Source organism: Vulpes vulpes, chromosome 15 (genome assembly GCF_048418805.1).
Source record: "Vulpes vulpes isolate BD-2025 chromosome 15, VulVul3, whole genome shotgun sequence".
Lineage (NCBI taxonomy): Eukaryota > Metazoa > Chordata > Mammalia > Carnivora > Canidae > Vulpes > Vulpes vulpes.
Genome location: NC_132794.1, coordinates 8,748,856 through 9,022,944, shown reverse-complemented (window position 1 = coordinate 9,022,944; position 274,089 = coordinate 8,748,856). Strand labels below are relative to the sequence as shown.

General features: G+C 44.1%; 7 protein-coding genes across 11 annotated transcripts; all 7 read left to right on the top strand.

The window, feature by feature from the left end:
- The first annotated feature begins 4,420 nt into the window (after positions 1 to 4,420).
- LOC112910259 (carbonyl reductase [NADPH] 1) lies at positions 4,421 to 9,747 on the top strand. The gene is made up of 3 exons (XM_025986479.2): positions 4,421 to 4,779; positions 5,347 to 5,454; positions 9,032 to 9,747. The coding sequence occupies exons 1-3, from the start codon at positions 4,491 to 4,493 to the stop codon at positions 9,466 to 9,468; spliced, it is 834 nt and encodes a 277-aa protein (XP_025842264.1). The 5' UTR covers positions 4,421 to 4,490; the 3' UTR covers positions 9,469 to 9,747.
- A 146-nt stretch (positions 9,748 to 9,893) lies between these two features.
- Positions 9,894 to 20,720, top strand: LOC112910256 (carbonyl reductase [NADPH] 1-like). The gene is made up of 3 exons (XM_072740749.1): positions 9,894 to 11,647; positions 12,207 to 12,313; positions 20,249 to 20,720. The coding sequence occupies exons 1-3, from the start codon at positions 11,455 to 11,457 to the stop codon at positions 20,270 to 20,272; spliced, it is 324 nt and encodes a 107-aa protein (XP_072596850.1). The 5' UTR covers positions 9,894 to 11,454; the 3' UTR covers positions 20,273 to 20,720.
- A 6,679-nt stretch (positions 20,721 to 27,399) lies between these two features.
- LOC112910266 (carbonyl reductase [NADPH] 1-like) lies at positions 27,400 to 37,699 on the top strand. Its single transcript, XM_025986489.2, has 3 exons — positions 27,400 to 27,818; positions 28,360 to 28,467; positions 36,996 to 37,699. Exons 1-3 carry the CDS (start codon positions 27,530 to 27,532, stop codon positions 37,487 to 37,489), a joined length of 891 nt encoding a protein of 296 aa, XP_025842274.2. The 5' UTR covers positions 27,400 to 27,529; the 3' UTR covers positions 37,490 to 37,699.
- An 11,909-nt stretch (positions 37,700 to 49,608) lies between these two features.
- LOC112910262 (carbonyl reductase [NADPH] 1-like) lies at positions 49,609 to 63,876 on the top strand. Its single transcript, XM_025986483.2, has 3 exons — positions 49,609 to 50,008; positions 50,543 to 50,650; positions 63,012 to 63,876. The coding sequence occupies exons 1-3, from the start codon at positions 49,720 to 49,722 to the stop codon at positions 63,491 to 63,493; spliced, it is 879 nt and encodes a 292-aa protein (XP_025842268.2). The 5' UTR covers positions 49,609 to 49,719; the 3' UTR covers positions 63,494 to 63,876.
- A 37,904-nt stretch (positions 63,877 to 101,780) lies between these two features.
- On the top strand, positions 101,781 to 109,150 carry CBR3 (carbonyl reductase 3). Its single transcript, XM_025986482.2, has 3 exons — positions 101,781 to 102,288; positions 103,992 to 104,099; positions 108,648 to 109,150. The coding sequence occupies exons 1-3, from the start codon at positions 102,000 to 102,002 to the stop codon at positions 109,082 to 109,084; spliced, it is 834 nt and encodes a 277-aa protein (XP_025842267.2). The 5' UTR covers positions 101,781 to 101,999; the 3' UTR covers positions 109,085 to 109,150.
- Positions 109,151 to 115,542: 6,392 nt separating this feature from the next.
- On the top strand, positions 115,543 to 222,601 carry DOP1B (DOP1 leucine zipper like protein B). Of its 4 annotated transcripts, none has more exons than XM_072740746.1 (37): positions 115,543 to 115,781; positions 121,760 to 121,924; positions 147,227 to 147,408; positions 147,798 to 147,968; positions 153,723 to 153,912; positions 156,635 to 156,733; positions 157,065 to 157,188; positions 158,852 to 158,961; positions 159,223 to 159,337; positions 162,695 to 162,815; positions 166,014 to 166,133; positions 168,369 to 168,471; positions 169,569 to 169,760; positions 172,140 to 172,824; positions 174,405 to 174,676; positions 182,068 to 182,220; positions 182,916 to 183,016; positions 183,709 to 183,899; positions 186,703 to 188,332; positions 188,820 to 188,931; positions 189,559 to 189,747; positions 191,582 to 191,704; positions 193,553 to 193,687; positions 198,111 to 198,166; positions 199,602 to 199,706; positions 199,803 to 199,869; positions 201,693 to 201,837; positions 206,855 to 206,937; positions 207,179 to 207,288; positions 207,800 to 207,946; positions 208,935 to 208,996; positions 209,522 to 209,650; positions 216,993 to 217,129; positions 219,493 to 219,548; positions 219,766 to 219,927; positions 221,404 to 221,533; positions 222,078 to 222,601. In XM_072740746.1, the coding sequence occupies exons 2-37, from the start codon at positions 121,787 to 121,789 to the stop codon at positions 222,327 to 222,329; spliced, it is 6,897 nt and encodes a 2,298-aa protein (XP_072596847.1). In that variant the 5' UTR covers positions 115,543 to 115,781; positions 121,760 to 121,786; the 3' UTR covers positions 222,330 to 222,601. The 4 variants fall into 4 exon arrangements, 3 of the variants coding, with proteins under 3 accessions (XP_072596847.1, XP_072596849.1, XP_072596848.1); XR_011997656.1 differs by having other exon boundaries at positions 115,592 to 115,781; positions 217,063 to 217,129; XM_072740748.1 differs by lacking the exon at positions 115,543 to 115,781 and adding an exon at positions 116,070 to 116,147.
- Positions 222,602 to 233,967: 11,366 nt separating this feature from the next.
- On the top strand, positions 233,968 to 273,849 carry MORC3 (MORC family CW-type zinc finger 3). 2 transcript variants are annotated; one of them, XM_025986468.2, is made up of 17 exons: positions 233,968 to 234,222; positions 242,423 to 242,495; positions 244,687 to 244,819; positions 245,723 to 245,937; positions 246,483 to 246,630; positions 248,121 to 248,268; positions 250,598 to 250,726; positions 250,938 to 251,057; positions 254,455 to 254,552; positions 258,803 to 258,907; positions 260,568 to 260,690; positions 260,797 to 260,871; positions 261,866 to 261,911; positions 263,442 to 263,605; positions 266,696 to 267,584; positions 268,886 to 269,043; positions 272,347 to 273,849. In XM_025986468.2, the coding sequence occupies exons 1-17, from the start codon at positions 234,184 to 234,186 to the stop codon at positions 272,498 to 272,500; spliced, it is 2,817 nt and encodes a 938-aa protein (XP_025842253.2). In that variant the 5' UTR covers positions 233,968 to 234,183; the 3' UTR covers positions 272,501 to 273,849. The 2 variants fall into 2 exon arrangements, with proteins under 2 accessions (XP_025842253.2, XP_072596845.1); XM_072740744.1 differs by lacking the exon at positions 233,968 to 234,222 and adding an exon at positions 234,965 to 235,045.
- Positions 273,850 to 274,089: the final 240 nt, after the last annotated feature.

Genomic DNA, 274,089 nt, shown 5'->3' with positions numbered 1-274,089 from the left:
TATACAAACTCAGCATGACTGATTTCATCCTCCCCCAACACACACACACACTAAAATTATACTTTTAAAAAGCAAACACTAGGGATATCTGGGTGGCTCAGTCAGTTAAGCATCTGTCTTCAGCTCAGGTCATGATCCCAGGATCCTGGGATCAAGTCTCACCTAGGCTCCTCACTCAGTGGGTACTCTTGTCCCTCTCCCTCTGCCACTCCCTCTATCTGTTCTCTCTCTCTCTCTCTCTCTCTCTCTCTCACACACACACACACACACACACACACAAGATCAGAAAGAAAGGAAGAAAAGAGTCAAAAGGCAACTAACATAGTTCTGATAGCTCAAAGCTGCATCCCTAAGATGACCCTGCTATCTTTAAAATACTCAAGGCTGCCAAAAAGAATTTAAAATTTGTTCTAGCCAACAACTGATAATAGGCCCTTCACCACCATTTGTTAGAGCATTTGCTAAAAGGGATTTACAATTTGTAAGTCCCTCCTCTCTGCGATTGAGGTGTATATCTCCTATAAATCAGTAGAGTCTCAAGGACTTGAAAGCCATCCCTTTGAAATGTAATCATCAGAAAAAAATAGGAGTCGGTCTCCCCATCTCTGTGTAGCCCACACAGCTGGCCTAATAATTATACCGACCTGTCATTTTGTCATTTATCATTTCCCTAACTCATACTTCTGTCTTTTCATTCTCCCTCCCTACTCTCTCCTTCTCCCTTTAAAACACTCAGCCACCCCTGTACAAATTCAAGCTGAATTTGGTTCATGCTGGACCCCTTCCCTATTTCAATAATATATTACCGATTAAAATCTGTTCTTAGCACCTTAAAATGTATCCAGCATTGCTTATCTTTGACAAACTTAAATAGATATAGCCTAGAGTTACATAACTACTAAACAGCTCAGCCACAATTTGATTCTGGGACTCTAAATCCATGCTCCACCTTGTTGACCGTTCCAAACAAGCATAATATGTCGGAAGAAAAGCCAGTGCCAAGTAGAATCAGATGAGTGTAAATAATCATGGGCAAGAGAAAACCCTGAGAACTTAATAATTTGTCATTCCACAGTACAGCTTTCCTACATCTTTTATGTTAACCAACACCATAGAACTGGGTACTTTTGGGCAAGTAAAATAACTGCTTTGAACCAGTGGATAGTAAAGATGTGAGTTTATTCCACAAGTGAAAAGATGTGATAAAATTCTTTCTCCATCTAGCAGCCAGGATGATCTCAGAGTTCACTAATGACTAAGGAATATCTTCCAAGCTAGCCGGTACTAACAGAGATCTGGGGACTCCATCTTTACTCTTTTGTTTCATTTCTCAAGTTGTTCGGAAGTCAGACAAAGTGCTATGTATGGAAAATGATAGGGACCTCACAAACAAACAGCCAAGGTCAAGACCCAAATTTGACAGGGGAAATAATATATTAAAAATCATCCCAGAGTTAGGAGTCTTTCATGTTCTGTCTCCCTCCCTGATACTTCCCACTCATTCTCCTTTCCCCTTTATTCCCTTTCACTATTTTTTATATTCCCCAAATGAATGAGACCATAAAATGTCCTAACTCTGGGAAATGAACTAGGGGTGGTGGAAGGGGAGGTGGGCAGGGGGTGGGGGTGACTGGGTGACGGGCCCTAAGAGGGGCACTTGATGGGGGATGAGCACTGGGTGTTATTCTATATGTTGGCAAATTGAACACCAATAAAAAATAAATTTATAAAACTATAAAACAATGACAGAAATTTTTTAAAAAATCATCCCAAAGAGCTTAATTCGCTGACTTTAAATCAGCACGCTTTTCAAAAAACGTTTCCCATACTCAAATCTGCCCTTTCCTTTGTGATTCTTCCCCTGATCTGCTTACAAAGTCCTTTTCCCACAAATTTTAGTTACATTTTCTTATGCTTCTTTTATGGTTGCATATATAAAACTGTATAAGTGAGAAAGCACTTTTTTCTCTTTTTAGAAATTAATTGATGTGCATTATGCAATTATCACTCCCTTTCTCCAATACCATTTTTGGAATAATTCTTCCATAATTGTTCATGCCACTTTCATCATATGCTAAAATCTTATTTCCATGTGATATTTTATGTATTTTCTTGAGCCTCCTGCCTTATTGACCTGTCCAGTCTTGCACTGGGACCAGTTCTAAAAGGATAAAGAAATCACGCAGAAAACACGTTCATGGCCCTCCTGGAATGTGCTCTTTGAAATAGCCCTTCCCATGTCCAAAGTTTCCTGCATACCATGTGCTATCTGTGAATGACCCTCTTAATGAACTTAATTCATCCTACTTCCTTATAACACTGGTTCACCGCAGCTATAGAAGAAAGTAGTACTGGGTGTTTTTCTGTATGTTGGTAAATTGAACACCAATAAAAATTAATTTAAAAAAAAAAAAAAAAGAAAGTAGTGAGTGGTGTGGAGAGAGTTCAGCAAATGACAGACCGGGTATACACTTGGATAAAAGAGAAAAACCAAAACAAAGATCTTGGTCATCTCTAGTGAAAAAAAGAAAAATCCCCAGTGGTTACACTACACAACTCTACCTAACATTTTTAAAACAATAAAATTTTTTAAATGAGGAACAGATTACTGGTTCCAAGGAAATGGAGAGGTGGTGGGCAAGAGAGAAATGTTTAGCTATAAAAAAGCAACACTGCAGGTCCTGGTGCTGATGGAAATGTTTTACATCTTGACTGCAGTAGTGGACAGAAAACCTTCACTTGATAAGATTGTATAGATCCAAATATATAAATAAGTAAAACTAAGGAAATCTGAATATGATTGGTGGATTGTTTTGATGTCAATATCTTCATTATTGATATTGTAATGTAGCAAAATATTACCATAGAGGAAAACTGAGTAAAGTATAAGGAATCTCTCTGCTCTTCTTTTACTACTGCATGTATATCTGCAATTATCTCAATAAAAATTTTAGGTCAAAGAATGCTAAGGCCTTCCCAGATTGTTTTGTTTTTTTGCAACTGCTTGGAAACGCATCTTGAAATTGCAACATCATTGGAATCTCTCTAAAGCATTGCTTGTAACTTTCTGTTATGATGGAAATACTGTAGATCTGCACTGTCCAATACAGTGGCCACTAACACGTGACTCCTGAGCACTTGAAATATGGCCAATGCAACTAAACACTGAATTTTAAATTGTGTTATTTCAATTAAATTTACATTTAAATAGCCACTTGTGGCTGTGGCTCCCATATGGGGACAGTACACAAATGAGATTCGCTTTTATAATCCCCTATTCCTCTGTTGTAAGTTGGAAATAAGAAGAAAAATCAATTTCCCAAAAATGAACTAATTTACAAACTTTGTGTGAGGACCCATTCCCTCACTTTAAAGTGTGGAAAATAGGGGGATCTCCGCGTGGCTCAGAGGTTCAGTGCCTGCCTTCCGCCCAGGGCATGATCCCGGGATCGAGTCCCTCATCCCTGTATGGAGCCTGCTTCTCCCTCTGCCTGTGTCTCTCATGAATAAATAAATAAAATCTTTTAAAAATAATAAAAAATAATAAAATGTGGAAAATAAGATGCATCCTGACGAGTTAGTGTGAGCAAGGGCTTCAAAAACCTCCCTCCCACCTGTACACTGCAGTACCTGGATACAAGTAACCTGATGCCCCTGCAAGAGGCCACCCTGTGACATTTCAGTGAACTCTCCGCATTATGTAAAAACCAACCAAGGATTAGCCACTAGGTTTGCTTTCACATACTTAGGGAAGAAAACAACACACTCAATCCCTTGCCATGTTACTCCCGGCTTATTCCACAACTAGAGTTCCCAAGACTTTAGTTCAAGAGATTTTTTAATTTTTATTTATTTATTTTTTTTCAGGGGCACCTGGGTGGCTGAGTTGGTTCTGCGCCTGCCTTCCACTCGGGTCATGATCTCAAGGTCCTAGGATCAAGCCCCACGTTAGGCTCCCTGCTCTGCAGGGAGGGAGCCTGCTTCCCCCTCTCCTTCTGTTGCTCCCCTTGCTTCTGCGCTCTCACGATCACTGTCAAATAAATAAAATCTGTTTTATTTTATTCTTTTTTTTTTAATAAAATCTGTTTTAAAAGGGAGTTTAAAAAAAAAAAAAAAAAAACACCGGAAAGCAAAACCTCTGCAAACACCCCACTTCTTCGTCTGCACACGCCAACAGTTTAATAGTTGCGTAAATACGAGGGAAAAAAATCACCGAGAGCCAAGGATAAAAGCTCCGTTTCGACATGCTGAGCGTCAATATTGGAGGACCGGGCAGCCGCAAGGTCAGGCCAGGCCACACCCCCCCGGGTGCCGCGGACCGGCCCAGGGCCCGGGACGACGTCCTCGGGAAGCCACGCCCAGGCCACGCCCCCTAAGACACGCCCCCCCATAAGCCACGCCCCCGAGCCGCGCCCGCCCTGCGCCTGCGTAGAAAGGGCGAGGCGCGGCGCGGAGCAAACGCCCGTTGCAAGTGCGCCCTGGCCGCAGCCATGTCGGCAGCCTCCCGCGTGGCGCTGGTGACCGGGGCCAACAAGGGCATCGGCTTCGCCATCACGCGCGAGCTGTGCCGGCAGTTCTCGGGGGACGTGGTGCTCACGGCGCGGGACGAGGCGCGGGGCCGGGCGGCCGTGCAGCAGCTGCAGGCCGAGGGCCTGAGCCCGCGCTTCCACCTGCTGGACATCGACGACCTGCAGAGCATCCGCGCCCTGCGCGACTTCCTGCGCAAGGAGTACGGGGGCCTCGACGTGCTGGTCAACAACGCGGGCATCGCCTTCAAGAGTAAGGGGATGGGAGCTGGGGGGGAGGTGCCCCGGGCCCCTCCAGCCCGCGTGGGCTGCATCTGTCGAGGAACCCCTGGGGTCAGGCCCGCAGCGCCCCGGCATCCTAAATGGCTCCCTAATGTAGGACAAGGGGTGGAGGCCCAGGGGAGGGGCTGGAGCCGAGCCCGGCCGCGGTTGCGGTGCTTTCCAACCAGAGTGACCCTTGTGATTCCTCTGATTCCTCGGGACACTTTTTCCAGATTATCAGAGTTTCTCTGGCATTGGACTTTAGGGCAGTTGGGTGGATTTTTATTGGTTTTGTAATAAGCAAGACAATTGCACACGTTGGTTGACAAGACCTCCCCTGTGAGCACCACCCTTCACCCCGCCTCCGCCAACGGGCCCTCTTGTAACACCACGTAGTATCTCATAAGAGAATTGTGACTGATGCCAGTTTTACACAAAAGTCACTAGATTTCACATGCACCTTTATACTATGTATGGTTCTCTGGAATTTTACCAAATGGACGCTAGTAATGCTATTTTCTTTCTCTCCTCCCCCCACCAACCCCCCCGCACCCCCAAGCTAATGATCCCACGCCGTTTCACGTTCAAGCAGAGGTGACCATGAAAACAAACTTCTTTGGAACCCGAGATGTGTGCACAGAACTGCTGCCTCTTATGAAACCCCAAGGTGAGCCTGATGAGGGGGCCAAGCTGTGGTGTTTCTAGCAGGATCTGACCCCTGCCTCTCTGGTCTCATCTACATGCCTTGGCCCCTTTCCCTGCTCAGAGCCACACTGGCCTCCTTGCTGTGCCTCCCCCGGGACTCTGTTGCTCTGTTCACGACTCTTAGAATTACCTGTGAGTCAGCCGTGCCCTGTGTCCTGCTTTCATCTGCGGCTCTGTCTTAACCTTCGTGTCTTCCTTCAGAACTCTTTTCAGAGAGGCCATTTATTGGCTCCATGCCACTCACAGATGCAGTTGACTGAGAATTCCTTTCTGGACCCTTTCTTCACCCTCTCCTCTCTCTGAGCGATTTTATTCAGACCAGTGGACTCCACTACACAAACTTTTCTGGCCCCTCTAAAATATATCACCTGCCTAGAACATTTCCAGAGCTCCAGACACACATGGTTCTCTTCCTGTCTCTCCTCCTCACCATGCCCTCCCACGGCCTGTCCGGCTGGGTACAGACCCCTCCCCATGGCCTCCAGGAGACCTGCACACTCACATGTGGCCATAGCTGCTGATGGCCAGTGGTGTGTGTCCAGCAGATGGGGCAGGTATACTGCCCCGCCAGGCTGTTGCCACCCTCTGCAGGCCAGCCTGGGAGCTGCCATGGTAAAGCCAAGGCCACCAGGATGTGAGACCTGCCATCCTGGAGCTCGCCAATTCCACCCCAGTTACCCATGTCCGGCCTTCCTGCCTATGTTTGGATTCTTTTCCATGACCATATGGACAACTACATATATTTTCTCTACCTTGTGATTTTCTTAGTGACATTTTCTTTTCTCTAGCTTCCTTTTTCTAAGAATACAGCATACAGTAGTACATAGATGACATGTGAGTTCATCAACTCTTTCTGTCAGCATTTAAGCCTTCTGGTAAAAATCAAGCTATTAGTAAAGTGTTGGGGGAATCAAAAGATACATGTGGATTTTCTACTGCATGGGGTCAGTGCTCCTAACCCCCGTGTTATTCAAGGTTCACCTGCTTTAGGAAGCAGGAATACAGTGGTAGTTAGGAGTGCTGCAAGGGCATGTGCTCAGGAAAAGGCTATTAGAGAGCAAAAACAGAATTAAAGTAACAAAATTATTGATTGGCTATAACACCAAGCCTGCTTGCCTGTTTGGGATCAGTGGTCCTGTAGCTTCAGTTTTGTAACTGTGAGGCATTTACAAGCTTAGATTTTGCTTTGCTACACAGGCCACCTTGTTATTAGAGCCACGCCAGTCAGATGGCTTCTTGTTTCATTCATTTAACACTATAGAAATACGCTGATGGCTAGCTAAATCCACTTCATCAGGCTAGTCATTTTCCATCAGGACTACATCCTGAGGAGGCTTGACTCAGTCTTCCATCAATATCACTATCAACATGAGATTCATGGATAAATGCTGGTTGAATTTGTCTCATTAGCCTGGTGTGCCTCATTACAGTGGCATATCTAACCTGAAAACAAGAATCAGGAGATGCTGGCACATATCTAGAGTCCCACTCAGTGACTAGCAGTATGTTCTGTTCATCACCATATCACATGGCCATATCTCCCATAGTGGTGCCACTCAAGTGCTCAGGCTTATGTTCAGCCTGGTCAGGTCCCAAAAACACAAGTGCGCTTGGCAACATGTAGGCTTCACCCTTTTGGGCATCTGGTATAATTGAGCTAAGAGATGTTATCCTCTCCTCAGAGCAGTGAGTTTCTCGAGGCACCTGTGTATTGTTGGATGCCTCTTATTGCAAGACCCATTATTCGTGCCTTTACCCTCATTCCTCCCCCTCCTTGTTATCCCCATTTACCTTGAAGGAGACATAAAGGTCAACATCTGTGCTGGTCCCGATGACCTGCAATGATACTACTCAACTACTCAATCTAGTGCCTTCCCTCCTGCCCACTCCCATTCCTATAGGTCAGGGCTGCATAGGTCTAGACAAGTGGGCTGGCACAACCACTGTGCAATACAGCTATGTTGACTGTCAGTCCAGTTTTGCCAGACAGGGGAAGGCACCGTCCACTCCATTATGTCCTTAGAAATTCTGACATCAAGATTTAAAGCTATAGTTACACAGTTTCTTGCTTAGACATTATCCTTGCTTCTTATTTCCACAGTTGCAGCCCTGGTCCCAGGACCATGGTGTGAGCAGGAAGCAGAGGAAGTTTAGCTGGTGTGGGGAAGAATTGTAAGGTCAAGACAGCATCCTCCCAAACCCCCTCTTCCCCACATTCCCCAGTGAAGCAGAAGAATCTGCCCAGTGGAGAAAGTCCCTTGCCCCCCACCCATGTTGAGTGTGAATACATGCTCATGAATGTGTCAAGCCCTACATACTTTTCATCTGGTGTTCGAGACAAGCAAGGATTGAGATGCCTGTTCCAGTTCTCTATGGGACCACTCCATGCAGAGGAAAATGTGTTGCTTGGCCTGCAGAAATGTACCTCGTTAGGCTAAATTGTCACACTATCTTCTGTTCTCATCTTCCTATACTGCTTGAACATTGGCATCTTCCTCTAAGTTTACTCAAAGTTTGGTCCAGAAATGGGGTCTTTACTTGTCTGGATCCATTTGGAACCTCCAGGGCTACTACCTTCCATGCAACTTGACAGCCATGTGCTTGGCCGCCCCTTTGGGAAATCACCCCCATAACCGTCTCCAGTCTTTGTCTCTTTTGCTGAGAAGTACAAGAGTCCTTCACATGTGTTTGACTCACAGGGTGTAAGAGTCTAAGTCAACAATAACCCCAGCTCTGCATTGCTGCCATGGCCCCATTTCCACTCACCTCAGGGACAGTAGGGCCATGTCATACAACCACACCAGGATATCCACTTGCTGGTTCCAGTCCCACTTCAATCCTGAAAGTGGTTCTTCTGCTGGGTGTTGACATGTCCTACTTTAATCTATCCCTTAAATTGCCATAGTGGACTCCACAGGGCCACTATGCCCTATACGGAAGTCCTTCAGTCCTCCGGCTTTCCAGTGCCTCTCATCATGTCTGTATTCTCAGGCCATAACATACTCCCAAGTTCATAAAATCCCTATCATAGACAAATCACCATACAAGCCATGCAACCCTGTTAATTTGTTTCTACCATCCTTGAACAGTAAAGCAGCCTTCCAAACCAGATGGAACTGCCCACCTTAAACCAATCAGCTCTCTGATGGTCAGTAGAGGCCTGTTTGTAGAGCACTCCCCCAGTGACCATAAGATCCTCAGTAGGTCCCAAAAGCAGCCTTAGGGAGAAGGAGGTAATCCCTCTTGAATACAATGAGTGTCTAACTCTCTCCTTAGCAGGTTCTTGTATAAACCATTTCCATTTTCCTATGGAACATCTCAGGGCCCACCTTGTAGAATGTTGGTAGACATCATCAGATACCTTAAGGGTGTAACAAGTTTCAAGACCTTATCATACCCTTCACTCATACAGGCAGTCTTTATTATGCCCTTGTAAACTAAAAAGATCTCAAGAGGAAATTTTCTAGAACAAAATCTGAGTAAAATTGGTATCCATCAATCTTGTGCCTTTCTATGTAACATTTTGCCTTGTATTTTAGGCAGAGTGGTGAATGTGTCTAGCATGGTGAGTGTCCGAGCCCTTAAAAGCTGCAGCCCAGAACTACAGCAGAAGTTTAGAAGTGAGGCCATCACAGAGGAGGAGTTGGTGGGGCTCATGAACAAGTTCGTGGAAGACACAAAGAAAGGCGTGCACAGAAATGAGGGCTGGCCTGATAATGCCTATGGAGTGACAAAAATCGGTGTCACTGTCCTGTCCAGAATCCATGCCAGGAAGCTGAGTGAGCAGAGGAGAGATGACAAGATCCTCCTGAATGCCTGCTGCCCTGGGTGGGTGAGAACAGACATGGCAGGACCTAAAGCCCCTAAGAGCCCAGAAGAAGGAGCAGAGACCCCTGTCTACTTGGCCCTTTTGCCCTCAGATGCTGAGGGGCCTCATGGAGAGTTTCTTATGGAGAAAAAAGTTGAACAATGGTGAGCTTAATTTAGGCCTTCATCCACGGAACCCTTTAGGATAACCCCCTCCTTTGACCAAAAGGATTCTTCCATTTTCAATAATAAGCCTTTCCACAGCAACAACAACAACAAAAAGAACAGAAAAGAAAGAAAAAGAAAATGTATAACATATCCCTATTAAGCATGGAGTTGGAATAGGCTACTAATTGTGTGAAGGTGTTTTTGATTTCTTCTGTAATACAGGGACAGAAAACATGAAATCATGAACCTAGAGATGAATAAATATTCATTTATAAATGCCTCTTTGCAGCCTCTATATGGTGAACCAGCTGAGAAATCTGCTACACCTAAGATATCAAGAGATCTTGATCATGAGATCAAGAGAAGTTAGAATTTCACTCAAGGGTAAGCAAACATTATGCAGAGGGGCAGGGAGTAATATGTTTATCTTTGCAGGCCACACACTCCTCCCTGTTGCATTTACTCAGATCTGCTGCCGTAGCATGAAAGTAACCACAGACAGTATGCAAACCAATGAGCATGGTTGTGTGTGGCATGCAGCCTATTTTACCAGCTTCTAGAAGAGCATGGACAACACCATGAGGGGAAGACATCCCCTGTGGTCTCTGAATATCAGACTCATTGGGAAAATAACGATCGCCAAGTGTGAAATGGCAGTGGCCATGTAAGATACATCTATTGGACAATTTGAGACCATGGGGAAGATTGAGTAAAGATTGGGTTCCGATAACAAGTCCCCGGGAGTGGGGCCCAAGACACCGGTGTGACCAAAGATTCTTACTGTCCCATCTAAGCCCTTGGTATCCCTGTGGGGCTGACTGAACATCCCCCACATGCTTCCCTTCACAAGAGCATGAATGTTGCAAAGATGCCTGTACTCTACTGATTACTCTTTACTCTTCACAGGGATTTTCAGGCTTACCCAAACCATAGGTGATACACCCTGAAAGCAAGGTTAGGGTCCTTATGTTAAAAGTATTTCACTTTTTCACATCAAAAGAACTGAAAAATTACCATTATTTTTCATTTGTAAATGGACATATGAGGAATATTAATGTATAGGAAAAAAACATAGTATCCTACTACCAATTTCCAAAAATAACTGGTGCCACAAAGGTCTTTCCTTCTTTATACCTTAACATTGAATTATATAGAACACTTTTTAATTGTGACCTTAAACAAAAAATAGGCACTTTAGGGAAATGGAGTTATGTAACCATTAAACATCTAATCGATATACCTTGGCCCATAGATTCATAGACATCCTGTCCCACTTGAGGACCCCTGGAATCACCCAGAAGGGGAACCGTGCCCACACCCAAGTATGAGCACGGGACCCAATCCTCTTTCGCCCTCCTAAGTTTCTCCTGAGAAAGTAAGGGTTCGGGTCCTCAGAAGCACTTCCCCTGTGCCAGCAATTTCACTGCATCTTAGAAGAACCCAAAGATTCCCATTCTACAGAGGGAGGACTCTTCCCAAGAAAATATCCAATACTCCTTTTTTTTTTTTCTGTTGAGGTTTTCCCAAAATTTAGTTCAACTACCATGATTCTCTAGCTCCCTATACTCCATCACGAACCACCTTTCTTTTGGGGAACATGTCAGTCCAACCTGAACCATATCTGGGTTCAGAAAAGTGACCCTAAGAGGGCAGAGTCCTGTTTGTGTTCAGGGTTCACAGGAGACATACCTTGTACAGGTCATTAGGAAATCTGGAACATTTGGCTCCTCCTTTGATGGAGGGACTGAAGCTCCTCTAGGAGCCTACTGCTTGATAACAGACACATTTCTACTGGCATCTCTTGACTGTGGCCAAGGCTCTGGAACACCACCTCCCTCAGCGTGGCCAAAGCATCATTCACCACACAGGCTGGTGCTTGCACTCCATGCAACCATGTTGTCATACCCCATGAGGCGGTAGTGACTGGAGCTACAAGAGCCTTGACTTCGCCATCTCAAGGGACCTGTGCCGGAATTTCCCTGGGGACATGGTGCTCACTGTGAGAGACGAGGCACAGGGACAGGCAGCCAGGCAGCATCTCAAAGCTGAGGGCCTGAGCCTGCACTTCCACCTGCTGACCATTGACAACCTGCAGAGCATCCACACCCTGCGTGACTTCCTATGGGAGGAGTTTGGAGGCCTGGATGTACTGGTCAACAATGCAGGCATCACCTTCAAGTGTAAGAACATGGGAACACTTAGGGCAGGGGATCTCTGTTAGGGAACCACACAGAGTGGGTTGGGGATGATGCCTGAGCCACTACTATGGGGTCTAGAAGGGCTTCCCTGGGGAAGGAGGTCAGACTGCAGGCACAGAGAGACAGAAGCTTCTGCGGGGTAAGTCTTATAGCCACAGTGCCTTGGTATCCCCATGGAAAAATAAGGGACCTGACCTAGTTATTTGGGTGGTGTTGTTTTTTTTTTTTTTTTTCTCAGTTTGGATCTGAGCCATTTGGTGAATACTTAACCTATTTTGTAAGAAACAACAAATTGCAAACAGAGGTAAACAGAAATCCCATTGTGCACACGTCCCTAGCCTCCCCAAATGATGCCAGCTTACACAGCTACACGGCATCAGCACAACCGATAAACCACCTTGAGACCATACAGTCCACTAACCCAGACGTTGCTGAGATTTCAATAGAATGAACATGAAAACTAAAAGAAGGTATTTGTCATATCCTGGAGTCCTCTCAGATGGCTACTACTTATTAATCTTCTCTGCTTCTCCCCTAATAGGTCATGATCCCACACCCCTACATAGTCAAACAGAAGTGACCCTGAAGACAAACTTCTTTGGCACCCGAGATATATGCACAGAACTGCTGCCTCTACTGAAACCCCAAGTGAGCCTGATGAAGGGCCCAAGCTGTGCTGTTTCTGGCATGATCTGGCCTCTGCCTCTCTGGCCTCATTCAGAAGACCCTGGCCCTGCTCAGCCAGGGCCTGGCCTCCTTGCGGTACCTCCCCCAGGAGAGGTGTCCTCAGGACTCTGACACACTTGCCCTGCAGTCAGCAGTGTCCTCTATCCCTCTACTCTTCCGCTAGAGGCACTGACTGTCCTATCCTTCAAGTCTTCATTCAAAACTCTCCTCAGAGAAGCCCTTTGCTTCCTCCATGCCCCTCACAATGCACTTCCCTGGGATTCCTCTCTGGACCCTTTCTTCTCCCTCTCCCTCTCTCTGACAGATTTTATTCAGACCAATGGACTCTGCTATCCAAATGTCTCTGTCCCCCGCCAACATCTGTCACCTGCCTAGAACACTCCCAGAGCTCCACACACACATACTTCCAAGCCCAAATCCTGCCCCTCCAGCCCTCAACTCTCCCTCATTTAAACATCTACATTATCACAGCACTTATCATTTTCAAAAAAACATCCTGCTCACATAGCCCACAATCCACCAATCATGAATAATGTGGTCACTGTGCCCAGCTCCTGATTATCAGGGACCAGGTCTTAAGAGTGGTCCTATGGGTTTTGTCCTCTGCATTTTTCTGCAGGCCTCTCCTCCATCCCAGTTCTACAACAGATACTCAGCTATCATTTCTGGATCATTCCAAATTTCCTAAGAGACCCTACTTCTGAGTCTTTTATTCTGAGGTCATTCTCTGTACCTTCTGGGTGCTCACTGTCTCCCAAAATTTCTTCAGGAGCAAAGCCCAAGCTCTGAGCATCATTTGTAGGGATCTGTGTCATCAGACCTGCCAAAGACCAGGCCCATGGATTCCCCTTCACTTTCTGCAATGCTCTGCACAAGACAGACTGCCATCATTCCGTGGTTGTAAACTACTGTAATCCTTACCCCATGTGAATGTGATGGGGGAGCCACCACCCATGTACTACACTAATTAAGATAAGCTGATACTTTTAGAATGATTAGGATGTCTCCCTTGAAAAGAGTACATGCAGGTACATTAGACTCCCCGTTCTGCCCCCAATTCCTCTTCTGTCCTGGAAAGTTCTCGTACTTCTTTCTACACTCCCTTCACTGGCATGTGGCAGGGCAGCTCTCAGAGGTCACCTGTCTCCTTTACTCACCACAAACCTTGAAGGTGGGATGAATTTACTTGTGCCACCCCCACACATCATACAGGCGTTCCCCCTTAGAAGGCAAAATGACTTCTGGCTGAGTTTGGATCTCACTTACCTCAACAGTGTTGGCTATTGCTGCCTTGTTGGCCTTGGACCAGAATGAGGAGTGAGTGCTCTCCTGGATTTGCTAAGGCAGGTTCTAATCAAACTCTACAGATCTTGCCTCGGGGAAACTAGACTGCATGGACATGGACAGGCAAGCTCTATTCTCCTTGTGAAAGTAGGGTTTTCTTGCCTATTGCAAGAGGAGAGTTCTTCCCTTATTTGGGGGGATGGCAGCCACAGTGTTTCCTGTGACCAAGACTTTACCCTCTTTGGAGATCCCATTTGAGAGAAATCTTAGCTAGGATAACCAAAAGCAAATATTGTCCCTCCTCTCCCATATTGCAGAAACTAGGATACAAAGAACAGTCTTGAATGACTTCACCAGATCTCTGTGGTTACAGAACAAATTCCAAGGACCGGTTTCTGCTCTATTGGCTCTGTTTTTTTGGCGTGAAAGAGGAAACTAAAGAGAATTGTGACATTAAAGACATTGAGGAATAGGAGGTGCTGTTATTTCATATTTTTAATCCTTTCTTCAAAAAGAGTTTTACAGAAATAATTTAGCCATTAAAAAAAGATAAGAATCTACCCAACCAGGTGGCCACCACCGATCTTAACCAGGCAATCGGTATCTAGGCCATGAACATCCCTTCCCACATCCATTGCTTTTCCCTCCCATTCCCTTGAATTCATATTCCTTTGAATCATTTGAATGATCCTCTCTTTAAAGTGCTAAACTTCTATTCTTCTTTTTTTCTCTTTTAATCGATATGTACTTATTTTTAAAAAATGTTAAGGTATACCCATGTTGAAGGAAGTGAACAAAAGTTTGAAATTTGAAAACTCCTGTTCATCAGATATTAGCTAAAGTATTAGGAGAAAATACAGACTTGTAAGGCTATCCTTACAAAGGAAACCTTATCAAAAGGATTCATAATCTTCATTTGAGAAGATCTAGTATAAAAGGTAACTCTCTCTCTCTCTCACTCTTACACACACACACACACACACACACACACACACACACACACTGACATACTGTTTTCCTTGAAAGGATTGGTGGCTAGATGGAATATTTATATATTATCCCCATTCAGAAATGGAAGAATAATGGCTCTCAAGGACACAAGCAGAACTGATTGCAGACTGATGTCATGTGGCATCCTAACTAATGATTCTTCAAACTACACAAGCACCGCAAATATTTGCCACTGGAGCACCTTTCCATAATGAAGCCTTATCCAATAATGCAAAACAAACAGAAAATCAAAGGACTCTGCTGATTGGGACCAAGGTCTTCCTCACTGCAGGCCCTCAGGCACCTCATGGAAAGCCACTGGAGGCACATTTAAAACCCTGAAGTTTCCGTGAAAAATCCCTTATCACTCCAGACACTTAATACTGCTAACCTTGATATGAAAGAAGATGAATCCTCAAGGGAAAATGATGAATGTTGAATCATAAAAGGTCATGGGAATTGGCTGTGGACTTAATGCCCCTTGAATAGGCTTGAATATCAAGGAATACACTTGAAGTGGTGACCCCAGAGGAGAGGATGTCTAAACCGTGTTACACACTACGTCACATACACTGTCACACACTCATACAGTCACACTCACATTCACATACAGTCCCTGTCTCTCACACACTCACCCACATCTCACACACTCAAATGCACTCACATACCCTTTGCACAAGGACTTTGGGATGGCCCATACACTTCCTAGCCCATATGCCTGCCATGTGTATTCCAGTTCAGAGTCACTAAAATGACCCTTGAAAGCCACGAATACACTTGAAGACAAAAATGTTTACATCAGAGTCTTTGCTATAGAAGCTCCACAAGTTCCTGCACCTGTGTTTCCTGTCCTGAGCTGTCAGACCACAAGGATCCACAGTATCACTCAGTTCCTACGAGGAGCCACCAAGTGGCCACCCTGCCCCCTTGGGGATGTGGTCAGTGGGTGGACAGGCCTGGGGAACAGGGACTAGCAGAGGCACCCACATCTAGCAATTTACCTTCAAAAACATTCTACTGCCCGTCAGACTTCATTACACAGGTCAGTATTTTCACAGCTAATCCTAGACCCCCTGAGATAGACAACACAGAATAGAAAAGATGTCATCACTTCCTTACAAACAGCCTACGGAAATTTAGTAGAGTTTCTCCTTCTGCTGTCAATGCTACAGTTATGTAAGAAAATGGTCCTCAGCCCCTGTGAGTAAAGACGGCTGCCTTTCTGGTATACCAGTTACCCCGTGTGGCTTCCTCGGGCTTTGTCATCCCTTTGTCCTCCCCTTTATTGCACACACTTCTATGTTTTGCAATTTTGAATCATGAATATGTATTATTTCAATTGTGAAAAAGGCAGGTAATATTTTTTTAAAATAAATTCTTTGAGGATTTTATCTATTTGAGAGAGAGTTACAAAGTGAGGGAGAGAGAGAGACAGAGAGAAAGAAAGAAAGCATGAGTGAACACAGGAGCAGGAGCAGGGGGAAGGGCATAGGGAGAGAGAAGAGTAGACTCCCTGCTGAGCAGGGACCCCCCCCCCATGCAGGGCTTAAGCCCAGGAGCCCAGGATCATGACCTGAGCTGAAGGTAGAAGCTTCACTTACTAAGCCACCCAGATGCCCCTGAAGGAAATTTAACTCTTTATAAGTAATATATATTTGAGAAGTACTCACTAAACTTTTTAAAAATTTATTTCACATTAGTGTAGAATTGGTTTCAGGGATAGGATTCCATGTTTCATCAGTTACATATAACAACCAGGGCTCTTCCCAACAATTGCCCTCCTTAATGCCCATCCCTCATTGAGCCCACCTTCCACCTCCCTGCCCTCCAGCAACCCTCAGTTTGTTTCTACAATTAACGGTCTCTTATGCTCTGCCTCCCTCTCTTTTTTCATCATATTTTATTTTTCCTTTCCTTCCCCTATGTTCATATGTGTCTTAAATTCCACATAGTGAAATCATACGGTATTTGTATTTCTCTGGCTGACTCATTTGGTTTAGCATAATACACTCTAGCTCCATCCATGTTGTTGCAAATGGCAAGTTTCCATTCCTTTTGATAACTGAGTAATATTCCATTATATATGTATATATATCACATTCTCTTTATCCATGCATCAATTGATAGACACTTGGGCTGTGTCAATAATTTTGCTATTGTTAACAGTGCTACTCTAAGCATTTGGATACATGTGCCCCTTTGAATCACTATGCCTGTATCCTTTGGATCAATACCTAGTAGCGCTATTGCTGGTTCATAAGGTGGCCCTATTGTTAACATTTTAATGAACCTCCATACTGTTTCCTAGAGTGTCTGCACCAGTTTGCATTCCCAGCAGCAGTGCAAAAGAGGTCACGCCCCCTCCCCATCAATGACAACATCTGTGGTCTTATGAGTGGTTAATTTTAGAATTCCATACAGATATGAGGTGGTATCTCATTGTGGTTTTGATTTATATTTCACTGATGATGAGTGATGTTGAATATCTTTTCGTGTATCTATTAGCCATCTGGATATCTTCTCTGGAATGTCATCTATTCACATCTCTGCCCATTTGTATGAACATATGTATTTTTTGTGTGTGGAGTTTAATAAGGTCTCTCTAGATTTTAGATACTAATCCTTTATCAGATATGTCATTTGCACATATCTTTCCCTGCCCCGTCATTGCCTTTTAGGTTTTTTTTTTTAAGATTTTATTTATTTATTCCTGAGAGACACAGAGAGAGGCAAAGACACAGGCAGATGAAGAAGCAGGCTCCATGTAAGGAGCACAATGTGGGACTTGATCCCAGGACCCCAGGATCGGGCCCTGGGCGGGAGGCATGGGCTAACCCACTGAGCCACCCAGGGATCCCTCCTTTTAGTTTTTTTTATTGTTTCCTTTGATGTGTGAAAGTTTTATCTTGATGAGGTTCCATAAGGTCATGTTTGCTTTTGTTTCCCCTGCCTCAGGAGATATATCCAGTAAGAGGTTGCTATGGCTCAGGTCAAAAAGGTTGCTGCCAACTTTCTCCTCTAGGATATGGAGGATTTCCAATATCAAATGAGGGTCTTTCATCCTTTTTTACTTTATTTTTGTGTATGGTGTAGGAAAGTGGTCCAGTTTCATTCTTCTGCATGTGGCTGTCCAGGTGTCCCAATACCATTTATTGAAGAAACTCCCTTATTTCCATTGGATATTCTTTCCTGTTTTGTTGAAGATTAGTTGACATACACTTGTGGATCCATTTCTGGGTTATCTTCTGTTCCATTGATCTATGTGTCCATTTTGTGCCAGTGCCATACTGCTGGATGACTACAGCTTTACAATATAGTTTGAAGTCCAGAATGGTGCTGCCTCCTGCTCTGATTTCCTTTTCAGCATTACTTTGGCTATTCGTGATGTTTTCTGGTTCCATGCAAATTTTAGGATGGTTTCTTCTAGCTCTATGAAAAAGCTGGTATTATTTTGATAGGGAAATCATTGAATATGTCGATTCCTTGGGTAGTGCAGACATTCTAACAATATATGTTCTTCCAAACCTTGAGCATGAGAGTTTTCCCATTTCTTTCTGTCTTCTTCAATTTCTTCCATAAGTATTCTCTAGCTTTCAGCGGTACTCACTAAAACATTTGACAAATAGTTTCCACTAACGTTACACTTAACATGTTATTGATGAAATAAAGTACTTGAGTAAAAGACCCCTTTCTAAAAGGTGTTCCTCTTAGAAGACTGACACATGAAGAACATAGTTTCTACAATTCATTTTAATTTCCTCTCAACTTAATTTTCTCTCAATTTCTCTCTATAAGAGTCAGAGTGCCATCCATGCATCGTCTCTTCCACTGAACTTTTTTTGGCTCTGCCATTCCTTAGTGGGAGGAAACTCAGATTTAAGTGGCAATGACTTTCATTCCAGGATATTTATATTAAGAAAAGAAAAGTTTCCTAATTTTCTTGATCTCCCACTGTAGGTGTGATCTCATGACCTTTCTATAAATGATAAAAAGACTCATTTAAATATAAAAATAGGGGTTCCTGGGTGGAACTGGCTCAGTCCATTAAGCCAGTCAATCCATTAAGTCAGTACATTACTGACTCTTGGTATCACCTGACTCAGGTCATGATCTCAGGGTTATGTGATGGAGCCCTGGGTCAGGCTCTGCAATCTGAGGGGAGTCTATTTGGGATTCTCTCTATTCCTCTCCCTCTTCTTTGGACACTCATATTTTCACATCTCCCACTTGCTAACGCCAGCTCATGAACTCTCACTCTCCCTAAAATAAATAAATTTTTAAATAAATAAATAAATGTAAAAATATGAGATTAATTACTTATAGATGTCTATTAAGTTCATTGTTTAAATACTACTTTTTCAGAAAAGAGTTAGTGAGAAATATGTCAGTGCTTTACACTTCTAACAGCTTTGTTGAGATACAATTCACCTATCGTACACTTCACCCATTTCAGGAATCCAAGTCAGTAGATTTTAGCAAATGGGCAGTGTAGTGGAACCATCACTGAGTCAAGATTAGCACATTGTCATCACCCCAACAGTTTCTGGACCCTTATCTATGAGCCCTCTGTTCCCCATACCCCCCTGCCCCAAGCAACCACCTATCTACTTTCTGTCCCTACTTTTTTTTCCCCTGGACATCCCATATATGGAGAATCATATAATGAGTGGTCTCTTGTGACTGGCTTCTTTATTTCAATGATATTATCAAGGTTTATCCATGGTGTAGCATGGACCTCATTTCTTTTTAGAGCATCTCTTTACAACATGTCACTTTTCCACTGCCTCTTTCCATGACCATACAGCCAGGCATTTTGTCACTGCTCTTGAGAGGATGAAATCCCAAACCTAGAAAAAACATCATGCAACTCAGCCCACTGAGGTGATTTGCTTTTAGTTGGCCACAGCAGAGTAAAAATCGACTTACCCAAATATAGTCTGTTCATCCTCAAAAGGCCATCTTTAAACTCAGAAGCTGATTGTGAGCTACTAAACACTTGTTCATAGAGCACTGCTCAAGTGACTATAATAAGGTCTCCAGGCAGTCCCAGAGGGGACCTATGAGGAAAACTGGCTCTCTACCCGTGACGGCAGGGAGTGCCTTCTTACACTGTACTTGCCATGTTCCTGTATAGGGCACTCTCTCTTCTTTGTGGAACATCTGGGCACTACTCAGTCCCTTTAGATCATTTCTGTCACATCATCTGAGACATTATGGGTAAAACAAGGTTCAAGACTGCAGCATGTCCTTGAGTCACAGAGGCAGTCTTCATTAACCCTCATAGCAATCTAGAAATTGTCTCCCAAATGGACAAAATACTAGCAATATTGGTATTCATCATTCTCATGCATGCCATTCTTTGTGACTCTTTGTGTTGTTTTTTTAGGCAGAGTGGTGAATGTGTTTAGCATAATGAGCTTTCTAGCCTTAAACAGTGCGGCCCTGATGCAGCAGAAGTTTACAAGTGAGGCCATCACAGAGGATACTACTTGAGGACATGGGGATGCTCATGGACAAGTTTGTGGAAGACATAAACAATGGAGTGCACAAGAAGGAGGGCTGGCCTGATATGAAACTAGTCACCTATGGAATATCAAAGATGAGTGTCACCATTTTTTCCAGAATCCATGCCAGGAAACTGAGTGAGCAGAGATGAGAAGATCCTCCTGAATGCCTGCTGCCCTGGATGAGTGAGAACAGACATGGGTGGAGCAGATGCCATCAAAAGCCCAGAAGATGGAGTAGAGACCCCTGTCTACTTAGCCCTTTTGCCCTCAGATGCTGAGGGGCCTCAAGGTGAGTTTCTTATGGAAAAGAAAGTTGAACAATGGGGACTCCCCTTTCAGTTCCCTTCATGGTTCCTTACTATAATCTCCTCATGACTGACCAAAAAGACTGCTATCCTGTCAACAATATTCTTATAAAAAAAAAATAAAAGTGGGTTGAGGGAATCACTATTGCTATTGAGGACTCACACTGAATTGCCTACTAATTCTGTGAAGTTTCTGTGATTTCTTCTGTGATATGGAAGAAAAAATGGAGTTGATGACAATAATAAATGAACATTACATGCGAATAAACAATTCTAAGTCAATGTATATGTGTGCAGATTGTTTCATGCCAACCAGCCCAAAACTCTAACAGACTCTGAACTAGGTCAAGAAAAGGGACAGTTAAACCCAAGGATTGGTAAACATTAGTGAAAGAGCCAGAAAATTAGTATTTGCTTATTTGCATGCCAGTGGTCTCTGTTGGACCTACTCAAATCTGCTGTTATAGCTGAACCTTACCATGGGTCATATATAAATCCCTGAATTGGGCTGGGTTTCCCTTGCCAGCATACTTTAGCAGCCTCTACTTTGACATGGACAACCCCATGAATGTTAGATATCTTCTCTGGACTCTATAAATATCAAATTCACTGGGTAAAAAAGCAATTGTCCAGTGTGAAATGGGAGTGGGTGCTTATGACACATCCATAAGACTATCTGAGACAGGGGCACCTGGGTGTTCAGTGGTTGCCTTTGGCTCAGGTCGTGATCCCTGGATCCTGGGATGTGGTCTTGCATCAGGTTCCCTGCAGAGAGCCTGCTTCTCCCTCTGCCTATGTCTCTCTCTCTCTCTCTATCTCTGTGTGTGTGTGTGTGTATGTGTGTGTGTGTAACTCATGAATAAATAAATAAAAATCTACCTTAAAAAAAACCAACACAAGACTACTTGAGACAAAGAGGAAAAGTGAATATGGATTGGTATCAATGGATATGAAAGAATTATTGTCAAATCTCCTCAAGGTGAATGTGTTACTCATGTACAGACAAAGGGTCACCGAGCGGTAACATGAACATGGTTCAGCAAAATACCGACAGAAGGTAAACACATACTAATAGTAAAGTTGTCATCATTGTGGAGCCTACCTTGGTGAATACATGAGTGTCCACGATACTTTTCTTTCCTCTTTCCTCTTTGAAAGCTCTCAACACAAACACCTGGGAAACAAAAGGCCCTGGCTCTGCCGCCTTACTGGATGACCTTAAGCAAAATCCTGCATGTTGCTGTATGTCAGTCTCCTCAAGTGTCCAATGGGGGAACCGTCATAGGATTCCTGTGAAGAGGAAGTGAACTCCTGCAGGGAGACAGGCTGAAAACAGTGATGGTGCTAAGTGTCCTCCACCATGAGTTCCTGTAGTGGGACCCGAGGTATCCACAGCCCCAAAGGGAAACTTCTGCCCTGCCCCAAACCTGGCTCCACATAGGCTCCATGAATGCCCACCACCTCCACACCCCCGGCCCCCTCCACCTCCACACAGAAGCATCCAGGTTGTACAGACTCCTCTCCTCTCATGACTATTTTCACTCTTCACCAGGGGTCTTCTGTCAGAAATGAAACCTGAAGGCCCATGCAAGAAAGGGTAGAGTCCATGCTTTAGAAGATTCTCCCTTTGAAGGGGCTATTAATTTTCTCTCTGTTATTTGGCTTTTCTCAACTAACCTATGAAGAGTTTCAATGTCTAGGACAAAGAAATACCATCTCTCCTTCTAGCTTGAACAGAAAGTCAGTATTGGAAAGATCTTTTATCCTTGATACTTTAAAAATAACACGTAATTAGGAGCACCTGGGAGTCTCAGTTGGTTAAGTGTCAGACCTTCATTTGAGCTAATTTCATGGTATGGGGATTCTAAAATCAAGCCGAGATGGCTCCAGCTCAGTGGAGAATCTGCTTGAGATTATCTCTCACCGAAGCTGAATGCCCCTTCCCAGGCCACATTCCTTTTGTCTCTGTCTCTTTCTAAATAAATAAATGAATAGATAAAATAATTTTTAAAAAATAGCACCCTGGAGCCCCCTGGGTGGCTCATATGTTGAGCCTCTGCATTCAGCTCAGGTCATGATCTCAGGGTCCTGGTACCAAGCCCAGCGTTGGTTTCCCTGCTATTTGGAGAGCCTGCTTCTCCCTCTACCTCTTTCCATCATCCTGCTCTCTCTCTCTCTCTCTTTCTCTCTCTCTCTCTTTCTCTCTCTCTCTCTCTCACTTTCAAATAAATAAAAGCTTGTTAAATAAATAGATAAAATTTTTAAAAGCACCTATTGTACATAACACTTTAAATGTATCCTTAAATGAAACCAAAAACTAAGCATTTTAACATACACTGGATAATGTAACCATCAAATGAAACATCCAATAGATACCTTCACCCACAGTGAGCTTCATAAACATCTGCTGCACTCGGGGACCCCTGGAATCACACAGAGGGGGAGAGCCCTGCCCACAGCCAAGTCTCAGCAAGGACCGAATCTCTACTTCTCCCTCTTGAGTTTCTTCAAAGAAAGTAAGAGGATCCGTGTCCTCAGAAGCACTTCCCCTGTGCCAGCAATTTTTTACTATTTTTAATTTTTATTTAAATACATGAGTTAAATTTCATTTGCCAACATATAATATAACACCAAGTACTCATCCCATAAACTGCCCTTCTCCAAACTTTTCTTTGTTTTTCAAAGTTAGGAGTCTTTCATGCATCATCCTCCTCTCCAATGGTTCCCCATTCAGTTTCCCTCCTTTCCCTTGCACTCCCTTTCACTATTTTTCATATTCCACATGAGTGACACCATATGAAGATGGTCTTCCTTCAACGGTTTATTTCACTCAGCATAATACCCTCCAGTTCCACCCAAGTTGAAGCAAATGATAGATATTTGTCATTTCTGATGGCTGAGTAATATTCCATTGTATACATAGACTATATCTTCCGGACTACTAGAATGTTGAACAGCAGTGGTGAGCATGGACTTCTCTGTCTTGTTCCTCATCTTAGGGTAAAGGATCTAGTTTTTCCCCATTGACAATATTTGCTGGGGGCTTTTCATTCATGGCTTTTATTATATTGTGAAATATTCCCTCATCCCTACACTTTGAAGAGTTTTAATCAGGAAGGGATGCTCTATTTTCTCAAATGCTTTCTCTGCATCCAGAGGTCATATCGTTCTTGGCTTTTCTTTTATTGACGTGGTCTATCACGTCGATTGTCTTATGAATGTTGAGCCTCCCTTGCATCCCAGAAATAAATCCCACTTGGTCGTGGTGAATAGTCCTCTTAATGTACTGTTGGATCCTATTGGCTAGTATCTCGGTGAGAATTTTTGCATCCATTTTCATCAGGGATATTGGTCTGTAATTCTCCTTTTTGGTGGGGTCTTTGTCTGGTTTTGGGATCAAGGTAATGCTGGCCTCAAAGAACGACTTTGAAAGTATTCCCTCCATTTCTATCTTTGAAACAGCTTTAGTAAAATAGGTATTATTTCTTCTTGAAATGTTTGGTAGAATTCCCTGGGAAGCCATCTGGCCCTGGTTTGGTTATGCGTAGGTTTCCAGGAATGCGTCCATTTCCCCAGGTTGCCTAACTTCTTGGCATAGAGTTCTTTGTAATACATTTTTTAAATCATTTCTATTTCCTTGGTATTGGTTATGATCTCTCGTCTTTTGATCTTGATTTTACTCAGTTGAATCTTCTCTTTTGGGATGTCTGGGTGGCTCAGCAGTTTGGTGCCTGCCTTTGGTCCAGGGCATGATCCTGGAGTCACAGGATCGAGATCTGCATCGGGCTCCCTGCATGGAGCCTGCTTCTCCCTCTTCCTGTGGCTCTGCCTCTCTCTCTCTCTGTCTCTCTCTCTCTCTCTCTCTCTCTCTCTCTCTCTCTCATGAATAAATAAATAAATAAAATCTTAAAAAAAAGAATCTTCTCTTTTCCCTTGAATAAGTCTGTGTATGAATTTATCTATCTTACTATTTCTTTCAAAGATCAAGGTCCTGCTTTCCATCATCCATTCTACAGTCCTTATCATCTATATTTCATTGAGTTCTGTTCAAATTCTTATTATCTCTCTTCTTCTGCTTGGTATAGGCTTTACTTGCTGTTCTTTCTCCACTTCCTGTAAGTGGAAGGCAGCTTGTGTACTTAAGATTTTTCCAATATTTTGAGCGACACTTTTATTGTAATGTATTTCCGTCTCAGGAATGTCTTGCTGTATCCCAAGGATTTTGAAGAGTTGTGCTTTCAGTTTCATTAGTTTCCCTGATTCTTTTTAATTCTTCTCTAATTTCCTGGTTGTCCCATTCATCTTTTAGTAGGATGCTCTTTAATCTCCAAGTGTCTGAGTTCCTTCCAAACATCCTATGGTGATTGAGTTCTCATTTCAAAGCATTATGGTCTGAAAATATGCAAAAGATAGTCCCAATTTTAGCTATCAGTTGAGACCTGATTTGTGATCCAGTATGTGGTCTACTCTGGAGGAAGTTCCATGTGCACTTGAGAAGCATGTGTATTCTGTTGCATTAGGATGGAAGGTTCTGTATCTATCCATGAAGCCCATCTGGTCAGTATGCTTTTTTTCAAGAGCCAACAATACTTCTATAATCCTACTCCTGGATTGTATCTCTGACATGTTACATAAATACATATCCATTAGGTCTGTGGCAGAGAATATTACTTCTGGTTCTTTCATTTGTGCTGAATTCTTCTGTTAGTCATTTTGTCCAGTGAAGAAGGGTTAAAGGAGCAAGCAGAGTCAAAAAAACTCAACCACGACCTAAGTAAAATACACCCTAGACAATTCCAAGGAAATCAGGGACGAGAAAATAAAAGAAAGAGAAGAAAAAGAAAAAAAATAAAAAGACCCTGACACTGAAAAACAAACATAAAAAAAGTAAAAATTTTAAAAATTTAAAAATGGTGGGAAGGATGTGGTTGGGAGACAGAATATAGGCTCACAGAGTGGTGATTCTCTTGGTTCCAAATTTATATAAAGCAGCAAAACTTATATAGAGACACACAAGCAACCCCGAAAACAGAAACAAGTTAAAACAGTGGGGCGATTGGAGTGGAAGAAAGAATATGACCTCACAGAATGGACCAACATGGTGTACCACTAGGTCTATATATGAGGTACTAACTTGCACAATTATAAAACAAAACAAGGGATCCCTGGGTGGTGCAGCGGTTTGGCGCCTGCCTTTGGCCCAGGGCGTGATCCTGGAGACCCGGGATCGAATCCCACGTCAGGCTCCCGGTGCATGGAGCCTGCTTCTCCCTCTGCCTGTGACTCTGCCTCTCTCTCTCTCTCTCTGTGACTATCATAAATAAATAAAAATTTAAAAAATAAATAAATAAATAAAACAAAACAAGAGTGATAAAATCCCCGTAACTTATACGTTTAAAAAATTAAATGGAATATGTGGAAAGCAATCCAAAAATGAACAATATATCTAAACATGGAATTGTAAAAATATGAAAGTCAAAAAGGAAAAATCTTAAAAATGAAGAGTCAATAAGATATTGTAGTTAAAGCAGAAAAAGAGAAAAATATTGGCAATTTTTAACCTGAAAGTTAAATGAATCATAAAGGAAAAAACCTTGGGGGGAAAAAATAACAAACCTCGAGTTCTATAAACTCTTTCTCCCAGCCCTGGAGCTGAGTAGTGGTGCTCCATCAGTACACTGGCTCTCCCCCTGTTCTTCCAGCTGGTCTTCTGGGGAAGGGGCCTGCTGCACTGATAACCAGGTGTCTGTGTCTGGGCGGAGATACCCCACCCCTTGCCAAGAGGCCAGAATTCATAAAGCTGTTTGCCCTGAGAGGCCCTTGTTCCCTGGAGGCCTCACCTCTCCCAGGTGAAAGGAGAAACAAGGAATGGCAGCGGCCAGATCTCCAGCCCCAGAGCCAAGAGCTCCCCACGTGCACCAAACCCCAGTCTGCACACTGGCCTAGATGGTCCCATGGGCATCCTAGGGGGAAGTGAGCTGCACAGACGGCAGGGCATCAAGCTGCAGGAGGGCGGTGCTGTCTCGAGCAGGCCCCAGTTCCGCCTGTCCAGGGTGAATGGAGGACAGCCCACTTCGGCTTCTGCTGGGCTCCTGGGTAAAGAGAGTTCTGGTGCCAGCCTTTGTAACCCGGAGGGTTGCGGACCTCCAGCCCTGTACCCCGATCTGACCGTGGTTTGAGGTGAGCTTCCCCACAGGCACCCCTATTCTTGGTGGGCCTCCGGGAATATTGAGACTTCACTGCCCCTCCTGTGATGCTGCCCTATGTCCCCACTGAGCACTTTCAGTCAGGGAGACACTTTCAGGGGCAGATTTTAAAGTTCCCAGTAGTCCGCTGACCCGCTTTCCTGAAGCAGTTTTCCAGGACTCGCTCCTCCGTCTCTTATCATCCCATATATCCCCTCTGATCCTCTGTCCCCCTCCTACCTTGTCAGAAGCAATCGCTTTTGTCCCTGTGGCATTGCAGCTGTTCTCTCTTTATATCTCGGATTGAATTCATAGCTGTTCAGGGTGGTTTGAAAGTTATGTAGGTAAGTCTGGGGGACCAGATGAAACAGGAACCCCTACTCTTCCACTATCATGCCTCTAAATCCCTGTGCCAGCAATCTCACTGCATCTTGGAAGAGCCCAACCATTCTCATTTCGTAGAGGAAGGACTCCTTCCCAACACAGTCTCACTACTTTGTTTCTGTTGAGGTTTTCCCAAAATTTAGTTCAACTACCATGATTCTCTAGCTCCCTAGACTGTATCACCAACCACCTCTCTTTTGAGGAACATGTCAGTCCAGCCTGAACCATATCTGGGTTCACAAGAGTGACCCTAAGAGGGCAGAGTCCTGTTTCTGTTCAGGGTGTAGCCCCACAGGGGACACACCTCGTACAAGTCATTAGGAAAATTTCCAGAACATTTGGCCCCTCCTTTGATAGAGGGACTGAGGCGGGGCCTTTGGCTCTAGTAGCCACACTGCTTGATAACAGGCTCATTTCTACTGGCATCTCTGACTGTGGCCAGGGCTCTGCAACACCAGCCCTCCCCGTGGCCAAAGCATCACCCGTTCACCACACAGGCTGGTGCTTGCACTCCACGCAACCATGTCATCAGCCCTCCGTGTAGCGGTAGTGACTGGAGCTAACAAGGGCCTTGGCTTCGCCATCACGAGGGACCTGTGCCGGAATTTCCCTGGGGACGTGATACTCACATCGAGGGATGAGGCGCGGGGCCGGGCAGCTGTGCAGCATCTCAAGGCTGAGGGCCTGAGCCCACGCTTCCACCTGCTGGCCATTGACAACCTGCAGAGCATCCACACCCTGCGTGACTTCCTGTGGGAGGAGTATGGGGGCCTGGACGTGCTGGTCAACAATGCAGGCATCGTCTTCACACGTAAGAACACAGGAACACTTAGAGCAGGGGATCTCCGTTAGGGAACCACACAGAGTGGGTTGGGGATGATGCCTGAGCCACTACTATGGGGTCTAGAAGGGTTTCCCTGGGGAAGGAGGTCAGACTGCAGGCACAGAGAGACAGAAGCCTCTGGGGGGTAAGTCTTATAGCCACAGTGCCTTGGTATTGCCATGGAAAAACCTCAGGGACCTGACCTAGTTTTTTGTTTTTCTCTCAGTTTGGATCTGAGCCATTTGGTGAATACTTAACCTATTTTGTAAGAAACAACAAATTGCAAACAGAGGTAAACAGAAATCCCATTGTGCACACGTCCCTAGCCTCCCCAAATGATGCCAGCTTACACAGCTACACGGCATCAGCACAACCGATAAACCACCTTGAGACCATACAGTCCACTAACCCAGACGTTGCTGAGATTTCAATAGAATGAACATGAAAACTAAAAGAAGGTATTTGTCATATCCTGGAGTCCTCTCAGATGGCTACTACTTATTAATCTTCTCTGCTTCTCCCCTAATAGATCATGATCCCACACCCCTACATATACAAGCAGAAATGACCCTGAAGACAAACTTCTTTGGCACCCGAGATATATGCACAGAACTGCTGCCTCTAGTGAAACCCCAAGGTGAGCCTGATGAGGGGCCCAAGCTGTGCTGTTTCTGGCATGATCCAGCCCCTAAACTGTGGCCTCATCCAGAAGACCCTGGCCCTGCTCAGCCAGGGCCTGGCCTCCTTGCCTGGGAGAGGTGTCCCTCTGCCTCAGGACTCTGACACACTTGCCCTGCAGTCAGCAGTGTCCTCTATCCCTCTACTCTTCCACTAGAGGCACTGACTGTCCTATCCTTCAAGTCTTCATTCAAAACTCTCCTCAGAGAAGCCCTTTGCTTCCTCCATGCCCCTCACAATGCACTTCCCTGGGATTCCTCTCTGGACCCTTTCTTCTCCCTCTCCCTCTCTCTGACAGATTTTATTCAGACCAATGGACTCTGCTATCCAAATGTCTCTGTCCCCCGCCAACATCTGTCACCTGCCTAGAACACTCCCAGAGCTCCACACACACATACTTCCAAGCCCAAATCCTGCCCCTCCAGCCCTCAACTCTCCCTCATTTAAACATCTACCTTATCACAGCACTTATCATTTTCAAAAACATCCTGCTCACATAGCCCACAATCCACCAATCATGAATAATGTGGTCACTGTGCCCAGCTCCTGATTATCAGGGACCAGGTCTTAAGAGTGGTCCTATGGGTTTTGTCCTCTGCATTTTTCTGCAGGCCTCTCCTCCATCCCAGTTCTACAACAGATACTCAGCTATCATTTCTGGATCATTCCAAATTTCCTAAGAGACCCTACTTCTGAGTCTTTTATTCTGAGGTCATTCTCTGTACCTTCTGGGTGCTCACTGTCTCCCAAAATTTCTTCAGGAGCAAAGCCCAAGCTCTGAGCATCATTTGTAGGGATCTGTGTCATCAGACCTGCCAAAGACCAGGCCCATGGATTCCCCTTCACTTTCTGCAATGCTCTGCACAAGAAAGACTGCCATCATTCCGTGGTTGTAAACTACTGTAATCCTTACCCCATGTGAATGTGATGGGGGAGCCACCACCCATGTACTACACTAATTAAGATAAGCTGATACTTTTAGAATGATTAGGATGTCTCCCTTGAATAGAGTACATGCAGGTACATTAGACTCCCCGTTCTGCCCCCAATTCCTCTTCTGTCCTGGAAAGTTCTCATACTTTTTGCAACACTCCCTCACTGGCATGTGGCAGGGCAGCTCTCAAATGTCATCTGTCTCCTTTACTCACCACAAACCTTGAAGGTGGGATGAATTTACTTGTGCCACCCCCACACATCATATAGGTGCTCCCCTTAGAAGGCAAAATGACTTCTGGCTGAGTTTGGATCTCACTTACCTCAACAGTGTTGGTTATTGCTGCCTGTTGGCCTTGGACCAGAATGAGGAGTGAGTGCTCTCCTGGATTTGCTAAGGCAGGTTCTAATCAAACTCTACAGATCTTGCCTCGGGGAAACTAGACTGCATGGACATGGACAGGCAAGCTCTATTCTCCTTGTGAAAGTAGGGTTTTCTTGCCTATTGCAAGAGGAGAGTTCTTCCCTTAAGTGGGGGGATGGCAGCCACAGTGTTTCCTGTGACCAAGACTTTACCCTCTTTGGAGATCCCATTTGAGAGAAATCTTAGCTAGGATAACCAAAAGCAAATATTGTCCCTCCTCTCCCATACTGCAGAAACTAGGATACAAAGAACAGTCTTGAATGACTTTACCAGATCTCTGTGGTTACACAACAAAGTCCAAGGGCCCGTTTTTGCTCTATTTTGTTGGCGTGAAAGAGCAAAAGAGAATTGTGACATTAAAGACATTGAGGAGGGCAGTCCGCGTGGCTCAGTGGTTTAGCGCTGCCTTCAGCCCAGGGCGTGATCCTGGAACCCCGGGATCCAGTCCCATGTTGGGCTCCCTGCATGGAGCCTGCTCCTCCCTCTGCCTGTGTCTCTGCCTCTCTCTCTCTCTCTCTCTCTCTCTCTCTCTCTCTCGAATAAACAAATAAAATCTTTAAAAGAAATACATTGAGGAATAGAAGATGCTGAGTTTTCATATTTGTAATGCTTTCTTCAAAAAGAGTTTTACAGAAATAATTTAGCCACACACACAAAAAAAGATAAGAATCTACCCAACCAGGTGACCACCATTGATCTTAACCAGGCAATCCATATCTAGGCCATGAACATCCCTTCCCACATCCCATTCCCTTGAATTCATATTCCTTTATTTGAATGATCCTCTCTTTAAAGTGTTAAACGTCTATTATTCTTTTTTCTCTCTAAATCGATACGTACTTATTTTTTAAAAATTAAGGCATATCCAAGTTGAAGGATTTGAGCAAAATTTGTTTGAAATTTGAAAACTCTTGTTCATCAGATATTAGCTAAAGTATTAGCAGAAAATACAGACTTGTAAGGCTACACTTGCCAAGGAAATGTTATAGAAGGGGTCCAAAATCTTCATTTAAGAAGGTACAGTATAAAAGGTAACTCCCTCTGTCTCTCTCTTACTCTCTCTCTCTCTCTCTCTCTCTCTCTCACACACACACACACACACACACACACTGACATACTGTTGTCCTCAAAAGGATAGGTGGCTAGATGGAATATTTATATATTATCCCCATTCAGAAATGGAAGAATAATGACTCTCAAGGTCACAAGCACAGCTGGTTGCAGACTGAGGTCATGTGGCATCTAAACTAACCGTGCTTCCCACTACTCAAGGACCTCAAGTATTTGCCACTGGAGCACCTCTCCAAATGAAGCCTTATCCAATAAGGCAAGACAAACAGAAAATCAAAGGACTCTGCTGATTGGGACCAAGGTCTTCCTCACTGCAGGGCCTAAGGCACCTCATGGAAAACCATTGAAAACCACTGAAAAAGGCACATTTAAAACCCTGAAGTGTTGTGAAACAAATCCCTTATCACTCCAGACACTTAACACTGCTAGCCTTGATATGAGAAAAGGTGAGCCTTCAGGTAAAGGGATGAATGTTAAACCATAAAAAGTCATGAGAAATGGCTGTGGATTTAGTGCCCGTTGAATAGGCTTGAGAATCAAGGAATGCACTTGAAGTGGTGACCCCAGAGGAGAAGATATCTAAAATATCCAGCTCACTATGGCTCTGCTTAAGAACACTGAGATTTGGAGACAGAGATTTCCTAAAACTACATCGCTTGCCACTTGCAGAGTAATGGTCTGGATGAACTGCCCCAGCCCCACCAGTGCAAGAGTCCGTTCTTACCTGAGGGGCTGCTTTTCACAATGACTCTGAAACACTGAATCCTATTCCTGAAACCAATTCTACAGTAACTTGAAATAAATTTTTAAAAAGTTTAGTGGGTACTTCTCAAATATATATTACTTACAACTAGTTAAATATTCTTCAGGGGCGTCTGGTTGGCTCAGTAAGTGAAGCTTCTGCCTTCAACTCAGGTCATGATCCTGGGCTTCTGGGCTCAAGCTCTGCATGGGGCTCGCTGCTCAGCAGGGAGTCTACTCCTCTCTCTCTATGCCCTTCCCCCTGCTCCGCCTCCTGTTCTCACCCATGCTTGCTTTCTTTCTCTCTATCTCTCTTTTTAACTCTCGCTCAAATAGATAAAATCCTCAAAAAAATTATTTTTAAAAATATTACCTGCCTTTTTCACAATTGAAATAATACATATTCATGATTTAAAACTGCAAAACAGAAGTGTGTGCAATAAAGGGCAGGACAAAGGGAAGACAAAGCCCAAGGAAGCCACGCAGGGTAACTGGTATACCAGAAAGGCAGCTGTCTTTACTCACAGGGGCTCAGGACCATTTTCTTACACACCTTAGAAACATACCATTTTACACACTATGTCACACACAGTGTCACACACTCATGCAGTCACAATCACATTCACATACAGTCCCTGTTTCTCACACACTCATCCACATCTCACACACTCAAATGCACTGACACACCCTTTGCACAAGGACATTCGGATGGCCCATACACTTCCTACCCCAGATGCCTGCCATGTGTATTCCAGTTCAGAGTCTCTAAAATAACCCTCAAAATCCATGGATACACTTGAAGACAAAAATGTGTTTACATCAGCGTCCTTGCTATAGAAGCTCCACAAGTTCCTGCACCTGTGTTTCCTGTCCTGAGCTGTCAGACTACAAGGATCTACAGTATCACTCAGTTCCTATGAGGAGCCCCCAAGAGGCCACCCTGCTCCATTGGGGATGTGGTCAGTGGGTGGACAGGCCTGGGGAACAGGGACTAGCAGAGGCACCCACATCTAGCAATTTACCTACAAAAACATTCTACGGCCCGTCAGACTTCCTTCATTACACAGGTCAGTATTTTCACAGCTAATCCTAGACCCCCTGAGATAGACAACACAGAATAGAAAAGATGCCATCACTTCATTACAAACAGCCTACGGAAATTTAGTAGAGTTTCTCCTTCTGCTGTCAATGCTACAGGTATGTAAGAAAATGGTCCTGAGCCCCTGTGAGTAAAGACGGCTGCCTTTCTGGTATACCAGTTACCCCGTGTGGCTTCCTCAGGCCCTGTCTTCCCTTTGTCCTGCCCTTTATTGCACACACTTCTGTGTTTTTGCATTTTTGAATCACGAATAGGTATTATTTCAATTGTGCAAAAGGCAGGTAATATTTTTAAAATAAATTTTTTTGAGGATTTTTTCTACTTGAGAGACAGAAAGTGAGAGAGAGAGAGAGACAGAGAGAAAGAAAGCAAGCATGAGTGAACACAGGAGCAGGAGCAGGGGGAAGGGCATAGGGAGAGAGAGGAGTAGACTCCCTGCTGAGCAGCGAGCCCCATGCAGAGCTTGAGCCCAGAAGCCCAGGATCATGACCTGAGCCGAAGGCAGAAGCTACACCTACTGAGCCACCCAGACACCCCTTGAAGGAAATTGAACTAGTTGTAAGTAATATATATTTGTGAAGTACTCACTAAACTTTTTAAAAATTTATTTCACATTAGTGTAGAATTGGTTTCAGGAATAGGATTCCATGTTTCATCAGTTACATATAACAACCAGGGCTCTTCCCAACAATTGCCCTCCTTAATGCCCATCCCTCATTGAGCCCACCTTCCACCTCCCTGCCCTCCAGCAACCCTCAGTTTGTTTCTACAATTAACGGTCTCTTATGCTCTGCCTCCCTCTCTTTTTTCATCATATTTTATTTTTCCTTCCCTTCCCCTATGTTCATATGTGTCTTAAATTCCACATAGTGAAATCATACGGTATTTGTATTTCTCTGGCTGACTCATTTGGTTTAGCATAATACACTCTAGCTCCATCCATGTTGTTGCAAATGGCAAGTTTCCATTCCTTTTGATAACTGAGTAATATTCCATTATATATGTATATATATCACATTCATGCATCAATTGATAGACACTTGGGCTGTGTCAATAATTTTGCTATTGTTAACAGTGCTACTCTAAGCATTTGGATACATGTGCCCCTTTGAATCACTATGCCTGTATCCTTTGGATCAATACCTAGTAGCGCTATTGCTGGTTCATAAGGTGGCTCTATTGTTAACATTTTAATGAACCTCCATACTATTTCCTAGAGTGTCTGCACCAGTTTGCATTCCCAGCAGCAGTGCAAAAGAGGTCACGCCCCCTCCCCATCAATGACAACATCTATGGTCTTATGAGTGGTTAATTTTAGAATTCCATACAGATATGAGGTGGTATCTCATTGTGGTTTTGATTTATATTTCACTGATGATGAGTGATGTTGAGCATCTTTTCGTGTAACTATTAGCCATCTGGATATCTTCTCTGGAAAGTCATCTTTTCACATCTCTGCCCATTTATATAAACATATGTATCTTTTGGGTGTGGAGTTTAATAGGGTCTCTCTAGATTTTAGATACTAACCCTTTATCAGATATGTCATTTGCAAATATCTTTCCCTGCCCCTTCATTGCATTTAGTTTTTTGCTTGTTTCCTTTGATATGGGGAAGTTTTATCTTGATGAGTTTCCAAAGTTCATGTTTTCTTTGTTTCCCTTGCCTCAGGAAATATATCTAGTAAGAAGTTGCTATGGCCCAGGTCAAAAAGGTTTCTGCCATCTTTCTCCTCTAGGATTGGACAATTTCGTATCTCAAATGTACGTCTTTCATCCTTTTTTACTTTATTTTTGTGTATGTTATAAAAAAGTGATCCAGTTTCATTCTTCTGCATGTGGCTGTCCAGGTTTCCCAACACCATTTGTTGAAAAACTCCTTTATTTCCATTGGATGATCTTTTCTGCTTTGTTGAAGATTAGTTGACATAAACTCGTGGGTCCATTTCTGGGTCCTCTATTCAGGTCCATTGATCTGTGTGTCCAGTTCTGTGCCTGTGCCATACTGCTCGATGACTACAGCTTTACAATATAGTTTGAAGTCCAGAATGCTGATGCCTCCTGCTTTGATTTCCTTTTTTCAGCATTACTTTGGCTATTCGTGATCTTTTCTGGTTCCATGCAAATTTTAGGATTGTTTCTTCTAGCTCTATGAAAAATCTGGTATTATTTTGATAGGGAAATCATTGAATATATCGATTCCTTGGGTAGTGCAGACATTTTAACAATATATGTTCTTCCAAACCTGAGCATGAAAGTTTTCCCATTTCGTTCTGTCTTCTTTGGATTCTTCCATAAGTATTCTCTAGTTTTCAGCAGTACTCATGAAAACATTTGACAAACAGGTCCCATTTATGTTACACTTAACATGTTCTTGACGAAATAAAGTACCAGAGTAAAAGACCCCTCTGTAAAAGGTGTTTGTCTTAGAAGACTGATACATGAAGAATATAGTTTCTACAGGTCATTTTCATTCTCTCTAAACACTGCATCATGAGAGTCAGAGTGCCATCCATGCATCATGTCCTCACTGAACTTTTTTGACACTGCCACTCCTATTGGGAGAAAGCTTCGAGTTAAGTGACCATAACTTTCATTCATGAATATATACATTAAAAAGAGAAAGTTTCCTAATTTTATTGAATCCTTGACTGTAGGTATGATCTCATAACCTTTCGATAATACTAAAAAGACCAATTGAAATATAAAAATATAGGTGCCTAGTGGCTCCATCTATGAAGTTGCTGACCCTTGGTATCACCTGACTCAGGTCATGATCTCAGGCTTATGTGATGGAGCCCTGAGTTAGGCTCTGCATTCTGCGGGGAGTCTATTTGTGATTCTCTCTATTCCTCTCCCTCTGCCCTTCTCCCACTTGCTAATACCAGCTCATGCACTCTCACTCTCCCTAAAAAAATAAATTTTAAATAAATAAATGTAAAAATATGAAATGAGGGATCCCTGGGTGGCGCAGTGGTTTGGCGCCTGCCTTTGGCCCAGGGCGCAATCCTGGAGATCCGGGATCGAATCCCACATCAGGCTCCCGGTGCATGGAGCCTGCTTCTCCCTCTGCCTGTGTCTCTGCCTCTCTCTCTCTCTCTGTGACTATCATAAATAAATAAAAAAAAATTTAAAAAAAAATGAAATGAATTACTTATAGATGTCTATTAAGTTCATTGTTTAAATACTAACTACATTTTCAGAAAAGAGTTAGTGAGAAATGTGTCAGTGCTTTACACTTCTAACAGCTTTATTGAGATTCACCTATCGTACACTTCACCCATTTCAGGAATCCAACTCAGTAGATTTTAGCAATTGGGCAGTGTAGTGGAACCATCACTGAGTCAAGATTAGCACATTGTCATCACCCAACAGTTTCTGGACCCTTATCTATGAGCCCTCTGTTCCCCATACCCCCCTGCCCCAAGCAACCACCAATCTACTTTCTGTCCCTACTTTTTTTTCCCCTGGACATCCTATATATGGAGAATCATATAATTAGTGGTCTCTTGTGACTGGCTTCTTTATTTCAATGATGTTATCAAGGTTCATCCATGGTGTAGCATGGACCTCATTTCTTTTTAGAGCATCTCTTTACAACATGTCACTTTTCCACTGCCCCTTTCCATGACCATACGGCCAGGCATTTTGTCACTGCTCCTGAGAAGATGAAATACCAAACCTAGAGAAAACATCATGCAACTCAGCCCACTGAGGTGATTTGCTTTTAGCTGGCCACAGCACAGTGAAAAGCAACTTATCCCAACGTAGTCTGTTCACCTTCAAAAGGCCATCTTTAAACTCAGAAGCTGATTGTGAGCTACTAAACACTTGTTCATAGAGCACTGCTCAAGTGACTATAATAAGGTCTCCAGGCAGTCCCAGAGGGGACCTATGAGGAAAAGTGGCTCTCTACCCGGAATGGCAGGGAGTGCCTTCTTACACTGTACTTGCCATGTTCCTGTATAGGGCACTCTCTCTTCTTTGTGGAACATCTGGGCACTACTCAGTCCCTTTAGATCATTTCTGTCACATCATCTGAGACATTATGGATAAAACAAGGTTCAAGACTGCAGCATGTCCTTGAGTTACAGAGGCAGTCTTCATTAACCCTCATAGCAATCTAAAAATTGTCTCCCAAATTGACAAAATACTAACAATATTGGTATTCATCATTTTCATGCATGCCATTCTTTGTGACTCTTTGTGTTGTTTTTTAGGCAGAGTGGTGAATGTGTCTAGCATAACGAGCTTTCTAGCACTTAAACAGTGCAGCCCAGAACTGCAACAGAAGTTTACAAATAAGGCCATCACAGAGAAGGAGCTGGGGATTCTCATGAACAAGTTTCTGGAAGACGTAAAGAATGGAGTGCACAAGAAGGAGGGCTGGCCTGATATCAAAATAGCAGCCTATGGAGTGTCAAAAATGGGTGTCACCGTTCTGTCCAGAATCCATGCCAGGAAACTGAGTGAGCAGAGGAGAGATGACAAGATCTTCCTGAATGCCTGCTGCCCTGGGTGGGTGAGAACAGACATGGGTGGAGCAGATGCCATCAAAAGCCCAGAAGAAGGAGCAGAGACCCCTGTCTACTTAGCCCTTTTGCCCTCAGATGCTGAGGGGCCTCATGGCGAGTTTGTCATGGAAAAGAAAGTTGAACAATGGGGACTCCCCTTTCAGTTCCCTTCATGGTTCCTTACTATAATCTCCTCATGACTGACCAAAAAGACTGCTATCCTGTCAGCAATATTCTTATAAAAAAATAAAAGAGTGTTGAGGGAATCACTATTCCTATTGAGGACCCACGCTGAATTGCCCACTAATTCTGTGAATTTTCTATGATTTCTTCTGTGATATAGAAGAAAAAAATGGAATTGATGACAAAAATAAATGAACATTACATGCGAATAAACAACTCTAAGTCAATGTGCATTTGTGCAGATTGTTTCATGAAACCAGCCCGAAACTCTAACAAACACTGAACTAGGTCAAGAGAAAGGACAGTTAAACTCAACCTTGGTAAACATCAGTGAAAGAGCCAGAAAATGAGTATTTTCTTATTTGCAGGCCATTGGTCTCTGTTGGACCTACTCAAATCTGCTGTTATAGCTGAACCTCACCATGGGTGATGTATAAACCCATGAACTGGGCTGGATTTCCTTGCCAGCATACTTTAACACTTTCTACTTTGACATGGACAACCCCATGAATGTTAGATATCTCCTCTGGACTCTATAAATATCAAATTCACTGGGTAAAAAAGCAATTGTCCAGTGTGAAATGGGAGTGGGTGCTTATGACACATCCATAAGACTATCTGAGACAGGGACACCTGGGTGGTCAGTGGTGTCTTTGGCTCAGGTCGTGATCCCGGAGTCCTGGGATGTGGTCTTGCATCAGGTTCCCTGCAGAGAGCCTGCTTCTCCCTCTGCCTATGTCTCTACCTCTCCTCTCTCTCTCTCTCTCTGTCTCTCTCTCTCTCTCTCTGTGTGTGTGTGTGTGTGTGTGTGTAACTCATGAATAAATAAATAAAAATCTACCTTAAAAAAAACCAACACAAGACTACTTGAGACAAAGAGGAAAAGTGAATATGGATCGGTATCAATGGATATGAAAGAATTATTGTCAAATCTCCTCAAGGTGAATGTGTTACTCATGTACAGACAAAGGGTCACCGAGCGGTAACATGAACATGATTCAGCAAAATACCGACAGAAGGTAAACACATACTAATAGTAAAGTTGTCATCATTGTGGAGCCTACCTTGGTGAATACATGAGTGTCCACAATACTTTTCTTTCCTCTTTCCTCTTTGAAAGCTCTCAACACAAACACCTGGGAAACAAAAGGCCCTGGCTCTGCCGCCTTACTGGATGACCTTAAGCAAAATCCTGCATGTTGCTGTATGTCAGTCTCCTCAAGTGTCCAATGGGGGAACCGTCATAGGATTCCTGTGAAGAGGAAGTGAACTCATGCAGGGAGACAGGCTGAAAACAGTGATGGTGCTAAGTGTCCTCCACCATGAGTTCCTGTAGTGGGACCCGAGATATCCGCAGCCCCAAAGGGAAACTTCTTCTGCCCTGCCCCAAACCTGGCTCCCCATAGGCTCCATGAATGCCCACCACCTCCACACCTCCACCCCCCTCCACTCCCACACAGAAGCATCCAGGTTGTACAGACTCCTCTCCTCTCATGACTATTTTCACTCTTCACCAGGGGTCTTCTACTGTCAGAAATGAAACCTGAAGGCCCATGCAAGAAAGGGTAGAGTCCATGCTTTAGAAGATTCTCCCTTTGAAGGGGCTATTAATTTTCTCTCTGTTATTTGGCTTTTCTCAACTAACCTATGAAGAGTTTCAACGTCTAGGACAAAGAAATACCATCTCTCCTTCTAGCTTGAACAGAAAGTCAGTATTGGAAAGATCTTTTTTCCTTGATACTTTAAAAATAACACGTAATTAGGAGCACCTGGGGGTCTCAGTTGGTTAAGAGTCAGACCTTCATTTCAGCTAATTTCATGGTATGGGGATTCTAAAATCAAGCTGAGATGGCTCCAGCTCAGTGGAGAATCTGCTTGAGATTATCTCTCACCCAATCTGAATGCCCCTTCCCAGCCCACACTCCTGTGTCTCTTTCTAAATAAATAAATGAATAAATAAGATCAGTTATTAAAATTGCACTCTGGAGCCCCTGGGTGGCTCATCAGTTAAGCTTCTGCATTCAGCTCAGGACATGATCTCAGAGTCCTGGTATGGAGCCCCACATTGGTTTCCCTTCTCAGTCGGGAGCCTGCTTCTCCCTCTACCTCTGTCCATTGTCCTGCTTCTGCTTGCTCTCTCTCTTTCACTTTCAAATAAATAAATAAAATAATTTGTTACGTAGATAAATAAAATTTTAAAAGCACTTATTACACATAACACTTGTTAAATATGTCTTTAAATGAAACAAAAGATTACGTATTTTATCATACACTGGATAATGTAACCATCAAATAAAACATCCAATCAATACCTTCACCCACAGTGAGCTTCATAAACATCTGCTGCACTCGGGGACCCCTGGAATCACACAGAGGGAGAGCCCTGCCACAGCCAAGTCTCAGCAAGGACCGAATCTCTACTTCTCCCTCTTGAGTTTCTTCAAAGAAATTAAGAGGTTCTGTGTCCTCAGAAGCACTTCTCCTGTGCCAGCAACTTTTTATTATTTTTTTAATTTTTATTTATATATAGGAATGCATTGAATGCGTAAATTGCTCTGGGAGGCATAGACATTTTCATAATATTTATTCTTCTGCTCTAAGAGCATGGGATGTTTTTCCATCTCTTTATGTCTTCCTCAATTTCTTTCAGAAGTCTTCTGTAGTTTGTAGAGTATAGATCCTTTACTTTTTTGGTTAGGTTTATTCCTATCTTCTGGTTTTGGGTGTAATTGTAAAGGGGACAGATCCCTTCTTTTCTCTTCCTTCAGTCTCATTATTAGTGTATAGAAATGCCACTGATTTCTGCATGTTGGTTTTGTATCCTGCCACATTGCTGAATTGCTGCTGTATGAGTTGTAGCAATCTTGGGGTGGAGTCCTCTGGGTTTTCTACATAGAGAACCATGTCATCCGTGAAGAGGAGGAGTTTGACTTCTTCTGTGATAATTTGAATGCCTTTTATTTCCTTTTGTTGTCTGATTGCTGAGGCTAGGACTTATAGTATTATTTGAGAAGCAGTGTGAGTGTGGACATCCCTTTCTCGTTCCTGATCTTAGGGGAAAGGATCTAGTTTTTCCCCATTGACAATGATATTCGCTGGGGGCTTTTCATGCATGGCCTTTATGGTATTGAGAAATACTCCCTCTATCCCTACTCTTTGAAGAATTTTAATCAGGAAGGGATGCTCTATTTTCTCAAATGCTTTCTCTGCATCTAGAGGATCTTATTGTTCTTGGCTTTTCTTTTATTGACATGGTCTATCACCTTGATTGTCTTATGAATGTTGAACCGCCCTTGTATCCTTGAAATAAATCCCACTTGGTTGTGGTGAATAGTCTTCTTAATGTACTGTTGGATCCTATTGGCTAGTATCTTGGTGAGAATTTTTGCATCCATGTTCATCCGGGATATTAGTCTGTAATTCTCCTTTTTGGTGGGGTCTTTGGTTTTGGGATCAGGTAATGCTGGCCTCATAGAATGACTTTGGAAGTACTCCCTCCATTTCTATCCTTCAAAACAGCTTTAGTAGAATAAATATTATTTCTTCTTGAAATGTTTGGCAGAATTCCCTGGGAAGCCATCTGGCCCTGAACTTTTGTTTCTTGGGAGGTATTTGATGACTGATTCAATTTCCTTGCTGGTGATTGGCACGTTCAGGTTTTCTATTTCTTCCTGGTTCGACTCTGGTTATGCGTAGGTTTCCAGGAATGCATCCATTTCCCCAGTTTGCCTAACTTCTTGGCATAGACTTGCTCGTAATACATTTTTTAAAATAGTTTCTATTTCCTTGGTATTGGTTATGATCTCTCCTCTTTTGATCATGATTTTATTAGAGTCTTCTCTTATCCTTTCAGTAAGTCTGGCTAGGAATTAATCTAACTTTTTAATGCTTGAAGAACCAGCTCCTGCTTTTGATGATCTGTTTTACAGTTCTTATGGTCTCTATTTCATTGAGTTCTGCTCTAATCTTTATTATCTCTTCTTCTGCTTGGATAGGCTTTATTTGCTGTTCTATCTCCAGTTCCTTTAGTTGCAAGGTTAGCTTGTGTATTTCAGATTTTTCCAATTTTTCAGGGAGGCCTTTATTGCAATGTATTTCCCTCTTAGGACGGCCTTTGCTGGATCCCAAAGATTTTGAACAGCTGTGCTTTCATTTTTGTTAATTTCCCTGAATCTTTTTAATTCTTCTCTAATTTCCTGACTGACTCATTCCTTTTTTTAGTAGGATTCTCTTTAACTACAAGTGTCTGAGTTCCTTCCGAATTTCTTCTTGTTATTGAGCTCTAGTTTCAAAGTATTGTGGTCTGAAAATATGCAAGAGATAATTCCAATTTTTGCTATATGTTGAGACCTGATTTGTGACACAGTGTGTGGTCTATTCTGGAGAAAGTTCCATGGGCACTTGAGAAGAATGTGTATTCTGTTGCATTAGGATGGGAGGTGTGTAAATATCCATGAAGCCCATCTGGTCAGGATGCTGTTTTCAAGAGCCAACAATACTTCGATAATCCTACTCCTGGATTGTATCTCTGACATGGTACATAAATACATATCCATTAGGTCTGTGGCAGAGATAATTACTTCTGGTTCTTTCATTTGTGGTGAATTCTTCTGTTAGTCATTTTGTCCAGTGCAGAAGGACTAAAGGAGCAAGCAGAGTCAAAAATATCAACCATGGGGATCCCTGGGTGGCGCAGAGGTTTAGCGCCTGCCTTTGGCCCAGGGCGCGATCCTGGAGACCGGGAATCAAATCCCATGTCGGGCTCCCGGTGCATGGAGCCTGCTTCTCCCTCTGCCTATGTCTCTGCTTCTCTCTCTCTCTCTCTCTCTCTCTCTCTCTCTGTGACTATCATAAATTTAAAAAAATTTTTTTAAAATATATCAACCATGACCTAAGTAAAATACACCCTAGACAATTCCAAAGAAATCAGGGATGAGAAAGTAAAAGAAAGAGAAGAAAAAGAAGAAAAAAAAAAAAAGACCATAACGGTGAAAAACAATTTTTTTTTTAAAAAACAAAAATTTAAAAATGGTGGGGAGGATGTGGTTGGGAGACAGAATATATAGACTCACAGAGTGGACCAAAAGGGTGATTCTCTTGATTCCAAATTTATATAAAGCAGCAAAACTTATATAAAGACACAATAGCAACCCCGAAAACAGAAACAAGATAAAAGAGGGGGGTGGATTGGGAAGGAAAAAAGACCATAACCTCAAAGAATGGGCCAACACAGTGCTCCACTTGGTTCAGAGTCTTTTTTGGTCCATATGTTAGAAGATACTAACTCGCACAATTATAAAACAAGACAAGAGAAATAAATACTACATAATTTATACATTTACAAAAATTAAATTGAATATGGGGAAAGGATTCCAAAAATGGACAATATATCTAAGACATGTAATTGTAAAACTATGAAAGTCATAAAGGAAAAATCTTAAAAAAGAAGAGTTGATAAAATATTGTAGTTAAGGCAGAAAAGGATAAAAATATTGGCAATTTTTAACCTGAAAGTTAAATGAATCATAAAGAAAACAAACCTCAAGTTCTATATACTATTTCCCCCCAGCCCTGGAGCTGAGTAGTGGTGCTCCATCAGTAAACTGGCTCTCCCCCTGTTCTTCCAGCTGGTCTTCTGGGGGAGGGTCCTGCTGCACTGATAACCAGGTGTTTGTGTCTGAGTGGAGATACCCCACCCCTTGCCAAGTGGCCAGAATCCATGTAAAGCTGTTTGCCCTGAGACGCCTTTGTTCCCTGGAGGCCTCACTTCTCCCAGGTGAAAGGAGGGGGAAAACTGGCGGCGGCCAGATCTCCAGCCCCAGAGCCAAGAGCTCCTCATATGTACCAAACCACAGTCTCCCAGTGTACACTGGCCTAGATGTTCCTGGGGGCATCCTAGGGGGAAATGATCTATACAAATGGAAGGGTGCCAGCCACAGGAGGACCTTGCTGTCTTGAGCAGTCCCCAGTTCCGCCTGCCTGAGAGGGAATGGTGGACACCCCCACTTTGCTACCCTGTGTACAGAGGAGTGACCTTAAGAGGGCAGGGTCCTCCTGGTTGGGCTCAGGGTGCAGCCCCACTAGGGACAGACCTTGTATTAGTCATTAGAAAATCTTCTGGAACATTTGGCCCCTCCATTGATGAAGGGACTGAGCCGGGGCCTTGGGCTCCAGGAACCACACTGGTGCTGGATCCTAGAACACAGTTCTACTGGCATCTCTGGCTGTGGCCAGGCCTCTGCACCACGAGCCCTAGGTGTGGCCCACAAAGGATTTATTCATCACACAGGGCCACACTTGACATGCACGCAGCCTTGTCATCAGCCACCTGAGAGACTCTGGTGACGAGAGCCAGAAAAGACCTCAGCTTTACCTTTCAGAACAACCTGTCCAGGCAGTACTCTGGGGACATGGTCTTATGGCACAGGACAAGGTGTGGGGCCAGGCAGCCAGGCAGCAGCTCCAGGACTGAGCCCATGCTTCCACCTGCTGGAGATCGATGACGTGCAGAACATCTGTTCCCTGCACAACTTCCTGCAAAAGTACTGGAGCCTCAACGTGTTGGTCAACAATGCAGGCATCACCTTCAAGAGTAACAACATGGGAACACTTACGGCCGGGGACCTCCATTAGGGGATCACCCAGGGTGGATTGGAGATGATGCCTGACCACTACTGTGGGGCCCACAGCGCCTATGGGACCTAGAAGGGCTTCCCTGGGGAAGGAGGTCAGACTGGAGGCACAGAGGGAACAGGAGCCTCTGGGAGGGTATGTCTTTCCAACCACAGCACTTTGGCATTGCCATGGATCAGGTTCTCAGGGACCTGACCAAGATTTTTGCAAGTTTCTTTCCCTTAAGAAAGCAAGAAGATCTGTATCCTCAGAAGCCATTTCTCCGTACAGACAATTTCACTGTATTTTAGAGGAAAGCAAACATTCCCATTTTGTAGATGAAGGCCACATCCCAAGACAACTACTGCATTCTCTTTTTCTCCCTCTGAGATTCTCTTAAAATATTTCACTTGAACCCAAGGATCTCTAGTGCTCTATTAAGCCATCACCCACCACCTTTTTGGGGGGGAAACACATTAGTACTCCCCAAACCATTGCTTGGCTCAGAATCGAGATCCAAAGAGGGAAAAGGACTAGGTGGTCTCAGAGTACAGCCCCAGAAAGGATGGATCTGTACAGTGCCATAAGGAACTTTCTGGAACATTTGGTTCCTCCTTTGATGGAAGGATTGAGATAGGGCCTTGAACTCTAGGATCTATAATGCTGGATCCTAGAACACAGTTCTACTGGCATCTCTGGCTGTGGCCAGTCTTCTGTACCATGAGCCCTAAGTGTGGCCCACAAAGATGGCCTCACAGAGGACCATGCTTGACATGCATGCAGCCTAGTCATCAGCCACCTGAGAGGCTCTGGTGATGAGGGCCAAAAAGGGCCTCAGCTTCACTTTTGAGCCCGACCTATATGGAAGTTCTCTGGAGATGTGGTGCTCATGGCATGGGATGAGGCTTAGACTCAGGCAGCCGTGCAGCAGCTCCAGGCTGAGGGCCTGAGCACCCGCTTTCACCTGCCGGACATCGACGAAATACAGAGCATCCCTGCCCTAGATGACTTCCTGCACAAGGAGTACGGGGGCCTGGACGTGCTGGTCAACAACGCAGGCATCGCCTTCAAGTGTAAGAACACAGGAATGCTTAAGGGCCGGAGACCTCACTTAAGGGACCACCCAGGGTAGGTTGGGGAAAATGCCTAAACCACTACTGTGGGCCCCACAGCTCCTATGGGACCTAGAAGGGCTTCCCTGGGGAAGGAGGTCAGCCAGGAGGCACAGAGAAAGGGAGGGTAAGCCTTTCCAGCCACAAGGCCTTAGCATCGCCATGGATCAGACTCTCAGGGACCTGACCAAAATTTCTGCTTCTCTCTTGTTTGGATCTGGGCCATTTGGTAAATGTTTACTTATTTTGCAATAAACAAAAAAAATGGCAAAGACACACACAAATCTCATGTGCACTCTTCTCAAAGCTTCCCCCAAATAACGCTAACTTACAAAGCCACACAATTGCAACTCACCAGAAAAAAAAATGGGACAATATTGTTCACTAACCCAGACATTACTGAGAATTGACCAGATTGCACATGCAAAAAAAAAAAAAAAAAAAAAGTTACTATCCCTTCATGGACTTTCTCAAATGACTACGCCTTACTAATCTATTCTCCTCCACCCTTAATGGCTGGTGATCCAACTTTCCTATATTCAGGCAGAAATGACCATGAAAACAAACTTCTTTGGCACCCAAGATGTGGGCACAGAGCTGCTGCCTCTAGTGAAAGCCCAAGGTGAGCCTGATGAGGGGGCCAAGCTGTGGTGTGTCTGGCATGATCTGGTCCCTGACTCTCTGTTCTCATCTGCAGACCCCTGGCCCCTGGCCCTGCTCAGCCACACTGGCCTTCTTGCTGTGCCTCCCCCAGAAGAGGTGTCCCTCTGCCTCAGGGCTCTGACACAGTTGTCCTGCAGTCAGCAATGTCCTCTATCCCTCTGCTCTTTCACCAGAGGCACTGTCTTATCCTTCAAGTCTCCATTCAAAACTCTCCCCAGAGAGCCCTTTGCTCCCTCCATGCCCCTCACAATGTACTTCCCTGGGATTCCTCCCTGGACCCTTTCTTTTCCCTCTCCTCTGAATGAGTTTATTCAGACCAGTGGACTCCACTACACAAACTTTTCTGGCCCCTCTAAAATCTATCACCTGCCTAGAACATTTCCAGAGCTCCAGACACACATGGTTCTCTTCCTGTCTCTCCTCCTCACCATGCCCTCCCACGGCCTGTCCGGCTGGGTACAGACCCCCCCCATGGCCTCCAGGAGACCTGCACACTCACATGTGGCCATAGCTGCTGATGGCCAGTGGTGTGTGTCCAGCAGATGGGGCAGGTGTACTGCCCCGCCAGGCTGTTGCCACCCTCTGCAGGCCAGCCTGGGAGCTGCCATGGTAAAGCCAAGGCCACCAGGATGTGAGACCTGCCATCCTGGAGCTCGCCAATTGCACCCCAGGTACCCCTGTCCGGCCTTCCTGCCTATGTTTGGATTCTTTTCCATGACCATATGGACAACTACATATATTTTCTCTACCTTGTGATTTTCTTAGTGACATTTTCTTTTCTCTAGCTTCCTTTTTCTAAGAATACAGCATACAGTAGTACATAGACGACATGTGAGTTCATCAACTCTTTCTGTCAGCATTTAAGCCTTCTGGTAAAAATCAAGCTATTAGTAAAGTGTTGGGGGAATCAAAAGATACATGTGGATTTTCTACTGCATGGGGTCAGTGCTCCTAACCCCCGTGTTATTCAAGGTTCACCTGCTTTAGGAAGCAGGAATATAGTGGTAGTTAGGAGTGCTGCAAGGGCATGTGCTCAGGAAAAGGCTATTAGAGAGCAAAAACAGAATTAAAGTAACAAAATTATTGATTGGCTATAACACCAAGCCTGCTTGCCTGTTTGGGATCAGTGGTCCTGTAGCTTCAGTTTTGTAACTGTGAGGCATTTACAAGCTTAGATTTTGCTTTGCTACACAGGCCACCTTGTTATTAGAGCCACGCCAGTCAGATGGCCTCCTTGTTTCATTCGTTTAACACTATAGAAATACGCTGATGGCTAGCTAAGTCCACTTCATCAGGCTAGTCATTTTCCATCAGGACTACATCCTGAGGAGGCTTGACTCAGCCTTCCATCAATATCACTATCAACATGAGATTCATGGATAAATGCTGGTTGAATTGGTCTCATTAGCCTGGTGTGACACCTCATCACACTACAGTGGCATATCTAACCTGAAAACAAGAATCAGGAGATGCTGGCACATGACTAGAGTCCCACTCAGTGACTAGCAGTATGTTCTGTTCATCACTGTATCACGTGGCCATATCTCCCACAGTGGTGCCACTCAAGTGCTAAGGCTTATGTTCAGCCTGGTCAGGTCCCAAAAACACAAGTGCGCTTGGCAACATGTAGGCTTCACCCTTTTGGGCATCTGGTATAATTGAGCTAAGAGATGTTATCCTCTCCTCAGAGCAGTGAGTTTCTCAAGGCACCTGTGTATTGTTGGATGCCTCTTATTGCAAGACCCATTATTCGTGCCTTTACCCTCTTTCTCCTCCTCCCTGTAATCTTCATTCACCTTCGAGGGACTTCAAGATCAACATCTGTGCTGGTCCCGATGACCTGCAATGATACTACTCAATCTAGTGCCTTCCCTCCTGCCCACTCCCATTCCTATAGGTCAGGGCTGCATAGGTCTAGACGAGTGGGCTGGCACAACCACTGTGCAATACAGCTATGTTGACTGTCAGTCCAGTTTTGCCAGACAGGGGAAGGCACCGTCCACTCCATTATGTCCTTAGGAATTCTGACATCAAGATTTAAAGCTATAGTTACACAGTTTCTTGCTTAGACATTATCCTTGCTTCTTATTTCCACAGTTGCAGCCCTGGTCCCAGGACCATGGTGTGAGCAGGAAGCAAAGGAAGTTGAGCTGGTGTGGGGAAGAATTGTAAGGTCGAGACAGCATCTTCCCAAACCCCCTCTTCCCCACATTCCCTAGTGAAGCAGAAGAATCTGCCCAGTGGAGAAAGTCCCTTGCCCCCCGCCCATGTTGAGTGTGAATACATGCTCATGAATGTGTGTAAGCCCTACATACTTTTCATCTGGTGTTCGAGACAAGCAAGGATTGAGATGCCTGTTCCAGTTCTCTATGGAACCACTCCATGCAGAGGAAAATGTGTTGCTTGGCCTACAGAAATGTAACTCGTTAGGCTAAATTGTCGCACTATCTTCTGTTCTCATGCTCCTATACTGCTTGAACATTGGCATCTTCCTCTGGGTTTACTCAAAGCTTGGTCCAGAAATAGGGTCTTTACTTGTCTGGACCCATATGGAACCTCCAGGGCTACTATCTTCCACCCAATTTGACAGCCACGTGCATGGCCATCCTTTGGGAAATCACCCCCTTAACAATCTCCAGTCTTTGTCTCTTTTGCTGAGAAGTACAAGAGTCCTTCACATGTGTTTGATCACAGGGTGCAAGAGTCTAAGTCAACAATAACCCCAGCTCTGCATTGCTGCCATGGCCCCATTTCCACTCGCCTCAGGGACATTAGGGCCATGTCATACAAGCACACCAGGATATCCACTTGCTGGTTCCAGTCCCACTCCAATCCTGAAAGTGGTTCTTCTTCTAGGGTTCTCACTTTAAAAGTCATTAACTTCAAAAAGACTAATGATTTCATACCTGTATTTATTTATTTATTTATTTATTTATTTATTTATTTATTTCGTTTCTAAACTGACACTGGAGTAATAGTAATGTCTGGGACAACACAATAGATCTCTACTGAAATTTCACAAAAATATTCTGCTGTCACAAAGATCCTTTTTTCCTTGATATTTTAAAACAAAACCTAATTATATAGAACACTTATTAACTGTGACTTTAAACGGAACTAAAACGTAGGCCCTTTTAGGCAAACGGAATTTAACCACTAAATCAAACATCCAATAATAACTTGGCCCCTAGTTAGCTTCATAAACATCCTGTCCCTCTAGGAGCCTTCTGGAATCACAAAGAGGGAGAGCCCTGCCCACAGTCAAGTCTCAGCACAGGACCAAATTCGCTCTATTTCCCTCTTGAGAGTCTCCTAAGAAAGTAAGGTGATCTGTGTCCTCAGAAGCACTTCCTCTGTGCCAGAAATTTCACTGCATCTTGAAAGGAAGCAATCATTCCCATTCTCCAGAGGAAGCACACATTCCCAAGACAATATCTGTACTCCTTGCTTTCTGTTGAGGTTTTCCCAAAATTATCTTGGTTCAACTACCAAAAATCTCTAGCCCCATAGCCCATCATCAACCAACATTCTTTAGATAGCATTTCGGTCCAACGAGAACCATTGTTTGTCTGAGAGGAGGGACCCTAAGGGAGCCTATTCCCAGTATGGCTCAGGGTACAGCTACTGGAGAGAAAGACCTGCTATAATGTCCTTAAGAAATCTTCTAGAACATTTGGTCCCTCCTCCACTGGAGGAACTGAGGCGGAGCCTTGGGCTCTAGGAGCCACACTGCTGGATCATACAACACAGTCCTACTGGCATCTCTGACTGTGGCCAGGGCTCTGGAACACCAGCCCTCCTTGTCGCCCACAGCATCAACCATTCACCACACAGGCTGGTGCTTGGCACTCCACGCAACCATGTCATCAGCCCCCCGTGTGGCAGTAGTGACCGGAGCTAACAAGGGCCTTGGCTTCGCCATCACGAGGGACCTGTGCCGGAATTTCTCTGGGGACGTGGTGCTCACTGCCAGGGATGAAGCGCGGGGCCGGGCAGCTGTGCAGCAGCTCCAGGCCGAGGGCCTGAGCCCATGCTTCCACCTGCTGGACATTGATGACCTACAGAGCATCCGCACCCTGCGTGACTTCCTGTGCAAGGAGTATGGGGGCCTGGACGTGCTGGTCAACAACGCGGGCATCAACTTTGATAGTAAGAAATGGGAACACTTAGGGCAGGAGACCTCCATTAGTGGACCACCCAGAGTGGGTTGGGGATGATGCCTGAACCACTTCTATGGGGCCTAGAAGGGTTTCCCTGGGGGAGGTCAGACTGGAGGCACAGAGAGACAGAAGCGTCTGGGAGGGTAAATCTTTCCAGCCACAGTGCCTTGGCATCGATATGGATGCCTGGGACCTGACCTAGTTTTTTGTTTTTCTCTCAGTTTGGATCTGAGCCATTTAGTGAATATTTAACCTATTTTGTAAGAAACAACAAATTCCAAACAGAGATAAACAGAAATCCCATTGTGCACATTTCCCTTGGCCTCCCCAAATGATCCCAGCTTACACAGCTACACGGCATCAACACAACCGACACATCACCTTGAGACCATACAGCTCACTAACCCAGACACTGCTGAGATTTAACAGAATAAACATGCAAAAAAAAAAAAAGTTACTCAAGTGTATGGGAATCTTCTCAGATGCTACTATTTATTAATCTATTCTCCTTCTCTCCTAACAGCTGGTGATCCAACACCCCTACCTATTCAAGCAGAAGTGACACTGAAAACAAACTTCTTTGGCACCCAATATGTGTGCAGAGAACTGCTGCCTCTAATGAAACCCCAAGGTGAGCCTGATGAGGAACCCAAGCTGTGGGGTTTCTAGCAGGATCTGGCCCCTGGCTCTCTAGTCTCATCTACGTGCCCTGGCCCCTTTCCCTGCTCAGCCACACTGGCCTCCTTGCTGTGCCTCCCCCGGGTCTGTGTTGCTCTGCCTCACAACTCTTACACAATGGTCTGGGAGTCAGCAGTGCCTTGTGTCCTGCTTTCATCTGAGGCTCTGTCTTAGCTTTTAAGTCATCCTTCAAAATTCTCCTCGGTGAGGCCCTTTACTCTGACATACCACTCACAGATGGAGTGCCCTGGGATTCCTTCCTGGACCCTTTTTAACCCTCTCCTCTCTGAGTGATTTTATTCAGACCAGTAGACTCTTCACTACCCAAACTTCTCAGGTCCCCTCTCTAAAATCTGTTAACTGCCTAGAACATTCCTAGGGCTCCACACACACATAGTTCCTTCCTGCTTGTTCCTCACCATGGGCAAATCATACCCCTCCAGCACTCAACGACACCCTAATCTAAAATTACAACTACATTTCCACAACACTTACCATTTTCAAAAACCACACCATGCTTAATGAGGTCACCATGCCCAGCTCCTGATTATCAGGAATCAGGTCCTAAGAGTGATCCTATGAATTTTGTCCTATGGATTTTGTCTGCAGGCCTCTCCTCCATGACAGCTCTACAACAGACACTCAGCTGCCATTTCTGGATCACAGCAACAATCCTAAGAGACCATGGTTCTCAGTCTTTTCCTCTCTGGGCATTCTTGGTACTCTCTTAGTGCTCACTTACTCCAAAAAGTCCTTGAGGAGCAAAGAAAGCCTAGGCTCTGAGCATAACTTGTAGGGATCTTTGTCAACACCTGCCAAAGTCTGGGCTCATGGACTACCCTTTAACTTCTGCAATGCTCTGCACAAAACAGATTACCATCATTCCTTAGTTGTAAACTACTGTAATCCTTACCCCATGTGAACTTGAAGGGGGAACCACCACCCATGTACCACACTAATTAAGATAAGCTGATACTTTAGAAAGATTATGTCTCCCTCAAAAAGACTACATGCAGGTACATTTGACTCCCCATTCTGCCCCCCAATTCCTCTTCTGTCCTGGAAAGTTCTACTTCTCCCAACACCGGCTTCACTGGCATGTCACAGGGCAGCTCTCAGATGTCACTGACTCCTTTACTCACCACAACACTTGAGGGTGGGATGGAGTTCCTTGTGCCACCCCCATACATCTTAAAGGTTTTCCCCTTAGAAGATAAAATGACTTCTGGCTGAGTTTGGATCTCACTTACCTCAACAGTGTTGGTTTTTGCTGCCTGTTGGCCTTGGACCAGAATGAGGAGTGAGTGCTCTCCTGGATTTGCTAAGGCAGGTTCTAATCAAACTACTGATCTTGCCTCAGGGAAATTGGACTGCATGGACATGGACATGCAAGCTATATTCTTGTGAAAGAGGGTTTTCTTGTCTTTTGCAAGAGGAGGGTTCTTTTCCTAGTTGGAGGGATGGCAGCCACAGTATTTCCTGTGACCAGGACATGACTTTCTTTGGAGATACTGTTTGGGAGAAATACTAGCTAGGATAACCAAAAGCAATACTGTCCCTCCTTCCCCATACTTCAGAAACTAGGATACAAAGAACAGTCTTGAATGACATCACATGATCTCTGAGGGTGCAGAACACATTCTAAAGGCCTTTGTCTGCTCTATTGGCTCTGTTTTTAGGCACGGAAGGACAAAACAAAAGAGAATTGTGACCTTAAGGACATTGAGAGATAGTTAATGTTGATTCTTCATATTTTTCAATCCTTTCTTCAAAGAGTTCTACTAAAATAATTTAGCCACAAAAAAGATAAGTATCTACCCAACCAGGTGGCCACCACCAACCTTAACTAGGCAATCTGTATCAAGGCCATGAACATCCCTTCCCACATTCCATGGCTTTTCTATCTCATTCCTCCAAATTCATATTCCCTTATTTGAAGGATAATCTCCATAAAATGATAAATTGCTGTTTTCTTATTTTAAATTATTTATGCGCTTATTTTAATAGATATTAAGGTATACTCATGGGTAAGGAATTGAGCAAACATTTGAAATCTGAAAACTCTTGTTCATCAGATATTAGCTAAAGTACTAGGAGAAAATACAGACTTGTACGGCTACACTTAACCAAGGAAACCTTAAAGATGTTCTCAATCTTCATTTGAGAATGTACAGTAGAAAAAGTTGCTCACAAACACATATTGACATCTTGTGGTTCTAGAATGGATAGGTGGCTAGATGTGATATGCGAGGCATTTTAGATATTATCCGCATTTGGAACATGGAAGAATAATAGATCTCAAGGTCACAAGCACAGCTGGTTGCAGACTGAGGTCATGTGGCATCCTAACTAATGGTCCTTCCCACTACTCCAGGACCTCAAGTATTTTCCACTGGAGCACCTCTCCATGTGAATTTTCTGTTCTTCCTTCCCAATAAGGCAAGATAAACAGAAAAAAAAAGGACTCTGCTGATTGGGACCAATGTCTTCTTCACTGCAGGGCCTCAGGCAACTCAGGGAAAACAACTGGAGGCACATTTAAAACCCTGAAGTGTTCTATGAAAATCCCTTATCACTCCAGACGCTTAACACTATTAACCTTGATATGAGAAAAGATGAATCTTTGAGAGAAAGTGATGAATGTTGAATCATAAAAAGTCATGAGAAATGGCTGTGGACTTAGCACCCCTTGAATAGGCTTGAGAATCAAGGAATGCACTTGAAGTGGTGACCCCAGAGGAGAAGATATCTAAAATATCCAGCTCACTGTGGCTCTGCTTAAGAACACTGAGATTTGGAGACAGAGATTTCCTAAAAATACATCGCTTGCCACTTGCAGAGTAATGGTCTGGATGAACTGTAAGCCTGACACACGCCGCAGCCCCACGAGTGCAAGAGTCCTTACTTACTTGAGGGACTGCTTTTCACAATGACTATGAAAGGGCAACCGTTTTACACACTACATCACAGTGTCACACACTCATGCAGTCACACTCACATTCACTTAGAGTCTCTGTCTCACACACTCACCCACATCTCATACATTCAATGCACTCATACACCCCTAGCACAAGGACTTTGGGATGGCCCATACACTTCCTAGCCCAGATGCCTGCCATGTGTATTCCAGTTTAGAGTCTCTAAAATGACCCTTGAAAGCTATGAATGCACTTGACGACAAAAATGTGTACATCAGAGTCTTTGCTATGGAAGCTCCACAAGTTCCTGCACCTGTGTTTCCTGTCCTGAGCTGTCAGACTACAAGGATCTACAGTCTCACTCAGTTCCTACGAGGAGCCCCCAAGGGGGCACCCTGCCTCCTGGGGATGTGGTCAGTGAGTGCACAGGCCTGGGGAAGAGGGACTAGCAGAGGCACCCACATCTAGCAATTTACCTTTAAAAACATTCTACTGCCCGTCAGACTTCCTTCATTACACAGGTCAGTATTTTCACAGCTAATCCTAGACCCCCTGAGACAGACAACACAGAATAGAAAAGATGCCATCACTTCATTACAAACAGCCTGTGGAAATTTAGTAGAGTTTCTCCTTCAGCTGTCAATGCTACAGGTATGTAAGAAAATGGTCCTGAGCCCCTGTGAGTAAAGACGGCTGCCTTTCTGGTATACCAGTTACCCCGTGTGGCTTCCTCGGGCCTTGCCTTTCCTTTGTCCTGCCCTTTATTTCACACACTTCTGTGTTTTGCAGTTGTGAATCACTAATATGTATTATTTCTATTGTTGAAAAGGCAGGTAATATTTTTTAAATAAATTTTTTTAAATAAATTTTTTGAGGCTTTTATCTATTTGAGAGAGAGTTAAAGAGAGAAAGAAAGAAGAAAGAAAGAAGAAAGAAAAAGAAAGAAGAAAGAAAGAAAGAAAGAAAGAAAGAAAGAAGAAAGAAAGAAGAAAGAAAAAGAAAGAAAGAAAGAAAGAAAGAAAGAAAGAAAAGAAAAGAAAAGAAAAGAAAAGAAAAGAAAAGAAAGAAAAGAAAAGAAAAGAAAAGAAAAGAAAAGAAAAGAAAAGAAAAGAAAAGAAAAGAAAAGAAAGCATTAGTGAGAACAGGAGCAAGAGCAGGGGAAGGGCATAGGGAGAGAGAGGAGTAGACTCCCTGCTGAGCAGTGAGCTCCATGCAGGGCTTGAGCCCAGGAGCCCAGGATCATGACCTGAGCTGAAGGCAGAAGCTTCACTTACTAAGCCACCCAGACTCCCCTTGAAGGAAATTCAACTACTTGTAAGTAATACATATTTGAGAAGTACTCACTAAACTTTTTAAAAATTTATTTCACCTTAGTGTAGAATTGGTTTCAGGGATAGGATTCAGTGTTTCATCAGTTACATATAACACTCAGTGCTCATCCCAACAATTGCCCTCCTTAATGCCCATCCCTCATTGAGCCCACCTTCCACCTCCCTGCCCTCCAGCAACCCTTAGTTTGTTACTACAATTGTCTCTTATGCTTTGCCTCCCTCTCTCTTTTCATCTTAATTTATTTTTCCTTTCCTTCCCCTATGTTCATATGTGTCTTAAATTCCACATAAGTGAAATCATATGATATTTGTATTTCTCTGGCTGACTCATTTTGCTTAGCATAATACATACTATTATTTATTTATTTATTTATTTATTTATTTATTTATTTATTTATTATTTGCTAGCTCCATCCATGCTGTTGCAAATGGCAGGTTTCCATTCCTTTTGATAACTGAGTAATATTCTATTATATATGTATATATATCACATTCTCTTTATCCATTCATCAATTGATTGACACTTGGGCTGTTTAGCAATAATTTTGCTATTGTTAATAGTGCTACTATAAGCATTGGGATACATGTGCCCCTTTGAATCACTATGCTTATATCCTTTGGATAAATACCATTAGTGCAATTGCTGGGTCATAAGGTAGCTCTACTGTTAACATTTTAATGAACCTCCATACTGTTTCCTAGAGTGTCCACCAGTTGCATTCCCAGCAGCAGTGCCAAAGAGTTCGCCCTCCCCTCCCCCATCAATGATAACATCTGTGGTCTCATGAGTGGTTAATTTTAGAATTCCATACAGATATGAGGTGGTATCTCATTGTGGTTTTGATTTATATTTCACTGATGATGAGTGATGTTGAATATCTTTTCATGTATCTATTAGCCATCTGGATATCTTCTCTGGAAAGTCATCTTTTCACATCTCTGCCCATTTGTATGAACATATGTATTTTTTGGGTGTGGAGTTTAATAAGGTCTCTCTAGATTTTAGATACTAACCCTTTATCAGATATGTCATTTGCAAATATCTTTCCCTGCCCCGTCATTGCCTTTTAGTTTTTTGATTACTTCCTTTGATGTGCAGAAGCTTTTTATCTTAATGAAGTCCTAATAGTTCATGTTTGCTTTTGTTTCCCCTGCCTCAGGAGATATATCTAGTAAGAAGTTGCTATGGCTCAGGCTAACAAGGTTGCTGCCAACTTTCTTCTCTAGGATTGGGAGGATTTCCTATCTCAAATTTAGGTCTTTCATCCTTTTTACTTTATTTTTGTGTATGGTGTAGGAAAGTGGTCCAGTTTCATTCTTCTGCATGTGGCTGTCCAGATTTCCAACACCATTTGTTGAAGAAACTCCCTTATTTCCATTGGATATTCTTTCCTGCTTTGTTGAAGATTAGTTGTGGGTCCACAAGATACACTCGTGGGTCCATTCCTGGGTTCTGTATTCTATTCCATTGGTCTATGTGTCCGGTTTTGTGCCAGTGCCATACTGCTTGATGACTACAGCTTTACAATATAGCTTGAAGTCCAGAATGGTGATGTCTCCTGCTCTGATTTTCTTTTTCAGCATCACTTTGGCCATTCGTGTCTTTTCTGGTTCTTTTGTGTGTCTATGTATGTATTTTTTTATTGGAGTTCAATTTGCCAACATACAGCATAACAACCAGTGCTCATCCCTCCAAATGCCCCCTTCAGTACCCATCATCCAGTTACCCCATCCCTTCACCCACCTGCCCTTCCCCTAAGTTATTTCCCAGAGTTAGGAGTCTCTCATGGTTTGTCACCCTCCCTAATTTTTCCCACTCATTTTCTCTCCTTTCTACTATAATCCCTTTCACTATTTTTTATATTCCCCGCATGAGTGAAACCATACAATGATTGTCCTTCTCCAATTGACTTACTTGACTCAGCATAATACCCTCCAGTTCTATCCACATTGAAGCAATGGTGGGTATTTGCCATTCTATTGGCTAATATTCCATTATATATATTTTCCACATCTTTATCCATTCATCTTTCGATGGACACCAAGGATCCTTCCACACTTTTGCTATTGTGGACATTGCTGCTATAAACATTGGAGTGCAGGTGCCCTGCCATTTCACTGCATCTGTATCTTTGGGGTAAATCCCCAGTAGTGCAATTGCTCAGACTATGTCTTCTTTGGTGAAATTTCTGTTCATGTCTTTTGCCCATTTCATGATTGGACTGTTTGTTTCTTTGCTGTTGAGTTTAATAAGTTCTTTATAGATCTTGGATACTAGCCCTTTATCTGATAAGTCATTTGCAAATATCTTCTCCCATTCTGTAGGTTGTCTTTTAGTTTTGCTGACTCTTTCTTTTGCTGTGCAGAAGCTTTTTATCTTGATTAAGTCCCAATAGTTCATCTTTGCTTTTGTTTCCCTTGCCTTCATAGATGTATCTTGCAAGAAGTTGCTGTGGTCAAGTTCAAAAAGGGTGTTCCCTGGGTTCTCCTCTGATTTTGATGGATTCTTGTCTCACATTTAGATCTTTCATCCATTTTGAGTTTATCTTTGTGTATCATGTAAGACCATGGTCTAGTTTCATTCTTCTGCATGTTGGTTCTTTGAAAGAATTAATAAGATAGATAAACCATTAGCCAGCCTTATTAAAACGAAAAAAGACTCAAATTAATAAAATCACAAATGAAAAATGAGAGATTATAACCAATACCAAGGAAATAACAAACGATTTTAAAAACATATTATGAGGGCAGCCCCGGTGGCTCAGCAGTTTAGCACTGCCTTCGGCTCAGGGCATGATCCTGGAGACACAGGATTGAGTCCTGCATCTGGCTTCCTGCCTGGAGCCTGCGTCTCCCTCTGCCTGTGTCTCTGCCTCTCTCTCTCTCTCTCTCTCTCTCTCTCTCTCTCTCTGTGTGTGTGTGTGTGTGTATGTGTGCGCGCTCTCATGAATAAATAAATAAAATCTTTTTAAAAAACCATATTATGAGCAGCTGTATGTCAATAAATTAGGCAATCTAGGAAAAATGGACGCACTTCTGGAAAACCACAAACTACCAAAACTGGAACAGGAAGAAATAGAAAACCTGAACAGGCCAATACCCAGGGAGGAAATTGCAGCAGTCATCAAAAACCTCCCAAGACACAAAAGTCCAGGGCCAGGTGACTTCCCAGGGGAATTCTATCAAATGTTTAAAGAAGAAACACTACCTATTCTACTAAAGCTGTTACGAAAGTTAGAAAGGGACAGAATACTTCCCAACTCGTTTTATGAGGCCAGCATCACCCTAATTCCAAAGATCTGGTTTCTATAATTCACCAATTATAGACCAATATCCCTGATGAGCACAGATGCAAAAATTCTCAACAAGACACTAGCCAATAGGATCCAACGATACATTAAGAAGATTATTCACCATGACCAAGTGGGATTTATCCCCGGGATGCAAGGCTGGTTCAACACTCGTAAAACAATCAACATGATAGATCATATCACCAAGAGAAAAAGCAAGAACCATATGACCCTCTCCATAGATGCAGAGAAAGCATTTGACAAAATACAGCATCCATTCCTGATCAAAACTCTTCAGAGTGTAGGGATAGGGGGAACATTCCTCAGCATCTTAATAGCTATCTATGAAAAGCCCACAGCAAATATCATTCTCAATGGGGAAACACTGGGAGCCTTTCCCCTAAGATCAGGAACACGACAGGGATGTCCACTCTCACCACTGCTATTCAACATAGTACTAGAAGTCCTAGCCTCAGCAATCAGGCAACAGAAGAAATAGAAGGCATTCAAATTGGCAAAGAAGAAGTCAAACTCTCCCTCTTCTCAGACAACATGATATTGTACATAGAAAACCCAAAAGACTCCACCCCAAGATCTCTGGAACTCATACAGCAATGCAGTAATGTGGCAGGATACAAAATCAATGCCCAGAAATCAGTGGCATTTCTATACACTCACAATGAGACTGAAGAAAGAGAAATTAAGGAATCAGTCCCATTTACAATTGCACCCAAAACTATAAGATACCTAGGAATAAACCTAACCGAAGAGGTAAAGGATCTATATCCTAAAAACTACAGAACACCCCTGAAGGAAATTGAGGAAGATACATAGAGATGGAAAAATATTCCATCCTCATGGATTGGAAGAATTAATATTGTGAAAATGTCTACGTTACCCACGGCAATTTACACATTCAATGCAATCCTTATCAAAATACCATCGACTTTCTTCAGAGAGTTGGAACAAATCATCTTAAGATTTGTGTGGAATCAGAAATGACCCCGAATAGCCAGGGGAATATTGAAAAAGCAAACCAGAGGCAGGGGCATCACAATGCCAGATTTCAAGCTGTATTACAAAGCTGTGATCATCAAGACAGTGTGGTACTAGCACAAAAACAGACACATAGATCAATGGAACAGATTAGACAACCCAGAAATGGGCCCTCAACTCTATGGTCAACTAATATTGGACAAAGCAGGAAAGACTATCCACTGGGAACAGGACGGTCTCTTCAATAAATGGTGTTGGGAAATTTGGACAGCCACATGCAGAAGAATGAAACCAGACCATTCTCTTCTCTGGTTCTATGCAAATATTAGAATTGTTTCTTCTAGCTCTATGAAAAAGCTGGTATTATTTTGATAGGGAAATCATTGAATATGTCGATTCCTTGGGTAGTGCAGACATTTTAACAATATATGTTCTTCCAAACCTGAGCATGAAAGTTTTTCCATTTCTTTCTGTCTTCTTTAATTTCTTCCGTAAGTATTGTCGAGTTTTCAGCGGTACTCACTAAAACATTTGACAAATAGGTTCCATTAACGTTACACTTAACATGTTATTGATGAAATAAAGTACTGGAGTAAAAGACCCCTTCCTTAAAGGTGTTCCTCTTAGAAAACGGATACATTAAGAACATCATCTCTTCCACTGAACTTTTTTGGCCCTGCCGTTCCTTAGTGGGAGGAAACTCAGATTTAAGTGGCAATGACTTTCATTCCTGGATATTTTATTTACATTAAAAAAAGGAAAGTTTCCTAATTTTCTTGATCTCCCACTGTAGGTATGATCTCATGACCTTTCTATAATGCTGAAAAGACTCAATTAAATATCAAAATAGGGGTGCCTCGTTTAATGCAATCCGTATCAAAATACCATGGACTTTCTTCAGAGAGTTAGAACAAATTATTTTAAGATTTGTGTGGAATCAGAAAAGACCCCGAATAGCCAGGGGAATTTTAAAAAAGAAAACCATAGCTGGGGGCATCACAATGCCAGATTTCAGGTTGTACTACAAAGCTGTGGTCATCAAGACAGTGTGGTACTGGCACAAAAACAGACACATAGATCAATGGAACAGAATAGAGAACCCAGAAGTGGACCTTGAAATGTATGGTCATCTAATATTCGATAAAGGAGGAAAGACTATCCATTGGAAGAAAGTCTCTTCAATAAATGGTGCTGGGAAAATTGGACATCCACATGCAGAAGAATGAAACTGGACCACTCTCTTTCACCATACACAAAGATAAACTCAAAATGGATGAGAGATCTAAATGTGAGACAAGAGTCCATCAAAATCATAGAAGAGAACCCAGGCAACACCCTTTTTGAACTCGGCCACAGTAACTTCTTGCAAGATACATCCACAAAGGCAAAAGAAACAAAAGCAAAAATGAACTATTGGGACTTCATCAAGATAAGAAGCTTTTGCACAGCAAAGGATACAGTCAACAAAACTAAAAGACAACCTACAGAATGGGAGAAGATATTTGCAAATGACATATCAGATAAAGGGCTAGTTTCCAAGATCTATAAAGAACTTATTAAACTCAACACCAAAGAAACAAACAATCCAATCATGAAATGGGCAAAAGACATGAAGAGAAATCTCACAGAGGAAGACATGGACATGGCCAACATGCACATGAGAAAATGCTCTGCATCACTTGCCATCAGGGAAATACAAATCAAAACCACAATGAGATACCACCTCACACCAGTGAGAATGGGGAAAATTAACAAGGCAGGAAACAACAAATGTTGGAGAGGATGCGGAGAAAAGGGAACCCTCTTACACTGTTGGTGGGAATGTGAACTGGTGCAGCCACTCTGGAAAACTGTGTGGAGGTTCCTCAAAGAGTTAAAAATAGACCTGCCCTACGACCCAGCAATTGCATTGTTGGGGATTTACCCCAAAGATTCAGATGCAATGAAACGTCGGGACACCTGCACCCCGATGTTTCTATCAGCAATGGCCACAATAGCCAAACTGTGGAAGGAGCCTCGGTGTCCATCGAAAGATGAATGGATAAAGAAGATGTGGTTTATGTACACAATGGAATATTACTCAGCAATTAGAAACGACAAATACCCACCATTTGCTTCAACTTGGATGGAACCGGAGGGTATTATGCTGAGTGAAATAAGTCAATCGGGGAAGGACAAACAGTGTATGTTCTCATTCATTTGGGGAATATAAATAATAGTGAAAGGGAATATAAAGGAAGGGAAAAGAAATGTTGGGAAATATCAGGAAGGGAGACAGAACATAAAGACTCCTAACTCGGGGAAACGAACTAGGGGTGGTGGAAGGGGAGGAGGGAGGGTGTTGGAGGGGAATGGGTGACAGGCACTGAGGTGGACACTTGACGGGATGGGCACTGGGTGTTTTTCTGTATGTTGGTAAATTGAACACCAATAAAAATTAATTTAAAAAAATAAAAAAAAATAGGGGTGCCTGGGTGGCTCAGTCCACTAAGCTACTGACCCTTGGTATCACCTGACTCAGGTCATGATCTCAGGGTTATGTGATGGAGCCCTGAGTCAGGCTCTGCATTCTGTGGGGAGTCTACTTGGGATTCTCTCTATTCCTCTCCCTCTGCCCTTCTCCCACTTGCTAACGCCAGCTCATGCACTCTCACTCTTCCTAAAATAAATAAAATTTTAAATAAATAAATGTAAAAATATGAGATTAATTACTTATACATGTCAATGTAAGTTCATTCTTACAAATACTAACTATACTTTCAAAAAAGAGTTAGTGAGAAAAGTGTCAGTGCTTTACACTTCTAACAGCTTTATTGACATACAATTCACCTATCGTACACTTCACCCATTTCAGGAATCCAACTCAGTAGATTTTAGCAATTGGGCAGTGTAGTGGAACCATCACTGAGTCAAGATTAGCACATTGTCATCACCCAACAGTTCCTGTACGCTTATCTATGAGCCCTCTGTTCCCCCATGCCCCCCTGCCCCAAGCAACCAACAATCTACTTTCTGTCCCTAATTTTTTTTTCCCCTGGACATCCCATATATGGAGAATCATATAATGAGTGGTCTCTTGTGACTGGCTTCTTTATTTCAATGATGTTATCAAGGTTCATCCATGGTGTAGCATGGACCTCATTTCTTTTTAGAGCATCTCTTTACAACATGTCATTTTTCCACTGCCCCTTTCCATGACCATACGGCCAGGCATTTTGTCACTGCTCCTGAGAAGATGAAATCCCAAACCTAGAGAAAACATCATGCAACTCAGCCCACTGAGGTGATTTGCTTTTAGCTGGCCACAGCAGAGTAAAAATCGACTTACCCCAAGTAGTCTGTTCACCTTCAAAAGGCCATCTTTAAACTCAGAAGCTGATCGTGAGCTACTAAACACTTGTTCATAGAGCACTGCTCAAGTGACTATAAGGTCTCCAGGCAGTCCCAGAGGGGACCTATGAGGAAAACTGGCTCTCTACCCGGGATGGCAGGGAGTGCCTTCTTACACTGTACTTGCCATGTTCCTGTATAGGGCACTCTCTCTTCTTTGTGGAACATCTGGGCACTACTCAGTCCCTTTAGATCATTTCTGTCACATCATCTGAGACATTATGGGTAAAACAAGGTTCAAGACTGAAGCATGTCCTTGAGTCAGAGGCAGTCTTCATTAACCCTCATAGCAAACTAGAAATTGTCTCCCAAATGGACAAAATACTAGCAATATTGGTATTCATCATTCATGCATGCCATTCTTTGTGACTCTTTGTGTTATATTTTAGGCAGAGTGGTGAATGTGTCTAGCGTAATGGGCTTCGTAACCCTTAAACAATGCAGCCCAGAACTGCAACAGAAGTTTACAAGTGAGGCCATCACAGAGGAGGAGCTGGGGATTCTCATGGACAAGTTTCTGGAAGACGTAAAGAATGGAGTGCACAAGAAGGAGGGCTGGCCTGATATGAAACTAGTCACCTATGGAATATCAAAGATGGGTATCACCATTCTGTCCAGAATCCATGCCAGGAAACTGAGTGAGCAGAGAAGAGGTGACAAGATCTTCCTGAATGCCTGCTGCCCTGGGTGGCTGAGAACAGACATGGGTGGACCAAAAGGCATCAAAAGCCCAGAAGAAGGAGCAGAGACCCCTGTCTACTTAGCCCTTTTGCCCTCAGATGCTGAGGGGCCTCATGGCGAGTTTGTCATGGAAAAGAAAGTTGAACAATGGGGACTCCCCTTTCAGTTTCCTCCATGGATCGTAATTTGATATCTGCCATGATTTGACCAAAACAACTCTTATGCTATCAACAATATCCTTATCAAAAAAAAAAAGGAATTAATAACTCTATTGAGTATTCACATTGTATTGGCTACTAATTCTGTGCAGTTTTCTTTAATTTCTTCTGTAATGTAGAAGAAAAAGTGGAATTGATGACAATAATAAATGAACATTACATATAAATAATATCAATAAAAATTCTAGGGGACACCTGGGTGGCTTAGTGGTTAAGCATCTGCCTTTGGCTCAGGGTATGATCCCAGAGTCCCGGGATCGAGTCCTGCATCAGGTTCCCTGCCTGGAAACTGCTTCTCCCTCTGCCTATGTCTCTGTCCCTCTCTCTCTGCATTTCTCATCAAAAAATAAATAAAAAATTTTAAAAAATTCTAAGTCAATGTCCATGTGCACAGATTGCTCTATGCCAAACAGCCCCAAACTCTAACTCGGAGCTAGGTCAAGAGAAGGGACAGTTAAACTCAAGGCTTGGTAAACATCAGTGAAAGAGCCAGGTAATAAGTACTTTTTGCCTTTACAGGCCAATGGTCTCTGTTGGACCTACTCAAATCTGCTGTTGTAGCTCAACCTCACCACAGGTGATGTATAAGCACATGAATGGAGCTGGATTTCCCTTGCCAGTATACTTTAGCAGCCTCTACTATGACATGGGCAACCCCATGAAGAAGAGATATCTGCTGTATCTTTATATTTCAAACTTACTGGGTAAAAAAACAATTGTGAGATAGGAAATGGGATTGAGCACTCTAGACACATCCATAAGACTATCTGAGACAAGGGGGAAAGTGAATGTGGACTGGTATCAATGGATATGTTAGAATTATTGTCAAATCTCCTCAAGGTGAATGTCTTACCCACATAGGGATAAAGGGTCACCGAGTTGGTAACATGAACATGGTTCAGCAAAATATCGACAGAAGGTAAATACCTACCAATAATAAAATAGTCATCGTTGTGGAGCCTACTTTGGTGAATACGTGATGGACCACAATACTCTTCTTTCCTCTTTCCTCTTTGAAAGCTCTCAACACAAACATCTGGAAATCAAAAAGATCCAGGCTCTGCCACCTTACTGGGTGACCTTGCACAAAATCCTACATGTTGCTGTATGTCAGTCTCCTCAAGTGTCCAATGGGAGAAACGTCATAGGATTGCTCTGAAAAGGAAGTGAACTCATGCAGGTGGACAGGCTGAAAACAGTGATGGTGCAAAGTGTTATCCGCCATGAATCCCTATGGTGGGGCCTGACACCTCCACAGCCCTGAGAGGAAGCTTCCTCCTACCCTGCCCCAAGCCTGGCTCCCCATGGGTTCCTTAAGTGCCCACCACCTCGCCCTGTCACAGAAGCATCCATGTTGTACAGACTCCTCTCCTCTCATGATTATATTTCACTTTTCACCAGAGGTCTTCAGCTGACAGAAATGAAAACTATTTGCCCCTGACATAAGAATAGGATCTTTATTTAAAAGTGAGGTTTCCATTGCAAGTTTTGCCATTTAACAGGGCTGTTAATTTCATCCATTTGCTTGTAATTCTAAACAATCCCATGAGGAATCTCAATGTCTAAGTCAAGACAATAGTATTTCTACTGCTAGTTTGGAAATCTATCCTGGTGTCACAAAGATTTTCCTCAGTATTTTAAAAATAACACCTAATTATATATAACACTTACTGTTACGTTAAACAAACCCAAATGTAGGCACTTCAGGCAAACCGGGCATTATGTTAGCATTAAATCAAGCATCCAATCAATACCTTAGCCCACAGTGAATTTCATAAACATCCCCTCCAACTCATGCCCCCTGGAATCACAGATTGAGAGCCTTGCCCATAGCCAAACTCAGTATAGAACTGAATTCTCTATTTCTCCCTCTTGAGTTTTTTCTAATAAATCCTGGGGATAGGTGTCCTCAAAGAACTTCCCCGATGCCAGTAATTTCACTGCATCTGGGAAGGAAGCAACCATTTCCATTCTGCAGAGGAAGGACACATTCCTAAGGCAATCGTTATACTCCTTTTGTTCTGTTCAGATTTTCCCAAAATAATTTTAGTTTAACTACCATGATTCTCTAGCCCCCTATTAATCATGACCAACTACCTCTGTTTTGCGGAGCAAATAAGTCCAAACTGAACCATTGCTTATCTCAGAGGTGAGATCCTAGGGTGACAGAGCACTGTTTGGGGTAAGGGTACATCCCCATTAAAGATAGATCTGTTATAGGGTCATTAGGACCCCTTCTGGAACATTTGGGCCCTACTATGAAAGGGGACAGAGGTGGGGCCTTGGGCTCCTAGAGTCACAGCACTGAATACTAGAACACAGTTCTACTGGCATCTTTGACTGTGGCCAGCCCCTGATAGCACACCCTCAATGGCCCACCAGATCTGCTCTCCACACCTACTGCCTCATTCAGCCTAGTGGCCCTGCATCCATGTGGCACTGGTGACTGGGCCCAACAAGGCACTCCTTCACCATCACGTGCATCTTGTGCTAGCAGTTCTCTGGAGGCAGGGTGCTCACAACCATGCTTCTGCCTGCTGTACATTGACGATCTACAGAGCATCTGTTCCCTGCTTGATTTCCTGCTTGATTTCCATGGGAACCTGGACATGCTAGTCAACAGCACAGATGTCACCTTCCCCTCTCCCTTTCTGAGAGTTATAGTCAGGCTAGTGGAATTTCCACCACCTACAATCCATAAGGTGTCCCTAAAATCTGTCACCTACCCAGAATATTCCAGGATTTCTAGGCACATGTATTTATCTTCCTGCATCTCCCCTTGCACCTGATGTCCTCCTTTCCTACCTCAAGCCCTTCCAACCCCATCTATAACCAGTATTTCCAGAGAACACTCATTTCTCCATTTGTTCATTTACGGTAGCTTCTCTCAGTTTTGTGCTCATCTGGAGAAATGCGACTTATTAATTGGATTCTGGACCTCAGTGAAATTGGTGTTTCTATGACAAAATCAGGGCTGGGGCTTCCTACTCTTTCATCTTGCTGATGTTACTCTTCAGATTGTTTTTGGCCTGAAGCTGCAACATCAACTCTTCCCTGGGTCTCCAGCCTGCTGGCCTACCCTGCTAATTTTGGACTTGCCAGACTCTATAACTGTAAGTCACTCCTTAAAATTCCTTAAAATAAATCTCAGTCACTCTTTCCCTCTCTTCTTCTATGTATGTGTATATGCACACACACACATGCACACACCCTATCATTTGTCTCTCAAGATTCTGAACTAATAGATTAATACTTATAGGAAAAGGAAAAATATCACTCTATATTACAAGAGATGTGTTAAGTTAGGATTTTGAGCAAAGGAGCTTATCCTAGATTTTCTTGCTGGGCCCTAAATGTCGTCACATATACTCTTATAGACAGAGGTCAAAGAAATTTTGAGGAAGAAGAGGAGGCATGTGACCATGGAAGAAGTAAGTAGGCTGATGTAGCCACAAGCAAAGAAACACCTGCAGCCACCAGAAGGTGGAAGAGGCAAGGAAAGGTTTTTCTTTTCTGCACCTTCCATGACAAATGATTATAAACTGGGTAGGTTAAAACAATAGCCATCTATTCTCTTGAAGTCCTGGAGGCCACAGGTCTGAAATCAAGGTGCTTCCAGTGCTGTGCGCTCTCCAGTTTCTAGAGAAGATACCTATGTTCTTTGTTTATTTTGCAATTTGGCCACATTTGTGACTCTATGTAAGTTCTGGCAGATTACCCTAAAGAGCCCTCAGGTAAAAACCTCTTGCATTTTTTTTTTTTTTTGGCAGCTCTCCTTAGGATTATGGGTTGTGCCAAAGTACTGTTATTGAAGAACAAAGAGTTCAGAAAGTTCCTTTCCTTTAGCAAAAGAAAACACACACAACCAGCAATTATGTCTCTTCTTCTGCGAGTGCTCTTGATCTCTGTTGGAGGGTTACTACATCTCCCTACATATAAAACATGCTATCCAGTGGTATAGGACACTGCTGGCCCTTCAGGCAGGTCAAGAAAGGAGAGGTTACCACATGGGCCCCCGGTCCAGGAGTAGGTGACTTTGAAGCAACTGCAGGGAGGTCAAGTGATTTTTGCCCATCAGTGACCAGTGCAGTTTTCTAAATGCAGGACCTAAACAAGTGTCCATCAGCTGGGAAGAGATCAGAAAGAAAGAAGTGATGAGAACAAGAGAGGTTTTGTGCTCTGCAGATTGAGTATCATAATTCAGAGTAAAGAGGTTGATGGAAGAGCCATGCATATAATATGGTGATATGACAAAAGAAATTTACAAAATTGTTCTGCAACTTGTTCTGGAAATTCTGAAAAAAGCCAGAATATCTCTGGCTTCTGTTTGAGTTCTGTCCACAGAGCCCCAAGTTCTTTCCCACTGGGCTCAGCGATAGCTTGCTTGGTTTTGTATTCCAGAAAGACAGATTATAAACAGTAAACTGTTTAAACACAGATTATTTCACCAATTAATCTAACTTATAAATGCTTATCAGTCTCTGCCCAGATCTCAGTCTTAGTAACTCCTGCCTTAAAACTCCCCTATGACTAATTCCTTACCAAAAATAAAGAAACAAAACAAAAAAGACCCTTATAAAACCCAAGTGCTCAAATTATTGAGGAAATAATTTGATGAATTCATTTGGTCAGTGGAACTTTTGCTTGACAAGTCCCTAATAAACCCAGCTTGTAAGGAATTTTATTTTCAATCACAAAAGTTTTTCCTGGTGGTTTTATGGGGAGCTTCAACAGACTGGGAGGTCCAGTGATATCTAGCCAAAATCCCTTCATCCATTTTGGCCCAGGATCCCATATCATTAACAGCATACATCCCAAAACCCCCTGGATTCCCTAATTAGAAGTCCTCGGCTGTCATGGCCACAGAGTCTCCAAGATTAAGTCTGAGTTCCCATTCCTTTTCCTTGAACTCCCTAGCTGAAATTATTTTAAATTCAATCATTATCCTTCAGGAATCACTTAACTTTCAGTACATTTCTATTCAAATTCTTTCTTGGAAATCTGACAAAGCATTTATTTACCATCTTCTGTTCTTTTTGCCTCTCATGTTTTCTGTCTATGAGAGGAAGCTCTTAGGATAGGGGGCATACGGGCATACATAGCATACATAGGTCTGATAAATCTACCTCTAAACTGACCCTGAGGATAGATGAATAAGAGATCTTGTTAGTCTGTCTTCCTTTCTTAGACATCTTTGCCTTGGGTCACTCATCAAAACCTTACAATATCTTTCTTTAGTCCAGTCTATGTGTAAGAAATTGCTTCTAAAAGAGATTTTCTCTCACCATACTCCATATTCCAGGGCCATTGATTTATCATTTCAATGACTGGAAATGGTTGAACTTTGGGTTAAGGGGCCCAAGACATGGGTTACAGAAACAATACCTCCTACTGACTCCTAGCGAACTCCACATGGATTCACCTGCTAATGAATACATCTACAATTCTTCTTGGCAGATATCTGGCTTGCTGCATGTATTCTCACTTAATTCCAACCCCTGCTGCTGTGCCTTTATATGTATGTCATAATTCCACCAAGAGTAATATGAACTTGTAGTGACTACTTTGCAATTTTTTAAAAGATTTTATTTACTTATTTATTCATGAGAGATACACACAGAGTGGCAGAGATATAGGCAGAGGGAGAAGCAGGCTCCCTGCGGGGAGCCCAATGCAGGACTCAATCCTGGAATCCCAGGATCACACCCTGAGCTGAAGGCAGATGCTCGACCACTGAGCCACCCAGGTGTCCCATACTTTGGCAAATTTTTGATATGACAAAAATTGATCATCTAAGGGGTACATTAAAAGAGAGACAAAACATGATCCCTAATACCTTTGGTCAACACTTTTGACTGGTTTGAGTAAGCTTCAAACAAAATTCAGATTCAAAATTGGACCTTTACAATATAGTGAAGCCAAAGTTAATGAAAAAGGTGAAAAGCTTAAAACTGTGCATGTGTTAGATTTATCATGAGCACACACATACCATGTACAAATCTACCTCTTTTTCCCACCCACATGCCTTTTCTACCTTCTGCTCTCTGCCTAGTTCTGACTCCCTTTACTGTCCCCCTGGTCTACCTGAATCACCTAATGCTCAGTAGCCCCTTAAAGTTAGACAACTGGGAAACCTTAAAGCAGAGTTGAAAACTGTCTAGGTCAGAATTCAGAACCATCAATGACCATCCTAACATTTTACTGAGAAACTCAGAATAGTCTTATGAATTTATAATTCTGGACTGCCAGGCTTATATTGACTAGCTTGCACACTGGTGGGCTCCTCATATGTCAAATCTTGGTTGAAAAAGACTCACTAGGATGAGACCACAGAGAATGTTAAGAATCCTGAGTTCCTCAGGACAGCCAGTGGGGACAGCAGGCTATTAGAGTAGAAGACACTCTCCTAAGAATCATATCAGACACATTCCCTGTAAAGATTGACTAGGCGCCTACTCAGTTTTATAAACAAGACAAAGATGAAAGTATGGTCAATTCAAAGAGTGATTATTAAACAACACATGATGATCTGTGTTGTTTAAAACACATGTTTTTAGATCAAAAACATGATCTGTTTTTGTTGTTTGTCAATGAATGAAAATCTTAATGGAAAAAAATCTTTTTTTTTTTTCTTTTTTGGAAAAAAAATCTTAATGGGATATTTGACTAGCAAAAGCAAGTTAGAGTGGAAAATAACTCCCTTCCCTCAACTACAGCACTCAAAAGAATACTTTTAGAAGGGAAGAGATCAAACCTGGCATAAAACTCAGAATAAACTTAAGATTTTCCAACTTAAACAATAATATGTTTCCTGTAGAAATCATTGCTGAGATCAGATTCCCAGGTAGGTGCACCTGTAGATACTGCAAGCAAAAGAGGGGATGGGAAATATAATTATCCTGTATTGGCCATGAACTAAAAAGAGAAAATTATGATGCCCAAAGAGAAAAATGAGTATTCAATTCCCTGTTGCACCTTTAAGTTGACGTGGAAACATTTATCTAAAGATTTATCTAAAGATAAATGTTTAGATACCTGTCCGCTGCCTTCCTTAGCCTTCTCTAGATCAGGACACTAATGCCTATTTATAGAGCTTGGTAAGAGATAAAGTGGTAAGAGACAAATTATGTAAGTAGAAGATTCTTCAAATACAGATCCTACAAGGAAAAGCTGGTCCCCTTAACTATGAATCTAGACAAATCTAGACAAACATGCAAATTTATGATTGATGTGGATATTAGGTTGAATAGGATCCCCCAAAAGTCATGTCTACCCTGAGCTTGTGAATGTGATCTTATTTGGTTGGAGATCAGACCTTGGCAGTTATAACTAAGTAAACATGAGGTCATGCTGGGATAGAGGGTGCCCTATTAAAACTGGTATCTTTATAAGAAAGCCATATGAAGACACTAAGGATATCCAGGGAGAATCCCATATAACAACAGAGTCAGAGATTAGGGTGGTGCTTCTACAAACCAAAGGTATGCCAAGAATTGTTGACAATCACCAAAGCCTAGGGAGAGACAAGGAAGGATTCTTCTCTAGAGTCTTCATGGTCCCCTCAGTGCCCTGCTCTCAGACTTTAAGCCTCCAGAACTGAAAGAAAATTTTTGTTTGTTTTTTGTTTTAAGCCACTCGGTCTGTGGCAATCTGTTATGGCAAACACAGGAAATGAATACCTTATGGATACTACCAAACAACAGTGAACCTACCACAATCACACAACCTTTCCGTCAGAGGTGGAGGCCAGCCCACCAATCCCCTAATCCTATATCCAAACACATTGTTATCACTTTTGGACTTTAACAAAAGGACATTCCTCCTTTCTTCGTGGTACCCCATCTGCTCACTTAAAAAAACACTCACTATGCCAGTGGAATTGCCAGATGAAATGACCTTCCAGAGACTTCCTCTTGAAATTCCTAAAGATCCCCCTCTTCATAATCTGGTTAAAATTAATTGAGACATTAACTTACCAGTGCCCTTATGTTTAAATTAAACCCGAATTGAGGAACTCAGGACTGTGTTAGGACAAAGAATTCCACTAACATTAGCAGAATTATTGGAGCTGAACTTATTAAGTTATGGAGTGATCCATGTAACTTGAAATTTCATGGTACCCTCACAGACCAGAAATTAAAGATATAAAGGCCTGAAATACAAATTATGATAGAAAGAAAATTTATCATGCCTTACAGAAATCTGATAGAAAAATCCAATAGGTGAAACTATTGATTCATCCAGGACTTTGGAGGTATAAATGCAAACAGTCATACCTTATTTTTCTGTGGTATCAAACCCCAATACTATCCTATCCTTAATGCCACGTGAAACCACTTTCTTTAGTCATAGACCTGTCCACTGCCTTCCTTAGCCTTCTCTAGATCAGGACACTAATGCCTATTTATAGAGCATGGTAAGAGACAAATTATGTAAGTAGAAGATTCTTCAAATACAGATCCTACAAGGAAAAGCTGGTCTCCTTAACTATGAATCTACCTGCTGATCTTACTATATATTTAACCATCTGATGTTCAGCTACACTTGTTGACTTGTGTCAAAGCTGTAGGACACTATCAGACAACCTCACAGAGGTATTTGGGCCAACAGTGGGTCATTGTATGGCCCCCAATGACTGATAATTGATTTGTTCTACTAAATAAAAAGAAGAAGAAAAGAAAAGAAGAGAAAAGAAAGGAAAGAAATTTTTGGCTACTGCTCATAAATTAGACAGGGACTTACTATCTCAATAAACTGATGCCCACCACCAGGAAATTCCCTGATATTCCTCTGGGTCCGTTTGGCCCACTGATTTTCCCTCTTAAAAAAAAAATAGTCTTTAGATCTCTTAATTCAAGAAGGAGAAAATGTGAGCCTCAGTTTGAAATTTCAAATTTTAATCTCCAAGGAAAAATTCTGGGTTGCTTTATTCTGTCCTCAGGAAAACCCATTTCACACTTTAAAGAAGGTTCTGAAAGTGATGCCAAAAACCCTATGTGCTGTGGTTCAGAGAATAACAGCAAAATCAGATAGTGCTACTAAGGCTAAAGGTCTCCTTGCCTGAGAAATTCATGAGATTGGACAAGACAGTGGGTTAAAACAGTGGGTTATTATTGCCTTTTCAAGGTAGAGCATGTACCATCTTACAGAAAGAATGCTGTAGTTCCATCCCTATGGAAATCTTCTTTGATCTTTAATGTTAATTAAAGAGATCTGGCAAACAAAGATATTAGAAAATTCAGTAATCTGGATAGTGCCCCATATCTGGTTCAATAGACTCTTCAAACTGGGATAAGATCAGTTTTCTTGGCTTAACTTGGGCATACTTGGCTTAGAAGTAGATCACCAACTCAGTATTTGTCAGCGTCACAATGATCAAATACATGATTCCATAGAATCATAAATATTGCCACAGCTGCTGTCTTAGGGAATTATCTTGTTGATAGAAGCAAAATATAACATCTACTAAAATTCAGGTGACCTCTATCATGACTAAATACTTAAGTTAGTGGTATAACTCCAGATTGATTACATCATCAAGGATGTGGTCTGTCCCATAGGCATGTATGAAGTATAATCCAAAACTCATGACTACGAGAAAGGTGAAGCTTTTATATCTTGCCAACCAGATAAACTAGACAGAAACCACAAACTTTATATACTGGAAGACGGTTTAAGCTGAAACAGCTTGAGCAATAGTTTGCTTGGTGGACTCATGCGTTTCCAAAGAATATGCTCAGAGAAAAACCATTCAGATACAAATGAGTTCAACAGCTCTCCTAATTTATAAATTCTGATGAACTCCGGTGTAGACCCCAATTTCTAATTTCTCCCTGTGACAAACAATCCAAACAAAGCCTTATAAAACTCAATAGTTCAAGACCCGAGGGGAGGCTATTAGATGAAATTCATTAAACCAGTGGCTCCCTTGCCTGGCAGGTTTCTGATAAACTTAGGCTTTTGTTATTTCTTTTTTAGTTACTGTAGATTTTTCTGATGGCTTCATATGGGGTCTTCAATAGCTCCTTGGATAAGAATCAGGAAAAAGAGGGCTTTTTATTCCCTTGAAGCTGCTTTCCTCCATACTACTTATAGCCAACAATCCTGGGTTGAGAAGTATAAGAATGAGGAAATGGTTTTCTCAGATTGCATATTCCCTTACTTTCCCCGTTCCCTAGCAAGACCTGCTATGCCACTTGGAACTAAGAAGCACAACTACAGTAAGCCACTGTCAGTAATGGGAGCATGATACAATTCCAAGTTGCACCAGAGGGGGGAAAATGTGTTGAAACTACAGGATTATAAAGTACCAATGCAAACCTACATAAGTAGGAGCTATGACAATCAGTTACTATAATTGATTTTTTAAGAACTATGACTTCAAGAAATATCTCTCCAGGTCACTGTTCCCATATAGCTCTCCCATTGATATTGCCTGCTTCCTGGGCAGGAGAAAAGTCTGTGTGTGTGCATGCGTGTGTGTTTGTGAGTGTGTGGTGGTGGTGGTGGTGGTAGGAGGACACAAAGTAGAACTCATAGGGAAGAAGCTTCAGAGGTAGTAGGTTCACTAAAGGTGGGGCAAGGCAACACAGCCAGAGCTGCCATCACCATTCACATATTTTGGTCCTGCTAATGCTATTTCTCATCCCAATCCCATATCCTAAAGCACTGCTGACCTTCAAGCACAACCATTCTACACTAAAAGCCTTGAAGGACAACTACTACTGGAAATACTACCAAGGCCTTGGCAAGGCTGGTCTTTAATGATCATTGTAAAGGACAGAGAAGCACACAGCTTCTAAGAAAGTGTTGGTTCAGGAAAAAATCCCCATATTCACAGAGGACAAGGAGAGAGTAAAGAAAGATCCAGACAATTCCAGATGGTAGCTGGCAGGTTTAATAAGCAAGGTAACTTACTTACAAGGCTTACTTGTGCGGCTGTTAAGATGAGTAGATCTCTGCACCTGCCCACCAGAATCTTAAAAGTTTTTAGAGAGAAGCCTTAACTGGGTTCAGGCACACACACTCCGCAACACTTTACTCTCTCAAGACTATGTCCTTGAAAACGGTTCCCACTATGGGGCCGGTGGGACAGAGCATATATTCCAAGAACAGGGGAGGGGCCTTCAGCAGCCCAGGTCTGACCCCCAGGAGGGTCAGCTGGTGGTCCTGTCCTCTCAATTACTTCCTCCAATAGAAACCTGTGATATTTCTCATATCCTTAAATCTATGCACTAACTTCTATCTCCTCCAAGATCGAGAAGATGACTAAGCATGGGGAAACCGCCCTGGTGCTCAGCAAGAGGATCATAAGTTCCAGGCAGAAGAGAGATCCAGGAGGCAGTTTACAAGAACATATATCCTGCAGGATTCTAGTTGCCAATTTTGGAGAACACAGTTCTGAGTCTTATGAGGTCTTCCTAATGGTATAGACCCCCATTCATTACAAGGTCCAGAAAAGCTGACGAGTAAAATTATAGAACTCTTCATGCATTTGACCAATAGGAACTGAAGTTCCAGAATATTGCTGTAGACCCCAAAGGACTCCTGACCCAGTTTGTTGCCATTTTGGTCCAAAAAACATCATGATCATAGCATTGCATTCAGAACACTATAACCTCATCCTCTGAATCAGGAACATCTATGCTCATGATCTTCAATGCACGTAACCCAACAACAGAATTCAGTTAATTGGAAACTACCTAAAGGCAGCACTTTAGGTAAGTGCTGTCAAGACCAGTTTTGGGGATGACTCAGCCTGTCAAGCAATTGTCCCTCACAAGAAGCTCCATACTGAGAACACGGTGCTCCCTACTCAGAGGACTTTCAGGCAGAGGCCATCAGTGGCAGCTTCAGCTGGAGCAAGAAGTCTTTGATTTCTCAGCAGGTGAGATCTCACCACAGAACAAGGGTTTGCTGCTACTCTAAGCCAGCTCCCCTGGCCCATCAAGAGGCACAGAGTAACCTGGGCATGAAGATGACCACTCTTAAGTTCCCTGGCTCTGTCTCTGGCACCTACTTCCCCACAGGCCAGAGGCACCAAGGAGTCCTTCTGCCCAGGCCTCCATGCCAACCAGCCTCAAGTTTTCAGCACTAGCTGGAGATCGGGGTCTTCAGTGCCAAGGAGATTGTAGGAATGAAACCCAGAAATGAAATCCAGGTCCCAGCTGTGCTGGCCATTGTGAAGGATCCATCAGCCCGCTGTACTTCTCCACATGTATAGAGTCTCCAGCCCTGCAACCAGCAGTCAGGGTCCTCTTCCCACTGCTCTGGTCTTACCTGCCCACCCCCCCAACCCCAGCCACCAGGTTATCACCATCAAAGGCACGGTGACCTTTGCAGTAAGGGTCAGGCTCCTTCTTGGAGTCCTCCAGGTCACCTTCTTTAAGCTCTTTGTGCTGCTGGCCCAGACTCTGGGTTCTGACTGACCCAGGAGTTTGCTACTCACCAGGGCTTTGCTCCTCTAACCAGCCTGTAATACAAACAGAAGCTTTTACTACAGCATCTCTAATGTTACTGCATATTGAACGTTCTGCCTCCAGGATGCCTAGAAGCCCAGCCAAACTTCCCATTTATTGGCTTAAAGAGTTGAACAGAGAAGATAAGCCAGGTCCTCCCAGGGACAGCCTGAGAGACTGGCATGCCTCTAAAAATAATGACACCCATGGGGGCACCTGGTGGCTCAGTCTGTTGAGTGTCTGGCTCTTGGTTTCAGCTCAGGTCATGATCTCAGGGTCATGGGATTGAGCCCTGCATCAGGCTCCACAATCAGCAGGGAGTTTGCTTGAGATTCTCTCTCTCCCTCTCCCTCTTCCCACCCCCCCAAATAAATAAATAAAAATCTTCAGAAAAATAAAAATAGTGACACCCTGTGTCCACACCAGAGTTCACCCCAGGAGATCCCCTTTCTTGATGCAGATTTCACTGTTGCATCTAGGGATATGTGGCAGTGACTATCCCAAAGATATCTTTGGTCATGGCTCTCAAGCCCATAAAATGTCTTTCAATGTTTTTGTTTCTATTCTTAGCACACATACCCTTCCACTTAATGGCACTATCTTGAGACTTTTGAAAATAAGAGACTTGGCTGAAAGAACAACATCAACAATCCCATGGAACAGGATAGAGAAGCATTTTTGAGCACCTACTATGTGCTTTACCTTTCCTCTTTGCCTTCAATCTGGGATCTTTTTTTTTTTTAAGATTTTATTCATTTATTCATGAGAGACACAGAGAGAGAGAGAAGCAGAGACACAGGCAGAGGGAGAAGCAGGCTCCATGCAGGGAGCCTGACATGGGACTCGATACCGGGACTCCAGGATCACACCCTGGGCCGAAAGCAGGTGCCAAACCACTGAGCCACCCAGGGATCCCCTCAATCTGGGATCTTAATAGAGCTCTTTAGCTTTTTTAAATTTTATTTTCTGATTGGAAAATAGGAAGGCACAGTTGAGAAAATATCCTTTCAATGTGTGTGGTGGTAGCTTGGGTAGCTTTCATCAAAAATGAGTTTACGAATTCCTGCTAATTGTGTCATAACCCTTAACATATTCACTTAGAGATCAGTTCACAAGAGTCCTAGATTTTTAGTGTATCTTAACTTTATCTGGTGTGCATTTTGGATTTGTGGAGTTGGCCCTATTTGGGGAAATCAGAGTGTGATTCTAGAATGAGGTATTTCACAAAAAGCTAAATGCAAGATACACTTCTTTCTTACCTGGAACAAGTGTTGGAGACATCCAAAGACTAGTAAACTGGGACACAATTAGGAAAGTTGTTGGAGAAACTCCCTAACCAAGGAGGTGGATGTTGTTATTAATAGCTACCAAGGACACCTGGGTGGCTCAGCAATGAAGCATCTGCCTTCGGCCCAGGGTGTGATCTTGGAGTCCCAGGATCGAGTCCCACGTCGGGCTCCCTGCATGGAGCCTGCTTCTCCCTCTGCCTGTGTCTCTACCTCTCTCTCTGTGTCTCTCATGAATAAATAAACAAAATATTTTTAAAGAAAAAATAGCTAACAGTTACCCAATGCTTACTAGGTGTGCCTTTTGAAAGACATGTATGCATCTTAGAGATATTCCTGTAGAGTCTTCATAATTCTTCTATGAGCTGGTACTATGATAACCGCATTTCATAGAGGAGGAAACAGGCTTCAAACATAATGGAACTGTAAAGAAACCAGCAAAACTGAATGCAACTAGTTTGTGTGCTGAAGCCTTAGCACCACCATTCATCTTTGTGGGGATCAAGATGAACACACAGGCTAGGTGAAAACGCTGTGACCAGGACAGAACAGGGAGAGTGGGAGGTCGCCATCTAGTGACCATCCTGGCAGATAGAAGCAGTTGAGTTTTTCTTTGTTTCCTTCCTTCCTTCCTTCCTTCCTTCCTTCCTTCCTTCCTTCCTTCCTTCTCAAATAAACTCTATGACCAACACGGGTCTTGAACTCACAACCCTGAGATCAAGAGTTGCATGCTCTACCCACTGAGCCAGTCAAGTGTCCCTGGATTTTTTCTTTACTTAGGCAGTATTTAAGATATGTACACAAAAAAGACAAACAATACTGATGAACCACCACACAGCTTAAGACCTTTAAATTTTTCTTCACTTATTTTAAATATATGCACACTGATTAAAAAATCAAAAATAACGAAATATACACAGTGTAAAGTCAGCCTCCATATCCCCCCAGGTACTCATGTCCCCCCAGAAGCAAGTACTGTTACCAGTTTCTTATGTGCCCTTCCAGACAGACATAGTCCATTTATTATTTTTAAGATTTTATTTATTTATTTATTTATTTATTTATTTATTTATTTGGGAGAGAAAGCATGAGAGAGAGCACAAGCAGGGGAGGGTAAGAGGCAGAGGGAAAAGCAGGTTCCTCACTGAGCAAGGAGCCCAATGCAGGACTTGATCCCAGGACCCTGGGATCATGACCTGAGCTGAAGGCAGATGCTTAACCGACTGACCCACCCAGATGCTCAAGATAGTCTGTTTAAATAAATATATTTTTAATACTTTATCTATTTATTCATGAGAGACACACAGAGAGAGGTAGAGACACAGGCAGAGGAAGAGGCAGGCTACCTGTGGGGAGCCTGATGAGGGACTCGATCCCAGAACCCCAGGATCACTACCTAAACCAAAGGCAGACGCTCAACTACTGAGCCACCCAGGCGCCCCTAAATATTTCTTGTACACAAATGTGCATACTACAGGCAGAATAATGCCTTCTCCCCAAGAGGTCCACATCTTAATCCCCAGAACCTGTGAATAGATTACTTTACAGGACAAAGGGGATTTCTCAGGTGTCATTCAGGTTAAAGATTTTGAGATGGGGATATTATCCTGGATTATCCAGATGGGCCCAATGTCATCATATACTAATCCTTAAAGCTGAGAATTTTTCTAGGTTTCGGACATGTGACTATGGAAGAATGGTCAGACATGCAACATTGCTGGCTTCAAAGAGGTAGGAAGCTGGGGATGCAGGCAGCCCCTAGAAGCTGGAAAAGGCAAAACAAAACAAAATTAAATTAAAATATTAGGACTGGGTGGCTCAGTCAGTTAAGTGTCTGCCTTCAGCTCAGGGTCATGTCTCTGGCTCCTGGGATTGATCGAGCCCCGGAGACCTTGGTCCAGGCTCCCCGCTTAGGAGGAAGTCTGCTTGTCTCTCTGCCTCTGCCCCATCCCCACCCCCAGCCCACTCCCCACTCATGCTCTTTCTCTAAATAAATTTTTTAAATCTTTAAATATATAAATAATTCTCCCCCTAGAACTTCCAGTAAGGAATGTAGCCCAGCTGACAGCTTAATTTTAGCCCAATCAAGACCTTTGTCAGATTTTCTATCTATGGAATTGTAAGATAATAGATTTATGTTGTATTAAGCCACTGAGTTAGTGACAATTTGCTGCAGCAGCAATAAAAAACTAATGCACATACCATGCTTTTCTCATTCGATATACTTTTTTAAACAAAATTTACATTTTGTTTAAATAAAAAACTAATGCACATACCATGCTTTTCTCATTCAATATACTTTTTTAAACAAAATTTACATTTTATTTAGGTTGAGATAAACTGTACAAAATTCATTTTCTTCACCAAAACTAACAGCAATATTTTTTGTGTTATTCCTAGATAAACCACGAAACACTCATTTCTGTAGGTTTTCCGGGTTTTGTTTATAAATCAAGACAAGGCTTGATATAGTCTTTATATATTCATGGACTAGATATAGTCATGGAAAAAGACAAGAAAACAGACAAATCAGTTGTTGGTATCCATAGACTCTTGTCTCGACCATGAACAGAGGTGTTCAACATATACTTGCTAAAGAGCTTATAATGATGCAGGCTCAACAATGGAATGTAAACAGCAACAACCCAGTGTGGAAAAGGGCAGGCTCCCCCATTCAAACTTTAATTGTAACTTGTTCCTTTCAAGTTTATTTGATAAAGACAAAATCTACACGGCAATCCTTGCTTAGCAAGCTCACATCTCTCTCTCTCTCTCTCTCTCTCTCTCTCTCTCTCGTAACTCTCTTCACTGTCCATTACAGATTTTTACCATGCTATAACACTCCTACTATTCAGAGGTCACTCATGAGCTGCATCGAAACATTTTATAAAATGTATTCCTTCTTCCCATACCTCTTCAAAATCTATTTCTTCTGGGGATCCCTGGGTGGCACAGTGGTTTGGCACCTGCCTTTGGCCCAGGGCGTGATCCTGGAGACCCGGGATCGAATCCCACGTCGGGCTCCCGGTGCATGGAGCCTGCTTCTCCCTCTGCCTCTCTCTCTCTCTCTCTCTCTCTGTGTGTGTGACTATCATAAATAAATAAAAAATTTTTTAAAAATCTATTTCTTCTAAGAACTGATAACTCAGTACCCAACAATTGGATCAAATGATAACAAATGTTATGTCTAAAATGAATTAACTAAAACAATTCCCAAGCACCATTAGCTGGGATCCCATTGAAGTGCAATGTGGCACTTTCAATCCTTATCTTCTGGAAGAACAATTATGTCTCTGCAGCATGAGAGTTCAAATAGGGGCCATTTAAATAGACAGATTATCAATGGCTAAGTATTTAATGAGCTAATGACCTCAATGAGAGGTCAGTGGGTCAAGATATTTGGTTACTAGATGGCCTACATAAACCTGACACCTTCTCTGTAAGATGTTTTTAAATTTCTTACAGATTTTTCCAGATACCAAAGATAAGAGGAAGCCTATTTTTAAAATCTCTTAGGAAAAATTTAAAAAATAAAAACAAATCAAAGTCTCTTAGGCTTTGTCTCCCTCTCTGATTTCATCTTGTTTTATAAGAGACTCTTAATCATAGGAGACAAAATGACGGTAGCTGAAGGGGAAGGGTGTCGGGGGACAGGGTTACTGGGTGATGGGTATTAAGGAGGGCATGTGTTGTAATGAGCTCTGGATGATGACTGATGAGTTACTGACCTCTACCTCTGAAACCAATAATACATTATATGTTAATTAATTGGATTTAAATTTTTAAAAATTTTTAAGTCTCTTAGATATTTTCAATGATTTCTGAGTTATCTATAGGAAGCTCTGACTTAGTTATATAGAGTTTGATATATGCATCCACCATTAAATCCAGATCATGTTTTTGAATGAGGCTTGTATTGAAATGTCCTTCCCTCTTAAAACCACCTTTGCTGTATCCCAAAGATTTTGAACAGTTGTGCTTTCATTGTCATTAGTTTCCACAAATCTTCTAAATTCTTCTCTAATTTCCTGGTTGACCCATTCATTTTTAAGTAAGATGCTCTTTAACCTCCAAGTGTTTGAGTCCCTTCCAAATTTCTTCTTGTGATTGCATTCTAGTTCCAAAGCATTGTGGTCTGAAAATATGCAGGGGATAATCCCAATCTTTTGCTATCAGTTGAGACCTGATTTGTTTTTGTTTGTTTGCTTTTAAGATTTTATTTATTTATTAATGAGAGACACACAGAGAGAGAGAGAGAGAGAGGCAGAGACACAGGCAGAGGGAGAAGCAGGCTCCATGCAGGGAGCCTGATGTGGGACTCGATCCCGGGGCCCCAGGATCACGTCCTGGGCTGAAGGTGGCACTAAACCACTGAGCCACCTGGGCTGCCCAAGATCTGATTTGTGACCCAGTATGTGGTCTATTCTGGAGAAAATTCCATGTATACTTGAGAAGAATGTGTATTCTGTTGCATTAGGATGGAATGTTCTGTACATATCCATGAAGCCCATCTGGTTGTTGATCTTCTGCTTAGAATATCTGTACTTTGCTGACGGTGGAGTGTTGAAGTCTCCAACTATTAATGTATTATTATCTATGTGTTTCTTTAGTTTGGTTATTAATTGATTGATATACTTGGCTGCTCCCACATTAGGGGTATAAATATTCACAATTGTTAGGTCTTCTAGTTGGATAGACCCTTTAAGTATGATGTAGTATTCCTCTTCATCTCTTATTACAGTCTTTGACTTAAAATCTAATTTATCTGATATGAGGATTGCTACCCCAGCTTTCTTTTGAGGACCATTTTAAAGGTAAATGGTTCTCCACCCCCTCATTTTCAGTCTGAAAGTGTCTTTAGGTCTAAAATGAGTCTCTTGCAGACAGCATATAGATGGGTCTGGTTTTTTATCCAGTCTGATACCCTGTGTCTTTTGACTGTAGCATTTAGCCCATTCATGTTCAGAGTAACTATTGAAAGATATTAATTTAATGCCATTGTATTACCTATACAGTCCCTGTTTCTGCAGATTGTCTCTGTTTCTTTGGGCTCTCTCTTCACTTACAGGGTCTCCCTTAATATTTCTTACAGAGACAGTTTGGTGGTCACATATTCTTTCAGTTTCTGTCCATTCTGGAAGCTCTTTATCTCTCCTTCTATTCTGAATAACAGCCTTGCTGGATAAAGTATTCTTGGCTGCCTATTTTTCTCATTTAGTACTCTGAATATATCTTTCCAGCCCTTTGCAGCCTGCCAGGTCTCTTTGGATAGATCTACTGTTAATCTGATATGTTAGGAATCTCTTGTCTTAAGCTGCTTTCAGGATTTTCTCTTTATCTCTGAAATTTGCAAGCTTCACTATTATATGTCAGGGTATTAATTGGCTTTTGTTGATTTTGAGAGGTATCCTCTCTATCTCTTGGATATGAATGCCTGTTTCCTTCCACAGATTAGAGAAGTTCTCACCTATGATTTGTTCAAATATACCTTCTGGTACTCTCTCTCCATGCCCTATGGAATTGCAATAATATGAATGTTATTTTTTTTTTCAAATTATCCGTATTTCTTGGAGCCTCTCCTCATGGGCTTTTAGTTGTTTTTCTCTCTTTTCCTCAGCTTCCTTCCTTTCATCAACTTGTCTTCTATGTCACTTATTCTCTCTTCTGATTCATTCATTATTCATTTACCCTAGCTGTTAGAGCATCCAGTTTAGAATGCATCTCAGAGTATTTTTAATTTTGGCCTGATTAGATCTCATTTCTGCACTAAGAGATTCTCTAGAGTCTTTTATCCTTTTTTCAAGTCCAACTAGTAACTTTATAATTGTTGAATTCTATCTCCAACAGTTTACTTAAATCCATATCCATTAGATCTGTGACAGAGAGTATTACCTCTGGTTCTTTCTTTTGTAGTGAATTCTTCCTTCTAGTCATTTTGTCCAGTGCAGAATGGCTGCACAAGTGAGCAGAGTCAAAAATATCAAACATGACCCAAGCAAAATACACACTAGACAATTCCGAAGAGGTCAGGGACCAGGAAATAAAAGAAAAAATACAAATAAAAAGAAAACCAAATTAAAAAGGAGAGAGAGAAACAACAAAAAAGGGGGGTGAATGGTGGGGGAGAGAGAATATAATCTCACAGAGTGGACCAAAACAATAATCCACTTGGTTCTGAGTGTATTTTGGTCTATATGTTAGAAGGTACTAAATTCCAAAATTATTTTTTTTAAAAGCAAAACTTACATAGAGAAACAACAGCAACAATAAAAGGGGGTTGGGGGTATAGGGAGGAGAGAGAGAATATAATCTCACAGGGTGGACCAAAATGGTGCTTCACTTGGTTTTGAAGGTATTTTGGTCTGTATGCTAGAAAGTACTAAATTCCAAACTCACAAAAAGAAAAAAAAAAAAAAGCAAAACACATACACACACACACACACACACACGTACATATATATATAATTTATATATATATATATATATATATATATATATATATATATATAATTGAATACAGTGAAAGGAAGCCCAAAATGAATATATCTATAACATGTAATTGTAAAATATGAAAGTTAAAAAAGAAAAAACTTAAAAAATGAAGATCTTATAAAATATTATAGTTGAGACAGGAAAAAAGAAAGAATATCAGAAAATTTTAACCTGAAAGGTTAACCAATCACAAGAGAGAAACCTCGAGTTCTATATACTATTTTCCCCCAGTCCTGGAGCTTTCCAGTCCTGTTTGGACCATAAATGTGTTCTTCCAGCTCATCTTCTGGAGGAGGGGTCTGCTGTGTTGATTCTCAGGTGTCTGTTCCTGGGTGGAGATGCCCCACCCATTGCCAGGTGGCCAGGCTCTGTGTAAGCAGTTTGCTCTGTGAGGTCTTTGTTCCTGGAGGCCTCACCTCTTTTGGGGGGTGGGGGGATTAAAAACAAAAAACGACTTGACAGGATGAGCACTGGGTGTTATTCTGTATGTTGGCAAATTGAACATAATAAAAAATAAATTTATTATTAAAAATAAAAATAAAAAAATAATAAAAACAGAAAAAGGCTGTACCCATATCTCCAGCCCCAGAGCCTAGAGATCCCAAAATGTGCCAAACTGCACAATCACTCAGATCCTCCTCAGGGGCAGGTGGGGGAACACTGACCTGTGCAATGTGCAGGGGTGGGGATTGCCCACTTGTTCACACACCCACCCCACCCCAATTGGAGGAAGTGTTAATAAACTTCTGTTTGTTCTGCTCTTATTAATCTTTTATTGCAGGAGTCTCAGCTAAGGACACAGAAGAGTAGAGGAATGATTATTTTCCCTTCCTTATAAACTCATGCCTGAAGGAAGCTTATCTAACATATGGTTTTCTCCATAAGGCACATCACAGCCTTTCCGAGCTTAGGACACTAGACGGCTCTGTGACACTATACCTGGGCCACTTCCAACAGCAGAATCACCATTTAAAAAAGCATAGAAATGTAAAAAGAAAAAAATACACACAAAAAAAAACAAAACAAAAAACATGCCACTAAATAAACCACAAAAAGGACACTTGTATACAGTATGAGAAAAGAAGGCAAGTATCACAAGAAGGCAGGTATCACTTTTTTTACCTCAGCTGGAAACCTGCACTTTGGACAACTCAAATTTCTTGCTGCTCTGTTCATGTCTGCAATGATTGTGAGAGCCCTGGGAGCAGCGATTTGGGGGTTACAAATGAATCTTAGCAAGTAGACAAGCTGACAAACAAGGGTTCGTGAATAATAGGGATCAAGTGTGTATGCAATCCCTGACCAAGAGGACTGTCTAAAGATCATCTCTTCCCATTTTTAGAGTTGCCACTAATGGACAGCTTCATTTGCACTAGCAGGCAGTAACAGGGCCACCTGGGTGGCTCAGTTGGTTGAGTGTCTGCCTTCAGCTCAGGTCATGATCTCAGGGTCCTGAGATCAAGCCCAGCCTCTGCTCTCTGCTCGGCTGAGAGTCTGCTTCTTTTTTTTTTTTTTTTTTTTTTTTTTTTTTTTATTTATGATAGTCACAGAGAGAGAGAGAGAGGCAGAGACACAGGCGGAGGGAGAAGCAGGCTCCATGCACCGGGAGCCTGATGTGGGATTCGATCCCGGGTCTCCAGGATCGCGCCCTGGGCCAAAGGCAGGCGCCAAACCGCTGCGCCACCCAGGGATCCCGAGAGTCTGCTTCTCCCTCTCCTTCTGTCCCTACCCCTAGTTTGTGCTTATGCACCAGCGCTCTCTCAAATAAATAAATAAAATCTTAAAAAAGAAAAAAAACCCAAGTAGGTCATAACAAACAGGAGACCATTTCCCCATTTTCCAAAAATTCTCTATTCTTGCCATTGACCAGGTTTCAAATAATTCAATCTCTTTAGTGCAAAGTTCAGGGAAATGATCCATTCTTTAAATCTAGCAGCTTTTGGGGATCCCTGGGTGGCACAGCGATTTGGCGCCTGCCTTTGGCCCAGGGCGTGATCCTGGAGACCCGGGATTGAATCCCACGTCGGGCTCCCGGTGCATGGAGCCTGCTTCTCCCTCTGCCTGTGTCTCTGCCTCTCTCTCTCTCTCTCTGTGTGACTATCATAAATAAATAAAAATTTAAAAAATGAATAAATCTAGCAGCTTTTGTTTTTATTCATAGATTAATGTTTTCTTGTGATCCTGCCAAAGGATTTTTAAATCCAGCCAAACTTTTCCACTTCAAATCAGCACTCCCCAAAAGAAATAGAATGTGAGCCACAAATGCAAGTACATGTAGCTTTAAGTTTTGCAGTAGCTACATGCAAGTAAAAAGAAACTGGCAAAATTAGTTTTAAGGTATTTAACCCAATACAACCAAAATATCATCATTGTAACACATAATGAGCATGAAAAACATTAGTGAGATCACTTACAATTTAATTAAGTCTTTAATTTTAACATTATGGCACATCTCCATTTAGAGTAGTTACATTTCAAGTGTTTGACAGCCACACGTAGTAGGTGGCTACCATAGCAGACAACACAGTTTTAATTTAAAATAACAGTGAAGCCTCTCCTCAAGCATGTACAGATGTTACTCTACTATCTAATTCCTCTTTAGGGTTCAATTTATTGGACTAGTGATTGCTGGTACACAATTTCTAAACTTTTTCAAAAGCTGCCGTTTTGCTTTAAATACGCAAACTTTTTCAATATATATTCATATATTACATATATGTATATGTACACACACATATGAAATATATTTTCACATGGTCCATGCCATGTTCTTGAAGTTCAGGTGTTCAGATGCCAGTTAAAAAAAACAGCCAAAGTTGACCTAATATTTACTGCCTAATGAGCGACTTCAAATTATTTTTGGACTGTGTCAGTCTGGGGATTCAGATGACTTTCCAGCATAGCCAGCCAAGACTGCCACGTGATCCTGCCTATTATTAATATCCTCATGTAGACTCTTCCCACACTGGATCAGAGTGGATCTGTGTGACCAGGCAACATGGCAAAATAATGACATGTAACTTGTGAACCTAGACCATAAAATACATTTTGGCTTCTTTCTCACTGTCTCCTGGATCACTCGTTTTGGAAGAAACCAGCTGCCAATCATAAAGATACTCAAGCTGTCTACGAAGAGAGCGCGTGGCTAAGAACTAAGGCTTCCAGCCAGAGGCCATATGAGTCAGTCATCTTGGAAGGCATCCTCCAGGCCCAGTAAAGCCTTTGCATGATTGCAGCCCCAACTGGCGTCTAACTGCAACCTCGTGAGAGACCTTCAACCAGAACCACCCAGCTAAGCCTCTCCCACATCCCTTATCTCCATAGGGGCACCTGGGTGGCTCAGTTGGGGGAGCATCCAGCTCTTGGTCTCAGGGTTGTGAACTCAAGCCCTGCACTGAGTGTGTAGCCTGCCTTAAAAAAAATCCTTATCTCCAGAAACTGTGACAAAATACATGTTTCTTGTTTTACACCACTGGGGTTTGGAGTAATTATTCAGCAATAAATTACTAATACTCAGCTGCAAGTTTAAAATTAAAATTGGTAATGTGGAACTGTATCTGTCAAATTCTATTTAGGTACAAAGTATTTGAAGGATTGAAGACTTTGACAGTTTCAGAAATTTGATATTTCCAAATAAAACCTGTTTCACATCAGCCACTTTTTCAGAACACTTTAAAACCACTTTTTTAAAAAATTAAGCATAGATGAGCAAATTAGAAAATTGAAATGTTTTATTTAAAATTCTGAAAAACTGACAAAATATTCACTTGTATACTTCTGAAAATTTTATTTTGAAAGCCATAAAGTCTATAATGTCTTTTTGTATGTATAAACATTAATATCTTTTATTAATATTTTTAGAGATAAATATTTCTATGAACTAAAAGTTCATTATAAAATCCTATCAAGGGGCACCTGCATGGCTCTGTCAGATAAGCATCTGCCTTCGTTTCAGGTCATGATCTCAGGGTCGTGGGATCAACCCCTGCATCGGGCTTCCTGCTTAGTGGGGAGAGCCTGTTTCTCCCTTTCACTCTGCCTGCTGCTTCCCCTGCTTTGTGCTATCAAATAAATAAAATCTTTACAAAATATATTTTAAAAATAAACAAAATCCTATCAAGAATCAGTCTTGCTAAATGTGAACTTCAAAAGTCAGTACAACACAAATGAACCTTGAAACATTATCTTAAGTGAAAGAAGTCAGTCACAAAAGACCACACATCTTATGGTTCCGTTCAAATGAAACATCCAGAAGAGGCAATTCTGTAGACAGAAATCAGGGTTAGTGGTTGCCTAGGGCTGGTGGACATGGGTGTAACTACTAATGGGTATAGAGCTTCTTTTGGAGGGGTGATGAAAATGTTCAAAAATTGTGGTGATTGCTGTACAATCCTGTGAACATACTAAAAACCACTGAAGTGTAGGCTTTAAATGGGTACATTGTTCAGTACATGGATTAGAGCTCAATAAAGCTGTTTTTTTTTTTTAAGGGAGGGTTCAAAGAAAAAGAGTTGCCAAATAGCAGAAGATAAATATATCTTTTGACAGCAGCACAAAGATTCTTTTGCAAGGAATGTGATGTCTGGAAAATGATTGCTAAAGAATCTTTCTTCTGTAAATCACTGATAATTGAGTGTAGCCATCACCAGTTGAAATAAGGAGGAGCAGAAAGCACAGAGGCAGCTATGAAAGAAAATGAGTGGCTACCTAGATGATTTAAGGTCTGTTTGTTTCTTTTAAAGATGTATTTATTTATTTGAGAGAGAGAGAGCCCCCATGAACGAGCAGGAGGAGGGGCGATGGGGGAGGGAGACGGACAAACAGACTCCCTGCTGACCACAGAGAATGAGCAGAACTAATCTCAGGACCCTGAGAGCATGACCTGAGCCAAAATCAAGAATCAGATGCCCAACGGACTGAGCCACCAGGAACCCCATAAAGTCTGTTTTCAAAAGGCTCCCCCAAGCTTGACTCTACAGTGTAGCAAACCTTGTGTGATAATGGGATGAGTTGCAGTATGAAGAACAAAGGCAGCAACTGGCTCTGGGCAAGAACTCAGCAGGTTAGCTAGCATTTATTTTACAAGCCAGGGAAGAAGATAGGGAACGGAAGGTTAACAATCCAGTTCAGCTCCTGAGAGACCCCCTAATACCCCCATAACAAAAAGAACAGTAAACATATCAGATACTATTTCCATGGTGATAGGAAAAAGTGTGCGTAAGAGCAAATCATACCAAAAGAAAACTAATACTATGTATGCAGGTGAGAATCCTTATTCTGAATAGACAGCTCAGGACTAAGTTATTTATTAGATTAATTGAAATGAATCAACAGAGAGGTTAAGGAAGGATTCTGTAGGAGGTTGAATAGTGTCCTCCCCACCTCCAAATTCACATCCACCTGCAACCACAGAACATGACCTTATTTGGAAATAGGGTATTTAGGGAGGGCCCTAAATCCAATGACTGGTTTCTTGATAAGAAGGGAAAAGGACACACATGAGAGGAGGCAGGCATTGGGATAATGCAGCCACAAGCCAAAGAACCCCAAGGATTGCCGGCAACCACCAGAAGCTGGAAGAGACAAGGAGGGATTCCTTGCTAGAGCTTTGAGAGGGAGTATGGTCCTATCAACACCTTGATACTGGACTTCTGGCCTCCAGAACCGTAAGAGAATACATTTGTTTTCTAAGCACCCAGTTTGTGGACTTACTGTATGACAGCCATGGGAAATGGATCCAGATGCCATGAAGTTTGGCCACTTGACCACCAGAGAGCACTGTCTACCAGCAAGTATTACATTCACAGACACTAGGCCCCAAGTTAATTACTGAACTTTACGAGAGAAAGCCAGTGTCCACACAAATTAAACACTTACACCTTTTCTATGATGGTAAACAAGACATAACTTATCGCTCACAAAAAATTACAGCCATCATCATCTTGCTGGATAATTTATGACCTTTGCAACAACTTGGCTGGGAGCTTTGAAAGAACATCCTCGCCCTGCTGTCATTCTATATCCATGGGAAGGCATCTGTAGGATAAATTCCCCCAACAATTTCCCTTCGAGGAACAGGTGCATATTCTTAATTTCCATATACAGGGCCTAATTACTCTACAAGGAGGTAATACTGTTTTACATACTCAGCAGAAATGTTTCAGAATGCAGGGTTTTTTGCCCCACCTTAGCAATACTGCTCTAGAACAAGCAGTGAGGTGGGTCCCAAGGACAGGCCCTTAGACTGACATCTCCCAATTCAGGTGCCTTACCAGTGTGATGGCTACTAAAGATCCCCAGTCTTCCAAAACTCTTCTCCAGCCTACTATGGGCACAACTGATTCCCTTCTCAGGCCTGGAGCCCAGCCTTTCAGACACCACACTATTCTGGTTCATACCACATTGCAGAGAGAAGGTCTGTGGTGTTTCCAACAAGCAGCATCCCTTTTGCCTGAGTCCCTTTGAATATAGAGGCCTGAAACCATTTCTAGGGATAGCCACCATGGTGTCCTTAACAACAGCCCTTATGCCTAAGCATATACTAATATTTGACAAGGGAGCCAATAATACTCAGTGGAAAAAAGACATTTTCTCTTCAAAAAATTGTGCTTGGAAAATTGGATAGTCTCACTTAAAAAATGAAACTAGATTCCTGTCTAACACCACTCACAAAAATTAACTCGGAAAGGATTAGAGATGTGTAAGACTAGAAACTATAAGGAGAAAAGTAGGAAGAAGTCTCTCTGGCATGGGTCTTGGCAATGATTTTTTTATATATCTCTGGGTGTTATGCTATATGTTGGCAAATTGAACTCCAATAAATAAATAAATAAATAAATAAATAAATAAAATCTAAAGCACAAACAAGACAAAAAACAAGTGGAACTACATCAAATTAAAAATATTGTGTACAAGGTGCCTGCGTGGCTCTGTTGGTTAAGTGTCTGCCTTTAGCTCAGGTCTTGATCCCACCATAGAGTCCCACATTCGAGCTCCCCACTCAGCAGGGAATCAGCTTCTCCCTCTACCCCTCCCCTCTGCTTATGCTGTCTCATGCTCATTCTCTCTCTCCTTCTCTCAAATAAATGAATAAATAAAATATTTATAAAAATATAAGAGTTTAAAAAATCTTCTGTACAGCAAAGGAAACCATCAACAAGATGGAAAGACAAGGGATCCCTGGGTGGCGCAGCGGTTTAGCGCCTGCCTTTGGCCCAGGGCGCGATCCTGGAGACCCTGGATCGAATCCCACATCAGGTTCCCGGTGCATGGAGCCTGCTTCTCCCTCTGCCTGTGTCTCTGCCTCTCTCTCTCTCTCTCTGTATGACTATCATAAATAAATAAAATTAAAAAAAAAAAAAGATGGAAAGACAATCTGCAGAATGGGAAAAAATATTTGTAAACCCTATACTTGACTAGAGGTTAATATTAAAAATATATTAAAAAGTCATACAACTCAATAGCAAAAAAAATACAAATAATCCATTTTTTTAAATGGGCAAAGAATTGGAATAGACATTTTTCCAAAGAAGATATACAAATGACCAACACTCATCATCAGGAAAATGCAAATCAAAACCATGAGATACCGCCTCACGCTTTTCAGAATGACTATCATCAAAAAGACAGGAGATAAAAAATATCAATGAGGATGTGGAGGGGAGGGAACCCTCATGCACTGGTGTGGGGATGCACACTGATGCAGCCTCTGTGGAGAGCAGTATGGAGGCTCCTTTAAGAACAAAGAATAGAAATATCATATGATCCAGCAATTCCACTTCTGGGTGTATATCCAAAGGAAATGAAATCAAATAGGTCTCTGCAACCCCACGTTCATTGCAGCATCATTTACAATAGACAAGACAGGGAAACAACCTAAGTGTCCATCGACAGATAAATGGATAGAGAAAGTGTAGAATATACACAATGGAATATAATTCAGCCACAAAAAAAGGAACTCCTGCTGTTTGCAACCACAGGGATGAACTTTGAAGGCATTATGCTAAGACACAAGTCAGAGAAAGACATATACTATATGATCTCATTTATATGCGGGTCTAAACAACAACAGCAGCAACAACAAAACCCCAAATACATAGAAACAGAAACCAGATTGGATGAAGGTGGTCAAAAGGTACAAAATTCCAGTTATAAGATGAACTAGTCTTGGGGTGGCCACGCATAGCATGGTGACTACAGTCAACAATGCTGTGTTGTGTATTTGAAGTTGTCAAGAAAGTAGATGGTAAAAATTTTCATCTCTAGAAAAAATATTCGTAACTCGGTGATGGACGTTAATTAAACTTAGTGTGGTGATCACAGTATATACATACATCACATCATGATGTTTCACACCTTAAACTTACACAATATTATGGGTGAGTCTCCCTGAGCGCCTTTTGTGGCAAAATCCACACACACCCCATCCAAGCTTTCTCAATCCACACCGGGAATCAAGTGATCAAGGTGTCATCCTTGACTTTTCTTTGCCCCCATAGTCCAACTACCATCAAGTCCTATGGGTTTATTCTCCAAGATGGATTCCAAACCTATGCGTGTGCCTCCGTCTATACCAAAACCCCTTGGCTCCCATCAGCTCCTCCCTGGACTGCTGCAAATAGTTCCCTAATTGGTCTCCTGCTTCTACTCCTGCTCTATCCAATCCATGACACAAATTGCAATCCAAGGAGCTTTTTGAATTACAAATGGATCATGTAACAGATCTCCCCTGCTTAAGCTTTTCAGTAGCATCCCACACGCTTAGAGGAGAGTCCAAGTATCTTACCATGGTCAACAAAGTCTTGCGTGATCTGCCCTGCACAGCCATCTGACCTCCCCTGCCATCATTTGCCCTTTGCGTATTATAGTTCAGTTACATTCTCTATTAGGGTTTTCCCAGAAGCAGCCTTGAGACAAGGATTTTGGTTCAAGAAGATAATTTGAGAGAAGACTCTAGGCAGCATGGTGAAGGAATAGGAAAGTGTAACAAGGGGACATTAACGAGTGGATTAGCTCTGTGAACAACTGGGGCTCAGCTGGGCTGGGCCACCCTCTGTGTGGACACGCCCCCAAGTCAATCCAGCTCAGAGTGAGGAAAGTGGAGAGTTTACCCACCATGTCCCATCCCTCACTGTTGAGCATCATTCTGGGGGTGTAACTTCCCAGTGCTCTGCCAGCTGCCCAACTGGGGCTGGCGAACATGCTTCGGAAGACACAGGAAGCTGTGACCACCTGGCTAGACTGAGGGGACCTGGTTGGAACACCACCAGCATCTGCTTCTTCAGGACTGTTCAGCATGTGGTCCTCAGACCAGCTCCCTCCACAAAATGTAACTAGTCTGTGAGGAGAGGAGACGCTTGGGCCAGAACGTTGATCAGCTACATCATTAAAACATACGACTAGTTTCTACTGACATTTGGTTCACAGCAAGACCTTCTCAGCGAATGAAGCGCTACATCACTGTGCACTCCGGTATAAGCTCCTTACCATGTCGTCGCGGGGCCCAGAGCCACAGTCCGGTACTTTGACTAGCCCTATATATTATCCTCTGTGTATTCCTGGAAGGCTTCAAATTTGTGACCTCTATCCTCACCATTCCCATCATCTGAAGTTACTTTCCCCTGGCTCCTTCCAGTCTTCCTGGAAGGTGGTCTACATGGTCCCACCTCAGGAAGGCCTTCCAGACTCCCCAGGTGAAATACCCACCAACCCCTTATCCATTGTCACGTCACCCTTTTCCCTTCTCCAAGATGATAATCACAATTTGCTTAATCTATGAGCTTGTTGGCTGGCATATTGTCCATATCCCCACCTGAATATATGGTCAATGGGGCAGCAAACTGGCCCATCTCCTTTGCCATCATATCACCAGCACCAAGCCCAGGGTCGATGCTCAATAAACGTGGACTGGATGAATGAATGAAGAGCTGGCAACCACATTCATTTATGGGGTGTCCTCCTGCTGTCAGAAGGTGTTTAGTGCTGATGTGCCCTCCCCCTGGCATCAAGCAGGAACATACTTCTCCCATGCTCAACACTGTGCTCCCCCAGGAGACCCCAAATTACAGCTCACCCATTGTGATAGTCACATCTTGATAACGATGCTCCCATATGCGACTTTCCAATCCCACGCCTCTTCTCCACCCCTGAAATGTAATGTGCCAACACCTTTGGAGCGGTCTACCTGTGTGGTTAAAAGCACTAGCTTAGGAATAAGACACACACACAGCTTCAAACCCAGGTCCCCCTAACCAGTTGAGCACTTGTGTGGATGAGTTCACCCCTGTAAGCCTCAACTTTCTCACCAAGGTTGTGGTAGAGATTAAAGTAGGTCACTCATACACAGCAGGGTTTTTCAGCCTGAGCACCAGGGACAGTTCCAGCTCAGTAATTCTTTGTCAGGAGTAGGACCAGGAGTGCTGTCCTGTACCTGGTAGGATGTGTAGCAGCATTCCTGGTCTCTACCCACTAGATGCCAATAGCAACACCCCCAACATCATGTAACAACCAAACAATGTCTACAGACATTGTCAAATGTTCCCTGGGGGGAGGGGAATGGGGACCCCAAAATCACTGCTGGTTGATAGCCACTGGTATAGAGAATTTAACACTATATCTGCCAAGTTTATTGCACTCTGTACCTCAGTTTCCTCACCTGTAAAATAGGCATAGAATGGTACCTAATTTATAGATTGATGTGAGGAGTAAACGAGACAACAAAACAATGTAAATGGGAAATATAATATGTAGGAGTAAATGAGATAATACAATGCAGAGGCTTTAGCAGAATACCTTGCACATGCTAGAGCTTTTAAAACAAAAGGCTATTGGGGTGCCTAGGTGGCTCGGTCAGGTAAGCATCCAACTCTTGAGTTTGACTACATCATGATCTCAGGGTCATGGGATCGAGCCCTATGTCAGGCTCTGTGCTCAGCATGGAATCTGCTTGAGATTCTCTCACATGCGGTCTGCCCCTCTCCTGGCTTATTCATTCTCATAAATAAATAAATAAATAAATAAATAAATAAATAAATAACTAGCTACATGTGACGTGATGGATGTGTTAATTAACTTGACTGTGGTGGTCATTTTACAATGTATACATATATTAAATCATCACACTGTATATCTTTTTACAAACCTGTACAATTTTTGTTTGTCCATCACACCTCAACAAAGCTGGGGAGGGGGGAGAAACAAAAACGTTGCTGTTTCCTGTAAAGAAAAACAAAGAAAACCAAAACTATTTTCACCATCCCACACCTGCTTGTCATTAAAAAAATTCTATGTGAGTTACAGCTCAGTAGAGCTGCAAAAAGACAGGATACTTTTAATCTTGGGTAATTTCATAGAAATAAGATCCGAATGCACCTGCAAGTGGCACTAAGCCTGGTCCTGGTCAAGACAATAAGGCAGTAGAGAGAAGATTCAACTGGAGGTTTGAAGATCTGTTTGTATTCCAGCTGAGGCATAAACACACCATAGGACCCCCTGGAGGTCTTCAAGAAAGCAGCATAATGTGAGCCCCCATGTTCACTGCAGCGTGATTCACAATAGCCGAGAGTGGAAGCAACGTATGTGCCCCCTGACAGATAAAGAAAATGTGGTGAATACGTACAATGGAATATTATTCAGCCTTTAAAAAGAAGGGAACCCTGTCATGCTCTGTAACGCAGATGAACCTCGAGGACACTATGCTAAGTGCAATAAGCCAATCCTAGAAAGACAAATACTGCCTGGTGCCACTTAAATGAGGTCCCTAAAGCAGTCAAATGTGTAGAAACAAAGTAGAATGTGGTTACAAGGGGCTGGGAGATGGCAAGGGGAGACCAGGAGTTGTCGTTCAAGGGGTATAGAGTTTCAGTTGTGAAAGATGAAAAAGTTCTAGAAGCCTGTTCCATGATATGCACGTGGTTAATACTGTTACACTGTACACTTACAAATGGTTAAGGGGTGAGATTTTATGTTACGTGTTCCTTACAAAAATAAAAATATATAGGATTTAAAAAGAAGAAGAAGAAGAAGAAGAAGAAGAAGAAGAAGAAGAAGAAGAAGAAGAAGCACCATCCCACACCTGTTTGTCGTGCCTCCTGTACATGTGGTCAAGCCCTGCCGGGACCTTGGATGACCCCACAGTCCACACTCAGGGGCACAGCCCAGAGGACAGGAAGGTGGGGGGGGCACTGAGGTGCACCAGGATCTGCCTCTCCATCCCCACATGCCCCACCCCCACCGCCCTCCCGACACTCAACATCCCAGTTGTGCCCCTGAACCACTTCACTGTCCAGTCCTGGGAAGGCCAGGGGCTGAAGCAATGGGGACAGAGAGCAGGAGGAAGAGGAGAAGGAGAAGGAGACAATTTGCCAAACTGTATTGACTTCTTCATTTGACTCAGGAATCTGACCTTAATCTTGCTTCCAGAAAGACAATGGGCCCCATTCCTGCCCGGGCCTGTCTTGAGCATCCCAAAGGTTCTGAGAAGCTGAGCGCGTCAACAGGGCTTCCTTTAAGGTGAGGCTGGAGGCAGGTTCTCCTCTCCCACCTCCGCCTACATTGCCATCTGCCTATAGCAAAGCGGTGTCAGCAGTTGTGACACCTCCCGATGCCACTCCTGCTATCCAGGAGGACCTCAGTCCGAGGCGTAAGCACATGGATGAGCCCTGGTTTTAGCTGTCTGCCTCCCCTTGCTGGAGGACAGAAGAGCAAACATGTCCAAAGTGTTTTCACTTGCGAGTCCCACACCACGCACCCTTACAATACTCTCATTTCACCCATATGCCAGTCGTAAGACCTAAGCACTGCAAATTGTTCCCATTTTACAAGGGGCCAAACCGAGGCTTGCCCAAGACCACACAGCCAGTAAGCAGCAAAGCTAAGAGCAGGTCCATGAAGATAGGGGGCTCCCCCCAACCCACCCGCCCTGCATCTGTTCATTCCTAAATATGCTTGGAACCTAACTGATGCTCAAATACTCACCAGAGGAATGCAGGGGAATGAATGCCGTGGACACCCAGGCCCTGGATGAAATGTGCCTTTTGAAGAAGAACCATTGGACACACCATGTTGCTGGGGACCAACTTTGGTTCTTACCCTAATGACTTAGGAAACACGACTTAGTAGCCTCACTGAGTGAGAGTACAAAGGCAATTTAAGAAGAATCACAGCTGTAAAAACACCACCGCCACCAGAACCCATAAGTCTTCTGAATAGGTACCCGCAGCCATTCAAAGGGTGGCAGTTTGGATCAGGCCCAGGAGTTTGTCCTTCGCTTCTGCTTTTTGTTCACAGACCCACCAACCAAGTCGAGTTTTCCACAAAACAGATGAGGTCAAGCTGCTTTGTTCTCTTTAACTCATTCTTCCTCAATCCTCAGGAGAGGTATCAAAGCATTTTTTCCTCCCAGACCAGTCCTTTGCTTTAAAAATGTGTTCATGAGGAGCACCTGGGTGGCTCAGCGGTTGTGTGTCTGCCTTCGGCTCAGGGCATGATCCCGGGGAGGGGGATCAAGTCCCATGTCGGGCTCCCTGCAAGGAGTCTGCTTCTCCCTCTGTCTAGTCTCTACCTCTCTCTGTGTGTCTCTCATGAATAAATAAATAAAATCTTTTTTTTAAAAAAAAGAACTTGTTCATGATGTCAATCCTTTGTGTGATGCTGTGCCAGGTACAAGTGGAGGATGTTTTTCCTGACATCCTGGAGGTGAGGCAGGGAATCCTCTAAGAAAACTCTATCAGTTTCCAGCGGCTGCCATAGCAAATTCCCACAAACTCGGTGGCTTACAACACAGATTTATCATCTTACAGTTCTGGAGGTCGTAAGTCCTAAAGCCAAAATGTCGACAGAGCTGTGTTTTTTCTGGAGGCTCTGGGGAAGGGGCAAGGGAGGATTTGCTTGGTTTTTCCATCTTCTGCAAGCTGCCTGTATTCCTGGGTTCCTGGCTCCTTCCTTGGTCTTCGGAGCCAGCAGTACAACATCTTCAAATTTCTCTCTCTCCTTTCTCTTGTTTTTCATCTCCTTCTCTGCCTCTGACCTTCCTGTTTCCCTTTAATAAGGACCCTGGTGGGGATGGGGGGATGGCACCACATTGGTCACAGGGTTGTGAGTTCAAGCCCCACATTGAGTGTAGAGATTACTAAATAATAATAAAAAAAAATGTAACTAAGGATCCTTGGGATTACACTGGGACCACCAGAATAATCCAGGGTAATCACCCCATCACAAGATCCACGACTGAATTACACCTGAAAAGTCCCCTTTGCCATGTAAAGTAACATTCCCAGGTCCTGGGGATTAGGACACAGATCCCTGGGAGCATTGCTTTTTCTGTCTACCGCAATAACCTGTGCCAAACCTCTTCTCAGCTTTTCTCTTTTGAGAACACCAACTCTTTTCAAATCATGTCACTTTTTTTTTTTTTTTAAGATCATGTCACTTTTAACCAATCAACCCACCTTGCTACTATAAAACCCAATGGCTGCCAACCTTTGCTGCGCACTGGAATCACCACGAAAGTCCCAGGGCTTAGGTCATACCCCAGTTAAATCACAATGTCCGGGGATGGAGCCAGACATCTGTATTTGTGTGTGTGTGTGTGTGTGTGTGTGTGTGTGTGTGTGTGTGTTTAAAGATCCCCAGGAGATTCTAACATGAAAAACTCAAGGTTCCATTGCTATGACTAACACACTTCCTTCAAGCCAATCTCACCACACCCCTTCATTCATGGGTGTGACATGCTACACAATTTGCAGGGCCCAGTGCAAAATGAAGATGAGGGATTCTTATTTTAAAATCAAGAATTTCAGGACAGCAAGAGCAGCAGGGCACACACCTTGAGGCCAGCACCAGGCTCGTTATCTTCTCCTTCCTCTCCATAACTGTCCTCATCTCTGATGAAGTCACGAAACATGTGCAGGATCCATTCAGTATGTTGGCTTCCCAGTCCCTTGACCTCTGTCACACCAACAACTTTCCTGCCCCCTTCATGTGGCTCATCCACACAGCCTCTGAGGCCTCTATCTCAAAGCATCGCACACTGACCCCTGGGACCTGGCTTCCTCCAGCGGTGTCCCGCCTTCAGAGACCTCTCCTTCTATCGACCCTATTGTTTTTCCCTTGTAAATCTCCAACTTCCTCATGTCTTTTCTTCCATTCTTTGAGGCCATAGCCCTATACTATAAATCCTTTCCTTGCAAACACCCTTCATGCTGTTGTGTAAGCCTGGCAAAATACCAACCCTCCAACTTCACCACTGCTCTCAGCCTGCACTAGCAGGTAGACATGCGAGGGGGGTAGGGGGTATGGGGAATGATAGGAAGCTGATCATACTATCCTGACGTTTATGACCACAGATCACAAATGGGGCCCCGGCTTCATTAGTTAATGCTGCCCAGTTCCCTAGTACATTCATTCACCTCACACTCCACAAGATGGCTATTATTTCCTCAAATCTCCCAGACTGAAACCTCTTGCTAATGACGTCAAATGGCTCATCCTTCAAAGAGGAAATAATGCCTTCATGAAGAACCGTCTAGCTAGACTCACACACTCTGCTTTCCTCCTGTTACCAGATGCCTGCTTCCAAAGACAAGCCCCCATCCAAGTCCTAGATCCCAACTGCACCTGCCTCCCACACATTTTGTTCTTGAATTATTCCTTTTCTCTCCATCAATTTTTACCTCCCTATGAGATTATTACCTTTGCACAAAACATGCTTTAATATCTCTCAGCTTTTAAAACTCTTTAAAAAGAATTCAGGTCTTACACAGTATGTTCTCTGATTATAATAGAATTAAGTTAGGAATCAATAATAGCAAGATATCTGAAAAATCTCCAAATAGTTGGAAACTTTAAAAAATATACTTCCTGGGCACCTGGCTGGCTCAGCCAGTAGAGCATACAACTTTTGATCTTGGGGATTGTGAGCTGGAGCCCCACGTTGGGTATGAAGATTACTTAAAAAATAAAATCTCTCAAAAAATGTTTTAAGGGACAACTGGGTGGCTCAAGGGTTGAGCGTATCCCTTCTGCTCAGGGCATGATCCCAGAGTCTGAGGATTGAGTCCCACATTGGGGTTCCTGCAGGGAGCCTGCTCATCCCTCTGCATATGTGTCTGCCTCTATCTCTGTGTCTCTCATGAATAAGTAAATAAAATCTTTTTTTAATGTGCTTAAAAATACTTCTAAATATCATCAAAGATATCGATAGGTAAATTAGAAAGTATTTTAAACCAATTAAAATTGAAAAATCAACATATCAGTGTTTACATGATGCCACTAACAGCAGTAATTAAAGGGAAATTAACAGGGGCCCTGGGTGGCTCAGTCAGTTAAGGACTGGTTTTTCATTTCAGCTCAGGTCATGATCTCAGGGTCATGAGATCAAGCTCAGCATGGAGGGCTCTGTGCTCAGCATGGAGTCTGCTTGAGATTCTCTCTCTCCCTCTGCCTTTCAAAAAAAGATAAATAAAAATAAATAGAGGGAAATTAATAGCCCTTAGCACCTATATTGAAAAGAAGATCTTGGGCAGCCTGGGTGGCTCATCGGTTTAGTGCCACCTTCAGCCCAGGGACTTATCCTGGAGACCTGGGATCAAGTCCCACATCAGGCTCCCTGCATGGAGCCTACTTCTCCCTCTGCCTGTCTCTCTCTCTCTCTCTCTCTCCTCTCTGTGTTTCTCATGAATAAATAAATAAAATCTTAAATTAAAAAAAAGATCTTGAATGACCTCATCCTCCATGGTAAGAAACTAGAAAAAGAGAAAATAAAACCCCAAGTGAGCAAAAGAAAAAAAAATAAAGGCTAGAACAAAAATATAAGCAGGAAAAAAATAGAGAAAAATACCAGTAAAACCAAAAGATGCTTCCTTGAGGTTAAAAAAAAATTGATAAACCTTTCACCAGACAGAGCAGGAGAAAAAATATGAAAGACACAAATGAACACTATCAGGAGTAAGGGAGGCAGCATCACTACCCATATATCACTACCCAGAGCATATTATGACAACTTCACCTCACAAGAATCAACAACTTGGATGAAATAAACAATTTTTTTGAAAAACACAATTTGAGCTCACTCAAAAAGAAATGGAAAACCTGAATAGCCCTACATCTTTAAAATAGAGTTCCAAATAATTTCTAGAGGGGGAAAAAGACTACTGGTTGAGCCACAGGAGGGGAACCACACAGCAAGAGCCCAACTTCCTGACTTCCCTTATTGATTTGATGGAAAAGGATGGTCAAGGTGACATACAAAAAAAAAGAAAAAAGAAAAAAGAAAAGAAAGAGAAAGAAAGAAAAGCAGCTTAGCCAGCTCTGCTTGAGAAAAGGTGAGTCACAATGAGGTCGCAACTCTCCATAAATCTAAGTGTCACTAATCAAACACCTTCAGATTACACTCTAGAAGGTGGGCCGGGGAGCTCTAACTGCCTCTGCAGACCTTGACACACCTGGGGATTCATTTTCTTTTGAACTTTGTGGGGCACACATGTTTCATTGGGAGAAAAAAAAAATAGATATGGATAATGTCCATCTTCCTTGGACAAACCTAAAATGCAGACACTGAGCACCCACAGGACTTATGCAAGGATTACATGAAAACATTCCAGTAAGAGGCTTGACACGCAGAGAGGGCTCCATCCACACTCGTCCCACTTGGGGGCGCACTGGGAATCACACGCAGAGATGAGCCCGGACCACACCTGTACATCTCTTCCTAGGCCCCCCCTTTTTTTTTCTCTTGTCTTTCTTGAGTTTAAGCAAAAAAAAGGGGGGGGGATCTGTGTCTTCAGAAGCAGTTACGGTGTCTAATTTCATCGCATTTTAGGAAAAGGCAGGCATTTCCATTTTGCAGTGAATGATGGGCACGTGCCCAAGAAAATTACTCAGCACTTGTTTTCCTCCTTGTGCAATAGTTTCTTCAATCCAACTGCAGGGAATCTCCAGACCCGGGCCGACCCTGCACCATCCGCTCGGGCTCGGAGACAGCTGCCCTGACTCGGGGGCGGGATCTGCGCGGGCGAAGGGGCGGACCCGGGAGAGGGCCCGTTACGAAACCTTCGGGAGCAGACGGCCCCTCCTCGCAGGGGAGGGCCCGAGGGCCAGGCCTGGTTCCCCAGAAGCCGCAGCCCGGGCTCGCGGCGCTCAGTTCTCTGGGGCTTCCCTTCCTGCGTCCACCGCCTGCAGCGCGCTCCCCGGGGGCCCGCAGCCCGGTCCGCTCCCCACGCGCCCCGGGGCCTCCCCTCCCGGCCATGTCCTCCTGCAGCCGCGTGGCGCTGGTGACCGGGGCCAACAAGGGCATCGGCTTCGCCATCGCGCGCGAGCTGTGCCGGCAGTTCTCGGGGGACGTGGTGCTCACGGCGCGGGACGAGGCGCGGGGCCGGGCGGCCGTGCAGCAGCTGCAGGCCGAGGGCCTGAGCCCGCGCTTCCACCTGCTGGACATCGACGACCTGCAGAGCATCCGCGCCCTGCGCGACTTCCTGCGCAAGGAGTACGGGGGCCTCAACGTGCTGGTCAACAACGCGGGCATCGCCTTCAAGCGTAGGTCGGGATGGGGGGGGGGGGGGGTCCCTGGGTGCGCCCAGGGTGCAGGGCGCAGAGCCGCAGGCACCCCCCAGCCGTGCGCCCCCGTGCGCCCCCGTGCGCCCCCGTGCGCCCGGGTGATCCCGCAGCGCAGCGCCAGCTCCGCGGGACGCGCTCAGCCCGGGCCTCCCGCTGCGATCCTCGCCTTTCGCGGAGTCGCCAGAGCTGCTCGCTGGGCGCAAGGCGGGCGGGGCGCATCCCGGGGCGCTCCCGGAGCCGTCCGCGGCCGCTGGGCGCCAGAAACCCGGCCTCCTGGGAGGGGGGCCACGCCCTGCTAAGCTCACCAGCTTTCTGTGTAATGCAAAAAAAAAAAAAAAAAAAAAAAAAGCATTTCTCTGCAAAGGGTCTCCGAGCTCACTCGGGCGGGGCTTTCGCTATCCGTGAAATGGTGCATTCGTAGTTGCCCGGAGGCATCTGCTCGGGACAGGAAATGGATCGCTGAGACGAGATCAGTGCGCACTTTACGCATTAGTGGACTTGAGATTTTGTTTAATGGAGAGCTTCGATAGGCTCAGGCGGGAAGGAAGCGAGCCTTGTTCCCTCCCCACCCCACCCCCACCCCCAGGGAATTTGGGTTTGTCATCAAACATACATGCTAAGTGTGATTTTTTAAGTAGCATCTTCGGAGGGGGACAAAAAAAAAAAATCAAGATTATTTTCTCTGTGGTTCTATTAAGAAAGTTAATTGAGGGGATCCCTGGGTGGCTCAGCGGTTTAACGCCTGCCTGCGGCCCAGGGCGTGATCCTGGAGACCCGGGATCGAGTCCTGCATCAGGCGCCCTGCATGGAGCCTGCTTCTCCCTCTGCCTGTGTCTCTGCCTCTCTCTCTGTCTGTGCCTCTCATGAATAAATAAAATCTTTAAAACACACACACACAAGAGAGTTAATTGAGCTGCCTTGTGCGGGGGGGAAGAAAGAACAATCAGGCCAGCCCCATTTACCAACCTACTGGGCAAGGGAAACCCAAGAGGCAGAACAGAGTAAAAAGTAGTATGAGGCCTTGATCGACTCCTGCCCCTCCGCCCCGGCCTTAACCCGTCACCGTCGCTGAGCATCCGCACCTCCAACTCAGCCCGCGGGCTTTCTGGGAGGGCAGGCGGGAAGCGGCGGGGACCCGCAGGCTGACGGGTTGATGGAGAGATGCTCCGCTTCCTGGACCGCGTGGACAGGAACACAACCTCGGCTGGAAGCCCCCACCCTCTCAAAAAGTGTGGGCGGCGGCACCACTTTTGGTTGCATCACCTTCAACGAAGGCCTCCTTCCACACCTGCTGAATCAGAATTTGCATTTTAACAATCCCTAGCTGCGTCCCAAACCCGGTCAAGATTGAGCAGCAGCCTTGAAAGCCCGCAATTCTCAAAGTGTGGCCAGACCGGTAGCTGTAGCGTCACCTGGGAACGCGTTGACATGCAAATTCTGGAGCCCCACCCCAGACCTTCTCAATCCCAAAGTCTGGAGGTGGAGCCCAGAAAGCTGTTTTAACAGGCCCTGCAGGTGATTCAGACCACGCTGGAAGTTTGAGAAGCACCGACCCAGTGGTTTAAAAAATCGTTTTAAAGTTAGCTTGTTTTTTTTTAAACTTTCATTAGAGATAAGATCCACTTTGTCATATACATTTCAGAGGGGAAATGCGTGACTTTGTTTCCTTCTCTTTTTGGAAGCTGATGATCCGACGCCCTTTGACATCCAAGCTGAGATAACGCTGAAGACAAACTTTTTTGCCACAAGAAATGTCTGCAACGAATTGCTGCCAATAATAAAACCTCACGGTAAGTCCAGCCACGTGAATGGCCAGGTTGCATCCCTCAGCACGAAGTGGGCCATGGGGCTGTCCCTCAGGAGTCACCCAGAGATGCTATTTCCCTGTAGGAGGGAAAATAGAGAACTTCACTATTTTCTCATAATAGTTTACTCTTCACCTGCCCACTTTAGCTTTAAAAGATATGTATGGTACATGGCAGTGGTCTCCGGTCCCATGTCATGGACTCAACCCTAGAATGATAAGGTGTCACAGGTCCCCAAAGGCCTCTTGCCTTTGAACAACCTCAGTGGGCCCTTCTCACCTCCCCAGGGTGGTGGGGCCATGTCCAGCTCATTTGGGGACCTGGGAGAAGAAGGATCTCTTTTAGTCTTTTTTTTTTTTTTGGCTTTCCTCGTGCTCCTTCCTTCATTTTGTCAAGCTGATGCAGAACCTCCCAAAGAAATTTTTCTTTATTAGCGAGTATCTTACCCACATTCCCAAGTATTCCATAAATATCTTTTTAATAAAAATTTTTATTATTTGAGAGAGAGAGAATGAGCACAGGAGCAGGGGCAGAAGGAGGAGAAGCAGACTTCCCTGCTGAACAGGGAGCTGGACGTGGGACTCAATCCCAGGGCGTTGGGTCATGACCTGAACTGAAGGCAGAGGCTTTGCCGAGGAACCACCCAGGTGCCTCCAATAAACAACACTGATTGTTTTATTTTTCAACAAATATTGGGTGGCTCAGTAGTGGAACATCTGCCTACGGCTCAGGGCGTGATCCTGGGGTCCTGGGATCAAGTCTCGCATCAGGCTCCGCACACCTGCTTCTCCCTCTGCCTATGTCTCTGCCTCTCTCTGTGTCTCTCATGAATAAATACATAAAATCTTTTTTTAAAAATAATTTTTAAAATGAAGGAAGCCTTAGGTCTGGTTGCATGGGGTTGATGTGTACCCAGGGCCAAGGGGATGGAATTTTGTCTTGTTTTAAGTAGGCTCTATGTCCAGCATGGAGCCCAACTTAGGGTCTGGATTCACCCCCCTGAGGTCAAGACCCGAGCTGAGATCAAGAGTTAGACACTTAACCAACTGAGCCACCCAGGCATGCCTCTAGGATGGAGTTTTTTTAACGCAAATCTAAGTGCATATTTTTGTGCCCCTTTTTTTTTTTTTTTTTTTACAGAAAGGGATCCTTAAGTATAATATTTGCCACCTTGCTTTCTTCACTTACTATATCTGGGACTCTTTCTAGATCAGGAGAGAAAGCTTTCTTACTTTTTACAGCTGCATAGTATTCCATGGCAAGGGTGCCTTTTACTAAGTATCCGGAAGTCTTTATGGTTTTTAGAATCCTAGAATTTGAAAGCTACAAGGTATTGAAGAAACCTTACATTCCTTTGTCTTCATCTTACAGAGAAGGAAATTGAGACCCAAAGATGTGAACACAGACAGGTAGTGATAGAGCTAGGAACAGTACTCAGGTTTCCTGACTTCTCCCATCAATCAAATCAGGATAATTTGCTCCAGTGAAGGGACGGAGCATAACGCTAAATGATTGCAAACCAAGCCATTTTGAAAGATAAAAGATGGCTTTGGGGAGGGTGGGGCTCAGGCCACAACCCAGAGCAGGTGAATCACTGGCCTTAACCAGTTCTCTTTAACAGTAATTCCCAAAATGGGAATCTGCTTTATAACACACTGAGAATATTTGTGCTTTTTCCATAAAATTCATATTTACTTGGAGGACAAGAGGCTGAGAGTTATTTGCCTCTTGATTTGTAGGGAATCACCGTCTCTACAAACAAAACTGACTTCAAAGCCATATTTTATTTAGCATTATATTATCTCTTTAAAGAAAGTTACCCTCTTACTCATTTAAGATTCCCAGTGCACAGGTTAATCAAATGTTTGCCCACTAGGTGGAGCTACTTGCACACCCTTTCTAAGAATAGGAATAGGGGTTGTTTCTGGACCAGAGAGCCCCCCTGGACCTCACCAAAGCGGGTGTATATGTGGATGGTGTGCGTCCAGTCCTTCTCAGGGTTGATTGGACCCATCTGGCTGTTGAGACTGTCACCTCTTAGCCTCTGTCCCAGAGGCTTCCTCTTACTCCTAGGAAGTTTTGTTTTTTTGTTTTTGTTTTTGTTTTTTATTTCCACCAAAGGCATAGCGGAGCTCCTGTAATTCGTTTTTCTTTTCTTTCCTCCTTTCCGTTTTGAATTTAATTCCTTGTTAGGGGCCAGGTGATTGAGAACAAAGCCACTTAGAAAGTAATGAAGAATACAACGTCCTCGAAGTAGTAGTATTCCTGGCCACACTATTAAAGTGAGTCTAAGAACATCATGCTAATCCAAATTGGGACAGATACTACAAAATAACAGCCTAGAGTCTTCAAAAAGGTCATTGTTAACTTCTCTAGATTAAAATAGACTCAAGAGAGGGGCACCTGGGCGGCCCACTTAAGCATCTGACTCTTGGTTTCAGCTCAGGACCTGATCTCAGGGTCATGGGATTGAGCCCCACATTGGGCTCCCTGCTCAGCATGAGGTCTGCTTGGGATTCTCTCTCTCCCTCTGTCCCCCCCCCCCACCACCACCACTTTCTCTATAAATAAATAAATAAATAAATAAATAAATAAATAAATAAATCTAAAAAAAAAAAACTAAAGCGATATGACCACTAAGTGCAATCCATCATCCCAGATGAGAGCCTGAGTGAAAACAAAACCTATAAAGGAAGATTCTTGAAAGGACTGTAGTCCTTTGAATATGGACTGTACTTTGGATAACAGTGTTGTACCATGATAAAGGTCTTAAGTGTGATCACTCTTACGTATACTAAAGTGTTTAGGGCAAAGTTTTAGATTTGTCTGCAATTAAGGAGAAAGCAGATGTGGCAAAATGCTAATTGGGGAACTTAAGGGTATATGGGTATTGATCGAACTACTCTTGCAACTTCCCTATAGGTTTCAAATTGCTCATAGTTTAAAGTTGGGAAAGATATATGTATTACAAGAGAGGGAGAAAATTACTGAAGAGTCTCGGGTACCTAGAGATAAGCGAGGTGCTTGTGTACAAGACAGAGTGAGGGCATCTCCGTGTGGGGTTGGCCCACAAGAATATCCAGTAGAATGTGCAACACCCTCTCCACCCCCAGTCCCCTCTCCAGCCCCGTCTCTGTGGTGAATGAATGCCACTTAGAAAATGCAATAAAATCCAATTATCCTGGTGCACATGGGTGACTAAGTGTTCAACTCTTGATCTCAGCTCAGGTCTTGATCTCAGGGTCGTGAGTTCATGTCTCACACTGGGCTCCATGCTCTATAGGTAGGCATGGAACCTACTCAAAAAAAAAAAAAATCATCTAATTATCCTATTGAATGCACAGATAGTAGAGTCAGGATAAGTAAGAAAAGAACCCTCAAAACAGGATGTTTTTTGATGTTGGATGAACTGTATAAATTCACCCGTTCACTGGTTCAGAGATTTCCAACAATACTTCAAATTGTCTTATAGTTTTTGGCCTGCATATTTTTTATGCACCTGACTGTCTCTTTAGTAGCTGTGAATTATTGGTAATATGAATGTTAACTCCTTCATTACACTATATTTAATTTTTAGCTACAGGCTAAAAAAAAGTGATGAAAATCAAAACTGGATTTGAAGGACGCCTGGGTGGCTCAGCAGTTGAGTGTGTCTGCCTTCAGCTCAGGGCATGATCCTGGAGTCCTGGGATGAGTCCCTCATTGGGCTCCCCATAGGGAGCCTGCTTCTCCCTCTGCCTATGTCTCTGCCTCTCTCTCTCTCTTTCTCAAATAAATAATTCTCCAACCCAGGTTTTTTTTTAATATTTTAAATTAAAATATTAATTTTAAAATATTAATATTTAATTAATTAATATTTTTAAAATATTTTTAACTCACGCCATTATTAAAGATAGACAAGGCATTGCTTGACTCTGATTTTTGGTACTTGGAGATAATAAAGAGGTGGCTGCCCATGGGCCTTAGGATTGGGCAAACCCTGAAAAAGCTTTAATCTTCAGGGTGAAGCTGCTGTCTCTAGGAAAGCAAGTTCACAGGTAGCTGGAGTGTTTCTGTGTGCAGGGGGATATTTCATAAAACCTCTCGGTGATTCCACTACAGACCTACCTAATGAGTAATCACTGCTCTTTAGCCTCTGTTATTGATGGTAATGTGTCTTTCCCTTTGCGGGAAGAGAGCACAAAATAATGTTAACACCCACTGGGTGCATCCTGAATTCTTTTTTTTTTTTTTTAAATCAGCAGTTAAACCTGCAGCATGAATCAATTGCATGTTGAGTAGAGTCAACCAACATTTTTTTAAGAGTTTTTTTTTTTTTTTTTTTAAATTCATAGGAGACACACAGAGAGAGGCAGAGACATAGGCAGAGGGAGAAGCAGGCTCCTGGAGGGGAGCCCCAGGCAGGACTTGATCCCAGAACCCCGAGATCATACCCTAAGTGGAAGGCAGACGCCCAACCACTGAGCCACCCAGGCGCCCCAACAATTGTTTATTTGTGTGACATGCTTCCATGTGTTTACTATTCTGTTCCAGGCAGGGTGGTGAATCTCAGTAGTTTAGAGGGTTCAAAGGCTCTTGAAAATTGCAGCGCAGATCTACAGAAGAAGTTCCAATGCGAGACGCTCACAGAGGAGGACCTGGTGGACCTCATGAAGAAGTTTGTGGAGGATACAAGCAATGAAGTGCATGAGAGGGAAGGCTGGCCCAACTCCGCGTATGGGGTGTCTAAGCTGGGGGTCACGGTCTTATCAAGAATCCTGGCCTGGCGTCTGGATGAGAAGAGGAAAGTTGACAGGATTCTGCTGAATGCATGCTGCCCAGGGTGGGTGAAGACGGACATGGGTGGGCCTTACGGCCCCCGGACTGTGGAGGAGGGAGCCGAGACCCCTGTCTACTTGGCTCTCCTGCCTCCAGACGCTACTGAGCCTCATGGCCAGCTAGTCCATGACAAAGTCGTCCTAAACTGGTGAATGTCTGCTTTGGTGCTCAAAGCTTAATAAATGTTTGTGGGCTGAATGAATGAATGAATGAATGAATTCTGGTGTTGTAGTCTGCTTCTGTTTCTGTCCTTGGGGAATGCAGATTAGAATATCCCTGTGAGAAAGTGTCTTGTTCTAGAAATCAGGCTGAGCGATTTTGCTATGCCCAAACTCTAGCCTGAAAGGGAGAAGAACCAGGTCCAAGAACCTGGTTCTACAGTGTCAAAGGGCATCAGGATTACCTGGAGGGCACGTTAAGACATTGCCCAGAGTTGGGGTCCCAGGACATGCACTTCCGACAAGTTCCCAGGTGCTGCTGGTGCTGGGAGGGCAGTTTGAGAACCGCTGGTCTAGCGGGAGCTACGGAGCAGGTTCTGGCCATGTTCCAGCCATCCCTTGCTGATTCCAGGTTGTTAACTCTGTAAGGGTGTGATTTATCCTATTTTCATAGTTCTGCAATCTTATTTTGTATCACATTCTGTTTCATTATATCTGAGCACATTTTCATTAGTTTTTATGAAGTAGTATGGCTTGAAAGACTCGGGGAGAATGTCCTTTTTATCACTGGGCTATGATTTCTTCCACATTGGTTTTTTTTACTTGGGTTTTGGTTTCTGTGTTCCCAGGATGTTTGCAAAGTCGCCCTGCCCCTTCTTTCAAATTGTCCACATGTGGGCAACTTTGTCCAGACCATCTCTTCGCTCTGACACAAGCAGATGCTTTCTCCCTGACCCATTCCTGCCCCCCTCTGAGCTACAGCCCAAGGTGATCCTCCAGATGCCTCCCTCAGCCCATTTTGTAGTCTCTCTGGCAATAGGCAACTGCACATTCCCTGCTTTCAAATGGGGTTGGTTTTGTAAACAGCCTCCCGGGTTCTGGTTCTGCCCTGTAGAAAAAGGACTTGGAAACGATCTTAGGAAACAGAAGTACACTTGTGAAGAACGTTTGCTGGGGAGTCAAGACCTCCGGAGGAATGGCTGGCCAAAGAGCAGAGATACAACAGGTGCACAATGGACGACCTGAAAAGGAAAGATACTGCAAATTTACCAAGTTTATGATGGGCTGTTCATAGCGAGATACGGCAATGTTGTCACTTGATTATGACCACAAAGGTCACATCGTATCACCCGACGACAGCATTGCAGAAATAAGGGATAAGGCTATTTTCCATTCGAGAAGCAATAGAGTATGGAAATGCTCAAGGTTCATTTATTTGGGGAAACCAGGATGATGCAGGTAATCCTGTTATTTCTAGTCTGTCTCAGCATGCAAAGCACTTCTTGACTCTTCAACTTAATGATGGCAAAGTGCCATTTAGCTCCGACAACCCACACCTCACTTCTTCATCCACTTTGGGTGGAGGAACATCTGAGTCCCATCCAGGCTGTCTCACTTCCTTTAGCCATCTCTACCTTGCCTGATTAAATCCAGCTTGCCCTCCTATTTGTCTCAGACCATAGCTCCTAAGACATCTTAATGACTTCTTGTCTGGCTCTAAAAACATCTTAATGGTTTTCGCTATGTTTCCTCTGTATCTTTCATACTCTGGTCTCCCTCCGCAGCCATCCTCCAGAACCCTGCCAATGATGGGCAGTAGCAGCAGGACCCTGGAGCACTTTCAGATTCTGTCTAATGGAGTCACAGACAGGAAGCACACAAGTAAACAGGCCAGTTCCTTTTATTTCTTCTCCCTTTCTTGTCTCTAGCCAAGTATCACCTTGACATTTTTGGATCCATGTGTAACCTGCTTAGAAGACTCTCAGTTGTAAACTGATCAGCGTGTATCATGTTTATGGAAAGGTCATAAGGAACCCTCATTGGATGGTCTGCCCAGTACCCTCCCCCCTGATCCTGCTTCCCATGTTTGCAGCTACAACAGCCACAAGGTGACTTTGCCCTGCCAGCCTCTGTTGACTGTTCCAGCTCTGGGCCCAGCTTTTTTTTTTTTTTTTTTTTTTTTATGATAGTCACACACACACAGAGAGAGAGAGAGAGGCAGAGACATAGGCAGAGGGAGAAGCAGGCTCCATGCACTGGGAGCCCGACGTGGGATTCAATCCCGGGTCTCCAGGATCGCGCCCTGGGCCAAAGACAGGCGCCAAACCGCTGCGCCACCCAGGGATCCCTGGGCCCAGCTTCTAAAGAGGAGGACCACCAGCTGGACTGGATCAGAAAAAGCTCAGAGCTATTACTCTGAGTGGCTCTGCCCCAGCCTACATGGTCTAAGGAGCAGAAGGAACCAAGTATAGCCAGAAAAAGGCAACTAATTCTCAAGAGACTGTCCCACCACCCCACAGTGGCATCCCTTACCTGGCCTCAGACTATTCCTGAGATCCCAGATTCTAAGAGATGCTCCAAGATACCTCTGTATCCTTAAATGTTCCCATTCGTTAAGTTTGAATTATGTTATTGCTCACAACTGAAAGGCATCTAATATATGTGCATGAAGATGTTTCATGGTGTTGTAGTGAAAAAAGAATTAGGTTTAGAATGAGAAGGAAAAAAAAAATCATGAATTAAGAACCATGGCATACTAGGCCATATGTCATGCTTAATATTTTCCCTTCATTGTTATATGTATTTCTTACAGCAGTCCTTTGAGATAGGTATTTAAGATATTGAGAGTGAGAGAGAGAATGAATGAGTTGGGGGAGGGGCAGAGGGAGAGGGAGAGGGAGAAGCCAACTCCTCACTCAGCAGAGAGCCTGACATGGAGCTCTATCCCAGGACCCTGAGATCATGATCTGAACTGAAGGCAAACACTTAACCAACTGACTCACCCAGGTGCCCCAAGATAGATATATTAATATCATTTTTCAAATAAGGGAAAAAGGGGATCCCTGGATGGCTCAGCGGTTTGGCACCTGCCTTTGGCCCAGGGCGTGATCCTGGAGTCCCGGGATCCAGTCCCACATTGGGCTCTCCACAGGGAGCCTGCTTCTCTTTCTGACTCTCTCTCTCTCTCTCTTTTTCTATCATAAATAAATAAATCTTTTAAAAAAATTAAAAAGGCTTGGAGAACTTGTCCAAGATCACACAGCTAAGAGCCAGGAGCCAGCAGCATATCCAGGACTGTCTAATAGCAGTTCCTTTGCTTTTCTTGGTGCCCAGTGCTTGGCATGTCCAGCTTCACTATCATGAGTCTAGAGACCAGGGCAATCCCCTTGGTGTAAAAATTAAGGGAGATGATATATTGAATCTAAGTGATTTGTAAGCCATATGGTTGTTAGATCTCCAAGTTAACCTCTGTGTGAACTTTTCCATAAAATAGGTAAATGAAATAGGTTTAAGAGTGGCATATTTTAAGTGGATTATCCCATTCTGTGTGCCTTTTAGGCCCCAAAAGGAGCCAGTGACCCTGCCTGAACCAGCTTCTGTGATACACTTTTCTAGCTTGACACGTGGGTGTGAAACCCACATACAGTATCAGCTTTAGGCCTGCCCTTTGGGCTTCTCCCTCACCTACTGAACTTCAGCAAAGATTGTGACACAGCAAGATCCTGAACAGTGATGTAGTGTGGAGATGAAACTGGTGATAATGATGATTCTGACAAAGGTATACTTGTTTCTGCAAGTCAACCACAAAGTGGGCACAGCATCAAATATAGAACTGCACAGGATATTCTCCAGATGGGGTAGTGGAGGATCTATTCATAGAAAAAACAAGGTTAGAGAATCACCAGGATTTGCATATGGAAACTCAGAATGTGTTTGGCCAATCTCTCTAAAAGGTGGAGAGAGAACCAGAAAATGTAGTCACTTCTGATTTAGAGCCTCCCCTTTTTTAAGCCTTTATTTATTTATTCATGAGAGACAGAGAGAGGCAGAGACACAGGCAGAGGGAGTAGCAGGCTCCCTGTGGAGAGCCTGATGCAGGACTCGATCCCAGGACCCCGGAATCATGACTTGAGCCAAAGGCAAGATGCTCCACTACTGAGCCACTCAGGGGTCCCTATAACCCCGTCCTTAATATCAGAAGGGGTAAGGATTAAAGTTTTGATTCAAATTAAATCTGAAATGCTCTGATTGGAGATTATACGGGGAACATGCTCTATTTATATGCCTTAAACAAACACAGCTAAGTAGACTTTTAACTGTGACAATTTGACCCACAGAAACAGATTTTGTGTAGGAATAAACTTTCAAATCTTAGTGCTGTACATTTACTGTCAATCCTGATTATAAATGTAGTGGTTCTTTTAAGCGTTGATAGTACTTGAATCTGTCAAAACTAACTTAATGTTCCACACACCTAGAGTTCTTTAGAGATTGGTGACATACAATTGGAGAAGGAGAATCATCATATGGTTTTACTCATACGAGGACTATAAGAGATAGTCCTAGGGGTTATAAGGGAAAGGAGGGGAACTGAGTGGGAAACCATGAGAGACTCCTAACTCTGGGAAACAAAGGGTTGTAGAAGGGGAGGTGGGCAGAGGGTTGGAGTAACTGGGTGACAAGCACTGAGAAGGGTACTTGATGGGATGAGCACTTGGTGTTATACTATATGTTGGCAAATCGAACTTAAATGAAAAAAATACAAGGCATATATATATTATTTAATATATTAGGACAAAGTTAGACATAGTGGTTTTGACACGGATAGACTGGTTCTCCCTTTCAGTGGGGAGTACAAGCAGTTCTTTCATTATTAGCTAAATGCAGTGTGGAGTGTGGCTAGGATTTGAGGAACCTAAAACAAAAAAAGCCCCACCTCACCTCTTTGGCAACTGTTTTGGTAAAAATGGAGCTTCTTATATCTACATCAGGAAATCGGTTTTCGTGAAATTAATTTTTTTCTACTAAATGCTCCATCCTTTAGCTTCCCTCCACTTCTAATTAAAGACCACTCCTAAAATTGACCATTAGAGGATTTACATCTGGTGCACTTGGTATATGCCAAATGTAGATGGAATCAGAATCAGAAGCCTGGGCAGTCCAGGGGCCTAATACCCCAAACTATGAAAATATTCTTGGTGATTGGGGGAGGTGATAGGTCCCCTTGGGAATCTGAGACCAACCATATACCCTTTTCCAGAAACACATACACAAGATGTTCTGTACAATTTTGATGTGTTCACAGACTTACCACTCCCACCTCCTAACTCTTTCATGGCTTTTGGGAGCCCCAGACCAGATCTGAAAATTCCTTAAGGGGCTGTCAAGGGTTAATTGGTCAGAGGCCTGTGCAGAAATTACTACCTCAGTCAACAGGTGCTGCTGCTTGGGCTGGCTGGGAGCCCCAGCTGGTGCAATCAGGATGCGCAGGTGAACTCTACGTGATTCCAGTCCTAGGTGCGTCTGGCTCTGCAGCTGTCAGGCCAGGTTGGGTGGGTCTCAACTGTCCAGGTCTGGAGGCTCGTGAGGATGACAGGAAGGCGTCAGGGCTTATCTGGAAATATTAATGCTCTTTAAACTGACCGAGGTCTCCTTCCTGAGCCAGAACCCACAGAATGAAACTCATTTCAGGAATTAATTCCCTCTCCTCTGATGCCAAAGGCCAGAAAGGTGCGGCCGGCCTCCGGGGGCGGGGAGGTCTTCACCAGGGTCCGCGGGGCCTCCTGCGGCCCCAGCGTGTTTGGAAGGGTTCGTTGCACCTCCTCCCCGAGGGTTTGGGTGTGGTCCCGCTGGAAAGGATGGGGCGACCCAGGTGTCAACGGCCACTTTCCTGGGGCCCCGCGGTTCTCGTCTGTAACTCCAAAGCCTGTCCTGGGGCACGCTGATTCACTGACCGCTGTCCCCTTCCGTTTAGGTGTGTCGGGGGAGCCCCCAGGTGAGCCCCCACCTGTGCAGGGTTTGCACGGAGCAGCCCGGCTGTCAGGGCCGCAGCGGGCCGCAGGGTGGACGCCCAGGCCCCGCCCCAGGAGCCGAGGGCCCGCCTCCTGGCCCCGCCCCCGCGCATGGGTACCGCCTCCTGGCCCCGCCCCCGCGCATGGGTACCGCCTCCTGGCCCCGCCCCTCGGCCAAAGGCCCGCCTCCCAGCCCCGCCCCTACACCCAGGGCTCGCCCTCGGCCCCGCCCCCGCGCGCTGAGGTACCGCCTCCTGGCCCCGCCCCCGCACGCTGAGGTACCGCCTCCTGGCCCCGCCCCCTCAGCCAAAGGCCCGCCTCCCGGTCCCGCCCCTACACGCACGGCTCGCCCTCGGCCCCGCCCCCGCGCGCTGAGGTACCGCCTCCTGGCCCCGCCCTCTCGGCCAAAGGCCCGCCTCCCGGTCCCGCTTCTGCACCCAGGGCTCGCCCTAGGCCCCGCCCCTGCACGCTGAGGTACCGTCTCCTGGCCCCGCCCCCGCGCCCGGGGCTCGCTCTTGGCCCCGCCCCCGCGCGCCGAGGGCCCTCCCTGACCCCGCCCCCCAGGTCAAAGGCCCGCCTCCCGGCCCCGCCCCCGCACGCAGGTCTCGCTCTTGGCCCCGCCCCCGCGCGCCAAGGGCCCGCCCTGACCCCGCCCCGCCCGGCTCCGCCCCGCCCCCCACGCCGAGGGCCAACCTCACGATCCCGCCCCGCCGCCTGGGGCCGCGGCCGCTCGGGCTCGGGCGCGGCGCTTCCTCCCGGTCCCGGCTCCCGGCTCCCGGCTCGCGGTCCCGGCTCCCGGCTGAGCCGCAGCGGCGGCTGCTCGCCCCCGTGCCGTGGCCCGGCCGGCTCCTCCGCGCCGCACGTGGGCGCGCCTGCCCCCAGGGACGCCGCCGCCGCCGGTAAGCCGGCCCCGCGCCCTCGGCCGCTGGGCGAAGCCGGGGCAGCCGGGGCGTCTCCTCCCGCGGGCCCGGGAGCGGCGAGGCGGCGCGGGCGTCCTCCGCCGGGAGCGCGGGGTGCGAGCGGCGCTGCGGGGGGGGGCCGGGCCGGGGCGAGGGCGGCTGCCGAGCGCGGCCCGGGCCCGCGGCGAGCGCTGCTGCAGTGCGGGCTCGACGGCCCCGGCGCGGCGGCGCGTGGGCGTGGGCTCCGGCCCGGACCCCCGGGGGCAGCCTGGGGCAGGGCGGGGTCCCCGGCCGGTCCCAGCGGCGAAGGAAGGGCCGAGCCCTGGGCGGCCCGGCGCGGCCTCCCGTCGGGCAGGTGGAGGTCAGGTGGGTCACGGCCCGCCCTCCCCTCCCCTCCCCTCGGCCGGCAGACGGGGGCCACCAGCCGCGCCTTTGTTTGCTCGCGCGGTCCGGGTCCGGGCGGAGGGCGAGGGACCGAAACCCTTGTAAAAGGAAGGGGAGGGGAGGGGAGGGGCCTTCCTGCGAGGGGAAGACCCCCGAAGCCTCCCGGACCGCCCCCGGGAGAACCGATCGCAGCCGCAGTGCGCGAGCTCTCCCGCCCGGGCCGGGCGCCTTGCAGGATCGCCGCCTGCTGCCGGGCGGGGGGACCTCGAGCAACTCGCAGGAAGGCTGCGGAGGGAGACGGCGACCTGCACCTGCTTCCCTGGCCTGGCCTGACCTGACCTGAGACCGGAGACCGTCGCTCCGTTCCGAGAAACCTTTGTAGGATTTTTTTTTTTTTTTTTTTTTTTAATGATGCGATGGAGGCCTTCCCCTCCCCCTCAAAGCCTACTCCCCTTAGTGTCTTACATTTTTTTTTTCTCCCCACTGCAATTGAATTACCGCCCTGAAAGACCAAATTTCAAAATAATGTGCCCCAGCGTTGATTAAACCAATTGCAGGAGAGCGTTTCCGTGCTGTAGACTAAGGGTCATTATCTAATGTTCTTGCCCATGAGAGGGTGGCTATTTGTCATTTTTCGCTCTGTTTTCAGCTACTTCGCATGACCCTTCGCGTCAACCTCTTTACAGTGAACTTCCTTCTCATCTGGCAGTTGATTTTTTTTTTTTCACCTAAACTTGTTTTTTTCTAAGAAATTTAGAAAGGCTCAAGTGAGAGATTTCTGGCTGGCATTTTCGACTTTAAGGCAGATGCAGCTGGTGAGATATACTCGTTTATAGGATGACTCCTTTGTGTCTCTAATTGTTAGTAGGCTGTAGAACTCCACCAGGTTTATTGAGCAGTCTCCTCTCTCTCTCAGGAAAGGTATTCAGGGTAGATTGCAAGATCACTGTCAGAAGTGCTGTGTTAGGGGCCAAACTCGTTACTTTTACTTGTTGCATAAGGTAGTAAATAAAGACTGTGCCGTTGTGCTTAACCTGAGCTGGATTCCTAATTCTGCCGGTTGGTTGGTTTGTTGAGGGCCCTGCGCAATTTTCTGGGGAGGCTGATTCCCAAAATACACATCTTTTTTTTTTTAATATTTTTTTAAATTTTTATTTATTTATGATAGTCACAGAGAGAGAGAGAGAGGCAGAGACACAGGCAGAGGGAGAAGCAGGCTCCATGCACCGGGAGCCCGACGTGGGATTCGATCCCGGGTCTCCAGGATCACGCCCTGGGCCAAAGGCAGGCGCTAAACCGCTGTGCCACCCAGGGATCCCCCAAAATACACGTCTTGAGCAACCCCAAGATGATACCCATGTTGTAGGATTCCTGTGTGTTGCGTAAGATAAATGCGTGCATAGTGATGGATTTACCAAGCCCACCCAGAAGTCTTGCGAAGTAGCATAGTATTGAATGCCCCATGTTTTGAAATAAAAGGAGCTTGCTTGAATGACTATTTCCAGACTTCTCATCTGGGCCTTTAGTTACATCGAATAGTACTTTCTTCGTGTAGCCAACCATGACACTGACCTGCTCCAGTTACCTCCTCTTAACCTGGCCAACGCCTTCCTTGCCAGGAGCAGTGGTGCCTCTTTGCCACCCCAGCTCCTAATTACAAACTACGGCTGATCAACGATCTCTTCCTACTAAGTAGCCGCCCAGACTCCTCTGCTGGTAGGTGGGCTTCCCCTGTGCTTCCCTTGTACCAGTGTTACTTTGGTACAGCCTCTGTCACTTAAATTGTGCCACCTTAAATTGAAATTACACGTTTGGGTATTTCCTCTTTCCTTACATTATGAACTATGAAAGTGGAACCCTTGTTTTTTTTTTTTTGTTTTTTTTTTTCATGTTTCTTTCCCCAGTGCTTAGACACTTAAACAGACTATACATGGAGTTTTCCCATGGTTCAGAGATGCTGGATTTCAAACCTGTAAATGTCCTGAAAAAAAAAAATTATGGACTGTTTGAATATACTAACATCTTCGGAAAATAAACTACCATCTCTCATTGCCATCCTTTAATATTTTTAATTGTCTCTTTTTTCCTTAGTTTCCCTCTTTGCCATCAACTTGTCCCTTAATCTATCCTCATGATCTTTTAATTGTTTGTCTTTCGTTCTTTAATATTTTTGAAAAGCATGAAGGCAAGGGGAGCCTGCCTGGGTAGCTCAGTCGATTAAGTGACCAACTCTTGATTTTGGCTCAGGTCTTGGGATCAAGCCCTGAGTTGGGCTCCGCACTAAGTGCTGAGTCTGCTTGAGGATTCTTTCCTCTCTCTGTCCCTCCCCCTGCTTGCACACTCTTCCTAAAAATAAAAATGTTTTTAAGTGTAAAGGCTAGTATTTCAGAAGAAGAGGCCTTCCCAGAAATCAGTGGGGACTCTTATTGTGTACGTTCATATGCATAGTCCGGTATATTTTTTGCAGAGAGCCACAGCATGTGCAAAGGCTCTGTGATAGGCTGAGTCAGTTTTAGGACAAGCATAATGCCTTGAAAGCAGAGGTAGTTGGAGCCTTGTAGGCCATGGGGTGAGGAAGTTCGGATTATATAAGCTTAAAGGGAAGAGTTTCAACATGCTGAGGATGTGCTCTAATTTATGTTCTAAGAGGATTTTTGGAGTGCTGTGTGAAAATGCATTGGAGAGGGGCAAGAATGAAGGAGAACCATCAGGAAGTGTCTGCAAGCTTGTAGGGGAAAGGTGGCTTGCACAGTGGTGTGGTGGCACAGGCGAGCAATCGAATCCACCGGTGTTTTAGAAGAATCAGGACTTGGGTTGAGTAAGGCAGGTGAAGAGAGGGAAGAGTCCAGGATGATGTGAAAGGTCCCATGAGTGGTGGGGCCACTTTCTGAGGAAAGGAGGACTGAAGAAGGAGCATATTGAGGGGGTGCCATCAAGAGTATAGAGTTTAAAAAAAAAAAAAGAGTATAGAGTTTTTTAAAAAACAGCTTTACTGAGGTGTGATTTTTAAGGATTTTATTTATTCATTAGAGCACAAGCGGGGGTGCGGGGTTCAGAGGAAGAGGGAGCCTGGTGCAGGACTCCATCCCAGGACCCTGAGATCAAGACCTGAGCCGAAGGCAGGCACTTCACCTACTGAGCCCCCAGGCACTCTTTGAGGTATAATTAACAAGCTTAATAAGTCTATACATTCATTTAAGGGTACAGGTCAGTGGTTTTTAGCAAATTTACAGAGTTGTACAACCACTGCCATAATGCAATTTAGCACATATCCATTACCCCAGGAAGATTCCTGTGCCCATTTGCAGTTCCTTCCTGCTGCTACTCCCCCAAGGCAACCACTAATCTACTTGCCATCTCTGCAGATTCACCTCTTCTGGACGTGTAGTATGCATGGAATCCTACAAAGTGCGGTCTTTTGTGCAACTTCTTCCACTATGTTAGTATTTCTCAGGTTCACCCTTGCTGTAGTGTATATCGGTACTTTGTTCTTTGTACAGCTAGACCATATTTTGTTGATGGATGTTTGGGATGCACTAAGTTTGAGACACTTGTGCCACATCTGGGTGGATGAGCCAAGGAAATACTTGCATGAATCAGGACCTCGGTGGGGAAGGTTTGGGCAGGCATTATAAATCCATGGGCCATTAGCATGAAGATGGCATTTGCCAGTTACGGAATGGAGAGATGACCAAGGATAGAGAGAAAGAGGACCTGAGGTTTGGTGGCAGGAGATGCCACTATTTGACAATAGGGTAGAGGGGGATGAGCCTGCAGCGGAGAAGGACCAGCAGAGAGGTGGAAACCAGCACAGGGCTGGTGGGGTCAGAGGAGGGTGTGGGCTGACGGGTGGCTGTTTTGAGAAGGAGGGAATGGTCTGCTGCACAGTCCTCTGAGAGGTAAAAAGTCCACTGACGTTGGAAACCTGAGCATTGTGGTGGCCTTGGGAAGATTGGAATGGGCCCAGAATGACCAGAAAGTGAAGCAGCAGATACCATGGGATTCTTAGGTGGGTGTCGGCCACGCTTTAAATAGATCTCAGTCAGATGAAAACTAAAAGAGGAGCATAAGTCAGAGCCCTAAGTCATCGCTTTTGAGAAAATGCCAAAGTATGGAACTTGGTGACAGATCAAGGGACCCATTGAACATTTCTATGTCTCGTGGAATATTTTTCATAGTTGTAATTTGTTTCAATAAACTGATAGGTTGACCTACAGATTCTTTTGTTCATGAAACAAAACCTGATGGAGCACCTGGGTGGCTCAGTCAGTGAAGCATCTGCCTTCGGCTCAGGTCATGATCTCAGGGTCCTGGATTCAAGTCCCACATTGGGCTCCCTGCTCGGCAAGGAGTCTGCTTCCCTCTCTCCTCACTCATGCTCTCTCTCGCTGTTTCTGCGTCTCTCAAATGGGTAAATCTTTTTAAAAAACAGCTTGACGTTAGCATGCACTCATATTGCATACATTGTTGTATGTGAACGAAGAATATTTTCATGAAGTCAAATGAGTGCAGCATTCCGCATTGTTCTTTGTTTCCTTTTTGTCACTCTGGAGATAAAAAGAGGAACTGGTTGCTGTTGGAGCCAGGATAAGACCATATTGGTCTCAGGCTTTGTAATAGCTGCAGTGCTTCATACATAATGAATGCGTCTAGCCACAGGAATAAAATAAAAGAATCAAAGAATATACAAGGGCAAGAAGAAAAAAATAGTGATTGCTTGGGCCCTGGCATCACCACCCCATGTCCAGGGTTTACACAGAGAGACATGACACTATCGGGGCAGTGGCTGGTTGAGGGGATTGTTGGGTGATTGGAGCTTAGTAACTGAGCAAGCGCCTGGTGGATTTCTGGCAGCGCTGATGGCAGACAGTGCGTGCTTACGTCCTGATTTTTTAAATCCCCCACCCATCAGATTTTCTTCTAGAATATTCCCAATCCTCTCATAGTCTGGTTGTAAAGGATTGGATCACCAAAGAGGTTGCTCTGGTTAATAGCCTGGCCTGTTTTTCCTTAGCTTTTATAAATGCCCTGCGGTGGGAAGGGCCACCTGCATTCAGAATTACCAGAGAGCATATTTCATTAGCCACTTTATAAGTTTCACTCCTAGGGATCCCTGGGTGGCGCAGCGGTTTGGCGCCTGCCTTTGGCCCAGGGCGAGATCCTGGAGACCCGGGATCGAATCCCACGTCAGGCTCCCGGTGCATGGAGCCTGCTTCTCCCTCTGCCTGTATCTCTGCCTCTCTCTCTCTCTCTCTCTCTCTGTGACTATCCTAAATAAATAAAAATTAAAAAAAAAATTATTAAAAAAAAAAAATAAGTTTCACTCCTAAAATTAACTTTGTTGGGTAAGAGGAATCCTCACATTTTTTGCTTCTCTGCTCTGTCCGTGTGTCTCAGAATCCAAGAGGACCGGAACTGTATATCTTTTATCTACCACTCGGCCTGGCCCAGGAGCCTTGCTAAATATTTGAATTGCATCGCTGCGTGCATTTGTGCGTGGTGGTGTTTATGGACACGTGTCCCCTGTAGCTCTGGGCTGGGAATGCTCTGTGTTCTTGAATAACTCCCTCCCTTCTTTCTTGGTTGACTTTTAGATACTTTCTCCGCTGTAAGAATGTAAGATGGATCCAGAAGAGCAGGAACTCTTGAATGATTACAGATACAGGAATTACTCTTCGGTGATCGAAAAGGCTTTAAGAAATTTCGAGTCCTCAAGCGAATGGGCGGATCTCATATCCTCACTGGGCAAGCTCAACAAGGTATGTGGGGTGTCGAGTGTTTAGATTGCATGGAGGTGGGGACACGAGCTATCTTTTTATTATTGCAAGGAATTCTCTTTATTATTACACGGCATGCTCATTATAACAATTAGGAAACACTGATAAGTTACCAGCTGTTAAGTTAACTTGGTCAGTGTACTGGCCTCCTTCCAGCTTTTTTTTTTTCCCCCTGGGCATAAAATTACTCCATGGATACAGTCGATGGAATAGCTGAATGCTTTTTCTCCACTATATTTGTGTCTAAATAAACTTTAAGATTGACCAATCAGTTATTCAAAGATGAATTATCTTTCTTTTTTTTAAGATTTTATTTATTGGGCGCCTGGGTGGCTCAGTGGTTGAGCATCTGCCTTTCACTCAGGGCGTGATCCTGGGGTCCTGGGATCGAGTCCCACATCGGGCTCCCTGCAGGGAGCCTGCTTTTCCCTCTGCCTGTGTCTCTGCCTCTCTCAGTGTGTCTCTCATGAATAAATAAATAAAATCTTTTAAAAATATATTTTATTTATTTGAGAGAGAGAAAGGGGGGGAGGTGCAGAGACAGAGGGAGAGAGAATCCCAGGCGGATTCCCTGCTGAGCTGGATGCAGGGCTCGATCCCGGGACCCTGAGATCATGACCTGAGCTGAAACCAAGAGTTAGACGCTCAACCTACTGTGCCACACAGGTGCCTCAAAGATGAATTATCTTTCATGTACTACTTAGGCTTTTTATGGATTTTGCTTCTTTGGTCTACTCTTTTGGCCCTTTGACTGCTGGTAACTCGTGGAAGACCATGGGATGACATAAATCTTAAAATCTGCCCAGAACTTGTGAGTGTGTCTGGGCGAGGAGACAAGGGTCTGTTGTAGGAAGACCAGAACTGGTCACATGTAGGTTTGACCTTGTGTTCTGTAGATGGGACCCCTGGACATTCCTGTCCTGCCCAGGAGGATAACCTAGAAATGCCTGATGCTCTACTGTGAGTAGAAGATATTTGGGCTTGAAGACACGTCCCCAGGTTCTGGTTGCTCCATGGCCAGGGCCCTGACTTTGGAACCCTAGTGCCATATGGGACTTGAGAGATGTGCACGCCCACTCTTCAGATCTCCACCCACCAGGTCACACACACCAGGTCCTCTGATGAAGAGAAAAAATTTCTCTGTCTTCCTCCTTAGGGATTGTGGGGAGGGTGTGAGGAGGAAGTGAAGAATGCTGGCAGCCTGGTGGTGGGTACCAGGCCTGGGCAGCAGTCCACCCCCAACTGCCTGAGAGCAGCTCTCGGCCCTCGCTGTCTCTGCTGTCAGGCATGGTGGGGACCAGCAGTTAGGACAGGTAGTGGCCGGGACACTCTGAGGTCTCTCACAAGGTGTATTTGCCACATGTGAGTGTCATGGCTGGCCTGCCTGGGATAGACAGATGTAGTAAAACAGCAGCTAAGAGCTCCAGCTCAGGAATTTGCAAGCCAAAGAGAACAGTCACTGCCTTGCATGAAGGTAGGTCTCTTTTTTAGCGGAAAGGGAGAAGTGCTGAAATGGTGTGTAGGCATCTTCAAGTTCTCCTGGATGTTTCAGTATTTTATTTGGTACTTGACTCTCCTGGTATCTAAAAATAGTGACTTACTTTGGGAGGGGATCTGTTCATTATTTTGTTGTTGTTGTTGAGGTAAAATCCTCAAAACCTATAATGTGTCACTTCACCATTTTAGAGCATACAGTACTGCGCCTTTGTGCAACCATCACCACCATCTAGTTCCAGAACGTTTTCACCGCCCCACAAGGAAACCCTCCCCATGCCTCCCCCTGACATCTCATATAGACGTACACATACAATATCCTTTTGTGTCTAGCTTCTTTCACTTCGCGTGTTTTCAGGGTTAATCCATGCTGGAGCATGTACCAGTGCTTTGTTGATTTTTATGGCTGAATAATACTTCATTATATGGATAGCTACTCCACTTTTTTTTTTTTTTTTTTTTTTGGCTACTCCACATTTTGTTTATCCAGTCATCTATTGACGGACATCTGTGTTTCTGCCTTTTGGCTATTGTGAATAGTGCTCCTGTGAATATTTGTGTACAAATTTGTATACACCTGTCTACACTTCTTTGCAGTATAGACCTAGAAGAGACATTACTGAGTCATGTGGTAATTCTGTTTAATTTCTTGAGGAACCACCAAACTCCTTTTTCGGAGGTGGCAGTGTTTGACATGCCCACCAGCAATGTATGAGAGTTCTAATTTCTTCATATCCTCATTAACGCTTACGTTCAGATTTTTTTTTTATTTTGATGATAGCTGTCATAGTGCTCTCTCATTGTGGTTCTGATTTGCATTTCCCTAATGAATAATAATTTAGGTATCTTTTCATGTGTTTATTGACCATCTGTATCTTCGTTGAAGGAATTTCTGTTCAAATACTTTGCCCATTTTTTTTAGCTGGGTTGTCTTTTTGTTGTTGTTTTGTAAGAGTTCTCTGCACATTGTGGATACAAGGCTCTCATTGGATATTTGGTTTGAAAATACTTTTTCCCCATTCTTAGGTTGTATTTTTACCTTTTTTTATGGCTTTATACAAAAAACTTTATGCAAAAGCTTTTCATTATTTTAAGCGGGGTGTGGAGCCCAACATGGGGCTTGAACTCACAACCCTGAGATCAAGGCCTGAGCTGAGATCAAAAGTCAGATGCTTAACCAGCTGAGCCACTCAGGCTCCCCAAAAGTAATTTTTTGAAAAATTATTTATTCATTTATTCATGGGAGACAGAGAGAGAAAAGCAGAGACACAGGCAGAGGGAGAAGCAGGCTCCATGCAGGAAGCCTGATGCGGGACTCGATCCTAGGACTCCAGGATCAGACCCTGGGCCTAAAGCAGCGCTAAACCATTGAGCCACCCAGGCTGCCCCCCAAAAGTAATTTTGATGGAGTCCAAGCTACTTGCTTTTTCTTCCGTTGCTTGTGCTTTTGGTCCTATCTAAGAAACCATTGCCGAATCCAAGATCATGAAGATTTGCCCTTGTATTTTCATCTGAGAGTTTTATAGTTTTAGCTCCTACATTTAGGTAGGTCTTCGTTCCATTTTGGGTTAATATTTATGCATGGTGTGAAGTAAGGCTCTGAATGTATTTTTTTTGTGTGAAATCCAGTTGGCCCAGCACCATCTGTTGGAGAAAGCGTTCTTTCCAAGGGCCTTGGAACCCTTGTTGAAAGTCAGTTGGCCATAAATAGATGGCTTTATTTCTGGACTTCCATTTCTTTTCCATTGACCTGTCTGTCCTTAGGCCAGCACTACACATTTTGGTGATTGTAGTTTTGTAGTAAGTTTCGAAATGGAGACATGACTTTGTTGTTCTTCTCAGGATTATTCTGGCTATTTTGGATCCCTTGAAATTCCATATGCATTTTAGGATCAGCTTGTCAATTTCTGCCAACAAACCAAATGGGATTTTGACAGAGATTGCACTGACTCTGTAGATCACTTTGAGGAGTGTTGCTATGGGAACAATATGAAGTCTTCCAAGTCCATGAACACTAGATGTCTTCCATTTATTTAGGAGCATACACATTTTGAGCTAGCTGAAATAATCAACTTGGTCAGTGCAGTTCTCAAGCCATGAGGTATTCTGTTAGACAAGTCTTGTTTCAATATGCCTGAAAAACTTCCAAAAATGTTTAATCGTTTTAACCCACCTTTTAAAATGCAGATCATCAGGTACAGATCAACCCTTCTTGGAGGAGTTGTAAAAGCACTGACTATTCATGCACTCAGTAGCTGTTGTGAGTCCCTACAATGTGCTGGTACTGTCCTAGGTATCAGGGCACAGCGGAGAGCAAAACCAACACGATTCTCCCCATGTGGGGCCGAGGGGAAAGCTGGACGATAAACAAAATACTCAGGACGGTAGAGAGGGATGTGCAGGAACAGTAAAGAAGGGGACAGTGAGTGTTGGGGAGGCATTGTATTAAGTGAGGTGTTTAACGAAGGCCTTGCTGAGAAGGCACCCTTTGACCAAGTACAGAGGCTTTGGTTTGTCTGAGGCCAGTGAGGTCACAAAGCAAGAGAGGGATGGGGAGAGTATAGGACGCAAGGCCATAGAGGGAAGGTGGGGGGAGGGTATCCAATCTTGTAGGTCCTTTAAACTGGAGTCTGACCGTGGCCACTGAGTTGAGGGCTGGGAGGGGGCGGGCAGTTAGTGGCAGTGCGTGCCCTGAGGACAGCTGAGCCAGTAGCATTGCCTGGCTTAGCATGTTAGACCAGGTTTCAGCTACTCTCTAGAGGGTAGAAAATGGGTGGGGGTCAGGCAAGGCAGAAACAGGGAGGCCATTTAGGAGCTGTTGCTGTAACATAGGTGGGCCAACAGAGAAGGGTTTGAATTTTGAATATATTTCAGAGGTATAACAGAATTTGCTGAGGGATTAGATTTGGGATACAAGAGAAAAAGAGTCAAGTAGGACTTGCAGGCTGTGGGCTTGAGAAGCCAAAGATGCAATGGGGTGGGGGGAGCTGGGGAGGACCCTGCTCCATGGGGTGGGTAGGGAGAACAGGGGTTCACTTTGGGACGGGCTAGTTTGAGGTGTCTGGTAGATGTCCCCATATGATGTCCGTAGACAGTTGGATATGAGTGATACTGAATAAAAGTTTAAAAAACCTTTTTGTGACAGTTGGTATCCAATTCTGTGTAGTGGCACTACTGTGTTTTCTGTGCTCCAGCTTCCTGTTCTGCTATGTATGATTAAGTGATGAATGAACTTGCAAGGCATCAGTGGGTTGAGGTGACACTGTCCTTCTTTGCCTCAGCCCTGCTTGTGACAGTGGACATTCCTAGAGAGCATACTATGTTCTAAGGACTTGACATGCAGTATCTTCTAATTTACCATATCTGGAGATTGGTCTCAGCAACTTCTGCAGGATGAGAACCAGCAAATGCAGAGAGAAGAAAGCTCAAACCCTGGCTGCCTGGCTTCCAAGCCCATGCTCTTGAGCTTTTTCCATGTCCCTATCTGTGCGGCTCACACAAGGGGGCAGAGATACACATTTTTACTGTCAGGGGCACCATCTTCAGTATCCAAATGAAGCAGGTGCAGTGAGTTAAGATTCATTTTATTAATGAAGTGTAACTAATTTTCCCCATGTCGCATGGCTGCTCAGTGGTTGTTATGGGTTAAAATGTGTCCTCCAGAAAAGATATGTTGATGTCCTAACTCCCAGTATCTCAGAGTGTGGCCTTATTTAGAGATCAGTCTTTTTTCAAATTTATTTTTAAAAAATTTTTTTATCCATTTATTCATGAAAGACACAGAGAGGCAGAGGGAGAAGAAGGCTTCCTGCGGGGACCTTGATGCGGGGACCTTGGGATCACGCCCTGAACCGAAGGCAGATGCTCAACCACTGAGCCATCCGCATCCCAACAGATTGGGTCTTTACAGAGCTAATTGAGTTAAAGTGAAGTTGTTAGGATGCGATGGACCCTGGTCCACACTGGAGTCTTTATGAAATGGGGCAATCTGGGCACAGACACACATGCAGAGAGGGGCGAGGCCGTGTGACAATGCAGGCAGAGATCTGGCTGATGTAATTATAAGGCAAGGAACCAGAGGGATTGCCAGCCAGCCGCCAGAAGCAGGAAGGGCAGTCTGGAGCAGTCTCCCTTGCAGCCCTCAGAAGGAACGGCCCTGCTGACACCTTGATCTTGGACGTCTGGCCTCCAGAATTGAGAGATAGCCCGTCTCTGTTGTTTGAGGTGTCCAGTGTGCGGTGCCACATTACAGCAGTCCTGGCAACCTGATACAGTGGTAGGACCAAGATATATGGAAGACCTTGGTGCAGAGGATACAGCCTTGAACACAGTGCTCATAAGGCTTTGTTGGCAGAAGACAATGAGTAAATATGTGGCATCAGATGCTGTGAATGGGAAGGAAAAAGCAAAGCAGGCAAGGCAAGTAGGGTAGCAAGGAAGGAGGGTGGGGTGTTAGTTCAGACCGAGATGGCTCTGATAATGTGACATTTGAGATTGGAGCAGAGAGGCCCGGATGCAGTGAGTGAGCTGGCGGGGAGACCATCTGGGGCCTGGGCCTGGGTCCAAGGTACAGCAGGGGGTGGGTGTGGCTGGGGTGGAGAGGTGATAGCAGATGAGGGAGGAGAGGTAGCTGGGGCAGATCACAGGGTCTTTTAATGCAAGGGAGGAGAAGCCATTGAGCAGGGTGACCGGGGCCTTACCTGCTGGGAGCATCCCCCTGGCTGATGTGTGGGCTGAGCCTGAGAGCCTGCTGGGGTGGCGGCAGGCAGCTTTTGCAGCCCGATTAGAGTTACTGGAGCAGAGCATTTGGGAAGGTGCTGGATGGAGCAAGCCCCAGTCAGTGTCCACAGTTACTTCTAGGAGACTCACAACTTCTGCATTCAGGGAACCTGATGTGAATAAATAATTTAAGGCCTTGGCGATGATCAGATTTCTTGGACTCGTACACAGAAATTCAGTGAGTAAGTTAGTGAGCAATTAAAGATCCTTATAATGCAAATAGAAACACTAGTGTAGGTTAATAGTAAGGACAGGTCAAGATGCTTTCTAATTAAGGTGGGCGACTGCTGGTTGTAAAACATAAACATAGGCAGAACAGAAGGCTCATTTAACTCCACTCTTGGCAAATGAGAGAACCGAGCCCTAAGAGGTCTTGATTTTCAGAGCATCTCTGAAAGTTATAATGGTATGAGTTTCCGAACTTCCAGTATCAGTTTTAGAATTTTATGTATGGGAGAAAAGTTGACCTTTCATGGCTTTCAGGTACAGCAACATGAATAGGGTAATTTTTGCCTAATTGTTTTTCGGAGACCTCAAGCCATCGTCTTTCGCTAGTTATTTTTAGAGAAATTTTAATTAACAAGTACATACTGAGCCCTGACCACCCCAACCACTTGCCAAGCCTAGATTACAACTTTGAGTATGGAAACAAAGGATTGTAGGAACTAATAAATTCTGTGCATTTAAAAACCTTATCTTTGAAACTCCTTTTTTTAAAAAAAATCATGCTGGTCCTAAATGAAGCACCTTTTTTCCACTGCTTTTTTCCAGCACTCTTCTGTTTCACAAAATGGCCAGAAAGCAGGTGACGTGAATAGCAAGAGAAATGAGAGGTGCGGGGTATTGTTAGTTTTAGCTTCTCAAGCCTGAGCACCTCCTGGTTAAAGCAGGGTCTCCTGGTGGCATTGCAGGGTTAGTGCTGTGTTGCTCCAGGAAGAACCTGAACTGTTCTGGTCTGCGTGGAACTGATCAGCTGTGGGACCCCTTCTGCCTGGAAACTCGAGGAGTCTGAGCTGGATCCCGATTCTTACCCTCGCCTGAATCAACACTTTTCTCCGTGAGGCAGTAGGAGTTCAGACAAAGCCTCTTTAGACTGAGGTCTGTATCAGTCGGCTAAGGCTGTCACAGCAAAATCCCACGGACTGGGCGACTTAATGGAAATGAACTTCTGCACAGTTCCAGAGGTTAGAAGTCCGGGATCAAGGTGTCGGTAGTTTTGGTTTCTTCTGAGGCCTCTCTCCTTTGTTTGTAGGTGGCCGCCTTCTCCTTGTGTCCCTCCACCGTGTGTGTCTGTGTCCTAATCTCTCACAAGGACATCAGTCCTACTGGACATCACCTAGACAGTGATATTTTACCTTAACCGCCTTTCCTGAGGCTCTGTCTCCAAACACAATCACATTGTGAGCTACTAGGGGTTAGGGTTTCAACATAGGAATTTTGGGGGATGCAATTTAGCCCATAACAGGATCCGACAGTGAAGTACAGATTGTCTCTCCATGTACCAGTTTTTCCAAAAAGCTCATTTCTGATGGAATCCCAGATGGTTTTCCATCATACCCCTTATGGAACAGTAGGGTGTTACTTTTTTAAACTTATTTTTACTGCCCCACAACATCGTGAAGACCTTCGCTTCTTGCATGTGCAGTGGTTTGATGTGCGCCAAGATGTTCCGAGTCACTCAGGGCCACCTTCCTGACTGTCTCAGTCTGTGTGAACTGCTACAACAAAATACCCCAGACTGGGCTTCTGGCTGGATAGCAGGCCTTCCTCTCTCACAGTTCTGGAGGCTGGGAGTCAAGGACAGGGCACCGGCAGATTCAGGGGCTGGTGCAGGCTGCTCCTTGATTCACAGGTGGCCGACTTCCATCGTGTCCTCACATGGTGGAAGGGGCCAGGGAGCTCTGGGAGGTCCCTTTTATAAGGGCACTAATCCCAATCATGAGGGGTCCACCCTCAGGACTTAATCACCACCACCCCCAATGCCATCTCACTGTAGGACATAAGCCTTCAGACTGTAACACCGATGATTTGTGTCCCATCTGACTTCACCTCATAAGCTCTGCACCACTTTCTCATAGGGGCTTTGTTGTGGGGTGTCTTTGAGGGGTGAGGGGTATTGTCCTTCCAGTTGGCCTTTCCCACGTGTCTCCTCATGTCCTCCTCCCCATCCTCTTCCTCCTTCCAGTGAGATGCTCTTTAAGCCACCTCTCCTGATCCCCCTGGACCAGACTCCCTCTGGCCGGTGACCTGGGAAAGGACCCGAGCCCCTCTCACTGTTTATGAATTGTGGCTCTGAGCTATGTGATGCCTGGTTCCTTCTTGTCACCTCACTGTGAGGGGCCGTTCTGTCAGAGTGTGGTACCTCAGTTTGGGGCAGCTGTTTGAGGCCACTTTCCAGCAATCCTTTGCTGCCACCTCTGGCAGTGACCCTGAGGGTAGAAGTTGTCCGGTAGGTGTGGTGTCGGGGCCATATTGGAAAGATGTGGCCTGAATGCCTCTGGAAAGAGGCCAAATGGGAAGGTTGTCTGGCAATTACCGATTCTTCACATTGTCAGCAAAATAGAGCTGTTTCTTTGCAGGACAGTGGTAAGCACAAGGCCCGTCTGCTTCTGGCAGTGGGCTGATATTCTTGGTACCAGAAAGTAGAAGGCGTAGCTGATAGAATGTCAGGTAGAGCTCCCAGTGTCCTGTGTGCCAGAGGCTGCCAAGTCCTGTCCTGTGCCAGCCTCCTCCTCTTGGTAGCTGAAGCACTGGGGCTCCGATGGCATTCTTGCTTCTTACCCTATCCCACGCTCTCCGGAAGTTGCGGAGAATCGGCAAGAGTGTCACTGATTTGGGCTTGTGGGAGCTGCCTCACTGTGAGCCGCTCAAACACATGTCCACAGAAGGCTGACACGATCCTTTTGGAAAGAACATTTCTCTGCTGACATCAGAGGGCTGATATATTCTCGATAATTTATAGCTAGAGCAGTGTATGTATTTTGCATGCGAACAAAGGATGTTTTTGCAGTTCTTTGAGACCTCTTGGAGGGGTGGAAGTAGGCCAGGTGTGGGCAGGTGAGTTGTTCCTCTGGTAATCTAATGACAAAAGGTCATCTGGGGGGACGAAAAAGCTTGTCTGGCCTAATTGAGTTTATGGATAAGGGAAAGAGCTTGCCATCTGCTTACATTTTATAAATCCTGTCAAGAAAGTTACAAAACTAAAAATTTCATGGCAGGGCACCTAAGCGGCTCAGCTGGTTAAGCGGCTGCCTTCGGCTCAAGGTATGATCCCAAGGTCCTGGGATCAACCCCTGCATCAGGCTCCTTGCTCAGTGGAAAGCCTGCTGCTTCCTCTCCCGCTGCTGTTCCCCCTGCTTGTGTGCTCATCTCTCTCTTTCTGTCAACTACATAAATCTTAAAAAAAAAAAAAAAAAGAAAGAAAAGAAAGAACGAAAAAAGAGATTTCATGATAGGCCATGGTAAGGAAGGTGCTGTGGACTGAATTATGTCTTCTCCATCCCCACCAAACTTGTATGTTGGAGGCCTAACCCTTATCATGACATACCTGGAGATACATCTTCAGTATGTATTTAGGTTAGACGAGGTCATTCATTAGGATGGGGCCTTAATCCAATAGGTTGGTGGTGGCCTTATAAAAAGAGGGAGAGAGGGCAGCCTGGGTGGCTCAGAGGTTTAGTGCCACCTTCAGCCCAGGGTGTGACCCTGGAGACCTGGGATCGAGTCCCACGTCAGGCTCCCTGCATGGAGCCTGCTTCTCCCTCTGCCTGTGTCTCTGCCTCCCTCTGTGTGTGTGTGTGTGTGTGTGTCTGTGTGTGTCTCATGAATAAATAAATAAAATCTTTAAAAAAAGGGGGGGGGGAGAGCAAAAGATACCTCTCCCCCTCCTTGCACACAGTGAGAAGGTGACCCTCCACACACCTGGAGGAGAACCGAGTTAGCTGGCTCCTTGGTCTTGGACTTCTAGCCTTTCATCTAGCTGTAAGAAATCAATTTCTGTTTTTTTTTGAGCCACCTGGTCTGTGATATTTTGTTACAGCAGCTCAAGCAAACTAATACAGAAGGAATTAAGTTAAACTTGGATGTTTTTCAAAAAAGACAGCTGATTGAACATGGGCGCCTATATTCAAGCTTGTATGTGAGCCAAATACACGCATTCCCATTTATTTACCTTTTTTTAAATGGTCTTTTCCTTTTTCCTTTTCTAAAAAAAATTATAGCTTTACTGACATGCAAAAAACTACGTATACTTAAAGTGTATGATTTGATGAGTTTTGACCTGTATACATCCATGTGAAACCATGACGTGGGCATGTATCTGTTAGCCCTGGAAGTTTCCTTATATGCCCTCTGTGGTCCCTCCTCTGCACCCTGTCTCCCTGCCCCCAGCTCCAGTCAGCCGCTGATCCACTTTCTATCACTAGAGACAAGTTTGCACTTTCTAAAATTTTATATAAACAGAATCATATGGTATATATCCTTTATTTCCTGGTCTGGCATCTTTCACTCAGCACAGCTGTTTGGAGAGTCACCCAGGTTGTCGTGTAGATTGATAGTTCATTCCTCTTTACTGCTGAGTAGGATGCCATGGATATATACCATTCATTTGTCTATTTTCCTATTAATGGACATTTTGGGTTGCTTCCAGTAGATATTCATATCACTTTTTTAAAAAAACTGGCAAATCTTTTTCCAAAGTGGTTGTATCACAATTTCATACCTTCCAGTATTGTCCGGGCACTGTAGTTATTCTGTATTCTTTTCAACACTTGGTATGGGCAGTCTTTATTTTAGCCATTTTAATAGGACTGTACTAGTAGCTCCTTGTGGCTTTTACATTTCCCATTTAAATGACTCCTGGTTAGAGCCTCAGTACGTGATCACTATAAACTTGTGTTACTCTTACAGAAATACAATACAAGGATAACTGTAAGAAACGACACTATTGTTTTAAAGGATTTTATTTTATTTGAGAGAGTGAGTGGGAGAACACAAGCAGGAAGAGGGAGAGGGGGAAGCAGACTCCCTGCTGAGCATCCTGGGGCTCTATCCCAGGACCCTGAGATCATGACCTGAGCTGAAGGCAGACACTTAACCCACTGAGCCACCCAGGCACCCCAAATTTGCACTATTTTATGTTGTATAGAATAGACAAAAAGTGAACGTGACCCCCCTCAGTAGGGGAGTGGCAGTAGGATAAGTCATGCTATAACAATATGATGACACATGCCACCATCCGAATGAGGTATCCTTGTAGTTACCAGTGTGACAAAGGCTCATGATAAAATAGAGACAAAAAAAGGCTAACTGAACAGTTATATATACAGCTGTAGTCTTGGATTTGGGAGGGAGAATAAAAGAGGGGATTGTATGGAAGGGGCGAGGTCTAGAAACCCTCATGCCTGGCCTGGTTTGCTTCCAGTTTTTCCTGGTTCTGAATGAAGCTCTCATGAACATCTTTTTGCACCTGGCTGTTTTTGCCAACATCCATCCCTCATCAGAGGTAGACTGGCTGTGTTGGTGGGCATAGAGCTAAACCTTTGGACACACGAGTTTGCGTCCTGCTCATCTGTCTGCATTGGTACCAGAGCCTTAGACTGTAGTGCTTTAGAGCAGGTCCATCTGGCAGGACTGGGTTCTCTACACCAACCTAACCCTCTTCTCTTGCAGAATTTTTCTACCGTTGTCAGGTGGTTTTCTTCCAGATGAACTTTAGAATCATTTGTAAAGTGAAATCTTTGGGGGGGTTGACTGGTATTAGGTAACAATTATAGAATGTTTGGGGAAGAAGTGACGTGGTGATGCATTTGGCCCTCCCACGGGGAGTCGTGGTCATTCTCTCCGTTGAGGAAAAAATGTTCACTTTTGTCCCTAGGAACTTAATCATTTTTCTTACACAAGTCTTCCCTGTGTCCTAAATACGGTAGATCGCCTGTACATGTATTTTGCTGTTGTGAATGGGATTATCTCCCACTATATGTTTTAACCGGCCGTGGGTGTACAAAGCAATTAACTTACAGAGTTTGGAAACTAGCCATCTTAGTGAATTTATTTCTAAGTTTTTTTTTTGAACCAGTTGTTTTGAGTTTTGTAACTAATTAAGCATACATGTCATCAATCGATACTAAATTTGTGGGTTTTCCCTGGCATTTTGCCATACCAGCATTTTGCTGGAACACTAATAATGTTGACACTGGTGGTGTATTAGTGATAATGATGTCAGCTGCTGTAACAAAGCCCTCCAAAACCTAAGGACCACCAATAAGATAGAAGTTTCTCGCTCCTTTATCAGTTCAGCATGGTGTTCCAGACTGGGCCGCTCTCTTCCACATGGTTATTCTAGAGACTCAAGCCTGGGACTCTGCCATCTTTAACACATGGCTTCCAGAATTGCTCTGTTCGCTGTCGTTCTGTTCCACGAGAAGGGGGAAGAGCATTCAGGAGCACGCACAGAACTTAACGGCGCACATTACCTCCATGCATCTCGTTAAGGCAGAAAAATATTCTCTGGGTGGAGCAGCCAGAGAATTCTGTTCTGGTGGCCCAGCTACAGGAAGAGAAACAGGGAGCATGATTAGGGTGAACGTGGCAATCCCTACCCCCGCCTGGCATGCACTGATTTTGGAGGGGGTACCTCCTCTTTCACGGTTATCTCAGCCCTGTGGGCCCAGCAGATTGCTGTCTCTCAGACACCAGTTTGGTCTTTATTTATTAACTTAAATGACTTCGTATCTTTAAAGGTAACTTTTTTTTTAAAGATTTTATTTATTTATTCATGAGAGAGAGAAAGAGGAAAAAGCAGGCTCCATGTAGGGAGCCCGATGTGGGACTCGATCCTGGGTCTCCAGGATCACGCCCTGGGCCGAAGGCAGGTGCCCAACCACTGAGCCACCCACGGATTCCCTGACCTTGTATCTTTATGGAGCCAGAACGTAAGCCAGTTCATTACCTGATCAGTTCGTAAAGTGTTGGGTTGCTTTTCTCAGGGCCACACAATTCTGTCTTAACTTTTTCCCGTGTTCTTGGTGATCGTGGTTCTTAAACTGATTCTCCCAACACCCGAGATACACCTCAGAAGTAAGTTGCTGGCAGGTACACTAATTCAGATGTGTGGAACAAGGAAGGAACACAGAGCATAGGAGTTCACATTCAGGCTCACCCCCAACTTCTGAAATCGAGACACATGTACTAGTGGTCTACCCAGCTCTTCACGCTCTGCCGTCTTGTCAGAGGAATCCAGTTACGTCTAGGGATCAGGTGGCGAAGCAACTGCAGGGTGGTAGCTCCCATCGCTCAGCCTCAGCAGTAGGCGTTATTGTTCTAGGACTTCTCCCTAGTAATTCTGTTTTCCTTGACAGGGATTGACTCAGACATAGGCATGTGACCTTCTCTGACCTATGGGATGGGGCCAGCTGGCTTCTGGAAAGGGTTTCCTCTAATACAGAGAGGCAGGAAAGGAACAAACGCTTGACTTTTTTTGTTCCTCTGCTTAATTGTGGGAGAATTTAGTGGCCTGATGTGTGGCAGACATCTGAGGCCACAGCAGGAAAAAGCTGAGGATAAGTCAACTCACCATGAGAAGCGTGTAAGCATGGAAAGGTTCGCGTCCTTTTAAGATGTCACTGAGCCCTCAGATTAGCCAAATAGAGGAATATGCTCCCCCAGACCAGTTTCTTGGCATCAGCACTATTGACCTTGTGTGGTGGGGCAAGGGGTGCTGTCCTGTGCATTATAGGACGTTTATCAACACCTTGGCCTTTGTCTACCAGAGGCCAGTAGCACATCCCACCCCCATTATAACAGCCAGAGGTGCCTCCAGACATTGTCAGGTGTCCCTAGGGGCAGAACTGTCCCGGTTTGAGAACCACTGCTCTAGACTTTTGATTGTGAGGTGATCCATTTCTTCATTTAGAGTTGTAGAGTTGGATATGCTACATTTTACGGCCCAATGTTTGGTAACCGAGTCTGCAATGTCCGACCATCCTAAACCCACGGGAACCCGTTTCCTCTGTGGGCAGAAGCAGGCACGCTTGTTTCTCAACAGTAAAGGCATTTGTGTGTCCTTAAAAGATGCGGAATGTAAAAAAAAAAAAAATGCGGAATGTCCCATGCTGATGGGGGCCCTCACCTCTGCATTAGCATGGTTCTGGCTGGAATGAAGGTATGAAGGTGCATACAGAGACTCTACAGAGGATTTTGTCTCTCTGGCCTCACTGGCTTCGCCCTCAGTGCACGAGCCCCATTATGTGTCTGAGGAGGTAGAGTTCCTTCAGCATCGTGTGTTCAGCCTCTTGGTTCTGAGTGTTCCAGGCAGTTTTATAGCTGTTGGGTTTTGGGGAGCAGAGCCCACTTGGGCTTGAATGGTGCGCCGGTCACAACTCCCGGATGCCTTCTAGCAGCCTCCTTCCTCCCATCACCGAGAGCTTGTTCTTTAACTGCCACCTGCTTCTATGCAGATGGTTTATCACAGGGACAAGGAAGCAAAAGAAGAGCATAGAGAAGGGGAACCCCAGGTGGGATTCAAATCAGATTGAACAGGCAGGGGACGCCTGGGTGACTCAGTCGGTTGGGCGTCTGCCTTTGGCTCAGGTCATGGTCCCAGGGTCCTGGGATCGAGCCCCAAGTCGGGCTCCCTGCTCAGTGGAGGGAGTGTGCTTCTCCCTCTCCCTCTGCCCCTTCTCCCGCTGGTGTGCTCTCTCTCGCTCTCTCTCTCTCTCAAATAGGTAAAACCTTAAAAAAGAAAAAGTTTGAACAGGCAGCATAGCATTGGAGAGACATGTTCTTCACATCCCAACCGCAACTCTGAGTTACAATTCCTTTTTTTTTTTTCTTTTAAAGATTTTATTTATTCATGAAAGACAGTGAGAGAGGGAGAGAGAGGCAGGGACACAGGCAGAGGGAGAAGTAGGCTCCAGGCAGGGAGCCTGATGTGGGACTCGATCCCAGGACTCCAGGATCACGCCCTGGGCCGAAGGCAGGCGGTCAACAGCTGAGCCACCCGGGCGTCCCTGAAGTACATTCCTTGCTGCACATGCAGATCACACGATCTCCGCTCCAGCGCCCTGCAGTGCCCGAGGCCCTGTGGGTTGGCAGAACCAGAGCACTGGGGAGGACGTGTCCAAGCTCCACTCGGCCACTCTGAGCCCATTTTGCTTGACATTGAGGATTGGGAAGTGCCGCCCCGGGGATCCTGAGAAACCTCTGTGCGGGAGGAGATAACATTTAGTCTCACTTGAGTGTGCCAGTTCTGTTCTTCTGGGTGTGAATTTTAGAGACTATTGAGTTCCTCCAGTCGAACTTTTGGGAACTGAAACCTGTTTGGGATTGGCGATGAGACTCTTCCCCCATGATACTCTTGCTGTTTTTCTGGCTCTGACTTTAACAAGTTGGTTTCCGTATAATAGGCTTTTGGTTGGTTTATTAAATGTATCATTTGTATGTGGATTAAAAAAAACGTTTAAAAAGCAGAAAAGGATTTGTGTTCAGACAGCGAGTCACTTAGTATTTTAATGGTATGCTTGCTTTTATTAGATCTTCTGGTTTGTGGTTACAAATTCTTAAGTATTTTAGTATCCTCTGCATCACGTATGTGTCATTGTTTAGTCCTGACGGGCTTGTTTGCCCCACGTGTTCATTTCCTTTCATGTGGCTCACTCTCCGCCTCCGCTGCCTTGCCCTCCTGCCACCCTTGTCCATCATTCCATCCCCTTGGCTCCTCGCCCCCAAGACAGAGTGATTCCCCATAAGTGAGCCCCCTTATGAGCTCGTCATTCATTGTTTTTCAAGTCTGTCCTCCTCCAGAGGTGCCCTGCCACCCCTTTTACTGGTGAGGATGCTGAGGGAAGAAGCTCAGGCTTGCTTGAGGCTTGGTCAGGGGTCAGCGTACCGTGCTTCAGCTCAGAGCCCACGTGCAGGTGCACGGCTGGGGGGTGGGGGGCTTGGGACCTGCCCTGCTGTGGGAAAAGAATAAGATGCGAGTCTGGAAACGTGAAAGGCATGACAGCCAGCCATCCCAAGTTTCCCTGTGGGAAGACAGGGGAAATTGCTCTTAGTGGTGAGGGGGAGTGGTTTCTACAATCTAGATGTTGCAATAAACTCACAAGCGGAAAAATAAAGAGCAACATCTGGACATGTGTGTTGCCACTTGCCTTCTAGGAGGTGGCAATGCCTCTGCTGTGTTGTGGTTTGGCTTTTGTGTTTGGAGAGAGGGAGGGAGAGAATCCGAAGCGGACTCCACTGCCCAGCGCAGGTCCCGACAACAGGGCTCGATCTCAAGACCCTGAGCTCATGACCTGAGCCTAAATCAAGAGTTTTCTGACCCAGTATGGAGATTCCCACATCCTCTCCGCTGAGACTCTAGGGTGGACCGATGCTTGTGTCACACGTGTACAGATGTGTGCATTCCTTGTTAAGCCTGCTGCCCTGGGGGAGTCGGAACAAGGAACATCTGGAACATCTTAGCTCCTTTTGAGTCCCGCCTGCACGACCAGGTCCCTGTGCTTCAGGACCTTGTGCCAGGCTGGCCCGCTAAGGAAGGGTGGTGCTCCGACCGGGCCCAGGTCAGCTGGCTCCGAGCCTGGGCTCTGCATCACATGTCCCCTGCCCTGGCCTCACTTTCTCATGAGTTAGACCAGCAAAGCCTCCCCTCCACGGCAGAGCCGACTCGGGCTCAGCTGAGAAAAATGAGTTTCCAAGACTGCCCCGCCGAGGCGTGGGCCCAGGCCTTGTCGTATCCGGGCCATGGTTCCCGGGGGTGCGTGGTCAGTGGCAGCTGCAGGTCGGCCTGCCTGCTGTGCGCCGCCCTGGCCGGGCCTGGGGTAGCCACTGCCTTGGCCATCAGGCCGCGCCTCGTAAAGCCTCCCCTAGCATGTGTGCTCAGCCTCTGCTTGTGCTCCTCGCGGGCAGCATGGTATTTGCTCGGAAAGCTTAAGTTAATATTAGCTGCAGCAATAAGATAAAACCGGTGCAAAGGGAATAAAAATAATCCTAAGACATTTTAAAAAGGAAGCAGTGTGCAGTGTGTTCCAACGCGTCTCTACCCCCAGTGGACGGGGAGTTCAGCAGAGATTGCTGCTGTGGCCTGCTAGGAGCTCGCTGTCTTGCGAGCTGAGGTCGTGGGGTGTGGGTGTCGCAAGCCAAGAGTTGACTACTCACTCGGGGTCACCGCTCTGCAGGTTGGCCCCAGGCGGTCAGCTGATGCGTCAGTGCAGCGCAGTCGTGTTTCAATCCGTGACCTTTCTAAGAAGGAAGCTCTTCGTTTACAGAGGGCTTGTGCCCGTGTCACTCCCCCAGTCAAACAACAGCTGACTTTGTTGGTTCTCTGAAACCCCAGCTCCCTGTCGTGGCTGTTAGGGACCAATCATTTCTCCTCTTGTCTCTTGCCATCCTCCCCCGCCCTACTCCCAAGCTGGCCCTGTGGCCGAGTCACTGCCATTTCAGCCAAGGCATGACAGTCTTTGCCATCTCCACCTTCCGTACGTGGCCTACTTTAGTGTGGGACGCTCTGGCCAATCTGTTCTTACTCCGTGTCTGTCCTGTTTTCCTTCTGTGTGAAGGGCACCGTTGGTGTACCTTGGCAAGTATTTAATGACTATTCAAGGTTGTGCCACTTGGCCAGCCTCACTCGCTGCACAGCTTTGTTTTTGCGGCAGGTAACGAGCATCCTTTTAAAGATGACCAACTTCCAGGAAGAGGACCTGCTGGTATTTTACCATTTGCTCCATGCGAGACCTGCTTTTAAATTGGCTTGCTTGTGTTGCTCTGTAGATGAGCACCTGGCATCCTGAGGTCAGTGTTATCGTGGTGAAGAGCAGGTTTGGGCAATCTCCCTTAGGAACTTTCTAAAACCGAATATAAGTTACCCCCTATCCATATTGTTAAATCACCCTTAACATTTTTTTTTTTTTTTTTTTTTTTAGTTATGGTAAAACACACTTAACACACAATTTACTTTCACCATTTTTTAAGTGTACTAAATTACCTTTTGAGTCCATGGTCTGCCCTTTTGGAATCTTTAATCCTGTTTCTTACACAAAACCCTTCTGAATTGTGCTGAGAGTGCTAGAGAACATCAGGCTGCCAGATAGCGTGATGCCAGAATAAAATAAAGTGCAGCGCAGACATTGTCTTGGGTGGAGCAAAGTGAGACACTTCCTGGTCTCCATTAATGAGGCGTGGATGTGGCTCAAACCTTTCTTTTTCAAACTTACGTTTTGTAAATTTTTCATTATTTTAAGGTCAGCCTGCTGAGCTGATGCATACAGTGAGGTCCAAAATATTACATCTTGATTGTAGCTCAAGGAATGTTTTTCAAAATAGTGTAGCTTTTAAGGAAAACAAGGAAGGAAGGTTTATTTCTGGTTTAATCGTAGCTCTTCCTTTCTGTTTAGCACTTTTCAAAGTGATTTTGAAAACATGGCCATTTTTTCCTTCCAGATTCATGAGTTTCCTTGAGTTATTTAGTCTATAGCTGAAGAACATTTCTCATCTTTGTTTTTTAACAAATGTTTCTCATCATTTTTATTCAGTGTTTATCATGTGTGTTGTATATATAACATAAATATATATATATATTTCATAGACTGTGTTTGTATATATCTCTCTGTGCATCTATTAAGCTTACTTGGGTTTCTAGTGTCCTGAAAAACACAACCCAAATAATGAAAGTTCCCTGGAAATCCTCACTGGGCTTTCCCTGCTGGAGAAGCACAGTGCCTGGATAGAGGCTGGCCTTCCCTAACCCACACCAGCGTTCCAGTCTCGGCAGCTCTCAAATACCCAGGAGGAAATCTGGATTTTTTTTTTTTTTTTTAAATGATAGTCACAGAGAGAGAGAGAGAGAGGGGCAGAGACACAGGCAGAGGGAGAAGCAGGCTCCATGCACCGGGAGCCCAACGTGGGATTCGATCCCAGGTCTCCAGGATCGTGCCCTGGGCCAAAGGCAGGCACTAAACCGCTGCGCCACCCAGGGATCCCGGAAATCTGGAGTTTTGAAGTGCTAGAAGGTGGACTCAGTTCAGGTGGCTATTTAATTAAGGATTTAAAAACTCACACTCAGAAGCACCTGGGTGGCTCAGTGGTTTAAGCTTCTGACTCTTGGTTTCAGCTCAGGTAATGATCTCATGGTGGTGAGATCAAGCTGCATGTCAGGCCCCACGCTGGTTGGGGAATCTATTTGGGATTCCCTCCCCACCCTTCTCCCCCCTCCCCACCACCCCTGCTCGCTTATGAGTGTGTGTGCACTCTCTCTCTCTCTCTCTAAAAGAAAAGGGGGAAAAAAGCCTCACACTCAAGAGAGGTTGGACCGAGTCCCTGGGTCCCTTCAGGATTTATTAAAAGGAGTCCCTTTGTTCTCTGGGAAGGAAAGAGTTTTCAGTTTGTTCAACATATAGACGTCACTCGGGAGTTCATGGTTCTTGGCAGCTGAGCTGCAGGAGCAGTTGGATGAAACACAGCATTGGCTTCTTTTGTCTTTTTGGGTGATCAAATATATATAAAATTTACCATTTTAACTGTTTACGAGTGTACTGTTCAGTGGTATTCAGCGTGTTTACCTTGTACAACCAGCACCACCATCCAAAACTGAGACCGGTTCTATGAGACATGGGCTGCCCTTTCCCCTCCCCCGCTTCCCAGGTCCCCCACCCCCACCGTTCCATTTCCCGTGTCTGTCACTTTGACAACACTAGGGACCTCATGGAAGTGGAGTCAGTGTTCATCCTTTTGCATCTGGCTCATTGCACTGAGTGCAGTCTTCGGGGTTCATCCATGTAGCGTGCCTCAGGATTTCCTTCCTTGCTAAGGCTGAGTACTGGTCTACTGTGTAGACCACATTTTATTGATGCATTCATTGACATCTGGGTTGTTTTCACGTTTTGGCTATTGTGAATAGGGCTGCAATGAACAGAGGTGTGCAGATACCTCTTTGAATCCTTGCTCTCAGTTCCTCTGCACATGTGCTCAGAAGTGGAATTGCTGGATCATATAGTAATTTGGTAAACAAGTTAAACATTTAATCTTTTTTTTTTAAGATTCTTTTTTTTTTTTTTTTAAGTAAACTCTCCACCCAATGTGAGGCTTAAACTTAACGACCCCATGATCAACAGCCCCATGCTCTATCGACTGAGCCGGCCAGGTGCCCCTGATCTTTTGAGGAGCCACCCTACTGTTTGCCCGGAAATGGCACCAGTTTACATTCCCACCAGCAGTGCACAGCACTCAGTTTTGAAACCTCCTAGGCCCAGGCTCTTCTAAATAGAACATTTTCTTTTTCAAAAAGCAGTGACAGCCATGGGCATCTGGCTTACTCTGAGAGAGGATGGCACAGAAGGCCTCCAATTTCCTCCTGAGAAGTGTTTTTCAGATCCTAAAAGTGGGCTGGCCACATGAACCAAGCACTTCCTTAGTGCAGGGGTGCCTGAGTAGCCAGCTCCCAGGTAGCAGAGCTCCCAAGTCAGAGGTGGCCGACTCAAGAAATCCCCCATGGCTGGACCACCGCCCTGAGCTCTGAGTCTTTAGCAGCCAAAGTGGGGGAATGAATCACTGGAGGACTCCTTCCCTTTTAAGTCTACCCTGAAAACATGGAGATGGTCACAGCCATGCATTAACCCCCAGCGAGACAAAAGATAAAGTCTTACAGAGGGAGAATTTAGGGGAACCAGCGTGGGACCTTCCTGGTGGCCTTTACCACTGACCAGAGGCAACTGGCTCTTCCTTCACTAGCCCCACCCCGGAGTCTCTGCACACAGGGGAGGGGGATGGTGAGGGAGCAGACCACTGTTTCCTTAATGGCACCAAGAGTTGGCTTATGTTCCCCTTCTGGCATGTTTGTGAGATACTACTTATTACTACTCACCCAGAAGGTGTGTTTATTTTTTAGAAGATTTTTCTTTATTTATTTTTGAGAAAGAGAGAGTGCACGCTCACATGAACAGGAGGGAGGGAGAGGGAGAAGCAGGGTCAACCACTGAGCCACCCAGGGGTCCCTTGTGCTTCATTTTCAATCTGTCATTATAATAATGACACTGTGCCAGACATTGTGCTATCCTCTTTGCATGGGGTGTCTCATTTGATGTGTGCAACTTTGTGAGGTGCCATGATCTCCATTTTTCTAGATGAAACCATAGCCAGAAAGTTTAAAGAGTTTGCCCAACAAGCAGATGGTGGAACTGGCATGCCAGGCTCTCAACCCCAAACCTCCCATATTAGACCAGGATTATAATAATTCGGTATTGTTTTTTTAGCCTAGCCTCAGTGTAGAAGCACCTGTTAAGTGCCAGGCTCTGTGCAAAGTGGGTTAGCACAAATGCTGTGACCTAGGCACGATTTCAGCCCCGTGATTAGTGATGAAAATGATGCAGAAGGGTTGACTCTCCTAACTGCTCTAAGGAGCTGGCTGGCAAAGTCTGGCCACATCCTGACTCTAGGTGAGGAACTTAACTTGATTCCCCATCTCTGGGTGGCTCTGCTCTGCTCCTGAACTTGTGTGTTTGATCTAACTTGACAGTCTGGTGGGTGAAAAGAACGGTATTGTCTTGTAGTCCTAATCTACCCTTTTCTTTTTTTTCTTTCTTTTTTTTTAATCTACATTTTTCTTACCAGGAAGGACAAGCACCTTCTCATTTTTCTAAGTACTATCTGTTTATATCTTTTGTTTTTGCTGAATTTTCAGATCCGACAGCTTCCTTTATCTCTAGGTACCTCAGCGGCACTGAGTCCCTCCCTGTCTCAGACATACGTGTTTGCGTGGATTGACACGGACAGCATCCAGTGACCGACCCATTCCCTGTTTACTAGTCACGGCCTCAGCTCTTGGTTATGTTTCTTTTCCTATGTCTTTTTTTTTTAAATTTTTTTAAATTTATTTATGATAGTCACACACAGAGAGAGAGAGAGGCAGAGACACAGGCAGAGGGAGAAGCAGGCTCCATGCACTGGGAGCCCAACGTGGGACTCGATCCCGGGTCTCCAGGGGCCTGGCCAAAGCCCTGGGCCAAAGGCAGGCGCTAAACCGCTGTGCCACCCAGGGATCCCCCTATGTCTTTTTTCAAATTAAATCAAGTCACACATTTAAATGAGATAGAAATAGCAAGCAGCCTCATTCATTTGGAATGGGTGGTTGTGGTTCACTGTGATTGCGTGTATGTGGGAAGGGGTTTATCAGTCAGGATAGTGAGGGTTATGACACGGTAACAAACAGTCCCTTGTCTCAGTGAGTCATGCACGGTTGAGTTCGGCCTCACTGGGTCAGCACACGGTTTCTGCTCTGTAATTTCTCAGGCAGCCAGGCTGGGAGAAGGCGTCAGCTCAGCCCACATCTCCATGATCTTAGAGTCAAGAAGAGAGAACCCAACATGCTTTGAGTTGGCTTTTAAAGCCTGTGCCTGCATGACATGTATCACCCCACTCATCCCACTGGCCCGAGTAAGTCATGCGGCCACACCTGGGGTCAAAAGGGCAGAGGAATGGGATTCTGAACATCCACAGCCCAAGGAAGGCAAACACCATTGGGTCCCAGATAACCACCATGGGGGGTGCCCCATCTTTTCCACCTCAAACAGCAGAAGTCCTTAGAATACACTGAGCAGCACAGACATGCTGACTTAAAAAAAACCAAATGGTTGAAGGCATCTGGGTGGCTCAGTTGGCTAAGTGTCTGACTTTGGTTTGGATCATGATCCCAGCCTCCTAGGACGGAGCCCCGCATTGGGCTCCCTGCTCAGCGGGGAGCCTGCTTCTCCTTCTCACCCTGCCTCTCCCTCTCACCCTGCCTCTCCCCTCATTCTCGCTCTCTCTGTCTTCAAATAAATAAAATCTTAGAAGAAAAAGGAAACACAAGTGCTTGATCCCAACAAAAAAGATTGCTACAGGTGAAGACAGAGGCCCTCTTTCCTGCTCTTGAATCTCGTTATCAATGAGCCGGTCAAGTCGCAGACATGGTTTTCTAGAAGCCAAGTCTTCAGGACTGGCCGGGAGTTGATACTTGTTGAAGCCGAGTGATGGTTGTATGGCTGTTCCAACTGTTTTTCTATGTTTTTTAAAATGTCCATAATAAAATACAGCTTCCTGTGCATTTGGCACATTCATTTCCTCTCCGCCAAAGCTGTCTCACTTTGTTCTTATCCCGTTACAGCATGTGTTTCAAGTTACCTCAGGATTTGTTTTTTGACAGAAGAACATTTAAAAAAAAATATTTTGGGGGCCCCGGGGTGGCTCAGTTGGTTAAATGTCTGACTCTTGACTTTGGCTCAGGTCATGCTCTCAGGGTGATGAGATCAAGCCCCGCAGTGGGCTCCATGCTTGGTGAAGAGTCTGCTGGGGACTCTCCCTCTCCCCCTCCCCCCTGCTAACTTTCATGCACTCACACTCTCTCTCAGTCTGTCAAATAAATTAAAATCTTTAAAAAAATATTTTGTTGGTTTCCCTTTGTTTTAAAATATCAGACATTTACATACAATGTTTTAAGGTGTTTCTTGATGACCTCTAGTTACATGGGGGTGTTTTTGAGACATGGGTTTATTGAATTGGAGAGTTCAGTTAGACTACAGGCTTGTGATGAAAAATATTATTTTCCCTCCTTTCCCTTTACCTCCTGCATAACCTCAGTGTATGTTTTAGGGGCAGGATCATTTTCCTTGTTTATAAAAAGAAAGCTGTCACGGCCCTAAGACCATATGGTCCAGGGGCCAGCAGTTGGGAGACAGAGATAGAATGCAGTTGGCATCACACACGTCTTATGACATTCTTCCAGAATGCCTGCTTTGTTTTAGGCTCTGTGCAGAGTGCTGCTGAAAACCGCAGAGAGGAAGACAACAGACCCGGCCCTCAGAGAGTTGCTCACCGCCTAAGGCAGCCCCGGAGCAGATAATCATTAGAACAGTGTTGTATTGGTGACAGATGGGATGGACACATGGGACCCAGCGCAGGAGTAACTGAACTTGGGGCACCCTGCTGGGGATGGGGGGACATTCCACCTCCACGAGAGGGGATGCTAAGTCTCCTGCGGGGAAGGAGGTTGGGGCAGAGAGAGTGCGCAGGCAGGAATCACAACTGGATCTGTGTTGCTACAGAGTTTGAAGCTGATGAATCAAGAGATGGGGCGGGGGAGGGGGGCAAAGCAGGCAGGACTCATGCTATGGAGGCCTTTGAGTGGCTTTTTAAGAAGCGTGGACTTCACCCTGTAGGCTTTGAGCAAATATTTGTGGATCATTCCATAATGACAGACACTTTGTGTTCTAAGATTGAGTCATGAGGACCCACCCAGACGCAGCAGTGTGCCAGTGGTCACTCGAGGCTGTGCAGGGCGGCAGCGATCCGCTCACACTCCTGACCGTGTTTCTCAAGTACCCCCAGTACCCGGGCTGCTTGAGCGCAGGAGAGGCCTATGTCTGGCTGGCAGAGGCCTGGCTCAGGAATCCTGTTGTTGCACCCCAGCAGGGTTGGTTGGGCCTTTCTCCAGTGGGATGTGGGTCCCTCCCAGCGGGATCACCACTGCTAAAGATTCCAGGACTCGTGGCCTAGAGGTGTGCCCCCCTCCCCCTGCATTTCTTCTGGGGTAACCCCTCGCTCACAGCTACCTGGCTATGAGAATGATGGGGATAATTCAGACCTCCTCTTTTCGCTGGGCAGATTCCAAGGGCCTCCCTAGCACACAGGCAAGGGTCCTCCTAGGGATGAGGGTCGCCTCCCCTGATACAGTCCACGTTCTGTTTGGACTCGTGTGTGCACAGGAGCCCTCACTGGTATCCAGGTTCCCACGTGTGACCGACACACTGGTCTGTTGGTGACAGTGTCCCCTGCTCTTGATTCTGATGCCTGCCTCATCTCCAGCCTTGCCAGGGGCTTCACTGGTACCCGTGTCCCTGGAGCCTGGCTCGTGGCCCCCCTGGTGTTCCCTACACAGGCCCTCTGTCTTCGGTTGGCGTTTGCTGGAGTCTTCCTGGCTGCGGGTGACTTACTTGACATTGTAAATGTCCATACCTTCTTCCTCATGTTTTTCCTCCTGTTTTCTAGGCCCTCCAGAGTAACCTGAGGTATTCCTTATTGCCAAGACGGCTCATTATCAGCAAGAGGTTAGCTCAGTGCCTGCATCCTGCTTTGCCCAGCGGTGTGCACCTAAAAGCCCTAGAAACCTACGAGATTATCTTCAAAATTGTGGGGACCAAATGGCTGGCCAAGGATTTGTTCCTATACAGGTATAGTAGCCTCCCTGTCACGTTACTGTCTTATTACCTGAGCAACCAGGATTTCAGTTCTCAAGATTAGAAGATGACAAACAAGAAAAATAGGGGGTGGTGGGCAACAGTTCATCGTACACACAACAGCAGGACATAACCAGCGGTCACCTCTGGAGCGCAGCACCCAGGCCTTTCTTTGAGCGTGTTCTAAGTAGGACCGTGTCATACCTACTGTCTATCTAGATGCCTGCTCTGGGCCGAACGGTATGTTGTGACTGTCATGGCACCAGCAAGCGTCTACAACCCCAGTGTAAATGGCTGGCTGGCTGTTCTTGAAAACTCCTTTTAGCTGGGTGATTGTTCCAGACTTCTGATTCGGTGTCTCATTTATCCCCTCTCTCCCACAGCTGTGGGTTGTTTCCTCTTCTGGCAAACGCGGCGATGTCGGTGAGGCCCGTGCTGCTCGGCCTGTATGAGAAGTACTTCCTCCCGCTGCAGAAGCTGCTCCTGCCCAGTCTCCAGGCCTTCATCGTGGGCCTGCTGCCCGGCCTGGAGGAGGGCTCTGAGATCTATGACAGGTGGGTCTCGTCCGGTGCTGATGGCTGTGCTGCTTGCGTGTGACGCCACTGCTTTGGGAAGCAGGCCAGGAGGTACAGAGGTCTGTGTGGCAGGGAATGATGCTTGACGTTGCTGTGCTGGTCTCCACTTGACCAAATACCGTGTCCTCCTCGGAATTGTCTCCAGTGAGTCAGAAAGTGAGAAGGTTTCCCAGAGGCCCACAGTCAGCGAGTGGCAGAGCTGGGATCCTAAGGCACGTAGGTCAGATTCTGAAGTCTTCCTTCTTCCCATTACACTAGGCTGCTTGCAGAGCTGTGCTTTATTTATGGCTAAGGCTGGAAAAGGCGATGTTGAGCAGAACAGCTTCAAAATTTCAGCACCACTTTGGGGAAATTTGTAAAGCTCATATGCATAGAAGGTCACGCAGGGATTTTTTGTTTTTGGGTTTTTTTGGTCATGCTCAGGAGCAGAAGAAAGCGTATATCCGTTCAGACTATTGGGTATACACAGTAGCCTATTTTTCAGGAATTATCATGTAGGAACTCACTTCCGTCATATTAACCATTCTGAGTGATCACTGTGATTAACCTCTGTTAATAGGACCTGCTTCAAGAGCCCATGTGCAGCCAGACTGGGAGGTTTAGAAACCTCTGTGCTTGCAAAAGTTTCCATCTGATTACACAATGCACTGCTCAGATTTTCCCCACGCCAGAGGCCCCAGCCACACCGCCTTTGTCTGTCATGTTGGCTGTGACTCGGGGGGTGCGGAGGCTGGGGTGGAATCAAGGAATCAATTCAAGGTCTGCTTCAAGTGCTCCCCTAAACTCAGAGAAACCAAGTAATTAAACGGTTTGAGGGGTTGTGGCTAGTGACCAAGGCTACATTTAAGTCATGAGCATTTGTAGTAGAATTTGACAAACTTAACCAAAAATTTGCATTGTAACATATCTAGCGTTCACGTAGAGCACGTGGTGGCTTCCCACTTCCCAGTGAAGGGTCCATCTTTGCAGTGGGTTGGGTCTGTAGGATCCATTCCCTTAGAAGGCAGAGTCCGTCTCGTTGCTGTTTTAAGCCTGTGCCCGCAGGCAAGATCGGTTAGGTGTGTGGAGATAATGAACTGGAGGTCATGTAGGGGTCAGCAAGAGGACCCTTACCAGACCTGTCTCTTAACCCCTAGTCCCAGGCTCTTTCTAGAAGTGCTGGCCCATTCATGTTTCCCAAACAGATCCGTGTATGTTCGTGTGTGTGTGTTTATAAAATGTTTTTTTCCATCATCTGACAGATGAATACATCAGTTCAGTTCCCAAAATGTGAATTTGTGAGAATGAATCACACCAGAAGAGTTTAAATAGTTGGGGCGGGTGTTTTTGTGCATTCTCTTAGCTGATCAATGAGGATTCATTGGAACAGTTGCTAAAGTTGCTTAACATGGATCTCTTGGTGTGATTTCTTGATATCGAACCAAGAGCTGAGTAGAGCTGCATGAATCACTGAGTGGATGGAACCATGAAAGAAAGCCAGGCCAAGTGTCTGCGGCACCCCAAAGCCATTCGTTCTCAGCTCTCCGAGGTGGATGCTGGTGGAAGATTCTAGAATCTTTGGATGTGTCTGAGCACAGTAATTGGGACAACAGCACCAGAGTCTTTGGTCTCTATATCCATGTTAGTTTGAGGAAAGTCGGTAACTCTTTTTCCCTAAGTGCTCAGGGACCGAGGCAGACACCCCCAGCAAACCCTGTGCAGGAACAACAAAGGGAGGGGCAGGGGGAGGGTATCTTCATGTCCCCATTGGCAGCAGATGCAGAGGGCTGAGTTAGGCTGGGGCCGCTGCAGGCCGGGTGACTCACTAGTTCCCTGGAGCCGTAGACTGTTCCTGGCTTGTGCTTGTCCACGAACCCTAAGAACAGAGACTCTGGCCAGTTAGGACTAACTCTTCACACTGGCTTTCTAGTCCTTGTGTGCCTGCACACTAATCCTGGCCAGAATTTCTTCTTTAAAGGGCCCATGAGGTAGCTTCACAGCTGTGTTTTGCTGCCCTGAGAAAGCAGGAGTAGTAGGGAGAAAGTACCAGACTCCCCTTCTGAGGATTTGAGGGAAAGGTGACTATTTCCAGAGGTCTGTGAGCAAGCAAAAATGTGAGTCAGCAGTTCTCAGCTGGGCTGAATCTGTATCCCCCATGGACATTTGACATCATTCCTTTGGCTGTTACCACTGGGGTAGAGAGGGTGCTACTGGCATCTAGCGCTAACATCCTGCCGCAACATGATAGTCCCCACAACGAGGGCTTATCTGGCCCCAAAGTCCATCTTGTCAGGGTTGAGAGAGCCTGATGTAAATAGAAGTTGAAACATATTTTTTTAAGATTTATTTGAGAGAGAGAGAGAGAGAGAGAGAGAGAGAACGCGCATGCATGCGAGCAGGGAGAGGGGCAGAAGGAGTGGGGGAGAGAGAGAGAATCCGCCGGCGACTCCGCGCTGAGGTCAGACGTGGGGCTAGATTCCACCACCCTGACACCGTGACCTGAGCTGAAAGCAAGAATCAGGTGCTTAACTGACTGAGCTGCCCAGGTGCCCAGAAGCATATTTATTGGCCTTTCTTTTGGTTGATTCCAGGCACCATGATGATGAGCTCTACTGGCTCTAGAATGTTTTTTACCCCTCTGGGAGGGGACCTGACCTGTGGTGGTACAGGATGCTGTTGTCACTGTTGTGCTCGCTCAGATGCTCACGCCCCAAGCTCTTTGCTCTTGTGACAGCTTGGCTTTCCAGGACCACCCACTAGGCAAGTGACCACACAGCTGAAGTTGGGGAATGCTTGGGGTTCACGGCAAACGGTCCGTGTCACTTGCTGTCGGTTGAATAGAGGAGAGCATGTTAGTGGTGTCGTCCAAGTGAGCTGGTGCTCGTAGGAGGCACGAGCACACCGGCCAGGGCGAGGCAGGAGAGATGGAAACAGGAGGGCTTTGGAGGTTGCCCGTTGCTTCTGAAGAGAAAAGATTCGAGTCCTGAGCTCTAAACTGTGAGTGCTGATTTTGGAATTTCACATCTGAGAGGATGGGAGTAATTCTCACTTAATAGAGAGTTTCTTGAGTCTGAGCCCAGTTGTCTTCCTCTTTACTGTGCTCTCCAGAGCAAAGTTTTGTCCTCATTGCCCTTTTGTGAACCACAGCATCATTTAAGTTTTTGGTATCTATTAATTTGTTTAGGATAAAATGAGACCGAAGCTGTATTTCTTTCATAAAGAAAACTAGCCGGTGCACTCCGAATATTGAAGAAGGGTTAGCCTAGACGGCGTTTCCCAGATTTCTTGTCAGTGGAACCCTTCCTTTCTGTGGAGCAGCTCGTGGCCAGTGTTCCAGGGAACTGACTTTGGTAATACACTGTTCTGAGCAAAGGGGGATGTGATGTCAGTGTGTACGTTGCAGTGTTGGCGATGGGAGCACCCCGGGGACTTTCTCAGTTAATCTCCTGCCATAGGAATCTCTGCCTCTCTCGGGACTGTCCTGTCTGCCCAGGGGACAGTTTCCCATCTGCTTGATCTGCCACCACGTGCTTCTGCCTCAAATTGGGGCCTTTGCTGCACTGTTTTCAGAGCTGGGCAACATACGCTGTATTTGTTTGCTCAGCCTCAGTAGTAGATTAGCCGGTATCTTTAGCCACTAAAGCATTCTGTGTGCTTTTCCTAAGCATTTGACTATTACTCGTGCCTCTTCAGTTTTTTTTTTTTTTAAGATTTTGTTTATTTATTCATGAGAGACACAGAGAGGGAGAGAGGCAGAGACACAGGCAGAGGGAGAAGCAGGCCCATGCAGGGAGCCCAGTGTGGGACTCAATCCTGGGACCCCGGGATCTGACCTGAGCCAAAGGCAGATGCTCAACTGTTGAGCCACCCAGGCATCCTGTTTTGTTTCTTTCTGTAAAGATGATATTGTGCATCATTTGCACAGTAAAAATCAAATATTTTATGAGATAAAAAGATTCAGATGAGCCTTAAAGAGAACAAAACTTGCTGTTAATATAAAGAGATTGTAGGGGTGCCTGAGTGGCTCCGTTGGTTAAGCACTAGATTCTTGATTTCGGCCCCAGTCATGATCTTGGAGTTGTGAGATCAAGCCCCACATCTTGCTCTGCACTCAATGGGGCGTCTGCTGGAGATTCTCTCTTCTTTCTCCTCTACTCCTCACCCCCCTCACCACCACCACATACACACACACACACACACACACTCTCTCTCTCTCTCTCTCTCTCTGCAATAAATCTTGTTTAGAGGGGATCCCTGGGTGGCGCAGTGGTTTGGCGCTTGCCTTTGGCCCAGGGCGCGATCCTGGAGACCCGGGATCGAGTCCCACATCAGGCTCCCGCTGCATGGAGCCTGTTTCTCCCTCTGCCTATGTCTCTGCCTCTCTCTCTGTCTCTCTGTGACTACCATAAATAAATTTAAAAAAAAAAAAAAATCTTGTTTAGAAAGGCAGTAGATACTTTTTTGGAATGAAAAGTCTTTGTATATCCTGAACTGATGATTGAAAAGTAAGCTGAAGACAATTTGAGTCCTAAAAAGGGAAGGGGTGGTATTCATTTCACAATGTTTTGAGTGTCAGACGATCATCTGGATGTTAAGGACGTGTCAGCAAGCAGAGCAGACCTGGTGGTAACAGAAGGCCTGAGCACTGGCTCTGTTTGTCTGTCCTGAGTTTTACACGAGACTCTCAGGTCATGCTTGGGACATCTCCATCTCCCCTGGATCTCATAGCCGGCAGCTAACGTGCACAGAGGTTAATAAACTCATCCTGGGGACCACTGCCAGGAAGCAGATGCAGGATTTGGACAATAGAGACCTGACTCCAGGAACCTGGGGAGACCACTGCATAACACTGGGCTACTCCTTCTGTGATTTTTGTGTGTCATCTTTGCAGATGGGAGATGCAAGGGATGGAATTCTTGTGATTTTGAGTCAGTTTGCTCCCTCAATGAAATCCACTTGTGGGAATTTGCCTCTGCTGTTTTATTGACAGGTGCTGTCATCGGACCCGGCAAACTGCTCTCGTTGTTGACAGGGAAGGTGCCCTAGTCAGCTGCATGCAGGCCACTGAGCAGAGGGGGGCCTGGCCTTGGTATCATTGGAAAAACAAGCCCAGACCCGCTGATGACACTGCCTGTCTTACAGGGCAGGCATGAAGTTGCTGATGTCGTGTCAGAGGAGAGAGACTCAGAGAGATAAGGGACAAAAAAATGTCAGGCATCAGCAGGAGAACTTCCCAGAGCAGGAGTCAGCATAGGGGTGTGCTGGGGGCAGAGTGACAGGCCATATGGAATTTGCATCGAGTGGGAGGCCCAGGTGAATTTTGTCCTGTGTTCCTAAAGTCAAATGTCCCCTGGCTCTGCCCAGGTGGGGGGTTATCTTTATCATTACTTAAGTCTCCAGTCAGTTGCACCAGCCTTTGAGGATGATCTCATCCCTGATACGGTGGTGGCATCACCCTCCTGCTAAGTCCTGCAGGTCTGCAGCAAGGCCCTGGGCAGAGAGGGAGCTCCGCACCATGGTGACACGACCCGTCAGACACTTCCTGTTGGCCAAGAAGCCGTACCTGTCGGTGACATGTTTGTTTTAGCAAACTCAGTTTCAGTGACAGCTGGCAGGTGGACAGAGCAGAAAGGCAAGAAGAGATGGCAGGCGCTCGGAATGATGCGGACATGGTGTGTCACGTCGCGGGGAGAGGGAGCGGTGGCTGCTGGTACGTGGGACCCAGCCCTGACAGTCTGCATCTCTTGTCCACAGAACAGACGCTCTGCTCCTGAGGCTGTCCCTGGTGGTCGGCAAGGAGGTGTTTTACGCGGCCCTTTGGGGGAGCGTCCTGGTGAGCCCGGCCATCCGCCTCCCCGCCTCGCTCTTCGTGGTGGGCCACATCAGCAGGGACTCGCCCGGCAAGGAGCAGAAGTACATGCTGGGGACGGATTACCAGCTCACGGTGGGTGCTGCTCCTCTCGGGGGGGCGGGTGGCGGCCGGGTTCCTCGCGCACAGCTTGTCAGCTGGGGCTGCCAAGGGACATCAGTGACAGTGGCAGGGAAGTGGAGGTGTCCTGAGCCTCCGAGTCTGTGCTCTGCTGCTGAGCAGACCGGGGAGGCATCCGTAGGTCAGTAGGCGGACGAAACCCAGGGTGGTGGGCTTTGTGTTCAACGTATGCATTAACGATTGCCGTAGTCAGTATGTATTGGCACCTAAAGAGGCCCTTCTGGAAGCCCGGCCAAGGCTTCAGTGGTACGATTCGCTGGTTAGCTGTAGGCAGTGCTCCGGGAACCGCGAGGACTGTGCTGCGTTAGCCGAGAACCTTGTGTCCCCCCCTGGCCTGTCACACTGCCCACCGTCCACACATCAGGTTCCCTCTTCCTCCAGTTGCTGTGTCTCTCCGTCCTCCTGCCATCGTCCTGTCCTCTGGCCGCCCTCAAACCTAGATGGTCAGGGCTCTTCGGGCGTCCATCCCCAGGAGCTTCGGACAGCTGCCTTCTTCCCTGGCAAGGCCGCCTCTTCTCATGACCCTCCAGATCTTTCTTCTCTTCGCACACTGAGCTCTGGGGTGTCGATGGCCTGCAGTCTGTCGCCACCTAGTGGGAAGCGTGAGCAGCGTGCGTGTCTCCCCACTCCACCTCTGCTTCCTTCAGCCTCTGATGCCGGCTGGCACCTGTGCGGTCACCTTCCAACAGGCCCTCCCCAACCCCTCCCCCCCATCCAGGCTTCTTTGATTACCCTTAGCTCTTTGCTTTGCTAAAGCATAACTTTGCTCCTGCCTATACTGTGCTTGAAAAATATCTGGATTCCTCTTGCCTACAGATAAAGTCCAAACTCGAGAGTATTTCAGGTCCACTCCCAACTCACTAGTGCCTTACGCTCCGTCCAGGCCCCTGCACTCCTGAGCTCCCTGCCCAGCCTGGCCTGGAGGTCTGGGATACCACCTCCTTGCTCCTCGCACTCACTCCCCATCCCTTCTCCAGGGATCTCAGTGCACGTCCTCCCTGACCTTCCGGCTCAGCCTTCCCTGGTGGAAAGATCTCTTCCTCCCCTTTTCTCCCTCCCCTTTTCTGAATTCTCATAGGTTTTTATTAGCATTTCTCCTATGGTTCTTCTCCTCTGTTACACATCTGTATCTCATGTATCTATATCTGGAAAAGACAGGCGAAATATGTACTGAATTGGTTTGGAATCCATTTCACAGAATGCCTTTGGGGTTTTAAGTTAACCAGAAGTTTCTATTGGACCCTAAAGATGTTCCTTTCTGGAATCATAGAATGTGAGGTCTTAGAACCGGACCATCTGGTCCAAGCCTCTGCAGCTCTCAGATGGACCGTGTGAGGGCTGCAGCTGACTGGATCGCCGATGTCACACTCAGTTTACAGCCTCCTTGGGAGCTTCCTGGGTGTAACCTGAATCTGGCCCGTGTATGTGGAGGGCAGAGAGAGATCAAGAGACAAGCCGCTCCAGATGGGTGGGGGGCCAGCTCAATAAGCAAGGGAACTTACTTACAAGGCTTGTCTTGGCGGCCACGAGACAGTTGATCTCTGCATCTGTTCTGAAGAAAAGGTTCACAGCAGCCGCACTCTCAGTTTCAAAAGGGAAAAAACACCTCATTGATATTATAAAAATCTAATAGAAGCAGAAAAAAGAAAAGGGAAATTTGCACATAGATGAAGGTGATAGTAAGCAGTAAAGGGGAAACTAAGGCAAACTTACATCAGATCAGTTGCTTCCAACCTTCAACTTCACTAGCTGGGGAAGCGCCGCGGAGACAGCCAGCTGGGGTCCCAATTGAGAGGCCTGGATGGAGCATCCTCCCCTCAAGTGAGACTTCCGACTGACCATCCCCATCAGGGCCGTGTTTATAGGGCAGATGATGGGCTCTGAGGTTAAAAAATTATTCACCTACGTGCAGTTTGGAGCGAGCTACGTTTCTGTGTTATCGTGTCTCTACATCTTCAAGGAGCCTGGACTGGGTGTGCTTGTCTCCCCTTCCGGATTCCATTCTGAGGGTGGCGGGCAGCCCAGCCCAGAGCAGGAGGGGATGCAAGGCAAATTGCATATCTCTTGGTGTCCAGAGCAGAAGGGCCAGTTCTGTCCTGGAGGCCAGCTGATGTCAACCAACCAGGCTCCCAAGGTCACTTAGGCGGCACGCGTCTCACAAACAGCATTCCCAACCCTGCCTGTGTACGTGCAGGTGGAGGTGGTCGGTTATGCAGGACAGACCACAGAGACCTCCAACCGCACAGTACAGCTTCCACCTGCGAAATCTTAAGTTTATGTAGAGGCCCTACTGGGTTCAGTCCTACACACCGTGCAGGTGTTCTCAGCGGCACATCACCGTCTCAAGGCTGTGGACCCTCAGGGACCTTGGAGCAGGGAGGGTAAGCAGAATGTACATTCCAGGACCGGGGAGGGGGTGAGGAGCCTCCAGCTTGCAGATCAGTTGGGTCATGTCTGGTCGATGGCCTCCCCCAGCACACACTGCCCCCCCCCCCCCCCCGCCCGTGTCTAGAACTAAAACCCACATTTTTACCTTACTGTTCTGTTCCATGTGATTTAGCACAATGGTTTCAAGATTCCCAGGAGTTACCTTCACTTTTGTGACTGTAAAGAGTAGCCTGCAAGTGATGTTAAATGTCTTGGGAGTGAAATGTTCATGGTGGTTTATCACTTACAGGTAAAGTCTCTGTGTGCGTCACTGTTGGACTCAAATGTTCTGGTGCAAAGAAATACTCTGGAAATCGTTCTGTTCTTCTTTCCATTTTATACCTGTCTGGTAAGTCGTTTGTGTTCTTCCAGGGAGGTCACTGGTATTTCCTGAGGATGTGGGGAAGGCAGTGGGATGGATGGTTTAAAGCAGCCACTTTGTGATCACCATTTGCTTTCAGCCGATGGAAGGTCCTTGGTCATTTTTGTGAGGATGGTGTTTCTGTAGCAAAAACCAAATGGCCTCTGTCTGTGGGCATTGTGAAGAACCAACTCCTTTTGAGAAGAACTACCTTTCTAAGATAGAGCTTTGTAGACTGCTGAGGACGGGCCACATGTCAGAAAGCCAATAATCATCCAATCATCCCTTTGCAGTAAAGTTTTCTCTGTCCCCCCAATAGGATTCCCACGAGAGAGCCATTCCCCTGCCCAGAGCTGACATTGTGCAGATCCTGTCGGCGGCCACCCAGACCCTGCTGAGAAGAGACATGTCTCTCAACAGAAGACTTTATGCATGGTTACTAGGTACTGAGCCGCAGCCGATCATTGAAAGTCAGAGTTAACATGAAACCTTTTAGTGCTGATTTTTGGGACACATTTCAATCTTCGTGATATGTTTCTGAATCATAAGGTGTGGAAAGAGAACACACCGACTGAATATGGCCCTGCTCAGCTGAGTTATGTCTACACTGTAGCTTTGCTTATGATGCAAGTATTACATTAAAAATAGGGAAATAATCCATGGGATATTTATTGAATATTTGAATTCCATCTTAAGAGGCTTGAAATACCGCAAAAAAATTGTAGCTAAACCTTTTTCAAGTAGAAGCCTGTTGCTGTAAAGAAGTCTCATGGGATTGGGGGGTGGGTGAGAGAAGACCCACAGATGTTATAGAGTTTGCGTAAAAGAAGGTTTGGCGTAGATGGAAATGTTTGTGGAACTGATGTAAAGTTTTAGAAGACATTTGGATGACTTCAGGGGAGAGCATGAGAAACCAGGCTTGTGTTTCTGTGGACAGCCTGTAAACCTGTAGGAAAAGAGCCCTTGACTATTGGTTGGGAGGCTTCATAGGGACAGAGCCCAGGAAGTCACAGGGCATGGAGGCTCCTGGCACTTTCTGAATTTTATAAATTCCCACGTTCATGTACCTGAGCAGAAAAGGTGTACAAAATGACCATGAATGGACTCTGTAGCTTTTTTTTAAGACTTTTTTTTTTTTTTTTAGAGCAGTTTTATATTCAGATCAAAATCAGAGGAAGGTACAGAGAGTTCCCAGCTTCCCGCAGCCCCTCCACTGGCGTGGCACATTCGTCATAGTCAGTGAACTGGCACATTCTCACCAGGGTCCGTGGTTTCCATCAGGGCTTGCTCTTGGGGGTGTCCTTCCTGTGGGTGTGGACAGGTGTGTAAGGACGTGCGTCCACCATGACAGCATCCGTGCAGAGTAGTTTCACCACCCTAAGAAATTCTCTGCTTCACCGCTTTTATAACCCTCAACATATAGGTCTTCTCACACCAAAGTCAGGAAGTTCTCTGAACCCCTTCTTTCCTCTCTTCTCCCTGGTTATAGAACTTCCAGAATCCATTGCATGGAAGCTTAGGAAGGATTTCAAGAGGAATATTTGGAGGCTTTTTAAGCATTTTTATCAAAATGATGATTTTGCGAAACACTCAGCTCTGTCCTAGTTGGCCTTGACTTGTTGTGTGTAGAGAGGACCTGGGATCCAAATTCAGTGCTGGGTTAGACCTGTTAGCCTTGGTCCCAGAGTCCATGGTCTCTCCTTGTGCCAGAAGATGCCTTTTTTTATCCCATAGACCTCATAGACTTAGCCAAGGCCCAAAATAAAGGCATGTAGATGAGAATAGCTCGATTTTACATACTGCCATGCAAACACTGGTTTTTGAAAATGATCCTCGTTCCATTCAATCCTTGTAATCAGGCTTGTTAAAGACACTTAGAGTGAATTCTTGGAACAGACTAAATTGACTCCTAATGAGGTGGAATCCTTGGGACATCACTTCTTTTGTCAGAAGAAAACGTGACTTAGTCTTACCAGATTGGTATTTGGTTTTCTGTTGGAGGAATTCTAGTTTTAAAAATGCTGGAGCATGAGACCTTTGCGCACAGTATTATGTACTTTAAAATTGTAGATCTTGTTACAGCTCATGGTCCTTGTTCTTTTATAGGTTCAGATATTAAAGGAAATACCATTGTGCCAGAATCTGAACTCTCAAATTCTTACGAAGACCAGTCCTCGTATTTTTTTGAAAAATATTCCAAGGATCTTTTAGTTGAGGTAAAGGAGCCTTTCCGGAAAGTAGATCCCAATCAGAACATTCCTGATCAGATTCCTCAGCAGATCAATTGGCAGGACCTCAAAGCAGACATTGGGCAAGTTCCTGGATCCACGGGTGGGAAAAATTCTGTGTGCTCATTCTGTGCCCTGTGATTGGTTTTCTCCCTCTCCCAGAGTATTTACAAGTAGAACAACCAATAATGTGAAACTGTCCCTGGACAATATCCTCATTTGTGGCTTTTTTTTTTTTTTTTTAAATAGGGTCTAGCTGAGATACTGCACCAGAAGTTCTCAGATGCCGATGTAGAGGAGCGCCACCATGCATACCTGAAGCCCTTCCGCGTCCTCGTCAGTCTGCTTGACAAGCCAGAAATAGGTAACGTGCGGAACGTGGTCACCACCGTAGGTCCAAGGGTATTAAGCTTGGTGAGACAACAATCCTCAGGTCATTTTGAATGTAATTCCATCATCGGAGTTTCCGAATCTTGAAATAGTTCGTCATGTTATGTGTTCAGTTATCCTATCTAGGCACCACTTAAAAGTTTTGCACAATAGCATGAGCACTTTTGTTAAAAAAATTCCTTTGAGCTCCTATTGTGCACGTCGGCACGTGTGCCTCCAGAGTATAGACAGTTCAGACTTTGTGAGAATGTTTCTCCAATCAAATATCATGTATCAAATGAGCTTAGATTTTATTTTCAAGAGAGTAGGGGACCCTCCTCCATCTTTTTGCCTTGTGACTGGGGCAAGGCACTTCTGCAATGTGGGCCTCAGTCTGTTCCTCTGCCAAATGAACGGGGTTGAACTAGATTCTGGTTCCTAAAGGGTCCCCTCTTACACACTGTGGTCCTCCAAGTGTTGGTTCTCTCCTTTGCTTAAAGAGTAGAGATGGCTTCAATATCCATTGACAGTTCTTAACATCCAGTCACTTGGACACCATGATGGGTCCCATCTTCTCCATGGGATTTTAAGGGTTTTTTGTTGTGATGGTGGTGGTGGTTTTTTGTATTTAAGTAAGTATGTATGTATGAATGAATGAATGAATGAATGAATTAATTAATTAATTAATTAATGTGAGAGAAAAAGCACAGAAGGACAAGGGAGAAGCAAGCTCTGTGCTGAGCAAGGAGCCTGTCTTGGGGCTCGATCCTAGGACTCTGAGATCATGATGTTAGCAGAAGGCAGACGCTTGACCGACTGAGCCACCCAGGAGCCCTGGGATTTCAAGTTTGATGGCATCATCTGAGCTCTCAGGACTTGTACATCGCCTGGTAGCTGTTTGCAGAGAATGAGGTCAAGGGCATTACCAAGGAGCCTTCTCCCTCTGGTCTTCGTTGATTCATTCAGGGGCAGTCAGGGAACATTTGCTGTGTGGCAGGGATGATGGTAAGGCTCTAGAGGTGCAAAAGGTGCAAAAAAGAAGGCATCCAGTCAAGTTGGATGGAAGGGAGATTCTGAGGTCCTCGTGCGTTTTTACTATTGTGAGTAATAACAGCTGACATTTTTTGAGCGATTTTTTAATGTGAAGTGACTTGTATACATCATTTAACGTACATCACCCTATGCACCTCCCCGCCCCCAACAACCCTGAAGTGAGTTTTCTCACTGCTCCCATCTTACAGATGGAAAGGACAAGAGATTTGCCAGAGGCTGCCCAGGAGCTGAGATTAAAACGCAGTCTGTTTGACTCTAGAGCCTAAGCTCTCGTTGGCAGGACGCCACTGCTTACCTGACTGTGCTCGGACCCCCCATACCCGAGATGCTTAGTCCTGGAACACAGATGAACTTGTGTCCCATGACGTGTACAGCTCTAGCTGCTCTTAAAGTGAAAGCTTGAAGCATCTGTCCCTCCAAACTTCGGCCCTAAGTGCCACCTGAAGGTACTTGTGTACTGTGCTCCCCCCATCCCCCCTCACCCCCCCCCCCCCCGGCTGCCTCTGTTGGCCAGTGGTGGCTCCAGTAGATTTTCATCCTGGTGTGGAGTAACTGCAATTTGGGAAAATCATGATTTAGGCTAAAAAGTGAAGTGAGCTATGTAAGTGTCTTGGGACCCTCCCACGTAACTTGGGGAAATATTCAAAGAAAAAAGTGACTGCATTTTGGAGGATGAGTGTTTTATGTTGTGACCCTGCACCTCGGTGAGCCAAGTGAAATATTCCTGCCAGCTGGGGCTCCAGGTGATAGTTGCTGGAAGGTGGTGAATGGCAGGCTTCTCCCCAATCTAGCAGTCTGATTTTATTTTTCTGTTAATTTAGTTGTCCCAGAGAAGACCTACTTGAGAGGCAGAGGAGTGGATTATACAGAAGGAGAGCTAGAAGGCCCAGGGCGCTCATTCTTTTGCTACCAGGCTTCACTCACTGCCCCATTTTCTCCTGAATCATGGCAACAAACTTGCCTTCATTTGTAAAAAGCAAATTCAGCTTTCTTACAGCGTAGATAAAATACACGCGGGGCTTATCATGAAAAAGTTTTCTCAGAGGCACACCTTCTGTTTTTGTGAGAAAAGCAGCATGAAAGATTGGATTAATCTGCTGATTGCTTTTTAACACAGATATATTGACCGAGCTTTCATTTCCTCTGAATCCATCCTGTCTTCATCCCTTCGTACACATGCGTGAGAAGTCACTCCCTTCCCTGCCTGATGGCTGCCTTCCACCTGCCTCACCGGCGGGAATGCTTCTCTAACCTGCAGCTGGTCTATTCCTCTGTGCCTTTTAATAAGCTTCTCAAGAGTGGTGGTATTTATTTTGAGAGGTTCTAGCTCATGATTAAGAGAATTTAGAGATGTGCCTGACTGGCTCAGTCGGTAGAGGATGTGACTTCTTGATCTCAGGGTCATGAGTTCAAACCCCATGTTGGGTGGAGAGATTACTTTTAAAAAAGAGAGGGGCAGTCCCGGTGGCTCGGTGGTTTAGCGCTGCCTTCGGCCCGGGGTGGGATCCTGGGGACCCGGGATCGAGTCCCATGTCGGGCTCCCTGCGTGGAACCTGCTTCTCCCTCTGCCTGTGTCTCTGCCTCTCTCTCTCTCTCTCTCTCTCTCTCTCTCTGTCTCTCATGCATAAATAAATAAAATCTTAAAAAAAAAAAAGAGGGAGGGAGAGAAAGAAAGAAAAACAAGGATGCCTCCATGATTCAGTCAATTAAGTGTCTGACTCTTGGTTTTGGCTCAGTTTGTACTCTCCGAGTCATGAGATCGAGTCCCTGGTTGGGCTCCCTTGTGCTCTGTGCAGAGTGTGCTTGGGTTTCTCTTTCCCTCTGCCTCCCCCACCCCCCACACTCAAGTGCACACACACTCTCTCTCTCTCAAATAAATAGATAAACCTTTAAAAATAAATCCGTTTTCAAAGAATGTAAAATAAAATCAGAAAGTTGCCCTGCTTCATTGGTATTTATGCTGAGTAGCATCTCTGGCCAAGCAGCGTGTTCACACTTACGCACACTGAGCATGCACCCGGCTCCCCAGGCTAGTCTGTCTTGGATGCCTTCCTTCACCTCTCTGCCCCTTCCCTTTGTCTGTAGTCCATACGACAATTCAGTACCCGGTCTTATGGCTATTGTAAGGCGTAAACAAGGTAACAGGTACAGCAAGTGCTGCAAAAATATTGGCCGTTTTCATGAATTTTATTCCCCTGGCTTGGGTTGTCATTGTCAAACTCTGTTTCACACATATGTTGTTTATTGATTTGAACGTGGGTTGTTCATCTCTCTCTGACCATTTTCTTTTCAATTACAGGGCCTCGAGTGGTTGGGAATTTGTTTCTCGAAGTCATCCGAGCCTTTTATTCTTACTGCAGAGACGCTCTTGGCTCTGATCTCAAACTTAGCTATACCCAGAGTGGAAACTCACTAATAAGGTATGGCTTTGGCTCCCAGCTTCACACTTCTTCCCCATCCACACTTCACAGTCTGGCTCCCAACCTCACACTTTATCCCTGTCCACACTTCACACTCTGGCTCCCAACTTCACACTTTATCCCTGTCCACACTTCACACTCTGGCCCCCAACTTCAAACTCATCCCTGTCCACACTTCACACTCTGGTTCCCAGCTTCACACCTCTTCCCCATCCACACTTCACACTCTGGCCCCGAGCTTTACACTCGTCCCTGTCCACACTTCACACTCTGGCCCCCAGCTTCACACTCGTCCCTGTCCACACTTCACACTCTGGCCCCCAGCTTCACACTCGTCCCTGTCCATACTTCACATTCTGGTTCCCAGCTTCACACCTCTTCCCCATCCATACTTCACACTCTAGCTCCCAGCTTCACACCTCTTCCCCATCCACACTTCACACTCTGGCCCCCAGCTTCACACTCATCCCCGTCCATACTTCACACTCTGCCCCCCAGCTTCACACTTCTTCCCCATCCACGCTTCACACTCTGCCTCTCAGCTTCACACTTTATCCCCATTCACACTTCATACTCTGGCCCCCAGCTTCATACTTCTTCCCCATCCATACTTCACACTTTGGTTCACAGCTTCACACTTCTTCTCCATAACCTGATGGCACAAGTCTCGTTTCCTTACTGTTTATTATAAGTCATGTGGGGCTAGAGAAAGCAGGCAGGCAAGGGATCACACCACTGATTAAGGTAATGAATGCTCTTGAGTCAATCACCATAAATGGCCTGCTTCCTGTCAAATACTGTCAAGAGGTTTTTCTTTTCTTTCTTTTCTTTTCTTTTCTTTTCTTTTCTTTTCTTTTCTTTTCTTTTCTTTTCTTTTCTTTTCTTTTCTTTTCTTTTCTTTCTTTTTTCTTTCTTTTCTTTCCTGTGAGAGAGGGTGGTGGGAGCGCTTGCACACGAGCAGAGGGGAGGGGTAGATGGAGAAGCAGGCTGGCCGCTGAGCAGGGAGTCCAAGGCAGGACTCCATCCCAGGACCCCAAGATCATGACCTGAGCTGAAAGCAGACACTTCACCAACTAAGCCACCCAGGTGCCCTGTGAAGAGTTTCAAAGGTATCTGAGTTAGTCTCTGCCCAGCTGGGACATACAGAACATATTTACTGAGCAAGTGTGAAAGCTGTTTCAAGGACAGGAGCTGGTGTTCCCATGTGGTGACTTACAGGGAGGATGGCAGAGGATGGGGCAAGGTCAGGAAGTAGAGCCAGGGTCTGGTCGCAGGGGGAGAGCTGGTCAAGGGCACTCCAAGGGCCTGTGCTGTAGGACCTGAAGGTGGAGTGAGTGGGGTTCAGGACATGGCAGACATGTATGTAGGTATGTAGTTCTCTCTCTCTCAACCCTAGGTTTTGGGTTTTGTTCCTTTTCCCCCCAAGATTTTATTTGAGTGGGATGAGGGGGAGTGCAGATGGAGAAGCAGACTCCCCAATGAGCAGGGAGCCCAATGTGGGGCTCATTCCCAGAGCCCTGGGATCATGACCTGAGCTGAAGGCAGTCAACCACTGAGCCACCCAGGCGTCCCTTGTTTTTGTTCCTTTTAAGATAATACAGTCTCTTCTTTTTTACTTTATTCTTGATGTAACTTTTTTCTGCTTGAATTGGCATTAGGTATATTGAAAATATAAATCTATTTGAAGATTTCTCTGGCTTCTTAATTGTCAATGTACCAAGAGTTCGTAGTGTTTGCTTTTTCTCTCCCAGAGTGTTTGTTCTTTTCTCCCAGAATTATTGTTTTTCTGAATACGAAAATAGTACATGCTCTTTGTGGAATATACTAATATTTGCACATATCGAGAAAAAAGATATCACCCACAATCCCACCGCCCTTGAGAAGAAAAACATAAAACATTTTTATTTCCAGATTTTCAATGCAATCATAAATATATAGATGCCTATATTTTATTTTAAAGATGGAATTAGAGGGGAGCCTGGCTGGCTTAGTCAGTTAAGCATCCAACTCTTGATTTCAGCTCAGGTCATGATCTCAGTATCATGGGATCAACCCCCACATCGGGCTCCACGCTCAGTGGGGAGTCTGCTTAAGGTCTTCTCCCTCTGTTCCTCCTGCAGCTCACACGCTTGCTCTCTCCCTAAAATAAATAATTAAATCTTTAAGAAAATAATCTATAGAGATGGAATTACATTAATTATTTAGTTGCTTATTTTCTTAAAATGCAGTCATGAGTAGCTCCCCTGCCTTCTGCAGTGGAACATCACGTTGCCTTTGGTTCCTCAATGAGGATTTATCACTTATTTAAATAAATCCTGACTGACCAGTCTCCCATTGATTAACTGTTAGGTGGCCTCTACTTTCTCAGTATTTTTAAACAACCTTGCCGTGGTATTGTCATGCATACTTGTGTGCCTGTACAAGGACTTCTGTAGGAGAAACCCCTAGAATACATTTCCTGAGTCATAGAAGATGCACATTTAAATCTTAGCCAAGAGATCCCTGGGTGGCACAGTGGTTTGGCGCCTGCCTTTGGCCCAGGGCGCGATCCTGGAGACCCGGGATCGAATCCCACGTCGGGCTCCCGGTGCATGGAGCCTGCTTCTCCCTCTGCCTGTGTCTCTGCCTCTCTCTCTCTCTCTGTGTGACTATCATAAATAAATAAAAAACTTAAAAAAAATAAATAAATCTTAGCCAAATTTCCCACCCAAATGGGTGTACCCTGTTATTTTACCAGCAGGGTACTAATGACTCACTGTTGGACTAAACCTGGTTTATACCGATTCTTTTTACAGTAGCTCTTACACTTACTTCTAAGAGAATGTATCAGTATATATACTGTGTAGGATGGCATTATGCAAACTTTTTTCTCTGTCAGACTAGTAACATATTTATCCTTACTGCGTTTTGTCTGTCTCTAGAAATAAGCAAACGAGGGACTCCTGGGTGGCTCAGTGATTGGTGCCTGCCTTTGGCTCAGGTTGTGATCCCGGGATCCGAGATCGAGTCCCGCATCAGGCTCCCTGCGAGGAGCCTGCTTCTCCCTCTGCCTATGTCTCTGCCTCTCAGTCTGTGTCTCTCATGAATAAATAAATCTTAAAAAAAAAAAAAAAAGTAAATATAGTTTTTCAGACACACTGTTCTCATGATAGACGGTTTCTCATAGATATATTTATGAGCATCCACCTTCCTTTACAGTGCAATAAAAGAAAACAGAAATGCCTCTGAGATTGTTAAAACGGTGAATTTGCTGATCACCTCCCTAAGCACAGACTTTCTCTGGGACTATATGACCCGGTGTTTTGAGGACTGCTTTAGGTAAGTATCCAGTTCAGGATTATGGAATGTTTAGGAAGGATTGGAAGCTTTTGTGGTTTCGTAGCTGCTTATTGTGGCTCAGGGTGGGTGGTCTCTGCTGAGCACACAATGGGAGAGAATTCACTTAAAATTTTAGTAGAATAAAAGATATTGCCCGTGAGAAGGTTCCGATAATCTCTGCCACATAATTCTGGAGCTTTTTAATTTATTAATTCTAATTTGAGAAAACCCTGTGCATTTTCTAGTTACGTTGACCAAACATACCTACACATTGTTCTCTGGGAGGTGGATCTGTTTAAAGGGGTTTATTCTGCACCTCAATGACAAGAGCAAGTGATTTTAAAATCATCAGTCTTCTTAAATTCTTCCTGAAATTTTTGTATCATGGGTCAGATAAAAGCTTTAATGTTTCAAACTGCCATAATCAGCTTTATGTCAGCTTTAGTTGGTGACTTGCACCACCTCAACATCGTGGATGGTGGCACACCCTGGGGAGCCTCTCCCAGGACCCTCTCCCCACAGCGGGGGACTAGTGTAGTCTCTCAGCCCCTGTCTTGTCCAAGTCACAGCATCAGGCTTCCTTCCTCTTACTGTTCAGCATGATGCTCTGTGCTGTCTCTGTTCTCCCCCAACCTAGCAACTTAGTAGAAGCTTTACTTGTTGTTTGCTGTGGGCCCTCCTCTGGCCTGAAAACCAACCACACTCGTTAGCTCCTTGGGACACCCCCAAAGAGAAGTCGGCACTTGTATCAAAGAAGAAAGCCGGAGCCTAGTGACATGAGGCACCCAGTATGGCACTACACAACACATTAGCAGCAGCTGAGATGCGAACCCAGGAATGTCGGACTCCCCAGCTCTCCCACTGTGCTACTCTGTGCCCCTGGAGCCAGGTCCCCGTAGGCATTCAACTCCGTGATGGATAAATTAGTCGTAGTTGGACCCATGGGCAAGAGTACAGCTGGCTGTGTTATACTGAAGCTACAGTATATCTTGGTCAGCCTATTTGCATTTCGGAGTCACATGGTGTGCTTGCCTTCTAAAAAAGGAAAAAAAAATCAACTATGCAACATTTCAAATGTAAGAAAGAATAAGAAATGCCAGGCACATGTGCACCCGTTACTGGAAATTTAGGCAACACTTGGCCATTGTTTTTCAGATTTTTTTTTTTTTTTAAGGAATAAAATGTTGCTTCCTAGGTAGAACTAACTCCCTCCTACCTTCCCAGCACCTGCTCCTTTCCAACTGGGATTATTAGTGTCTGTCCTGCCACTGATGTTGTCTGTGCCCTTATAACTAAATGTGTATCCAGAAATGACACAGTCCAGTGTGTCTGTTCAAGTTTTACATGAGGGATATCAGGTTGTAGATAACGTTGCAGTCTGCTGTTGCGGGGTTGGTTAACAGTCCTCTGGAGATCTGTGTGTACATCGGGTGGAAACACCAGTTTCAATTTTTTCGTTGTCACAAATAGCACTTTGTTCTGTCCCTTTACAGACATATGCTGGAGGTTTCCTGAGATTAGTTGCTAGATTATGGTGTATGCAGTTCTTCAAAGGCATTTTCTTGCTAAGATAAACCCCTGGGTAGCCAGGTGCTAATTTGCAGTGAAGACAACCCAGGTTGAGTTGTGCTGTGATGGCTCGATGAATCCAAAGTTGGTTTTGAGAACCAACACGTATGGTTTTTGACCTACCTGTTTCACCAGCTGTCTGCTTATTTAGAAACAAGTGTTGAGTTTTTGTATAAGCGGCTACTGTAGAGCTGACTGGTGAAGTTAAAGTTCTCTGTGGAAGCTGGAAAAGCTAAGTGGCTCACAGGGATGAGCTCAAAAGTGTCACATGGAGGAGTCATCTCAGGCTGCCCCCACAGCAGGTGGACCTGTGCAGTCCATGTCTTCTCTAACCAGGCGACTTCCCTTGGACCATGCGTTTGCTTAGCATTGCTCCTGTTGAAAGCAGGATGTGCTGGGCGCGGAATCCCACCACCAAGGGACCACCCTCATTGGACTGATGAAGTTCGAGTCTGAGTTGGACCTGTTTGGGAGACAGGCAGATTCAAGACACTGACTGACACCTCTGTGTCCAGTGGTTTTAGTCACTGAAGCTTCCTCATTAGAGCACAGAGCTGTCTTTCGTTATGTTTGAAATAGAGTAACTTGATTCGACATCATAAGAGATACTTAAAGGTATTAGAGGAGAAAGAATTGATTGGATTTTCTTCCCCGTGACTTCTGTAGACCAACGAAGCACACTTACACTGTTGGGAAAAGCATCAGCCCTCCCCCGACGGTTTCAGAGCTCTGCACCCTCCTGGTGTTCCTTCTGGATGTTATCCCCTTGGTAAGGCCCCTGCCAAGAAATGGCGACCCCATGCTTGCTGTTATTTCCGTTCATTAGTGTTGTTGGCCTGAAAAGCGGGTGTGCGTAAATCCACAACACTTTTCATGTTTGTTTTGGCCTGGAAGATGTAGCTGAATATAACCTCTTAAGTCTCTTACGCAAGAGACAGGTAGAGAAAAAACTACATCTGAAACTAATGATGTACTATATATTGGCAAATTTAATTTAAATTTTAAAAATTAAAATAAAAAAATAAAAGAAGTTATAACTCTGAGCCCATTGTAAGTGGCCTGAGCCCAGGTCACGTGAGCCAGATAAACTGGCATCACCTTGCACTGCCATTATTTAGGAGTGAGAGTAAATGTATTTCTAGGTAAAATTGTGCTACTGGCTAATTTTCTTAAAGGAAACTAATTTCCTTAATATGGAAGTAAGTGTGACAGTGATTTTTCTATTAGAAAAAGTAAAGACACCTGAGGGTGGGTAGCTCAATCAGATGAGCGTCCAGCTCTTGATTGGTTCAGGTCATAATCCTCAGGGACCTGAGATCAAGTCCCGCGTCGAGCTCCATGATGAGAGTGGAGCCTGCATAAGATTCTCTCTCTCTTCCTGCCCTTCCCTCTGCTCACATGCACACTCTCTCTCTCTCCCCCAAGTCTTTAGGAAGAAAAAAAAGCAAAGAAAAGGTAAAGACACTTGAAAAGAGAAAGAATGTGCATTGATTTGTTGAGATCAAAGAGATTTTTTTTTTTTTCTGATTTGGGAATGAACATGAGACACTCATTCTCTAAAAAGATTGACTTTTCAGGGCGCCTGGGTGGCTCAGTGTGTTAAGTAAGTGTCTGCCTTAGGCTCAGGTCATGACCTCAGGGTCCTGGGAACGAGCTACTTGTCGGGCTCCCTGCTCATCGAGGAGTCTCCTTGTCCCTCTATCCCCCCACCTTCTCACACACACACATGCTCACTCTCTCTCTCTCATAAATATTAATAAAATCTTTTAAAAAATGGACTTTTTCAAGGTGCCATTTTGAGGTGCATTTTTTTTTCTGACCAGAAATTGGAAACCTGTTAGTTAATCTCATGTTTGTTTTCCACAGGAACTTTACTCCGAGGTGCAAACCCAGTACCTCCCTCAGGTGCTGGGCTGTCTGGTGCAGCCTCTGGCTGAGGAAATGGAGGCGTTGAGCTTACCTGAGCTCACGCATGCCTTGAAGACATGTTTCAAAGTGCTCAGCAAGGTCCAGATGCCACCTTCCTACTTGGACATGGAGCCCACGAGTGGAAGCATGGTATGGCCCCGAGGAGCACAAGTGGCTCCCTTGGGCTAGGCTTTTGCCTTCCTGGGAGCAGGAAGGAATTAGGGTTGGTTGGAGTGAGAGTAAAGATCAGGGACGCCTGGATGGTTCAGTGGTTGAGGGTCTGCCTTTGGCTCAGAGCGTGATCCCAGGGTCCTGGGATTGAGTCCTGCATCAGGCTCCCTGCTGGGAGCCTGCAGTCTCCCTCTGCCTATGTCTCTGCCTGTCTCTGTTTCTCTTATGAATGAATTTTTTGAAAAAAAGGAGTAAAGATCAGAGGATATAAAGGTAATAGCTAAAATATGCTTCTAAAATCCTCAAACACTTCCTAAAAGCTTCTAGTCTGGTAGCTGACACCCCCATTCACTTTGCTCACCCCCGCTACGTTCTCCTACAGCTATTGCTTCAATTCAGCTCAGTCTCCAGACCTTTTTATGCATATGTTTGTATTTGCGTGACGCTGGTGTCTTTTTAAGCATCTAAGTGAGATACTAGTTTACGTGGGCTGCAGTAGGGAAGTGTCGCTGGCTGAGTGATTTAAATAAGTGGAAGTTAGTGTCTCCCAGTTCTGGAGCTGGAAGTCAGAGATCATGGTGTGGGCCGGGCTGGTTTTCTCTGAGGGTGTGGGAGGAGGAGTCGGCTCCGTCCTCTGTCCCAGCTCCTGGTGGTGCTGGCAGTCTCTGGTGTCCCTCTGCTGTAGACTCATTGCCCTGACCTGTCTTCATCCTCACAATGCCAGATTTCCTCTTTGTAAGGACATCAGTCATGTTGGATTAGGGTCCACCCTGAGGAGCTCATTTTAACTTAACCATCGGCAAAGAGCCCGTGTCCGAAGAAGGTCATATTTACAAGTACCGGGGTTAGGACTTCTCATCTTTTGAGGGGGACACACTTCAACCCATAACATCTGCTGTTCTCTGACTCACTTTGGTTCTCTTTCCACTTTGGTCTACATAGAGGTATCTTACTCTTGTTTGGTTTCCATGCCATATAGTCTTGCTGCTTTACCTCATCTTCCGCTCTTCCCCTACCAAGGTCACATAGATGATTTTGGGTTTTTCAATGTTAAAAACAGTGCTGTACTAAGCATCCTTGCACAACTAGTTCATGCTTGCAGATTTCTCTGAAGGATCAACTCCTCCACGTGGGCTGTGATCAAGCCCATTTCTTTTTAAACTGGGAGAGATGCATGTTCCTTCTAAGTTGGTATGGATGCTGCCAAAGGGTCCTCCCAGAAGACAATAACAGCCAGAGTTCCCCCAAGCAGCTCGAGGCCCGCAGTCTGGATTGTTTTTATTTTCTGCTTTCCTTAAAGATTTGAAAAATTCTGCTCTTGACACCCATTCAGTGCAGCTGCAGGCAGGAGTGCAGACAGACGAGGCAATGGGCCCTCCACTCCGAGTGGTCAGGGCCGGGCCTGCACTTGGGTGCAGATTAGCTTACAGACTGGTAATCTCCCTTCCAAAGTTAGTCCCCCCCCCTTTTTTTTTCTAGCTATTGTAGCTAATAAATTTCCCTTAAATGATTTAAGACACAAAATTTAAGCATGTGTCTACAAATACAGTTAATGATGTTTCACAAAGTGCATTCTATTTCATTCTTCCCTATAGAGCACACTGTAAGAGAAGAGGTTGACTGGTTGAAGGTTGCAGTGTCAACTCCTTGAAAAAGCCACAGAATGGGCACCTGGATGGCTCAGTGGTTGAGTGTCTGCCTTTGGCTCAGGTTGTGATCCCAGGGTCCTGGGATCAAGTCCCACATTTGGCTCAGGTTGTGATCCCAGGGTCCTGGGATCAAGTCCCGTGTTGGACTCCCTATAGCTTGCTTCTCCCTCTGCCTATGTCTCTGCCTCTCTTTCTCTCTCTGTGTATCTCATGAATAAATAAAATCTTTAAAAAAAAAAAAAAAAAAGGAAAAAAGCCAGAGTACACACACACACACAGATAGATGGACAGATAGATACCATATACACACAGGTAAACACTTTATTCTGGCTTTTTGCTCATTAATTTCTTCAGGCCTTTATTTTACCCTCAGCTCAATATCCTCATTCAGTTTTTTAATTTAAAATATGTCAGAAACTATTTTTAAATAGGGTTTTTGAACCTTGAACCTAAATAAATAATACAGATTGGGCTCAAAGCCAGCCTCCTCAGAGAGTGTGGGGCCCGGCAGCCTCTTCCCTCTCTCTTCCCCATGATGTGCTGTCTTCATTTTATTATATGCTTTCACACAGGGATTCTCTTGGTGTAGAGGATTAGGGTTTCGAAAAACAGGAAGTACATATTCATGGTATGTCCGATATTTGAATCTCTTGGCCTCACAAGAAGTGTACAATACAAATTTCCTTTTTTTTTTTTTTTTTTTTTACAGAGCCCAGTAAAAGGTGAAAACAGTGAAGTGATTATAGACACCAAGGCAGTGATTCCAGCTGATGAAGATGCTTCGTTTCCTCCCCTCAAGTCTGAAGACAGTGGGATTGGGCTCAGTGCCTCATCGCCAGAGCTCTCAGAGCACTTGCGGGTCCCCAGGGTTTCTCCCGAAAAAGATGATGTTTGGAAGAAGGGTGGGAGTATGCAGCGGACGTTTCTTTGCATCCAGGAGCTGATCGCCAACTTTGCCCACAAGAACATTTTTGGAGTACAAGTGACAACGTCCGGGGAAGAGGACAAGCATGAAGAGCCTGCGAGCCAGAGGGATGAAGGCGGGCCACCGTGTGCAGCAGGCAGTGACTCCGACAGGAAGAACCCATGGGACGCGAAACCCATCAGCGTGCCCCAGTTTAAGCAGATGCTCTCAGACTTGTTCACAGCTCGAGGGTCTCCATTTAAGACAAAAAGTGCGGAGTTGCCATCACCTCTTCCCAGGAGCCCCGGCCCAAAGAAGGAGGGGGACTGGGCTGTGGAGCAGGTGGTCGTTGACCTGGGCAGCTCGCGGGAGGGCTGCAGGGAGGCCTTCGCCGCCGCCTGCCACCTGCTGCTGGACTGCGCCACCTTCCCCGTCTACCTGTCTGAGGAGGAGACGGAGCGGCTCTGCGAAACGCTCTTCCAGCTTCCCGGTGAGAGGGCTGCCCCCCCAGAGTCCTCCTCAAGGAGCCCTGTCGTTCAGCTGGTGTTTACAGACCAGTCAAAACCGTCTGCCCTGTGTGTTTTTGTCACTATTTGTGCGTGCTTTTGACTTGCGTCCTAAAGGGGGCAGATTGGTGAGGATGGGACCATATCTCTAAACTTGAGGGGTCCCACACAGCCCATTAAGAGGTCTGGAACAGAAAAGGTGCTTAATGATGATCAGTAAATAGACTAGTCCATCATCCCGGTTGTTAAAGATTGGCATTAGTTTGCTAAGGTGCCATAACAAAGTGCCACAAGCTAAATGGCTAAAACCACAGAAATGTATTGTCTCACAGTTCTGGAGGCAGAGATCTGAGGGCTGTTCTCCATTTGAAGGATCAGGAGGATGTGTTCCCAGGCCTCTCCCCTAGCTTCTGGTAGTTCCTTGGCTCATGGCATCCTAACTGCAGCCTGCATGGTGCCCCCCTGCATATGTGTACATGTCCTGGGTTGCGGACACCAGTCATACCAGATTAGGGGCCCACCCTCGTATGGCCTTGCTTTAACTCCTTACATGTGCATCAACCCTATTTCCAAAGAAGTTTGCATTCTGAGGCCCTAAAGGGGTTTATGACTGCAGTGTAAGAATTTGGGGGTGTCAGAGGGACACCGTTCTACCCATAACAGGCAGTGTCTTAGCAGCTCCAGCACTCACAGAGTGGCTTAAGGGACAGAAATGTCCTTCTCACAGTTCTGGAGGCTGGAAGTTTGAGGTCAGGGTGCCAGCAAAGTCAGTTTCTAATGAGAGCTCTCCCCTTGGTTATAGACAGCCACCTTCTCTCGGGGTGCTCACAGCCCGAGGGTCCAGGGAGATCTCACTGGTGTCTGTTATAAGGGCACTCATCCCGTCATGAGGGCCCCACCTCCAAATACCATTGCATCAGGCTTCAACATATAAATTTGGGGCAGACACAACTCAATCCTTAGCAGGTAGTGAATGCTTTAAAGAAAAAAGAGGAAGATAGAGAACAAGAGAAAAGTGATTACATTGGTGGGAATGCAGGACAAAGCTGTCCCCTCCTGTTGTCATTACAGTAAATTTCCTGTGCAGTGTGTCTCTTGGCTCATTAGCTGCAGATGACCTGTGCTTGGAAGCACGTCACTAGGTTTTAAATCTACGGTGCATTTTGGGCCTCTTTTAAAGCTAGTGCCATGTGTCCCACCATCAAGACAGCCTTGAAAAAACACTTCGAACTCTATGCCAAAAAATGTGGATTGACTCTATAAATCTAGAAGAAATTTTTAACGTGAATTCTCTATGTAAATTTTTAAAATAAAAAGTAAACACTTTGAGTCATCTCGGAGCCTTGAGATTGACATTTCCAGAATTCGAGTAATGTGACAAGCTTTTAAAAGCAGACCCAGTCTCCTTTGTCCTCTAGCCCTGCGTGATGGCTGATACCGTGTCCCCAGCGGAAGGTTATCCCCCTGCTGGCCACCCGACTTGCAGATCTCAGGGTGTCTTAGAACCTGCACATGGCAGAGGTGTCTTCATGGGATTTTGTTTGTCTGACCTGCTTCCTTTCAGGAGCCGGCGACTGTAGTTTCCCGTCGTGGCTGCGATCCCTCATGACCGTGGGCTGCTGCGTGACTGACTGCTTCCTCCAGAACGTGGCCATCTCCACTCTGCTGGAGGTGATCAACCACTCCCAGTCCCTGGCCCTTGTCATCGAAGACAAGATGAAACGCTACAAGAGCTCTGGACACAACCCCTTTTTCGGCAAGCTGCAGATGGTGACGGTTCCTCCCATTGCTCCAGGAATATTGAAAGTCATTGCAGAGAAAACAGACTTCTATCAGGTACTTCCCACTCGGAGGAGGTGGGCGGGAGCCTCTTCCCGACCACTTATTTAAAGTTGCCTGCGAGGTGGCAGGTGCTGTGATGGGGTATGGTGGCTCGGGGGACAGCCCAAGAGGGTTGCTGGAGACCTGTGCTCCCCTTGTCTGCACCACCATCCTAGCCTGCTAGCACAGTTTCTGGCTCTGCAGCAAGAGTTCCATAAAGATTTATGTTCAGTTTTAGGCTAACTGGACTTCATATGCAAAGATTGTTGAATTATCTAAATATATGGAACAAGAGATTGTGCCCTAACTTATAAGGGTAAAGGCTTTGAAGCTAGTTAACTTTTTTTTTTTAAGATTTTTTTATTTATTTGAGAGAGAGAGACAGCAGGACAGTGGGGAGGGGCAGAGGGAGAGGGAGAGAAACAGATTCCCCACTGAGCAGGGAGCCCGATGTGGGGCTCGATCCCAGGACTCTGGGATCATGACCTGAGCCGAAGGCAGACGCTCAACCAACTGAGCCACCCAGGCGTCCCAAAGCTAGTTAACATCAAGGAAAACATAGGACTCGACAAATTTAAGGAAGATGATTGCCAAAGACAGTGAGCAGGTGTTCTCTCTCTTTTGGGGGACAAAGCGAAATAGCTTAAAGCTATATGTGCCAGGGCTCATTTAATTGCAGAAAGCTACAAGCAGTTCCAGTCAGCTTATGAGAAAAAAGAAAAAGTGGAGTTTACTATTGAGCTAGTGTCCCGTGGAGGCCAAAGGGCAAGAGTGGAACGCAGCTGGCTCTCACCTGGGGGGCTGTGAGACTCGGAGGCTGCTCCCTCTGCACCTCGCTGGGCCATCCAGGGGTTCAGGTAACAAACGTGGTTGCCACTGGACCTTCGGTCTGCCTCCTGACCGTCAGGTTTGGTTCCTATAGCTAATGATGCTTGTATGTCTTTCCTGCAATTCTGGACCAACTGGTCGGGGGCTGTTAAACAGTCTGTCAGTGAAGCACCCTTGGGTCAGTGCCTTCAGCTTCTCCAGCCCACCCAGCAGTGACAGGGGCCCTGGGGCAGGAGGTGATGTGGTGCAGAGAGGAATGTGCCCGCTCACCGGGACCTGTGGTGTCGCGCGCGCTGGGGGCGACAACCGTCTAGGGATGAGGGTAAGGGAATGAGGAAAAGAAAAGAGACATAAACAGAGTGGGAGCAGGAGGGACATATGGCCGGATTCAGCCACAATGCCAACTTTATTTGTATTATTCACTCTTTTATAAAGCAGGGTTGTTTAACAAGCAGGATGTTTTAAGCTTAGTTCTCCAGACATGTCTTTTCACAATAGATAGCAAAGGTATGCGCCCTTGGATAGCGATAGTATGCGTCCTTGAGCCACAAGCCTTCAACAACAAGGGTGAGACAGGTGGGCCGTGGTTGGAAGAGTCAACAGAGAGCCACTGCTCGATCCATTAACCCCTTCCTGGCATGCGGCTCCCAACACTGTGGATGGAACAGGTTTCCCTGCACTGATGGGGCGGCAGGCACCCTGAAAAGCTGTGACGCTTAGGAAGGGATATTTTACATGTTTTATGGGTGAATGAGATACTGAACCTATACTGTCCCTTTGGGTCCTAAGAGCCTCTGTGCTGAAAGGCCTTGGAAATAGGCTGCCATTTTTCTGTTTGGGATGAGCTCTTCCCAAACAGGTCACATAACTCAGGCCACCTTACAGCTCGGTTTCTTCTTGTCGCTGTTGTTAATAATAGCTGTATTTAGACATAATTCACAGGCCACATCACCCACTGGAAGTGTACAGTTCAGTGGCTTTCACTGTGCCTACAGAACTGTGCCATTGTGCTTACTGTTTTTTCTGGGTTTTGTCATCCCCCCTTTACCATTTTCTTTTTCAGCAAATGGATATTTTCCAGTGCAATGTTTGCATCGCTTTCATGATTTTTCTCTGTATATCTTTGGAGCTTTCTCGGTGGTCGCTCCAGGGTTTTACCGAGTACATCCTAGCTCATCAGAATCTACTCACTTCCAGACTGAGATGCAGTGAAACCCAGAGACCTCCTTCAGTGTCAGCTTTTCCTCCCCTTCCTGGTGCTGTTCTGCACGTTACACCCGTGTGTGTGCGTGTGTGAGACAGACCCCACGACACAGCGTTAGAGTCACTACATGATACTGTGTTCTTTAAAGAAGCAGGGAGGAGAAAGGAGACTGAATAGCTATACAGTTTGTTACTTAACTTTCTTCTTTAACATTCCTAGCCCTTCAGGTGGGGCTTTCAGGTGGCACCCGGGCCACTGCCCTCCCCCCGCACACCTGTGCCCTGCCTGTCTTCCATGCCACTGGCGCACAAGGGTGTTTCTACATGTTCTGGTGATAGCTGCTGGGATACCTGTGTGCTCAGCCTCTTCCAGAAAATCAGTTGAAAGAAAGGAGGTGGCGTTTATGCTGTCTTTTTAGAGCTACGCAATTACCTTTACTGGTGCTATTCGTATGGATTTGATGAACTGGGGTCAGTTGCTTTCACCTCGAGAACTTCCTTTAGTATTTCTTTTGTGTTTTGATTTGATTTTTTTTAATTTAAATTCAATGAATATGTAGCGAATTCTTAGTTGCAGAGGTGGAATTGAGCGATTGAGCAGCTGCATGTAACACCCAGTGCTCATTCCATCAGGCGCCCTCCTTAATGCCCGTCACCCAGTTGCCCCATGCCCCCACCAGAACTTCCTTTGGAGTTTCTTATAAGACAGGTCTGCTAGCAACAGATTCACTCAGTGTTTGTTTATCTGGAATACCTTTATTTCTCCTTTTATGAAAGAGTTTTCCTAGGTATAATGTTCTTGGTTGTGGTTTTTTTCTTTCAACACTTGGAATATAAGAATAAATATACTTTAAACAGCCCCAGATATGCTTGAATATACAATATGTAAGTAAAGCAGCACTTTTTTTTGAGAGCATTCATGTTGTGCACACAGGGGCACGGGAGCAGGGGGAGAGAGAGAATCCTAACCAGGCTCCACACCCAGCATGGAGCCCACCTTAGGGGCTTGATCTCACAACCCTGAGATCGTGACCTGAGCTGAAATCAAGAGTCAGACACTTAACCAACTAAGCCATCCAGACGCCCAACAGCCCTTTTTCAATAACCTGTAACAAATGCTTATGTGAATGTTGGAACTTACATTGGAACTCCCCATTTGGATACGTGATCCCACTGTCATCTTGCCTCCAGCGTTTCTTATGAAAAGGCAGCTCTTCATCTTCTTGGGTTTCCCTTGTGAATGATGAGTGATTTTTCTCTTGCTGCTTCAAAGTTTCCTCCTTCTCTTAGTCTGTTAGCCTCTCGTTGTGATGTGTCCAGTGTGGATTGTGTGGAGTTTATCCTACTTGGAATCCTTCAAGCTTCTTAGATGTGTAGTTCAATATCTTTTTTTTTTTTTTTTAAATCAAATTTGGGAAGGTTTTGTCCCCTACTTCTGCACATATTTTCCCTGCTCCTTTCTCCTCCTCCTTCCCCAGCACTCCACCTGTGGACGTGCTGCTGCTGCTGCACTTGACTGTTTCCTTTCCTTCGTTTCTTTCTCTTTATTCTTCAGATTTCACCATTTCTGTTGATCCATTTTCTTCACCGAGTCTTCCTTCTTTCAGTTCAGATGAACCAGTGAGCTCCTTGAGGGGTGAAAGTTTCATTTCAGTTATTGTACTTTCAGTTCCAGAATTTCCATTTGGTTCCTTCCCTTCCTTCCTTCCACTTTCTGTCTCCCTGTTGATGTCTTCTACTTGAAAAGAAGTTGTCATCATATCTTCCTTTACTTTTTTAAGCATGGCTTCCTTGAGTTATTTAAACATACTTACAATCACTACTTTGAAGTCTTTGCTAAATAAATCTGACACCTGGTTGCTCTCCCAGACACCTTCTGTTGCCTGCGTTTTCCCTTGTGTGAGTATCATATTTTCTTGTTTTGTTGCATGTCTTACAGTTTTTATCAAAACCTGGATATTTTAGATAATGTACCATAGCAACTTTACTGTATTCTGACCGCCATCTGCATCTTGTTTTGTCCTTGTCTGCTGTTTGGTGACTTGCCTAGACTGTTTTGGTGGAGTCTGTCCCCCCTGCCATATGAGACCTTTAGTGCTTGCTCCCTGGAGGGATGTGCGGTCAGCCTGCAGTGACAGTGGCCTAAGAAGGTTTGTCACTGACTATCTCTTTCCCTGGTCTCTGTGAAGCTGTCAGTGTACACCCCACTATTGGGCTCCACAAACTGCTGGCTCACTGCTCTCATGTTTTCAGCAGTGAGCAGAGACGTACGTTACCCCACAGTCTGATGGTTTCTGGAGGTCATCTTTGAGTTGTTTTGTTTACCAAAGAGGGTTTTTCCGAAGTGTCTCTTGTCCTGGTTATTTCTGATAAACAAGCTGGCCTATTGCTGTCATGGAGCTACCAGCCTCTTTGTAATCACTTATTAAAAAATTACATTGCTTTTGAGAGCACTCCTGGGTTTGAACTGCCCCACATTTTCCTGGAGGAGCTAGCTCTCTGGTTTGTGGCCTGCCTCTCACTCTGGACAAAGTCTCTACATCCTGTTGCTCAAGAAGTGCTGGAACTGAGACAGTTGCCTGCTTCTCTTGGAGGGCTAGCCCTGTAGGTCGCTCCCAGCAGTAGCCTCCAGTCGTCTGATCTTGCTTCTCTGAGCATGGAATGTCCCCCTACCAGTAAACTAGGGAAAGAATGATCTGAACTCAAGCACTCTTGGCCTGTAGTGTGTGGACACAGCCTCCACCCAGGAGTGAGGACAAGGAGTGAAATGCTATGGCCTGTGCCTTCCGTGAAGATGCAGAGCCTTGGACTGGGAACTGGGGAGGGTCAGGGGAATAGTCAAGTTCCTTGTCACACCAAGCTGGGCCGGGGGGTGGGAGGGGAGGGTTGTAGTTTCATTGCTACAGACTTGTTGCTTCTACTGGAATTTAGTAGATTTTCTTGAATAAATCTTTCTTTATTTCCTGGATGTCCTTAGGATAATTTCCAGAGACTCTAAATGTTTGATTTTTTTTTTCCATAATTTTCAGTTTTATTTACAGTAGTTTTTCTGGGAGAGCACATGGAGCTCCTCACACAGCCAGACTATCTTGTGTCCTCAGACCCCATCTATGGCATCAGGTCCTGGTGGAGTCTTACTAACTTGCTTTTGGGTTCGGGTCCCTCATCCCCGACACGCCCCCTCCTCTTCTTACCAGAGTTGAGTCCGTGTGGATCTTGCAACCAGGAACTGTGTCACTGTAATCCAGCAGCTGTGCCTGGGCAACCCTTCCTTGCTCCTGCTTCTATCCAAGAAGTTTGGGGTCATTGTGTTGTAAGGCACAGGGAAAGAACAGAAGGAAGAATTTAGTCTGTGAATCCTTAGAAAGCTATCAATAGAATGAAATGACTGCATTAAATATTCTTGTTTTGACGATGTACCCTTGGTGATGTTTTTGGAAAGTATGCTTTTCTGAGTTCTTTCTGAAGCCTCGATTTTTATTTTGAGTCAGATGTGGTACATATCTGAGTCTTTACCACTCGCCGGGCACTGGAGTGTGCTTTCTAGAATATACTCTCCAGAACGATGGCAGTGGCTGGCACTGGCCCATGAGGCGATGCTGGATGGGCAGCAGGGAAGCCACCTGCACAGATAGCCAGGCCATATGCCAGTTCCCGGACTCCAGGTGCAGGGCTGCTTCCAGATCTTCTGGCCTTTATCTCATTCTCACAGCACAGCCCACATCCCAGTGCTCACGTTGAGTAAGGCTCACTATCCCACGAGTGTCCTGACCTTTCTAATCAGGTGGTAACAGAATTCAGTTCACTAAGAAAGTGTTCAGAACATAGGGATTGAGAAGTCTAACTCAGATGAAGGAGCAGGTGTGCGATGTGTGTTTTGTGATCAACATCAGCCCCCAAACCCTTGAAAAAACATTGTTTTAAACCTTCCAGAAGGAAGGAGACTCTTCCACATAAATTTGCCCACAGTGGCTACAAGGTGACTACTCAGTCAAAAGTTTTGATTCAGAGCTTTCATTGCAATTTGACAATTGGAAATCACATTCCCGTAGATTAAAAAAAAAAAAATCACGATTAGGGCTCAAGACAGTCAACGGATAATTTGATCTAAGCAGAGAAGATAGTTTTGTCCAACAGAAATAGATGAGCCAAAAGAAGTCATTTGATCTAAGATGTACTTGGGAAATGTCACAGTCTGTGAGGCATAGTCCTTTCCCATCACCTGGAAAAATGCCTTCAGAAATTTCCTCCCAGAAATGGGGCCAGCCTTCCCCTGAGTCTCAGCCGGTTGCACCAGGCACCGCACGGGTGCTTCCTGGGGTCTGGAAGGGGCTGCAGCCAGCCCTAGACCCTGTATGTTTAAAGATCTAAAATCAGGGCTGAGAAGATGGAGGACTTGATTTGGGGTGTGGTTTGTGTCCTGAAAGTGAGCTGGGCATCCCCCGTGATGACACTGCACAGAAGTGGGCATGGACAGGGACGCCTGGGTGGCTCAGCGGTTGAGCGTCTGCCTTTGGCTCAGGTCATGATCCCAGGGTCCCGGGATCGAGTCCCACATTGGGCTCCCTGCATGGAGCCTGCTTCTCCCTCTGCCTGTGTCTCTGCCTCTCTGTGTATCTGATGAATAAATAAATAATTTTTTTTAAAAAAGAAATGGGAATGGACAGGTTTGTGGAATTAAAGCTGAAAGCCATGATTCTTTGTCAGTGCCTTGTGGTAACCGGTGTAAGCCAGCTGTAGGTGGTAAGGTGCTGCGAGTGTGTCTGCCTCAAGACTGGCACCACTCACTGCAAATTCCCCACACTTCCTGGAGGCCACATCTCTGGGACCTCCGGTGCCAGCACATAGTAAGGCTTGGTCAAGTGTGCTTGTCAAAAGGATGTGTCAACCAGTAGGTTCTTGTTTCCAGGATTTCCTCTCTGAAAGTAATGTTAAAGTCTGGGCAAGAGCTGCAGTGTTCTTAGCTGCAAGTTCCAAACCTCCAAGTTTGAAAGAGCACCTGGCTGACTGATTTGATAGAGCACGTGACTCCTGATCCCAGGGACTTGAATTCAAACTCCACATTGGGCATAGGGCTTACTTAATAAAAAGAGTAGTCTTGGGGTACCTGTCTGACTCAGTCAGGAGAGCACACGACTCTTGATCCCAGGGTCATGAGTTTGAGCCCCACATTGGGTGTAGGGACACCTGGTGGGATTTGGGTTTGGTTTGGGGTTTGCTTTGCTTCATTTTGTTTGTTGGTGGTATTTCTTTGTATGTTAGGGATCCTCACATAGGAAATGTAGGTAGAAGCCAGTTCCTTGGGGCTGGGGTTGGACTGGCACAAGGAAGAAATGTGGGTGCTGCCCATATCAACAGTCTCCCTCCTGCCTCAGAGGGTGGCTCGTGTGCTTTGGAATCAGCTGAACAAGGAGACCCGAGAGCATCACATCACCTGTGTAGAGTTGTTCTACCGGCTGCACTGCCTGGCCCCAACGGCCAACATCTGTGAAGATATCATCTGCCATGCCCTCCTGGACCCTGACAAGGTAAGTCCTTGCAGCCTGTAATCTCTGTCCTGCAACAATCCCAACTGCCAGGCCACCCATCACCGTAGATGCCCAGGGCTGACTTACATGTATTCAGCCCTCTGGGGCTCAGCAGACACCCTGATCAGTAAGCAGAGGGGTGTTACGGAGTCTCAGAAGATTGGGAGGCCTTCAGAAGCACTAGCCAGCCCCTTTAGAGTCCTAAAAACATGGGTTGTGTCCATCTTAAGACTCACCAGGGAAACCCACCCCCAACTCCCAGGATGTTTGCAGGACACTGAGTCCCTGGAAGGATCCCAGAGCTGCTGCTGAAGTAGGCAGTTGTAGGGAATGCATCACCCTTTTAGGCCCTGGCCGTCCTTTGCAGTCAAGTTGTGTCGTTCTTCTCTGAGCCACATGGGCCTGGCACCCCCAGGGTGTGTGAACACACCATGCTCTTCATGATCTTGTGATCTGCGACCCACGTGTGACCCTGGACATGGGCTTATGAGGGGTCTTGAAAATGTGCTTTACTGTATTCAAGTGAGCGAGGAAGGGAGGATGCCCGATGCCCATCTTCCTTGGCCCCGGGCCGCACTGGGAGCCCAGCACCGCCTCTGAGGTTGCTGTCTTCCTGCTGAGCTCCCCTTTGTTACTAGGGTTGGGTTTGCTGGGAGGGAGGGAGGTGCCTCACTCCCGCTTATTTCCTAATCAAGGGGACGAGACTGGAAGCTCTGTTTAGGTTTTCTGTCATCTGGCACCTGACGAGAGAGACCCAGGGCAGTCGTGTGACATCTCACAACCGCTCATTTGATAGGTAAGGTGCTACTCATGTAGATACCCTTAAGTCAAAAAGGACGCTTTGCGGAGGATCCTAGTCATTGTGTCAGGCCATGAGGGGGCTGTGTGCGAAACTGATAACATGACCCCATTTTCTGGATGCACAGCAAACGATTTCCATGATCCCTCGAGTGACTTTAGGCCAGATGCATGTGAATACATAGTAGGAATTTTCTTAATTTGGTCCCAGAAGGAGGAAGCCCAGTGCATCAGAATCACCTGAGCAGCTTTGAGACCATGCCTCGTGAAGGGACCTTTGTAGGGAAGTGGAGGTGGTCTGGGTCTGTATTGGGGCTGCAACTACGCTGGGTCTAGACACTTAAGTGTCAGTGACTATATGCTTGAGATGTGAATTTTACTGCAGTACAGTCTTTTGTACTTAAAAAAACAAAATCCTCCTCCTTGTTTCCAAAACTAGGTGTGGGGCCAGACACACAGCCTTAGAGAAAGGGTAGCTGATCCGATGGTGGGGGCCCGCCTCAAAGTTGATTGAATAATTTAAGGTGAAGCTGGGACATCAGGGTTTTGAAAGCCCCCCTAGTGATTCTTGGGTGGATGTCCACTTGTCTTTGCTTGGTCTCTAAGCCCAGCATGGGTGAAGCTCCCCGAGGGCATCCTGGTGCACAGGGTCACCACATGCTGACTTGATGGTGCCCTTCCCACCCGCAGATCCCTGTTCGTCGTGCTGGACAGCCTGGCCTGCACGGACGGTGCCATCAGCGCGGCAGCCCAGGGCTGGCTGGTTCGGGCGCTCTCCCTTGGTGATGTGGCACGCATCCTGGAACCCATGCTCCTGCTCCTGCTCCAGCCCAAAACCCAAAGGACTTCCATTCACTGCCTCAAGCAGGAGAACTCGGCAGGTGAGCACACCATGCAGGGTAGTGGGCAGGGTCAGTGGGAGGCTCTGTGTCCCCAGGGTCCTTGGGCCTGGGAGGGAGGAGGGGCGGCTCCAGCCCCAGCTGCCCCTGGGGACAGTCAAGGCACCTAGCCCTGCTCAGTGGTTTAGCTACATTCCAGTGGTGTGAGGGTACTTTGTAAAGTTGTGAGGACTCTTCCAACATAAGGAGTAGACGAACCAGCACTTCGAAATGCCAGGGAGTATGTTTTTGTTTTCACTGAAAAATCAGATTTTTTCTTTTTTTAATAAAAAAGGAAATTGTTAGTAACCACTGTTCCAATAAAAATAGCTGACTTTTTATTCTTTCACTACAAAAAACAATTCAAGTGCACCTAAGGTAGGAGGAAAGAATAACACATCCTCCATCCTAGCATCTTCACTTAGAAGAGTGGGTTTGGTGTCTGGCGGGAAGTTAAGTTTGAGACGGTTGGGCTGGCACTTCTCCCCAGATGTGTGCTTAGACTTGGGGAGGATTAGGTTGCCTCTACCTGTGAATGGCCTAGAAGCTGAAATCTCCTTGTAATCAGCTCAATTGTACTTAAGTAAAAAAACAAAACAAAACAAAAAAAAAAAAAACTCCTTTGTGAACCTTCAACCACGAGATGAGTGATTTCTTGTCTATTTTTCTATCTTTTCCCTAAAGTTCTCTCCAGCTATAAATTCTGTGAACAGATAATCAGAAATGTGGAATCCTTTGAGTTCCAAAAACTTCCAGAGGCATTTTTTTTAAGATTGATTGATTGATTGATTGATTGATTGATTGATTGATTAGAGAGAACACAAGTGAAGAGTGGGGAGGGCAGAGGGGTCAGAGAGAAGAAGAAGAAAAGAATCTCAGGCAGACTCCATGCCTAGCTCAGAGCCAGACGTGGGGCTCGATGTCACAACCCTGAGATCATGACCTGAGCCTAAACCAAGAGTCAGAGGCTTAACCGACTGAGCCACCCAGGCGCCCCCAGAGGCATCTTTAACACAAATTTAACTGACTATAGGTAGGAAGAAGAAGAACGGAGCTAATGTAGACCTAATGAGCGCATTACATTTGGGCGATCAGTACGGAGCAGTTTATGAACTAATGTGACTTTGCACACTAGGTGTGTTTTGTGACTTCCTCCAGTTTTTTTTTCCTTTTTTTTTTTTTTCCTCCAGTTTTCTAAGTGATGGCTTTACGAGCTTTGAGTTAGCTGGTTTAGCCCACTGGACTGTAAATATTCTGTCTGCACCATCTTATCTTACAGGGAAAAGCAGCCTCACACGCACATAAGCAGCGATTTCTGAGACGGCTTCTCCTCTTTACAAGGTTCTCTGACTAAAACTGGAACTTCTAGTTTTCCTTTAGGAGAGAAAGCTGGCTGCCTTCTCAAAGAGGAGGCATTTTAATAATCCACGTTATAGGAAAGTAAAGTCCAGGGAAGTATAAACTAAAGCACCTTCTTGAAAGCTTGGCTCTCATTTTCGGCTCTAAATTTGTTAGTGTTCCTCTGTGTTAGGAAGAGAGTCCTAAGGCCACATGTCCTAGTTTTAAGTCTGAGGGCACTTCCCACTGCTTCCTGTGACCCGTATTTCCCACTACCTTCCTGATAAAAGAAAGTGTCTTTTCCCTGCTGTGTCCTTACCCTGGAAGCAACTAGAATAGCCTTCTGCTTTACCCTCCACCCTATCCCTGTTTTGGAAATATTACGGTGAGCCTCAGGCAGCTCAGCTGTTTCTAATGCCTCATTCTTCCTCCTTTCCTAATCTTGCTTGATGTTCATGGACTGGATCTGCTGAGAGCTGCATGTGAAGATGGTTTGGCAAGCCAAGGACTTCTTTCTGGCTGTTGTTCCTTTTTAAAGAGACCTGAATATTTTAAAGCATCGTATATTTTCTGATTACAGAAGTACTCACATGCTCATTTTAACAATTGGAGTAATGAGGTAAAACACACACGGAAGTCCCCCAGCAGGTGCCTGGGTGGCTCAGTCGGTTGAGCATCTGCCTTTGGCTCAGATCATGATCACAGGGTCCTGGGGTCCAGCCCTGCATCAGGCTCCCTGCTCAGCGGGGAGTCTGCTTCTCCCTCTCCCTCTGCTTATACTCACTCTATCAAATAAATAAAATCTTTAAAAAAAAAAAGAAAGTCCCCTGGAATGCTAGCTAATAGAGCTAAGTACTGTTAATGGTTTGGCGGATAGTCCTCCAGATTTTTTTTAGAGCCGTGTATTATAGAGGCTCTCCCCTAAGTGAGCTCATTCAATACAGCTTGATTTTTTGTCTTTTACTTAAAATATGCCACTCATTGGTCTGTATCAGGACGTACGGATGTATCTTTTAGAAACCCAAATGGTACTCCACTGCATGCGTGTGCCACAATTTTTCTGTCTCAATGTTTTATTCGCTTTCCAGTTTGTCTTCCCATGTGACAGCTCAGCAAATACCCTTACAGCTTTGAAAACCTGCAGACACTTCTGTGGCATACATTTCTTGACAGGAACAAAATAATACACTTTTTTAATCACCCTCCCTGTAAAAGTTGCAATACTCACATATTCTCTGACAGTGTAACTAAATTATTGGATTCCCTGAACATTTTAAAAGACCCGTTCACTTTTACTTGACTGCCTTTTGTCCATGATACAATGTAGATTCCGGTGTTGTCGTTGTATGGGGGGAATTTTATTAGCATTGATCTTTCTGTCTGGCTTGAAGAGAAAGGGCATTCTGGAACTGATGTATCACCGCCAACTCTTCTGTTCTGAAGCCATTTGTCATTTTGTAATTTTCAGAAGACTTGCATCGTTGGTTTAACAGGAAGAAAATCCCCTTCAAAGAGGCGTGTGGAGCATCGGAGCTTCAGGAGGGCAGCTCGGAGGAAGGTGTGCCTCTCAACCAGTTCACCACCGTCGACCGTGAGGCCATTTGGGCCGAGGTGGAGAAGGAGCCGGAGAAGTGCCCCCCCGGAAGCGAGCTGAGTGAGGATGACCTCCCCTACTACGTGGACCTTCCCGACAGGACGGCCTGCAGCACGCTGGACAGCAGCGAGCACACGGAGTCCGCGGACACGAGCTCTGCCCACACGGACAGCGAGAACACGTCCTCCTTCTCCTCCCCTTCCCACGACCCGCAGGAGCTGAGCCACGAAGAGAGCTGCTGCGCGCCCATCCCCATGGGCGGCAGGGCCTACCCCAAGCGCTCGGCCCTGCTGGCCGCCTTCCAGGCAGAAAGCTTCAAGTCCAGTGCCAGATTAGGCCTGGCACGCGTGGACTCGGACAAGACCCAGGCTTCGGAGTCGTTCTCCAGCGACGAGGAGGCCGACTTGGAGCTCCAGGCCCTCAGCACGTCCCGTCTGCTGAAGCAGCAGCGGGAGAGGCAGGAGACCATCGAGGCTTTGTTCAAGCACATTCTGCTCTACCTGCAGCCCTACGACTCTCGGCGAGTCCTGTATGCCTTCTCGGTGCTAGAGGCCGTGCTCAAGACCAACCCCAAGGAGTTTATCGAGGCGGTGTCCAGGACCAGCATGGACACCAGCTCCACCGCGCACCTCAACCTCATCTCCAACCTCCTCGCCCGCCACCAGGAGGCCCTGGTCGGCCAGAGTTTCTACGGGAAACTCCAGACGCAGTCTCCCAGCGTGTGTCCCCACTCCCTGCTGATCGAGCTCCTCACCTACCTGTGCCTCAGTTTCCTGCGCAGCTATTACCCTTGTTACCTGAAGGTCTCCCACCGAGACGTCCTCGGCAACCGGGACGTGCAGGTCAAGAGCGTGGAGGTTTTGATCCGAATAATGACGCAGCTGGTCTCCGTGGCCAAGTCGGCCGAGGGGAAGAACGTGGAGTTCATTCACAGCTTGCTGCAGAGGTGCAAAGTTCAGGAGTTCGTCCTGCTTTCACTGTCAGCGTCCATGTACACGAGCCAGAAGCGCTATGGCCTGGCCACCGCCGAGCGAGGCCGGGCCCTGCAGGAGGAGAGCCTCTTTGAGGAGAGTCTCATCAACCTGGGCCAGGATCAGATCTGGAGCGAGCACCCCCTGCAGATCGAGTTGCTGAAGCTCCTGCAGGTGCTCATTGTCCTGGAACATCACCTGGGCCAGGTCCAGGAGGAGGCTGAAAATCAGCCAGAACTGTCCCGGGAGTGGCGGAGAGCCCTTAACTTCCAGCAGGCCATCAGTGCCATGCAGTATATGCAGCCGCACCCGCTCACCTCCCAGGGGCTGCTGGTGTCCGCCGTGGTGAGGGGTCTGCAGCCGGCCTATGGCTACGGCATGCACCCGGCCTGGGTGAGCTTGGTCACGCATTCCTTGCCGTACTTTGGAAAGTCCCTGGGCTGGACCGTGACACCTTTCATTGTCCAGATCTGCAAAAATTTGGATGAGCTGGTCAAGCAGTATGAAAGCGAAGCTGTGAAGCTCTCTATCAGGTATGGCAAACCGTTTGGTGTGTTATTACTGCTTTGATGATCCTGTTTGTAACAGGTGGCTGACCTGACGCGCCATAGAAGCCAGTTGGAGGATAATTCCAACCTAATCAAAAGCCTGCTTTGCATTGTCAAGAGGGGTAACAAGGAGCTAAATGCTCATGTCCTTCATTTTTGATTCCACACAGGTACCCAGGCTAGCTGAGTGTTGTAGCCACACTCCATTACTTTTCCAAGACCAAAGTAAAGACATGCGTCACCTTTATAGAAATTCTGAAATAACCTGAAAACATTTTTCCACAGTGACTGTAGGAATGTAAAATGTAAAAGCACAAACGGTGCCCCTCGTTATTGTAACAATATTTCATTATGAGGGCCCTAATTTATCAAAGATAGTGCTAGCTCACTGGTTTCTGCGTTTAGGTAGGGTTAAAAACCTTACAGCCTCATTCATAAAAATTCTCATGAGTTTCTCATTTCTTCACCAAAGCATGACCTCCAAGAGGGAAAACATTTCCCCAGATTACCCCCTCACTCTTTTGGAAGGCCTGACAACCATTACTCATTTTTGTCTTCTGGAACAACCCAACCAAAACAAAAAGGTAAGTTGTTTTTTTCTGTACCTCCCTCCCCAGGCTCGAGGCACTTTTCATATATTGTGTTGTCTTCATTGGATTATGACCAGTTCAAATAAGAAATGTGCACATGTAATAACTGTAAATATGTACACAGATGTATACTTGCACAGAATGCAAGCGCGTATGCAAATATATGTGCACAAATGTGGGAAAATAATGCAAATGTACTTTGTTTTTCTGGTGCTCCCTGAGGCACCGTCCATTGCCCATTGTTTTATCAGTAACCAAATGGGATAAAATGTCTTTTTGGTGCCAATTTTTTACACATGGTATTTGTGAAATCTCCAGTCTGATACCATTTCAGCTGTTATTTGCTCTGCCCTATTGGGGATTACGTTTCAGAATACAGGTAATGCTTCAGCTGAATGAAAGAGTCTATAACATGGAACCTCAGACTCCCAGGTGCCCGTCTTAGAAAGAATGCCATGGGTTGAAATGCACAGGGAAGCATTTTGCTTCCAGACCACCACCCGTGGGACTTGCTTGGAGGCGTGCAACTGCCCAGACTCCCACCCCACCCACTCCTGGCCTCATGGGAAGGGGGCCGGTGCCACACACGCAGCCAAGTCTCATGTTCACTTTCAATTGTAGACCACTACCATAAGCGATCCTACCAATTTGAAAAATGCCAAGAATGCCATTCTGGAAGAGTTGCCTCGAATCGTTAACACCATGGCCCTTCTCTGGAATGTTCTCAGAAAGGAGGAGACTCACAAGAGACCCGTCGATCTCCTTGGAGCCACAAAGGGATCCTCTTCCGTTTACTTTAAAACCACCAAAGTAAGAGAACTTCCTCTGTGGTTTTATTCTTTCTTTTGTCTTGTCCCACCCAAAACAAGTATGTACAGGAATATATGCATAAATAATCAAGCTTAATGTGATCAATTAAACTCAAGTTACTTGTAAGTCAGAAATAGAACTCTCCAGTTTATTAGAATAACTTTCCGGGAGGTGGGCAGGGGGTTGAGGTGACTGAGTGATGGGCACTGAGGGGGGCACTTTGCAGGATGAGCACTGGGTATTAGGCTAAATGTTGGCAAATTGAATCCCAATTAAAAAAAAAAAAAAGAGAGAACTTTCCTGGGACATCTGGGTGGCTCAGTCAACTGAGCATCCAACTCTTGATTTCGGGTCTGGTTATGATCTCAGGGTCCTGGGATCAAGCCATGCCTCGGGCTCCTTGCTTAGCGGGGAGTTGGCCTGAGGATTCTCTCTCCCTCCTCCCACCCCTCCTCTCTCTCTCTCTCTCTCTAATAAATAAATCTTTAAAAGAATAACTTTCCTATTTATTGAAAAAAAGGCTTTGTGAATTCAACCCGTCTTTTCCCCTTTCATCTCTTTATTTAAAGTAAAAATAAAGTCTCTGGGGGCTTGAATGGGGTACCAAAAGATCTCACCTGTTTCCCTGAAGCACTTTTATCACACAGCTTGTCTCATATCCTGCTTTCAGTGGTGCCTTGGACACCTGGGCACATCAAGTGGAACACTATGGTGTCTCAGTTTTTTTGTTAAACCAAACCTACATAGCCCAGGGTGTTTCTAGTTCACACCCACTCTCAATTATAGCAGTCTCTACCTTGGAAGCATCGGGGCATGTGGCTCAGTCTCTGATTGCCTGGTATGGCCCCTTGGAATTATCTGGTCATATCTCTTGTCAGCTGACCAGCCAGTGCCAGGGTGGCCTCAGGGCTTACACAGGCATTCGGCAACCCTGGCTGGGCAGACTGGTTCAGAGCATGGGGAACAGGATGACTCAGGTTCAGCGCTCTGCTCAGCCATACTGTGGGACCTTGGGCAGGTTCCCCAGCCTCTCGGTGCTGGAGTTTCTGAAGTTGGAAGCATGCATCATCTAAAGCACTCTACATTTATTAGCACATTTAGCCCTCATGTACGAGGTGGGCACTGTTTTTATTCCCAGGTTACAAACAAGAACTTTGGGGTGTAGAGAGCAGAAGCACTTTGCAGGCAATTGTACATATAAGCAGCGGCACAGGGGTTGGACCCAGGGCACAGGATGGAGGACATCTCCCCCACATGCTCGTTGCATCTAACATGATCTTAAACATAGACGTAGAGACATAGTAAGTGCTCAGTAAATTCATTCATTCCACAAATATTTGTGTGCCTGCTGCAGGGCACTGGGCCTTGTTCATACAAGACAGAGGAGGTCCTCGCCCTCGTGGCAAACACACATGCTAACCACCAGTTTAAAAATCAAGATGAGGGCAACCCCAGTGGTGCAGCGGTTTAGCGCCGCCTGCAGCCCGAGGTGTGATCCTGGAGACCTGGGATCGAGTCCCACGTCGGGCTCCCTGCATGGAGCCTGCTCCTCCCTCTGCCTGTGTCTCTGCCCCTCTCTCTCTCTCAATAAATAAATACATTAAAAAATCTTAAAAATCTTAAATCTTAATACATTAAAAAAAAAAAGATGAGAAGCACTACAAAGAAACACAGGATATTCTGACAGCATATGACCAAGAGACCTGCCCCGGCCTGGGGTTGAGGGGAGGCCTCCCTTGGGCAGACCAGCGAGCTTCCACTCCCAGCATTTGAGGGTGGTCCATGAAAGCCCGGGTGCTACTGTGCCATAACTCTTCTCTTTCTCCCATTCTAGACCATACGACAAAAAATTTTAGACTTCTTGAACCCCTTGACGGCCCATCTGGGAGTTCAGTTAACCGCCGCTGTCGCAGCAGTGTGGAGCAGAAAGAAGGTTAAACGTCTCAGTAAGATGAAGGTAGAGTCTAAAAATGAAAGTACTTAAACTTACTCTGCCAGAAATACCAGAGTCGCGTGTAATCAGAGGTGACATTGGAGACCGACGTGGGAAACTGCTGAAGTGGTTTCACTGTTTTAAATGCACAGATAACACAGCCGTGCCTCCAACTAGGATTGTGGGTGGGTGGGCAGGTGGCAGGGGGTGCAGGGAGCTCACCCCTGGCTTGCTCTCGGATCTCTGTGTAATGAATACATACTACTGCCATTCAGTCTTTTAAATGTAATATCTAATAGCGTACGTAGAAGAGCACATACAGCATGTATGTTCCACGAAACAGAGAAACCATGAACCTGCCTCCCAGCTCGAGTGCACGTTATCCTACCTGTGAGAACCCCTGCTGGTCCTTCCCTGCGTGTAGTGCCATCCTAGAGCTTTTTTTTAACTATTATTTCAAAGACTTTATTATTACCGTTTTTAAGAGCAGTCGTAGGTGCCCAGCAAAATTGAGTGGAAAGTACAGAGATTTCCCAAATATCCTTGCCCCACACGTGTATGGCCTCCCCCACGATCAGCAACCCCCCAAGTGGTAGGTTTGTTCCACTCATGAACTACACTGACGCATCATTGTCACCCGGGTTCCATAGGCTTTTTAATTTATAAAAATAATACTTGCAAAAACGTAAAACCGATTTAAATCATCGTGTTCCTATTCCCAAAGATGACTTCAGTTCACAGCTCATCCATTCTTTATCCACTGACTGGTCCATCACTAAGTCCTCCAGGGACTTGTTTTATTTCTGCAAAACCAACATAATCCTCTTCCTTTGTTCTTTCTTGACTATCTAGGTTTCTTTCTTTCTTTCTTTTTTTTTTTTTTTTTTTTAAGATTTATTTATTTATGATAGACACAGAGAGAGAGAGGCAGAGACACAGGCAGAGGGAGAAGCAGGCTCCATGCCGGGAGCCCAACGCGGGACTCAATCCCGTGACTCCAGGATCGTGCCCTGGGCCAAAGGCAGGCGCTAAACCGCTGAGCCACCCAGGGATTCCGACCATCTAGGTTTCTATCTCACTTCCCTCAGAGGGTCTCTCCCACTCCCTGGACACTATCTCAGTGCCCAACATGGGCTCCTGTTCCCTGAGGAGGCATGAGAGGTTGGTGGTGTAGGCCACCTTGCTTAGCACCTGTAGAATCTTCCCTGGTGGTAATCCTTATCCTTCCAAGTGCATGCGATCGTATTATGCAGACTTCCATCATCAAAAGTACTTCTCACCCCCCCCCCAAAAAAAAAAAACAAAAAAAAACTAAAACAAAACAAAAGTACTTCCCATACCAGGGCTTTCCTGCCAAGGCCAACCATCGAAAACCTGGTTTATCTGGTTTCCCGTTTACTAGCTTCATACTTTTAGAGCTATCTTTCAATGCCAGCCTGCTTTGTTCAAATTAAGTGTATCTGTTTCTAAAAATGCTTTCTGAGGGGCATCTGGCTGGCTCCGTTGGTAGACCACCCAAACCTTGATCTCAGGGATGTGAGTTTGAGTCCCACAATAGGTATAGAGATTACTGTTTAAAAAATGAAACAAAATTCTTTCTAAGCTCGAACATACCAATGTCACTGCCCTATCGTCACCTGTGCCTGTTATTCCTCATGTGTGTCAGATGCTGATACATCACTGTCATTAAATACTCAGCCTCCTCTTTATCCCCACCGATAGAGTCCTTTACCTAGTTTTTGTTTAAATATTTACTTAAAAGATTAAAGCTCTCTCTCCAAGGGCAGCTATTACGGAATACTTTCTGTGCATCATTCTTATTTTTGTTTTCTCTCTGTGAGTTTGAAGAGAGCTGTTTTTTTTCCTTGGCAGATTGTCCCAGCTGCAAGTGCATCCCAACTGACCCTTGTCGACCTGATCTGTGCGCTCAGCACCCTGCAGACGGACACGGTGCTGCACCTAGCAAAGGAGGTGGTGAAGAGGCCGCCGCAGATCCGCGGGGACGAGGTGGGAAGCCTGGGGATCTTCCAGATGAATGCATGGCACCCTCCTATCTTTTATAAATTATGTTTGGGAGGGAAGCAGAGGTCGCAGGAGCACCTGAGAATTCCTGGTGTTAGGGAAATGGAGATGTTTTCCTGGGCTTGGGGGAGACTCTGTGAAGTGTGCCTAATGGGCTTCAGTGCACAGGTTTGAAGGTGGGAGCTGCTGGAGGTCAGGGCTGTCTCTACCCAGGCTGTAGCACCCCAGCCCAGAGATGGGTTCTTACCAAGTACTTGCAGCATGCTAAGTTGAACAAAGCTTTGGAAAAGAGGAAATAAGCATTCCTGGATAGCTCGGTGGTTGAATGTCTGCCTTCGGCTCAGGGAGTGAATCCGGGGTTCTGGGATCGAGTACTGCATTGGGAGCCTGGTTCTCCCTCTGCCTATATCTCTGCCTCTTTCTGTGTGTCTCTAAGATAAATAAAATCTTAAAAAAAGAAAAAAGAGGGGATCCCTGGGTGGCTCAGCAGTTTAGTGCCTGCCTTCAGCCCAGGGCGTGATCCTGCAGTCCCCGGATCAGGTCCCACGTCAGGCTTGCATGGAGCCTGCTTCTCCCTCTGCCTGTGTCTCTGCTCCCCCCCCCCCCCCCCCCCGTGTCTATCATGAATAAATAAAATCTTAAAAAAAAAAAAAAAAAAAAGAAAAGAAAAGAAAAAAGAGGAAATGGCACTTGCCTCAAGGAACTCACGGCCTAAGAGGCGTCAGAGAGAAGCAAAGCCAGATGCTACACCTAAAGGTGGGCCAGACCGACTTTATTCAGTAGCTACTGTTGGGAGAGAGAGCTGACCTCAGTTCTGATTTGCTCAGAGGCAGCAAGGTATTTTAGCCCAAACAACGGGGGAGTAGGAACGGTGAACGAGCAGGGCCCCCAACAAGTCAGGGAACTGGGAAATTCTGAAAGAGCAGGGAGGGGGCCGGATCTCCTTCAGAGGCGATATCTCAGAGGACAGCTCCCAGGTCCTGGAGGAAGACCTTTCCTATCCTGGAGGATGCATGCACGTCTCAAAGGAAGGGTTAATAAATGCCCCAGGCAGGGAGGTCTGGAGCCTATCGGTGTTGACAGAGCAAATGGCAAACTGTTTTGGCAGCCTCCAGCGCTCTCGGGGAGGCATTTGAGGGTGACGGGGTTATCATCTGCGGGACACCGCCTTGAGCTGCTAGAAACCTCGGTAGTGTTTGTTCCCAGTACAGGTTAGTAGGGGCCGGAGTCATTTCGGCTGGAAGTCCCAGCCCCCACAGGCCCAGGAGGGGAAGAGAGAGCTCTGACCAGAGTTCAGAGAAGAGAAGGTCTTTGTCAAAGGGCAAGTTAAGCGTTTGCATAATTTTTACATAAAAATGAAAAAGGTCAGAGGACAGGACTCCTTCGAGGCATTCTGAGAAGGAAGAGATTTCTTCTGGCCGCAGTGGAGGCAGGGCGCGAGAAGGGGCGAGAAGGGCGCTAGGATGGAACTGTGAAGAGTTTTGCTGCAACTTTTCTGCACAGCAGCCGGGGAAGTCCTTGGTACCTAGAGGCCTTTTCCAGTCACATGCAATGGTTTTGAAACAGAGCAGACTTTGTGGTTTAACTTTCTTTTTTTTTTAATGCCCTTAGAGCTTTTAAAAAAAAATAGATTTTATTCTTAAGTAATCTCTACACCCAACATGGGGCTCGAACTCAGGACCCCGAGATCAAAAGTCACATGCTCTGCTGACTGAGCCAGCCAGGCAACTCAGAGCTTTTTGTGTTTCCCAGGGCACCTCATTGAAAGTATAGGAGCTGTTTTGTTCTTAGTTTAATAGAAACCAGAGATTTATTTTGACTTTGAAATAATTGCCTTCTATCAGATAATTTAAAGTGGTTAGGAAAGTGGCACCTGGGTGGCCCAGTCAATTAAGTGTCTGCCTTTGGCTCAGGTCATGATCTCAGGATCCTTGGATCAAGCCCCATGTCAGGCTTCCTGCTCAGTGGGGAGTCTGCTTCTCCCTCTCCTTCTGCTCATCCCCACTGCTGTGCATTTGTGAGCTGTCTTTCAGATAAACGAATAACTGAATAAATATGTTTTTTTAGTTGTTAGGGAAAATATAAGGACAGTTCCCTAAATGAAAACTAGCAGAATGGACAAAGCATTCATTCATTCATTCATTCGAGATCTTTAAATTTATTTAATAGAGTGGAGAGAGAGTGTAGGGGTAGAGGGAGAGGGGCAGAGGGAAGCAGACTCCCTGCTGGAGCAGGGAGCCTGACATGGGGCTCCATCCCAGGACCCCGAGATCATGACCTGAACCGAAGGCAGGTGCTTAACTGACTGAGCCACCCAGGTGCCCCAAAGTGAATATTTAAAAATAAAGTTTTACTCAAACAGATATTCGAACACCATTTTTATAGTAGAATTACTCACAATAGTGAAAAGGTAGAAACAACCCAGGTATCCATTGGTGAACGATTGGATAAAGAAAACCAGATATATCCACACAGTGGAGTATGGAATATTAGCCTTAGAAAGTTAATTCTGACACCTGCTACAACAATGGATGAACCTTGAAACCAGTCACAGAAGACAAAAATTATGTGATTCCAGTTACGTGAGATCTCTAGAGTAGTCTGTTGTGAACATAGTTCCTACAGAATGTAGAGTGGTGGTTGCCAGAGAGAGGAGAGGGAACAGGAGTTACTGTCTATCAGGACAGAGTTTCAGTTTGGAGATGAAAAGGTTCTGGAGATGGATGGTGGTGATGGTTGTACAACAATATGAATGTTAATGCCACATGAACTTGAAGCCATGGCACTAGACACTTAAAAATGGTTAAAATGGCAAATTTTAGGTATACTTTAAAGATGTATTTATTTTAGAGAGGGCGTGAGCTGGGTAGGGAACATAAGGAGAGGAGACTCCCTGCTGAGTGCACAGCCCAATGTAGGGCTCAATCCCACGACCCTAAAATCATGGCCTGAGCTGAAACCAAGAGTCGGTCACTTAACCAACTGAGCCACCCAGGCGCCCCTTAAGTATATTTTACCACGATAAAAAGTCTTATAACAAATAAAAGGCATATAGCTTCGGGTATTAAGGTCATTGCACTGGGGACGGCAAACAAAAGCTGAACCTTGGAATCAGTGTTTTCAGCCACGTCTTACCCGGTGAGTGGGAAAACTGGCCAAGAATTTCTTTAGCCATTTTTATAGCTGGTACATGGCACAGGGGAGCCTCTACAGACACGTCTGTGCTGAGAAGGCCTATTAGGGCTCCTCACCAGCCAGTTGTGTTCAGGGCCCTGGTCCTTTCTCATTCCAGAACTGAAAATCAGCTACGTGCTTCAGTGGTAAGGAATCCTAAATAGTGAAACTCCTACTGCCCTCAGTCAGCTCTCTTCTAGTGGGGAAAAGAAGATAAGCCAGCCTAAAAATTAACACCATGAGGCCAGATTATGGAGCCGCTGAAGCACAAGGAATCGGATGTGAAATGCACACGGGTGACATCCATGGCATTCGTCGGGCCTCCCGCAAATGCCTGGTATAGTCTTGCTGCCTTCACTCTTGTACATAAATATTAAAGTAGTCAACCCCGAAGAGAGGAGCAGGGGTGAAAGAGCCATCAGATTCTTGGTGACTTCACATTTTATAACCCTGAGCAAGTCTCAGGTGTCAGGAAAGTGACCCTGCACACTGGTGGTCACTTCCTATGAGCAGAGCCAAGTGAGCTGTCCGCCAGGAGGAGCCTCTGCGACAGGTTTTCTATGCACAGCAGACAGTTCTAGTTTTGTTCCTTCACATCACTTGAATTTCTACAAATATCTGCCACTCCTGGGCTGAAAAAACAAAACAACCACACACACACTAGATCTCATCTGGCTGGCTGGTTTTTGGCTGTTTGAGTAACAGAATTGTGTTTCACGACTCGTTTAATTAGCTCAACTTGTATAATTTCTACAAACAGCTTTTTATAAGCAAGGAAGGGGGAAAATTTTCAAAGCCAGTTTCTGAGTAGTTGCAGCCACTTGGGATTCAGGGAAGTTGTCTGGTCTGAGTTTAAGGGAATTCCTTGAGCTAAGAATTAAAAGTTTTTATCATCTGTTGTCTGTAGCTAATTGCACACCCTCATGAGGGTCAACAGGCCACCACCTTGTTTAGGGAAGTTCAGCTACGATGCCACATTTTCCCTGAATATTTATTAAAAGCCTGGTGTGGACTCTCCCGGGGAAGTCTGCTAAGAGGGGCAGTCATGTTTGGGGACCTCATAGCATACGTTTGTTTTGTTATGCTCGGGGGATGGGGTCACGGGTGTTACTGTATTTGAAAAGCTCAGGCTAAAACCCTTTGCTTTATGAGACAGTTTCATTTTCTCTTGTGATTCTTCTTCTAACCTCATTTCCTACCAACCTGGAGTAACTGGTTTCACTTTTGTTTTCAGAAAGCGCCCCTTGTGGATATCCCTGTGTTGCAGTTTTGCTACGCTTTCATCCAGAGGTAATGCAGCCCTTCCCAAAGGCTTCTCAATTAGAGATGCTCTTGCAGGGATTCCAAGCAGAACCCTGGTTGTACTTGACCCCTGGAGAAAATACCGTGACGGTGTCTTACTTTCCTCCCGAGGAGAGAGAATGCCCTGATGCTCTTACTTCTCCTTTTGCAGAGATCTGATCTCATTTTGTCCCAGTGCTGTACGTTGAACGTTTTATGTTCAGTGTTGAACGTGTTGAAGACTTCTTTTAGAAAAAGGAAAAATGATTCTTCTGGGTGCTGTCCCCAGCACCTTCCTGTGGCTTCTGCTGGGGTGTCCTGAGCTTACTGGCACTTTTCTGGAGCCTCTGCTGCAGGAGGCAGTGAGGCAGACCCCCCATGTGGTTCTCCACAGTAGAGAGGAAGCCTTCCTGGGCTCTTGGGTCTCACATGGGCACGTCCAGGTGCAGCTCGCAGGCCTCCACCATCCAGGGCCGTCTCTGTTGCAGTAACTAGGGGCAGGTGGGGGGCAGAAGCCCCTTCTCAGGGAAGCCTCCAAATCCTCACGGGTGTGGAGTTACACAATCAGGCAATCTGACAACCAGGGACAAGCTCCTTGGTTAGCCCAGTTCCCATTTCATGCTTCTTCCGACTCCCCACGCCCTGAGGTTGCAGGAGGGTAGGTAGAGAGAGTCATAATCCCTGCAGTCCCTGGCTCTGGGCTCTAGTTTGGATCAGCTGTTGATGCTTCACCCACAAGCATTGCCCCAGTTCTTTTTCCAGGAGTTAAAGAGCTGATCACACATCTCTCCTGGTGAGAGCTGCCATGCATCGTGATGCTAGCAAGTGTCTGCTGCAGCGGTCTGAGTGACACAGGAGCTCTCGGAACAGCTGCACGTTAGGTTTTTACCCTCCTCCTCTTGCAGAGGAGGCACTGCCGATGTCACTCAGGAGGCAGTACATCAAGCACCAGGACTTGAACCCGGGGCCCTCGGGCTGTGGCTAAGCCACAGCATATTGTACTATGCAGGCCTCGTCTGGAAAGCTGCCCAAGATCAGCTTCCTGGTGGGGGACCTTGTGATGTGACCCAAGGACTGACTCCAGTACCAACAACACTGGGGAGGCCGGATATGCAAGCCAGACAGATCCAAGGGATCAGAAGCCCTCTGGTTTGAGGCCTTTCTCTGATAGACCGGAAACCAGGAGCATCTGACTTGTCAGCAGCAGGCTTTCTGGTCTCCAGGCTCCCAAGTTCTTGCCAGAATACTAAAATTTAGCTTGTGCATTATTTTAACTTAGAAAAGAACAAACAAGTTAGTCAGATAGGCCATCTTCCCTCTGCTTTCCAAATGCCTGGATCTGAAATGTGCTCCTGATAACGTGTTTTAACTTGTTCACATGTTCACAGTTGGGTGGGTTTTTTTTTTCCTTTTTTCTTTTTTCTTTTTTTTTTTTTTAAAATAGGCTCCCAGTGACAGCCTTGCAGGAGAACTTTCCTTCATTGTTGGGCGTGTTAAAGGAATCTGTACAGTTGAATCTCGCTCCCCCCGGATACTTTCTGCTTCTCAGGTATTGTGGCCCACCAGTCCGGTCACCGTGTCGTTCTGCCCCAAGGTACCTTGTTTCTGCAGCGCTCCTAGTCTGACGCTGATTGTCTCCCAACAGCATGCTCAATGACTTCGTGACGAGAACTCCCAACGTGGAAAGCAAGAAGGACCAAAAAGACCTGCAGGTCTGTGTGCAGAGTCTAGCAGATGCAACTGTTCCAGGAATAGTGCCCGCCTTTAGAGGAGGTGCTGGGGAAATGTCAGCACCGCGCAGGATCATTCCTTAGATTTGCAGTTGTTCTCGCATCTGGCTTCCTCTGTTGCTGTCTGGGGAGGGCTTGATAGACCTGGGCCACAGACTCCTGCCAAAGCTCTTGCGTCAGACTTGAGCAAGCCCTCATGGGTTGACAGGATGCCCCCATCATCACCCTACGCAGACGTGGGTGCCGCCACCACCTTAGCAACGTTAGGATAGAAACTCCGTAGACGTGGATTTCTTTCCTGAGAGCCTTTCTTTCCCTGCCCTCCCTTAGTAAAGCAACGTATAACTCAAAGGAAATTTGAAAAATCCTGCAAAGTAAAAGTGAAACTCACCCCAGGAGAAGGGAGATCTTCAAGTAGATAGCCACCTAATAAATAGAATGATAAAGTTAGGAAGTCACTATTTTGCAACAGTGAGAATCATTGATGCAGGGGCTGTTGCGCCAAGGCTTCCATCGAAACCGGGACGTGTTATCAGTCCTGTGACTCTGGTGACATGTCTGCTAATTGTTATGATCCGTGGCATTTGTGAAGGGTCTCTGGTTCGCACTGCTGAAGCGCTGGAGCACTGTATAAAACACAGTCAAGCATAATCAGGAAATTTGGGGGGCTCCTCCGGCCTTCACTTGTAGAGAAGGAAGCATCATTAAAGCACAGACGCTGCGTGACCAGCACTTGGACAGCACTTCCCAAACTCAGCTCTCAAGGCCCCTGTTTTGTGGCCTGTTACCTATAGCACATCCCTCGCTTTGGTCCATTCTGGGGGTAGCATTGGCCACGAGTGTTATCACAACTGGTACAACTGGTCCACCTCGCCCCTGCTCCTTGTGGTTGCCTCTACCCCATAATGCCCAGCCTCCTGATACCAACCCCTTACTCCTGCTCCGAGGCAGGACCTGCACTTCTTCCCTGTGTGCTCACCTCCTCTGAGCCCTCGGTCCCTTTTCCTGCTCGCTCTTGCCACCGCCAGCCACACCACACCACACCTCTGCCCAGGCTCACCGCAGGCAGGCAGACGCGCCCTCGCTTCATGCCTAAGCATAAGCATAGCTTACAGTGGAAGCCAGGATTGTTCGATTCTCAGATGTCAAGGATGTGCCGCCAGCCTCTGCTGGTGAGACTTGACGATGCTGGCTTGGGAAAGTGGCTCAGCATTTCTCTCCTTATCACAGCTCCTCGGCCAGATGCTTTCACTGGTTATAATCCTGATACAGATCACTCCTCACTTCACCCTCATTGAGTCAGTTTAGTTTATTTGTGTTTCTTGTTACGCTATTGGAAGATGCAATCCCAGCAAGAACCCATGGTGCTGAAGAACCCTGAAAACGAATCTGCTAGATGCAGTGTGCAGCTGTGACTTCCTGTCTCTCTGTGGTGTGTCTGCGGGGGCCAGTGTGGAAGCCATTAGTCACGTGTGGCTGCTGAGCCCTTGGAATGTGGCCTGTCCAAGTTGAATGTGCTTGAGTATAAAATACACATCAGATCTCAAAGGCCTAGTGCAAAAAAAGAACGTGAAATCTCATTAACAGTTTTTATGTTGATTACATGTTAATCATATTTTGGGTATATGAGGTTAAACGTTATGAGCTTGTTCCTTCTGACCCTTTAGTGTGGTTTCTATAAAATTCATATTACCTGTGTGGTTCTGGTTGTGGCCTATATTGTGTTTCTGCTGGATGGTTGCTGTTTTAGGCATTTTGGATGCTTCTCCTGAGCTAACTTTCCTCTTTCTCCCCACTACTCTTAGGAAGTCACTCAAAAAGTCCTAGAAGCTGTAGGGAATATTGCTGGCTCTTCCTTGGAACAAACCAGCTGGCTCAGCAGAAACCTAGAAGTGAAGGCCCAGCCTCAGATCTCTCTAGAAGAATCTGATGTTGAAGAAGATTTGTGCGGTAGGTACAGGGGGCCAGATATGCCTGCTGCCAGCTAGTATGAGAGGGTCTGGACTTCCCTTAAAAGTAAACGGTCTGGGAGTTCCTGGAGGGCTCTGCCGGGTAAGGTTTTTGACTCTTGATCTCAGGGTCATGAGTTCAAGCCCCGAGCTGGGTTCCATTCTGGGTGTGGAGCCTGCTTTAAAAAAAAAAAAAAGTTAAGAAAAGCAGTCATTCTTGTTTTACTGTTTACAACATTATTTATGTGTAATAAACAATAGGATTCCACTGATAGTCCAAGTGACATATGCTACCATGGAAGCCCTCACTGAGCCTAGATCCAAGAAGGATCCAAGAAGGTAGCTTCGTAAGATAATTTGCAAGGATTAGGTGAAAAGAAATCCATGTGGTATAAAGAATATGGAAATGTAGGTTTTTCTTTCTGTGGAACTATGGTAAGAAAATGTAGTAAACCAATGAACTGTTGTCAGGCAGTCAGATTGTATATTTTATTTATGACTCACACACCCTTGCCTCTCAGTGATCCTTGTGTCTCATCACTGCCTGGGAAGTGAAAATTTTCTAGTAGAAGTCACATGGGCTAGGCATACCGCAGCCGTATTATTAGTTACAGCTCCTAGGAAAGCAGTCGGGAGACTCATCTGTTCACTCAGACCATCGATCCATCAGGTACTCTGGAGGAATCTGCATCAAGTGCAGCTGTGTAGATGGTTAATCAGCGGCGCCCTGAAGACCACCAGACAGCTGTCGATGTAGCAGATCGTAGATTATTAGACCTACTGTAGGGAGAGACAGACTTGCAGAGTCATAGGAATGTCTCATCAGGGAAGTTCAAGGAGGACATTTGTAGGGTTGCAGGGTCTTGGCTGAGTCATTTGTGGCAGATCTTTTAGGGTGGAGAACTGGTAGTAGAAGGAGTTTTGGATTGGTGGGCACAGCACAAGGTGAGAGCCCCGATGTGAATCTTGTTGAGCTTGCTATTTTGATAAGGAAGCTGTTTTAGTTGGTGTTCAGTTTTTTTCAGGATTAAATGTATTTTGGAGAAAGTTACTGTTTTTACTAGTTCTCAGTATAATTTAACAGAGGGACAGGAACATATGCCCAGTCCCAGTATTGGTTACACCAGATGAGTGAACCAGTTTGCTCTTGGTTTTGTTAACACAAGGGCAAAAAAAAATTATATTTAGGTTCTTAATATGAGCTACATAGTACAGTACCCGCCACAAAGTAAATGTTCAAAAACTGTTCTGTGATATTTTATTATCTCTTTCATTGTCATGAGCAATAGTTACAGCAGCAGCTCAAAGCTAAGTTTGTGATCTTTAACATACCATAGAAAAAGTGGCGAGAAAACCAGGGTTCTCTTCTCTCAGCAGTAACAGAAATAATAGAAACAACAGAACAAGACACTTTGGCTCATGTAAGTGAAAAGCCCTAGCATCAGCATCTGGTTCTAGGCAAAGCAGGAATCAGGTGCTCGGAGGAGGTTAACCAAGTCTTGTGCAGAGATTCTGGTTCACCTTTGGCCACACGGCTGACCCAGAGAGGAGGGGAAGGGCTGGGACACTGGAGCTGCAAGAAATGGGTGCCCACTGAAAGGAGGCTTCTGTTCCCTAGAGGAGGAAGGATGGCCGGCTGGACAAACTGCGGGACCACTGGCCGCTACTTTTGCTGTATTTGTCTGATAACTAGTTTTGCGGTTTGCATAAGAAAAATAATATGCTGAGGCACCTGGGTCACTCAGTGATTGTGTGTCTTGGGCATGCGATTGTGATTGAGCATCTACCTTTGGCTCAGGGCTGGGTGTGGAGCCTACTTGATCCTGAGATCAAGTCCTACATCAGGAGCCTGTTTCTCCCTCTGCCTGTATCTCTCATGAATAAATAAATAAATAAAATCTTAAAAAAAAAAGAAAAATAATATACTTCACTCTGTAATGAAGATCCTATAACTAGTGTACTATCATTTGCTAATATAAAGCAACAACGAGGTGCTCTCAGGCTGCGGGGATGATAACAGTTGTGGTTCTAGGGAGGAAGAGCTTGCCTTTCCTGGGCTAATTTGCTCCTAGTCATCTCTGTCCTATGTACTAATGTACAGATTGAACTGCTTCGCCACCACCAGAATAGCTGAGCCAACCATGTTCGGTCCACTGTTACTGGGCCTGACTTCGGTGCTGTGATTAAATTTAACCTCAGAATAGTACTATAGTAAAATTACCTGATTTTTCTTTAAAGAAATCCTAGAATTCCAAAGCTGGAGGTGAGTTTTGAACTTCACTATAAAACTTAACTAGCTAATTATATAGTACCAAAAATCATGAGTGTTTAGATCATGACTGTATTTTACTTGACATGAAGAATTTATGTATACGTATCAGCCACATAAAGCATGAAACAGTGAGGCTTCAAATAATACATTTTTCTCCATTTAAAATTTTTACACATGCCCCAGACACACGGGTCCTTACACTGAACTCGCGTGTGGTGTGTGCCGCATGCCATATCCTGCGAGCGGGCCCAACAGCCGCAGACATGGGGGCAGCATGGAAGATGATAAGCAAAAAAGCACACTAATAAAGGGATCTTTCAACTCTTTTGAAAATCTGAAGTTATTTCAAAATGGAAGTTTTTTTAAAGATTGAAAAAAAAAAAAGTAAGTTACCCTGAGAATTTCAGGTGGTTCTTAGCGGTGCAAGGACAATAAGAATCCTATTACAGGGAGCAGCTGGGAGTGGGGAGATGTTACAGAGCATGTCCCCAGGGAGGTGACGGTTGTGCTGAGAAGTGAGCAGTGTGGGGGCAGCTGTGCCAAGACCTGGGAGACGCCTGGCAAGTCTTTGAGGCGGGCGAGACCAGCCTGGCTGGAGCTTAGCAAGTGGTGGGCAGGGGGCAGGGAGCCGAGTGGGAGCTGAGGATCGCTGGGCTTGGTAGAGAGCCGGATCGGGAGCTTGGATTTCATCCCACCCACTGTGGAAGCCATTAAAATGTTTAGAGAAGTGACAGGCTCTCATGCGGTCTTCAGAAAACATCAGTTTGGCTGCTGTGAGCAACATGGGCTGTATCAAGTGAGAGCAGAAAAAGGAAGTCCTGTTAGCAGAATTTCACAGTAGTGTGGGCAAGAGACAGTGTCGGCTTGGAGGCAGGGGCGATGGAAAGGTGGACTGATGGAGATGGAGAGTCAGCAGAATTTGCTGATGGGCTGGATGCGGTGGCAAACAAAAAAAGGCAGTCGAGGACGACTTTGGTTTTGGCTTACGTAACTTATTGAGGTGGAGAAAACCAAAATAAGAACATTCTGGAACAGGAAATTGAGCTTGGTTTTGCAAGTATTAAATTTGAGATGTCAGAAAAAAAGAGAAAGAGCCAGAAAAGACACTTAAGTGGCCACTGGGGTCGGAGAAAAACCAAGAGAGAAGAGAGTCATGAAACACGAGAAAGAGGGTGCTTCCAGAAGGAGAGAGGAATAACAGTGGAAGGCTGCAGAGAAACAGAGGCAGGTCGGACAGAGACCCACGGGGCTTGACAACGTGGAAGCTGTGGGGGGAACATACTGGAGCAGGTAGGGAGGAGGCCGGGAGAGGCAGAGGATACTGGGAACACAGAACTCCTGGAAGCTCTCTTGTCAAGAGGACAGTGATCAAGTTGAACTAAAGACCAAAGAAGAGGGCAGCCCTGGTGGCTTAGAGGTTTGGTGCCGCCTTCGGCTCAGGGTGTGATCCTGGAGACCGAGGATCAAGTCCCATGTCGGGCTCCTTGCGTGGAGTGTGCTTCTCCCTCTGCCTGTGTCTCTGCCTCTCTCTCTCTCTCTCTCTCTCTCTCTCTCTCTCTGTCATGAAAAAATAAATTAAAAAAATAAATAAATAAAGAGCAAAGAAGAATACCCTCTATCTGATTCGTTTTTAAATTGGAGTATACTAGTATGATGACGGATCCGTGCAGCAGAGTGGAAGAAATCGATACCAAAGAGAGAAAGGATAGTTAGAAAGCGAAGCACGTGATGGCCTTGGGGCCGGGGATGATGTCATACATGGAATTACCGTTCGTCCAGAGGAGCCAGGGACACATTTATCAAAAACAGGAGAGAAGGCAAAGATACGTATGTTCTAGATTAATAGCTCATAGTGACCCAACTGAGGGAGTTCCTGCTTGTTTCTCTGACATTTCTCTGTGGAATCGGAGGGGAGGTGATGAGGTGAGAAGGGAAGGGTATCGGTGGTTACCGAGGGCAGGTCCGAGAGCATTACGCAGCAGAGCAGGAGAGCCAGCGTGCCGCTGGCGTCCGTGCCCTGGGTCTATCTGGTAACATCAGGGCCTGTTTGAGATTCACGGTCATGAAGGAAAGTGAGATCTATTTCATCGTTGTCTGGTTTTCCCCAGAACATTTAGCTACCCAGAACCGCACGGGCTGATCTGTGGGTTTAGCCTGCTTTGCGTTTTTCCACGCGAGTGCGTCAGAGGGAGGGAGCAGCAAGAGAGTCCAGGACACTGGCCAGGTAGCTGGGAGACCATGGGTGTCGGCGGGGGGGGGGGTGGAGATGAGCGGGGCAGACCTGGAGGAGTCGATGGTGGTCAGGACGGCAGGCTGGAGGCTTCGGGGGTCTGTGCCCAGGTCCAGGAAGGAGCAGATGTGGTCCGAGGAGGAGGCCAAGGGGGTGACGGTGCCAGTGGGTGACTGAGCTGGCGCAGCGGAGTAGCAGATCGTTGGGGGAGAGAAGGCCAGGGGGGCAGAGGCCGAGGGGGTAGGGTGGATCATCCGAGGGGACACTGAAGTTCTGAGAACTATGCGGAGAAGACACGGGGGGTGGAAAACACTGAGTCGGTGCTCAGTTCCTTGGTCGCTGTGCCCAGATTCTTACTGAGGTTGAGCGTGTTAACAGGACCCCCTAATATATACTTACTTACGTACTCAGTGTGCAAGGATGGGGCTCATCACTCCCACCCGTGCAATGTTCCAGGGGCCTGAACCGTGGCCCCCCCGCCATGACTAAAGCACAGATGTCTCTTTCTGTCAGCAGATGCCACCGCCGCTGCCTCAGCAATGGTGTCCGCATCCGCCCCTTCGGTGTACAGCGTGCAGGCCCTGTCCCTCCTGGCAGAGGTCAGTGCACACCTGGCTTGCCCTCCCCCGATGGCACGATTGCCACCCCGAAGCATCATGCTGGCACCCCGTTCTCAGGCCAGCGAGTGCCGGTCGCCCCTCCCGGGTGACCTCGAGAGCCGCCCTTGGCCTCAGGCTGCCCCTGCCAGCTGTCTTGTTAGGTTAGGCGCCCCTCGAGGACTAATCCCTCCTGTCACCGGCTTCAGAAGCTTTCTGTCTTCTCGTGATCCCGCCCTGCTAGGTCCTGGCATCTCTCCTGGACATGGTGTATCGAAGTGACGAGAAGGAGAAGGCGGTGCCGTTGGTCTCCCGCTTGCTCTATTACGTGTTTCCTTACTTACGCAATCACAGGTAATGCTGTCTTCCCCGTGGTGTCACCGTAGGTTGTGGGAAACGCATTAAGTGGCTTCTTCTGGGGGGATCCCTGGGTGGCTCAGCTATTTAGCGCCTGCCTTCGGCCCAGGGCATGATCCTGGGGTCCTGAGATCGAGTCCCACATAGGGCTCCCTGCATGGAGCTGCTTCTCCCTCTGCCTGTGTCTCTCATAAATAAATAAATAAAATATATATTTATATATTTTAAAGTGACTTCCTCAGGCAGCTCCGATGGCTCAGCGGTTTGGCGCTGCCTGCAGCCTGGGGTGTGATCCTGGAGACCTGGGATCGAGTCCCACATCAGGCTCCCTGCATGGAGCCTGCTTCTCCCTCTGCCTGTGTCTCTGCCTCTCTTTCTGTGTCTATGAATAAATAAATAAAATCTTAAAAAAAAAAAACCCATCTTTAAAAAATAAATAAATAAATAAAAGTGGCTTCCTCTGCACAGTCTCTGACCTTTACCCTTTTTCCTCCCACCCCCGGTTCAGCGCCTACAACGCTCCCAGCTTCCGGGCTGGCGCTCAGCTGCTGAGCTCCCTGAGCGGCTACGCCTACACCAAGCGAGCCTGGAAGAAAGAAGTCCTCGAGTTGTTCCTGGACCCTGCCTTCTTTCAGATGGACACTTGCTGTGCACAGTAAGAGATGCCATTCTGACAAAAGGGTGCTGCAAATCCTCAAGTGGGGAGAGTGGTTCGGGTTACTCGATCCTCATACTTGACGTGGGAGCGGTCAGCATCACCCCAGATCCCAGGACGTCACTGTCACAGGCTTGCATGGTCGAGGCAGAGGGATTAGGTGTTTTAAAGATACAGAGGTGCATTTATTAGCCAAAGGATCTTAGTGAAGAGGACATATCATCCCCAGAGTGCACAATCCGGGGTTCCAGGGTCCCCTGTTCTAGTACTGCTGCATCTTGGAGTCGCAGAATACTCCAGCACTATACAATGACCGAGCCCTTGGTGACACTGTGGTGCCCTGATCCCGCGTCTCAGCTCACACCTCACAAGTTGTCCCTGAGCCCATGCAGCCAGCCAGGCACTGTGCTGGTGGCAGAGAGCCACTGAGCTGCAGAGTGCGGTGACCTTTTCTGTGCCTTTTCTGGGGAGGTCAGCAGAGCCCCTAAATCGCCTCTCCCCCATCAGGCCTGATGTCTTAATTAATGGCAGGGATGGAGGGTGGAGATTCGTCTGCGTTTTGCAAAGCCCAAAAGTTGCCTTGCCGCCCCCGGAGCCCTGTGGCTTTCACCTTGAAGTCCCTTTGCTCTTCTGGGGAGCCCACTTGAAAACCAGCCACGTTGGGTGTCACCGCCCCCGCTGCTTTCCATCAGCGCAAGCGAATGAACAATCCTCCTGGGTGAACCTAGGGCAACTCTTGAAACGACTGTTTTTCTTTACTGCGAGCTGGGAATTATTCTTTCTTACTATTCATCGCCTGTATTGTTAAGTTTATGAATTGAAGAGCTTTCGCCCAACTTTCGCTTGTATGAAACCTATTCATTCCACTAACTCCTTTTCAGAAAACAGGTTTTAATAGATCTCAAAGGGGCGTGTTCTTTTCTCGACGCCTCTCATCAGACTGTCATCCTTTACAGACTTAATTAATTTTGCTCTTTTTAATATCCAGTTGGAAGTCCATTATTGACCATCTTCTGACTCACGAGAAAACAATGTTTAAAGATTTAATGAGTAAGTTCTTTGTCACCTGCACTTAAATCGCACCTTTAAAGGCCCAACCCCATCACATTCCGTTTTGACCATGTATCTCAAGCTCCACTCGGATCTTTTAGGATGCTTTCTAAGCTGCAGACTGTAATGTAATGAGCAGAGTGTGTCAGGGCTCACGAATGAGCCTCCCGGCTCATCTACTGACCAGAATGCCCCGACAACCTCTCCTACAGCTTTACAGCGGAGGAATACTTTTGAAAGTAATGACAGGTTTACCCTGATTTATTCAGAGTGCTTGTCTGTCCCTCATATCCTCTTCTCATGCCCTATCATTACGTGTCATTAAAGAGGTATTTATGTTTACAAATAAATATGTGATTAATAACCACTAGATCATAATTACTTAGGATCATGATTTTTCACCAGGATGGATAGAAATTACACAATTATGAATGGATAGAAATTACACAATTGTGAATGTCCTATCACTTACCACCGATTGCAGTTTTCTCACTAAATGGAACTTATTGGCTGTGTTTATTCTAGACATGCAGAGCAGTTCTTTAAAACTGTTCTCAAGTTTTGAGCAGAAAGCCATGCTGCTAAAGCGCCAGGCTTTTGCTGTCTTCAGCGGGGAGCTTGATCAATACCACCTTTACCTTCCTCTGATACAAGGTAAGAAGGCCACCTCCCCCATCCCACCCCCCTCATGGATGGGCCCCCGGCTGGCTGAGACAGGCCGGCTACCAGCGTGGCCCACAGCTCGTCCTGGCAGGGTGGTGGAGTCTTCACAAGAGTACTCGGCAGGGGTTACCATTGAACAACTCCAGAAATTTATCAGTGACTCTGGAACGTGGTTTTAAAAATTAATGATTAGAATGCTATTAGTTTTTAGTAGGTTGTTACTAAAAGTCTGACAGTACTTTCTAAGCACTGTCTCCTGCTAGATCCCTCCCAGAGTTAAGATACTTTGAGGTTACAACGTCCACCGAGGTTAGCGAAGTATCTAACCTTTCCTTAATGGTTTTTCTCTTTTTTGTACTCAATATATTCTTTGCTTCAAAAATGACTTATTGCAGCAATTCATTATTTTAAAGGGGTTTTTTTCCCCTCATAAAAATGTGGAGGTGGTGAAGTGGGAATTCTGTCTAAATTCACCCTTCTCCAAGATATAAAAGAATTCTCAAATAGGTATTATCCTTAAAATTCATAGCCTGGGGGATCCCTGGGTGGCTCAGCGGTTTGGCACCTGCCTTTGGCCCAGGGCAGGATCCTGGAGTCCCGGGATCAAGTCCCACGTCGGGCTCCCTGCATGGAGCCTGCTTCTCCCTCTGCCTGTGTCTCTACCTCTCTCTCTCTCTCTGTCTATCATGAATAAATAAATAATCTTTAAAAAAAAAAAGATTCATAGCCTGGATGGAATTAAAATTAATACAATTCTTGAAGGATTTATTTGTTTAATATATGAAGATTAGTGTAACAATTTTACAAATACTAGAATTATGGTGTAAATTCTTTTTTGAGGGTCAAGTTTACTAAGGTGTAATTTATATACAATAAAAGTCACCCTTTTGGGTATACAGTTCTTTGGATTCTGATAAGCACATATAGTCATGGAACGATCACCATAGTCAACATGCAGAACATTTCCATCACTCCAGAAGGTTCCCCTGTAACCCTTAGAAGTCATCCCCTCCCCTCCGCCTGCCAAGTGCTTATTTGCCTTCTGCTCATGCAGTTTCGTCTTTTCCAGAATGTCCTAAATGTAATTAGATGGGGTGCAGCCTTTGAGTCTGGCTTCTTTGACTTACGTAACGTATTTGACAGTCATCGGTTCCATCACATTTATCAACAGTATACTCCTTTTAATTGCTGAACAGTATTCCATTCTGTGACTTGCTCACTAGTTTGCCAATGGTAGGGCACTTGGGTTGTTTCCAAGTAGAATTATGGCACAAATGTCTTGCTCTGCCCTTTAAAAAACAAACAAAACACGTTCATAAACATCTGTCAGCTGAGGCGCCTGAGTGGCTCAGTCTGTTAAGTACCTGACTGTGGATCTCAGGGTTGTGAGTTCAAGCCTGGCACTGGGATCCACACTGGGCATGGAGCCTACCATCAATCAATATATAAATATATAAATGTATCTCTCAGCACACAAAGCATGTTCTCTTTCCCAAGTCATCCTAATGACTTTTATAGATTTTATTTATTTATGTGAGAGAGAGAGAGCACAGGCAGGAGGAGAGGGAGAAGCAGGCTCCCCGCTGAGTGGAAACCCAATGCAGGGCTTGATCCCAGGACCCTGGGATCATGACCTGACTTGAAGGCAGACGCTTAACCGACTGAGCCACCCAGGCGCCCCCATCCTGATGATTCTTAATATTAGTAGTAATTGTCAGCCCATGTGCCTACTTGATGAACTATTCGAAAGGTCTTAATTGTTGTAGTTTAGAATGTTAACAGCCCTCACAATTATTAATTATGACTGTATTTTATGTTTGCAATAATATCTTTATACTAAAACTGACATAATTTCAACCTGTGAAACCTATAAGGAGATTGTCCCATCCTAACGTCCTGAGTACTTGAAATAAATGAAAGCGAATGTTCAAATATTGACATATCCTTTCTCGAATTGCTGATTCGGTCAGATGGTGGCCAGGAATGCCAGTACGGATGAGGTAGCCCTCCAGAGACTTTGGCTGAATGCAGAGTCCCATAAGAGGCTCTTAACTGTAGGAAACAAAGTGAGGGTGGCTGGGGGGGGGGGGGGGGCAGGAGGGTGGGGGGATGGGGTAATTGGGTGATGTGCATTCAGGAGGGCACGTGATGTGATGAGTACTGGGTGTTATATGCAACTGACAAATTATTAAATTCTACCCCTGAAACTAACAATATACTATATGTTAACCAAATTGAATTTAAATTTTAAAAAAAGAAAAAAAGCGAATGCAGAGTCAAAGCTGAACTTTGTTGCATCCCTACAAAACGTGGAGGGGAGAAGGAGCACTAGGAATCCTCTGTCCTCTGGTGCCCGTGCAGGGTTCGTGGTGGTGCTGTACACACCCAGCCATGCCACAGTGTCTGAAAGTCCACTTTTGGTGAAGGCAGGAGGAGGAAACCAGAAAGGAGAACATGTTGGCCAGTGCCCCAGATGGTCCTTTGCGGGCCTTACCGCCCTGAGAGCAAACATCCATTCGTTCTCTGCCCTGTCTCCCATCACACACACCTTTAAAATGTGGAGTGAGGCCCAGAGAGGTAAAGGGACAGTATTGGGTGTGTAGAACAGGAAAAGAACAGACGACACCCTTCTCAAACACTGGAGTGGTTTCACCATGGCAGGATCTGGGCATCCAACAGTTCTAAGAAATCATGCCTCTAGGGGATCCCTGGGTGGCTCAGCGGTTTAGCGCCTGCCTTTGGCCCAGGGCGCGATCCTGGAGTCCCGGGATCGAGTCCCACGTCGGGCTCCCGGCATGGAGCCTGCTTCTCCCTCCTCCTGTGTCTCTGCCTCTCTCTCTCTTTCTATGTCTATCATAAAAATAAATAAATAAATAAATAAATAAATAAATAAATAAATAAATAAATAAATAAATAATAATAAAAAAGAAAAGAAATCATGCCTCTGAGAGGGAGGACAGGTAGGGGCAATATAATACTGTATATATTCCATAAAAGCGTGTGTGCATATGCTGACTTCATTCAGAGATGGTTTGGGGGCCCTTGGGGAATGAGGTATTTCTCCTCTACTTTGCATAGCTCAAGTGCTGTATTTCTAAGAATGCTCCATGTTTTAAAAACCAACATTTTTGCCCCCTTTCATTTTTTGTTACCTGACACTTGACAAAGCACTTCCCTCTTTATTGTCATTGTCCCCAAAACTGTTGAAAGGCCAGCCTCCTTGAGGTCCTCAGGTGATGGAATTCAGAGCATTCTCTGATAGTCTTGGGACACTGGACTGGCCCCTGTGGAGCAATAATGCCCAAGTTGAAGGAGTAGATACATTCAGAACCTTCTAAGTTTCAGCCTCATCTCAAATCCAGGAATAAGGAATTTTTAACACTTCTTCTCTGGGGTACACCCGGAAGTCCCTTTCCCTGGATGGTGGCACCATCCAATAGCCCTGAAGGAGGTTGGTGTGCACAGGGTGTAGAGCAGCTCCATGCATCTTGGTTCAGAGTCACATAAATTTTACATTGATCATAGAAGAGCCTGTAGATAAGCCCAAAGCAAGGATTTTTTTTTTTTAGAGCAAAATGTTGTTTGTCTAAGATGAGAGGAAGATGGACATCACTCCCAATATAGGCCCTGATTAGGGGCATCAGAAAGATCTAGCAGCAACGCTCTGTACCCTTTAAGCTGGGTGACTTTGGCCTGTCCCAGGTCCATTGGAGTCCTTCCCATCTTTGAAGTCTTCCTCATCATCCTGTACCTAATAGCTCGATTTTTACATCAAGATACTGATGCTCAGAGGTGTATTGCCATCAACTGGCAACACCTGGCCTGAAACCTGAGCCCTTTGGCTCCCAATGGTAGGCAAAAGCCTTTAGCAGGTGCCCCTTGAGGTGAGTGGAGTAGGGAAACCAGACTAGGGTTCACAGATGGGAGACAAGGGTGCAACACAGTTAAGCCAGCCTGAACAAGGTCCCAGGACCTGGAATGGTGGTGGAGGGAAGCTGGCTCAGGGCTTTCTCCCACTCGCTGCTCAAGAAAACAAAAAAACTCCTTAGGTTGATAAGATTCATCACTCAGCTAGGGAAGGAATGTTAGAGATTAAAGAACATTAGTGATTCGAAAACAGCATCTTAGCTAAAGAATAATCTCATGAACTTAGCTTTTATTTGGAGCACCACTATGAAATTTCCAGCACCAAATGTACCTATGTGTACAAACCACTTTTTCCCCTAATACCTCCTATGTTGAAACGGATGAAGATTTCCCAAGGAGTTGCGGAGGCAGCACTGAGCGTCCCTGCGTCCTGTGTGTCCAGCCTTCCCTGTGAGAACAGCTCATAGAGCATGATCCATCAGAAAACCACATCGACTGGTCAACCTAGTTTAAAAAGACAGGGAATGCCGTCTTCACTCACGGACTGACCCTTTCAATTGCTCTTTTGTCTTAATGTTCCATGTTTCCCACTGTTACCATTTCTGATTCATCTGAAGAGCATCTTCTGGACATTCTGAGTCCACATCTCCTGGCCACAAGTTTTCTCTGTTTCCCTTCATGGAGACTCTTTATCTCACCTTCCTCCTTTCTGGTCTGGGTGATCAAACACCCAGAAGGAAGGATATTTTCACTGGAAATGCAATTCTGGGGGAAGGTCTTGTCTTTCAGCACTTGCAAAGTGTGCCACTTCTTTCTGACTGCAGTGTCTGAGGGAAATCTCTCACTCAAATCATTGTTTCCTTTTAGGTACAGTAGCCCCCCTTTCTCACAGGGGCTACATCCCAAGACCCCTAGTGGCTGCCTGAAACCATGGACAGTACCAATACTACACACTGTTTTTTGCTGTACACACATGCCTATGATGATATTTAATTCATAAATTAGGCAGAGTAGGAGATTAGCAACAACAATAATTAGGGACACCTGGGTGACTCAGTGGTTGAGCATCTGCCTTTGGCTCAGGGCATGATCCTGGAGTCCTGGGATCAAATCCCACATCGGGCTCCCCGCAGGGAGTCTTCTTCTCCCTCTGCCTATATATCTGCCTCCCTCTCTCTCGCTCTCTCTCATGAATAAATAAATAATCTTTAAAAACAACAATAATAATCAAATGCAACAATTATAACAATATACTGGAGTAAAAGTTGCATGAATGTCTTCTCTCTCTCTCAAAATACCTTATCACACTGTCCTCACCCTTCTTGTGACTGATGAGAGATGATAAAATGCCCACGTGATGAGAGTAAGAGAGGTGAGTGACATCGGTATGTGACTGAGCATGAGGCTACCACTGACCCTCTGACAGCTTGTCAGGAGGAGGACATCAGCTTCTGGACCACAATTGACCTCAGTTGACCATGGCCCAGTGCAACGTCAGAAAGTAGACCATGGCTGAGACAGGGGGACCACTGGAACGTATCATTTCCCTCTGACCACTGTCAAGATTTCTATCTTTACTTTTTCAGAAGTTTCCTTATGTAGCAGAGCTGGATGTCTTTGGTTTTATTCTTCTTAGAGTTCACTCATCTTCTTGAATCTGTGGATGTGTGTCTTTCACCAAATTTGGGAGGTTTTCAGTCATTATTTCTTCAAATATTTTCCCAATGTGTACCCTTTGGCCTTTTTCTGGGACTCCAGTGACTGAAATGTTAGACCTGTCATCTTTCCTCTGGTCCCTGAGCCACCTCTTTTTTTCTTCTTTTGTTCAGTTTCAGTAATTTGCACAGATTCCATCTTCTACTTCCCCCTTCCCCTCTTACCACCATTCCACTGTCGAGCCCATCAGTGAGCTCTTCTATTTCATCAATTTTACTTTTTAGTCCTAAAATTTCCACCTGGCTCTTTGCTAACATTTTTTTTTTTATATCTCCCAACTCTTTGCTGACATTTTCTATTTTTTTTATTTGTTCCAACTATCTGTGACTATTGGAATGTTTTTAGACCACATCTTTAAGATCCTCTCCCAATAACCCTAACCTCAGTGGCATCTCTGCACTGGTGTGTTTTGTTACCTTTTCTCGTTCTGGTTGCCACTTTGGCATTCCAGCTTACCCTCTCCTCAGGTTCCCAGGCCAGGATAAAATTAAAAACCCTAGAGAACTCACCTTTAGATCATTGTTTAAGTCCCAAGGATTCTAGCCTGTCCTGTCACCTTTCCTTCACTTTTCAGTTTTCTGATGCACTTTAAATATTTCTGTTCAAGGTTATTATTTTTTTAATTGCAGTTAGAGAAATGGGGGGTAATCTATATACTCCATCTCATCCAGAACCAGAAATGCAAAGCACTTTTTAAACATGCCAACCCAGGCATCTGGCTGGCTCAGTCATAGAACGTGTGACTCTTGATCTTGGAGTCTTGAGTTTCAGACCCATGATAGGTATAGAGATTACTTTAAAAAAAATTTTTAAGTAAAAATGCCAACCTGTTTGTTAACTGTTTGAGTGATGCTCAACTCTTCATTTAGTTGAGAGTTATTTTTTTTCTTAAATGTTTATTTAAAGAATCTACGCCCACAGGTTTGGCTTGAACTCACAACCCTGAGATTAAGAGTCACGTACTCTATGGACTGGACTGAGTCAGCCAGGCACCCCTGGTCAAGAGTACTTTTCAAAGCAAGAAGTAAAAGCTACTTAAGCTAGCTCAGATAAATAGAAGTTTATTACTCAGATACTACAAACAAATCTTAACTTGCATGACTATAGTTCAGCTGTTTGCTATACTGATTTGTTATGTTCCTAAGAAACCTCAAATTGTGGGGGCAGGGGGATTTGCATTCTGCAGACAGTTATTTCAGTGGAGAAGTGGGGAAAACTGTTTAGGGCTAGGGGAACTCACACCTTTTCTTCCTGCAGGAATTAAAGTTTCTGTCATGGCCGTGAAATCCAAACTTACCAAATACCTCTACTTTCATTCACTTACTCAGCTTCCAACCTCTCACTCCCAGAGCTGCCAGCCAACCTCTGTGATCTTAGGGTGCCATCACTCACCAAGGACTGTCTGGGGTTCTTGTGTCTTATATTTCATATTCTCAGAAGGGAATTTAGTGGTCATTGGTCATCCAATGGATGTCCAGCTTAAGTCAGAAGTCAGTGTCTTTCTGGTCAGCTGCGGCAGGGAACAAGAGCCCCTTAGTTCACTTCCTTTAGCAAAGGTCATGAACTGCTCCCCTTCATAAAGAAGAAGGCTGGGGTAAATGAGGGGCAGAAACATCCCGGCACCCATTTTTCAGGCTGCATTGTTGTTAAATGTCAAAACAAGTACAGTTTTTTTTGTGGGGTTTTTTGGTCTAATGAGAAACCTCAAACTGCACATTTGTGTGACATCTTTAAAATCTTCTTTCCTTAGAACGCCTGACAGACAATCTCAGAGTTGGACAGACATCCATAGTTGCTGCTCAGATGTTTCTTTTTTTCAGAGTTTTGCTGCTAAGAATATCTCCCCAGCATTTGACTTCATTGTGGCCCATAATGGTCTCTGAATTAGTAAGTACAACTATTTCACTCTTGAAAGCGGGGCTGGAGCTTTTTGAAATGCTTTTTGCAGGAATAATGAACTATTTTATCTACATCTTAATTTTATCACAAAATTTTCAACTAAATTGGTAGTACATAGTCAGCTCTTGGTTACATAGAGAATTTGATTGAAGACAAAACCATTTAATTTATCTCTGGGAAATTTTATAGTTTATATAAGCAAAGTATAAAACTTTAAGGCACAGTGAATAACTATATACATGTTACAAACTGGCGACCATCAGACAAGCCTGCTACTACTGTCAGGAAAGTTCCTCGGTAAGCTCTTTTAGATCTAGTACCTCTAGGAAGGGATCCCTGGGTGGCGCAGCGGTTTGGCGCCTGCCTTTGGCCCAGGGCGCAATCCTGGAGACCTGGGATCGAATCCCACGTCAGGCTCCCGGTGCATGGAGCCTGCTTCTCCCTCTGCCTGTGTCTCTGCCTCTCTCTCTCTCTCTCTGTGTGTGACTATCAAAAATAAATAAAAATTAAAAAAAATAATAAAATAAAAAAAATAGTACCTCTAGGAAGAAAAAACTCAGATTATTTTAAAATATGCATGCCTTCACAATATCTGAGTTGGAAGTTCTATCTCAAGTGAAGTCAAAAGCAAATTAGAGGGGAGACGTCAGGTCATCATGTTTCAGAACTACTGGTAAGCTGTGACTTATGGTGACATTAATTACATAATCTGCAGGTTAATCCTTTAAATTCTGAATAAGAGTTTACATTCATAACTAGAAATATTACCACCACATAGCATAACCTACCATGGATCCACACTACTAAAAATTCCTAATGAAAAAAAAAAAAATAAATAAAAAAAAAAAAAAAAAAAAAAAAAAAAATTCCTAATGAAAAATTATCTTTACTAAGTTCTTCATATTTCTGTTGAAGAACTTCATGACCAGATGTTTATATTCACTGATACTAGATTTCCAAGAGAGGCCCACTACACCTATGTTGTGAGTTTCTTTGAAGCCATATCTTATATAGAAATATTTAAGTTTGAAAGCTTAATGCTGTTTAGAAGGCTGTTAACAACCATGAATCTCCAAAAGCACCATAAGTTTATGGGGAGGCTTTTAAGAGCAGCGCTTCTGAAATACTCCACACATTTAGTTATAAAGGGGCACCTGGGGGGCTCAGTCAGTTAAGCATCTACCTTCGGCTCAGGTCATGATCTCGAGGTGCTGGGCTCAAGCTGCATGTGGGGCTCCCTGCTCAGCAGAGTCTACTTCTCCCTCTGCCCCTTTCCCTCTTGCTCATTCTGTCTCTCTCTCTCTCTCTGTCTCTCTCTCTCTCAAATAAATAAATAAATAAATAAATAAATAAATAAATAAATAAATAAATAAAATCTTTAAAAAATAAAAATAGTCATGCAGCTATGCCATAAGATTCTGAACGCATATTCATGTATTCAGGAATATTTTCAAAATTCCTTTTGCAGGAATAATGTACTATTTCACATATATCTAATTTTATCTGAAAATGTTCAAGTTAGTAGCACATAGCATACATTCCCAGAAGTGAGATTGCCGGGTCATAGGGTAAATCTATTTTTAATTTTTGAGGAACCTGGGGATCCCTGGGTGGCTCAGTGGTTTAGCGCCTGCCTTCGACCCAGGGCATGATCCTGGAGTCCCGGGATCGAGTCCCGTATATGGCTTCCTGCATGGAGCCTGCTTCTCCCTCTGCCTGTGTCTCTGCCTCTTTCTCTATCTCTCATGAATAAATCAATAAAATCTTTAAAAAAAACTTGAGGAAACTCCATACTGCTTTCTGCAGCGGCTGCACCAGTTTGCATTCCCACTCACAGTGAATGTGAGTTCCTTTTTCTCCATGTCCTCATCGCCACTTGTCACTCATCTTTCTGATGCTAGCCATTCTGACAGGTGTGAGGATCTCTCACTGGGGTTTGTTTGGGTTTGGGGGTTTGTGTGTGTGTGTGTGTGTGTGTTGTTGTTGTTTTTTTTGTTGTTTTTTTGTTTTTTTGCACTTCACTGATGGTTGGCGATGCAGAGCATCTTTTCATGGACCCGTTGGCCATGATGTCTTCTTTAGAAAAATGTCTATTTAGGTCCTTAGCCTATTTTTAAATTAAATTATTTGCTTTTTTTGTTACTGAGTTGTATGAATTTCTTAAATATATTTTCAATATTAACCCCTTATCATATATTTGGTTGGCAAATATTTTTCCCCACCCTGTAGGTTGTCTTTTCGTTTTGCTGATTCTTTTGCTTTGTTATTGTGTATGGACATACACGTTTTAAACATTATGCTAGATCTAATCTCTCTCAAACAGTAAATTGAATTTATGTTTTCTTTTTAAGATTCAGATATTCATACAGCTTGAAGAAGATCTGAAAGAGGACGATGAATCGTTGAGGTAAGTTGTGCACAGGTCTGTGTGCATATGTGAGTGGATGTCACTCTATGATATAGGGTTATCTAACACTCAGTATTATTTTCTTGAAGTACTTGTGAAGGGACCAGCTATTTGACTGTTTCTTAAACGGAACAGCTTCTTATGGACGTTGCACAGGCAAATGGACTATAACATATGTGAACAAATTTGTAACACGAGTTTCTTTGCAAATTTATAGAAACAGCAACAAAATCAACAGAATGAAAGTTGCGGTTGCTGATGGAAATGGGCCTTCAATGGGGGAGATACCCCCAAGTGAACTGGTCTTATATTTATCGGCTTGCAAATTCTTGGACACAGCACTCTCTTTTCCACCTGACAAGATGCCGTTATTTCAAATGTAAGTCAGATAAGATCATGTGTCCTCTTTGAAATGGTGACTTTCCTTGTCAGCGCTTTCACTTGTTGTGTAGAGCGTGTGAAAAGCTATGGTAGGGGTTTCTAGTGGCCGATGAGAATACCGGGTTTCGGAGCGCTTACAACACCTGTGGTTTCCTCAATTTGTAGTGCTTTTGGATGAGTTTCTGTGGTATGTGCGTGTGTTCAGGGGGGTTGCTACTGAACGCTTATGAAACAAGGGTCAGGGACTGGTGGTTCTCACTGCATTTGTGTAGAGTGTCTGTCTGTTCATAATAAGTGGAACACGCTGTGTCCAGCTCACTTTGCCCCTATTGGCTTACATTTCCTGTAGGCTTAACACAGCTGCTCATATGGTTAATTTCGTGCCTGGCCCCAGATGCCACTTCTCTCTGTCCCATCCTCCTAAAGACAGGAGCCATGTAGAAATGTTTGTGGTTAAAGTGTGGGTTCTCTTTAACTGCATATTACAAAGTGAAAGAAGCAAATCTGAAATGACTATAGACTGTACGACTCCAACTCTGTGATAGTCTGGAAAAGGCAAAACTATGGAGACAGTAAAAAGGGGGTAATAAGAGAGAACACAGAGGACTTTTAGGACAGTGAAACTACTTTATTTGATACTATAATGGTGGATCCATGTCATTATCCCTTCATTCAAACCCATATAATGCACACCACCAAGATTGAGCCCTAAGGTAAACTCTGGACTTGGGATGGTAATGATGAGTCAATGTCAGTTCATCGATTGTAACAAATGTACCACTCTGGTGGGCGATGTTGATAATTGGGAAGGCATTGCGTGGCAGAGGAGGGCAGGGGGCATATAGACTTCTGCTCAATTGTGTCACAGACTTAAAACCACTCCAAAAAAGGAAGTTGGTTTTTTTTTTTAAGTGAGTTCTAATGTATGTAAATATGCATAGTGACATTGTTCATAATAAGTAAAAAGTGGAGAATATTTGAAGTCTATCTGTGTACAAGTGGACAAATAACATGTGATATATCCATACAATGAAATATTCAGCAGTAAAATGAAACAAAGTACTGACACGTCCTGGGTTATGAATGAACCTTGACAACATTATGTGAAGTGAAAGAAGCCAGTCACAATGACGAACCACATATTCTGTGAATCTGCTTATAGGAACTGTCCAGAATAAGAAAATATGGAGAGATAGAAGATGGGTTGGTGGTGGTCTAGATGAAGGGGGTGTAAGGGATTGAGGGATGATAGCTAAAGGGAGCAGAGATTCTTCTGGGGGTGGTGAAAATATCCTGAAGTTGATCATGGGTGATGGATAGACAATTCCGTGAATAAATGAAAAGCAATTAAATGCCACACTTCAAATGGGTGAATTATATTGTGTGTGAATTAGATTTCAATAAAAGTGTTTAAAAATCTTTCTGAAGTGGGCTCCAAGCCAACATGCCTGACCTCAGATTTTTTTTCGTCCAGCTACAGGTGGGCATTTGTTCCAGAAGTGGACACAGAGGGCCCTGCCTTCCCATCAGATCTAGAGGAGAATCACCAAGAATGCAAACCCCACACCGTTCGGATTCTAGAACTTCTCAAATTAAAATATGGGGTAACTGTCTTCCTTTTGGGCAATTTTCATTTGTGGCAGAGGGGAGAAAGTCTAGGTAGCGAGAGGAGTCCCTCATGCACCACTTGACTTTAATGACTGAATAATTTTCTCAAGTTCTTTGATCCATGTGTTAAAATAAATTCCATCCTGGCTTTTTCATTTATATGTCACTTTCTCGTCCCAGTTGCTGAGGTAAGCATCCAGGGTAACACGATCGCGGTCCTGTGGAAGTAGTTTTATACACAGAGTCCCCTGATTATGCAGACAAAGGACCTGCAGGAAGAATGGTGGGGGCCTGGGGGCCTGAAGCATGGGGGAGGGTCGGGGGTGGGGCGGCAAGGATGGCCTGGGCTGACATCCTATTGGAAACTATCAGTTGAAGACCAGAACTTAAGTTGATCTGGAAACTACCATTGCACTGGTAGTGAATGTTCGTGAAGCACCCACCTCCTTGGTTTTTGACACCTGCATGTACCTCACTTGCATCTCTAACCCTTAGCAAAGCCATATCATCCTTATGGGTTGTTGTGGGGGCTTTTTGCAGGAAGTTGGCAGCTCTGATGAAATCACCATGAAGAATGAATTCCCCCTTCTGCGCCAACATTCTGTCTCCAGCATTAGGCAATTGATGCCATTCTTCGAGACTCTAAATTGTGCTTTTAAAACCCAGAGTAAACTGCCTGCTGACACCCGAGGACCTCCAGCCCTGGAGTTTCCTGTCACAGATAGTCCCAGGGTCTTACAACAACTGGAAGACTGTGTTGAATATGATTTTTTGGAACATCTGGAATCTTAACCGCATAAGACAGAATGTGTTTCAAATCCATTTACTGATACTTCTGTGAAAACCAGGATGTGTTCTAAACAAGAAAGGGGCCAGGAAGATGCTTTTAAAGAAGTCTAACTCAATTTTGAAGGTCGATTTCAGATAATTTTCTCTTGGGCAACAAAACACACCTCTCTAAATGCCTTGTAATATATTTGGATCTGATTGTTTCTTCCTCAATTTATGTAAAGAAAATAAAATTAATATATCCTCTAATGCTAACACAAAATTTGTAATATGAAGTAGAGTGTGAAGGTTGTTTTCTTTGTTGATGTAGAAATGTGGGCTGTGTCAGTATATTTCTCTAAAAGTTTACACTTGTTGAATATTACTTTTAACCTTTCACACATAATGTCCTTTAAAGCAGTTATCTTGGTGTCACATTTTAAAGCCAAAGTATATTATTTTCTGAAAATAACAATTGCCTATTGACTATTCAGCAGCAGAGAGGGCTTGAAGATACCACACTGTGCTTTACTCTTGCCCATTAAAATCACATGGATGTTGAGCCTGGGTGGTTCAGTCAGTTAATGACCTGACTCTTGATTTCGGCTCAGGTCATGATCTCAGGGTCATGAGATCGAGCCCCAGGTCAGGCTTCATGTTCAGAGCAGGGTCTACTTGGGATTCTTTTCCCCTCCCTCTCCCTTCCCCGTCCCTACCCCTCTTGTGTGCATGTGCACTCACTTGCTCGCTGGCTCTCAAGTAAATATTTTTAAAAAATCATTTGTTAAGGGGTATCTGGCTGGCTCAGTCAGTGGAGCATGTGACTTTTGATCCTTGGGGTCATGAATTCGAGCTCCACGTCGAGTGTAGGATTAGAAATAAATGCTTTTAAAAAAATAGTGTTAAAATCACAGTGTATCCAGCTTTAGAAGAAATACACACTTTTCAAAACTCTGACAGCTGTAACCTTAGTTATGTACCACGACGTGCTTTGCCAGCACTTTCCATTTAATATAAATCAATCAATGTTGTCATGGAGCCTTTAATGCCTGAAGTGACTGTCAGGGAAACTGACCCTTTGGACTCTTCCCTCATACTCTCTCCTTCCTGGGATCTCTTTACCACGTCGGGGACATCATTGTTCATTAAAATAATCCCTTTCTAAGCACGGCCTCCTCTCTCCTGGCAGCAGGTCTCCCCACTCTCCCCGAGCCTCTCTATTTTATGCCAGCTACCCTATTTAGAGTCCTGGCTCGGCGCCCCTGCTCTGCTGTGGTAGCCTGAACACTGCCAGGGAGCGTGGCTTGCCTTCCAGACTTGCCTACCTCATGTCCCCTTTTCAGCCTCCAGAGCGTTGCATGGAATCACTCCCCAAGCCAGATGATGTGTACGAGGCCTCACGCACGCTCTCCTGTCCATCTTTTCTGTAAACCAGGGTGTTCTGGAATTTGGCCAGCATTATTGGTGAAGTTTCTCCTAACATCCTACTGCTTACTGGTTTGTGTGCAGTGCAGAAGCACTTTGCGTCATTAGCCCCAAAATAGGATTTGGGGAGCACAGAACTACCCAATTCCCTAAGTAAGAGCTAAAAAGAAGAAAAAAGCACTGCTAGAAATATAGGATTCGTACAAATATGTGTTAAAGTGACATGAAAATTGGGGCACCTGGGTGGGTGGCTCAGTCGGCTAAGTGTCTTTCCTTGGGCTCAGGTCATGATCCTGGGGTCCTGCCTGGGATCAAGTCTTGCATTGGGCTCCCTGCTCAACGGGGAGTCTACTGCTCTCTCTCTACCCCTCCCCATCACTCATTCTCTCTCTCTCTCTCTCTCTCTCTCTCTCTCTCTCTCTCCCAAATAAAATCTTTGAATAAAAATTTTTAAAAATAAGTGAAAATTATGGTTTTTTGCACATAAGGGGATATCTTTAAAAACATTTTAAGTTTGGTCACTGAAAAAAATTTTTTTTTAATTTTTTTAAATTTAAAACTTTAAATTTTAAAGTTTTAAACCACTGAGCCACTGGGTGGCTCAGTGGTTGAGCATCTGCCTTCGGCTCAGGCCATGATCCCAGGGTCCTGGGATCGACTCCCACATCAGGCTCCCTGCATGGAGCCTGCTTCCTGCCTGTGTCTCTCCCTCTCTCTCTTTCTGTCTCTCATGAATAAATAAATAAAAATGAATAAATAAAGACTTTATTAATTTATTCATGAGAGACACAGGCAGAGACACAGGCAGAGGGAGAAGCAGGCTCCCTGCGAGGACCCAGATTTGAGACTCCATCCCAGGACCCTGGGATCATGACCTGAGCTGAAGGTAGACGCTCAACCACTGAGCCACTCCGGTACCTCTGGTCACTGATATTTTAAATATTGAAGTGTAGAATTATAAATCCTGGGTATTTATACTGTGAGTTAGCTTTAATTCAGATTGTGAGGAGATAACCATCGGCTGATTAATAGTTATGATCAGGGTATGTGCATATGTTCATATATCAAAATTTACAACAAAACTAATAACGTCATCAGCTGTCATGCCATGAAAGGCAGCTCTTGTATCAGTACTTAGGTTTACAATTTTTCATTGTTCTTTTCCTCCCCAATATCTAAAATAGCTAAATGGCCTCTGAAAATACCATATGTCATTTAATCCTTACTTATTAAATGGAAATCTTAAAAGACCAGGATTCAACAACACATCCCTAGGTTTCTCCTAGAACACTAAAGATGTTTTACAAACATGACATACATCTAAATCTTTAGTTTGCATCTACCACAGCAGTTGAGGATATGAGCTCTGAAGACAACTTGCCCTGGGTGTGACATTTCCTTCCCCACATGATAACTTGGGCAAAACTTTGTGTCTCAGTCTTCTCATCTATAAAATGGGAATATCAAAATGTAACTATATCTTAGGGTTGTAGAAACTAATCCTGTCTGTGCCACCTTTGTGATCTAGAAACGGTTTTGATCACAGATCAGTAAGAAAGCCTGTGTGCCCTCAACCCCCCAATGTCTGAAAGCATGAGGAAAAACCAAGATTAATAGTTCTGATATTTTCTTCTTCCCAACAGAGAGCCTTCTGCTTCCCACTTTGGAGCCAACCGCTCTGACTCCATTCCTCCCCAAAGGAGTTGGTGCTCTGTGTCTAGCCTTTATGCACTGAGCCTAGGGCAAGGAGTGTGCAGGGGGAGGTGGGGCTTGCCAAGAGTGGCCACAGCACACGAGAACAGACTGATGCTCCAACAGCAGAGTTTTGAACACCTAGAGCTGCAGGCAGTGTTGGAAGAATAGTGCCTGTGCTTGGGGTGAAATGATCCTTAACTACTGGGGTGCTCTCCAGGGGCCAGCAAGTGCCCAGTGCATCACCTGCCTCATTTTCTTTCTTCCAACCTCTTAAGGAAGTAGGGGCTCACCCCCTTCTACAAGTTCAGCAGAACCAGGAAACAAAACCTAGGTCCGTCTCCCTCTAGAACCCTATGTTCTCAAGAGAAACCGAGAGGAAATCCCTGAGGTGGCTACTGCTCTTTGGTAACATGTGGAAGGCAGTCTCTGAAACTACCTCGCCCATTTATGACTTCCTGCAAAACCAGCTTGCAGAAGGGGCACGGCCCAGCTCCTTGCTCTGAAGGTGTGGTGAGATGAGTTTTAGAGAACAAGCCTCACTTCCCATTAGTCTACATTATGCCCAGTTGAATTAGGAGTAGAAGTAGCTAGATTCGTGGGAGTCATTGATGAAGGCTGTACTTAAACGTTTTGAACAACTCCCTGGGAGACCAGACAAAATTCTGTGTCATTGGAATAAAATGCTTTGGGGGTAAGACAGGGCCTGCTAGGAGGGATTACTTGCAGTTCAGTGAGGCATACAAACCAATGAACATGCAAATCCCAACACTTTCAAAGAAGAGAATATGATTAGGAGCATGATGTGGGCCAACTAAGGAGTCTCCCCATTCTACATGAAGGAACAGCTGGGCTTGTGAGCGTGATGTTAGCGTCCTATGTATGTGATCATGTTTCCATATTGTGTTAAGTCATGTAGCGATCATTCCAGACCGGTCGTTCAATCCTCTTCAACCAGACTTGGTGCTGTCTCTGAAGCTCGGAGTGAAGGGGATCCCTTCAAGCATTTTTGAGGATGCATAGGAGTGTCCTGAGGTTAGAAATCTGTCAGTTAGAATCCAGCAAAGCAACTATGCTCAGCAAGGGTCTCTCCCACTCTTATGGGCACGAGACCCACCTGAAGAGCTTGCTAACTTGCAGAATGCCAGGCATCCTCCCTGGAGTGTCTAAATCAGTAGATGGGATGACATTCAGGAATGTGCATGTGTCCCTGATGTTTATAGCAGCAATGTCCACAATAGCCAAACTGTGGAAGGAGCCTCGGTGTCCATCGAAAGATGAATGGATAGAGAAGATGTGGTCTATGTATACAATGGAATATTCCTCAGCCATTAGAAACGACAAACACCCACCATTTGCTTCGACGTGGAGGACCTGGAGGGAGGCCTCCAGGGAGCCCAATGTGGGACTTGATGGAGGGTATTATGCTGAGTGAAATAAGTCAATAGGAAAAGGACAAACATTATATGGTCTCATTCATTTGGGGAATATAAAAATTAGTGAAAGGGAATAAAGCGAAAGGAGAGAAAATGAGTGAAAATATCAGTGAAGGTGACAAAACATGAGATACCCCTAACTCTGGGAAATGAACAAGGGGTAGTGGAAGGGGGGGTTAGCAGGGGGGTTGGGGTGACTGGGTGATGGGCACTGAGGGGGGCACTTGGTGGGATGAGCACTGGGTGTTATGCTGTATGTTGGCAAATTGAACTCCAATTTAAAAAAAAAAAGGAATGTGCATGTGTAATCAAGTTGTTTCAGTCCCAGGTGCTTCCTGGACCATTCTCGGAGAGTTTTCAGAGCAATTTATTCATAAATGTGATGACTTTTATGGAAACCAGCAAGGCTGAGCCTGTTTGGCTACTTCTCATACCATATAGGTAGCTCTTTTTTTTTTTTTAAGATTTTATTTATTTATTCATGAGAGACACCGAGACAGGCAGAGACATAGGGAGAGGGAGAAGCAGGCTTCTCACAGCGAGCCCAGTGTGGGACTTGATCCCTGGACCCTGGATCCCTCAATCCCTGGATCATGCCCCAAGCCGAAGGTATCACTCAACCGCTGAGCAGTTGTCCCTCCCATATAGGTAGCCCTTTCCAAGTGGTTCTCCATCTAAATCAAATAAGTCTACCTTTAAGCCAAGGGGAAAAGGAAATAGACTTCAAAATTATGTAGGTCTAGAAAGAGAGTAAGGTAGTTCCCCAAAGAGTTAAAAATAGAATTATCATATGATCCAGCAATTCTACTAAGAAGAACTGAAAGCAGGGTCTCAGATGCTTGTACACCCACGTTCATGGCAGCATTGCCACAATAGCCAAGAGGTGGAAATGACCCAAGATCCAATGACAGATGAATGCATAACACAATGTGGTCCATACACACAATGGAATATTAGTCAGTCTTAAAAAGGTAGGAAATTCTCACACCTGCTACAACATGGACAAACCTTGAGGAGGTCATGGTAAGTATACCAGTCACAGAAGGACAAATGTATAATTCCACTTGCACAAGGGACCTGAAATAGCCAAGGTCGTAGACAAAAAGTAGAATGGTGGGTATGGGGGTTTGGGGCGGGGGTGGGGGGTGGGGAGTTAGTGTTTAATGGGTATTGCATTTCAGTTTGGAATGATGAAAAAGCTCTGGAGCTGGATAGTGGTGATGGGGACACAACAATGTGAGTAAAATTAATGTCCCCTGATTGGACATCTGAAAAAGGGTTAAAATGGCAAATTTAATGTTCTGTATATGTTACCCCAATAACATTTTTAACACAAAAACAAAAATCCTGGGAGTTTAAAGTGAGGGCATGGGAGACAGCTGGGGTTCCCCCTTATAGGAGAAGCAAACATCTGTCTCATCCTGGGTTCCCCTGCCCAAAGTCAACCAGAGGCAGTTGGGAGGTGGAAAATGAAGGAGAAACTTGCCTGTCCATGTTTTGGCTCTGAAAGAAAGAAGTCACTTAACATGTTACACCAAGTTGAAATTGAAATAATGACTCTTGGGACCTGGAGGCCTCTCAGCTGTCTCTTCTGTCTCCTCCAACCACTCAGTGTTACTTATCTCATGCATTTCTTCCATATGTCATTCCAACAGCTTGGTACTATTTTCTCCTCTTTTCACCTGGCAAGTCCTGCTCAAGTCATTTATTTAACAAATATACGGGAGCCAGTTTTTGAGATCCAAACTCCTCAGTCTTGCTTCTTTCTACAGTTCCCCAGACCCCCCTGAGGCACCTGGTCACAGGGTGGCCCTATTAAAGCACATACTAATGGCATAGCCCATCACTGGCTGCAAGGCAAGTGCCCCTCTTGTGGAAGAGACAAGAGGCATGGGGTCCTTTGGGGTCTGGCATATATAGGCAGCCCGAGATAACTAAATGAAAAACATTAAAGGTTGATTTTTCTGATAAAGATGGCGCCTGAGGAGGAACCAAGGGGAGGAAACCAAGTTTGAATGAATGAAGTAATTTGTAGGACTAGATAGCTGGGGGCTCAGGGAACACTTTGGCTCCAAACTTTGACCCCCCCATCACTCTACTAACCACCTCCCTGTTGCCTCACTGACCACCCAGTATTGGTTGCATGAGGATGCTTGGCTTGGCTTGCTTTCCCCACGCTTCCCTGCTGGTCCCTGAACTGCTCAATTCCACAGAGTCAGCCCAACCCACCTGAAAAATATGTGAGGACTGCTCTTTCTGTCTTCACTGAGCTTGTCTCAATTCTTACTGGACCCTTTGACAACAAAGCATGGCTGTGCTGTACGGAGGGTGAACACTTGACCCTGGGCTCTACTGTAGTGTGTGGAGAGCTCTTTGTGTTAAGGTGAAGATACTATCTTAACTAATAAGCACTTGATTGTATCTCCTTTCATGTTTCTGTCCTAATTGTTTTATGTTTGTTTCTGAATCTAAGCCAGGTTAATCTAATTGTTAAGGAATCTAAATCCTTCAGGAAACAGGCAAATTGTTTAACACGATTGAGAGAGGTGGAGCTTGTGGCTAATTGAAATGCATGATTAGCTTAAAGGCAATCAAACTCAATAAAAAATTAATATATATACGCGTCAAGGAGTGCTTGGCTGGCTGTCAATAGAGCGAGTGACCCACGATTTTGAGGTTGTGGGTTCGAGCCCTTGTTCCTGCTCACTCTCTCTAAAATAAATGAATCTTTCTTTAAAAATCACATCAACTTTGACTTCTTTGTAATAAAGATTTCCATGCAAGCTTGGGTTTGTCTAATACCAGCACCAGAGGGGTGTGGTGGGGCATTTACTTTCCTGTAAAATGTCCTTTATATCAACCTGGTGTAAGCTTAGCCTGTACATGTTTGCCTCACATTTTTTTCGACATGAGTAAGCCTTGAGAATGTAGAATTCCACAGTATGCTCAAGTGTGTGAAAAAAAAGGGAGTCAGGGACAAGAATTTGTATGTATAGGTAGGTAAGCACTTGCTTATACGTGAGTTTACGGTCTATGTCTTTTGTTGCCCTAACAAATTACCACAAACTTAGTGGCTTAGATGACAGATATTTCTTCTCTTCCAGTTCTGGAGGCCAGATGTCTGAAATAAGTTTCACTGGGTTGAAACCAAGGTGTCTGCTGGGCCACGTTCCCTCCTTCTGTTAACTCTGGGGACTCTAGAATGGAATCGCCTGGACTTTCCCAGCTTCTAGAACTGCATTCCTTGCACTCTCTGGCTCAAGGCCCCTTCCAAATTTTCAAAACCCGCAAGCAGCATAGCATTTTCAAGTCTCTCTCTGTGCAGAGGTCAAATAACCTTTCTATGACCCCGTCTCCCTCTGCCTCTTTTATAAAGACATTTGGGATTGTATCTAGGGCCCATCCACATAATCCAGACTAATCTCATCTCAAAATCAAAGTTTACTAAGCAAGCAGCACATAGCTAATAAATGAGGAAGTTGGATGTAGGCCTAGATTGACATGGCTCTATACTACCAAATTAAAATTCTATTTTGCTTTTCACAAAGCTCTAGTAGAGACTCATCAAGTTGATTTCACAACTCACAAATGGGCCACAATTTAACAAACACAGCCTTGAGGGGATGCCTGGGTGGCTCAGCGGTTTGGTGCCTGCCTTTGGCCCAGGGTGCGATGCCGAGTCCCAGGATCGAGTCCCGCGTCAGGCTCCTGGCATGGAGCCTGCTTCTCCCTCCTCCTGTGTCTCTGCCTCTCTCTCTCTCTCTATGTCTATCATAAATAATAAATAAATATTTAAAAAAAAAACAACAAACACAGCCTTGAGAACATAAATTCTCTATATTGTTGACCCCTCCATCCTTAGGGCCCTGACATTGATAAACATGAAGAAAGCTCTCAAAAAGACTTGATGAGGGTGCCTGGGTGGCTCAGTAGGTTAAGTATCTGCCTTTAGCTCAGGTCATTATCCCAGGGTCCTGGGATCAAGTCCTGGCTGGGCTCCTTGCTCAGCAGGAAGCCTGCTTCTCCCTCTCCCTCTCCCCTTCCCTCTGCTCTGGGGTACTCTCTATCTTGCCCTCTCTCTCACAAAGATAAATAAATATAAATGTTTTTTAAAATAGAAAAATAATTTAAGAAAAATAATTAATGAAAAAGCCTCTTACATAACAATCTTAATGTGGGAGGAAACAAATTTTCCAGGGCAGGGCATTACAAGTGCTAGGTGATTCACATTATATCATCTACCCAATGGTGAGTTGTAAGGGTGACAACAAAAGATTTTTTTTTTTAAGGATTTTGTTTATTTACTTGAAAGAGAGCACAGAAGGAGAGGGAGAAGCAGGTCCCCCGCTGAGCAGGGAGCTCGATGCAAGGTTCGATTCCAGGACCCTGAGATCATGACCTGAGCTGAAGGCAGGTGCTCAACCAACTGAGCTGTCCAGGTGCCCCTAATCATCTTCTCATTTGTGCAGATCATCCTCAACTTACGATAAAGTTACCTTCCAATAAACCCATCATAAGCTGAAAATATCGTAAGTTGAAAATGCATACTGAATGTTGTAGCTTAGCCTAGTATCACCTTAAATGTGCTCAGAACACTTATGTTAGCCCACAGTTGGACAAAATCATCTAATGCAGAGCCTATTTTATAAGAAAGTATTGGATATTTCATGTAATTTATTAAATACCATACTGAAAGTGAAAAATGGGTTGTTGGGGTGCAATGGTTGTAAGTGTATAGAGGTTGTTTATTCACCCTGATAGTATGGTTGATAGGGAACTACAGCTCGATGCTATTCAGCATCAGGAGAGAGGATCATACCAGATATCACTAGCCCAGTGTTAATCTTAAAAATAAAATAAAAACTGCCAGTTATTCTACTAGTAAAAATGGGCTTACTCAAGAATAAAAGAGAACTGTAACCCAGGACAAACAAGTTGCAGTAAGACCCATAGTTGAGTCCAGAGAATAAAGGGGAAGTATCCCTTTTTAAGGAGAAAAGGGGTAAGTTGAGAAGGCTTGTTGTAGGGCAGCCCAGGTGGCTTAGTGGTTTAGCGCCGTCTTCAGCCCAGGGCCTGATCCTGGAGGCCTCAGGGATTGAGTCCCATGTCCGGCTCCCTGCATGGAGCCTGCTTCTCCCTCTGCCTGTGTCTCTCATAAATAAAAAAAAAAAAAAAAAAAAAAAAAAAAAGAAGGCTTGTTATAAACTCAAAAGTCCACTGGAGTAAACTGGGAGTTAAAAATAGTGGCTTCTGGGGATCCCTGGGTGGCGCAGTGGTTTGGCGCCTGCCTTTGGCCCAGGGCGTGATCCTGGAGACCCAGGATTGAGTCCCACATCAGGCTCCTGGTGCATGGAGCCTGCTTCTCCCTCTGCCTGTGTCTCTGCCTCTCTCTCCTCTCTCTCTCTCTCTCTCTCTCTCTGTGTGTGACTATCATAAATAAATAAAGAAAAAAATATTTAAAAAAAATAGTGGCTTCTTGGCTGAGCTGTTTCAGAGGTGTGGGAGATAAGGGTTTCTTCTTTCCCCCAGAGGATAGTAAAGTAGCACTAAGGAGCAAAGTCAAGTCCGGGTAATGTTAAATTGATCTCTTCCTGTTAGGTCTGTGATTGATAAGGATTGATAAGAATTGGTAGCGTAGGAGAGAGGTTCCCCTGTGGAAGCTGGAACTCCACTTTAGTGAAGTTTCCGGTTATTAATTTTCACACAAGTCAAAGAGCAAAATTCAAAATTCCAAGTACAGTTAGTTTGTTTCTTTCTTTTTCTTTCTTTTCCTTTTCTTTCTTCTTTCTCTTTTTTTTCTTTCTTTCTTTTCTCTTTCTTTCTTTTCTTTTTAATATTGCATTTATTTATTTGAGAGAGAGTACAGAGAGAAAGAGAAAAAAACACAAGCAGGGGGAGGGGCAGAGGAAGAGGAAGAAACAGACTCCATGTTGAGCAGGGAGCAGAATGCAGGGCTCAATCCCAGGACTCAGATCAATCCCAGGACTCAGAGATCATGACCAGAGCCAAAAGCAGCCCCTTAACCAAGTGAGCCACCCAAGCACCCCCTAAGTACATTTTCTACGGAATGCATATCATTTCTACACCATGGTAAAATTGACAAATCCTAAGCAGAATTATGGCAAGTGGGGAGACCATCTGAATTGGAAATAATAATTTAGCATATAGGCTAGATTAATGTATACCAAATTGTTTATATGTTCTCGTGAAGAGATTGGGGGTAAATTTCATGTTTTATATTTCCGTATTATTTGAATTCTTACCACTGGCTGGCTCAGGTCATGAGCCCAGGGCCCTGGGATCCAGTCCCACCTAAGGCTCCCTGCTCAGCGGGGAGTCTATTTCTCCCCCTCCCACTCCCAGTGCTTGTGCTCTTTCAGTCTCTCAGTCAAATAAAGTCATCAAAAAAATTCATCACAGTAAAAAATGCAATAGGTGGGGGAGTGGGTGGGAGAAATCTGTTAACTGGTTTGGCCTTTTTAGAAATAAATAAATAAATAAATAAATAAATAAATAAATAAATACAAACAAACAAACAAAAACCAGTGTTGGAGGCCTAACATGTGCTTAAACTTCCCCCCCCAAAATCAGGACAAATAAAGAGATAAAAGGAAAAACAAAAAGCAAAAAGCCCAAAATGGGCATTTAAAAAAAGCAAACAAAAACCTTTCCATCATCCTGTCTTCCCTGCGGTCGGAAACAGCCCTAGACCGGGTTCTGCATCCTACTCACTTAGCCCAATACCGGCTGCACGTCGACACTAAGTGTGCATGAGCGGAAGGCCCCTTCCCCAGGACCGAGGATGGGGACTTCCAGCGCGAACCCAAAATGCCCAAAATCTACACTTTTCGTTAACAAGGTTTCTTCTGCTGCTTCTTCTTTTTTTTTTTTTAAGTTTATTGTTATTTTTTAAAAATTCTTTGGTTAACAAGGTTTCAAATCACATTGACACAGGTGGGCAAGGGATGGCTTTTCCCCTCCCCGAGGGCACCTTTCGGGGCTCGGAACTCCGGACCCTCCAGGTGTCAAGCCCCGCCGGCCTCACGCATGCGCCCTTGCCCCCAGGGCCCAACGCTTCTCCCCAGTTCCTCCGGGCTTCCAGCCGCCGCGCCGCTCGCGCCCCGCTCTCCCCCCGCCCCCCTGCACCGCCGCCGCCGCGGCCGCCGCTCTGCTAACACAACTGTGCCTGAGGCGGAAGTGGGAGGGCGGGGCCGCCGCGCGCCCCGCCCCGGAAGTGGGCGGGCCCAGCGGGCCCCACAGTCGTCCCGGCCGCCTCCCAGTCGGGTTGCGGCCGAGGCCGGTCCTGGCTTTGTAGCTCGCTCAAGATGGCGGCGCAGCCACCCAGCGGGATCCGCCTCAGCGCGGTGAGCAGCCGCGAGGGGTGGAGCGGGCCGTGTCCCAGGAGGGCGGGCAGGCGGGCAAGCGAGGGGGGGCCGGCAGTGGGCGGCGGCGGCTCGTCGGCGCGGCGGCTGGGGCCGCGGCGGGGCCGGGGGAAGGGGCGGCCATCGCGCTGCCGTCGGCGGAGCGGCTCGGCGGCGGGCAGGGCCGGGCTGCGCCCCGCGCCCTCCGCGCTCGGTTTCTGTTTTGCCCCCGCGGCTTCGGGGCGGGCCGGGGCCGCGGCCCCTCCTCCCGGCTCCTTCCTGGCTGCCGCGCAGCTGTCGTGGGAGGGCGAGGGCGAGGCCTCGGCGGCCGCGCCGCCCGCCGCCCGGCCCGCGGGGGCCCCGACCCGCCCGGCCTGCGGGCCCGCGGGGCTGCCCGGAGCGGGGAGCGCGAGCGGCGGGGCGCGGCCGGGGGCGCCGGGCGGCCTTGACCTCCGGGCGGCGGGCGGCTCTTCCCGGCGCGTCCCCAGCGCCGGGCGCTGCCCTCCGGCGAGGCCCCGGGCTCCCCCGTCGGGTCCGCCCCGGGGCGCCCTTGGAAGCCCCCCCCCGGCCCCCGCCCGCCTTCCCTGTTTGCACGAGTCTTAGCGTCGCCGGGGAGCGGTCACTCTTGGAGGAGTTAAAATCCCACCTCCGAAAACGTGGGCGTGGCCTTCGCACCTGATTATCCTTTAAGCAAGTTGCTGGCGGTTCCCGCAGAAGTGCTGACCTCGTCTTGCTCCGGGGGTTCGGGGTTCGGGGTTCGGAGCCCCCGCCGGAGAATCGTTAAAAATGGGACCATCCGGTGGGGATACCGTCGCTTTAAAAAATGGTGCATTGCCCTGTGACTTCTTCCATTCACCCGATCTTAACCCACACCTGGTAGCGTTGTTGCACTTTTAGCCGTTTTCCTGTAGGATGGATGTGAAATGTGTCAGGGCGTATTTTTTTTTGCATTTCCTTGGAAGTTATTCACATTTAACTCTTTTTTTTTTTTTTTAATCTATTCGTGTCCTTTGCCCACTTTTTTTTTTTATTTTCTCTTAGGATCTTTATTGACCGATAAACCTTCTCTAATCTGTACTGAATAAAGGTCCTTTGTTACATAACTGGCTTATTGAGTGAGTATTTAGTAGTTTGAATATAGGGGACAACTTTATTCTTTTCTAAAGGTTCTCTTCCACGCTTGGGGGAGTCTGGGCCGATGTAATGCTTTCCAGGTAGCCTCAGGTATTGTAAAGTCTGACCTCATTTAAGGCAAAAATCTCTTTTATTCAGTTTAATGCCCGCCCCCCCCCCCCCCCCCCCCCATCCGATTGGGCCACACTCTGGACCAGAGTCCTGGAGTAGGGAAAAGGAGTGAACGAACTGGTTTGGTCCTGTTTCTGCCCTTGGATTCTCTCCTCCTTCACCTGGCCCCTCCAATGCTGCTGTCTCAGGTTCTTCAAGATATAGGTGATAAATGGAGCAAAGATAAAGGTCCGAACTGTGTTAAAAGATGGGTATTGTTGTTAGCTCGCTGTCTGGGTGAAGCAGCTGTCTATGTGCTAAATATTTCTTTCCTGGGTAACATGGGCTGTTGGAACCTCATTGATGGAAATCTCCCATCTGCAGCTTCTGTACTGTATCTCCCACCCATCTCTTTGCTTTAAGACAGGACTTGGCAAACTACAGCTCATGGGCCAAATCTAGCCTGCCACCTGTTTTTGTATGGCCCATAAACTTAAAAATGATTTTTAAAAGGTTGGGGAAAAAAAAAATCAAAAGAACATTTTGTAACATATGAATATTACACGACATAGACATTTGGTTTCCGTAATATGCAGTTGAATATAGCCGTGCTCACTGTTTGGGTGTAGCTCTCACATGTTTTCATTAGGAAAGTCTAGGAATTAATAAGTTTTCTGTATTTGTCAAAAGTCCTAGAAGGCGGTAAGACACAAGGAATGAACCATTATAATGTATGCCTTTTTTTTTTTTTTTTAATTTAGGAGGGCAAGAGATCCAAGAACAATGCAGAGTGACAAAAACATTTCAATTTTTGCTTTCGTATTTCGAAGTAAAATGCTGGTACCGTTTTGTTGCTTTCCAGTAGTCCTGTTGTGGGTTTAACTGACACATGCCCACTCTTCACCTTCTCCCATCTTTCCAATGCATTTATCTCTTCATTGAATTACTGTATGATTTATCATTCTTACCATTATCCACAAATGAGCCAACCAGAACTATGATTGCATTTTCTTTGCTGCATAGCTTTTTGTTTTTCTGAAGTTAATTGTTTGCTTAAATTTGCTCTTCTGTCCAAACTTTCACAGAACTGGAAAATCTTTTCCAGATGTTCTCAAGCACACCCAATATTTTGTCAGTTTTGTTGGCTCACTTGTGTTTTGGGGACTTCCTTTATCATCATTCTGGAAATATCCTTCCCCTTTTCGTTGTGTCTCCATCCCACATATTCCTCTTACAGAGTTGATTCCCTTGGCCAGCACAGTAAATTAGTGCCAGAGAGCTTGGGCTCTGTCACCTGCCTGAGTTCAAATCCTCATTGACAAGGAGATATGTGACCTTGGCAAATTCCTTTCTCTGTTCCCCGAGTTTCCAGTCTGAAGGATGGGTATGGAGCCTATTTAAAAAATAAAATAAAATGCTATATATATAAATAAATAGTAAATATCTCTCCCTCCTCCTTCTCCCCCCTTTCCAATATTTGTTATCACTGGGTATGTTGATCAAAGTATTTCTGAAATTTTCTTTTGCTCAGCATATTGCCTCTACATTCTTTGTTCCTTTTTCTCTGTTTTGACTCCTAATTTTACACGGGCTCTAATGTGTGGAGATGGTTAACTTGCTTACGTTTCCAAGACACACAGCTGACTGGAAGGTGTTCATACATAAGTAGAACTCCTTTGGTGGGCTTCAGTGTTGAGTGATCAGATAGGAAGGAATCAGTTATATTTTGTTGGGGACACCCTATGTCTGTATTTGTAAGAGCTTAAAGAATGGAAGTGTTAGAAAATAAAATAGGTTTAAAAATGTAAAAATTTATGATGAACACCACGTGTTGTATGGAAGTGTTGCATCACTATATTGTACAACTGAAACTAATATTACACAGTGTGCTAATTGGAATTTAAAACCTTTAAAAAATAACTTTGAAAAATTTAAGTAATTTTTAAAAAGTGGGAACAACAAAAATAAGATGCTGTCCTGAAAGACCTGGCACAAATGTAAAAGAATCAAATGGAACTTTTAGAAATCTTTCAGTTTTCCAGAGAGGAATTCTGCATCTAGTCTCTTGCCCATGGCATGTATAATTCAAACTGCTTGCTCTTCTGAAAGCTCAGTTGGAGACGGATGCCTGGGTGGCTCAGTGATTGAGCGTCTGGCTCAGGTCTTTGGCTCAGGTCATGATCCCGGGAGGGATCCTGGGAATCGAGTCCCGCATAGGTCTCCCCAACAGGGAGCCTGCTTCTCCCTCTGCCTATATCTGTGCTTCTCTCTTTCATGAATAAATAAATAAAATCTTAAAAAAAAAAAAAAAACTCAGATGGGAGTATTACATTCAATTTGCTGACTTGGTATTTATCTCTTTATTATTGTGGTAAAGTAAAATACACTTAACCTAAAATCTACCATCTTGACCATTTTTAAGTATATAAGTCAGTAGTGTTAAATACATTCACATTGTTGTACAGCCTCCAAAACTCCATCTTGGCTAGAATAAAACTGTATACCTATTAAAAAAAAAAAAAACAGTTCTCCATTCTCCCTTCTGACAGCCCTTAGCAACCACCATTATACTGTGAATTTAGCTACTGTAGATGTATCTTACGTAAGTGTAATGATGAATTGTCTTCTTGTGACAGGCTTATTTCACTTAGCATAATGTCCTCAGGATGGTTCATCTAGTTAGAGAATACGTCAAGAGATCTTTTCTTTTTGAGGCGGAATACTATTCCCTTGTATGGATATACCACATTTTATTTGTTTCATTGATGGATATTTATGTGGCTTCCACCTTTTGGCTGTTGTGAAACACGGTGTATGAACACAACTGTACAGAAAATCTCTTCAAGATCCTCCTTTCATTTCTTAGTAGAACTGCTGGATCGAATGGCAATTCTGTTTAATTTTATAGTTACCATCCTAGTAAGTATGAGGTGGTATCTCATTGTGTTTTTGATTTGTATTTCCCTAATGATTAGTGATGTTGAGGATCTTTTCTTTTATTAGTGGCCATTTGTATATAATCCTTGGAGAAATATCCATGTCCTTTGCCCACCAATTAATTAGGTTTTTAGTCTTTGTTGTGATTTGTGTAGGAGTTCTTTATATGTTCTGGATATTAACTTCTTATCAGATACTTGATTTGCAGATGTTTTTTCCCATTTCATAGATTGCTTTTTCATTGGTTGGTTGTAGCCTTTGTCTCTTTTCTAAAGATTGATTGATTGATTTGAAAGTGAGCACAAGTGGGGGTGGGGATGGGGGAGGAGCAAAGAGAGAGGGAGAAGCAGAGGCCGACTCCCCGCTGAGCAGGGGGGCCTGACTCCTGGCTCCATCCTCGGACCCTGGGATCATGACCTGAGCCAAAGGCAGACGGTCAACTGACTGAGCCAGTCAGGCACCCCCAGTTGTATCCTTTAATGTGTTGTAGAAGTTTTAAATTTTGATGCAGTAAATTTATTATTGTTTGTTTCCTGTGATTTTGGTGTCCTATCCAAGAAATCATTGCGGAATCCAGTGTCCTGAAACTTTTCACCTGTACTTTCTTCTAAGAGTTTTATAGTTATAATTCTTTATGTTAGCTCTTTGATCCATTTTAAGGTGTTCTTTTTTTCTCTATATGGTGTGAGTTAAGGGTACAACTTGAGTCTTTTGCATAAGGTTATCTAGCTTTCCCAGCACTACTTATCGAAAAGACTATCTTTTTCCTATTGAACAGTCTTTACACCCTTGTGGAAAATGATTTGGCCATTTATGTGAGGGTTTCTTTCCTGGCTATTTGCTGACTCGGTTTCAAACCCACCTGTTTTCGTTGTCTCTGAGCCTGCTATTGTCACTTCCTCCAGAGAACAGATCTCCAGTTTTCTGTGGGGTTGCCTAGAGTAGTTGTGGGGTGAAAGAAGGAACTGGGGGGGAATCTTTACTCCTTTAAAGACTTGGAAGCTATCTTGTTTTCATATAGGCTCTAGTACCTTGGACCTCAGAGGTACAGAAGTGTAATTCCTAAGGCTTTCTGGAGTTCTGCGGGGGTTCCTGGTCTGATGCTTGTTTTGTTTCTCATCTTGTATAGGTTTCGGATTCAGTTCTTTACAGGCTATTAAATCAGTTGTCACTGTCTGTGCTTTCCAATTTCCAAACTACTGAGTGTTTTATCTACTATTATCCTCATTTCTCTGATTGTTTTTGTTCTTGTTTTATTCTACCCGCTCCCTCCCCCTTTTTTGTTTTGTTTTTTTTCCCTTCATTACAGAGCAGTTTCGGGCAGAAACACCGGTAAACATTCTCTATATGTTTGGGCTTCCAAAAAGTTTTGTATTTAACTGTAAAATTTGTGACTGTTGATTCTAAAAGTTACATTAATTCTTTTAAAAAATCTGTGTAATCTTCAGAGCATTTCATTGTGTGTGTTTCCTAATGTTTGGGGATGGGGAGTGATATCTAATACTACTACTGTATCTTGTCTTCTAACATTTTTTTCCTGGTGGATTGATTGTTCCCTTAAATGTTACTTTAGATTTTGTACTCAAATATTCTCCCAAATAAGGACCTAGGGGAATCTTATGCCACCTGGCTGAGGCTGTGTCTTCATAGTGGTTCTGTAGGTGATACAAATTGAAACACTTAACCCAAGTAAAGGCATGTCCCTTTTTGTAGAACTTCCTATTAGACTTTTTTTTTTTTTTTTTTAAAGCATCCAGACGGAAACGGACAAGCTTTTGTTAGACAGATTCCTGCTGCCCCCAACTTTTTATTGAGAAGGAAGGGGAGTGAGGAGGGGCAGTTACTTCCAAATCTTCTATTCTTGAATCACCATTAAAACCAAAACCTTTGTTTTCCAGTTAAGCCCTCATTCATTACATCCTCATTTTCAAATCTTACTTTTGTTTTTAATTCCTCCTTTATTCAAAGCCCTTAAAGATTTTCCTTATTTTTATTTTTATATGAGCTCAGTTGTGCCTTTAAGGAATACTTAAAAAAAATACAATGCTTATTATGTTCTGGTTGGTCTTCTAAGCATTTACAAATATTAACTCATTTAATATTCTTAATATACTGATAAGCTAATAGGATTATCATCCTCATTTTAATAGATGACAGAACTTGAGGCACAGAGGTTAAGCTGCTTGCTCAGGGTCATACACTAGTTAAACATACTCGGCTTCGCATGCATGTGTTTGTGTGTATTACTTCTTCATCTGTTCAAGGGTGGTTTTTTTTTTTTTTCCCTCTCCAGCTAATGACATGCTCTGGAGATGAGAATTCAGAAAAGTGAAAAAGCCATTGTTTACCATTCAGTTCTTTCTTACTGATGCTTTCTTTGCTTTGCTCTTCTGGGGCTCTTGCTCAAGGATAATGTGTACCATGTCAATTTGGAATTGATATAAAGGATGAGGACATTAAGTGAAAATTGACATTCCCACTACCACATTCTGCCATACATACAAAATTCAAAATAACCCCTTTTCTAGTTCCAGATTTCACACCTAACGTAAGTGCATAAAATAGAGCAAAGACCAGTAACTCTAAGGGTATCTTCTTTGATAGCCAGAGGTTTCACACTCCAAAGCCATGCCCCACTGTAAAATTTGTAACATGTGAGGAGTATGCCGTTCTTCTATAAATGGTAGTGTGATAATTTTGCAAAGGGAGAGGCCTGGGACATATAGAGCCTCCTGATGGCTAGCCCCTGGCACAGTCTCAGATTAATTTGAAAAAGACCTCTTGTGCAAGATGAAGACCTGGAAATTGATTTTTATTAAAAACAAACAAACAAATGTAATGTATGCTGTAGAAAGGCTGAACTACCTATACTCCGTATTGCATGAATATGTGCCGTACTCCAATTTTAAGACTGTTCTTCCACAGAATTCCATTTTTCACACATGTACTTCAGTCTGCTGGTGAATGAATGCTTGGGAATTGTCTAAAATCAAGTGTGGACAGAGGAATAGTAGACCTCTTTCTGACACCTTGTGGCAGCAGCCTAGCACTACAAACACACTTGGCTTGATTAATAATCTCCTCACATTTCCAGAGCTCTTCACATTAAATACTTAAAGCGCCTCTTCTGTTTTTTTCCCCTTAAGTGTAAGATAATCTGTTCAAAACAGACACAAAATCCTCATTAAATAGAAATCCTCTGCAATGGAAATTTTCAAGTGTCAGCCTTTGAAAGCCACTTCTACATTTTTATACATTTAATATCTGTATTACTTAGGAATTTAGAGAGTTTCCTATAGCATGAGGTTGGTTAGCATAGTCTTCCATAGTATATTACTGTGAATAAAATCAGCCTAAAATAATTGGATTTGAACTTTTATATGACATTATGTAAAGGTTTGATAGGTGTATATTACTCCACTGCCAAGGTTTAACTATAATGAGCATGGAGTAATTTATATAAAAAGTATCAAATAATGATTTTCCAAGAGACCACTAGAAAAGCCGTTGATTAATAAGCCAAGCTAAGTTTATTAAGCCTGATGCACCAGGAGAAAACACCCCCTTGGCAAAAATCTTCGTTGTGTCTCACGGCAATTTTGAGGGTAGGCCTTGCAGGGTGGGTAACTTTCTGATTGGTGGTTTAGGATATATCATGGCTTTAGATTGATGGATCCAGAGAGGCAAGGGTTGTGAAGCGATCTTGGTTAAGTAAACTATTTCGTTGATGAGTACAGCCTTCCAAGAATTTTATCTTCTAGGTTATATCTTCTAGGTATATCCTGAAGCAGCTATTATCTTGTGCTTGGTCTCAGTGTTGTTTTTATTATTTTTATTATCTTTTAAGATTTTATTTTTAAGTAATGTCCACACCCACCGTGGGGCTTGAGCTCACAACCCCGAGATCAAGAGTCACAGGCTCTACCGACCAAGCCAGCCAGGTGTCCCAGTGTTGTTTAATACAGGGACAGAAAATAATATTGGTTTCTCTTCTCAAAAGTAGGACCTGAATCAATTTACATGAATCATTGTTTTTTTTCAGCTTTGCCCGAAGTTCTTACATACAAATTCTACTAGTCACACTTGGCCGTTCAGTGCAGTTGCTGAATTAATAGGTATGTAAAACCGACATTTCATGTATAATCTATTGCTTGCAATTGAAGTTTTAAAAAACTTTTCATTGAAAAATAATATGCAAATATACTGTTTAATAAAACAGATGTATCTTGAATGATACCACTGGTAAAGGTTATCTAGTGTATAACAGCTATTCAAATGGATGTCAAATTAATTGCTGCTCAGCCTTCTCTGTACTATTAAAGTATTTTGCAAAATTCATAAAACATTTATGTTGAAATAGTTTTATTTTGATTATAAAAGAATTTGATCTATTGCAAAAATGGAAATTATGTTTTTTAAAATTGGAAAGTATAGGTACGTAACAATGGGTTTGTTTTTCTGATGTTAGCAAGTAGGGGAATCAATGTTAAATTAAATTTGTGATAATACATTTTTGTTTTCTCCAGTAGAATTATTAGTTATAGAATTATATTTTAATAGTGTTTTAGTGAACATGAGAAGAGGAAAGTTGTGATCACATTTGCATTATGGGTTATGATATTTTTCCCTCTGGAAAATTCAAACATGTGAATTTTGTCTTTTTAATATTTATTTGAAAGAGAAGGAGAGCAGGGAGAGGGACAGAGAGAGAGGAAGCAGACTCCTGCTGAACATGGAGCCAGAGGTGGGGCTCAGTTCCAGGATTCTGAGATCTTGACCTGAACCAACAGTCAGCCATTTAACTGACTGAGGCTCCCTGGCACCTGAATTTTTTTAAGCATGTGTTTGAGAAACAGGTAATAAAGGAAAGTATATTCTTCATAATTCTAGTATATGTGCTGCCGAAGCGAGCACTATTCTTCATAATTCTTAGAAATACTTTAGATTCTTTGTCAAGAAACAGTTCTAAGATGTACAGTAGAAGAAAAGGAACTCTTGAGCACCTTTTTCTTTGGCATAGTTAGATTTTCCAAAGTCTCCCAGCTAACATGTGCTGTTCAGCTAGTTTCTTAAAAACCTGTTAAATGGATAGAACAGTGCAGCCATTCAGAGCCATTGTTTGTTTATGACAGCCCAGAGGAGCCACTCAACCTGGGATTGTTCCTGCGTGTGTAGTGGTTGTCCGCCTCTGGATTAGGGCAGCTGGAGACCAGGGTGCTCTTGTTGCTATCAGATTTAAGGGAAACACCATTTTTCCTGAAGCAGTTGATTAAAAAGATGCTTTTAGGGATCCCTGGGTGGCGCAGTGGCTTAGCGCCTGCCTTTGGCCCAGGGCGCAATCCTGGAGATCCGGGATCGAATCCCACGTCGGGCTCCTGGTGCATGGAGCCTGCTTCTCCCTCTGCCTGTGTCTCTGCCTCTCTCTCTTTCTCTCTCTCACTGTGTGCCTATCAGAAATAAATTTTAAAAAAATAAATAAATAAATAAAAATAAAAATATGCTTTTAATTCTAGGCAACCTTATGAAAGGATGTGAGAACCATTACTTATGTTTAGTCATAAAGACTTAAAAAAAAAGTGTTTTTAGTCAGTTAAGGATACTCAGGTGGAACTTAGGTAGTTCACAAGCTGATATTATTACTGCTTCTGTTGACATTGTTTTCACTTTTCCTTGGTTTTTTGTTTTTATTGTTTTAATGTATTCCTTCCTATTTAACCTATCTGAGACAAACAAGGAAGCTAACAAGAGTAAGCTTAAATGGGGATCTGTACAGACCTCATAGAAGTGTAAAAGCCACCAGAAACTTTGCTTAGATTGGAAAGGGCCACAATTCGAACTGTGTAGAAGGTAAACCTTCTCCTACGTATCCAGCCTTGCAGAAGACATTCTGCTTTCTCATTTATTCAGTATCCGCATTGTGTTCCCTCTGTGTGCCAGTTATAGTGGCACTTGGAGTGCCAGTTGAAACTCAGCTCTCAGTTTGTCTCTTGATAGCCAGGCTGGGTCTTTGGGCAGAAGAAGACCTACCTCCCTGTCTTGGTCATCTGTTTGGTACAGTGATTCTTCTTGTTTGTACTTTTTCAGTGTAGTGGGAACCAGTGTGACAAATGGAGGGCTTTGGAAAGCTAATTTTGTAATGATCAGTGAATGATGTATATATCAAGGTACAGTTTAGTTCATGTTTTCAAATCATAGAGTTCCTAAACATTTCAATTTTTAAAAAATACGTTGCTTGTTAAGGATTAGACTGAACTAATTGCTCTTTAAAATGCGAAATCAAAATTTCTCAAAACTTTTGTTTCGTAGATAATGCTTATGATCCTGATGTGAATGCTAAACAGATATGGATTGACAAAACGGTGATAAATGACCATATATGCTTGACATTCACTGATAATGGGAATGGTATGACTTCAGATAAATTACATAAAATGCTAAGGTATGTAAAAATAAAAACATTGGTTTTACCCCATTCAGGGGTTTCATGTATCATACTTATTGCCTGTACTTTTTATTTTGTAAACATGATTTGCTGTACCCACAGTGTGCTCTCTTCCCTTCCCATCGTTTCCTACTGCTGTTTGATTATTAGACAATCCCTGCCATTCTCACCCCACCATGTCTGACTTATCTGAATTTCCACCATTCCTTTAAGAGTTGTAGCACACTGATAACAGTTATTAATACTCTAGTGTTACATATTTTTAACCAGTATTTCCAATAAAACACTTTTGGTGGGGAGTCATTTTAAAGGGATTCAGAGGATAAGGAAAGTAGCAGGATAAAATAGGCATAAAGCCTTGGGCTCTATGGTCACAGAGTAGGATGTCAGCATGAAGCCAGATGTGCCTGGAAAGGAAAGTATGGTACCTGATACAGGTACAGGGTAGAGAAAATGTGGCAGCATAGCCCTTTCTACTGTCCCTTAAATACTTGTTATGCTTCCCAAAACTCCAGTTGATGCCATTAGTAATCTAATCATACCACTGTAGGCTCCTGATTTGAAGGGAGTTGTTCACATTTAGAAGAAATTTCACGAGGTGAAATCTCAGGGGTCCCAGGAGTCCAAATGAGATCTCAGTTGTTTAGGCAGGATGTACCAGGCAACGAGCTCCTGTTTTAGCAATTCTTAAACCTTACAATACAGATTTATTTTTCATTTCAGAGATGGGGAAACACATCAAAATAGATGAAAAGTAATTTGCCTATGATTACAAAACTAGAGAGGATGAGGTTAATATTTATACCCAGTCTTTTTACTTAATATTATAATTTGTGAATTTAAGAAATGAAGACTATGTGTATTTATTTTTTAAATCTTTTTTTTTTTTTTTCTTTTTAGCTTTGGCTTCAGTGACAAAGTCACCATGAACGGTCATGTCCCAGTTGGATTGTATGGGAATGGCTTCAAGTCAGGTTCTATGCGTTTGGGTAAAGATGCAATCGTGTTTACCAAAAATGGAGAAAGCATGAGTGTGGGCTTCTTGTCTCAGACCTACTTGGAAGTCATAAAAGCAGAACATGTTGTTGTCCCAATAGTGGCGTTCAACAAACACCATATCCTTTTGATTTAAAAATAGAAACTGGAGAAACTCTGAAGATACTCTGAATCATTCCCTCCTTTTGCCTCCTCCAGATTCTGTTTTTTTAATCATAGTTTCCGTGATAGTGCTTGTTCCTACCCATTGCCTCTTATATCTGAGGCTAAGCCTTTCTCCCTTTCTCCCTTCCCTTGGCATTTTGTCTTTAAGATGGTTGCTTTCTATGTTAGCTTCCTGTAGCTCTCCCCTTAATTTCAGTTGTATTATGTCTAATGAGATATGTGGTCTGCCTTGAAATTTTCCCTAATGACTATGAGAAAGCAAAGTATCTTTAGAAAGATGTCTACTGTGTTTCTTATAAAAACTTTGAGATATTAGGAACCATTAAATTAGTTAGGAATCATAATGAACTTGCTTATAATTCATCTTTCTTGGAGTTCATCTGAAATCAAATTGCAGTTTTAAAACTTAGGAAATAGTTATCTGTTATTTAAGTTTGAGTTTTCATATTGTAACTGTGAAAAATATGTTTTTGGTCTGAGTCTTTAACTTATGATATACGACAGATGATAAATTTAGCAGAATCAAAAGCAAGCCTTGCAGCGATTCTGGAACATTCTCTATTTTCTACGGAACAGAAATTACTGGCAGAACTTGATGCTATTATGGGTAAGAAGGGGACAAGGATCATCATTTGGAACCTTAGAAGGTAAATGTAGAGCTCAGCGAGTAGTTTCGCATTTGGGAAGGAAATTGCTTGTGCAGGAGTGGTTTTCTTACATTTATCCATTGTTACACAGAGTAGAAATATATTGGAAGGTACTCATTTTTTGGCATAGGTAATGATTTGTCTTTTCCAAGTGTGTTTTATTGAGCCGCTTTGGCTTCCATTAGAGATAATTTCATATTATTAAAACTAAATTTCCTAGCCCTGCCATTCAGTATTCATAGAGCTCAATTCTCTTTTTTATTCTATTCTCAAAAAGAAAGGAGAAGAAAATATCTCAGCCAATAAACCCTAGCTTGTGTAAGTTAGGAAGAGAAATATTTGTCTATTACTTAAAGGTAAGCATAGTTTAATAGGTGGTGAGAAAAGTATTGTAAATGAGACCTCTGTATTGCTCAAGATTGTAGTCCTTTATCATTGTGAGGATAAAATCATTTGCAAATAAGATTTTTTTAAAAAAACTTGGGATGGATGCATAATGTTGAGGTATCTAGATATAAGAATGATAGGAATAAAGTATAAATTGAGTGGTGAGCCTAAAATACTTTAAATCTTTTCTGCTCTGTATTCCCTTTTTTCTTGCTTTTGCTGTCATGCCCCTCCCATCCTCACTCCTCTTTTTTAATTTGCACTTTTTGTTTTGAGATACCTATAGATTCATACGCACAAATCTCATATACCCTTTATCCAGTTTCCCCCAATGGCAGCATCTTGCAAAACTATAGTATGTAAGTGTTGATAGCAACATTGATAGAGTCAAGAGACAGGACATTTTCATGGAGTGAGGACATCCATGATCCCTCATGTTGGCCTTTTATATCCACACCCACTCCCTCCTTAATCCCTGACAACCTCTAAAACGTTCTCCATTTCTATAACTTTGTCATTTCAAGAATGTTATATGAATAGAATCCTACAGTGTGAAAGTTTTTGGGATTGGCTTTTTTCATTCATCATATTTCCCTGGAGGTTGATCTAGGTTCTTGTGTGTCAGTAGTTTGCTTCCTTGTCCTTGCAGAGTAGTAGTATATCGCATAGATGGGCCATCATTTGTTTAACCATTTACCAGTTAAAGCACATTTTACCATTTTGAGTTATTACAAATAGAGCTGTAAACATTTGTGTATAGGTTTTGGTGGGAATAGAATCTTCTTTTTTCTAAGATAAATGCCCAAGAGTGTAATTGCTGGGTCATGTGGTAGTTGCCGGTTTCATTTTTTAAGAAACTGCCAGAATGTTTTTCAGAGTGGCTTTACCAGCTGACATCCTGCCAGCAGTGTGTGAATGTATACAGTTTTCCCACATCTTCCTATATTTCTTTTCTTTTGTTTTTCCCTTGCTTTTGTCTCCCCTCTTCCCCCAACCAGGACCCCTACTATGGGTAGGTGTTTTGTTTTGTTAAATAAGTAAGTATATTTGCTTATATTTCTGTGAAGTTAAAATTTAGCTCCTTCAAAAAATTGTTTTTATAGCTACAAAAGTGCAACAGAGTTTGATTTTGATAAGGATAAATATGACATCAGAATTCCTGAAGATTTAGATGAGACAACAGGGAAGAAAGGGTACAAGAAGCAAGAGAGGATGGACCAAATTGCTCCTGAGAGTGACTATTCCCTGAGGGTATGTATTCAGCTCTCTTTCTGGACGTGAGAGAAATAATCAAATAATGGAAATTATTGCTATCCACTAGTGTTATAAATACTGTCAGTAATTGCTAAGTAAAAGTATCTCAGGAACAAATTTAAATTTTCATGAGCAGACTGGTTGCTTTATACAGAAAAGTTATTTATTTATTTATTTATTTATTTATTTATTTATTTATTTATCTATCTATCTATCTATCTATTGAAAACCAGTTTTTAAATTGTAAAGTCACCAAATCTAACAGCACTTACAAGTCTTTCAGTGTGTGGTTAGAGTATTTGAATTCGGAATACCAGAATCAGTATGTCCTCTGTGGTAGCCATATTGATTAATTCAGGCAAAAACCCCAAATTCAGAGTATTTCTTTTTTTAGTTTAAAATATTCTAGGACACACATCTTAGTTAATATTCTAAAGCGATAAATTATGTACAGACTACAGATGATACACATTAATAGTTTTATGATAAATATCTCTGATTATTTGACCTTAGGAATATTTTTGAGATGGAAGAAATTAATACTCAGTTTAAAATGTTGATATGATACTAAGAATATCGTTTCTTAGTCACTATGATAAGGCATATAACACTAACTTCCCTTTATTTTTGTGCTAAGATGATTTAATAACCACAGGCTGAGGATACATGTGATGTTTATACGTTTACAACTTTTTGAGACCCTAGCAGTTACATACCCCAGTGTGTTATTAAGTATGTCCTAGTTGTTTAGAAAGTCTTGCTCAATTATGAAACAGGTCCAGAGGCAGGCAGAGTAGGTAGTGTGGATTTAGTATGCAAATGTTTTAAAATATCATTAATAAAATAAATAAAAGTATAAAATGTTTTAAAATATCATTAATAAATTTTATAAATGACGAAATATCACTAATTTTGAAATCAGGAGTTGGGGAAAAAAGAGAAATGTTCAAATTTTAGTTCTGTGTTGAAACTTTGATCTTGGGAATCCCTGGGTGGCACAGCGGTTTGGCGCCTGCCTTTGACCCAGGGCACGATCCTGGAGAACTGGGATCGAATCCCACGTCAGGCTCCCGGTGCATGGAGCCTGCTTCTCCCTCGCCTATGTCTCTGCCTCTCTCTCTCTCTGTGTGACTATCATAAATAAATAAAAATTTAAAAAAATTAAAAAAAAAAAGAAACTTTGATCTGGCTTTGTGTTATTCAGTTCATTTCCTTAGAGACAAAGCTTGGAGGCAGGCAAAGAATGATATATTTTAACATGTTTTAGGATGCAGATTTCAGTCAAGATTGTAAAGTGTCTAAACCTTCTTCCCTTTTTTTTTTTTTTCTTTTTGTAAAGACTTATTTATTTAAGAGAGAGTGCATATACACATGGAGGGAGGGGCAGAGGGAAAGAGAGAATCCCAAGCAGACTCCCAAGCTTGCCTCACTCCCAGGACCCTAAGATGATGACTTGAGCCAAAATCAAAGTTGGCTGCTTAAATGATTGAGCCACCCTGGCACTCCAGTATCTAAACTTTCGTACTTTCAGAATTGAAAACACATTTAAGATTAGTACTGATTGTTACAGTTCAATTTTTAAGAAATACTGAACTCGTCTACTTGGCTTAAGTGTTGGTATATTGTTAATATTTACTTTTTCAGACATGTAATAGACCCTTTTGTCTGTATTGGATTTTGCTTGTTATTTTTGCCTAAATAAAATTTATCATTACTTTTAAACTGCAATAGCAATATATGTATTTGACAGAAGAGTCAGAAAATATAGTCCTTTTCTGTATATATGTATATTTTTAAAAAATTAAAATGAGATCATACCACATATGCTGTCTTGTAACTTTTTAAAAAGTTTTATTTATAATTTAACATAACATCTATATAGGTCAATGGATTGTTTTCTGCAAACCATTTTACTGGCTATAGTGTATCAAGTTTATTTTTTAAAGAAAAGCAGTCAGGGAACCTGGGCGTTTCAGTTGGTTAAGTGTCTGCCTTTGGCTTAGGTCATGATCTCAGGCTGCTGGGATGGAGCCTCACGTTGGGCTCTCTGCTCAATGGGGGATCTGCTTCCCTTTCAGCCTCTCCCTCTACTCATGCGCACTCACTTGTTCCTAATATCTCTCTCGTTCAAATAAATAAAATTCTAAAAAAAAGCAATCAAATATTAACTAGTAACAGTTTTATATATAGTCTATATTGTTGAAGAGTTCATGGGTTCTTTATCAAAGCAAAGTGGTTAAATTTCTTTTTAAATACACATATCAGTAATGCTGAACAAATTTGTAGGTAATTTGGGAAGGACAGATACTATTATGTGTCTTGGCAGGCTTACTGCAGTATATTATACCTAAAGCCGAGAATGCAGATCATCTTACGTGGACAGAAAGTGAAGACACAGCTGGTTTCAAAGAGTCTTGCCTACATCGAACGTGATGTTTATCGACCCAAATTTTTAGTATCCTTTATTTTCCTTTTTATGAATCTGTATAAAGATACATTAATAAAGCGATTCCTCTTCCCCTTTCTCCTTTTATCCTGATACGGAGTCTAAATCCTCTCCAACTTGGCCCTTTTTTATACACTTTTGGGTTCATTAAGAAACGACTTGGAAAGATTGGTTTGAGGGGAGTGAGATGGTGTGTTCAGAATTTTCCTTAACATTTAAGACTAAAACTGTGAGAATTACTTTTGGATTCAACTGCAGAAATAAAGACCATTATGGGATAATGATGTATCACCGAAATAGACTCATCAAAGCTTATGAAAAAGTTGGATGTCAGTTAAGGGTAAGTTTTATATCTGAAAATGTTTGTATCTTTCATAAAAGTTAAAATACCATGTTATTGTGTCAAATGTGAAATAATATGCTTTGCTTAATAACTTTTAAATGTCAGTGTGGGGCACACCCCGGGTGGCTCGGCAGTTTAGCGCCGCCTTCAGCCCAGGGCCTGACCCGGGATCAAGTCCCACGTCAGGCTCCCTGCATGGAGCCTGCTTCTCCCTCTGCCTGTGTCTCTGCCTCTCTCTCTATCTCTCTCTATCTCTCATGGATAAATAAATAAAACCTTTAAAAATAAATAAATAAATGTCAGTGTGTTTAATAATGTTGGTAATGGCACTTGAACTTAGAGTGCTTTTATATTTCCCATTTGGTCCAAATAATCTTATGAGAGGGACAGAATATTTTGTTTTTGTTTTAACAGAGGGTGAAATTGGGGCTAAGAAGTTAACTTGCCCTAGACCTACAGTGAGTATGGATCTTAGATCCAGATGCAGATCTTTTGACTGCATTTTTGTTTTGTTTTGTTTTGTTTTAAATATTTTATTTATTCATGAGAGACACACAGAGGCAGAGACATAGGCAGAGGGAGAAGCAGGCTCCCTGCGGAGGACCCTATGCAGGACTCGATCTCAGGACCTCAGGATCACGACCTGAGCTGAAGGCAGACACTCAACCACTGAGCCACCCAGGCATTTCTTTTGATTGCATTTGGATATGGATCCCTGATTATTTCTGGGATGAAATTGGCTAGTTTTATTTAGTCCTGACTCAGTAGCCAGAAAAACAGGATCATATAGGTAATTTACTTCTCTGGAGTTAATTCCAAAATATATTATTAGAGCCTTCCTCCTAATCTACTTGCACTATTGTAGAATTCAAGTCAGGATGATGATCATTGTGCACTATACTAGTCTGTTCATCCTATACATGTTTTCGCAGAACGGCTTTTTAGGGGTGTATGTGTTAAGAATTCAGTGGTAAGTTCTGCAAATCAAGTTTGTTAAAAGTTTTATTGAAGTCTAGGCATATTTTGTTTTCCAGGTGTATGGTTTTCTTTTTTCTTTTCTGTTTATCTTTTTTCATTCTAAATTCTTTATAGAATGATATAAGCTCTACACAGTATAATAGTGTGTGTTTTTCTTGAATATTACTCAATAGGAGTTGTAACTCTGTTATATATTTTACATGACACGAGCCCAGAATATAGCATTTTTGCAAGAATAAGCGAACTTTGTTGGGCTCCTCTTGGTAACCACTAATTTTAGTCAAAAGCTAAATATAGAATCTGGCAACTATGATATGAGGTGTCAATAACTTATTTAAAATGCTAATTTAATTTATAATTAGACTAGTAATGTGCATCAGAAATATTCTATAATTAAAGTTCTTCAATGTCGGGCAGCCTGGATGGCTCAGCAGTTTAGCGCTGCCTTCAGCCCGGGGCGTGATCCTGGAGACCCGGGATTGAGTCCCATATCAGGCTCCCTGCATGGAGCCTGCTTCTCCCTCTGCCTGTGTCTCTGCCTGCCCCCCCTTCTCTCTCTCTCTCTCTGTCTCTCTCTCTGTCTCTCATGAATAAATAAATAAAATCTTTTAAGTAAAAATAAAAATAAAAAAGTTACTCAATGTCACTGATAATTGGAATTGCATTTTTGGTGATAAGGTTTGTTTCTCAAGTGCTTAGGGATTCAAAATAACAGTATATCTGCAACAGAATGTAAATTATTTTTTTCTTTATCATTTATGAATCTGACTTAGGATACACAGCCCATTTTTCCAACCACTTAAATTTGTGGTGTATATAATTTCTGGTTAAGGTTAACTTTGTGAAAGATAGGCTTTTGGAGCCAACTCTTACTGTATTTCTTTACCACGTGATGGAGTGGGCATAGTATTTGCATTCTGTGGCTTCAGTAAACAGTTACTAAATAATTAGTGTCAGGTAACTGGTATGATTTGCCATGCTTAATGCTCAGAATAAAAAGATGATAAGATCCAGAGCTCTGTCTGGAGAGGAGTTATATACTACAAGTTGGAAGCATCAGAAAAAACTTCTTGGAGAAAGTGGTGATTGAGACGAGTCTAGGTTGATGTTATTGTGTTGAAAAGTCTGGCAGGGGTTTTCCAGGCAGAGAAAAATCTCTGCAAAGGAAGGGAAAGACTTTGGAGACTGTGACCTAATTAAGGGAGTAGCATGCTCTCCTGGAGTAAATGCTAAGTCAGGAGAGTGATGGGAGACAGCAGTATGAGGCCAGAAAGAAGGTGAACAGGAACTACAAATTGAAGGATGTTGTGGTTTATTAATGATACGAGACAAGGAACCACTGGTAGTTTTTTTTTTTTTTTTTTTTTTTTTTTTTTTTTTTATGATAGTCACAGAGAGAGAGAGAGAGGCAGAGACACAGGCAGAGGGAGAAGCAGGCTCCATGCACCGGGAGCCTGATGTGGGATTCGATCCCGGGTCTCCAGGATCGTGCCCTGGGCCAAAGGCAGGCGCCAAACCGCTGCGCCACCCAGGGATCCCTCACTGTAGTTTTTAATAGAGCACGGTAATGATTAGATTTGCATTATTTTGTCTGTTTATGAAAATGTTCACTTTATTATTATTTTAACATTTTCCTTTTGTAGATTCAGCTACCATTGTGAACAAAACACACTTGTTAATCACATATAAATAATCAGAATATATGACTCATATACTTGGAATTCAATATTTTAGCCAGCACCCTTTTAAAAATAACTTGAATCCAACTCACCTAGGTTTTTATCTCATCACCATTAGCAACTGCATGTGTAACTTTTGATAAATGATTTTAATTTTTATCTAGCAAACTTTTGGAATTTTATTGCTGGAATCTTTGCTGGTCACTGTGGATATAGAAGGAAATTAGTTGGGGTTTCCACTGTCTAAGAAATGCATCCCAATAGAGGGTAGTCTTCGTTCTTTTGTAGAAAATTGTGGTGATAATATTTTTTTTTAAAGATTTTATTTATTTATTCATGAGAGAGAGAGGCAGAGACACAGGCAGAGGGAGAAGCAAGCTCCATGCAGGGAGCCTGACGTGGGACTCGATCCCAGGTCTCCAAGATCACACCCTGGGCCGAAGGCGGTGCTAAACTGCTGAGCCACCTGGGTTGCCCCTGGGGTGATAATATTTATCTAAATGGATATTTGGCAACAGTGGAAGTGGTTTTTAAGGAAGGCTGTAATATATTTAGGAATTAACTTCTAGAAAGGTAAAATTACCTACCAAACGCTGTTTTTCGATCTGAATTTCATTAAGAATCATGACATAAAATGTAGGAAAATGTTTCATATAAGTTATAAATCTTTATGGAAGAGCAATTATTTTGAGCATCATGTCTTATGCTTAAAACACCAATACCATTTTCTTTTTTAGGCAAACAACATGGGTGTTGGAGTAGTGGGAATTATAGAGTGTAATTTCCTAAAGCCAACTCATAATAAACAAGATTTTGATTATACTAACGAGTACAGGTATGAGACCTATTTAAGTCACTGACTTTTTACAGTTTATTTTGGAAATACTTTCATCTCTTTTCCTAAGCTGAAAATTTTTTTCTGTCTTGTGGATGCTTTTTTTATTACAGAACTTTAAGAAAAGTGGTAGGTGAGAGGCTTGCATAGAAAACACACTTAACCATCTTCTCCCAACCTAGGAATCACCAATAGAAATACATTCTTCCCTGTCTTTATTGATGAAGTATCTCTGAAATTTATAGGAAAAATAGGGGATGTTCCTGCTTTCTTGATGTCAGCATTTATTGTATAATATCCTCAAACTTTGTGCTTATTAATGGGAACTTTAAAGTTATTTATTCCTCTGTACCTTAGAAGTACTCTGATCTTTTAAGAGTGATTAGAAGTCTAGAATGAATATGACCATCAGTTTTACTTGTAAATTTAGGAAGCACACTTTCCCTAATGAGCACATAGGATGGAGTAGAATGCAAATGCAAAAGACAAAGATAATGCCATAGGCCTTTTTTTTTTTTTCAAATAAAGAACTACTAAAACAAAGTAGAAGGAAGAAGATAACAAAAAAAACAAAATCGTTGTATTAGGAAACACATATAATACAGAAAATCGGTATGTACTCAGAGTTCACTCCTGAGGCAGAGGCTGCTCCTGTTAGTTGAACAGTGATAAGTTAATGTAAAGAATTATTAACTGGGAGAGTAGAGAGTGATTACGAGAAGGAGTAAAAGAGGACAGTAGGTGTCCAGAACTAGTGATATAAAAGACCAACTTCCCTCAAAATGGAGAAGGAGGACTAGGAACTGGGAGAGGGCCCCCTGCCCCTAAAGTCAGAGATTCAGATCTTGTAGAGGTCATGACAAACATAGAAACAGGCTACCTGCAAGTTTCTTGCCAGAAAAAGAAGGCCTGGCCAGTGCTGATCTGTAGATGTGATCTGCTGTTGCCAGAGGCTGAGTGGACTGGAGCTATTCTGCAGAGGAGACCTGTCTTTGCCCAAGGATGTGGGCACACTGGAACTGATCTCTGCTGCTGGAGGTTGTGGGCTGCTGGAGGGCAGAGCATGGCTAGAGAGCACAGCTGGAGCTTCTCTAGGGGCCATTTGGCTCCAGTCCTATAATAATTATACATACCAGAACCTGAAGGACACATGTCTCACTATCACCTAGCAGGTTCATTGCCCTGTTAATCCAGTTCAGCATTCCTCAGGCTGCCAAAGGATAAATGTTTACATAATCAAGCTTCAGAATCGTAAAATTGAGCAAAGAAGACTGGATTTGGAGCTGAGGGACAATAAGTTCATAACTGAAAAAAATTAAAAAGCCCAGTTTGTTTTTGATAAGATTATTAAAGTCTATAGTAGGTATCTAGCAATAAAAGGGGAAAAAAGGAGAAAACAGAAATCATTAATATCAGAAATGAAAAGGAGATAGACACAAAAACATCAAAGAAATAGCATGAACAATTTTTTTACTGTCTTAGGTGATATGGACACATTCCTTTAAAATTAAATCAATTTTTAGAAAACTTCCCACATACTAAGTTTAAACAATTAAGGAGAAAGTAGCACTGGTCTTACACAATCTTAAAGGTTTTATGAGGGCATGTAACTTTGGTAGTGAACTTTTGAATACATTACAAGAAAGGAAATTTATGTCCGTTTCTCTCATGATCAAGATATAAAAATTTTAATTAAAATAAGAGCAGGTACTGTCTAGTGATACATAATAAGGATAATTAGTACATTAAGCTGATTGGATTATATTCCAAGACAACATGGTGGTTTTAATATTTAAAAATCAATGTAGTTCATCACACCAATGTTAGAAAAGAAAAATCTCATGGTTATTTTCATAGGTACAGAAAAAGCACTTGATATATCACAGCACCCATTTGTAATTGTAATTCTTTTTTTTAATTTGAGAGAAAGGGTATGCATGAGTGAGGGGGTGGCATGCATAGGGTGGGGCAGATGGGAGAGGGAGAGAAAGAGACTCTCAAGCAGGCTCCACACTCATTGCAGAGCCTAATAGGCTTCATCACACAACCTTGAGATCATGACCTGAGCCAAAGACTAAGCCACCCAGGTACTCTGCCCATTTGTAATTTAGGGAAGAAAAGGAACACCTAAAAAAACAAAACCCACCATTAATAGAAGGGCATATTAGCAATACAGAGCATTTACAGAAGCACCAAGCATCATTCCTCATGGTGAATTGTTAATAACTTTCCCCTTAAGGGTGAAAATGAGATAAGGATGTCTGCTCTCCACCATTGTTCTTGAGAAAATAGCCAGTATAATAAGGAAAGAAAAAGTAAAAGTTAAAAGAAATAAGACTTTTCTATATAAGATAGTATTAAGTATATAGAAAGTCCAAAATAATCTGCAAATTTAGAATTAATAAAGGAACAAGTAGTGTGTATTCTGGGGTTGCTGGATGAAAGTATTCAGAAATCTGTTGTATTTCTGTTTACCAACAATAAAATCCAGAACATGAATTTAAAAAAAATTTTTTTTTCAAAACATGAAATTTTTAACAAGTCATGGATAGTGTCCAAAAAATCAAGTGTCAGTAATACATGCAGCATATACACTGAAAACTATGAAATACTGTGGAGTGAAGTTTAAGCCCCAGATAAGTAGACATGTCAGGTTCAAGAATTGGAGGGCTGAATATTATAAAATGTCAGTTTTTCTCTAAAATAATTGAATACAATTTCAGGTTTTTTTTTAAAAAAAATCCCTGCCAGTGTGTGTGTAGGTGTTGATATTAATAGGCTTATTCTAAACTTTATGTGGAAAGTCAGAAGACCTAAGATCGGTCTTAAAAGTCATTAAAAGAACGACAAAGCAGGAAAACTTACCCTAGTAAATACCAATGCTTGTAAAGCTACAGTAACTAAGTGTGGTATAAATGAAAAGATAAGCAGTCTAGTGAAATAGAAAAGCCCTAAATAATCACCCACTTTTTATACATTGGTGACCTGATTTATGACAAAGATTACATCATAGTATAGTAGGAAAATGATCATCTTTCCAAAAATGCTGGGTCAATTGGCTATTTGTATGGATAATATGACTCCTACCTCAAATGAGGCAAAAAAATGATACCTAATTTAGTCCTAAATGAGAACGACAAAAACAAAATGGGGACAAGATTTTATACCTAAAATGAGAAAGACAAAAACAGAAAAATGGGAACAAGAGAATTTTCAAAACCGTTACTTTAGTTAAGCAGATTTTTAAAACAAGATGCAAAAAATATCATAATGTGAAAAATGGAAAAATTATTTAAAATGAGTAAGAGAATGTTGGCAGGATGTAGGGGATTTAGAGCTCCTGTACATTGCTGGTGGGTATGAAAATTGATCATTTTTGAGAACTGAGTAGAACCAAACATCAATGCCCACTTCTGTGACCCTGCCTTTGGGCTCCTTGATATATTCTCAACAGAAATGGGTACATCTCTTAGACCGAGGAATAACACTGATGAGAGAAAGGAATGAGGAATTGAAAACGTGAGGTACAGGGAAGATACGTCTGGGAGGGAAGATTCATTCTCATTTGGACTCTTAAATGTTCTGTGATTGTGGAGAAAAATTTAGTGGGAGATAATGGGTAGGGATAGGAATGTCTGGTTCGTCTGCCAATGTAGAACTGAAAGTCTTGATATTTGAAAGCTTTATGTTAAATTCAGAATGTTACAGTGACTGTACCTTGGGTGTGCCTAATTCTGGACAGTAGGTGCTTAACTCAAGTGCTTAAGTATGGCCTTGGATCCCACTGATTGCCTTTTTATTAATATCTTACTGGGGAAGAAGCAACAGTCTTAATTGTGGGACAGAGGCTATTTTGAAGTATGCTTGCTGATAATGATTTCTGGACTTTATAAACTGAAAGTCTGAGTTCTAATTTGAAAATTGAAGCATAAAAGTTTATCTATTGGGATTGAAATACAGAGAGCCTGTGGTTCTCCCACTAATTGGTCTGCAACATACTTTCTCAACAGAGGTCATGAAATATTACTGTTTGTATCTTCAAAGATGATTCTGACTCTGCTCTAAGAACTTATAGGTGTCCTTATAGAAAATTGCCATTAGAGCATTTTTTATTAACTATACCTTGAGAAGTCTGTAGTGTCCACATGATCACTGCTAAGTCGTTTGTGCTCCTCAGTGTTTGACGTAGATTTGAGCTTTATCTTTTTTTATTTTTCTTAAGTTGATTGTATGATTTATTTTTTTTTTAGGCTGACAATAGCAGCACTAGGAGAAAAGCTGAATGATTACTGGAATGAAATGAAAGTGAAGAAAAATTCAGAGTATCCTCTAAATTTGCCAGTTGAAGATATTCAGTAAGTACATTAAAGAATAGCAACCCACTCTAATATTGAGAAGTGATACTGGAGGGTGTAGTGATGGTATGCAAACTTTGAACTAAGCCAGAGTAAGAAGTAAATTCTGCAAGTCTAGTCAGCACAACATGTGAAATAAGCCAGTGAATGTATACATTTATACATATACACAGAAGATTCACAAAGCAGTACTTAAGCTATATGCTGCATGCTGATATTTACTTCATTTAAAAAATGTACATCTTAACCCATTAAATTGATTTCATGATCCACTAATGAGTTGTATCTCATAGTTTGAAAAACCCTGGTCTTGTGTAATAGTATCATGAGTCTAAAGTCAGATTCTAGTTCTGGCTTAAAGAATGATGTGACGTTGAGCATGTTACTTGGCCTCTTAATAAGCTTCCATTTTTTGACTTGGAAATTGGGAACATTAGTAGCACTCACTTCCTGGAGTTTTAAGACAATAAAATATACCTGACAGGCATTCAATAACACGGTAGTACACGGTACCAATTCTGTGAATGAATGAATAATAATTGTGTGTACTGATGAAAAGATGACGAAGATACATAATGAACAAAAAAAGATGGAATTCAATGTATTAATTTCCCATTTTATTTTTTTAAAGTGTCCATATATACACATGCTTACATTCTGTAAGCATAGAAAACTATGCCAGGGTTTAAAAAAATGAATAGCTCCTGAAATCAGGGGTTTGTATTTTCTTTATAAATTTCTGGGGCATCTGTGTGGCTCAGTCAGTTGACCATCCAACTCGATTTCGGCTCAGGTCACGATCTCAGGGTGGTAAGGTTGAGCTCTGTGTCAGGCTCTGCCCTGAGTGTGGAGCCTGCTTAAGATTCTGTCTTTGCCTCTCCTTCTGCCCCCCGCCCAAAATAAATAAATAAATACATTTCTGGATCGTTTGAGGTTTATGTAACTGTGTAAATGCATTTTTTAGAAATTAGATTTTAAAAAGTTACTGGTATTAAGATGTAGTCTTCATTTATTCAGTGAATTGTTAATAAATGTTAAATGAAATGTTAAATGAATACCTAAATTCTTCATAGCATCATTGTAATTATCAAATGATAAAACTATAAAGCATTTTATAAACTAAAAGAATATACAGATTCTAGGTATTCAGAGATATAGTGGTGGCTAATAATATAAGAGTTATTAAAAATTGCTTAAGTTATAGCAATAACAGCTTGTCCATTTTCTGTTACTTGAGTGTTTTTTGTGCTAATAAATATAGGAGATTAGACATTGTAAATGCTGACTTGATGTGAATTTCAGAGCAAGGCTTTTGGAATCTTAAGTTGTTTGAGTTTTTATTTCCAGAGAACAATTTGAATAATATGCTATTAAGCAAGACATTTAAGTCTCTTTGTTTAAATTGGCCTGTTAGCTTTAACCTTTTGAAGGTAACCAAAATTTTTTTTTCCAAAATTGTTTTTATTTTTTTATTTTACTTTTTTTCCAAAATTGTTTTTAAAAACGTAATTTGCTGTACAATAATTATGTCAGATGTTTCAGAAACAGAATTAAATAATAAAGGCATTTTGTAGTAGAAATGATGTAGAAGATCTAATGAAGTGTGCTTAGCCTCTGTATTTTCATACTAATATGATTTCATACTAATATTTTGTTGTAGGAAACGTCCTGATCAGACATGGGTTCAATGTGATTCTTGTCTAAAGTGGCGGAAATTACCAGATGGAATAGATCAGCTTCCAGAAAAATGGTATTGCTCCAATAACCCTGACCCACAGTTCAGGTACCATATAGTTGGTAGTACCCTTTTTGGAAAGGCAGAAAGTACTATTCAAGATGTATGAATAGGCGCTGGTGACGTGTTATTCCCATGTGATTTTTCTGACTAGAAATTGTGATGTTCCAGAAGAACCTGAAGATGAGGATTTGGTGCATCCTACTTACGAAAAAACCTACAAAAAGAAGTGAGTGTTGTACTAATGTGTGATGGGGAAATAATGCCCAATTTATTAACAGCGGAGGCTGTGCAGCATTAGTTTGATGCTTCTCCAAGATCAAGCTAGTACAACCCAGAAAAGATTATGACCCCCCAAAATTATGATGTGGATGTATAATATTGTGTACTTTTTTGGGTTTTGGGGTTTTTTAAGTTTTATACCGTGGATATCTGCTCTTTTTTTTTTTTTTTTTTTTTTTTACCTACTATGTATTGCTGTCCTATCTGCAAGATAGCTTGCATACAGAATAGTTTGTCTTTTTTTGAGTCACACACAGATGAATCATAAGTGAGCATTGCCCACCATAGCTTTTAGTCTTAACAGGGAAAGTGAGATATGTGCATTACTAATGAGAAGCTGACGAGTACTAGAAGGCATAAACCAGTCCTGTTGGGAAGCCTATAAGGAGAGATGACTTCTAGTTGGGGATGGGAAGGGAAATATGGATCAGTAATAGGTCTTGAAGGATGGGTTAGATACGAATGTATAGGAAATGGTGATTGGTTCATCTTTAGAGCAAATATATGAGTGGGCATGATGGAAAATGAAGGGAGAGAGAAGCTGGGCATTGAATGATAGCCCCGGTGAACTGTAGGCTAGTGTGCACACAGAGGCTGAGTTCATGCAGAACTTCCAGGCAGTTTTGATTTAGAGTATGGTTTTTGAAGATCCAGCAGCAGGACTGAATAAAGAGGCTAATTAGAAACCTGGGTCTGAGAATAATGCTGGTCGGGGTGGAAAGTCTAAGGCACACATTGGGCATTACTGAGATAAGAGGTGGAAAGCATTTCCCTGCCTAAGGGCTTGCCACTGATGATAATGAAATGAAATTGAAGCAAAGTTTAGTATATATTTTTGAGTGACTCAGTAGTAAAATGGCAAGTATGTCATTGAGAAACCAAATAGAAAAATAATTAAATATATTAACTTTTCTCATCTTTTGTGTTTTTTCTTTCTTCAGAGACAAGGAAAAATTCAGGATCAGACAACCAGAAATGATCCCTCGGGTAATTAATGAAACCTTCCGTTTTATATCTGTGTCTTATATTGGGTAGTGGCTAGTTTAACAAATAGTTTTAAAGCTTAGGAGTTATATAACAAATTGAAGTGATTTTGTTTATTCAGTGCACATACTCCTTTTCTTACACCCTCCTTGTCCTCCTTCCTAGCCCAACAACTTCATTCAAAAACTGTTCAATCTTACCCTATTTAGTCCGACATCTGAGGATAGGCAGGCATTAAGAATCTTACTATTGGGTACCTGGGTGGCTCATTCAATTAGGCATCCGACTCTTTGATTTTTGGCTCAGGTGATCTCAGGGTTGTGAGATGGAACCCTAAGTCGAGCTCTGTGCTGGGCATGGAGCCTGCTTGGGATTCTCACTCCCCTTCTTTTTCCCTCTGACCGTCCCCTAGAAAAAAGAAAAAAAAAGAAAAGAATCTTACTGTCACATAGGCAGTTAAGGAAAAGATCACAGGAAGCCTTGGGGAGCCATGTTCTAGTACTAACCTGGACCAAAGCTACAGTGTTTTTCTCTTTGTTGACCACTCTTCCTTACTGGTGCTTTCTGGTGTTAAAGAGCTTTTTCTGAGTATATGGGTAGGCAGTTGTACTTACGTAAGGAAGTTCTGGTTTGCTGCAGATGTGTGTTTGCTTTTAGTTATATTGAAATGTTTTCTTACGTAAAGGGTGAAGGTTTTGAGGTGAGGACAGAGTTGATTGAAAAGGGGGCACCTGGGTGTCTCAATCAGTTAAGCATCTGCCTTCGGGTCAGGTCATGATCCTGGGGTCCTGGGATTGAGCCCCAGGTGGGGCTCCTTGCTTAGTGGAGAGCCTGCTTCTCCCTCTCCTCCCCACTTGTGCTCTTGTTATCTCTATCTCTCTCTCTCTCAAATAAATAAATAAAATCTTGAGAATGGGGTGAAAAAGAATAATGGGCTTACTTATTCCAAAGGCATTATCTTTGACTTTATTTTCAATTTCTTTCTCTTAGGAAAATGAATTTTTTAAAAGATTTATTTAAATCTTTTTTTTTTTAACTAGGGGAGGGGCAAAGGTGGAAGGAGAAGTAGGCTCCCTGATATAGGGCTTGATCCCAGGACCCTGAGATGATGACCCAGGCCAAAGGCAGATGCTCAGTTGACTGAGCCACCCAGGTGCCCCAGAAAAAAGAATTTTTAATTGTATTTTAGTAAGTCCTGTATATATAGTACAGGCAGTAAATCTTGTCGCAAAAGACCAGATAGTAAGTACTTGCTTTGTGGGCCACATACAGTCTCTTGTTGCATATTCTTTGTTTTGTTGTTTTGTTTACACCTTTTAAAAATGCAGAATCATTCTTCCACTCACTTGCAGGTTGGATTTGATTATTGGGCTATTTGTGGCTTCTTGGTGTAGCATAAAGAATTTACATCTTTAGGATAGTTCTCAATGTTTTCTGGGATATGGGGAAAAGGGAAAATAATATCTCATGTTTAGGGGCATGGCATAGTAGAAAAAAAAAGACCTTTAGGATCAATTTTTTTTCTTCCAACAGATTAACGCTGAACTCTTATTTCGGACACCCCCCGTGTCAGGTCAAAGCTTTTCTCCTGTGAAGGAAAGTGTTCCAAGAGGACATCTTTCAGAAGTGGCAAATACTTATGCACCGAGACTTATAAATAATCATCGAGGTTCACCCCAGTCTGAACCTGAGAACAAGTCAGTGGCTAAAATATGTTTTTCCATTTAGGGAATAAATATTAAACAGAGCCTTTGGCAGTAATGCACTTCTGAGAAGTTGTAGTGTATATGCATGTAAAAAGTCTAAGGATAAGTTAATTTGCTTTTATTATCTAAACCTGCTGCTGCCCCACTTACGTCACCTATTTAATCAATTTTTAAAATATCAATTGTATTGTGGAATTTGATCAAATTTTCACCTCTATGAAATTCTGTATAGTATGAAAATTTCTGCTTTTAAAATTGCCAATATCTTACGTAAAGAAAAACACGAAGCAATTAATGATACAATGCTATACTGTTACCTGTGACCTAGAAGTTCTTAGCTTGTGGCAAGCTCTATATTTTGAATGAGTAGATGGAGAAGGAAGAAAGAAATGTATGAGTGATATGAAAATTGAAGCTCTCAGGACTGGAATGGTCAGGGAAGGTTTTGTGATGAGATAGTACTTGGTTTGGTTCCTGAGATTGAAAGCAATACTCTTTGCAGGGGGCTCATTCATAGGGAATAGAATGAATACAGGTGAAGAAGAAAACATGATGCCAGCAAACTGAGGAATCTGACTACACTAAGTCTTTTTGTTGAAAGATAAACATTGAAACTAGGTTCCCTGAGATAGTGGAATGGGATTTTCTGAGAGGTTTTGTAACCCTTTCATTAAATTCTCAAAGGGTTGGGGGGGCGCCTGGGTGGCTCAGTTGGTCATGGGATCAACCTCTGAGTTAAGGCTCCCTGCTCAGTGGGGAGTCTGCTTCTCTCTCTGCTCCTCCCCCTGCTTGTGCACTCCCTCTCAAAATCTTTAAAAAAAAATTCTCAAAGGGATTTTTGGTGTCCAGAAGGATTAGAAATAACTGCTTTTATGCATATATACATCAGAAGGGTATGTTCTAAAATAGTTCACTGTTTGTAACCTTCATATTTGGGGGCTGGATTGTGACTTCACTAAAAATTTGTGTGAGTTTTTGTTTTTTTTTAACTAATCTCCATAATCTTGTTTTTCTTCTTAAAGATGGTTCTAAACAATGTAAGAAAAAGTAAAATCTGTAAAGTTTACAGATAAAAGATAATGGAACTTATTCTTTTTTTCTTTAATGAGGGAAAGGCAGAGTGAGAAGGAGAGCGAGAGAATCTCAAACAGGCTCTACGTCCAGTCTGAGCCCAAGGCGGGGCTCGATCTCACAATGCTAAGATCATGACCTGAGCCCAAATCCAGAGTTCTACGCTTAACAGACTGAGCCACCCAGCTGCCCCTAGAATTTATTCTTTAAAGTGATTTAGTCCATCCAAGTAGAAGAAAAGAGAGAAATTTTTCATTAATTTTTAAAGCCTGAAGAATTTAAAATTTGAATTTGAGAAAAATAGCTTTTTTTTTTTTTAAATTAGATCTTTCAAAATAAAGCCAAAGACTGTGGAAAGGTGGTACCTAAACTAAGTCTTGGAAAAGATAAATAGGAATTAGCTTGGTAAGAAAATAATAGAGTAGCTACCAGTTACATAATTAACTCCATGGAACCCCAGGCATGCTCCAAACTTCGAAGCATTGGGTACTTCTTAAAGTAGAAGATGGGTGAGAATAAAAGGTTCGTTAAGGAAGGATAGTTCTCTAGACCTCTTTACAGCCTGTCTGGCCATGTGGCTTTTCCTCCTCTATCAGAAGGTAGAATGTTTTCCTTCTGAGCACTTTGCTGAAGATGTGGGTATTTTAAGAGGAGGGCTAAGGGAAAGTGAGTACTAAAGGGTGAGAACTCTGGCCCCAATGGCCCTCACTGGGTCCTCAGGGGAAAAGCACCGGGTGGTGCTGAGTTTGAGCACCCTTTGCATTACGGGGCCAGCTCGCACTTCTTCTAGTTAGTCTCACTCTGAAACCTAAAGATAGGCAGAGATCACCAGATGTACAAACTGAAACAGGGAGCAGAGGAAACCCTGTGGAATTTACTAGGAGGTGGGGAGGGGTTGAACACACACATTTCTTGGAAAAGATAAGCAGGTGGAGGGTAGAAAAAGGAAAAGACAAGGTACAAGAGGGTCAAAATCTAAATTAGAAAATTTCAGAATGGGAAATTGGAGGAAGCAAAAGGGAAGAAATCATATGACTTCCACTAAATACACAGCAAAAATGTCTGGAAAAAGATACATTCTAAGAAACATCATTATGAACTTTTAGAACACCAGGGAAAATAATTTTTTCAGGGAGGAAAACCCAGGTTACCTTTGAAAAGATCAGGAATCAGAATGGCAGGAACACCAAATGATACATGACAATGGAATGATGCTTTTAGAGTTTTGAAAAAGTAATTTTCAACCTGGAAGTCTATATAAAAACCAAGCCAGCAATAAAATTGAGAAGTGAATAAAGATACTATCATCATGTAAAACATCACATTTTTTATGTCCTGTGTACCCTTTCTCAAGATTTTATTGGAGATTGTGCCCCTTTGATTTATGAGAGTAAACCCTAGAAAGAGAAGAACCTTTCTTGAGGTGGAGGAACTAGGAGGGCTAAACACATAGGGCCCAGACAATAAACCAGTACAGATAACCCTCTGAGGGGGAGCAAAAAGTATCCACTGGTGTTTAATTCATAGAAAACTAAGCTAAGCCGATGAGGAAAATGAGGCAGTTTTTAATGCCAGGAAAGTAGAAAGGATAGGGCATGCTGGTTTAGTTTGTGGCCCACCTCTGATCACTGAGCGTTGGTAAAAATTAATGAGCAAACAGGAGTGGCATAGCCATTCACTGAGCACTGGAACACAAAAAGCAGACCTGGGTGGGTAATGGCATTCCCATTTGGCTGTGTATACACTGACATGCCCAGAGGACATGAAGGGAAGGGATGTTTGGCAGTTTGTAGAGCAGGTACTTTAAAGCAACCTAGTAGTCTTTTTCCTCAGCTGTACAGGAGAAAATCCTCTCTACTTCCTTAAATTCTTGAACAGTACTGTGTAACCATTGTTTTAAGTGAGCATGGACATTTCTCAGAATTTCAAGATAGATTACTGCAAGGTCATCTATTTTGTTTCTTTCTCTATTTTCTTGTCTTATATTTTATATATTATTTTTTTTTCCAGCCTAAAACGGAGACTTTCTACTCGTTCATCAATTTTGAATACAAAGACTCGGAGATTGAATAATCAAGCATTTGAAAATGCAACTTATAAAGATGATGATGATGAAGACGTCATCATATTAGAAGAAAACAGTACTCCCAAACCTGCAGTAGATCATGACATTGAAGTGAAGTCAGAACAGAGTCACATCGAGCAAAGTGGTCATCAGGTTGAGCCTGTGGCTGATAAAGAACCTTGTGCCCAGACTGGTTCATCAGGCATCTTATCCTCCAGGTGTGATCAGGGAACTACTGCGGCCACCCAGACTGAAGCTCCAAGTATAGTTGTTAAAAAGGAAGAAGCACTTGAAGACGAGATAGATGCACGAAATGATACAGCTGTGCCACCATCCTGTGTGGAAGCTGAAGGAAAGACCCAAGAAACCCAGGAAACCTTTGAAAAATCTGTGGGTGACGCTAGTTGCCAATTGAATGAACTGAGAAATGAGCTGCTTTTAGTTACCCAAGAAAAAGAAAATTATAAAAGACAGTGTAATGTGTTTACTGATCAAATCAAAGTGTTACAGCAGAGGATACTGGAAATGAATGACAAATACGTGAAGAAGGAAACTTGCCATCAATCTACCGAAACTGATGCTGTGTTTTTACTTGAAAGTATTAATGGCAAATCTGAAAGTCCGGACCATATAGTATCTCAGTATCAACAAGCTTTGGAAGAAATAGAAAGGCTGAAGAAACAGTGTGGTGCTTTGCAACATGTAAAGGCCGAATGCAGTCAGTGTGCTAGCAATGAAAGCAAAAGTGAAGTGGACGAAATGGTTGTGCAGCTTGATGATGTGTTTAGACAGCTAGACAAGTGCACTGTTGAGAGGGACCAGTATAAAAGTGAGGTGAGTGTACTATTCAGCATAATGAGAGTCCTGGGAATTCCAGGGCGTGTGAATCACAAAGAACTGCCAGTTGCTAGATTGGAATAAATTACTTAAAAATATTTCCACGTATTGACTGTTGCCCCACTGCTTCTCAGCTGGGGACTGATCCTCCCGGGGTCACATGGAAATGTGTGTTGAGGAGATGGATGTTGGTAGAATTTAATGGGTAGTGATTGGGTATGATAATTTCCTGTAGTGTATTGGAAATTGCTGTGTAATGAAGGATTGTCCTCAAAATATGGTTCTCATTCTCATTGAGCCACTCAGTTGCTTAATATAGAAAACATTGCTCCATTATTAATAGGTCCTACAGTAATCATATAGATGATGATGTCCTCATTTTATAAATGTACCTTGTATTAGTTGTGATTAGGTTTGTTGGCCAGTGATAGCACCATAGAACGGCAATAGTTCCACAGGCATCAGGGACAGCAGGCTCCTACATGTTGTTGCTTTGCTCCTCCATGTGCAGTTATGGTCAGAGGTGGCCTCCAGGTCCAGTCCTCATATATTGATGTTCCAGGCAGCAGGAAAGAGGAGGCGTGAACTTCCTAAAAGTTGCTGATACTCCACCTGTCAGAACTTAGTCATCTGGCTAATGGATGCCTTGGAGTGTAGTCTCTATTCAGGGTTCTTCCACTAAAGGAGGAGAAAAGATGGTAGATGTCAGAAGACAAGTAGTAACCTCTGCATATACCCTCCATTCACATTTGGATAGCTCCTTTTAAAAACATGTATTTTATATATTAATGCGGTATTTGAAAGAAGGATTTCCTGCTAAAGAATTTGGAAATAGTAGGATGATGATCTACTGCCCCTTCTTCCTGGAAATAATGCTGACATAACAGCTCATTCAAACATTCATCTTGATCTGTTGGCTCGAAGCTAGATGACAAAATATATAAAAATCAATATGAACTTTTGGTTATAACTTAGAGCTCTGAGTGTGCAAGAAATGAAAGCCACTTTGACATCAACATAATTTAGGCACTTTTAACTTGGTTTTCCTGTTTTTAGATACCATATGTTTTCAGTCAAGCTGTAATTAACATTTTGTATTCTTTGAATGTGACAGGATGTCAAGGAGAAACCAAAACAAATGAAATTTTGTTTATAGAAAACCATTGTGGGTGTTCTTTTTGCCCTTTTTTGATGGTAATTTTCATCAAGCAGAAGGAAGGGTCTTTACATTTCTTAGCTTAAGTTAGTACTTTGGCATTAGCATTTTTAAGTTTTACAGTTATGAAATTTTTTTTCAGGTTGAATTATTGGAAATGGAAAAATCACAAATCCGTTCACAATGTGAAGAACTGAAAACTGAAATTGAACAATTAAAATCCACAAATCAACAGTTAGGAGCAGATGTTTCAACTTCAAGTAACATAGAAGAATCTGTAAATTATACTGACGGGGAAAGGTAATATCACATGAGGCATGACGCTGGGGCTGCCTTCTGGTTAGCATAATACTTGCTAGCACATCTCAAGCAAATAGTGCTCAATCAAAAGAACACTACCCTTCAAAGAATGAGCAGTTTAGGTTTATCTTAAGTGAAATAGGAATTTGGAAAGAATAAAGCACTTGATTGGTTAGAGTGGCTTGGAATGCTGTGTGGGGAAAAGTGGAAAGTGAGATATCAAAGAAGGTGGTAAATTTGGCCATGACTAGAAGACAGGAGACTATTCCATGAAACTTAATTTTCCACCTGGATTTCCTTTTGTACTTGCCATTTCTTTATGGTTTGCTGTCCTCATTTTACTATATGTCATTCCCAGTGTTAACTTTCACATAATCACAGAATTATTAGAAATTGCCGCAGTACAGATGATTACTAGGAAGACGTTCTGTGAAAACAGGAACATAGGAAGTGAATGATTACCCTAACTCAGTAAGATATAAAACAGGCTTGGGGTTTTGTTTTAGTTTTGAGTGTGGGGGAGGCAGATGTTCAGGTAGAAGAGGATGATGGTGCTGGTGGTATGTCGGTGACCTACCATCAGAAAGTAGCCATTAAGAAGTAAAACGAGGCAGCTCTTCCTGCTCATACAGTATGACTTCAGACCTAAAAGGCACCATCATTGAGAAATAATCTCCTACCATCCTCACTGACATCCATTATATTACCTTGTTTTTTAAGTTTTTGGGTTTTTGTTTTTTTTTAAGATTTTATTTATTCATGAGAGGCAGAGACCCAGGCAGAGGGAAAAGCAGGCTTCCTGCGGGGATCCTGATGTGGGACTGTGTCCCCGGACACCAGGATCATGATCTGAGCCAAAGGCTCAACCACTGAGCCACCCAGGTGCCCGGTTAAGTTTTTAAAGGATTTCAGTAGGGCAGCCCCGGTGGCTCAGCGGTTTAGTGCTGCCTGCAGCGGAGGGTGTGATCCTGGAGACCCAGGATCGAGGCCCACGTTGGGCTCCCTGCATGGAGCCTGCTTCTCCCTCTGCCTGTGTCTCTGCCTCTCTTTATCTGTGTGTCTCTCACGAATAAATAAATAAAATCTTTAAAAAAAAAAAAGTAAAGGATTTCAGTAAATCTGCTCATGGAAATGGAGTAGAGCAGTACACGAAAGCCTAGAGGGGTAAGGTCAGAAGAAAACCCCAAGTGGTGTTTTTCAAAATGAGAACTACAAGCATCTCTGGTGCTTGTAGAGATGCAGATCCTTGACCTGCAGTGCAGTTTATTAAATTGGGAACTTTTTTTTTTTTTTAAGGTTTTATTTATTTATTCGTGGGAGATAGAGAGGCAGAGACATAGGCAGAGGGAGAAGCTCCTGCAGGGAGCCTGATGTGGGATCTAGGATCATGGGATCACAACTTGAGCCAAAGGCAGATGCTCAACCACTGAGCCACCCGGTGCCCCAAATTGGGAACTTTTAAACAGTCTCAGAAGTACGTACTTCTCTTGCATACTGACCTTTAAGTAACTGTTGATCATTCATTCATTTATTTTAACTGATCTTTTAAACCTGTGCTTTCCAAAATAGTATACGTGGCTACTGACACTTGAAATCTGGCTGGTCTGATTTGAGATGTGCTTTAAGTGTAAAATAAAAATATTGAAGCTTTAGTAAGAAAAAGAATGTAAAATACTTCATTAAATAATATATTTTGATTATGTGATGAAATAATATTTAGTTACATTGGGTAAATGTAAAACTGCCATTAAATTTACAGTTGCATTTACTTTTTTTTTTTTTTTTTTTTTACCATAACTATGTGAACATTTTAAATTGGTTAGGGAGCTTGCAGTATTTCTCTTGGACAGTGCTGTTCGGTTCACTAGAAATAAGAATCTGTGGCATGTCCAGTAGGTAGGAGAAATTAGCCAGGGACAGTCGAAAGACTTAAAAAAGATGTAAGAGGATCCTTGGGTCATATTAGTCTTTTGTGTACTTTTCATAAAGATAAAAGATTGTGGTTACAACAAAGGGGACATTCTTGGTAAGGCTGTAGGATGGTTAATAACTTCTGGAAAGCAAAACAGAAAAGTGTTTGAACCCTGGACCTCTGATCAGAGATGAGTGGGGAAGCTTGGACAAAACATGGCTGGAGTGGGAATGATGTAAAATTTTATCCATGGGGCAAAGGAATCTTAGGATCCAAGCTCACAAAACATGTTTTTTTTTTTTTTTTTTTACATGTTTAAAATCATATATTACTGTGCATTGTCAACTTAGGGATGAGCATCTTGGCTCTTCAGACATTTCTGCCTTAGATCAGTATAGAAGCTAAATGTGGGCTGCTTATATTGGGGTGAGGAACAGAATAAGAGCAACCAGCATTCAGTTCCTAAGTTTCACTCAATCTTTGAAGCAAAGGCTGCTGAATAGTCATAGGTCTTTAAAAAGGTCTAGGGTGTTGGGGCCCCTGGGTGGCTCAGTTGGTTGTGCATTTTGATGTCAGCTCAAGTCTTGATCTCAGGGTCGTGAGTTTGGGTGCCATGATGGGCTCCATGCTGGGCGTGAAGCCTGCTTAAAATAAAAAGTAAAGTCTAGGATGTTGATATTCAGATATATGTATATAAATTTGGAAGGAAGGGTAATGATCATCTAATCCAGGGATTCCCAATGTTTTTAGCAAAACACTATTCCCTATAAATGCACAGTAAAATGGATTCTCAGTGAACTATAGCATATTGAAAGGTTCAGAGAAATCTTGATTTACAAAACTTGTTTTACATTATTTAGCCAAGAGTTTTGTAAGCTTATCTGATCATAGAACCATTTCTCTTTCCTCTTAACACAAGGGTAGATATCTCAAAGAACACGTTTTAGAGAACAGTTTTATTTTCCTCAGAGGCTGAAATTGAAGGAGAGGCATTCTTATTCTGAGACCAGTGTTCTCACTAGTTTATCACTGCTGTTTTTCAGGTGACAATATTTTATATTTTAAATCACACCTCGTAATTAATTATATGTATTTTACCAGTCCATGTTTTCTCCAATAGGAAGTTAAAGTCGTATTAGTTAGAACCAAACAGAGCCAGCAGTTTATGAAACAGTCTGCTTACCAAGAGATAAATACTATTTATCTCTTGGTAAGTATAAATATAAATACTATTTATATTTTGGTAATTTCTCTCTTGGTAAGTAATTATTAAGTTAAATTATGGATTATTAAAGTAAGCGAATTCATGTTTCATTTAAATTTGAGGCCCCAGATGAATATTAAACTGTGTTACAACACTCACCTAATCGATGTAATATTTGTATCTGCAGCCTCAAACTCCGATCTCTTCGAGTTAACGTAGGACAGCTGTTGGCCATGATTGTACCTGATCTCGATCTTCAGCAAGTGAATTACGACGTTGATGTGGTTGATGAAATTTTAGGACAAGTTGTCGAACAAATGAGTGAAATCAGTAGTACTTAAGGTCTATTTTATGTGAGATAATTAAAAGATTTGCTCGGTCCTGTGGTTGTATAGCTTTCAGAGTTGAAACCATTTTGTTTTACAGATATGACAGGTGACAGGCTGAAGAACCATGATCTTACTGTATTCTATGCATTCAAGTGTGGTCACAGATACTGTGGGCACACGGTCACACCTTTTGAAATGCCTGCAAATCGTTCTTAACAGAGCAGCTGAACAGCTAACTCATGATTCTGTTATGAAGTGTAAATACTTGTAATTAAGTCTGCACATATTTTTTTATTACCCTAGAGGACTTAAGTGTTTTTCACCAAGAGCTTTTCAGGTTGCCCCTAACCTTTGTGCAATTTTTTCTGGTCCCCAAAGTGTATTTTTCTCTGAAGCGAGGGCTGTGCCATAATACAAATGGGAATGTTACCTTTGATTTTCTTACAGAGAAGTTTAAACAGGATTTTTAAAAAATGGAATTACGCTCCTGATAAGTTGTAAGTGAATTGAACATTAATGTTTCTTTTCTATAAATTCTTACCTGCTGAAATATTTTATTCATGGAAATAAGGTAAGCAGAAATTCTCAATCCATTTTGCCAGGATTTTCCTTGTGCTGAGATTGCCAATCATGGTTAAACGCAGTGTTTTTATAGAACAAAGAAATGATCTTTAGTATAAAAATATACTGGCATCAAAAATACTAAATGTCCCACCACATTTACTTTGAAGCCCATTTTTGGCTGTGTAGTCAGCATGGAGTGGGCACAATAATCTAATATTTCTTTTTGTGAAATTTCCTGTACAACCTTTTGTAGGATTACTACAGGTTAATGAGAGTTGAGGAAGACAATCTTTCTCAAACAGTACAGCATACCTTTCATTAAATTACAGACCTAAGTGTTTTATGTCCTGGAGGTAAACAGCAAACTGCCCTAGGATTATAGTGTTACATGCCATAAAAATTATGCTTTATTGGTCCCATGTTTGTGCAATTTTAAAGAGATGGCTTTCTATTAATTATAACTCTGTATATATAATTAAGAATCGTATTTTCCACAACTGAAATGTGCATTATTTTTTTCAAAGTTTTATCATTGCTATTTATTTTTACTTTTGTTTCTGAACATTCAATACATGTTTCTTTTATATGTATGCTTAATTACATGTTTTCATATACAATATTAAATTTTTACTGTACATTAACTTCTAGAAAAAGCAAATAAATGAAGGTTGTTTTTATTTGCTTGATAAAGTAATTGAAAGTGTATTTTTGGTATGAAGCTGGTTTTCTGTCCTAATTGTATCTGCCCAAATTTTAAAATATCTTGTAATAAAATAAAAAATATATATGATGGCTAACTCTTCAGATACTACTTTTAAAGAATTCTATATTCAAATTATATTTTGGAAACTAAAGCTGTCCATTGATCCTCAAGTTGAGCTCATTTTAAAATCTATTAATTACCACTTCTATTTAGGAGACTAAGACTGCTCCATTAAGACTCTAAAAACTGAGCTCATCTTGAGAGAGTGTGTGTGTGCGTGAGTGTGTACGTGTATTTTACACTCAAGAAGAGACTCTTTCTGTCAATCATTTAG

Bases quoted from the DNA above. Each gene is read 5' to 3' on its own strand.
- DOP1B (XM_072740746.1), top strand. From the start codon at position 121,787: ATGGATCCAGAAGAGCAGGAACTCTTGAATGATTACAGATACAGGAAT. The intron at 207,947-208,934 runs GTAAGAGATGCC...TTTAATATCCAG, and splicing joins ATGGACACTTGCTGTGCACA to TTGGAAGTCCATTATTGACC. The intron at 209,651-216,992 runs GTAAGAAGGCCA...TTCTTTCCTTAG, and splicing joins TTACCTTCCTCTGATACAAG to AACGCCTGACAGACAATCTC.
- LOC112910262 (XM_025986483.2), top strand. From the start codon at position 49,720: ATGTCATCAGCCCCCCGTGTGGCAGTAGTGACCGGAGCTAACAAGGGC. The intron at 50,009-50,542 runs GTAAGAAATGGG...CTCTCCTAACAG, and splicing joins CGCGGGCATCAACTTTGATA to CTGGTGATCCAACACCCCTA. The intron at 50,651-63,011 runs GTGAGCCTGATG...GTTATATTTTAG, and splicing joins GCCTCTAATGAAACCCCAAG to GCAGAGTGGTGAATGTGTCT.
- LOC112910259 (XM_025986479.2), top strand. From the start codon at position 4,491: ATGTCGGCAGCCTCCCGCGTGGCGCTGGTGACCGGGGCCAACAAGGGC. The intron at 4,780-5,346 runs GTAAGGGGATGG...CGCACCCCCAAG, and splicing joins CGCGGGCATCGCCTTCAAGA to CTAATGATCCCACGCCGTTT. The intron at 5,455-9,031 runs GTGAGCCTGATG...CTTGTATTTTAG, and splicing joins GCCTCTTATGAAACCCCAAG to GCAGAGTGGTGAATGTGTCT.
- LOC112910266 (XM_025986489.2), top strand. From the start codon at position 27,530: ATGTCATCAGCCCTCCGTGTAGCGGTAGTGACTGGAGCTAACAAGGGC. The intron at 27,819-28,359 runs GTAAGAACACAG...CTCCCCTAATAG, and splicing joins TGCAGGCATCGTCTTCACAC to ATCATGATCCCACACCCCTA. The intron at 28,468-36,995 runs GTGAGCCTGATG...GTTGTTTTTTAG, and splicing joins GCCTCTAGTGAAACCCCAAG to GCAGAGTGGTGAATGTGTCT.
- CBR3 (XM_025986482.2), top strand. From the start codon at position 102,000: ATGTCCTCCTGCAGCCGCGTGGCGCTGGTGACCGGGGCCAACAAGGGC. The intron at 102,289-103,991 runs GTAGGTCGGGAT...TCTTTTTGGAAG, and splicing joins CGCGGGCATCGCCTTCAAGC to CTGATGATCCGACGCCCTTT. The intron at 104,100-108,647 runs GTAAGTCCAGCC...ATTCTGTTCCAG, and splicing joins GCCAATAATAAAACCTCACG to GCAGGGTGGTGAATCTCAGT.
- MORC3 (XM_025986468.2), top strand. From the start codon at position 234,184: ATGGCGGCGCAGCCACCCAGCGGGATCCGCCTCAGCGCG. The intron at 242,496-244,686 runs GTATGTAAAACC...TTTGTTTCGTAG, and splicing joins TGCAGTTGCTGAATTAATAG to ATAATGCTTATGATCCTGAT. The intron at 245,938-246,482 runs ATATCCTTTTGA...CTTATGATATAC, and splicing joins AGTGGCGTTCAACAAACACC to GACAGATGATAAATTTAGCA.
- LOC112910256 (XM_072740749.1), top strand. From the start codon at position 11,455: ATGGTGCTCACTGTGAGAGACGAGGCACAGGGACAGGCAGCCAGGCAG. The intron at 11,648-12,206 runs GTAAGAACATGG...CTCCCCTAATAG, and splicing joins TGCAGGCATCACCTTCAAGT to GTCATGATCCCACACCCCTA. The intron at 12,314-20,248 runs GTGAGCCTGATG...CATTTTTTCCAG, and splicing joins TGCCTCTACTGAAACCCCAA to AATCCATGCCAGGAAACTGA.